Genomic DNA, 285,219 nt, shown 5'->3' on the forward strand with positions numbered 1-285,219 from the left:
CACGCCTTCAGTCCTACAGGTGGCTTATCCTGCATCCACGCTTGTCTGCGGTCCTCTTGTTCTAGGGACCACCTCATCTGAGTCTCGAACCTCCCTCCTAGGTTTCCTGGGTTTTCCTAACAGCGGATAGGTAAGACTATTCATATCCTTTGGTTCTTGTGATATATTGTAATTGCCTGGTACTTAACCTCGTTCTTTTTGACAGCAGCATCGGTGTTCCAGAGGTTCCGTGGATCCGGGAAGTAACATCTCCCACCTGTGGCCCCAAAGGTTGCACAGCGGGTTTCTTTTAGTTCCCCTGTGCGTCACTTGAGGACGGAGGTTTCAACGGTCTACACGACACTCAAGTCAGAACAGGTACTCAGTCAATGGGTGATATTAAAGGTTGCGCAAACTTTGCGAATTTGACTAGTGAGGACCAACCTTTGTATGTAGGCGAACCTGTCTACTTTGTTTCCAGTATACTAGCATTTCCATGGTTACCCAGGGATTGGCAGGGAACCTGTTATTTAGGGATTCTGTTACCCGGGGTATTCATTGCTAGCACTGTAGAGATTTCAAAAGCTCGTCCACGGCGGGACGAGAATGGCGATACTTCAGCACAAGTTCTGGGTGACGTTGCTAAATCCTTTGTGCCATTTTGGGGGCAAATAATGAACTCTGAGGATATCAGGAGACTAGCGAGAGTACTGGAGAGGACCATCAACCGGACCACTGACATACTCTATAATATGACATTAGAACAGAAAGCGATAAGGTTAGTAGCACTTGAGAACCAGATGGCATTAGATGTCATCCTGGCTGAACGTGGTGGAGTATGTAAATTAGTGGGGTCCGCTTGCTGTGTTTTCGAGCCAGATTCCTCCCCAACTATCTTTAAGGCAATACAAAATCTGCATGTCCTAGGTTCAGAAGTGCATGTTCCTGAGGGAAACTGGGATCTTAGCGCTTGGTTCTGGGACTTCTTGCGATCTTGGGGATAGAAGTAACTCTCCGTCTTGTTGATTATTTTAGGTATTCTGTTGTTTCTTTGTTGTTGTATACAATGTCTTCCTGGTATATGTTCGATGTTAGGAGGATGTTGTGCACAGGCGATGTGTACATTAGGACGCAAGGTACACGCCCCAAACAAGAACTCTAATGAATATGTGCTGAAAGAAATCCTAGTGACTGATTTTATGGCAATTGACATCTCCGATAGTGATTCAGTATGTATGGACATTGAGACGTGGTGTTACTCGTAAAGTGACTAGAAGTAGTTTAGCACTTGGCTTAGGCCAAAAGGAGGGTTTGTTAAACAGGATATTATATTGTGCCTCCTTATTGTATATATTAGCCTAAGCCCAGTCGCTCTGCGAAGAAATCCGTGTTGCAAGGTTCTGACCTTAGATCGATTCGCCGCCATTTTAGGTCCATCCGCCATTTTGATTCTCACTCCAAAGTCACCCTGTGTTCTAAAATGGTGGACAGTGTTCTTCTGTTTGCAACATGGCCGTTTCGACCTCTACATGAAAGTTAATGCTTAAACTGCCCGCTGGCCAAATGTTAGGGTCATGTAACAAGACCTTGTCCTTCGTTGACCTGTGGGTTGAGGATTACCTGTGCCAACGATACTAATCCGCGAGAATATACTAAGCAAAATGTTATTCAAATATCGAATACGAACACTTGTTGAACTGCATTGTATTAAGATATGTATTAAGGCTTATGTTAAATCCAAGAATATACTGTTGCCATTGTGATTTGTTGAACATGTACACTGAAGGTGATCCATATGCATATAGCTGGGCGAGTCAGAGGTGAACTCAGCACAAACCCTAGATTGAGAAATGGTTAACCTGCAAATGGGCTGGACATCATGTTTAGAATTGTATAAAAACACGAACATTTCTGATGTACAGCCCCACTCACTTCTCACACCGAACGGGCTGGTATTCGCTGTGACGAACTGAGGGCCTGATAGCTATCCGATACTTTGTTCCTTTGAAAACTGTTCAGTTACTTTGAATAAAGATCTGTGTATCTTTATAACCCGCGTTTGGTGTATTTCCTTTTGAAGGCACTCAGCCTCGATATTTCCTTTTGCTTTTACAGAAGTTGATCCTGAGGTCTTTAGCCTTGCAGGTGGGAGCAGGAAGAGGGCCAAGAGAGGCCGGTCAGAGAGCTGAAGGGAAGGAGGGAGTGGGTGTGCCGATGAGGAGAATCTCAGTCTTACTGGCATTAAGGCAGAGGTCATTGGCAGCACACCACTCCTGGATAGCAGCCAGACAGTCAGAGATGAGGGAAGTGGAGGAGGAGGCAGAGGGTAGCCTGAAGATGAGCTGGGTGTCATCCGCATAGCACTGAAAATTGGGGCAGAGAGTGGCGATACGGTGGGCCAGGAGTGCCAGGTATTGGTTGAACAGCCAGGGAGAGAGGTTAGACCCCTGGGGGACACCACAGGTAGAGAAAAAGATAGCAGAGAGGAAGGACCCAAGTTGGACCTGGGAGGGTCAGTCGGAGACGAAAGAAGTCAGCCACGCCAGAGCCTGACCGGTGATACCCAGGTTATCACAGAGACGGTTGAGCAGGATGGCATGGTTCACTGTGTCAAAGGCAGAAGAGAGATCAAGCAGGATGAGAACGCAGGGTGTGTTAGAGTCAAGGTTGGAGAGCAGGTCTTCACGGATGTTCAGGAGAGCAGTTTCCGTGCTTCTGGCAGCTCTGAAGCCAGACTTGTGGTCAGGAAGACAGCCAACTGATTCAGTGTGGAGATTGAGCTGGGAGATGGCCAGTTTCTCCAGGAGCGTGCCCAGGAAGGGAGTGATGGAGATTGGACGATAGTTGGCCGGGCAGGAGGGGTCGGCAGTGGGTTTCTTGAGAAGGGGGTGCACAAGGGAGTGCTTCAGGGGGATGGGAAGACTCCAGTGGCGAAGGAGTGATTGCAGAAATCAGCCAGGGCAGGAGCCAGGGAGTCGATGTGGTCCTTGATGGTTTTGGAGGAACAGGAGTGAACCTGTTTCGATGAGACTTTCATAGATCGGACTTGTATAGCAACCTTGTCTGCAGAGAACATGGGAAAGTGTCAATAGTGGGGCTCACCTGTGATTCGGTGTCTGATTCGCAGGAAGATATTTCAGCCTCAGCAGATGGCGTAGTCCGGTCCGGAGTCTTTTTTTTAGAGAAGAGATACGGTCTGTTCCGGGAACTCGCCACAGTAGTTGTGTAAGAAGGCAGACAGCAACCAAGTCGGAGGATTCCCTGCACAGCCTGTTGAGGGGAAAAAGCCAGTGGCAGAAAAAAACCCTGAATTATTTGAATGTGCTCAGGGCTGGATGGACGTCCAAAGATCTTTCAGTTCCGGGAAGAAAACAGTCACTGAGGCGCGCTAGAGTAAGCGCCACGAGAAAATAAGGACAAGAGGGTCCGCAGCAGGGGATCCGGTAAGTCCCAGGTAACAGATCCAGCTTCAGTATCCGACAGAAGAAGGCCGGAAAACCAAGTTCCTTCATCTATCCAATAAAGGATCGGCTGCAGGTAGGGTGTAATGGAAAACTGGAGAAAGACCAAAGAAACTAAAAAACAGAAGCCGTAAAACTAGACGTGATGCAGCAAAGACAAGAATGAATAGCACCAGAGAAGAGGACCATAAATATAGAAAAAAAAGGAAAGGCAGAATCCAGATGAAATCACCCAAATGTTTACGAGGAGAGAAAGTAAGTAGAATCAAAATGAAACTCAGAGAGGAATGCAAATGGAAAAGGCAGAGGCTCGAAGGAGCTGTAAAAATGGCAGGGTGAAAATAACGAAGCCCCGGAGGAAAAGCAGTCCGAAAATGCAGAAAAAAAGAGGCAGAGTCACCTGAAAGTGAAAAGCCGAGCGGAGCCAGAGAAACGGAGGAAATAAACAGAAAGAAAGAAAAGATGCCGAGAGTAGTACCGCTAAAGGCGGAAAAATAAGGCTCAGGAACAAGGATGCTATGGAAGAGAGAATTCCAGTCGAGAGGTAAATACACAGAGGGCACGGGAACCAAAGGCACCAGTGTAGCGAAGAACAGGAAACAGTTGCAACGCAAGGAGGGGGCGTGGCTAACCTCAATATGAAGAGCACAGAACGTAACAGCTAGACCGCTGCACAGGGCGCCGTGAAGGGTGTATTAATGGCGCTTCCACCGTGTCCAACACTTCCATCGTCCTGTCCTCATGACAGAAAGGCAGAGAAGGAGGGAGGAGAGGTTTCTGCAGAGTGGCCAGAGGAAAAGCAGGGAAAGGGGGGTGGGGGTGGAAAGGAGGAGAGAGAGTACAGGATGTCCTGAGTTTTAGAGATGAAATGTGAAGCCAATGTCGTACAGAGGGCCTGGGAGGGGACAGGAGAGGTAGAGACTACGGCAGGATTGGCCAGTTCCTTGCAGATTTTAAAGAGTTTGGCCGAGTTGTTAGATGTCGCAGAGACGCGGGCTTGGATATGCACTCTCTTCTTGGATAGAACAGAGAGCCGGTATTGCCTTTGCAACAGGTGGCAGGCCAGTTTGTCAGAGGATGCACATGAAGCATGCCATTTCCTCTCGGCCACCCTACACTTGCGTTTTAGGGTGACGAGGTCGGAATCGTACCAGAAGTTGCACTTGGCTTTGGGCTTGAGGCGGATTCTCATGACAGGGGCAAGGATATCAAGAGTATCAGATATAGCTGAGTGGAGCGTAGAGAGGGCTGTGTCAGGATGAGAGTCAGCCGAAGGGGGAGGGGGGATGAGAAGGTGGCAGCGAAAGCCTCAGCAGACACGCGCTTCATGGGTCGGATGACCGAGAAGGTGGGTGGCAGTGATGGAAGTGGCTTGGCCTGAGGGGTAGAGAGGGTGAGGTGGGAGGAGAAGAGAAAGTGATCACTCCAGGAGACAGGAGTGGTGATAGGGACAGAGAGGGGAAGGTCTGAGGAGATAAGAACATCAAGAGTGTGCCTTGCAGAGTGAGTTGGGCCAGAGGGGAGAATTGTCAGTGAGAGAGTGTCGCAGAGGTCGCGAAACAGTCCAGAGGGAGGACAGGCGGCATCCAGGTGGATGTTGAAGTCACCAAGAAGGAGGAGTTGGGTAGTCAAGACCAGGAGAGAAGAGGAGAGGTCCGCCCACTCAGAGACGAAGGAGGAAACCTGACCAGGTGGCAGATAGATAGTAGCCACAGTAAGAGAATGGCTAGGGAAGAGAGAGAGCCTGCAGACGAGGCATTCGAAGGAGGAGTAGGCCTGCGTAGGAGTGACAGAGGCATGTATCCACTCGGTGAAGATCAGTACTACACCCCCCCAGAGGGGTTGGCCCTGGGAGCGGAGAAAATCTTGTAGCCGTCAGGTAGGAGCGTATCAAAGCTTGTGACAGAGCTGGCCATGAACCATGTCTCAGTGAGACAGAGGACATCAAGGTCAAGTTCTTCCAGAAGGCGGCAGATATCAGAGGAGTGTTTGACAGCGGAGCGAGAGTTTAGAATGGCAATATGGAGAAGGTTGCCATCCTTGAAAGAATTCCGGGCAGGGGTTGTCACGCCGCCCGTCCTGGGGTCTCCTTACCCGCTACGGCGCTCCCCGTCCTGGAGGCTGTATCCTCGTTTTCGGCTTCGGGGTCCGGGGGCGTCCTGGGTCCCGGGCGCTTCCGGGTCTCCTACGCGCACTACATTGCGCATGCGCGGGCGCCCGCTCTCTGCCCTTCGCGCATGCGCAGTGCGCAGGATGCTCGATTCCGGAGGGTATGCGGCTCAAGCCTCGTTGTGGGGTGCCCGATGCCTGGGAAACGGCACGGCTTGCGTTGCAAGCCTCCCAGGTCCTGGCGGGCTTATTTAAGGAGCCCTGATCCTTTTCCAAACCGCGTCTCAACGCGGTTTGTTCGGATCGTGTCTTTGCTGCCTTGCCTTGCATTCCCGTTGCCTGTTGCCTTCCACCTTCCTTGTCCTGCCTGGGGATCCCCTGCCTTCCACCTTCCTTGCCCTGCCTGGGGAACCCCTGCCTTCCACCTTCCTTGTTCTACCTGGGGGACCCCTGCCTTTCTCCTTCTCCGTCTCTCTCCGTCCTTCCTGCTCCAGTGGTTCCGCTCTCCCTCCTTGGTTCAGGTCCCCGCTCTGTCCTTCCTGGTCTCTACTCGCTCTGAGTCCTTCCCCACTTGTTCCGTGCTCCTCTCCTTGCCAGCCTGCTCTTGTCGCTTCCTTGCCTTCGTCCCTGGAGGGACCGTGCTGCTTCCAGTCCCCGGACCTGCTTTCCATCGGAATCCCACTAAGGACCCGGACTATCTACTCAGAGGCTCCCCCTGCCAGTGCTTGCACTGTCCTGACGGCACTCAATCAGGGGTGAGCCTACCCATGGCGTTGGGAGCCGGCTCACCTCCAATCCGGTTCTATTCGGGCTGGTGTTGGGCTGGTTCCCCGCGCCATCTGTCACACCTATCCGGATCATCTGACAGCCTGGCCTCATCATCAAGGAACCCAACCGGACGAACAGGTACATAGCGTTCTCGTGACGCTATTTACAACAGATTGAGACGCCTGTCTTCTGACACCTTGGACTCTACGATGGAAGAGGATCCGGGTCTTCGTAACGAACTTCAAGCGCTTCGTGCCGAGATGGCGGCACTCCGTCAGGAAAACGTAGCCTTGCGCCAAATGGTGACACAGAACGTTGGTGCCATTCCACAACCTGAAGGTCCCATGGCTCACACAGCTCCCATCAAGTTCGATGGAGATCCCCTTCGTGTGGGTGAATTCTGTAATCATTTCCGCATACACTTTCTCTTCCGTTCATCTCACTTTACCAATGACAAAGCCAAGATCGGATACATATTGGGTAACTTAACTGGTAACGCGCTTGCCTGGGCAACTCCTTTGGTCGTTACTAATAACCCAATCCTGGATGATTTTTTAGCCTTTGAGAAAGCATTCTTGGATGTGTTTCAATCCCCCAATCTGGCCTCAGCAGCGCAGAACCAACTGATGGATCTGCAACAAGCCAATACCGACATCATCTCTTACATCAGCCGTTTCCGCCAATTGGCAGCTGAATCCTTATGGCCAGAGGTAACACAAAAGACCTTGTTTCGCCGGGGATTAAGGGAGGAATACAAAGATGAATTGTTGCACATACCAGAACCAGATGATCTACAGAAACTTATCGAACAAGTTCTGAGGATAGACCAGAGGTTGACCGAGAGAAAAGGAGAGAGACGACGGTTTGAGAAGGGAAACCTCAGACCACTGACTCTTCCTACGGGGATATCAGCACCTTCGGATGCTACCCAAGAACCAATGCAACTGGGAGCTGTAAGGGGCCCATTATCGGAAGAGGAGAAGAAGCGCAGAAGAAGACTGCGACTGTGTTTATATTGCGGAGGCGCTGGACATTTTCTGGGAACCTGCCCTCTACGTCCTATCAAGAAAGGGGGAAACTAGAAGACCTGTCGTCTAAGGGAAAGGCTACGACAGGTCCTTTCTTGCTTTCAGACCTTTCCAGCCCTGGGTTACAACTGCCCCCTATGCAGCCTGCCGTCTTGATGACTCTAGAGGTCACTTTGAAGTGGCTTGATAAGACGATTGATGTCCATGGTCTATTGGATTGCGGGGCCTCCGGAAACTATATTGATGAGGCATTCGCCATCAACCTTGGTATGCCCTTATTCACCAGAAGAACGGTTATACCAGTAGAGGTCATCGATGGTACACCCTTGGCTTCCGGTCCCATTCGGTTGCATACCATAGGCATGCTGTTACAGGTCAAGGGGCATGAAGAAAAGATTGCCCTCGACGTCATCAAGTCACCATCGTATCCTGTGGTTTTGGGACTGCCTTGGCTTTTGCGACACAATCCTACGATCGATTGGGAGTCCCGTTCTTTGAGATTTGTTTCTGCCTTTTGCCTCCGTGAATGTTGCTGCCACAACACCTCCTTGAAGTCTACAACCTTGATCCCTCTAATCCCGGGAGAGGACTCATCTGCCGTTTGTTCTCTGTCCCAGATTCCGAATGTTTACGCCGACCTTTGTACAGTGTTTTCGGAACCCAGTGAAATACCTCTTCCTCCTCATCGGACATTTGACTGTTCCATAGACCTGATCCCTGGTGCTGTGATTCCTCATGGGAAGTTATACTCTCTGACTCAGTCTGAAAAACAAGTACTCCGGGAGTATCTGGATGATTGTTCTAAGAAGGGTTACATCGTACCCTCCAAATCCTCCGCCGGTTTCCCGTTGTTCTTTGTCAAAAAGAAAGAGGGGACCCTGCGGCCCTGTATCGATTACCGTCAATTGAATGACATAACACTCAAGGACAGGTACCCATTACCTTTGATTCGGAACATCATGGAGTCACTACGTTCTGCCAATATCTTCACTAAGTTGGATCTCCGGGGAGCCTACCACCTGGTTCGAATCAAAGAAGGCGACGAGTGGAAGACGGCATTTAAAACACCCTTTGGGCACTACGAATACAGAGTAATGCCCTTCGGGTTGTGTAACGCCCCAGCCGTCTTCCAACGTTTTATGGACTACGTGTTCGGCGATTTGGTTGGCATCTCGGTCTGGGTTTACCTAGACGACATCCTGATCTTCTCAGACGATCTGAAGGAACATGTCTCGCATGTCCGTGAAGTACTGTTACGTTTGTCACGTAATCACCTGTACGCCAAAGCCGAAAAATGCTCGTTTCATCGGAATAGCATGGAGTTCCTGGGATACGTAATCAGCAATGCAGGTATACACATGGATTCGGGCAAAGTGAAGGCTATTCAGAACTGGAAACAACCACATGATTTGAAATCCCTTCAGCGGTTTTTGGGGTTCGCCAATTTCTATCGGCGCTTTATCCCGCTGTTTTCACAGGTCACGGCCCAGTTGACACGTCTGACCAGTGTTAAGATACCTTTTCTTTGGGATCAAGAAGCATCGACAGCTTTTGAGTGCTTGAAGACAGCGTTTAGTACAGCTCCTGTTTTGCGACATCCTAACGATGAGATGCCATATGTCATCGAAGCAGATGCCTCCAACTTCGCTGTTGGAGCGGTCCTACTGCAAAAACATCCTACATCTGGCGATGAACACCCTGTGGCCTATTACTCCCGGAAACTCACCTCTAGTGAGCTGAACTATGCAGTCATCGAAAAGGAACTTTTGGCCATCAAGACGGCGTTTGAAGAATGGAGGCATCATTTACTTGGTGGTCGTTTCCCTGTAGAAGTACGTACCGACCATCGCAACTTGCAGTTCCTACGAACATTGCAGTGTCGCACTGCTCGCCAAGCCCGATGGGCCTTCTTCTTCTCTCACTTTGATTTCAAAATCACATACATCCCTAGCTCCCAGAACCAGAAGGCTGATGCCTTATCTCGATCCTTGGACAAGGAAGAAGTGGGAGCCGGTTTGGACACGCCTATGATATTGCCCAAACACTTTCTACTAACCTTAGCTCCGCATCTCCAGAAGATCATACAAGAGACATTGAGGGATCCGGAACGTGTCGATCTGCTAAGGAAACCCCAGATCTGCGAACGCGACGGCTTTCTGTTCTTCCTGAACCGGTTATACATACCTTCGACTGCCCTTCGCTTGGACATTCTCCATGGTTTCCACGATTCTCAAGTAGCTGGTCATCGTGGTATCAAGGCTACCCAGGAGCTGATCTCCAGACAATTCTGGTGGCCTGGATGGGCCAATGATGTAAAGTCATATGTGGAAAGTTGTCCTATCTGTGCTCAGACGAAGACACCCAGAAGAAAGCCTTTGGGACTACTTAAGCCTACTGAAACTCCTCCCTACCCTTGGCATACTATCGCCACCGACTTCATTGTTGAGCTTCCGCCCTCTGCAGATCACACTTGTGTCATGGTGGTTGTGGATTGTTTCACTAAATATGCACATTTCATTCCCTTCATGAAGATCCCGACTTCCTCCCAGATGGCTTTGGCATTTCTACACAACATTTATCGGTTACATGGACTCCCTGAGAAGATCATCTCTGATCGTGGTTCACAGTTCCTTTCCTCTTTCTGGCGTCAGTTGTGTAGTCATTTAGGTATCCACAGAGCCTTGAGCTCAGGCTATCACCCGCACACCAATGGTCAGACCGAAAGGACGAACCAAACCCTGGAGCAATACTTACGTTGCTATGCCAATGCCACTCAGTCAAACTGGCTTCAGTACCTGGACTTGGCGGAAGTTTCCTATAACAATGCGGCCCATGCTGCCACCGGCATCAGTCCTTTTCTATGCTCAGCTGGACAACATCCCAAGCTGGTTCCTTTCTCACCTGTGGTGCCCAGCTCTGTTCCGTCTGCGGATCACTTGGTCTTCAAGATTCAGAAACAACATGTCCTGGCCCGGAGAACCCTTACGGAGACACGTGAGCGCATGAAGGAGCAGGCTGATAGGGGCCGAACCACGGAACCCGATCTCCAGGTGGGAGATCTGGTTTGGTTGTCTTCCAAGAATCTACCAATTCGTAATCTACCCACTAAATTGGCACCCAGGTTCTATGGGCCTTTCAAGATTGCCAAGCGTTTGTCCTCAGTGGCTTTTCGATTGGTGCTGCCCCACACTTGGAGGATACACCCTGTCTTCCATGTCTCCCTTCTGAAGCCCTATGTGAAAGATGTCTTTCGACGCTCTGGTCATCGGCCCTCCTCTGTTCTGGTACGGGGGGTTCCTGAGTTTGAGGTTCGGGAGATCTGTGATTCACGGATTCGTCGGGGTGTGCTCCAATTCTTGATCGATTGGAAGGATTATCCCGCTTGTGATCGCACTTGGGAGCCGCACTATAATGTGCACGCTCCCCGGCTTATTTGTGAATTCTTCCTTCGTTTTCCCTGGAAACCTGGGGCCCCGGGCCTTTCTGGGAGGGGGCATAGTGTCACGCCGCCCGTCCTGGGGTCTCCTTTCCCGCTACGGCGCTCCCCGTCCTGGAGGCTGTATCCTCGTTTTCGGCTTTGGGGTCCGGGGGCGTCCTGGGTCCCGGGCGCTTCCGGGTCTCCTACGCGCACTACATTGCGCATGCGCGGGCGCCCGCTCTCTGCCCTTCGCGCATGCGCAGTGCGCAGGATGCTCGATTCCGGAGGGTATGCGGCTCAAGCCTCGTTGTGGGGTGCCCGATGCCTGGGAAACGGCACGGCTTGCGTTGCAAGCCTCCCAGGTCCTGGCGGGCTTATTTAAGGAGCCCTGATCCTTTTCCAAACCGCGTCTCAACGCGGTTTGTTCGGATCGTGTCTTTGCTGCCTTGCCTTGCATTCCCGTTGCCTGTTGCCTTCCACCTTCCTTGTCCTGCCTGGGGATCCCCTGCCTTCCACCTTCCTTGCCCTGCCTGGGGAACCCCTGCCTTCCACCTTCCTTGTTCTACCTGGGGGACCCCTGCCTTTCTCCTTCTCCGTCTCTCTCCGTCCTTCCTGCTCCAGTGGTTCCACTCTCCCTCCTTGGTTCAGGTCCCCGCTCTGTCCTTCCTGGTCTCTACTCGCTCTGAGTCCTTCCCCACTTGTTCCGTGCTCCTCTCCTTGCCAGCCTGCTCTTGTCGCTTCCTTGCCTTCGTCCCTGGAGGGACCGTGCTGCTTCCAGTCCCCGGACCTGCTTTCCATCAGAATCCCACTAAGGACCCGGACTATCTACTCAGAGGCTCCCCCTGCCAGTGCTTGCACTGTCCTGACGCCACTCAATCAGGGGTGAGCCTACCCGTGGCGTTGGGAGCCGGCTCACCTCCAATCCGGTTCTATTCGGGCTGGTGTTGGGCTGGTTCCCCGCGCCATCTGTCACACCTATCCGGATCATCTGACAGCCTGGCCTCATCATCAAGGAACCCAACCGGACGAACAGGTACATAGCGTTCTCGTGACGCTATTTACAACAGGGGTACAGATCAGAGGTACGCCCTGTGGAGGTATACGAGGAGCCCGGGAGGGGACAGAGAGGGAGGGCGAGGGCAAGGTAGCCGAGGAGGAGGCAGAAGGGGGAGGCGAGGTAGTCACAGAAAAGCGGGAGGGGACAGCAGGAGAAGAAAGAAAGACCGGGAACGTAAAACCGGGATCGTAAAACTGGGAATCGCAACTGGCCGATAGTGTGACGAATGTCAGTGGCACATGGAACCCTCCCTCACTGATAGCCAGGGCAGGGAGAAAAGGTTGCCGTTGTGGTACCGTCCTTGACTCCAGCGGCAGACAAAACGCCAATGAATACAGCAGAGCCGGTGAGTCGAAAGAACCTGATAAGAGCCAGACTGTGTCAAATTGAAGGTTGCATTGGCAACATTAAAAGATTAAAAGTATAGAAAGGAAAATACCCGAAGGCCCTAAGGGAGGCCGATGAATGATGTCAAGGTGGTCATACAAGGGTGCAGCCAAATCCCTTGTACAATCGAAAGTCCTTGACGCCTTGTAAAATAGTAAGCATTGAGAAAAGTGGCGTTTGAACCCGGCAGACGTGAACACCGCATGAACTGTGTGAAACCTGACTAGGGACTGAGAGAAAGCCTGATTGGGGGCTGAGAGAAAACCTGACTGGGGCTGGTTAAAAATTGGACACCACTATTGGAAGGTCTGAGCCCGGCTGAGAGGGACCTAAATACCTGGGATGGTTGTTTAAAAAGACATTAAGGATTGTGAATATGACGCATGAGGGGATTGCGATTGAAAGGCAATAATGAACCTGATTGAGGGATGCCCAAAGAAAAGCTGAGAGAAGCAAATCCCACATTGTGAAAAAGGCTGCATGAGCTACATTGTTGCAAGAAAGTGGCGTTTGAACCCGGCAGAGGGGAACGCTGCGTGAACTGAGAGAAAGCCTGTCTGTGGCTCAAAGAAAGCCTGACTGGGGGCTGGATAAGCTATTGGTTGGTCTGAGCCCGACTGAGGGAGACTAACGTAGAAAAACGCATTGGAGCCCAACTGAGGGGGATCCACGGGTGAAAAGTAATCGCCAAACGTAAAGAGAAATTAGAAGGAACTTTTTTTAAATCATTTTTCGAAACATCACCACCTCTGAAGTAAGAGACTTTGCATGAAGGAGTCATGCATACAGAAGATGCCTGATATAGTGGAAAGAAACTGTAACCTTTTATAGGAGAAGCCCAGGAGTGTGCTGTGCGAGAATGTCCTGCCATTGTCCCGTGCTTGAAAACGTGGGGAAGGGAGACCCCGGCCATAACATCCTGACCTATTATTTGTGAACACTTCTTTATTTTCTTGCGAACGCTATCCCACACTCTTTTACAACTAGTAGTAAGGATTGGCAATAGTTTTATTTTAGTATTGGCCCTTTTTATTTGACAAGACGCCACTAGGACTGCCTTATTTTTATTTGATGGTCGAAGCTTGCTCCCATCTTAGATTTAGGTTTAGATTAGGCGTTTTTCTCACCCATTTATACAGTTTAATAAACACCCTTGAACTGTGATCACCAGTCTGTCTTTACTGTTGTCACCATGAATTCCATACAGTACATACTATAGGGCAGCACAGTTGAGAGTGCTGAATCTGGAAGACTATTAAGATATGTCCCTTAGGTGGATATTTATATTTATTTATTTATTTTTACATTTATAGAGTGCGCTAAGCCTTTGGGCATCAAGGCGCTGTTACATAAACCAGTGACTCATGTGTACAGAATACAGAAGAGAGCATTATCTACATTAGTGTTTGTCAGACATCATGGGTTTATGGACATACCTCACAGAGGAAGGAGCCATAGTAGTCAGCGTTAGGAGAACATCAACGTTTTTAGCGCTTTCCTGAAGGTCCAATAAGACTGTTCGGCCCGCAGGGTAAGCGGCGTAAGTTCCATTGTTTGGACACGATTACTGGGGAGCTAGATCCTCCAGCTTTGGCCCGCTTGTATTTGGGCTGAATGATGCGGCGGGCATAGCTGCTCTGGTCGGTCTGCCAGACGATGTTTTTGTGATTTTTTTTGTGATAAGTAAGGTGGGGCATCTTTGGATAGGCATCTATGCGTGATGGAAAGCGTTTTAAAAAGGACCTGCTCACGGATAGGGAGCAAGTGGACATTTTTTCTTGCCGCAGTGATATGATCAGCTTTAGGAATATTAAGCGCGGCTCTGAGTGCGTTATTCTGTATAACCTGCATTTTCTGAACACTGATATCAGTAGTACCTGCAAAGAGGGCATTGCAATAGTCGGGCGTTGATCCTATGGTGGCTCGGGCTATAGTCAAGCAGCTATCAGTAGAGAGGAATGGTCTGGAGGCGTTGATTAGTTTGCTATTGTATGCGGCAGAGGAGGCAATGGCGTTAACTTGCCGTGATAGCGAAAGTGAAGCATCCAGATACACGCCAAGTGTTTTCACAAAGGGTGAGACAGGTATTGCGGTCCTATCAATGTTGAAGGATGAGTATAGGGGGTGATTGCTAGCCGCTTGACTACCTCATGGTATTCAATAGCACCTGCACTCAGAGGGGAGGAAAGGGACGCGGGGGGAGGTTAGTATGAAAGTTTGACTATGTTGATGGATTGGCTGGCAAGTTTTGATGTAACGTGTTTTGAAAACAGAAAAATAAAGATTTATTTTAAAAAAGGGATTCTGGGAAGTTGCGTTAACAGAGGTACAGTATCCCCATACCTGGGACACTTTTTCCAGAAGCAAAGTGGAATTCACAATCCGCTGTGAAAATCCTTTGGAAATATGTCATGGCTCATTCCCTCATGGGTATTACAAGAGCGTATCCGACGTCATAACGAGCATCAACAAGAAGCTGGCAGACATTGAAACGCAAAGCCATATCAAACTGACTCTAGACACCTACTTAAGGAAAGTATTTCTTATAAGGCCTGACCAAGGTAGCAAATTCACCTGTGCTGGGAAACTCTTTAGGGTTTTGGGAACGGTACAGAACACAGGTGAATATGATCCTCACAACAAAACCTGTGCGGATATTAACGGGGGTTACCACCCTCTCTTCTGTACGGTGACATTGTAGAATCTCAGAGGGTGGGTGACAGTTTCACGCCCCTGCTCAGAATCATGCCAATCAAGGGGTTAAGCAATGGTGTTATGAATATTCAGTATATCAAAAGCGACTATGTGCTGGTGTGTAAAGGCCATTTTGACACCATCAACAGCGTGATAATGGATGACCAGGCATCATCCATCTCATTCAAGTTTGGAAAGGGGATCATGAAACTACACCTGCGACCTTGTAAGAGTTTTGACTACTTATGGTGGTGGTGAAAAACGACGGGGACCCTTCCCTTTACAGGGATTATTACATGGCCTAGGTGGGTCACGGAATGCCAGCCTTCCACGTGCACTAGTCATGTACAGCGCTGGTTTGGGAGATATATAATAAAGCGTATTCAGAACAGCCATGCTGTTCTTAGAAGGGGGTTACAAACTCTCGATGACATTTCAAAGGTTTTTATTAGAGAAAGTGCAAAGGGGATTGCTAAGGGCTTTCCCTCTCTCTCATCTAGTGTGGGAGGTTTTCTCTTTAGCCCAGATGTCCTTGAAGCCCAGGATGGCCTCTAGAGATCGGTGACCTCTACTGCCTCTGCCTGCCTGCTTGTGATGGCCTAAGAGCAAACACCCTTTCCATCTAACTCCCCATGGGAACAATCTAGGTGACACCTAACCAAGGTCATACAATATCATTTCTACAAGAAGATATGCCTTCCAGACACTCGGGTCCCACTTGGTCTTTTCCTTTCACGCCCTTGTACTCCTGGCCCTGATGTTCTATCCTTTCTCGCCTTACCTCCTACCCTCCTCCCCTTCTTTCTTCCACTCTCCTTTGTCTCTCCCTCTTTATCTCTCTCTCCTCCTGTCCTACTAATGTTCTCTTGCTACTCCTATTCTCCTCCTCCTTTCTATCACTACTCTCCCCATTACTACTACTCTGCCCTCCCCATCTACTACGATTCTCCACTCCACCCACACCTTCTCCCACAGTCACTCTCCTTTCACTCCCCCAGTTACCTTCTTATTCACTCTCACTCACCCCTACTCTGATAGTCTCACTCTCGCGCCTTGCACGCACACTCGCACACAAGTGCCACTTTTTCTCACCAACCAATACCTCACCTTGCACACTTCAGCAATCCTTCTCCACTCTCCTCTGCACTGTCCTTCCTCCACTTTGTCTTTTGGTCCTCCTTCTCCTCCCTTGACTTCATCCGAACAAACCACACCGTCCTGTTTCATGTATGCCTTTCATCCTCCTCCTTCCCCCTCCATTGGGTCACTTCCAGAGCTCGTTCCCTGGGCCAATCGCTGTCTTTCTTCCCCCCAGGGGTGGCATTACAGTTAAGCAAAGACATATAATGGGTGTTAAGCCCCGCCCCCTTTTTGAACACATGTCCGCTAGTATTCAGGAATGGAGGCCTACTCTCAAAAAAGGCAATGTCCCAGTTCGTAATGGGCTGAGAATTGTGATAGCCACGTGGCTGTATGGACCGTTCCATGGCACCGTTACAGGTATATTTAATATCTGTGGTACATAGAGCACTGGGATCGCCGCTTCGCTCTGCATTCCTGTTGCAGGGAAACTGAGTGTCTGTGGCGCACAGAGCGCTGGGATCGCCACTTCAAGGTGCGGGCCAGTCCAGAGTCCTGTTGAAGGTAGAATGCAGGTCTGTGCTGCACAGGGCGCTGGTATCACCACCTCAAGGTGCGGGCCACTCCACAGTCCTGTTGAAGGTAGAATGCAGGTCTGTGCTGCACAGGGCGCTGGGATCGCCACTTCAAGGTGCGGGCCACTCCACAGTCCTGTTGAAAGTAGAATGCAGGTCTGTGCTGCACAGAGCGCTGGGATCGCCACTTCAAGGTGCGGGCCACTCCACAGTCCTGTTGAAGGTAGAATGCAGGTCTGTGTTGCACTGAAATTGTTACTTTGATGCAGGAAATGCTCTGCCGGTTCATCATTTCTCGCTGTCTCTCTCCAGGTGGGGTTGCTCGTTCTTTCTTCCACCACTTTGCCTTCTGGGAAAGGCATACCTATGGGACAAAAAGAAAGACTGTCCAGCAGATTGTGCAATAGAGGTATGGGGCAAGAAAAGGTGGTACTCATTTCAGACATACTGGCACATGTGGAAGGGACAGGGACCCTCCCAGCTCTTACAGTCCACCTATGAGGTGGGACTGGCCCTGGTGAAAACCCTGGTAGACCACCCACCCCAGGCTGAGAGGGGTCCACATCCCCTCTTGACAGGGCCAGGTTCCTTACCCCATCACATAAGAAAATGCAATGAATGAAATAAAATATTTGGAAGAGTAGTGCTTAGAGCACACACGTGGGGACGCTGTTGAAACAGACAATGTTTTATTTCTGAGAGGCCCTGAATGTACAGGAGCAGCAGGCAGAGCAAAATCACAGTCATGTTTTGGAGGTCGCGCAGCGAGAAGTGGGATTATTTAGAATATACAGGAAATCCCACAATGCAATGCAAGCAGGACATTAGCCTCTGCCCGGGTGCTGGTGCTCCCAGTGACATGTTAGACAACACCAAAGAAGGCATGTTTAGGTGCCTGAGACCCAGAACTGGAATCACATGGGTGCTAGACCCCAGATGAGGTCTTGTTGCATCTGTCCGCTGTCAATGGTGGTCTTAATCATGTGGCTAGGCTGAGCAAATAGTGCAGGTCTCATATGTAGCTGCAAAACCAAGCCCTCCGAAGTGGCAAGGTTGCTGTTAGGAAGTTCATCGTTAATGTAATATCTTACTGACTTTTCTGTATAAGCCTCATTGTGTGAAACCCCATAAAAACCCTGATGTTTTTGTGCTTGGCGACCATATTTTTGGGACAGTGATACTCTGCCAGTTTCTCTATTTATGCACAGCTGTATGCAAATACATCCTGTCTCTAGCATTGCTGCCTGCGTGGCAGCTGCATGTGAATATCCTGCCTCTAGCATTGCTGCCTGGGTTGCAGCTGCATGGAAATACATCCTGCCTCTAGCATCGCTGCCTGGGTGGCAGCTGCATGGGAATACATCATGCCTCTAGCATTGCTGCCTGGGTCGCAGCTGCATGGAAATAAATCCTGCCTCTGGCATCGCTGCCTGGGCTTCAGCTGCATGGGAACACACCCTGCCTCTAGCATTGCTGCCTGGGTCGCAGCTGCATGGGAATACATCCCGCCTCTAGCATCGCTGCCTGGGTCACAGCTGCATGGAAATACATCCTACCCCTATCATTGCTGCCCAGGTCGCTGATGCATGGGAATACATCCTGCCTCTAGCATTGCTGCATGGGTCGCAGCTGCATGGAAATACATCCTGCCTCTATCATCACTGCCCGGGTCGCATCTGCATGGGAATACATCCTGCCTCTAGCATTTCTGCCCGGGTCGCAGCTGCATGGGAATGCATCCTGCCTCTAGCACTGCTGCCTGGGTCCCAGCTGCATGGAAATACATGCTGCCTCTAGCATTGCTGCCTGGGTCGCAGCTGCATGGAAATACATCCCGCCTCTGACATTGCTGCCTGGGTCGCAACTGCATGGAAATACATCCTGCCTCTGGCATTGCTGCCTGGGTCGCAGCTGCATGGAAATAAATCCTGCCTCTAGCATTGCTGCCTGGGTCACAGCCGCAGGGAAATGCATCTGCCTCTGGCATTGCTGCCTGGGTCGCAGCTGCATGGGAATACATCCTGCCTCTAACACTGCTGCCTGGGTCGCAGCTGCAGGGAAATACATCCTGCATCTAGCATTGCTGCCTGGGTCGCAGCTGCATGGAAATACATCCCGCCTCTAGCACTGCTGCCCGGGTCGCAACTGCATGGAAATACATCCTGCCTCTAGCATTGCTGCTCGGGTCACAGCTGCATGGAAATACATCCCGCCTCTAGCATTGTTGCCTGGGTCGCAACTGCATGGAAATACATCCTGCCTCTAAAATTGCTGCTCGGGTCGCAGCTGCAGGGAAATACATCCCGCCTCTAGCATTGCTGCCTGGGACGCAGCTGCATGGAAATACATCCCACCTCTGGCATTGCTGCCTGGGTCGCAGCTGCATCGGAATACATCCCGTCTCTAGCATTGCTGCCCGGGTCGCAGCTGCATGGAAATACATCCTGCCTCTGGCATTGCTGCCTGCGTCGCAGCTGCATGGGAATACATCCCGCCTCTAGCATTGCTGCCTGGGTCGCAGCTGCATGGGAATACATTCCACCTCTAGCATTGCTGACTGGGTCGCAGCTGCATGGAAATGCATCCCGCTTCTAGCATCGCTGCCTGGGTCGCAGCTGCATGGGAATACATCCTGCCTCTAGCATTGCTGCCTGGGTCGCAGCTGCATGGAAATGCATTCTGCCTCTAGCAACGCTGCCTAGGTCCCAGCTGCATGGGAAAACACCCTGCCTCTAGCATTGCTGACTGGGTCGCAGCTGCATGGAAATGCATCGCGCTTCTAGCATCGCTGCCTGGGTCACAGCTGCATGGAAATACATCCTGCCTCTAGCATTGCTGCCTGGGTCGCAGCTGCATGGAAAAACACCCTGCCTCTAGCATTTCTGCCTGGGTCGCAGCTGCATGGGAATATATCCTGACTCTAGCACCGCTGCCTGGGTCGCAGCTGCATGCAAATACATCCTGCCTCTAGCATTGCTGCCCAGGTTGCTGCTGCATGGGAATACATCCTGCCTCTAGCATCGCTGCATGGGTCGCAGCTGCATGGAAATACATCCTGCCTTTAGCATTTCTGCCCGGGTCGCAGCTGCATGGGAATGCATCCTGCCTCTAGCACTGCTGCCTGGGTCCCAGCTGCATGGAAATACATCCTGCCTCTAGCATTGCTGCCTGGGTTGCAGCTGCATGGAAAAACATCCCGCCTCTGGCATTGCTGCCACGGTCGCAACTGCATGGAAATACATCCCGCTTCTAGCATTGCTGCCTGGGTCGCAGCTGCATGGGAATACATTCCGCCTCTAGCATTGCTGACTGCGTTGCAGCTGCATGGAAATGCATCCCGCTTCTAGCAACGCTGCCTGGGTCGCAGCTGCATGGGAATACATCCTGCCTCTAGCATTGCTGCCTGGGTCGCAGCTGCATGGAAATGCATCCTGCCTCTAGCATCGCTGCCTAGGTCACAGCTGCATGGAAATACATCCCGCCTCTAGCATTGTTGCCTGGGTCGCAACTGCATGGAAATACATCCTGCCTCTAAAATTGCTGCTCGGGTCGCAGCTGCAGGGAAATACATCCCACCTCTAGCATTGCTGCCTGGGTCGCAGCTGCATGGAAATACATCCCACCTCTGGCATTGCTGCCTGGGTCGCAGCTGCATCGGAATACATCCCGTCTCTAGCATTGCTGCCCGGGTCGCAGCTGCATGGAAATACATCCTGCCTCTGGCATTGCTGCCTGCGTCGCAGCTGCATGGGAATACATCCCGCCTCTAGCATTGCTGCCTGGGTCGCAGCTGCATGGGAATACATTCCGCCTCTAGCATTGCTGACTGGGTCGCAGCTGCATGGAAATGCATCCCGCTTCTAGCATCGCTGCCTGGGTCGCAGCTGCATGGGAATACATCCTGCCTCTAGCATTGCTGCCTGGGTCGCAGCTGCATGGAAATGCATTCTGCCTCTAGCATCGCTGCCTAGGTCGCAGCTGCATGGGAAAACACCCTGCCTCTAGCATTGCTGACTGGGTCGCAGCTGCATGGAAATGCATCCTGCTTCTAGCATCGCTGCCTGGGTCACAGCTGCATGGGAATACATCCTGCCTCTAGCATTGCTGCCTGGGTCGCAGCTGCATGGAAATATATCCTGCCTCTAGCATCGCTTCCTGGGTCGCAGCTGCATGGGAAAACACCCTGCCTCTAGCATTTCTGCCTGGGTCGCAGCTGCATGGGAATATATCCCGACTCTAGCACCGCTGCCTGGGTCGCAGCTGCATGCAAATACATCCTGCCTCTAGCATTGCTGCCCAGGTTGCTGCTGCATGGGAATACATCCTGCCTCTAGCATCGCTGCATGGGTCTCAGCTGCATGGAAATACATCCTGCCTTTAGCATTTCTGCCCGGGTCGCAGCTGCATGGGAATGCATCCTGCCTCTAGCGCTGCTGCCTGGGTCCCAGCTGCATGGAAATACATCCTGCCTCTACCATTGCTGCCTGGGTCGCAGCTGCATGGAAAAACATCCCGCCTCTGGCATTGCTGCCAGGGTCGCAACTGCATGGAAATAAATCCCGCCTCTAGCATTGCTGCCTGGGTCGCAGCTGCATGGGAATACATTCAGCATCTAGCATTGCTGACTGGGTCACAGCTGCATGGAAATGCATCCCGCTTATAGCATCGCTGCCTGGGTCGCAGCAGCATGGGAATACATCCTGCCTCTAGCATTGCTGCCTGGGTCGCAGCTGCATGGAAATGCATTCTGCCTCTAGCATCGCTGCCTAGGTCGCAGCTGCATGGGAAAACACCCTGCCTCTAGCATTGCTGACTGGGTCGCAGCTGCATGGAAATGCATCCCGCTTCTAGCATCGCTGCCTGGGTCGCAGCTGCATGGGAATACATCCTGCTCTAGCATTGCTGCCTGGGTCGCAGCTGCATGGAAATGCATCCTGCCTCTAGCATCGCTGCCTGGGTCGCAGCTGCATGGGCAAACACCCTGCCTCTAGCATTTCTGCCTGGGTCGCAGCTGCATGGGAATATATCCCGACTCTAGCACCGCTGCCTGGGTCGCAGCTGCATGCAAATACATCCTGCCTCTAGCATTGCTGCCCAGGTTGCTGCTGCATGGGAATACATCCTGCCTCTAGCATCGCTGCATGGGTCGCAGCTGCATGGAAATACATCCTGCCTTTAGCATTTCTGCCCGGGTCGCAGCTGCATGGGAATGCATCCTGCCTCTAGCACTGCTGCCTGGGTCCCAGCTGCATGGAAATACATCCTGCCTCTAGCATTGCTGCTTGGGTCGCAGCTGCATGGAAAAACATCCCGCCTCTGGCATTGCTGCCAGGGTCGCAACTGCATGGAAATACATCCCGCCTCTAGCATTGCTGCCTGGGTCGCAGCTGCATGGAAATGCATCCCGCTTCTAGCATCGCTGCCTGGGTCGCAGCTGCATGGGAATACATCCTGCCTCTAGCATTGCTGCCTGGGTCGCAGCTGCATGGAAATGCATTCTGCCTCTAGCATCGCTGCCTAGGTCGCAGCTGCATGGGAAAACACCCTGCCTCTAGCATTGCTTACTGGGTCGCAGCTGCATGGAAATGCATTCCGCTTCTAGCATCGCTGTCTGGGTCGCAGCTGCATGGGAATACATCCTGCCTCTAGCATTGTTGCCTGGGTCGCAACTGCATGGAAATACATCCTGCCTCTAAAATTGCTGCTCGGGTCGCAGCTGCAGGGAAATACATCCTGCCTCTAGCATTGCTGCCTGGGTCGCAGCTGCATGGGAATACATCCCGCCTCTAGCATTGCTGCCTGGGTCGCAGCTGCATGGGAATACATTCCGCCTCTAGCATTGCTGACTGGGTCGCAGCTGCATGGAAATGCATCCCGCTTCTAGCATCGCTGCCTGGGTCGCAGCTGCATGGGAATACATCCTGCCTCTAGCATTGCTGCCTGGGTTGCAGCTGCATGGAAATGCATTCTGCCTCTAGCATCGCTGCCTAGGTCGCAGCTGCATGGGAAAACACCCTGCCTCTAGCATTGCTGACTGGGTCGCAGCTGCATGGAAATGCATCCCGCTTCTAGCATCGCTGCCTGGGTCGCAGCTGCATGGGAAAACATCCTGCCTCTAGCATTGCTGCCTGGGTCGCAGCTGCATGGAAATGCATCCTGCCTCTAGCATCGCTGCCTGGGTCGCAGCTGCATGGGCAAACACCCTGCCTCTAGCATTTCTGCCTGGGTCGCAGCTGCATGGGAATATATCCCGACTCTAGCACCGCTGCCTGGGTCGCAGCTGCATGCAAATACATCCTGCCTCTAGCATTGCTGCCCAGGTTGCTGCTGCATGGGAATACATCCTGCCTCTAGCATCGCTGCATGGGTCGCAGATGCATGGAAATACATCCTCCCTTTAGCATTTCTGCCCGGGTCGCAGCTGCATGGGAATGCATCCTGCCTCTAGCACTGCTGCCTGGGTCCCAGCTGCATGGAAATACATCCTGCCTCTAGCATTGCTGCTTGGGTCGCAGCTGCATGGAAAAACATCCCGCCTCTGGCATTGCTGCCAGGGTCGCAACTGCATGGAAATACATCCCGCCTCTAGCATTGCTGCCTGGGTCGCAGCTGCATGGGAATACATTCCGCCTCTAGCATTGCTGACTGGGTCGCAGCTGCATGGAAATGCATCCCGCTTCTAGCATCGCTGCCTGGGTCGCAACTGCATGGGAATACATCCTGCCTCTAGCATTGCTGCCTGGTTCGCAGCTGCATGGAAATGCATTCTGCCTCTAGCATCGCTGCCTAGGTTGCAGCTGCATGGGAAAACACCCTGCCTCTAGCATTGCTTACTGGGTCGCAGCTGCATGGAAATGCATCCCGCTTCTAGCATCGCTGTCTGGGTCGCAGCTGCATGGGAATACATCCTGCCTCTAGCATTGCTGCCTGGGTGGCAGCTGCATGGGAATGCATCCTGCCTCTAGCATCGCTGCCTAGGTCACAGCTGCATGGAAATACATCCCGCCTCTAGCATTGTTGCCTGGGTCGCAACTGCATGGAAATACATCCTGCCTCTAAAATTGCTGCTCGGGTCGCAGCTGCAGGGAAATACATCCCGCCTCTAGCATTGCTGCCTGGGTCGCAGCTGCATGGGAATACATCCCGCCTCTAGCATTGCTGCCTGGGTCGCAGCTGCATGGGAATACATTCCGCCTCTAGCATTGCTGACTGGGTCGCAGCTGCATGGAAATGCATCCGCTTCTAGCATCGCTGCCTGGGTCGCAGCTGCATGGGAATACATCCTGCCTCTAGCATTGCTGCCTGGGTCGCAGCTGCATGGAAATGCATTCTGCCTCTTGCATCGCTGCCTAGGTCGCAGCTGCATGGGAAAACACCCTGCCTCTAGCATTGCTGACTGGGTCGCAGCTGCATGGAAATGCATCCCGCTTCTAGCATCGCTGCCTGTGTCGCAGCTGCATGGGAATACATCCTGCTCTAGCATTGCTGCCTGGGTCGCAGCTGCATGGAAATGCATCCTGCCTCTAGCATCGCTGCCTGGGTCGCAGCTGCATGGGAAAACACCCTGCCTCTAGCATTTCTGCCTGGGTCGCAGATGCATGGGAATATATCCCGACTCTAGCACCGCTGCCTGGCTCGCAGCTGCATTCAAATACATCCTGCCTCTAGCATTGCTGCCCAGGTTGCTGCTGCATGGGAATACATCCTGCCTCTAGCATCGCTGCATGGGTCGCAGCTGCATGGAAATACATCCTGCCTTTAGCATTTCTGCCCGGGTCGCAGCTGCATGGGAATGCATCCTGCCTCTAGCACTGCTGCCTGGGTACCAGCTGCATAGAAATACATTCTGCCTCTAGCATTGCTGCCTGGGTCGCAGCTGCATGGAAAAACATCCCGCCTCTGGCATTGCTGCCAGGGTCGCAACTGCATGGAAATACATCCCGCCTCTAGCATTGCTGCCTGGGTCGCAGCTGCATGGGAATACATTCCGCCTTTAGCATTGCTGACTAGGTCGCAGCTGCATGGAAATGCATCCCGTTTCTAGCATTGCTGCCTGGGTCGCAGCTGCATGGGAATACATCCTGCCTCTAGCATTGCTGCCTGGGTCGCAGCTGCATGGAAATGCATTCTGCCTCTAGCATCGCTGCCTAGGTCGCAGCTGCATGGGAAAACACCCTGCCTCTAGCATTGCTGACTGGGTCGCAGCTGCATGGAAATGCATCCCGCTTCTAGCATCGCTGCCTGGGTCGCAGCTGCATGGGAATACATCCTGCCTCTAGCATTTCTGCCCGGGTCGCAATTGCATGCGAATGCATCCTGCCTCTAGCACTGCTGCCTGGATCCCAGCTGCATGGAAATACATCCTGCCACTAACATTGCTGCCTGGGACGCAGCTTCATGGAAAAACATCTCGCCTCTGGCATTGCTGCCAGGGTCGCAACTGCATGGAAATACATCCCGCCTCCAGCATTGCTGCCTGGGTCGCAGCTGCATGGGAATACATCCCGCCTCTAGCATTGCTGCCTGTGTCGCAGCTGCATGGGAATACACCCTGCCTCTAGCATTGCTGCCTGGGTCGCAGCTGCATGGGAATACATCCTGCCTTTGACATTGTTGCCTGGGTCACAGCTGCATGGCAAGGCATCCTGCCTCTAGCATTGCTGCCTGGGTCGCAGCTGCATGCAAGGCATCCAGCCTCTAGCATTGCTGCCTGGGTCGCAGCTGCATGGGAATACATCCTGCCTCTAGCATTGCTGCCTGGGTCGCAGCTGCATGGGAATACATCCTGCCTCTAGCATCGCTGCCTGTGTCGCAGCTGCATGGGAATACATCCTGCCTTTAGCATTGCTGCCCGGGTCGCAGCTGCATGGCAAGGCATCCTGCCTCTAGCATTGCTGCCTGGGTCGCAGCTGCATGGAAATACACCCTGCCTCTAGCATCACTGCCTGGGTCGCAGCTGCATGGGAATAGATCCTGCCTCTGGCATTGTTGCCTGGGTCACAGCTGCATGGCAAGGCATCCTGCCTCTAGCATTGCTGCCTGGGTCGCAGCTGCATGCAAGGCATCCTGCCTCTAGCATTGCTGCCCGGGTCGCAGCTGCATGGCAAGGCATCTTGCCTCTAGCATTGCTGCCTGGGTCGCAGCTGCATGCAAGGCATCCTGCCTCTAGCATTGCTGCCTGGGTCGTAGCTGCATGGCAAGGCATCCTGCCTCTAGCATTGCTGCCTGGGTCGCAGCTGCATGGAAACACATCCTGCCTCTAGCATTGCTGCCTGGGTCACAGCTGCATGGCAAGGCATCCTGCCTCTAGCATTGCTGCCTGGGTCGCAGCTGCATGGCAAGGCATCCTGCCTCTAGCATTGCTGCCTGGGTCACAGCTGCATGGGAATACATCCTGCCTCTAGCATTGCTGCCTGAGTCGCAGCTTCATGGGAATACATCCCGCCTCTAGCATTGCTGCCTGGGTCGCAGCTGCATGGAAATACATCCTGCCTCTAGCATTGCTGCCTGGGTCGCAGCTGCATGCAAGGCATCCTGCCTCTAGCATTGCAGCCCGGGTCGCAGCTGCATGGCAAGGCATCCTGCCTCTAGCATTGCTGCCTGAGTCGCAGCTGCATGCAAGGCATCCTGCCTCTAGCATTGCTGCCTGGGTCGCAGCTGCATGGAAAAACATCCTGCCTCTAGCATTGCTGCCTGGGTCGCAGCTGCATGGAAATACATCCCGCCTCTAGCATTGTTGCCTGGGTCACAGCTGCATGGAAATACATCCTGCCTCTAGCATTGTTGCCTGGGTCACAGCTGCATGGGAATACACCCTGCCTCTAGCATCGCTGCCTGGGTCGCAGCTGCATGGGAATACATCCTGCCTCTGGCATTGTTGCCTGGGTCACAGCTGCATGGCAAGGCATCCTGCCTCTAGCATCGCTGCCTGGGTCGCAGCTGCATGCAAGGCATCCTGCCTCTAGCATTGCTGCCCGGGTCGCAGCTGCATGGCAAGGCATCCTGCCTCTAGCATTGCTGCCTGGGTCGCAGCTGCATGCAAGGCATCCTGCCTCTAGCATTGCTGCCCGGGTCGTAGCTGCATGGCAAGGCATCCTGCCTCTAGCATTGCTGCTTGGGTCGCAGCTGCATGCAAGGCATCCTGCCTCTAGCATTGCTGCCTGGGCCGCAGCTGCATGGGAATACATCCTGCCTCTGGCATTGTTGCCTGGGTCACAGCTGCATGGCAAGGCATCCTGCCTCTAGCATTGCTGCCTGGGTCGCAGCTGCATGGAAATACATCCTGCCTCTAGCATTGCTGCCTGGGTCGCAGCTGCATGGGAAGGCATCCTGCCTCTAGCATTGCTGCCTGGGTCTCAGCTGCATGGAAATACATCCTGCTTCTAGCATTGCTGCCTGGGTCGCAGCTGCATGGAAATACATCCTGCCTCTAGCATTGCTGCCGGGGTCGCAGCTGCATGGGAATACATCCTGCCTCTAGCATCGCTGCCTGGGTCGCAGCTGCATGGGAATACATCCTGCCTCTGGCATTGTTGTCTGGGTCACAGCTACATGGCAAGGCATCCTGCCTCTAGCATTGCTGCCTGGGTCGCAGCTGCATGGGAATACATCCTGCCTCTAGCATTGCTGCCTGGGTCGCAGCTGCATGCAAGGCATCCTGCCTCTAGCATTGCTGCCCGGGTCGCAGCTGCATGGGAATACTTCCTGCCCTAGCATTGCTGACTGGGTCGCAGCTGCATGGCAAGGCATCCTGCCTCTAGCATTGCTGCCTGGGTTGCAGCTGCTTGGCAAGGCATCCTGCCTCTAGCATTGCTGCCCGGGTCACAGCTGCATGGAAATACATCCTGCCTCTAGCATTGCTGCCCGGGTCGCAGCTGCATGGAAATACATCCTGCCTCTAGCATTGCTGCCTGGGTCGCAGCTGCATGGCAAGGCATCCTGCCTCTAGCATTGCTGCCTGGGTCGCAGCTGCATGGGAATACATCCTGCCTCTAGCATTGCTGCCTGGGTCGCAGCTGCATGCAAGGCATCCTGCCTCTAGCATTGCTGCCCGGGTCGCAGCTGCATGGCAAGGCATCCTGCCTCTAGCATTGCTGCCTGGGTCGCAGCTGCATGCAAGGCATCCTGCCTCTAGCATTGCTGCCTGGGTCGCAGCTGCATGGCAAGGCATCCTGCCTCTAGCATTGCTGCCTGGGTCGCAGCTGCATGGAAATGCATCCTGCCTCTAGCATTGCTGCCCGGGTCGCAGCTGCATGGCAAGGCATCCTGCCTCTAGCATTGCAGCCCGGGTCGCAGCTGCATGCAAGGCATCCTGCCTCTAGCATTGCTGCCCGGGTCGCAGCTGCATGCAAGGCATCCTGCCTCTAGCATTGCTGCCCGGGTCGCAGCTGCATGGCAAGGCATCCTGCCTCTAGCATTGCTGCCCGGGTCGCAGCTGCATGGCAAGGCATCCTGCCTCTAGCACTGCTGCCCGGGTCGCAGCTGCATGGAAATGCATCCTGCCTCTAGCACCGCTGCCTGGGTCGCAGCTGCATGGCAAGGCATCCTGCCTCTAGCATCGCTGCCTGGGTCGCAGCTGCATGGAAATACATCCTGCCTCTAGCATCGCTGCCTGGGTCGCAGCTGCATGGAAATGCATCCTGCCTCTAGCATTGCTGCCCGGGTCGCAGCTGCATGGCAAGGCATCCTGCCTCTAGCATTGCTGCCTGGGTCGCAGCTGCATGGGAATACATCCTGCCTCTAGCATTGCTGCCTGGGTCGCAGCTGCATGCAAGGCATCCTGCCTCTAGCATTGCTGCCCGGGTCGCAGCTGCATGGCAAGGCATCCTGCCTCTAGCATTGCTGCCTGGGTCGCAGCTGCATGCAAGGCATCCTGCCTCTAGCATTGCTGCCTGGGTCGCAGCTGCATGGCAAGGCATCCTGCCTCTAGCATTGCTGCCTGGGTCGCAGCTGCATGGAAATACATCCTGCCTCTAGCATTGCTGCCCGGGTCGCAGCTGCATGGCAAGGCATCCTGCCTCTAGCATTGCTGCCCGGGTCGCAGCTGCATGGCAAGGCATCCTGCCTCTAGCATTGCTGCCCGGGTTGCAGCTGCATGCAAGGCATCCTGCCTCTAGCATTGCTGCCCGGGTCGCAGCTGCATGCAAGGCATCCTGCCTCTAGCATTGCTGCCTGGGTCGCTGCTGCATGGCAAGGCATCCTGCCTCTAGCATTGCTGCCAGGGTCGCAGCTGCATGGAAATACATCCTGCCTCTAGCATTGCTGCCTGTGTCGCAGCCGCATGGCAAGGCATCCTGCCTCTAGCATTGCTGCCTGGGTAGCAGCTGCATGCAAGGCATCCTGCCTCTAGGATTGCTGCCCGGGTCGCAGCTGCATGGGAATACATCCTGCCTCTAGCATTGCTGCCTGGGTCGCAGCTGCATGGCAAGGCATCCTGCCTCTAGCATTGCTGCCTGGGTCGCAGCTGCATGGGAATACATCCTGCCTCTAGCATTGCTGCTTGGGTCGCAGCTGCATGGCAAGGCATCCTGCCTCTAGCATTGCTGCCTGGGTCGCAGCTGCATGGGAATACATCCTGCCTCCAGCATTGCTGCCTGGGTCGCAGCTGCATGCAAGGCATCCTGCCTCTAGCATTGCTGCTTGGGTCGCAGCTGCATGCAAGGCATCCTGCCTCTAGCATTGCTGCCTGGGTCGCTTATTGGATTACCTCGGAAGTGGAATCAGGAAAAACTGTGCAGACCCACAATTTGTGACAACACATCATTTGCACAATAAAGGGGCACAAGATAATGAAGCTAAACATGAGGCAAATGCGTTTCAAGGTGCTATGCAATGTTAAATGCATAACTCTGGACAGTGCTCCGAAGCAGCTCTACAACTCATGGCGCTTGAAAACACATGACAAAAAGAAGACATTATAGGAAAATCCCGATATGGAAAAATGTGCTTGAAAATAATTGGTTGAAACTGCATTTTAAAAGCTTTATGCAGGGGGAACCCCTGGAAATCCTCCCCCTGACAGGGATTGCTCTGGAGCTGACGACGGAAAAATCAGCCCAAGATGGAGGAGGCAGCAGGGTAACCCCTGCGGGGTCATGCCGCCAGGACCTGGGACCCTCCCCTTGGGGTCAAAAGGCGAGGGGCGGAACGGCGCCAAAAGGCCTAATGGCCCAAAAGCCCGCGAAGGGCTGAACAAAGGAAAAGGGGCGGGGCCACCTGGATAAAAGCAGGCGGGACCGGGGTGCCAGGCATCTCGCTCCTGCACTGGGACCCGGTCGCCGCCTCGCAAGTGGAAGGAATTTCGTTTTCCAGGAAGAAGATTTCGTTTCGGTTCGTGCTCGGTTGCGTGAAGGAAGAGGTTCCGGGGTTACTGACCAGGTTCCTGTGGAAGAGATGCAAAGGAACAGGTGCGAGCGATGGAAGTGTTCCTGCCAAGGCGAGGCCCTGAGGATGCAGTGCTCCAGTAAAGAGAGTGGAGTGCGGGTCGTTGTGGGGAGGTGCTTTGGAAAGCATGGGTGAGTACATTGCCGTGGGAGCCCGTATTTAGGTGGGGACGCTGGGTCGTCGCGGGTTGGCAGCCATTTGAATCGGCTTTAATATTGCCGCATGTGCTGGCGGAAGGCTAGAAGCAAGCCTCAGGTGGTTGTTGTTGCTCGTGTCATGTGCAAACGGCCTTGGCGTTATCGAGCAGGGGGCTGCTTTGTTTTCAAATATCAGAGGCATCCACCGAATGCGGTGCCTCCCCCTCCCCAGTTGTTATCACCCCTACGGGTAGCGAGAGGCAGTTAGGTTGCGGGGGCGGTTGAAAGAATGGTGTGGGACCCTGGTGGCCGCAAGGCGTGCAATATGCAGCTCGAGGCTGAGGCAGGCAGACACCACCGTAATAGCTCATGGGGTAGAGCATGTGTTGACCAGCAATAGGGTCATGAGTTCGAGACGCCCCTCAGGGATGTGAAAGCGGAGGGGCGAAAAGTCAATTAATCAAAATGTGTTAACTGCCAACAGGTTCAGCATTTGCTTTTGTTATCGCTGGCAAGGGCCTGTGAAGAAATGTGAGGTACCCAGCTGTTGGTTATCGAGTGCAGTTAATGTATGGAATGCCGGTCTGATAGCACATTGAGTAGAGCGTAGCATTGTATAAATGCTAAATTAGGATTATTGGGTGGTGTGGTGTATCGCTGTTTCCTAGATATACATTAAAGCTCACCCTTTTCTTGTGAAGGCAGGCGGGTGCCTGGCGCGAGCAAGAGGTTGCTCCGGTGTTGGTTAAGGATAGGGACGTCCGGACAAGCATGTGGCTTGTGTATAACGAGAATAAATTGGGTATTGCGAATGGGGAAAGGAACAAAGGCTTTGGTGGCGCGAATGAGTTAGGAGCTCTCATGTCACACCTTAAGGTAGTCTACAGTGCATAGCAGTGGATATTATAGTTTAAGGATGCGGCAAATACAATGTTGGGTCATGTTTGATCTGTAGGCTTACTTATGTGGCCAGCGCTACAGTTTTCTTTGCTGCCTGGCACCAATAAATGCGTTGGGCCTCTTTTGGGGCGGGGTACATCACGTTAGGCTCCACAATCGGGGAATCCTCCGGCATCAGCACGCACTTTAAGAGATGCAGCGCACTGGTGGATATTACATGCTAGGGAAGGCCGGAAGGAGTTCAGTGGTTATGGGGCACACTATTCACTCAGTTCATGGAGGTAGAGGCCAACGTGGTAATGGCGGACCCCATTGACGTTTTTTATGCAGATTAACTTTTCGATAGCTCAGCGGGTACTGCGGACAGTGGCGTTTCTCCCTCACAATGTAAATGTTTCAGCCGGTTAGCTCCGTGGCTTAGACCGTGGTGCTAATAAGGCCAATGTGGTGGGTTCGGTCTTGATATGGGGCACATTGTCATTAGCACAGGTCATGGGGGTACAAGGTACCGCATGTAACAATACGAGTGCTGCGGAAGCGCTAGTTGGTATTATGATTTAGAAGTAACGATTTGTGCAGTTATGGCTGCCTAGTATGGTGTTTAACCGGGGGACAGCGTGCCATCCGAGAGGCCATGTAAGGGAATGGGTAACGAGGCAAGTTAAAGCGAACAGGCTCTAACGGGGCTTGCAGTGCAGCCGCCCGGAACGGGGGAGACTCAGGGTGAGTGAAACGAGGAGGCAGGTGTGGGTAATAGGCTGGGAGCGACACACAGGGTAATCGCGTACTGTTCTCCCTTGTGGGCGTAAGGGAGGCCCCCGATACGGGCCTAAAGGGGTAACGGAAGGATGTGCAGATGCCGGGCGATGGTCTGCTGAAGGGAGATATTGTCTCCTTACAGGTACAGTAAGGAGGATAGATGGGGCTATGGTTTTTCAATGCCAGTTGAACAGCCGGAGTGATAGCGCAATAGTTAGCGGGGTCACGGCAGTCAGTGCACAAACCGTATATATATATCCAGGGGGCCGAAGAGGCGGCAACCTGGTACGGCCCCCCTTTTTCTGCCCTATCTGTGACCACAAGGCCTCAAGCCACCTGAGGGGCTGGGAAGGCTGGGGCTTTGTCGGCCATGGGGGCAGTATGGTCTGGGGGGTTTCAGTTGCAAACCATAACAATGTCACAAAGCTCTGCAGCAGGTGCCTTAACTTGCGGAGCTTCTTTAAAGGAACTAGATGCCTACGTGGGGAGTGTGGGTACCAAACATGGGAGCAAGGGGCCACCGATTTTAGTTGTGCACTTGCTTAGCTTCATTAAGTGGAACTAGATGCCTACGTGGGGAGTGTTGGTACGAAACGCGGGAACAAAGGGCCACCGAGTTTAGTTGTGCAATTTCAGTAAAACAGCACAGCGCCTGCCCCTATTAGCCAGAGGTAAGCAGGCACCTTAAATTGTGTGGCTTTCTTGAAAGAGCGCTCACTTGCATGCCTGTCACAGAGCTCGGCAGCAGGCACCTTAACTTGCGCGGCGCTCTCGTAGGAGCTATCACTTGCATGCCTCTGGCAGATAAGAAGGTTGGTAAGGTAGCGGTCTGGCGGCGGATGCTTCCAATGTTTGTTAAATACAGGTGCCTGTTTGAGCCAGGTGGGTGCCGGAAGCAGGTAGTTGACACGTTATAAATAGTGGCGCTGGCAGGTCTCCATAGCATGATGCAGGATGCAGTGAGGGGGCACAAATATGGCATTTGTTTGGATAAGGGGTGTGGCAGGCCTCCATGCTAGGACACAGGATGGTGTGATGGGGGCACAAATATTGCATTTCGTTGGATAAGATGGTTGACAGGCACAGGAGAGCAAGGTGCAGGGAATCTAAGAAATTAGGTGCCTGTAGGATTAGGCAGAGTTTCTTAAGTACACCATATGTTATGGTAGGGAAGTGATGATGTGAGGTTCCTTGCTAGGACATGGCTTGCAGTGGCATGCTTATGGTAGTACCGGCGGGCATGCAGCCCTCTTAGTTTCGTGGCTCACGTTTTTTGTACGATATGGCAGTTATATCGCACCCATACACGAGCGTGTCAAGGCGCACTGTTCCCTCATTGCCATCAGCACACGTGGTTATCAGGCATGTTTCAGTTAGGATGTAGCTGACTAGGTTCTCAGTTACAGCTGTACGCGTAGAGGTGTAATGCAAGGGGGACGCAACTGCCAGTGATCGCTTACAGCGGCAATGCCACGGTTGAATAGACTACGAAATTAATTGATCGGCGGCAAGGCCGCAATAGTAATAACCTGCGTGAGGGCTCGATACCGCAAGGGGTCGCAGGCTTCGGGACAGGGTCTGAAGCGGGCAGCAGGGTTTAATAGCGGAGTCTAAGGGCAGTATCAGGTACGCGCCCCATCGAGCAAAGTAGATGGTGGAGGTTACATGTGGGGTAGAACCCATGGCCCACGCTGAGTACAGTAGTGTAAGGAAAGGAGGCACGCCGTACTCTGGCTACGAGTTAACTGTCAGGAAGGCCAGTTCTGTTTTGAGTCTTGAAATGACTCTGCGTACTGGAGAGTGTGCGCGAGTAGGAGATTAAAACACTGACAAACGTCGTTCTTGTTGCATTGGCGGCTGGCCCAGGGGGCAGCCGGGTTTTCGAAGTTGTGAGGAGGGTATTACCACTACCATCAGGCATACAGTGGGGTACATCATTAAACATTGGGAGTGGGGTTTTAGTTGACCTGGGCAGCAAGGCCAGCACAGCCTTCACCCCTCTGGGATCGAAAAACAAGTAACAATGTTCGTGGTTCATCGGGTAGATAGCGGAGCGGTTTGTAATAAGAAGCTACTGAGATGCCAGAAGGTGGGCCAAGGGTGGCTGACGGGAAGCAAGGACAAGTCAGATGGTGGGGGTCGGGAACAGCACCCCATCAGCCTAGTATCAGCTGCGGGGAGGCAGGCTGCTGGATCTATGGCGGGAGAGCTTTGGCTGCCTGAAGGAAGGGAAAGGTCCCATCCGCAGATGATTAAGAAGGGGGAAATGGGCCGGACATGACAATGGAATGGGGAACCTCCCATTTTAAAGTACCGGTTGACTATATCAAGAACAAAGCTCAAGCAACCCGTTAAGGAGTAGGGGTCAGGGGAATTGGGCCAACACGATAAGGAATACGGAAAAGGAGAGCCTTCCTTTAAAGGAAAGGAAGGGATAAGAGTGAGAGAAGGGGCAATGGAGGCAAAGTGGTTTTGGAAAATCAAGCAAAGGAATTCAGCTCAACCTCACTCGCCAGGAATGGTGCTCTCCCAACAGGGTAACTCCTGCAAGGGCAGGCAGAGCAAGGTTAAATTGGTTGGGAGCTGTTGCTGAATAAAATTGGTGAGGAACCTATTGCAGGTGCAGTATGAGGAGCAAGTTGGAAAGGTGGCAGGGGCAGGGAAGTGTCCCGGAGCAGGCCAGCCCTGGCTAAGGTGGAGAAAGGTGGCAGGGGCAGAAGTGTCCCAGAGCAGGCCCGCCCTGGTTAAGGCGGAGCGAGATGGAAAGGTGGCAGGGGCAGGAGTGTCCCGGATCAGGCCCACCCTGGTTAAGGTGGAGCTAGATGGAAAGGTGCTAGGGGCAGAAGTGTCCCGGAGCAGGCCCGCCCTGGTTAAGGTGGAGCAAGGTGGAAAGGTGGCAGGGGCAGAAGTGTCCCAGAGCAGGCCCACCCTGGTTAAGGTGGAGCAAGATGGAAAGGTGGTGGGGGCAGAAGTGTCCCCGAGCAGGCATGGCCGGAAGACATCAAGAAACTGGGGAGATGGTCTTCAGGATGTTACAAACGATATATCAGGCTCGCAAAAATATAAGTTAACCATGCCGTTCCCTCCTTTTATCATTTCACAGCAGCACAAGGAAGGAGGAAACGTACATCTCAAAGGCTAAGGCGAGCTGGACTCAGCAGAAGGAGGCGCTGACGGCCGGCAAGTTCAAGAGTGAGTGGCACGGGGTGCCAGGGATGAAGTGGGCTCAGCTAGAGTGGCAACTATGGAAATTGCTGAGTAGGCGGCAGAAGCCAGAGGTGTTGGTAATACACTTGGGAGGGAACGACCTGACCAGCCTGAGGAGGGGTGTCCGGCTGAGGGACATTACGAGCTCATTGCAGGAAATCGCAGCACAGTTGGGCGAAACTGAAATTGGATGGTCGGGAGGTATTCCCCGGGCGCGATGGAGGGGGGCAGAGAGCCATGCAGCAGGTGAGAAGTCAAGGAGGAAGCTGAACGGGGCCGTTGCAAAATTCTGCAGGGGCAGGGGTTTCCATCAGATCAGGCATCGCTTGATTGATGGGAAAACACCTGAGTACTTCCTAACGGACGGAGTACACTTGTCCACGAAGGGAACGGAGCTCGTTTTCTGGGACATTTCTACCAAATTACTGGAATTGGGAGAAGGAGACAGGAAGGAGGGGAGCCACAGTGGGCGAGAACCCACTCAGTGGCGTGGCGGTGTTTGGGCAACCAAGCACAAATGATAGACTCCGGACGAGCCAGAAGGAAACGGAATGGGTCTTCGCTCTTCCGGACCAGCGCCTCTTGGGGGCCTAAACGGCGGGGGCGTCTGGTAGGGACAAATAAGGCTCAGCTTCCCCCAAAACAAACGGCGCTCTCCCCACCCACGGACACCTGCACGGGCAGGATAGGAACAGGTACAATGGGTCGGGGGAGTTGGGGGCCTACTATACCAAGTATAGGGGGAAGCAAAGGAAATCCGGCAAGCAAGCGCCACACGTACAGAATGAAGTTCACAAATGTGTACAAATAATTCTGTTGTCATGGAAATAAAACTGCGGCCAAGTTTGCCATTTGAAATTCTGTGTCATGCCAATTTGTGGGGATAAGGAGTAATGCATTGGGGTGCATGCGCAAAGAATAATTGGCAGTAAAGGCAAATGGACGGCTGCAGGGGTTATGGAGCTGACGACGGAAAAATCAGCCCAAGATGGAGGAGGCAGCAGGGTAACCCCTGCGGGGTCATGCCGCCAGGACCTGGGACCCTCCCCTTGGGGTCAAAAGGCGAGGGGCGGAACGGCGCCAAAAGGCCTAATGGCCCAAAAGCCCGCGAAGGGCTGAACAAAGGAAAAGGGGCGGGGCCACCTGGATAAAAGCAGGCGGGACCGGGGTGCCAGGCATCTCGCTCCTGCACTGGGACCCGGTCGCCGCCTCGCAAGTGGAAGGAATTTCGTTTTCCACCCACCCACCCACCCACGAAATACAAGCAAGGAGCAGGAGACCTGGGCGTTGCTGTCGCAGGACACCCAGGCCAGGATATGACAAGTTGGCGGTGTTTGGGCAACCAAGCACAAATGATAGACTCCGGACGAGCCAGAAGGAAACGGAATGGGTCTTCGCTCTTCCGGACCAGCGCCTCTTGGGGGCCTAAACGGCGGGGGCGTCTGGTAGGGACAAATAAGGCTCAGCTTCCCCCAAAACAAACGGCGCTCTCCCCACCCACGGACACCTGCACGGGCAGGATAGGAACAGGTACAATGGGTCGGGGGAGTTGGGGGCCTACTATACCAAGTATAGGGGGAAGCAAAGGAAATCCGGCAAGCAAGCGCCACACGTACAGAATGAAGTTCACAAATGTGTACAAATAATTCTGTTGTCATGGAAATAAAACTGCGGCCAAGTTTGCCATTTGAAATTCTGTGTCATGCCAATTTGTGGGGATAAGGAGTAATGCATTGGGGTGCATGCGCAAAGAATAATTGGCAGTAAAGGCAAATGGACGGCTGCAGGGGTTATTGCCTACTCGCGGTAATAGGGGAGGGCGGTTCTTCTAAAGTATTTTCCAAGGACTCTTTTTCCAAGTCCACACCAGTGCCTGCTCTACTGAGGACACGCCCACCGAGCTTGATAGGCATGTCCCACAGCCAGTAAATACCTCACGCTCCTCCAGGGTGTGTAAGGAAGGAGAAGGACTGACAGGCCCCCTTCAGGGTCTCTGATGAGAAACGAAACTTAACTTCACTTTTTTTGTTATAGCTGAACATGGCCGCAGCCGCCCCGCTCCAGAGCCTGAAGGAGGAGGCCACCTGCTCCATATGCCTGGAATACTTCACAGAGCCGGTGTCTGTGGAGTGTGGACATGCCTTCTGCCTGTCCTGCATCACTCAGTGCTGGGAGGCACTGGGGGCAAACTTCCCCTGCCCTCAGTGCAGGGAAACCTCACAGAACAAAACCCTCCGACCTTACAGGCAGCTGGGGACCATGGTGGAAATAGCCAAACAGCTCCATGCCCCCAGCAACACCCCCCAAGAGGAGAATCTGTGCAGAGAACACGAAGAAACTCTTCTGCGAGGATGACCAGAGACCCATCTGTGTGATCTGCCGGGAATCGAAGGGTCACAGAGCTCACACAGTGCTCCCCATTCCAGAGGCTGCCCAGGAGTACAAGGTAAGGTTGCTAAAGGGACAAGGGGTGTGTGCTAACACAGTGCTCTTCATTTCTGAGGCTGCCCAGGAGTAAAAGGTATGTGTGCTATAGGGACATGGGGGTGGGGGTTACACAGTCCTCTCCATGCCAGCAGCTGCCCAGGAGTACAAGGTGTGTGTGCTGTAGGTCTGGGACATGGGGGGTTCTCACAGACTCTTCATTTCTGAGGCTGTCCAGGAGTACAAGGTATGTGTACTGTAGGGACATGGAGGGGGTGGGTTCTTACTCAGTCCTCCCCATTTCAGAGGCTGCCCAAGAGTACAAGGTATGTGTGCTATAGGGACATGGGGGTGGGGGTTACACAGTCCTCTCCATGCCAGCAGCTGCCCAGGAGTACAAGGTGTGTGTGCTGTAGGTCTGGGACATGGGGGGGTTCTCATAGACTCTTCATTTCTGAGGCTGTCCAGGAGTACAAGGTATGTGTACTGTAGGGACATGGAGGGGGATGGGTTCTTACTCAGTCCTCCCCATTTCAGTGGCTGCCCAGGAGTACATGGTATGTGTGCTGTAGGTCTGGGACATGGGTGGGTTCTCACACACTGCTCTTCATTTCTGAGGCTGTGCAGGAATGCTTAGTTTGCACTATAGCTCTTTTGCACTATGGCTCTGGGGCGAAAGGAGGCGGTGCATAATGCTTCCCATTCCAGACAATAGTGTCCAGGATTACACAGTATGTGTGCTGTATGTAGGTCAAGGAGACTCGTGGGGGGCAGTCTCCCGGGGAAGATGGGTAACGTTGTGGATATGATGGCACTCATTATAGCCACAGTGTACCCCTAAAGGTGGAGGTCCAGCACGTGCAGCTGTACAATGAAGAGCATCACACACCTGAGTGTGTGGCAGGTATCTCTGCAGCATAGAGCTCACACAGTGTGTCCTATAAAGAAGGGCCCAAGAGCACACTGTGTGTGACTTGACTGGTGGCAAAAGGCACCCTCAGAAGGGTGCCCAGGAGCACAAGTAGAGTATGTTAAAGAGCAGGAATCAAAGAGTCTGTCCAAAGTACCACAGTGTGCATTAGACGGGTCTGGGACCTTAGGGTGCACGCCGTATAGGAGGCTGACTAAGGGCACACAATGCATATTATGTGAAGGGTCTGAGCTCACAAAGGTCACAGTGTGGTCTATAGTAAGATACTCAAGAGCACACGATGTTCATATGGCAAGCTTGGGACCAAAGGGTTGCCACAGAATAAGGCTGACCAAATGTATAAGATGCATATGTGACCAGACAGGAACCACATATCCCACGATGCCCTCGCCCCCAGAGAGTACACATGCCATGGATAGAACCTATGTACATGATATGCCTTGGTTTCAGAATCAGGTGCTGGGTGGAGACTGCCCAAGAGTACACGTGATGAATGTTGCATGTCTTGGGATCCTAAACTCATGGTGAGTGGGGGCTGCCCAAGAGTACATGGGGTGTAAGTGGCAAGTCTTGGGCGCACATATCTCATTTAGTATTTAGTATTTATTTTATTTATATAGCGCACCAGGCCCCAGGGCATCCGGGCGCGTCACTTAGTTACAAGCCTAAAAACAGAACACTGAAGTATGTACAGTCATTGCTTTAGGAGAAAATATACGAAATATACAAATTATATAGGAGAAATGCAATATATAGGCATTGCATCAGGAGAGAAGATACACATTATAGAAAGATATACAAGTTATAAAAGAAATACAGTATATGTACAGATTACAGTAAAGGATATAACAGAGGGCTGTTAACAGTAAAGTTGTAGCTCATGGGCGCACGGTCAAGGCAGGTCTTGGGCACACAGCCAGGTTTTTGACTTTGCGCTTGAAGGCCGGGAAGGTAGGTTCAGCTCTGAGAGGATTAGGTAGTGAGTTCCATAGTTTCGAGGCTAGGACCGGAATGAGTAAAGGCTGCCACAGAGTACAGAGGGTGTATGTGGCATGTCTTGGGAACCTAAATCTCCTACTGAGTTCCAGGATGCCCAACAGTACAATGGTGTGTCTGGCATGTTTGGGACCTTGCATCTCATACTGTGTGGAGGCTGCCACAGAGGACAGGGTGTGTGTGTGGCATGTCTTGGTCAGTAATGCACTGCACAGCTGCTGCTATGCCCCATTATGGAATCCCACAGGACATGCAGTAATTCTGCATGGACAGTTGCTGCAGCTTTACATGTCAATATTAACTCCATGTCAGAGCAGCAGATTGTTGGTGTGGGTCCTAAACCCATAAACTTGCAAAGCGGTGGCCTGGCTTCCAATGAGGCTCTTCCTTTAAGGAAATACATAAATGGAGGTTGTTCCCCAATGAACCCCTAAAATCTCACTTCTTTTGACTGCAGCCCCTCTTCTGACTCCAGTCCTCTTTTTCACTGCTCAACTGCAGCCCCCCACATGGCAAGCTCTCTGCAGATGGGCAATGGTTGGACCCAGCCCTGGGGCACAGTCCCATCACAAGCAAGGTTGGTGCTACACAACTGCACCCCCACTTCACCCAATGGCGAGCTCTCTGCAGATGGGCAATGGTTGGAGCCCTGGGGCGCAGCCCCATCACATGCGAGGCTGGTGCTACTCGACGCCGGGGGAAGAATAGACATGTTCGGCTCAACTCTCATAGGACGGAGGATAAGCCTTTTTTGGGCTATTGGGGGTTGACTATAAAACATATCCTCGTCAATTACAAAGCCAATGGTACTGGCTTTGCCATTGCTTGGTTCTTTTTGTTTACATCTCACAGTGACAGGCCATTTAAGTGTAAATCACTGTGAAATGTGTTCTTAGCAAGGAGGTGGTGCTGGGAGTCTACTGTACATTAGTGTCAGTACCAGATGCAACGCCCGTGGCTTCACTTCTGGCCTATAACCAGGGTGTGGGCCGATAATGCATGTTAAAGCCTCTCCTCCCCCCGGGTTGCCTTTTCACAGTAAATCATAGTTAATGTTAAGGTTTCTGCTTAACCTTTACTCAATGCAAGTAACGTGGCATGTGCCCAGCATGTGACCTCACACATGACCTCGTGTGCGTGTGCCATGTGTGGGTATCCCAAGCCTCCCTGTGGGTGCTCCTGCTGAGGGTGCAAGTCTAGGGACCATAAGTCTGCCACCGCAGGAGGGTCTGCTGAGGAGAAAGGATATGAGCATTGATGACCTTAGGACCTCTATGAACAGAGTGTCTTCCAAGATGGATAAGCTATGGATTGTAAACCAGTCTATGGGAGCAGCTAGAAGACTGAGGGAGCATTCTCTATAAAATGTACATTAGCCTATGGGAGCAGCTAGAAGACTGAGGGAGCATTCTCTATAGAATGTACATTAGCCTATGGGAGTACCTAGGAGTCTGAGGGAGCATACACTCTAGACTGTACATTAGCCTATGCGAGCAGCTAGAAGACTGAGAGAGCATTCTCTATAGACTGTACATTATCCTATGGGGCAGCTGGGAGTCTAAGGGAGTGTTCTCTATAGAATGTACATTAGCCTATGGGGGCAGCTAGAAGACTGAGGGAGCATTCTCTATAGACTGTACATTAGCCTATGGGAGCAGCTAGAAGACTGAGGGAGCATTCTCTATAGACTGTACATTATCCTATGGGAGCAGATGGGAGTCTAAGGGAGTGTTCTCTATAGAATGTACATTAGCCTATGGGGGCAGCTAGAAGACTGAGGGAGCATTCTCTATAGACTGTACATTAGCCTATGGGAGCAGCTAGGAGTCTAAGGGAGCATTCTCTATAGACTGTACATTAGCCTATGGGAGTACCTAGGACTCTGAGGGAGCATTCTCTATAGACGGTACATTAGCCTACGGGAGCAGCTGGGAGTCTGAGGGAGCATTCTCTATAGACTGTACATTAGCCTATGGGAGCAGCTGGGAGTCTGAGGGAGCATTCGCTATAGACTGTACATTAGCCCATGGGGGAGCAGCTAGAAGACTGGGGGAGTATTCTCTCTAGACTGTACATTAGCCTATGGGACTACCTAGGAGTCTGAGGGAGCATTCTCTATAGACGGTACATTAGCCTATGGGAGCAGCTGGGAGTCTGAGGGAGCATTCGCTATAGACTGTACATTAGCCCATGGGGGAGCAGCTAGAAGACTGGGGGAGTATTCTCTATAGACTGTACATTAGCCTATGGGAGTACCTAGGAGTCTGAGGGAGCATTCTCTAGAGATGGTACATTAGCCTATGGGAGCAGCTGGGAGTTTGAGGGAGCATTCTCTATAGACTGTACATTAGCCTATGGGAGCAGCTAGGAGTCTGAGGGAGCATTCTTTATAGACTGTCCATTAGCCTATGGCAGCAGGTCGGAGTCTGCGGGAGCATTCTTTATAGACTGTTTATTATCCTATGGGAGCAGTTGGGAGCCTGAGGGAGGTGTACATTAGCCTATGGGAGAAGCTAGGAGTCTGTGGGAGCATTCTTTATAGTCTGTACATTAGCCTATGGGAGCAGCTGGGAGTTTGAGGGAGCATTCTTTATAGACTGTACATTAGCCTATGGGAGTACCTAGGAGTCTGAGGGAGCATTCCTTATAGACTGTACATTAGCCTATGGGAGCAGCTAGGAGTCTGAGGGAGCATTCTTTATAGATTGTCCATTAGCCTATGGCAGCAGGTCGGAGTCTGAGGGAGCATTCTTTATAGACTGTCCATTATCCTATGGGAGCAGCAACAATTCTGAGGGAGCATTCTTTATAGACTGTCCCTTAGTCTATAGGAGCACCTAGGAGTCTGAAGGAGCATACACTCTAGACTGTCTGTTAGCCTGTGGAAGCACCTAGGAGTCTGAAGGAGCATTCTTTATAGACTGTCCATTAGCCTATGGGAGCAGCTGGGAGTCTGAGGGAGCATATATTATAGACTGTCCATTAGCCTATGGGAGCAGCTGGGAGTCTGAGGGAGCATATATTATAGACTGTCCATTAGCCTATGGGAGCACCTAGGAGTCTGAGGGAGCATACACTCTAGACTGTCTGTTAGCCTATGGGAGCAGCTGGGAGTCTGAGGGAGCATGCATTATAGACTGTCCATTAGACTATGGGAGTACCTGGGAGTCTGAGGGAACATAGACTGTCCATTAGCCTATGGGAGCAGCTGGGAGTCTGAGGGAGCATATATTATAGACTGTCCATTAGCCTATGGGAGCAGCTGGGAGTCTGAGGGAGCATATATTATAGACTGCCCATTTGCCTATGGGAGCAGCTGGGAGTCTGAGGGAGCATTCTTTATAGACTGTCCATTATCCTATGGGAGCAGCAACAATTCTGAGGGAGCATTCTTTATAGACTGTCCCTTAGCCTATAGGAGCACCTAGGAGTCTGAAGGAGCATACACTCTAGACTGTCTGTTAGCCTGTGGAAGCACCTAGGAGTCTGAAGGAGCATTCTTTATAGACTGTCCATTAGCCTATGGGAGCACCTAGGAGTCTGATGGAGCATACACTCTAGACTGTCTGTTAGCCTATGGGAGCAGCTGGGAGTCTGAGGGAGCATGCATTATAGACTGTCCATTAGACTATGGGAGCAGCTGGGAGTCTGAGGGAGCATATATTATAGACTGTCCATTAGCCTATGGGAGCAGCTGGGAGTCTGAGGGAGCATATATTATAGACTGCCATTAGCCTATGGGAGCACCTAGGAGTCTGAGGGAGCATACACTCTAGACTGTCTGTTAGCCTATGGGAGCAGCTGGGAGTCTGAGGGAGCATGCATTATAGACTGTCCATTAGACTATGGGAGTACCTGGGAGTCTGAGGGAACATAGACTGTCCATTAGCCTATGGGAGCAGCTGGGAGTCTGAGGGAGCATATATTATAGACTGTCCATTAGCCTATGGGAGCAGCTGGGAGTCTGAGGGAGCATATATTATAGACTGTCCATTTGTCTATGGGAGCAGCTGGGAGTCTGAGGGAGCATTCTTTATAGACTGTCCATTATCCTATGGGAGCAGCAACAATTCTGAGTGAGCATTCTTTATAGACTGTCCCTTAGCCTATAGGAGCACCTAGGAGTCTGAAGGAGCATACACTCTAGACTGTCTGTTAGCCTGTGGAAGCACCTAGGAGTCTGAAGGAGCATTCTTTATAGACTGTCCATTAGCCTATGGGAGCAGCTGGGAGTCTGAGGGAGCATATATTATAGACTGTCCATTAGCCCATGGGAGCAGCTGGGAGTCTGAGGGAGCATATATTATAGACTGTCCATTAGCCTATGGGAGCACCTAGGAGTCTGAGGGAGCATACACTCTAGACTGTCTGTTAGCCTATGGGAGCAGCTGGGAGTCTGAGGGAGCATGCATTATAGACTGTCCATTAGACTATGGGAGTACCTGGGAGTCTGAGGGAACATAGACTGTCCATTAGCCTATGGGAGCAGCTGGGAGTCTGAGGGAGCATATATTATAGACTGTCCATTAGCCTATGGGAGCAGCTGGGAGTCTGAGGGAGCATATATTATAGACTGTCCATTTGCCTATGGGAGCAGCTGGGAGTCTGAGGGAGCATTCTTTATAGACTGTCCATTAACCTATGGGAGCAGCAACAATTCTGAGGGAGCATTCTTTATAGACTGTCCCTTAGCCTATAGGAGCACCTAGGAGTCTGAAGGAGCATACACTCTAGACTGTCTGTTAGCCTATGGGAGCAGCTGGGAGTCTGAGGGAGCATATATTATAGACTGTCCATTTGCCTATGGGAGCAGCTGGGAGTCTGAGGGAGCATATATTATAGACTGTCCATTAGCCTATGGGAGCAGCTGGGAGTCTGAGGGAGCATATATTGTAGACTGTAAGTGATCTTAAGAACATATTCTTTATGGACTATATACAAGCATAGGTGACCAGCGAGGCTGTCCTGGGACCCTTCTGCCTTGTTCTGTGTAGATTATGTATTTGCAGGATATCTTTTGACTAACAAACTGGTTTTATTCTTTTAGGATAAACTTTACAGCCACATGGAGCATCTGAAAAAAGAGCTGAAGGAGATGCAGGAGTGGGGAGAGGAAGAAAGCAGGAAAGCATCCGAGCTTGAGGTGAGAGTAATGCCTTCATATATGTGTAGAGAGGCTCAGGGCAGAGAGGCACGAGGGTGCCTTTCGAGAGTCCATGGAACAGTGCTGGATGGCTGAGATGTGAGACATCCCCCGAGAGTATTGTATTGAATTGATTGTTTATATAGCGCTTATACACAATGTGTTTCAAAGCGCTTCAAGGCAGCGAGGGAACAAGGGAGAATACAGCGACATTCTTATAAGTCCTTGATACATTAAGAATGTGAAATTAACTATCATGGCGACATTTCAGATAGTGCAAGAGATGTTGGCAATGATAAGGAGGGTGGGGTGGGAAGGAGAATGAGACAGAGAAGCGGCTACCTTACCAGGCCTGATGACAATTTTGGTAGTGCCGGAATTTAACAAGAGGTGGGGCGGAGGGGGATCAGGGAGAAGGAGAACAAAACGAGCAACTATCCCAGTAGGCCTTAAACAGGGTTGTTTTCACACAAGCATGTGTTTGATCTCATAGTTCAAACTAAAAATGTTTTCCTATAGAGCAGAACTGAGATGGTTGATAACTTTTCCCCTTGAAGAGAGAATTATGAAAGTGAAATTACCTAAGCAAAAATGTAGGAATTGGAGGCGAGGCTCTAGGAGCATTTTAGCCCAAAGAGATGCTGAGCACATGTTTGCAGCTATTTCCAGCAAAAACAGTGCAGAGATTTGGTTTCTGTTAAACTTTACAGGTCAACCCCATAGCCGAGGAAACCTGGGTAGCCCATTTTGCTGCACTATTCGCCCTTGATTTTGGTAACAACAATGTTCAAGGAAAGGGTGACAAACCATGAGTGGATACTTTCCTTTGACTTGGATGATATCTTGGAGATTATAGCTAAAGCTACTAACTCGCAAGCAACGGGTCCAGATGGACTATCCAACGCAATGTTTAAGGCTTATCCACAAGAATGGGCCCATATCCTGGAAACTTTGTTTCTTAGAATCCTCAACATGTTTCAGTTCACGACTCATTGTTGCAGAACATTCAGCGGGAGTATATATCATTTCCTACGCTATGTAAACACACAAATGATTCAACAGAGCGTTCTAATGAACAGGCTGATTTTTCTTTTTACAATTTTAACATTTCTGCATCTTCTATCCTCACATTCTGGGTTAACACATACACCCTTTTTGTAGAAATCTGCAGATAACAAAAGTATTTTTAAAAAGGGGGAGAGTTATTATCTCAAATTACTGTTATTTACTTTCAATGTGGTATGCATCTCTGAGGAGATTATAATGACCTTTCCTGGTGAGATTACTACCTTAGTCTCCTCTTCATCATTGTCCCATAATGGTAAATCCCCTGTGTGCAAATGACAGGGCGTACCATTAATTTTGTAACATATAATTAATATATGAAGAATATATCATACGGTCGAATGATGCTGATAACTCAGGAAAGGCGCTTCTTATCTTAAAGTTAAAAATTTGAAAATACCTTAGTGTCACGTCTTTATCTTGACTCTCATCGTTGCACAAAGATCTGAAGCATTAGAAATGCATTAGTTCTTCAATCTGAACAACATTCAACATATTTTTTAAATCAAACATTTTGTAAAAAGAACTATTCTTTTTCTTGTTGGATTTAATTTAGAAAGAGAGCATGTCTAGAATTCCCAGCACTAGGGTAAGTAATTCAGTGTTAGAGGACCATCAAACCTTCTGTGTTATAGAAATTCAGTTTGAACCTCACTTCATGCCTGTTGATAAAGGTATTCCTGTTACTACCCCTATTGTTGATCTAATTTACTTAAAATTGACACGTATTGCCAAGAAACCCACAATACTGAACTAGTTACTAATTTACCATAATCACAGCACAGTCAGTCATGAATTCTCCAGTATTTCCACCTCCCAAGAGTTTTCTCGTTTGAATAAACCCGGTATTTTATGTCCCTATAGAACCAATTGTCGTCAAGGATGAATTCCCACTGCTAGACCAGCAATCTCTTTCGGCTGCTGGACCAACTAATCAGCTGTCTCTGAGGGAGATTACATACTATCGACCATGGCGAAACTGGATGCGTGCAAATGAAAAAAGCTGTAGGGGTACACATATTGGTAATAACAATGTTCTAAACCAGACAGAGAGAGGTTCTGGTATTTGTGCCCCTCTAACACCTATTCTGATCCATAAATCCATAATAGTGGAATGACTAGACCGGTACTCTCAACCAGTCCTTGCATGAACTTGACGGCCATTTCTAGAGGAACAATATATGAACTAGAACGTTGCTGTCAGTCTGCTGACCATTAGCTTATAAATCTTTGCCCATCGGGGGGTCGGGGGGGGTGGAGTAGCAGCAAAGAAATGCTGCCCGCCCCGTGATTGAGGGCCCGAAAGGTATTTGCACCAAAAACGGCAGTGCTAAACCTCGGAACAAAATCGATGAGGAGGTGAATCCTTGTGGTACACATGGGTGAAGTCTGGAGGACCTGTGGAGGAGGGAACGGAGTGAGCTCCGGAATGGCTGGGAGGAGGAGCTCAGGATGAAAGTAATGGACTGGTAGGTTGGGATGCAGAGAGAGGGGCACAGGGGCCTGGAACCGGGGCTGGAGCTGGAATATCACCACAGTCCTCTGTGTGGAGGTGGGAGATAGAGTTCCCCCACCCCCGGCTACCCCTCCTGGAATCACAGAGGCCTGAATCCTGAAGCTTAGTTCCATTCACAGTGCTTTGAGGGCGTGAGACTCGGTGACAACAGAAAGTTTACCTGCAGAAGCAAACCGGAGCGCGCCCTCCCAGAGTCCGACTCCTGTGGGTGTCTGTGACTTCCTAACACATCTATCCCCGCCTGGCAGTGGAACTATAAAACCAGAGACTGCAGTATCTCTGGAACACATCGACAACCACAGCCAGCTATGTATTGCCACCTACCGCTAGCTGACACACTACACTAGCAGCCAGACACTAGCACCAACGAGGGGTCGGGTCTACTAATAACAACCACCCATTGGGCTTGGGTACTGTAAGGAAGGCATGATCTCAAACAGTGAAGACAGACACAAGTGATCACAGTTCAAGGGTGTTTATTGAACTTGGGTTGGATGAACGCCTATCTAACCCTGTATTTAAGGATGGGACCAGGCTACAACCATCAAAGTAAAAATAACACAGTCCTAGTGGAGTCTTTTCAAAATAAAAAGGGCCTATGCTAATAAACCTATTGCCAATCCCTTCTTCTAAATACAAATGGTGTGGGAAAATGATGAATGCAAAAGAAAGAGTGTTCAATAAAAAATATGTCAGGACAGCCGGTCAATTAGCTTCCCTTCCCCACGTTTTCAGCATGGGGCAAGGTGGCACACTCGAGTTTAGCAAAGATTCTGGCTTCTCCAGCACAAGGATGCAGTTCAGGATATAAACCAGGGCCTTCTGCGACAAAGTCTCTTTCCCAATAAAGTCTCTCATTCGTAAAATGGCTTGGATACAAAATACAACGTCAAAGTTACTTTCTCTTCAGGAGTCTCACGCTTACAAAGGGCCTCATTACACGGTAGGCGGTAACCATGGCGCTATTAGCGCCATGGTTGCCGCCGGTATTTTACCGTGTCCGCCTTGGTGGATGGCGGAATTACCGCCCTACTCCAAGGTGAGCGGGGGCGGTAATTCCCCATTCACCAAGGCACTTCCCCATTCCCATTTTTGCCCCCACAGGGCTCAATGGCAATGGGGAAGGTGCTAATTACGGTACCGCAAATTGCAGTACCGTAATTAGCACCAAGGTCCCTTTGCGGCACCCTAATTTAACCAGCCGTTAAGGTCAGGTCCCACAAAGGGAACTCGTAGTAAGGCGGTAAGGGTTTACCGGTACCGGTGCCCTTACCGGTACCGGTAAACCCTTACCGCCTACCGTGTAATGTGGCCAAAAGTCTCGGGTGCATTGTTTACCCTGGGTCTCTCTCAGCCGGGCTCCGACCCCTTTGATACACCAATTCACAATAGGTCTCTCTCGATCGGGCTCGGACCATGCACTCTCGCTTTCCCCTTTTTCACAGTTCGATAAATTCACAATAGGTCTCACTCAGCCGGGCTCAGACCTTGATGCATTTATTTCTAATCGAAGACTTTCCACTGTGCAATGGATTTTACTTATATCCTTGCAGTACCACTTTGATTCATTCTTATTCGATTTCTATTCTTTGTTTTCACATTATGATATGATATGATAGGTTATTTATAACGCGCTTAATACCCAGAGGTTTCTAAGCGCGGACCCGGGGATCGAACCTGTGGTGCTCCGCGTCGTCTTGCTTCCAAGGCGAGCACGCTGACCCCTGAGCTATCCTCCGATTGACATATTACACTTCCTTTTGCCACTTTTTGTGGGATACATCAGTCAGAGACCTTCAATTGGGCACACACGCAGTGCCAAACCACTCTGCTATTTTTTATCTTCGTTCATGTTAAATTTTCAAACAATTCATCAGCCGTCTGGCCTTTACCTGCGTCTTTCATCAAACGCTTCCACGTTCGCTTTTTCATGTAATAATGTTACTGCTTGCAACCTTCGTTTCAACACAGACCGGTCTCGTGCAGTTTTCTTCAACTCACCGGCTGTGTTGATTTCTCTGTATGCGGCTTTGTTCTCGGAGCCAAGGACGATAACACAGTGGCTGCTGCTCCTCCCAGACTCGGTCATTCATGCAGGAGGGCCTCGGAAATCTCAGGCATACAATGCAGGATTCTTCGGTTTCCCTTGTTGGCCTTACACATGCTGCTTTCAAGTTCCTACGAGTATAACGATCACTCGTCAAAAAGGTCAAGGGTATCTCCTTCCTTGTTCTCCTTTCTCGGTCTGCCGTCTCTCTCCATCGGCTCACCTGCTGCCTGGGAAGAACCACGCCTTCGTGTGCTTTGCCTCGCTCAAATTGTGCTTGTGCTCTCGTACTCTGCCTTTTATCCGTGTGGGGAAGTTCAATTGAAGTCAGGTGTGTATTGTCAAAGGTAATTGCCTGACTCTGCCTGACCATGGTAGTCAGACAGGTCAGGTACATTGCTCAGTTATTAGTCTGTTTTCTCCCAGAGTGGGCGGTCGGTGTAGCAGTGTTCGTGTAGGGAAGGGGAGGGAGTTAAAGTTCCCCGGTATCCTACCTGGTAGGAGGGGTTAAAGGTGTTAGAGGGAAAGGGATACTGCATCTCGCCATCAGGTGTCCCACTCCCACTCCCCAAGTACCCCTGACCCAGATGATCCTCCCGCACTGGCCCACCCCCAGGGTCTGGATCCAAAGGGGATGGCCGTGCCCTGGCCACCTGAGAGAGAGATCCGTGGGGACTAGCGGGTGAGACACCCTCTGGTTTCTCACAGTACCCAGCGCCAACCAGCAAGGAACACAAGTAGCTACTACAACCCATCGTCAGGCGCTGGGAGTCGCCTCCAGACAATCGGCTAACCAGAGCCCTATGGCCGAACGGAATTGGGGCAAGGGACACATCAGGATTTTAAAAAAGCCTCCTCCCCAGGTCAACAGTGAAACGGGGCAGGGGAAGCCCTGCAGAAGAGGGGCTGGTAAAAGGAGCTATTACAAGGAGGCACGGCAACAAAGGAGATAGAGGGAGCGGGGCAGGACAGAGTGCAGAGGGAATTGTCTGGAAGACTATACAGAGGGCAAAAGTGTGATACCCACGCTACACCCAATTATGAAAATGGATAAGTAGAGGGGCAAGAAACCAAACCATCAGTTTAAGATTGATGCATATAGGACAGGAGGGCCCAAAACACAACAAGCACCGGAGACAAGACCATAGTCGACAATGGAGGACACGGGAAACACAGAATCTCAGGCTACCCAGGAAATCTTGAGAGCCGTACACGAGGCAAAGACAAAGCTGGAGCAAAGGATAGATGCAGTAGGTCTGGATGTCAGTCTCCGGAGATAGTACCTGCATAAGTGTCAGCGCGAGTAGGAGAAGCGGAAGAGCGTATATCGTCTGTCGAAGATGTAATAACCCCCTTGAGACATGATAAAAATGTAGAAAAGGACGCAGCAGATGGAAGAAAGATGGGCCCACATGGGCTGTCTAAATGTTTCTCAGTTGAAAGGGCACGTAGTACGAAGTAAGGAGCCACTGCGAGGTGTCCCTCCAAGACAAATCATTGCCAAGCTGTTAAATTACCGCGATCGAGATGTAATCTTACAAGCAGCAAGAAAGAAGGGAACTCTGGAGTATAATGGGGCAAGAATTGCAATATACCCCGACTTCACCAAAGCGGTACAAAATGCACAGCAATCCTTTGACGCGGTGCACAGGAAGCTAGGGGAAAAAGAAATGAAGTATGCCACAATTTATCCAGCAACACTAAAAGTCTGCAGACCTCAGGGAGTTAGGTTCGTCACGCGCCCTACCGATGCATGGGACTGGACAGAAACAATCGGCCCACTGCAATGCATAAAGCAGAAGGGGCAAAACAAAAATGCAGGAACAGAAATGGCCCCCACGATGAGAAGGGAAAAGCAGTTGGAAGTCAGTTAACAGCAGATATGCAAGATAGACTGCAAATAATTGACATTGATGTGGGCCCAGGAGGTGGGTGGAGTGGGGAGGGGGAGAATGAGAGCAACAACAGTGAATAGGCAACAGACTCAAGTGGGTAAAAATCAAGATTTCGGGTAGAGCGGCCAGCAGGCATAGCCCCCCTTGCAAATCCCGAGACCCCTATCAAGGGTTCGGACGAGCAATAGTTGTTTTGGGGTCAACAGATAAGTTGGGGGGAAATATAGGGTGGGGGAGGGTGGTGTTGTTGGGTTTGTTCGAGAGGTGAAGGGGCAGGGAGCGAGAGAATATGGGTAGTTAGACATGCACAAATGCAGTTCGGTATACATCTTGACTTAACAACAAGGCAAGGGATCTGGCACCTGGGAATGGACAACGCAGAGGCAAATGACACTACACGGAACGATGCAAGGAGAATGTAGGGTTGTGAAATGCCGAAATTATGAGATGTAGAGAGGGGCTGGTGACAAAGTATTTGATGAGGCAGAAAGCCTGCATAGTACTATTGCAGGAAACGCACTTGATGGCTCAGAGTGTAGGTTTCTGGGCAGGGGTCAATACACGTTGGTGGAACATGCGGGATACTACAGAGGCTCCAGCGGGGTGGCAGTCCACATCAGTCGTATGTTACTCACTGCACCTATACTGCTAGGGGCAATGTCGTCTCGGAGGTAGACAAAGCCACAAGGCCGGGATCCACAACAAGCTGGATTCGAAAACGACCTCCCAGAATACAAGCCTCTTCAACTTGAGGGAAACTCTTTTTTACGACACACCCCTCTGCTGTTATTAAAAGACAAGTAAACTGGAGGGAAAACCCTAAGTATTGGGAAGGTCAGGTTAAGGGCATCAAAACTGCTGTTATACAAACAAGGAACTGACCATATCCCATCAAAAATATTGCTCTTTTTACACACACTGTTTTTTCGTGTGGTGCTCTACAAACAAAGGCTGAAAACTAGTACGCCTATAAAGCAATAAATGTTGAACCCAAATGCTCTGGATATCTAATTACTTTGATATCTCAGGCTACCCCGGAGCATCAAGTGTTACTACCTTGGAGCAAAAGAAAATATGTAGAGAAAACTGCTGTGATAGCTTAGTGGCTATTTTTAATTATACAGTTATTGTTTAACAAATAAACATGATCTCCCAAAGGAGCATTTACAAAAAAAATGGTACTTTCAAAAGTCGAAACCATAATCATTAAAATGCACAGTGAATTACATCAAATACTATGGAACATACATTCTGGTATTTGACAAGAAATAAACATTTTCAAACAAAAAACCATCCACACAATGTGTGATTAAATCCACAGTCTATATGATGAGTTGAAAAAACAAAATGAGGAAAATAAAACAACAAAAAGCAAAGTCCCAACACATCCTGATTTTGTGTGATAGGGCAAAGCAACCAAATGCGACCCCCACCAGAGTCTGATGTATTGGTGGCCTCGGCCAAAGGACCGATTGTCAGGTCCTCGGGTTTGGAGCCCAGGGCATGTGTGGTTCCAAACTAATGCCAGAGGTCAGGTCCTCCTGATGACTTGGAGGGTCAACTGGTGGGAGTTTATAAAGAGACCAATCCTAGGTCAACGTCGGTGGTTATATTCCTGCTGATTTGAAAAATGGGCCGTATAGCAATTACGTATCCAATAAGACGTTTCGGCGGGCAGTGAAGGCTACCTTCATCTGGACCTGCGGATGTCGCTCTGAACAGAGAAGAGGGGGAAAGTAGAAAAAAGCTCCAATGGTCAGGGTGACCAAGGAGAGGGCCCGTGCCAAATTAGCACAGGTACTGTATGGAACCGTGGTTCCAAAATGCTGGTGCCTCCATGGGGTCCCGGAACCAGTCGAGCAGAGGATGAGTTAGAGACCCGATGTATCAAAGCTGGGAGGCTACAGACATGTTGTGATTCATGTCAGGATCCGGTGTGTGCGTCAATCAGTCAAGCCTTGTACTTGCAGGTTAGTGGATCGTTCCAAAGAAGAAATCAAAGTGTAGCTGGAGATCCCGTCTTCAAGCAGCGTGTGGAATGAAGCCGTCGCTGTGGAGAAATCTCAAAGATGCGCGCCGGTCCGCATCCCGTGTTGCAAGTGATTAAAAGACAGACAGAGGAGTTGATCTCACAAAAGAGCGGGGAACACACGCACCGCTTACACCAATGCTGAAAAAGAAATAACAAGCGTTAATGGCCCGAACACCAATAAACACATGCAATCTCACTAGAGAGCGGAACAAGTACCTTGTTATTGTCTTGCTAAGGACAGGATTCGCAAACCTAAAGAAACCATGGGTAATGAGTACTGGATAGACAGAAGAACCCCTAATACCACCCCACTCCCAGTCAGGGTTCAATTCTTACCCCCAAAATGTAGGTCAAAGCCGAACCAAAAGGTAACAACGACGGGAGAAAATAACAAACGGGAAGGTTAGTGTAGGATACTACCCCGGGCGGCACGAGGGACGCACTGGTGACAAGATGGTGCACTGATCAGCAGAGCGTTCAATGTGCACTAGAATTTCCAAGGGTTGAGCGGTTCGTTACTGGAGAAAGTTCACTATACGGATGTTAAACAATAGCATGAAGAAAGGTAATCCAAAGTTGCTGGCAGTTGCAAGGCGTTATGGTACAGGTAGTTCGGGAGCACTGGTATGAGGGAGCCGGGTGATAGAGAGCAGAAATACAATTTGTTCCCAGAAATAACTCAGATAGCTTACCGCAGCATGAAGAGTTAAAGTTGCATAAGGACAGTGAAGCGCTGAAGGTGTCAAAAGGCGATGCTGCCCTACTGCAGTATGCCGCAAGGTACGGGAAGCAGAGTTTGGAGGGAAGCGGGCTGGAGTAGGAGAGGAGTTCCACACCGGTAAGCGTCGTAATGGAATCGGAGAGATATAGCAGGTCAAGGCAGTCCGAGGTCATATAGCAGAAAGGCAAAACTTTAGCAGAATCGAGAGGCAAGGTCAGGTCCAAAAACGAAGCAGGAGTCAAAAGCCGGATATCCACAAGTAAGTCTCAAGCAAGGACGAAAAGTAGTTCGTCGGAGGAACGGAATGGCACAACTTCAATTAGAAGCACTGGAGCACAGGAAGGGATGACTATTTAACTTCCTGGGAGGGCGGAGACAGAACGTGGACAGGCCGTCGTAGCGTACGCTGGTTCCTCACGTGACTCGGGAGGAATGTCTTTGTTGTCAATCTCCATGGCAACCTCCATTTACTCCACATGAAAGGGCTGCCAGACCGAATCTTGCCGCAGGATTGTTGTCCGTTCTTGGGTGATTTCCGAGGTCGCTGCGTGGCCACAGACCTGCGCGTGACATCATAGCATTCCATTCCAGTTGGGTCAAGTGGAGAGAGAAGGGGAGGACGATATCTGGTAGTGACCGGGGGAATTATGGGGGGAAGCAATTACCATACTGAATGTGTACGCACCTCCACCATTACAACCGGACTTACTTAACAAGATACAGGCGATATTGGCAACACATGGTGCAAATGTAACCATAGTGAGAGGTGACTTTACTGACGTCCTTCACGGACGAATAGATGTCCTCAGATGGGGGAACTCCCGGGCGGGAGACGCGCACCAAACTGGCGACCTTTGTGGAGGCAACAGGATTACGGGATGTCTGGAGAGGGTTACACTCCGGTAAAAGACAGTTCTTGTACTATTGCTGAGCACACGACTCAATGTCTCACTTAGACTACTTTTTGGTACAATGTACCACCACCGGAAGGGTATTGGAAGCGGAATACCTGACAAGAGGGATATCGGATTATGCCCCGCTGTATATTACGATAAGAGGGGAGGGACTGCAGGGGAAAGGGGAGTGTGGACTAAACACATACCACCTAGGGATTGAGACAATACGGGAGGAGATGAAAGACTGTACAGGGAAATACTTTGAATTGAATGAGGGCACAGTGAAGAGTGGCTGCACACTTTGGGAAGTATAACACAGTAGTAGTAGTAGAAAGAAAGGAAAAGCTGGAGACACTAGAAGAAGAAGAGGTGGCTAGGACAGAAAAGAGGCACGTAGACGAACAAGCAATAGAATCTAAAATAGAGATGCTAAAAGTTGCTGGGCAATACAAAGAAGTGGTGACAGATGAGGCAAAAAAGGCATGCTGGGCCATGAAAGCCAGAGTGTATGAACTCGGGTCCAAAGGTGAAAGGATGCTTGCATGGTTGGAGAAACGGGAGGAGGAGTCCAGATGGGTTAAGGGCATCGGGAATGAGGAGGGAACAATCTACACGGAAGGGGAAGAAATAGTAGACAACTTCGCACATTTTTTACCAGGGGCTATACAGTGCGGTCCCAGGGCCTACAGAGATCCTACAGAGATTGAAATTGGGAGATACTTAGATGGGGTAAACCTGCCACAGGTAGCTGAACAAACGCAACCAGTAATGGATATTGATATAACGATGGAGGAAGTACAAGAGGTAATTAAGAGCTTAAATTCGGGGAAACCCCAGGACCAAATGGAATCCCGAATGAATTTTGGAAATAAATCAGAGACAAGGTGGTCAAGCCAATGTGGGACATGTTCATGGAAAGCTGTGCACAAGGCACACTCTGACGTGAGAACGGCTACAATAGTGATAATACACAAAAAAGGTAAACCCACCGATAAATGTGCCTCGTACCGTCCCATATCTTTGTTGAATGGAGAGGCAAAGGTCCTAGCCAAGATACTAGCAACATGGCTAGTAGGGGTAATAAGCAAGCTAATGAACTCGGGTCAATGTGGTTTTGTTCCAGGAAGAGCAAAAGGATGAACCTGAGAAGGGCACATTACACTTTAGTATTATCTGACTCATTGGAGGGTCCCCAGGCAATAATGGCACTAGAGAAGGCCTTTGGTTTGGTGCAATAGGCCTGGGCCCCAACTACTAAATGCACAACCACTCGCGAAAGTTAGAGTGAATGGGCACATATCCCGTATCTTCCCGCTCCAGAGGGGCATGAGACAAGGATGTCCACTGTCGCTGCTGCTATCCTTCATAGCGATCGAACCACTAGCTGAGTGCATTAGAGCGGATCCTACAATTCAAGGGTTCTGATGGCCCAGGAACTGGGAAGATAAAATCTCTCTATATGCAGACGATCTTCTGATATATCTGAGGGATCCCAGAAGAACGGGCCCAAGGGTAATGGATACCATACGGGAGTTCGGAATTTACTCCAGTCTGGAGAGTTAACTGGGAGAAATCAGTCATAATACCAGTACAGCAGGGAAAAGATGCAGTCCCTGAGGAATGACCCCTCGGGGTGGAGCAAGGGGGATTTAAGTAGCTGGGTATAACCGTGCAAAAGGAAGAACATGTGTTTCTTAAAAATAATCTAGAACCAATAAATCGCAGACTACAAGAAGACGCTGAACATTGGTCTAACCTACCTATAACACTGCTCGGAAGGGTCAATTTATTAAATATGATGGCACTGCCCAGACTGCTATATATCTTGCAGAACACTTCGGTGAAAACACCCGAGATACAGTTCACAAGGATCGAAGCTATAATTAGAGGATTATTATGGGGTGACAAGAATCCATGAATAGCACTGCGGAGGCTCTCAAAAGCGGTATATGAAGGAGGGGTAGGACTGCCGGATATATGGAAATACTACTGGGCGGCCCATCTGCTGGTAGCAAAGGAGTGGGTATTTGTTGGGGAAATCTAGCTCACAGAAGACTGAAACTGTCGCGAATGGAAGGCTGAACCACCTTACAGATACTGTACGGAAGCCAGGGCGAAGGGTACTCTCCCCCCAGCAGGATCGAGATTGGTGCAGATCAGGAAGGAAGTCACACACGCAATGGGATGGAAGGGGAAAGCTACCTGACAGTCCCCACTGTGGGAAAATCCCAATATTAGATATAAAAGCTAGGTAGGCAGCCACATTGGGTGGAAAAGGAAATATGCAGACTGGGAGATATAGTGGATAATAGAGATTAATCCATTCCAACAATGCAGGAAAAATATGGACTGGGCCCGGAAGAATTCTTCAAATACATGAGACTAAAACACGCTGTAGAAGCTCAATTTGGAGGGGAATTGGACTTCCCCAAACACCCCCTCCTCACCCGGAGATTAATCTATTCACAGAGAAAATAGAGGGAAAGGGATAACAACACTATATCAAGTCATAAATAACCCCCCCCCATGTCACACCTGAAAGGGAGATGGGAAAGAGACCCAAGAACCCAGGAGGAGGAAAAATGGATAGAAGCGCGAGTGGCTTCAAGAGAGGGGAATGTATCATCCAGGATGAGGCTCATGCAATACAACATTCTGCACAGAGTATACCATTCCCGAGGGAGGCTGAGAGGCTTAAAAAGCTTCTTCTTGTGTAGGCCATTAGTTGTGGTTGTGGCTGGAGGGGCAGTAGCAGTTGTAGCAGCAGCAGAAGTAGCTGGGGAAGGAGAAAGTGGCAGAGGAAAGCACGTTGCTGGCAGAATCCACAGAGGTGGGAGGAAAGAAAGGACACAAGGATTATTCCAGTTAGTAGTCCTGAGTTGGTCCTTTTCCCCCAAAGCCTGGATTGCAGAGGTTGCGCAGCGGGAAGCTTAAGATTTGAAAGCTTTACCCCATGTGAACCTTATTTTAGAGATTTCACAGCAAGAAGCATCCAGCACACCATGCCTGGAGGCTGGCATGCTCCAGGGGGTCATGGTGAGCTGAACTCCATGCCTCTGGGGTGGGACCGAAGGCAGCTTGCTGAGGGAAGTATGCCGAGCCGAGAACACCACTGTAGTAGAAGTCCAGCAGCCTGTGTCAGTGGCCCAAGAGGCCGGTGAGTGTTTCTGCGCATTCTCAAGCCTTCAGGCATTGTCAGGCAGGCAATTGGAACCAGTTTCTTTCACTTGCGAGGGAGTGAAATTGACTGAAGCTGACCGGAGCGTGTCAGACAATGGAGTGCAACAATTGTAGCACTCGTGTATAGACGAATACGCTGTGGAAGGAGGTTTTGAACATTATAAATGATTAAAAAACAGCTTTAACAAAATTAATAAGGGTTGCGTGTGCCTAAAAGTGATTTTAACACGAAGACCAAGCCTGAGTAAAGTCACAATAACAGTGTATCCTGTGAAACCGGGTATTAAACCTCAATATTGTGACCCAAAGAAAACAAGCATTACAATAAGCCAAGAGTTGGACAAGCATTGCCCTCAGCAAAATGAAGCTAAAGTAAAGGTTTCTTTGAGAATAACTGTTGTTAGCAGAGGAAAAGAGGCTAGTATAACATCTTTAAAGGTAGAGCTTGTAAATGAATGACTATGGTGTGAAAGGAACAGCAACTAGTCATGAACTAACATTGTCAAAGCCAATAGAGGTTGCATTGAAAGTACTTGGTTTGTGGCTTAACAAAAAGACAAGAGTGGTTGAAAAGTGGCCCTATAAGAAAGTTGATGTTCAGGAGATAAAGAGACATTGCTTGCGGTAGGGGAGGCATGGTATCACAAGTATGACACTGACACAATGCGTACAATTTGTAAAACCTTTATTGAAATGTTTACTGTTGGAGAAACTCCAATTCTGCCTTATAATGAAGATGGGAGTAGTCTCGACCATCAAATAATTAATACCGTAGTCCTAGTGGAGTCTGTCAAATCAAAATGACCTATGTTAACAAAACCTAATGCCTGCCCTATTCTTTGTATAAAAGTGTAAAAAGGAAAAATGTATGCGAAAGGAAAATCAATGTTCAAATAAGTAAGTGTGGTTGAACAAGCTCTCCTCCTCATATTAAACCTCCCAGAATAAGGCTGTCCCTGTAGGCAGGATGACACACTCTGGCGCAGCTTCTATAAAAATAAACAGTTCACCACGTGGATCGAGGCCCGCCTGATCTTCCACGTTTAAGTCTCTTTTCTTTGACTTCAAAACAAGATTACATCCAAAACAGTTCACAAAGGTCCCCCTCTGCCGAGCTCAGAACTCACAAAAAATAAAGATCAACACAAAGAAGTAAGGGGCTCCTTTCCCCAAGCTTGTCTCACTTTGGGTCTCCCTCTGTCGGGCTCGGACCCGTCTAAATAAGTAATTCAACACGAACAAGCAAGGAGGCTCCCTTCCCCAAGCATATCTCACTTCGGGTTTCCCTCTGTCTGGCTCGGACCCCTTTTCAGAATGTCTCTTCAATGCAAGCAAGTCGAAGACATTAGATTGTGCGATGGATTTAACTATGACCTTCACAGGACCACTTCGACTAAATGTCACTTGGAGTTCTCTTCTTTATTTCCCCTTTGCTGATCATACGCTTATGTTTCAAACAGTTCACTTGTAACAGAGACTTTCGACTGGGCTACTTCCTTTCATCTGACCACTCCGTTACATAGTATCGCTGTCTTTGCAGCTACTTGTTCACTTTAAAGTTCATTCAGAGGTCTGCCTTTCCTCACGTTTCATTCACACGCATGCAGCCTCCACTTGCGATAAATGTTGCTACTTCAAAAACCTCTTAACACACACCGGTATTTCAGATCGCTTTCCTAACACACCGGCTGTGTGTTTCTGTTCTGGATTTTTACAATTTTCAGTTCATGAGTCCAGGTTAGTACTACAGGCTTGACCTCGCCTCCGCAACTCGTCCGTTCACCCAGGATGGTCTCTGGTGGCCTCGTAACACAATGCAATCTTCACTTGTGGGATCTGGCCTTCTCCACGTGTCATCCGCGGCCTGTTGGAGGCAACAACCTCTGGTAAGGAACTCTTGGGGTTTCCGTCCCGCTGCTTCCGTCCCTCGGTCCGTCGTTCTGCTCCAGTAGGCTTAACTTCTTCCCAGAAGTCCTGCTCGTACTCGTGTTCCGCCTTGCTCAGAGTGTGTCTCTGGGTGCTGCCTTTTATTTGTATGAGGAGAGCTAATCGGTATCAGGTGTATGCATTTAGCATTGAGTACCTGACTTTGCCTGACCCTATTAGCGGGACATGTCCAGTGTGTGTAAGTGGATGTTGTTACTGTCAGCCACCCTCAGCACAGTGTTTTTGTAAAAAGGGGGAAGGCGGGTTGAGACCTCAGAGCATCCTAAAACATAGGATGGTTTGGAAGTAGAAGTCCTGGTATAAAGTGACCCAGGCAGAAGTGGAAGTGGAGGCCCTGGTATAAAGTGACCCAGGCAGAAGTGGAAGTGGAAGTCCTGGTATAAAGTGACCCAGGTGGAAGTGGAAGTCCTGTTATAAAGTGACCCAGGTGGAAGTGGAAGTGCTGGTATAAAGTGACCCAGGCAGAAGTGGAAGTGGAAGTCCTGGTATAACGTGACCCAGGCAGAAGTGGAAGTGGAAGTCCTGGTATAAAGTGACCCAGGCGGAAGTGGAATTGGAAGTCCTGGTATAACGTGACACAGGCAGAAGTGGAAGTGGAAGTCCTGGTATAAAGTGACCCAGGCGGAAGTGGAAGTCCTGGTATAAAGTGACCCAGGCGGAAGTGGAAGTGCTGGTATAAAGTGACCCAGGCAGAAGTGGAAGTGGAAGTCCTGGTATAAAGTGACCCAGGCAGAAGTGGAAGTGGAAGTCCTGGTATAAAGTGACCCAGGCAGAAGTGGAATTGGAAGTCCTGGTATAACGTGACCCAGGCAGAAGCGGAAGTGGAAGTCCTGGTATAAAGTGACCCAGGCGGAAGTGGAAGTGCTGGTATAAAGTGACCCAGGCAGAAGTGGAAGTGGAAGTCCTGGTATAAAGTGACCCAGGCAGAAGTGGAATTGGAAGTCCTGGTATAACGTGACCCAGGCAGACGTGGAAGTGGAAGTCCTGTTATAAAGTGACCCAGGCAGAAGTGGAAGTCCTGGTATAAAGTGACCCAGGCGGAAGTGGAAGTGCTGGTATAAAGTGACCCAGGCAGACGTGGAAGTGGAAGTCCTGGTATAACGGGACCCAGGCAGAAGTGGAAGTGGAAGTCCTGGTATAACGTGACCCAGGAAGAAGTGGAATTGGAAGTCCTGGTATAAAGTGACCCAGGCAGAAGTGGAATTGGAAGTCCTGGTATAAGGTGACCCAGGCAGAAGTGGAAGTGGAGGCCCTGGTATAAAGTGACCCAGACAGAAGTGGAAGTCCTGGTATAAAGTGACCCAGGCAGAAGTGGAAGTCCTGGTATAAAGTCACCCAGGCGGAAGTGGAAGTCCTGGTATAAAGTGACCCAGACAGAAGTAGAAGTGGAAGTCCTGGTATGAAGTGACCCAGGCAGAAGTGGAAGTGGAAGTCCTGGTATAAAGTGACACAGACATAAGTGGAAGTGGAAGTCCTGGTATAAAGGGACCCAGGCAGATGTGGAAGTGGAAGTCCTGGCATAAAGTGACCCAGGCAGAAGTGGAAGTCCTGGCATAAAGTGACCCAGGCAGAGGTGGAAGTGGAAGTCCTGGCATAAAGTGACCCAGGCAGAAGTGGAAGTCCTGGCATAAAGTGACCCAGGCAGAAGTGGAAGTGGAAGTCCTGGTATAAAGTGACCCAGGCAGAAGTGGAAGTCCTGGCATAAAGTGACCAAGGCAGAAGTGGAAGTCCTGGCATAAAGTGACCCAGGGAGAAGTGGAAATGGAGACCCTGGTATAAAGTGACCCAGACAGAAGTGGAAGTGGAAGTCCTGGTATAAAGTGACCCAGACAGAAGTGGAAGTGGAAGTCCTGGTATAAATTGACCCAGGCAGAAGTGGAATTGGAAGTCCTGGTATAAAGTGACCCAGGCAGAAGAGGAAATGGATGTCTGGTATAAAGTGACCCAGGCAGAAGTGGAATTGGAAGTCCTGGTATAAAGTGACCCAGGCAGAAGAGGAAATGGAAGTCTGGTATAAAGTGACCCAGGCAGAAGAGGAAGTGGAGACCCTGGTATAAAGTGACCCAGACAGAAGTGGAAGTCCTGGTATAAAGTGACCCAGACAGAAGTGGAAGTGGAAGTCCTGGTATAAAGTGACCCAGGCAGAAGAGGAAGTGGAGACCCTGGTATAAAGTGACCCAGACAGAAGTGGAAGTGGAAGTCCTGGTATAAAGTGACCCAGACAGAAGTGGAAGTGGAAGTCCTGGTATAAAGTGACCCAGACAGAAGTGGAAGAGGAAGTCCTGGTATAAAGTGACCCAGACAGAAGTGAAAGTGGAAGTCCTGGTATACCGTGACCCAGGCAAAAGTGGAAGTGGAAGTCCTGGTATAAAGTGACCCAGGCAGAAGTGGAAGTGGAAGTCCTGGTATAAAGTGACCCAGGCAGAAGTGGAAGTTAAAGTCCTGGTATAAAGTGACCCAGGCAGAAGTGGAAGTTAAAGTCCTGGTATAAAGTGACCCAGGCAGCCGTGGAAGTGGAAGTCCTGGTATAAAGTGACCCAGGCAGAAGTGGAACTTAAAGTCCTGGTATAAAGTGACCCAGGCAGCCGTGGAAGTGGAAGTCCTGGTATAAAGTGGCCCAGGCAGAAGTGGAAGTGGAAGTCCTGGTATAAAGTGGCCCAGGCAGAAGTGGAAGTCCTGGTATAAAGTGACCCAGGCAGAAGAGGAAGTGGAAGTCCTGGTATAAAGTGACCCAGGCAGACATGGAAGTGGAAGTCCTGGTATAAAGTGGCCTAGACAGAAGTTAAAGTCCTGGTATAAAGTGACCCAGGCAGAAGTGTAAGTGGGAGTCCTGGTATAAAGTGACCCAGGCAGATGTGGAAGTTGAAGTCCTGGTATAACGGGACCCAGGCAGAAGTGGAAGTGGAAGTCCTGGTATAACGGGACCCAGGCGGAAGTGGAAGTGCTGGTATAAAGTGACCCAGGCAGACGTGGAAGTGGAAGTCCTGGTATAACGGGACCCAGGCAGAAGTGGAAGTGGAAGTCCTGGTATAACGTGACCCAGGAAGAAGTGGAATTGGAAGTCCTGGTATAAAGTGACCCAGGCAGAAGTGGAATTGGAAGTCCTGGTATAAGGTGACCCAGGCAGAAGTGGAAGTGGAGGCCCTGGTATAAAGTGACCCAGACAGAAGTGGAAGTCCTGGTATAAAGTGACCCAGGCAGAAGTGGAAGTCCTGGTATAAAGTCACCCAGGCGGAAGTGGAAGTCCTGGTATAAAGTGACCCAGACAGAAGTAGAAGTGGAAGTCCTGGTATAAAGTGACCCAGGCAGAAGTGGAAGTGGAAGTCCTGGTATAAAGTGACACAGACATAAGTGGAAGTGGAAGTCCTGGTATAAAGGGACCCAGGCAGATGTGGAAGTGGAAGTCCTGGCATAAAGTGACCCAGGCAGAAGTGGAAGTCCTGGCATAAAGTGACCCAGGCAGAGGTGGAAGTGGAAGTCCTGGCATAAAGTGACCCAGGCAGAAGTGGAAGTCCTGGCATAAAGTGACCCAGGCAGAAGTGGAAGTGGAAGTCCTGGTATAAAGTGACCCAGGCAGAAGTGGAAGTCCTGGCATAAAGTGACCAAGGCAGAAGTGGAAGTCCTGGCATAAAGTGACCCAGGGAGAAGTGGAAGTGGAGACCCTGGTATAAAGTGACCCAGACAGAAGTGGAAGTGGAAGTCCTGGTATAAAGTGACCCAGACAGAAGTGGAAGTGGAAGTCCTGGTATAAATTGACCCAGGCAGAAGTGGAATTGGAAGTCCTGGTATAAAGTGACCCAGGCAGAAGAGGAAATGGATGTCTGGTATAAAGTGACCCAGGCAGAAGTGGAATTGGAAGTCCTGGTATAAAGTGACCCAGGCAGAAGAGGAAATGGAAGTCTGGTATAAAGTGACCCAGGCAGAAGAGGAAGTGGAGACCCTGGTATAAAGTGACCCAGACAGAAGTGGAAGTCCTGGTATAAAGTGACCCAGACAGAAGTGGAAGTGGAAGTCCTGGTATAAAGTGACCCAGGCAGAAGAGGAAGTGGAGACCCTGGTATAAAGTGACCCAGACAGAAGTGGAAGTGGAAGTCCTGGTATAAAGTGACCCAGACAGAAGTGGAAGTGGAAGTCCTGGTATAAAGTGACCCAGACAGAAGTGGAAGAGGAAGTCCTGGTATAAAGTGACCCAGACAGAAGTGAAAGTGGAAGTCCTGGTATAACGTGACCCAGGCAAAAGTGGAAGTGGAAGTCCTGGTATAAAGTGACCCAGGCAGAAGTGGAAGTGGAAGTCCTGGTATAAAGTGACCCAGGCAGAAGTGGAAGTTAAAGTCCTGGTATAAAGTGACCCAGGCAGAAGTGGAAGTTAAAGTCCTGGTATAAAGTGACCCAGGCAGCCGTGGAAGTGGAAGTCCTGGTATAAAGTGACCCAGGCAGAAGTGGAACTTAAAGTCCTGGTATAAAGTGACCCAGGCAGCCGTGGAAGTGGAAGTCCTGGTATAAAGTGGCCCAGGCAGAAGTGGAAGTGGAAGTCCTGGTATAAAGTGGCCCAGGCAGAAGTGGAAGTCCTGGTATAAAGTGACCCAGGCAGAAGAGGAAGTGGAAGTCCTGGTATAAAGTGACCCAGGCAGACATGGAAGTGGAAGTCCTGGTATAAAGTGGCCTAGACAGAAGTTAAAGTCCTGGTATAAAGTGACCCAGGCAGAAGTGGAAGTGGGAGTCCTGGTATAAAGTGACCCAGGCAGATGTGGAAGTTGAAATCCTGGTATAAAGTGACCCAGGCAGAAGTGGAAGTGGAAGTCCTGGTATAAAGTGACCCAGGCAGAAGTGGAAGTGGAAGTCCTGGTATAAAGTGACCCAGGCAGAAGTGGAAGTAGAAGTCCTGGTATAAAGTGACCCAGGCAGACATGGAAGTGGAAGTCCTGGTATAAAGTGGCCTAGACAGAAGTTAAAGTCCTGGTATAAAGTGACCCAGGCAGATGTGGAAGTGGAAGTCCTGGTATAAAGTGACCCAGGCAGAAGAGGAAGTGGAAGTCCTGGTATAAAGTGATCCAGGCAGACATGGAAGTGGAAGTCCTGGTATAAAGTGGCCCAGACAGAAGTAAAAGTCCTGGTATAAAGTGACCCAGGCAGATGTGGAAGTGGACGTCCTGGTATAAAGTGACCCAGGCAGAAGAGGAAGTGGAAGTCCTGGTATAAAGTGACCCAGGCAGACATGGAAGTGGAAGTCCTGGTATAAAGTGGCCTAGACAGAAGTTAAAATCCTGGTATAAAGTGACCCAGGCAGATGTGGAAGTGGAAGTCCTGGTATAAAGTGACCCAGGCAGAAGTAAAAGTCCTGGTATAAAGTGACCCAGGCAGAAGTGGAAGTGGAAGTCCTGGTATAAAGTGACCCAGGCAGACATGGAAGTGGAAGTCCTGGTATAAAGTGGCCTAGACAGAAGTTAAAGTCCTGGTATAAAGTGACCCAGGCAGATGTGGAAGTGGAAGTCCTGGTATAAGGTGACCCAGGCAGAAGTGGAAGTGGAAGTCCTGGTATAAAGTGACCCAGACAGAAGTGGAAGTGGAAGTCCTGGTATAAAGTGACCCAGGCAGAAGTGGAAGTGGAAGTCCTGGTATAAAGTGACCCAGGCAGACATGGAAGTGGAAGTCCTGGTATAAAGTGGCCTAGACAGAAGTTAAAGTCCTGGTATAAAGTGACCCAGGCAGAAGTGGAAGTGGGAGTCCTGGTATAAAGTGACCCAGGCAGATGTGGAAGTGGAAGTGGAAGTCCTGGTATAAAGTGACCCAGGCAGATGTGGAAGTGGAAGTCCTGGTATAAAGTGACCCAGGCAGACATGGAAGTGGAAGTCCTGGTATAAAGTGGCCTAGACAGAAGTGGAAGTGGAGGCCCTGGTATAAAGTGACCCAGGCAGACATGGAAGTGGAAGTCCTGGTATAAAGTGACCCAGGCAGAAGCGGAAGTGGAAGTCCTGGTATAAAGTGACCCAGGCAGACATGGAAGTGGAAGTCCTGGTATAAAGTGACCCAGGCAGACATGGAAGTGGAGGTCCTGGTATAAAGTGACCCAGGCAGATGTGGAAGTGGAAGTCCTGGTATAAAGTGACCCAGGCAGACATGGAAGTGGAAGTCCTGGTATAAAGTGGCCCAGGCAGAAGTGGAAGTCCTGGTATAAAGTGGCCTAGACAGAAGTTAAAGTCCTGGTATAAAGTGACCTAGGCAGAAGTGGAAGTGGGAGTCCTGGTATAAAGTGACCCAGGCAGATGTGGAAGTGGAAGTGGAAGTCCTGGTATAAAGTGACCCAGGCAGATGTGGAAGTGGAAGTCCTGGTATAAAGTGACCCAGGCAGACATGGAAGTGGACGTCCTGGTATAAAGTGGCCCAGGCAGAAGTGGAAGTCCTGCTATAAAGTGACCCAGACAGAAGTGGAAGTGGAGGCCCTGGTATAAAGTGACCCAGGCAGACATGGAAGTGGAAGTCCTGGTATAAAGTGACCCAGGCAGAAGAGGAAGTGGAAGTCCTGGTATAAAGTGACCCAGGCAGACATGGAAGTGGAAGTCCTGGTATAAAGTGACCCAGGCAGACATGGAAGTGGAGGTCCTGGTATAAAGTGACCCAGGCAGATGTGGAAGTGGAAGTCCTGGTATAAAGTGACCCAGGCAGACATGGAAGTGGAAGTCCTGGTATAAAGTGGCCCAGGCAGAAGTGGAAGTCCTGGTATAAAGTGGCCTAGACAGAAGTTAAAGTCCTGGTATAAAGTGACCTAGGCAGAAGTGGAAGTGGGAGTCCTGGTATAAAGTGACCCAGGCAGATGTGGAAGTGGAAGTGGAAGTCCTGGTATAAAGTGACCCAGGCAGATGTGGAAGTGGAAGTCCTGGTATAAAGTGACCCAGGCAGACATGGAAGTGGACGTCCTGGTATAAAGTGGCCCAGGCAGAAGTGGAAGTCCTGCTATAAAGTGACCCAGACAGAAGTGGAAGTGGAGGCCCTGGTATAAAGTGACCGCGGCAGACATGGAAGTGGAAGTCCTGGTATAAAGTGACCCAGGCAGAAGAGGAAGTGGAAGTCCTGGTATAAAGTGACCCAGGCAGACATGGGGCCTCATTACGACCCAGGCGGTAAGTTACCGCCTGGGCCGTGACTTTACCACCATGGCGTAAACTATGTTTACGCCATGGTGGTTGGCGGACTTACCGCCCCATTCCGACCTAGGCGGGGCGGTAAGTCCCCAATCCCCATTTACCCTTCCCCATTCCCATTTTTGCCCCATAGGGCATAATGGGAGTGGGGAAGGCGTTAATTACGCCACCGTAAATTACGGTGGCGTAATTAACTCCATGGTCCCTTAGCGCCATGGATTTTAACACCTGCTAAAAGCAGGTGTTAAAAGCACCATGGCGCTAAGGGACCTCGTACTCAGGCGGTAAGGGTCGGCGCTGTTAACGCTGCCGTAAACCCCTTACCGCCTGAGTCGTAATGAGGCCCATGGAAGTGGAAGTCCTGGTATAAAGTGACCCAGGCAGACATGGAAGTGGAGGTCCTGGTATAAAGTGACCCAGGCAGATGTGGAAGTGGAAGTCCTGGTATAAAGTGGCCCAGGCAGAAGTGGAGGTCCTGGTATAAAGTGACCCAGGCAGAAGAGGAAGTGGAAGTCCTGGTATAAAGTGCCCAGGCAGACATGGAAGTGGAAGTCCTGGTATAAAGTGGCCTAGACAGAAGTTAAAGTCCTGGTATAAAGTGACCCAGGCAGATGTGGAAGTGGAAGTCCTGGTATAAAGTGACCCAGGCAGAAGTAAAAGTCCTGGTATAAAGTGACCCAGGCAGAAGTGGAAGTGGAAGTCCTGGTATAAAGTGACCCAGGCAGACATGGAAGTGGAAGTCCTGGTATAAAGTGGCCTAGACAGAAGTTAAAGTCCTGGTATAAAGTGACCCAGGCAGATGTGGAAGTGGAAGTCCTGGTATAAGGTGACCCAGGCAGAAGTGGAAGTGGAAGTCCTGGTATAAAGTGACCCAGGCAGAAGAGGAAGTGGAAGTCCTGGTATAAAGTGACCCAGGCAGACATGGAAGTGGAAGTCCCGGTATAATGTGGCCTAGACAGAAGTTAAAGTCCTGGTATAAAGTGACCCAGGCAGAAGTGGAAGGGGGAGTCCTGGTATAAAGTGACCCAGGCAGATGTGGAAGTGGAAGTGGAAGTCCTGGTATAAAGTGACCCAGGCAGAAGTGGAAGTGGAAGTGGAAGTCCTGGTATAAGGTGACCCAGGCAGATGTGGAAGTGGAAGTCCTGGTATAAAGTGACCCAGACAGAAGTGGAAGTGGAAGTCCAGGTATAAAGTGACCCAGGCAGAAGAGGAAGTGGAAGTCCTGGTATAAAGTGACCCAGGCAGACATGGAAGTGGAAGTCCTGGTATAAAGTGGCCTAGACAGAAGTTAAAGTCCTGGTATAAAGTGACCCAGGCAGATGTGGAAGTGGAAGTCCTGGTATAAAGTGACCCAGGCAGAAGAGGAAGTGGAAGTCCTGGTATAAAGTGACCCAGGCAGACATGGAAGTGGAAGTCCTGGTATAAAGTGGCCTAGACAGAAGTTAAAGTCCTGGTATAAAGTGACCCAGGCAGATGTGGAAGTGGAAGTCCTGGTATAAAGTGACCCAGGCAGAAGTAAAAGTCCTGGTATAAAGTGACCCAGGCAGACATGGAAGTGGAAGTCCTGGTATAAAGTGGCCTAGACAGAAGTTAAAGTCCTGGTATAAAGTGACCCAGGCAGATGTGGAAGTGGAAGTCCTGGTATAAGGTGACCCAGGCAGAAGTGGAAGTGGAAGTCCTGGTATAAAGTGACCCAGGCAGAAGAGGAAGTGGAAGTCCTGGTATAAAGTGACCCAGGCAGACATGGAAGTGGAAGTCCTGGTATAAAGTGGCCTAGACCGAAGTTAAAGTCCTGGTATAAAGTGACCCAGGCAGAAGTGGAAGTGGGAGTCCTGGTATAAAGTGACCCAGGCAGATGTGGAAGTGGAAGTGGAAGTCCTGGTATAAAGTGAGCCAGGCAGATGTGGAAGTGGAAGTCCTGGTATAAAGTGACCCAGGCAGACATGGAAGTGGAAGTCCTGGTATAAAGTGGCCTAGACAGAAGTGGAAGTGGAGGCCCTGGTATAAAGTGACCCAGGCAGAAGTGGAAGTGGAAGTCCTGGTATAAAGTGACCCAGACAGAAGTGGAAGCGTTAGTCCTGGTATAAAGTGACCCAGGCAGACATGGAAGTGGAAGTCCTGGTATAAAGTGACCCAGGCAGACATGGAAGTGGAGGTCCTGGTATAAAGTGACCCAGGCAGATGTGGAAGTGGAAGTCCTGGTATAAAGTGACCCAGGCAGACATGGAAGTGGAAGTCCTGGTATAAAGTGGCCCAGCCAGAAGTGGAAGTCCTGCTATAAAGTGACCCAGACAGAAGTGGAAGTGGAAGTCCTGGTATAAAGTGACCCAGACAGAAGTGGAAGTGGAAGTCCTGGTATAAAGTGACCCAGACGGAAGTGGAAGTGGAAGTCCCGGTATAAAGTGACCCAGGCAGAAGAGGAAATGGAAGTCCTGGTATAAAGTGACCCAGGCAGACATGGAAGTGGAAGTCCTGGTATAAAGTGACCCAGGCAGAAGAGGAAGTGGAAGTCCTGGTATAAAGTGACCCAGGCAGACATGGAAGTGGAAGTCCTGGTATAAAGTGACCCAGGCAGATGTGGAAGTGGAAGTCCTGGTATAAAGTGACCCAGGCAGATATGGAAGTGGAAGTCCTGGTATAAAGTGGCCCAGGCAGAAGTGGAAGTGGAAGTCCTGGTATAAAGTGGCCCAGGCAGAAGTGGAAGTGGAAGTCCTGGTGTAAAGTGACCCAGGCAGAAGAGGAAGTGGAAGTCCTGGTATAAAGTGACCCAGGCAGAAGAGGAAGTGGAAGTCCTGGTATAAAGTGACCCAGACAGAAGATGACGTGGAAGTCCTGGTATGATGTGACCCAGGCAGAAGTGGAAGTGGAAGTCCTGGTATAAAGTGACCCAGGCAGAAGTGGAAGTGGAAGTCCTGGTATAAAGTGACCCAGGCAGAAGTGGAAGTGGAAGTCCTGGTATAAAGTGACCCAGGCAGAAGTGGAAGTGGAAGTCCTGGTATAAAGTGACCCAGACAGAAGTGGAAGTGGAAGTCCTGGTATAAAGTGACCCAGATAGAAGTGGAAGTGGAAGTCCTGGTATAAAGTGACCCAGGCAGAAGAGGAAGTGGAAGTCCTGGTATAAAGTGACCCAGGCAGAAGTGGAAGTGGAAGTCCTGGTATAAAGTGACCCAGGCAGAAGTGGAAGTCCTGGTATAAAGTGACCCAGACAGAAGTGGAAGTGGAAGTCCTGGTATAAAGTGACCCAGATAGAAGTGGAAGTGGAAGTCCTGGTATAAAGTGACACAGGCAGAAGAGGAAGTGGAAGTCCTGGTATAAAGTGACCCAGGCAGAAGTGGAAGTGGAAGTCCTGGTATAAAGTGACCCAGACAGAAGTGGAAGTGGAAGTCCTGGTATAAAGTGACCCATACAGAAGTGGAAGTGGAAGTCCCGGTATAAAGTGACCCAGGCAGAAGAGGAAATGGAAGTCCTGGTATAAAGTGACCCAGGCAGAAGTGGAATTGGAAGTCCTGGTATAAAGTGACCCAGGCAGAAGTAGAAGTGGAAGTCCTGGTATAAAGTGACCCAGGCAGAAGAGGAAGTGGAAGTCCTGGTATAAAGTGACCCAGGCAGAAGTGGAAGTGGAAGTCCTGGTATAAAGTGACCCAGGCAGAAGTGGAATTGGAAGTCCTGGTATAAAGTGACCCAGGCAGAAGTGGAATTGGAAGTCCTGGTATAAAGTGACCCAGGCAGAAGAGGAAATGGAAGTCCTGGTATAAAGTGACCCAGGCAGAAGAGGAAGTGGAGACCCTGGTATAAAGTGACCCAGACAGAGTGGAAGTCCTGGTATAAAGTGACCCAGACAGAAGTGGAAGTGGAAGTCCTGGTATAAAGTGACCCAGGCAGAAGAGGAAGTGGAGACCCTGGTATAAAGTGACCCAGGCAGAAGTGGAAGTGGAAGTCCTGGTATAAAGTGACCCAGGCAGAGGTGGAAGTGGAAGTCCTGGTATAAAGTGACCCAGGCAGAAGTGGAAGTGGAAGTCCTGGTATAAAGTGACCCAGACAGAAGTGGAAGTGGAAGTCCTGGTATAAAGTGACCCAGGCAGAAGTGGAAGTGGAAGTCCTGGTATAAAGTGACCCAGACAGAAGTGGAAGTGGAAGTCCTGGTATAAAGTGGCCCAGGCAGAAGTGGAAGTCCTGGTATAAAGTGACCCAGACAGAAGTTGAATGTACTGTGAAGGAAGCAGGTGGTGCTCACGGTGTTAGGAGAGAAACACTGTGGCTATATCCTGACAAAGAAGTGGTTGTGTTTAATGGTGCTGAGAGAGAAGCACTGTGATGAGATTTCAATTAAACTGTGTTTTGTGAATCAACTAAGTTGTGATGGAAAACATCCTAACCAAGAATCCCATTGGTACTGTTTAAGGAGCTTTGACTTGTGCATTTCCTGGAGGAAAATTATCTTTTATGTGTTGAACTGTGGAGTGTTGGAAGTTTTTCTTAACAAACTGACTTGGCCAAAAACTGTGTTGGAACTTTGTTTCAACCCTTGATTTTCTTGTTGTTTTGTGTTATTCAACGGAACTAACCTTGACTTAAAACCTGGGGAAGTGGAATTCGCTCAGGTTACAATCAAAGACTTGAATGTGTTGCTAATACAAGTATTGCCATATGTTTTCTTGTTTATGTTTATGTATAAGTCTGAGGGCCAGAAATGTTATTCTAGAGTGTTTGCCTTCCTTTATTTAGGCAGAGAAATCCCTGTTAGAGATGGGCAAGTGAGGCGTAGGTTTGCACTTTTGATTTAATAAAACAGCATTCTTTGAAAAATGATCTAAAAGTTGTCCGCCTCACATTTCTGGCCCATCACACTACCGAAACCAAACTGAGAACATACTCTGCTCCTCAAACCGGGGGTCAGGTTAGCAAGTGCTTTGATGCCCGAGTGTGGCCGTTAGCGCTCTACAAATCACACGCATAACATAAACTATCAAGAAAAAGAGAGGGGGAGAGAAAGATGGACAAGGGAAAGAGAGAGGTGGCAGAGAGAAAGGGGGGAATAGAGGGAGAGGGACAGATGGGGAAGGAGGGAGGGGAAAGAGAGGTGAAGGGGAATGGAGGGATTGTTAGGGAGGGACAGAAATGGACTGGTAGGGGAGGATGCGGGGGGGTGGAAGGGACAGGGAAGCAGAGGGATGGAGGGACACAGAGATGGAAGGAGAGAGAAAACTAGACAGCAATGACTCTGAGAGAGAGCGCACACCAGACTACACTAGTGCTAGGGATAAACCACACTGACAGAGAGAACCAGAGTGAGCACACCACACTGTCCATACAGAGAGAACCAAGAGAGTGCACTTCACAATACACCTCAGAAAGAGAGGGACAGCATGAAAGACCGCTCTCGCCCACTGATACACCACTGTGCAGAGAGTGGCACAATCACAGAGCTGGACAGGGAGAGAGTGAGAGAGAGAGAGAGAGAGAGGGAGAGAGAGAGAGAGAGAGAGAGAGAGAGAGCGGCACACCCACAGAGCTGTCAAAGGACAGAGAGCAAGATACGGCGATAGAGCCTGGAGAGAAAGAGACAGGGAATGATAGGGGGAGGCAGAGAGAGAGACACACAGATCGAGCGAGAGCGATGGGGAATGGGGTGAGAGAAAAACAGACAGCACTGATGGAGAGAGAGAGAGAAAGCCTGTACCACACCATGGATCTAGGGAGTAATTGTCACTGAGACAGCACACAGAGAGAGAGAGAGCGCTAGGTCAGCGAATGCTGCACTGTGACAGCTAGTCTAGTCCAATGCCCCAGTAATGCCCTCTAATGCTGAGTGCAGTATGTGCAGTCTCACATGTGTGCAGTTGTTGCCATTATACGCAAAGTGCAGCTTCAAACTCCTCTAATGCCAGTTAGTGCCTGGCATGCCTGTAAAGTCACTGTATGTCATGTTCATTCCCATGTGTGTAGGGGCTGCAGATGCAAAGTGCCACCTCAGCACCTCTCAGTAATGCCATCTAATCGCAGTTAATGCCTTGTATGTATGGCAAAGTCACTACATGTAAGTGCAGCCTCAAATACCCCAGTAATGTCCGGCTCTGTCCCCCCCCACCCCCACCTTTCATTCACAGTGGCTCTAGTTCCCAGCACAAACAATGTAGCTATGGCTCTGGCACCAACATTTGATCGCCAGTTATGGATGCCCCGCGCTTTCGCTGCAGGCTACTACTCTGCTTCCCAGACACCACGTTGGCGACATCAAGGTGATGTGTGGCAAGATGGAGCCTTGTGTCTTCTCTAGAACTTCAACAACCATTAGAAACCAGGACAAACAGCATGACTCCTTGTGCATCTCTATGACCCACACACACGCAAACACACACACAAACATGCACACACACACATTGAGCATCTACCTTCCTACACATGCACACTTGTGAACCTGCAACGCACACTGCACTGAGTACAGGGAACCATGTCCAAGCTGGCAGAGTGTGTCAGCAAAACCAGCAGCTCAGAAGAAACTGTTTAGAAACCCCAGGATATGGCTTTAAAGCGAGAGGACTGTAGGTCACCTTCAAGGTTTTGGGTGACGTTTTGCTTCCATTACTCAGAAACACCAGATAGGGTGTGGGTCTGTGTCTGATTTTGTGATCCGCAGCTTTGCATTGTTTGACCAGAAACGTCCCAGAAGGTTCAACTGATTCCTAGACTAGATAATGCAGCAACCTAACTCTTTCCTTGAATCACAGCTCAGGGTCTCTGTAAAATGGAAATCAACGTTTAGAACAATGTGGGATGACTATATATCTTGTCCTCTTTCTCTTTCTCTCTCTAGGATGTGAAGAGTGTCTTGAGCAGGTAAGTCTCCTCTTGCCTTGATGTGCCCTCAATGTGGACTCACTTTTATCCCAGTGGTTGTCCTCTGTTCCTCACATTTATTACACACTACAGACCCCGGCTCCATCTTAACTTCTGGGAGATTTAGCATTTCTATGTGTGATTTAAAAATATATATACCCCCTGTATGCTTGCTTCCCTGACTTGTATTAGCACTTAGCTAATTCCATCATCACTGATCCAAGGGAACTAGCAAAGATGGCTGACTTGTGGGTCTCTCACCGAGTTCACCACCGTGATCAGGGGACAGGTAAGGCCGGCCAACATTCTCCCTTCTTACAGGGCCTCAAAGTAGAAGTGGGTAACCCCTCGTGGCTGGGTCCAAAAAGAAGGATGGCACCACTAACCCAAAGGTGCGTGGTGGTTCCTCAGTAATTCCCAAGCTCCCTAGCACCTGCTGGGACTGTAGAAAAACTGACCATCCCAGAGGTCAGCCTAGCTGTCCTAAAAAGCCTGCTGAGCAGAGTGCCTAAAGCATGGCCTCTGGGCACTGGGAGACTTGCCCTTGTGCAGACATCCCAGAGATGTCTTCAGCTTTGCTTAATGTGGGAGGGTCAAGCCCCAGAAAGGGGACAGGGAGAGGGGTATTTCCCTCCAATACGTAGTATGTCTATTCCATTATAGTGCACAGCCACCCTACCACTGGAATCAGAGACACTACTTCCAGTGCCATTGACAGCACTTTCTTTGGGCCAGAGGTTCTAACAAATAGTCCTCTGCAGGCCACTAAGTTATCTAGTGCCCCCTTAAGACGTTCCCTGTCGCTAACATTTCCCTTCAGATAGTTAATGGGAAGTTAGCTCTCCCTGTTAGTGTCCATGAAAATGTCCCTGGCAGTTTTTTCCTGGGAATGACTTGGAAGAGAGAGGTATCTTTAAAGGCACCGCTCTCATCCCAGGAATTGTGAAATTAAATTCCACCCAACATTTCTATGGGTTTTTACCGGGCATTTTTCATCACTGATATGATTTTCACTGCTTCTTTCTGTAAAGGATGGGTGTAGGCCCATTAATATCCCTGTCCCCCCCCAGCCCGCCACCCTCTCCCCTACCAACCCCCACCTCAGTGAAAAATTGGCAGTAAACAAATACAATGAAAAGTATATGGCAAAAAGTGATCTCTGGCCCTCATTACGACCCTGGCGGAGTGGGTTTACGCCAGCGGTATTCGTGGCGGACCCGTCCGCCCTACTACGAGTTCCCGTAGCGCCATGGAGCCTTTCTCCGCCTGGTTTTTCCGGGCGGAGATATCCATGGTGCTACGGGACCTTGTTGTTAATTACGCCACCGTACTTTACGGAGGCGTAATTAACGCCTTCCCCACTCCCATTATACCCTATGGGGCAAAAATGGGAATGGGGAAGGGTAAAATGGGGATTGGGGATTTACCGCCCCGCCAAGGTCGGAATGGGGCGGAAAATCCGCCAACCCCCATGGCGGTATCGGCAGCTTTCCGCCGTGCTCCAAGGTGCATTTTGGACCGCGATTTCCGCCAGGGTCGTAATGAGGGCCTATGTCTTTTAATCACCTACTAAAATCTCACCTGTCCTAAAAGTCGTCTTGAAATAATCACCTACCGAAATCTCAACCTCATAAACTTACACTTAATTTACCAAAAAGTTGAACCCCCAAATCTCGCTATTAGTATTTAAACATAAAGATATGAAAGTGAAGCAATACAAACGGGGCAATCCTCCCTTTACCCCCCAATTCTATCAGAATGTAGATATCCCCGAGCCCTCCCTCTCCTCCTGGGCATCTCTCATTCAGAATGTATCATGTACAGATTCCTGAGCCCACCCTATCCTCCCTGGGGGGTCTCTCCTTCAAACCGTATCATGTAGAGATTCCTGAGCCCACCCTCTCCTCTGCAGGGGTCTCTCATTCAGAATGTATCAGAATATAGATATCCCTGAGCCCACCCTCTCATCACCGGGGGTCTCTCATTCAGAATGTATCAGCATGTAGATATCCCTGAGCCCACCCTCTCATCCCCGGGGGTCTCTCATTCAGAATGTATCAGCATGTAGAGATCCCTGTGCCCACTGTAAGAAAGGCCTGGTATCAAAGCAAGACAGACACAAGTGATCACAGTTCAATGGTGTTTATTAAACTGTAAAATGGGTGAGATATACGCCTTATCTAAACCTAATTCTAAGATGGGAGCAAGCTACGACCATCAAATGATAATAATACTGTCCAAGTGGAGTCTAGTCAAATATAAAAGGCCTATACTAAGAAACCTATTGCCAATCCTTACTGCTATGTTACAAACTATGTGTGGGATAATGTTCACAAGAAAGAAAGAAGTGTTTACAAAATAATAAGTCAGGATGTTATTGCCGGGGTCTCCCTTCCCCACGTTTTCTAGCACGGGGCAAGACGGGACTCGTGAGCGCAGCACACTCCTGGGCTTCTCCAGCCCAAGGTTACAGTTCCTTTTCTTTTTATATCAGGACCGTCTGTGTCCAAGACTCTTTCATGCAATGTCCCTGGCTTCATAGGGCCTGATGTATCACAAAACGACAAAACAAAGGTTCCTTCTATTTCTCTTTACGTCAGGCGATTACTCTTTACCCGTGGATCCCCCTCAGCCGGACTCCTATCCTTCTCACAACGTTAGCCTCCCTGAGTCGGGCTCAGACCAACCACTCACTGTGGACATCCCTCAGTCGGGTTCACATTTGCCATCACAATCTGCTGCATTTTCAATTACAATCTCTTTACTTGTAGTATCAGAGAGTCTCAATCTCTTTTTAAACATCCAGCTAGTTTAGGTCTCCCTCATCCGTGCTCAGACCTTCTAAAGCACTTGCCAACTTCACTCACATAGACTTCCGAAGGGCGATCACGTCTCGCTGGGTCGCTCTTAGTGTCTATAACAAGTGCGGGTTTCACACACCCACGGGTTGCCACAGCATTTCCCTCAGTCGGGCACAAACGCCTGTTTCACAATTCCCTCGGATACTTAAACATTTAACAACGTGTCAAAGACTTTCGATTGTACAAGGGATTTGGCTGGACCCTTGTATGACCACCTTGACACCTCACTTCGGCCTTCCCTATGGCCTCCTGGTACTTGTTGTTTCTATATCTTTTACGTTCAACACAGTCTTTGTTCAGGACAGATGGTAACAGCCCGAGGCCTCCGAATGAGTGCCCATGAGACGCCGGACCATTCTATCTCTGGTACCAAATCGATCACAAATGAGCTTTGTACCTTTAATCTTCTTAATGTTGCCACTGCAACTTTGAGCCTAACACAGTGAGGCCCCTTATCAGGTTCTTCCGACTCACCGGCTTTTGCTGCTGTAGTCAAGGACGGTACCACGATGGCAACCTCATCTCTCCGCCCTGGTAATCAGTGCGGGAGTGTTCCATATACCACTGACATCCGTCACACCATTCGCCAACTACGATTCCCAGCCTTATATTTCTTTTGTCAGAGGCTTTGCGGGTCTGGGTTGAAAAGGGCATGGGCAACTCCCTCCTTGATGTCCTTTCAGGTCTCGCCACCTTTCTCCTCCTTTTGACCTGCGTCCTGGAATCGCTGCTTCCTCATGCACTTGGCCTTGCTCAGAGTGTGTTCTCGTGCTCCGCCTTTTATTCCCATGGGGAACGGAAAAGGCAGTCAGGTGTGTGTAGTTATCGCCAATTGCCTGATTCTGCCTGACCCTTGTTTGGGACATGTCAGGTATACGTCTCTGATGTTAGTCCGTTGTCTTTCATGGTAATCGGTCTGTGAGAACATGTTTGTATCAAAAAAGGGGAGAGGTTGAGTTTATAGATATCCTACAGAGTAGGATGGGGAAAAGGTGTTATAAGGAAGGGGATACCGCATCTCACCCTTCAGTGTCCCACTTCCACTCCCCGAAGACCCCTCACCCATGTGATCCTCCCGCACCAGGAACTGGATCCGATAGCGATGGCCGTGTCCTGGCCACCTGGATGACAGATCTCTGGGGACTAATAAGTGAGACACCTTCAGGTTTCTCACACCATCCTCTCCTCCCTGGGGGTCTCTCATTCAGAGTGTATCAAAATGTAGACATTCACAAACCCACCCTGTCCTACCCAGGGATCTCTTATTCAAAATGTATCAGAATGTAGAGATCCCGAGCCCACCGTCTCCTCCTTCCATCTTTAGGAACGGGGTCTCTTTTTCCTCCCCCTTATCTCACCGTTTAGACCCCCTTTACTCTTACTTGTCACTGGAGGCCGAGGGTTATATACAGCATCTTTCTATAATTCTCAGGTGCAGTGAAGTGAAGGCTCTGAAGCCCCAGGAAGATGACTCTGGAATGGAGACGCCGCTGCTGAGCATCAGACGCCATGCCCAGCTGCTCGCAGAATTAAAAGGTAGATATGAGTCCAGGCCCACCCGAGAGGTGATGCTGATCGGGAAGGCTTTTCCAATCATCGCAACACACTTATTTAATTGAAATACATGTAAATATGCACAGCTCAATGAAAAACCAATATGTTGGCATTCTTGTACTTGTATCGCGCACAGGTAGATAGCAAGCAATGGAGAGTGTCACAATGGTCGAGTCCAGGAGCCGAGAGCCGCATCCCCTGAATGCTATTACCTGCTGCACCGAGTGTTTAGAGGAATTCCTTATATAGCAAGGTCTTCCGGTTTTTTTGTAAACTGCAGGCATAATGGTGCTGTGCGGAGGTGGGTTAGGGTCGTGTGCCACAGTGCTGGCGCATAATGGGTGATCTTTCTCTTCCTGTTTCTTTTGCTTGTGGGCATTTATTTATTTCCAGTCTTGCAAAGATGTGGCATCTGGAATTGCCCTGGCTTCCTAATTTGACCAGTTCCTTGGCTAGGTACAGGTGTGGCTGTGTTACCACAGCCTTGTATGTAATAAAGGCTATTTTAAAGATGTTTTGGGCCGTTAGAAAGGTTGGGGGAAATGCAGTCAAACTGTTTGATGCCGATGATATGTGTGGTGCGAGGGTTGAGGGGAAAGGTCAGAGAGGAGTACGTTTCCACTTCCAGGTGGCCTAGAACTGCGGACTACTGCAGGCCTGAAACCCGAGGCTGGCCAGAAAGATTTGATTGTGTGCAGTCCTGTTAGTTGCTACCAAGCCGTCTGGGCATTTTTGTCACTTGGGGATAGCTTTGGCAATAACTCTTTGAGGTCCATGCCAGTTAGCCATGATTGGATGAGTGTTTGATTGGATGAGCCATGATTGGATGAGTGATTGATTGGATGAGTGATTGATTGGATGAGTGTTTGATTGGATGAGTGTTTGATTGGATGAGTAGTTGATTGGTGGGGTTCCCGAGAGGTAAAAACATGTTTTTTGAGGGGTCGATTATAAGAAATTAACCGGTCATCCATGACTGGATGAAAAAACTAAATGCATGTACATTTCACTGATAATGCACTCGTTGAGTTGTACATAAAACTCATCAAATCTAGCAAAATATATAGTGGTGTGAAAACAGATTAATTGGAAAATTACTGTAAATATTTAATTTAGTAAGTCAAAATAACTCCTAAAAAAGGATAAACGGAAGGACTGACACAAATCATTAACGAAGGGGAGGGGGAGAAGTTAGAAGGGGACAATAAAAGGCTAACCAGTCTTTTACCATTTTACTTTAGAGAAGGGAGGAATACAACTTTAAAATAAATTATAATGCAGAAAAAATAAACCAAACGGTTGTTGATATTAAAAGGAGACGTGCCAAAAGACTTCTTTCATTAAGAAAAATGTGTTGCAAAAATGAAAAGAGATTTTATTTCGGTCAGAAGTATTGTGGTGAAAAGACCGATCCAGTAGGATATGTGCGGCTTGGACCCTCCCCTTCCTGCAGTGGAAACTGAACGGTTCTGCAGGAACGGCTGCAAGGGCTGTTGTCGTCCTACACCATGTGTTGGAGGTCGTAATGACGCATGTACATATGTTGATAGTGTACGGTTAGTGGTTTTGCTTCCCTGTGATTATCATTGATAAGAGTTGGCTCAAGGCCTAATAAATAGGAGTGCATGTGTATACATTCTGCCTCACTTGAGTTATTAGAGTGCTCTGTGTGTGCTTAATTGAACCCATCACCACCCACAGTCTCCCAAGTCTAGGCCTTACTGCCCAGTCACACTACCTTGATAGAGTTTGGCTAGACATTAGTGTCGTCCTGGTCACCAGAGTAGGGGGGCCTCTCAGAATCTATCCATAGGGCTGATTCTGAAGATCCATCTTTACCACCTCAGTAGACCATGTTTCCTGATTAGAGAACCCCAAAAGGCCAATAAAGACATTATTTATATCCCGAGAGCGGTGCGTCAGGGACCCCTTGGCCTCTGAATAGTAGGTCATACTGTACTTGTGACACAACAGTCTGGCCAACAATGTCTCAGGCATATCGGCTTCCCAGACTTCTGGACTTGGACCGGCTCAGACAATAATTTAGCTTCCCGGTCGGCTAGAGCCTGAAACTTAGCATTGACGCCTTTAGGGCTTGTGGTGTTGGGGTACTAGGGTACGTTTGTTCTAATGCACAAAGTTACTCTCCCAATGCAGTCAATTGCAATCCTTCGGATTTGAGTGATGCACAGGTAGGGGGTAATGCAATACCTCAGGGTCACTTTGAAATCCCCCCGAAGTATTGCTTGCAAGGACACTGAGCCAGTATTGCGTTCAAAATAGGAGGTCTTTTATCGGTTTAGGACGAAATGACCGAAAATAAATGGTCGCATTGACCATAAGTTCTAAAAATGCTACCACCAAAGGTTCGAACACCAAAAGTTCTAATCTTTGGTGGTAGCATTGTAAAAAAAAAACGGGGGCTGAGGGGGTGTCCCCCGCATCGCCCCACTCACTATACTTCATGGTATAGTGAGCAGGGGTTGCGGGGGACACCCCTGCAGCCTTCCGTTACAAAAAAAGAAAGAAAAGGACCCTGCAATGCCGGTTCCCGATCCCGGAAGTGAAAGGGAACTGGCGCTGCAGGAACCCAGCGTGAAGATGCAGGTAAGTGGGGTTTGTTTATGTTGGGGGTGTGGGTGGGGGTGTGCTGAGGGTGTGGGTGGGGGGGTTTTATGGGTGTGTTGTGTGTGCGTGAGAATGTCTGTGTGTTCGCATGAGAAAGGTGCAAACTTTTGGTAGTTCGCACCTTTCTCATGCAAACGATTTGCCCGCGGTACTTTCAGTCCTTTTATCAGATATAGTGGCATGATCTGCCTGATCCAATAAAGAGGCTCCATTATCTGTGATCTTAATGCCCTTTTCCCTGGTCCTTTACTGTGTGCTGAGAATGTTAAGCTCTGAAAGAGTGAGATCTGTGGGTGTGTGACCTGCCCTATGGGGTGCCGGGGGGAACAAGCCAAAACATGACAATGGACACCCAAGGTGGGGGGGTGCAGTGGTGGGAGCTGGAGGGGAGGCATTAGGGGAAGTGCAGGGAGTGGGGGTGCACTGCTGGGAGCTGGAGGGGAGGCATTAGAGGAAGGGCAGGGAGTGGGGGTGCAGTGGTGGGAGCTAGATGGGGGGGCATTAGGGGAAGAGCAGGGAGCGGGGGTGGGATGGTAGGAGCTGGAGGGGAGGCATTCGGGGAAGGGCAGGGAGTGGGGGTGCAGTGGTGGGAGCTGGAGGGGATGCATTGGTGGAAGGGCAGGGAGTGGGGGTTCAGTGGTGGGAGATGGACGGGAGGCATTAGGGGAAGGGCAGTGAGTGGGGGTTGCAGTGGTTGGAGCTGGAGGGGAGGCATTGGGGGAAGGACAGGGAGTGGGGTGCAGTGGTGGGAGCTGGAGAGGAGGCATTAGGGTAAGAGCAGGGAGTGGGGGTGCAGTGGTGGGAGCTGGAGGGGAGGCATTAGAGGAAGGGCAGGGAGTGGGTGTGCAGTGGTGGGAGCTGTAGGGGAGGCATTAGGGGAAGGGCAGGGAGTGGGGGTGCAGTGGTGTGAGCTGGAGGGAAGGCATTAGAGGAAGGGCAGGGAGTGGGGTGCAGTGGTGGGAGGTGGAGGGGAGGCATTAGGGGAAGGGCAGGGAGTGGGGGTGCACAGGTGGGAGCTGGAGGGGAGGCATTAGGGGAAGGGCAGGGAGTGGGGTGCAGTGGTGGGAGGTGGAGGGGCGGCATTAGGGGAAGGGCAGGGAGTGGGGGTGCAGTGGTGGGAGGTGGAGGGGCGGCATTCGGGGAAGGGCAGGGAGTGGGGGGTGCAGTGGTGGGAGGTGGAGGGGAGGCATTAGGGGAAGGGCAGGGAGTACTGGGTTATGTTTTACAGTAGAAACGTTTGGGATCTAATGCATCACTTGTTTTTCTTTTATTACAGAAACATTTCCTGCAGAAATGGGTAAGTTCCATTAATGATAATAAATATATTATATTTAACATACTTCAATGTCTCGCTGCTTTGTCTGATTTCACAAACCCTTAATTTTCTTCTTACTTTCAGATTGGAGATACGTGAAATCCTGTGAACGTGAGTACTTGTGATTTACAAATCCTAAACTCTAACCCTCCATGAGTCCTCCTGGATCTCAGGAGTCACTGTCAGGTGAGGCAGCTTGAGTCCCCTGCAGCGACACTCGGTCATAGGAAAACAACATGAGTCACAGAGAGTCACCAGTAGGTGAGGCAGCTTGAGTCCCCTGCAGTGACACTCGGTCATAGGAAAGGAACATGAGTCACAGAGTCACCAGTAGGTGAGGCGGCATGAGGCCCCTGCAGTGACACTCGGTCATAGGAAAGGAACATGAGTCACAGAGTCACCTTCCTGTTTGAGGTGCCTGAGCACCACCAAACTGCCGCGGTTGAACCACCGGAGCTGGTTTCAATCTCGGCTCCTGGGCTAGCGGGCTCAATCCAACCAAAGCACATGGTCCAGGATAATGCATTTTCCTACACTCCAGGCCTCTTGTTGCCCGCACACGTGAGCAGAATATCAGCCCACCCATTAGCCAAAACCTGCATTAGTGTCACGTAAAGTAGGGCTGCGAGGGCTCCCCATATACAGGAACTGCCCTGTTCAGCCTCAGGTTCCCCTATACCTGCATCCCCTATCCCACAATATATAAAGCCTCTTTTATTATAAGGATTTTTTTGCAGATGTTTATTCTACTGTCAATAACTTATTTTTGAAGTCCCACGTCTAAGTGCTTGCATCTTACTGTCACCAATAGAGTACATGTACTCACACAATGGGCCTCATTCCAAGTCCGGCGGTAACCGTGCTGGAAAAACCGGCAGATTGCCACCGGACCTGGAATGAATTACCTGCTCCAGACTTGCCGGATTTACCGGGGCATTACAGCCCCAGCGGTCCTGTAATTCCGAAACCGCCATCCCGTTACTCCCCATTCCCATGGATTCCCATAGGACTCCATGGGAATGGGGAGTGTGGAAACACTGGCACCGTAATTAACGGTGCCAGTGTTTCCATTTCCGTCTGCAGGCGGGTGGCGTTACTCCCGCCAGACAACACCTGGCGGGAGTAACACCACCCACCTGCAGGACTCATAGTTTACCGGTCCGGAAACAACGGCCCAATATCTTCTTCCATTGATTTTATCCTAATTGATTTGAAAAAGAACAAGCATAGGCAATGCCAACAGTTTGGGTTTTGAGTCAGCAAAGTCACTTGTGGTGTGAGTACCTGAGCGTCTAACAGCAGTGCTTGGCAAATGCCTAATACTTGTACACAAGCCAAAACTGCTGGCTTTGCCAATGTTTGTTTTTGCCAGGACTTCAGTGAAGGACACAGATAGTGCTTATAAATCGAGTGGTTGAAAGGAGACCCTGTTCCGACATTTTGATTACACCAATAGAGCATTGGCAGCTGCAACATCTGTTTCTCAGCTGTGTGCCCACAATCTTTGGGAGCTGGCATAGGCTGGTGTAGGCAAGTGTGTTTTGGCAGCATTCTGGATGTGCTGCGGCTGAATGGGACAGAACTTCTACTGAGTAAGCAGTGATTAAAGGACCTAAAGACCCTGGGTTCCGTAATGGTGAGGCTCCATGAGGCTGAGAGGAATTTATAATTAAGGTCGATTTATTTTGTATAAATGTAGAATCCCTGGGCGTGAATTATTTAATTCCATGATCTGCAGCGGTTCGTTTAATGGGCTCTTTTCTAAGGCCATTTCACTGGGCGCGCGGCCGTGCTCAGCCTTCCCTCAGGGTAACCTATAGCTGCAGATTTGTCTGTGGGGACTGCGACTGTTCCCAAGTGCGAGGGTTCGTGCCCAACCTCGCACGCCCACTAGACAATTGCTGTTATTATCACACAAGGAAAAGCGGCCTGAAAGTATCGACCTCAGAAGGGTGAAAGACAGAGTCTGTCCGGCTGCCAGGATCCCGAACGTGCGACCGCAGGTTTATCAATCTTACACATTCGGTTTCGCACAGCACCTACCATGCACTCGGGGCACCAAAAAACTGCACCGTTTTAACAATTCAAGTGGGCAGCATTTCGTGCCATCGTTTTTAGTTCTTCTGTGCCATTACAGAACGGTTGCAGACTGCAGCCATATGCAAATTAAGCTTGGACCTATCCCAGAGCAGCGCATGTCACGTCCTATCGGCATGCAAACACACGTTACCCTAAGCTTGCTGTCCTCTACCACTGTCTTTGTTGTCGCGTAACACTGACCTGCTCTGAAGTTAATTGGATGGTTTGTTGGTGTGGAGCCCACCAGGCCCATTTCCAATGTGGCTACCTGTAAACCCAGACTTACAGCCCTATAGTTACCAGAAGCACCAGAAGGCAATGTGATGCAGAATGGAAAGCAAAGGCTTCCTTTAACATCCCAAAAATATTGGTCCTCGCATCTGTTCCTTGCATTGAATTGCTCTTTAAAAAGGCCCTGGCAATGCCAACAGTGTTGGCACTTTTATAGGCAATAGATAGGCATTTGCCAGGCACTGCCATCATATGCACAGACATTCACACCATTTGCCCGCTGTTGCAGTCTTATGATCTTGTAGTACCGTTATGGCAATCCCTGGCAAATGCCCATCCCATGCTTACACACACATCAAAACTGTTGGCCTTGCCAATGCTTGTCGACGAGCATGGAGGGGGAGTCGGGATCTCAAGGGTTGGGGAGGGCTCCTAAGGCTTGAAGTGAAGGTGCGGCAGTAAAGGGATTTGACAAAAAAGCAGGGTTTTGGCAAACAGCTGGTGGCTGATTTGGGCCGAATCTAAAAGCTCTGCAAATAGTTTTTACACATAGCCGGCCAGGTAGCTCGACAAGTCAAGCTCATGCTGTTGTTAGATCAACCCCACGGATCTTTCTCCTTCAGAAACGGATGCCTGTGAAAAAAAGAAGGAACTCTTTAATGTGCCCATTCCCTGGGTCAGGGCTTGACCCCACCAAACTACCACCTCACAGTCAGTGGGTGTCGGCTGCCCACTCCAGACTGAACACGTTACTTTTAGACTCTTCTGTCACCAGCAAGGCACCGCACATTACCTAGATGTGTGCTTTTGTCCCTGGGAGGCACCAGGCATTACCTATATTTTTGTTTGTGGCACAGTGGTTGTACACCATAACAACTGACATAAAATCAATAATTGCTCCCATAGCCGAGCAGAGCTGCACGAGATAGCAGACCAGTGTGATGTGTGGTCTATTAGCTCAGAAACCTCTATGTAATGTTTGTCATTGGTGTTTTAATACTGCCATGGGCACCGAGTTACGGTGAACTGTTACTTTCCCCCAGGATGCTTATTTGCACCGTCACGCCCTCTACCCCACACTCTTGATCAGTTGAACTTGCGGGGAGGACATGAGAGAGCGCGTAAAGTTCAGACCTTGCCATAAAACGTTACCTTCCAGGAAAGCCTACAAACCCAGCCCTCCCATTGCAACCGACTTATCTGTCACTTCATGCGGTGGCGGCAATAAGCTCACTGGTATGTAGACCTTCTCGCCCCTCTCCTCATCCGGGAGCATGCGCCACTGCCTCTGGCTTTTGATCTGGAAGGCCCGGGGCATGGTTGCGCTGTGCAGAGCTCTGTGCTCCTTCGCGCGCCACCACTGGGAACGTTGAGTTGGACCCGGGCCCTTAATTTAATTACAGCCCGTGATGTATGGCAGCCTGCCTTAGCCACGTGAGTGACTTACTTGGGGTGGGCACAATGATGAGGAAAAGCTCAGATTACAGTGCCAGCCAGGACCAGCGACACCCAATGCGTTCTGCACTCTCCTCACTGGTGGCATACCCAGGCCCGATTCTGGGCCCGGGTGCCATTGACTTTGGGTGGGCGCTATTGGTCTGGAACTGTTACCTGACGACCCCCCCTCCCGACATCACGTGACATCACACACACACACTACTACTCACTTACCTTAGCTTGAGTCGAGTCTCTCTCTAGGCTCCCTCGAAAACCAAACGCTGTCGCGGAGGCCGGCACCAGCCTGTTCAGTCTCAGTCAGCACGTGTCGCTGCCTGGCTGCTCCACTTCGCTCTGGACAAACGCAGGCTGTGCAGCAGTGCACTGCGCAGGGGCATGTGCAGTTTGTTCCCCGGCCCGGGCACAACCAAATGCTCAGGCGCGCGGCACTCAGCGAGCAGAAGTACTTTTAGCCTGCAGTCTGCAGAACTTGTACTTTTGCACACTGACGGCTGCAGCCTGCAGAATTATATCCACACGCTGCATGCAACTGCAGACAGTGGCAGAGACGCAGTGCACTGTGCACAACACTTACATATTCTTCGGGGATAAATGCCATTATATACCCCCACTTAAAATTGTGGGGGGGATTTGTCCCCCCCTGTGCCTCCCACGTCCTACGCCCATGCTTGCCAGCTCCTTACCTGTGAGGTGGTTAGCAAGGCTGTTGCTATGCCGTAAATCCTGACTTTGCAGGAGTGGCAGACTTGATATATTGCTGCCACTCTCGGATACATCAGAATCCATTTCTTCATGGAAAAGTGTCATTCTACTGAGACACGGCACTTTTCCATTTTAACATGCACCTCTGAATCAGGCCCAGAGACACATCACCTTTCCATTTTAACATGCACCTCTGAATCAGGCCCACTTCTGCAATGTAACTAGCAGGAAAGCGATGCTGCGGTTGATTAAGGCCTCTGCACTGCAAGTGGCTTGTGAATCTAATTCGAGATCAGTGATCAAGCAAACAGCCTTATTAATATTACCTGGATTCCAACTCACCCTTGGTTTATAGTCATGTTGCTGATGGGGTCACTATCATGAGCTGGCTCAGTGTCATTTATATAGGAGAGGAGGGGAAAGTGGTCACTTTCTGTTCTTGTTAAGACCTTCATATTTGGGTACATGTTGATGTTTACAAAGACATACTCGATAATTGATGCACTATTGTCAGTCACTCTGGTATATCACTCTGGCGATACACCTGGGCAAAGACCGTTTAGCATGATAAAGCCTCGGGAGTAAATCATAAATGTTGATGATTAATAGAGAAGTTGTATGGCCACACTTCGGGGCCCAATTAATAATAGCAGCAAGCACTGAGTCGCCTGAAGTGCTGATCTTGGTGATTTGGTAAGTATTATCAACACTAATGATCAATCATCCTTTTGGTCGCCCTTGAGTCCCCTTGTAGCCATAGTTTGAATGGAATGGCGGCTGCCGATTTCCAAGTTATCCTGGAGCCAGGTTTCCTGTAATGCCAACACACAAAAATTGGGGAGGTTATCTAATAAACCTTCAGGTTCAGTGAAGTGGGAGAAGCCTCAGGTGTTCCAGAACAAAATGGTAAAAGTGCGGCTAGGATCTATATGGATTTTGTGGTTGTAGAATTGAAGGTAACCACTGCCAGCTGGCAACAGCCGACCCTCTTTCTCTTCCAAGGGAGAGTGAACACCAACATGTCTTAACTCAAAAACATCAATGGCGACAGTAATAGCGTTGCCTTGTCAGCTGGGAGATAGTGTTGATTGATTAAGTTTGACCCCCATAGGTTGGATGTTGAGGAGTCTAGTTGAAAGCAAAGGAACAGGTCTACTAGTTTTCAGTACTCCCCTATCTAGATTCAACATGGCTGAACCCAAGAGCATCAATGGTGACGGTAATAGCATTGTGTTATAATTAAAGATGATGCGTACAACAAGCACCTGTACGTTCATGGCACCCCATCCGGCAAGCTAATGATCTCCAACTGCCACTCATCGAACACCAGCACGTCACACACGCACCACATTCCAGGATTCTATCACTTGAACCCACCAAGACCCAATACAACACCTCTCCCCCCGTAAAGGGCCAACAAACCCAATACACCACTTCTCCCCCCCGTAAAGGTCAGCAAACTTAAGACAACAATACAACACTTCTTACCCCGTAACCTCACAGCGGAGAACATCAACCAACCTCACCACGAGACACTAACTAAACTCCATACTTGACACCTAACGTGTGGCCAACACGTAAAAGAGCAAGTACGTCCGCAATCACCCGCAAGAACCCGTACCTCTAAGGCAACTATCAAATCTACCTTACTATACAGCAGTCCGACCAAAATTAACTTCAACGCGGACCCTTAATCTGGCACTCCACCTACACAGGCACACATGAACTCCACTACTAACCAACAACCAACCCACCAAACTTCCATAGACACCGCTATCCCTACCTTCCTACCAAAAGGAACAAAACACCATAAAACCCAACAAGGAACACCATAACAGGACCAAAAACCCTCAAGGTCTAAAAACAATAAAACGAACATCCACCGGTCCCGAGCTGCCCCTCGGAACTAGGCCTGCCACACCTAACATCCCAACAATAGTGACAAAACTAACTTACCGAACCCCCAGTGCACGAACCTCCTTCCGCCCCAAGCTGCCCCTCGAGGCCTCAAGCCTGCCACGCTTGAGCACAAACAAGCTCCAAACCTGAGCAACAAGCACAATAGCCCAAAAAGGTCCCACGTTCCACAAACTCCTAGCAGAAAAACACCACTAGGCCAAACTAAACACCATAAAAGAGACAGCCACATTCTCTATTACCCAGATACAACCCCCTACTTGATAAAACAACAACATCCGCTACCACCACCTACTACCTCCAGCTACCACGTGACCCCAGGTCACAGTCTCCCGTAACCCAGCTCCTAACATGACCCCAAGTCACAGCCTCTAACATAACCCCAAGGCACAGCCTCTAACGTGACCCCAGGTCACAGCCTCTAACGCTATGGCACCAAACCATTGCCAAAAAGTGCACGTTAACCCCTGCACAACGAGTTACCAACATTGTACCAACATTGCAACCCAGAACATCGACAACACCACACCCACAAGACAAAAATAACATGGGTTCACCTCCCCAAATCCAAGGGTCACGCAAAACAGGACCCGGCCGGTATCCTGCCACGCCCCAAGGAACACAGCCTAACCACAACTCAACACCATGAGCCCTAAACACATACTATGCCACACGCACACTCATGTGAATAATTAACAACTCAACATTGAACCGCCCGGCTTTCAATGCACCCACTGTTATTTGTATGCACGACCTCACAACACGCATACAACCGCGCATACAAACACACATGCAACCACCATACAACTGTGCATACAAACACGCATGCAACCACCAAGACACACACTGTGACCACAAATGGTTGCAATAAAATGTCCCAATTCTTGAAACAGGGAAAACACTGCAAAATCGCGCAGAAATTACTCCCGCCTCCCCCCGCCTCGCCCCCAAACCCTGAAGAGAGTGGCGAGAGTCACACCATCTTGAGGAACAACAACCCACCCTCAAGTCCGTCCCACCTGCAAGGGAAAATAATGTAACACAACACATCATAAAACTTTAAAACATACATGGATACTCCTTCCCGGAACATTCCAAACACAGTAATTACATAATAAGAAGGGCCAAAACATGAACACTCGTACTACACACACACACACACCGCACAGGCCCGACGCTAACAATACATTACTAAGAGGCCAATTAGGTTGCCTCCCATAGGTTGGATGTAGAGGGTCTAGTAGAAAGCAAAGGAACAGGTCTACTGGATTTCAGTACCCCCCTCTCTAGATTCAGGCCACACTTTCTAGATGGAGCTTTAACAATAGAACAGTCATGACCTAATTGCCCCAAAATCTGCATCACGTGACGTGACAAAATCTAGTCCAGCGGGATTGTGAAAATAAACTATCGCGCTAGCATAGTACGAGTCTTCTAGGAGGTCAACAATCGCGATGTCCTCCGTTTGTAGACACCGCGGAGGAATGATGTCATGAACTAAATGGAAGAGGGTTGTTCGAATTAGATAATAGTTCCGACCGACATAAACAAGGCTCTGTACTTTGAGGGCCAAGCAGTCAGCATCTGAATTAGAATGAGGTTGGTAGAGGCCCCTCTTCCCATTTACTGATTTAGCGCCTCCATTTTCCTCATGGACGGATAGTAGGTGGAGTCGTTAGGGTACGTGTCCAAAGCAATGGCGTTAGATGTTATCCCATGATTGTCCTCTGGAAAAGGGTTTCCCAAATCTTCCAGAATGTGGGAATCTTCGGGTAATGGTTGGCACTTAATAGTTTCTGTAGTCTGTATAAATGGGCCAGTGCTTTTACGGTGAACAGGAGTTCCTGCCGATGTTGTCTTTATTTCTTGAGGCACCTCTAGTGGAAAGAGTATTGGACTCAGCAGCTGGAAGCCTTTTGATGTAGTTTTGTTTTTTAGTAGCATGTTAAGCGGAGACTTTGGTCTTATTTCCTTCTAATGGTAGAGTGCCATATGAACCCTTAGCATTGATCACAAGGGTAGTAACTCTGGAGCTTGAATTAATCAAGCCAGGCGTGTTGCTCAGGCTGGATTGCCACTAAAATCAGCCTGTTTAGTATGAGCCTTTTTCTTGTGCGCCTTCTATTTGCTCTCTTTACTATTCTTTATTTATTTGTTAGCAGGTACATTAGTGATTGAGCCCTCCTTTGACTCATTGTTGTCGATGATCACACAGTTATCCAAGCTTAAGGACCAAGCGCAGTCGCCTCCCACATTGAACGATTGCAGGAGTCATTGACCATGAGCTTCTGTGGAATCCTCCTGCATTTACCAGGTGTAAATAGCAGGCAGAGTCCATAGGGCATCCATTGGTTTAATGCCAGCATGGAATTGTGTGCTGGTATTAAACCGTGTGCTGTTTTGGGCTGGAGAAAGGATATATGATGGACAGTGTTCTTCTGTTCAGTGCCCCAGTCTCCTCAAAACAAAAAGAAAATCCCACACATTGGTAAAAAGACAGGATTTCATGTGTAATGCCTGTCTTAACACTTATTCCCCATGCAGGGTTTTGCAAAATGACCAGCTGTCTTTCTTCCCTACTCTCTCTCTCGCTTTCATTCTCTTTGTCATCCCTTTTTAATGCCTCTTTCCAACTTTTCCCTCGCTGCTTTTTCTTGATGTCCATATTCTCCCATCACTCGCTCTCATTTATCTGTCTCTCATCTCTGCTTGTTTCACCCAGTCTCTCATCTCTGCTTGTCTCTCCCGGTCTCTCTGTCTCTCATCTCTACTTGTTTCTTCCGGTAGCTGATTTCTGCTCATTTTTCCCAGTCTCTCATCTCTACTTGTTTCTCCCAGTTGCTCATCTCTGCTTGTTTCTCCCAGTCTCTCTGTCTCTCATCTCTGCTTGTTTCTCCCGGTTTGTCTGTCTCTCATCTCTGCTTGTTTCTCCTTGTCTCTCATCTCTACTTGTTTCTCCCAGTTGCTCATCTCTGCTTGTTTCTCCCAGTCTCTCTGTCTCTCATCTCTGCTTGTTTCACCCATTCTCTCTGTCTCTCTTCTCTGCTTGTTTCTCCTGGTCGCTCTGTCTTTTATCTCTGCTTGTTTCTCCCGGTCTCTTTGTCTCTCATCTCTGCTTGTTTCTCCCATTCTCTATTTCTCTTTTATCTGCTTGTGTCTCCTGGTCTCTCTGTCTCTCATCTCTACTTGTTTATCCCTGTCTCTCATCTTTACTTGTGTCTCCCTGTTTCTCATCACTTCTTGCTTTGCCCGGTCTCTCTTCACTGCTTGCTTCTCCCAATCTCTCTGTCTCTCATCTCTACTTGTTTCTCCCTGTCTCTCATCTCTGCTCGTTTCTCCTGGTCTCTCTGTCTCTCGTCTCTGCTTGTTTCTCCCGGTCTCTCTGTCTCTCATCTCTGCTTGTTTCTCCCGGTCTCTCTGTCTCTCATCTCTGCTTGTGTCTCCCGGTCTCTCTGTCTCTCATCTCCACTTGTTTCTCCCTGTCTCTCATCTCTGCTTGTTTCTCCTGGTCTCTCTCTCTCATCTCTGCATGTTTCTCCCTCTCTCTCATCTCTGCTTGTTTCTCCCGGTCTCTCTGTGTCATCTCTGCTTGTTTCTCCTGGTCTCTCTGTCTCTTATCTCTGCTTGTTTCTCCCGGTCTCTCTGTCTCTCATCTCTACTTGTTTTTCCCTGTCTCTCAGCTCTGCTTGTTTCTCCGGGTCTCTCTGTCTCTCATCTCTGCTTGTTTCTCCGGGTCTCTCTGTCTCTCATCTCTGCTTGTTTCTCCCAGTCTCTCTGTCTCTCATTGCTGCTTGTAGCTTCCTGTCTCTCCTGTGCCTCTTCCTCTTGTTCCCCCTATTACTTTGTTTATCCTACCCGCCTCTATTTCCATTTTTTCTGCTTCTTTCTCCCTGTGTCTGTCTCTCCTCTGCCTCTTCCCTGCCTCTCTCCTCTCTGGCTCCCCATCTCTCTTCTCTGCATTTTGCTCTTGGTCCCCCTTTTACTACCTCTCTCATAGATGCCTTTCTCTCCACTCTGCCTCGGTGTCTCCTCTCTGCCTCGTGCTCATGTGCCTTTCATCTCCCTCTCTTTCCTATCTGCCTCTCTCTCTCCACTCTGCCTGCTTCTTCCTCTCTGTCCTCATTGCCTGCTTCTTTCTCTCTCTCTTCCACTCACTCTTTCTCTTCACATTTCCCTCACTCTCCCTGCTTATCTGTTTCTTTGTACTCTGTCTCCTGCTGTTTCTCTCATTCTTACCTCAGTGTATTTTGTTCTGTTTCTTCCTCTCCCCGTTCTTGTTTGTTTTTTGTTTTGTTTGTTTTATTTGCTTATATAGCACGCTGAACCCGAAGGTATCTGGGAGCTTTACTTGGGGTACATAGTTACAATTGTTATACAAGAAACAGTAAGAGATACAGTGCTGGTCTTTCTCCAGCATGGGGTCTGGCATGGATTCACATGCTCATGAATATTCCCCGTCGTCAGGCTGGGAATTCTCAGTAAAGAAAAAATCAGTTTCAGTTTCGTTTCTGAACTGTCTTTCTACTATTAACCAATCACTGGTCTCTGGGTCATACTGCCCCCAGCCAATGACTGCCCTTTACCTAAGCCCCTCCTCTGGCAGCCATCTTCAGATTTTTACTGCACGTTCATGTGTTGGGAGTCCTCGTGCTGTAACTCTCAAGCTTTTACTGCGTATTGTGTTTTTTCAAAGAGTTTACTCTTATTTTTTCGGTCAATTCGAGCCTCAAGCTCCACCGATTCTTCTTCCGATCAACAGGGACCCGTTTCGGAAATTTCTACGCCCCTCAAGGGTGGATTTTCGTCGAATTACACTTCTTGGAGGATTCCAGAAGACCTTTGAGGCCTACCCCGATTCGGACATGGCCCAGGACAAAGGAGATTCGACGCCTACTGGATCCAAACTGTTTAGGAACTGCCCAGGATGTGGACTGCAGAACGTCTTTAAGGAGGACGAGCACTCACGGTGCCTCTACTGCCTACAAGCCGACAAGTCGCACGCGGAGGAGGACTGTGCGTTCTGCAAGAACATGTCCGTCCGGACCATGAAGGACCATCGTAAACGACTTGCTGACTGGCTGGAGGCGAAGTGCCCAGCAGCAGGTGAGAAGAAGAAGTCCGAGCGGTCCTCTAAGACCTTTGAGGGCGCTCCGGCGACGGGGGCCCAACAAAAGGCAAAGCACTGCAAGTCCGCAGGCACCGGGAGCGCCGTTGGTTCGGGCTCCTCGGCTGCCAGGCAGTGCGCGATGTCACCGACGCCATCATCCACGAGCCAACGCTCTGGCTCGGTGAAAAGGAAGTCAGAGAACCCAGGTAAGCTTCGGGAGAAGCCCCGGTCGATCCCGACAGAGAAAGCTAAGGGGGGTGAGGGGGTGACCCTCCCCGTAAGGTGAAGGCCTCAGACGCGCCCAAGGTCGTGAAGGCCATGATTCACCCAGCGAAGGCCTCGATTGAAGGAGTCGTGGCGGCCCTGGCGAAGCCTGCGGAGGCTACCCCAGTGGAGACGATTTCCGGGCCTAGAGTTTCCCTGCCACCCCGGAGGGAAACATCTTTCCAGCCTATCGAGAAGACCCCCGTGAAACACTGGGACGAGAAAGGGGGGGGGCACAGTAGCCCTAACGGACACAGATACTACCTCCGAGGATGAGCTGGCTGGTGTCAAAGCTATCCTGGACAAGAAGTTCGAGGAGGTCAGGACCTACGGGAAGGATCCTGACAAGGTGGACGTAGAGAGCAACGGTGGAGCCGACGACGAGCCGCGGGCCGTGGAGGAAACGGAGGACCCCGCGCCCCAGCCATCGCTCCAGTCGCAACCGATGGCTACGCCACAGGACAATTCAGGAGCTATCTTGATGGTTTTGCAGACCCTGCGTACGGAGATAAGGACAAGGTTGCCCTTACCCCCACCGAACGATCCAGCGGCGCCTGGACCGTCGGGGAGCCCACTGAGCAAGCAGAGGCGAGTCCATCCTCCTCCTCCCTTCCAGCCTTGACCCCCATCCCCTCCTCCGAGAGACGAGACGGGACAGAGACGGCGACGACGGGGACTGACGGCGGTGGCGATGACGGAATGGATCTCCCGTCGCCTCCCGCCCGGGCTCCCCCCCCCCCGACGAAATTGTCTCCTTTCACGCCATGATCGCCAGGGCCTCAGAGGTTTTCCAGCTGTGCCCGAGGAACAAAAGAAAGAGGGATTTCTTTACCAATGACGGGAAGCCAAGAGGAAAACCGTACTCTCGGTCCAGCTGTTGTACGACATATGGGACGAGGGTCTGTCCCTTCTGAAGAACCCTTCCACGGCGCCTGCGAAGAGAGACCGGTACGAGAAGAAGTACCGGGTCCCGGATTCCGCTCCTATGTGCCTCAGGGCGCAACCGACCCCAGATTCCGTAGTCTCCGCGGCTACCAAGAAGAAAGCGGCAGGGGCGACGGCATCATCCTCCACTTCACCGCCGGACAGCGAGGGAAAGAAGCTAGACGCCATGGGATGTCGAGTCATCTCGTCGGCATCGACTACCATTAAGGCGGCCAACGCCCTCACGATCGTGGCCCGCTATGATAGGGAGCTTTGGTTCAAGATCGCCCCTATCCTGGACTTCCTCCCGGATGACAAGAGGGCGGAGGCCCCGGAAATCCTGCAAGAAGGCCAGGTGGTGTTGGATCACGCCATCACTGTAGCTATGGACATTGCCGATACCGGTTTTTGTCAGATGGGCAACAGCGTTTGCCTGCGCCGGCGCGGTTGGCTCAGGGCCACCGACTTCCGTCAGGATGTGCAGACCAGGGTACTGGACATGCCCTTCGACGGAAACAACCTGTTTGTGAAAGCGGTGGACGAGTCGCTACAGGCCATCAAAGCGGACACCGAGACGGCCCGTGCCCTAGGCATTCTTCATCAACGACGGCCGTCCTTTCGGACCTCCGGAGGCAAATCTCAAGGTGCCTCCAAAAGATTTGTTGGCAGTTCATCGTCGTACCGCCAAGCTGCCCGTTCCTTGTCGCAGGAAGCTTACAGAGGCCGCAGCAAGGCCGGTGGTTACCATTGTCGTCGCCAAGGAGCCCAGGGTGGCAGCCTCAGCCCCAGCCCAGGGTGGCAGCCTCAGCCCCACCAAAGTTCCTAACTTTCGTGGTCCAAGGGCGGCACTACCAGTTCAAAGCCCTGCACTTCGGGTTGAAGTCGGCTCCAAGGGTCTTTACCAAGTGCCTGGCACCGGTGGTGGCGCGGCTGCGCCTGCAGGGGATTCACATATACCACTACCTGGACGATTGGCTCATCCGAGCAAAGTCAAGAGAACTCGCCGTCGACCACACAGCGAAGACCGTCCACCTGCTCACGGAACTGGGATTCTCGATCATCTTTGCGAAGTCCCACTTGGTACCGTCGCAGGACGCCCTGTTCCTGGGAGCTAGACTCGACACAGTGGCGCGGTTGGCCTCACCGTCGGAGGAAAGGATGTGGGCCATCCTAGGCGAGGTACAACGGCTGTTGACCATGGAAGTGGCCAGGGTGAGGGCCATCAAGTCCCTGCTCGGCATGATGTCATTGTGCATCTACCTCGTGCGTCTGTGCAGGTTGCGGATGCGGCCACTGCAGGAGTTCCTCGACGCCCGTTGGATGCAAGTGGCGGGAATCTTCGAAGACAAGATCCCACTCAACGAGACTTTCCGTCATGCGATCCGGTGGTGAGGCACCCGCGTGCATCTCGCGGCGGGCATGGACTTCCAGACCCCAGCGCACCAGGAAATGGTGACGACGGACGCCTCCCTAGAGGGATGGGGAGGGCACACCAGAGATCTCCACGCAAGAGGCCTTTGGCCCCCAGAGGAGAGGTCCCTGCACATCAACGTCCTGGAGCTCCGGGCCGTGTTCTGGGCCCTCAGGTCTTTCCTTCCGTCCCTCAAGGGCAAAGTGGTACGGGTCTTCACCGACAACACCACCATGATGTTCTACATACAGAAGCAGGGGGGTACCAGATCCCCAGCCCTATCCAGGGAAGTGCAGGATCTGTGGCACTGGGCCGTCGCACAGGGGATATTCCTGGTACCTTTTCATCTGGCAGGAGTGAAAAACGCTGTCGCCCACTCACTCAGCAGGGTGCTGCGCTCCTGCCACGAGTGGGAACTTCGGCAGGATCAAGTGGATCTCCTATTCCGACGGTGGGGCAGTCCCCAGATCAATCTGTTCGCGACAGCGATGAACACCAAGTGCCGGAGGTTCGCCAGCAGGTTTCCCCAGCTGGGGAGCATGGGCAATGCATTCTCCTTCCCCTGGGACGGCCTGTTCCTGTATGCGTTCCCACCATTGCCGTTGCTTCTGCGACTCATCAGTCAACTCAGACGGTCCTGGTGCAGGATGATCCTCGTCGCACTGGCGTGGCCGAGGCAGATATGGTTCCTGGACCTTCTGGACATGTCAGCGTCCCCCCCAGTCAAACTGCTGACGGACGTGGATCTTCACGCCAGGGAAGGAGGCGCCATCCTACATCACGACCCGGGATCGCTGAACCTGCAGGCTTGGCTCCTGCAGCACTAGAGTTCGGAGGCTACGACATCCCGGTGGACTGCAAGGAAGTCCTTGCAAAGGCCAGGGCTTCCTCAACTCTTAAGTGCTATGGACATAAGTGGAAGAGGTTCTCTGTTGGTGCCGTGCACAGAAGATCAACCCCCTACGGATCATGGCCCCTCAAGTGCTGCCGTACTTGCTGTCGCTGGCCAAGGCGGGGCTGGCACATGCCTCCATCAAAATCCATCTGGCGGCTATCTCCCGCTACACCAGAACTCCGGCGCGGTCGTCGCATCGCCTTGACGTGGCCCCTAGGGGCCCCGCGTGTTTTGGAAACAAGGCACAATTACCAAACACGAATGATTACGCCAGACACGAGGTTCAATTCCCAAAAGCTAGGGTTTATTGCAAAACAAAGAGCTTCAGTTGGCCAACTGGTCTCACATCCCGCAACGTGTGTCACCAGACCTCGAAGGACGCAAGAGAGCGAGCAATTTTACAACAGTTACATATATACAAATCAAGGCTCTTACTATCAGCTATGACATGTTCAATACCGCCCATAATGTATTTCCTGCGAAATGTATTTGATGATTGACAATTATGACCATTATGACACAAATGTGACACCTTCGGACCTTGGTTTTAGCAACAGTTTCATTCTGCGGATTCTACAGACATGTTTCTTTGTTTAATAGAACACACTGCTCTTGTTCCTTGCAAGCAGACTACGTACAGGGGAGAGTCACATTCCAGGCTCCGCTATCTCTTGGTTTCTATTCATGTGCTAGGGGTCAGGCCGCTCGCCCAGGCTCGGCGAGGGGGGGCCGTGGAATGAAGCATAATTCAAACCATCAATTACTTGTTTTTCTCATTTATGCCACACCAGCGAGACTAGCTGGCATCTGGCATCTGTATAGTGATTAAATGCCTCGCTTCTTACTTTCAAGGACATGTGCGGGAGGAGATCGGGGCATTCCTATCTAGGTTTGGCAGCATCATGTTTCAATATGTAACTCGTGGCCTCGCTCTCCTGAATGAGCTTCAACGGAATAGAATATTGTTACAGCAAAGCAGTTTTGAACAGAAAAGTAATGAGCAAAGGTTATTCAAAATGGCAAATTCTATTTCTACAAAATGGAGTCTGTTCAGTCAAGCTCATGAATTCGTACTATTCGTGTCTATCAAGCTATCAAAGCTGAATATATGATGTTGTTGGTTTTCGGCCAACTAAACATATTACCTATATTATGGTAGAGTAATTTCTAAACTAACAGCCTGGTGAAGGAGTTCATGAAAGGACTGTTCCGCTCGTTCCCGCCGGTGAAGGCTCCGGCCCTGGCGTGGGAGCTCAATGTGGTGCTGACCAGGCTCATGGGTCCGCCCTTCGAGCCCCTGCACCGCTGAAGTTCCTATCGTGGAAGACAGCTTTTCTTGTGGCCATCACCTCCGCACGACGAGTGGGAGAGATCCAGGCTCTCTCCTGTAAGCCTCCATATCTGACATTCCACGAGACGAGGGTAGTACTGAGGACGCACCCCTCCTTCATGCCCAAGGTGCCGTCGGACTTCCATCTCAACGAGCCCTTGGTGTTACCTGTTTTCTTCCCGTCGCTTTCGTCGCCGGCTGAGAGGACTTTGCACTCGCTGGATGTGGCTAGAGCGCTGAAGTTCTACGTGGACCGCACGAAGAGTTTTCGGAAGACATCACAGCTGTTTGTGAACTTTGGACCTGTGAACTAAGGGAAGGCCCTCTCGAAGGCTTCCATTTCCAGATGGCTCTCCGGCTGCATCATGCACTGTCACCGGTTGGCAAACCGACCTTTGCCCGGCCGTCCGAGAGCCCATTCAACCAGAGCGATCGCTGCTACTACGGCGTTCCGGTCTGGTGTGCCCCTGCTGGACATCTGCAGGGCTGCTACGTGGAGGTCGACGCACACCTTCACGAGATTCTACTGCGTCGACCGGGATTCCAGGGAGGAGTCCAGAGTCAGCCAGGCAGTGCTGCGCAACCTGTTTGCTTGAAGGTGAGCCTAGTGAGGAGGTAAGAGATGCTTAATGTTGAGTTGTTGAAATGCTTAATGTTAAGCCTTGCCACCTCCTGTGGTTGTGCATGTGTGTACTGCTATATATTCTTGTATTCATGAGCATGTGAATCCATGCTAGACCCCATGCTGGAGAAGGAACAAGTTACTTACCTGTAACTGTTGTTCTCCAGCATGGGTCTGGCATGGATTCACATGCGAACCCTCCCGCCTACCCCTCTGTGGCTCTTCTCTTGATCCTACTGCCACTTTACGTGCTACCCAATCTGAAGATGGCTGCCAGAGGAGGGGCTTAGGTAGAGGGCAGTCATTGGCTGGGGGCAGTATGACCCAGAGACCAGTGATTGGTTATTAGGAGAAAGACAGTTCTGAAACGAAACTGAAACTGATTTTTTCTTTACTGAGGACTCCCAGCCTGACGACGGGGAATATTCATGAGCATGTGAATCCATGCCAGACCCATGCGCTGGAGAACAGTTACAGGTAAGTAACTTGTTCCTTCTCTCTTCTCTGCCCAGTTTTCTCCCCCTCTCCTTTGTCTCTGCTTTTCTTTCTTGCTATGTTTTCTTTCTATCTTCTCCTGTCTCAACCCTTTACATCTCAATCTGCTTGTCTTTCTGCCCGTGTTCGTCTTTCTCTCACCCTTCTTGTCTCTATAGCTCCTCCTTGCCTGTTGCTCTCTTTATTTCATGCTTTTTCTCTGCCTGCTTATCTTTCTTTTCGCTGTGTTTCTCTGTCTGTCTTTCTTTCTTGCTGTGTTTCATTCTGCCTACCAGGTTTTTTTTTGCTGTTTCTCTCTGTCTGTCTTTCTTTCTTGCTGTGTTTCTCTCTGCCTGCCTCTTTCTTGCTGTGTTTCTCTCTGCCTGCCTCTTTCTTGCTGTGTTTCTCTGCCTGCCTGCCTGTCTTTTTTTCTTGCTGTGTTTCTCTCTGTCTGTCTTTCTTTCTTGCTGTGTTTCTCTCTGCCTGTCTTTCTTTCTTGCTGTGTTTCTCTCGCTGTCCCTCTGGGTTTATTTCATACTTTCATCCAATCCCTCACATATGGAATCTCAAGTACTATCCAGCATTTTCATTAAAAACACGAGAGAAGCGCCTGTTGGAAGGTGGGGGTGAGGGGGGGGGGGGCAAGGCGCGGGCCGATTCATGGACACCCCTGCCTTTAGTTCTTTATTTCTCTCCCTCCTCTTTAGTTTTCTGTCTCCTACCCTCTCTCCTCCCTGCCTCTCTCCCTCTCTCCCTGTGCTGTGATTTCTATCTCCCTTTCTGTCTGCCTATTGGTCACCGGCCCCTCTATTTCCTCTCTGCGTGTCTTTTTCTCTGTCTTTTCCTATTATCTCTCTATCTCCCTTTCATTCTCCCCATTCTCTGCCCCCTCTGCAGTGGTGTACCGAGTGAGGGGGTGGGGGGGGCAAGCTGCCCCCCCCCCCACAGGCTCTTTTGAGAAGCTGACCGGGACGTTTGTCACTGGGACACCACTCCCGTTCGGCACCTCAATCAGGGTGCCCCACGGAAAGGTGTCCCGCTGGGAGGACAATGTGTGCTGAGCAATTCCTGCTCAGCACACATTGTCCTGGCATCAGGACACCTTACCCTTCCCCCTGCCAGGACAATGTCCCAACGAGCTCCGGGTAGCAGCAGAGGGGCTCCCAAGTTGCTCTGTGTCAACAGAGCATTTCAATGTGAGCCATTAGGCACTGATGGAGGGAGGGTGGACTAATAGCAGGGTCTTTTGTTCTTTTAGAAATGTGCATGGAAGGGAATGATCAGCAGTGAGAAGGGTGCATAATGCTGCAGGCTTTATGAAATCATGACTATGGCTTTACCCAAGGGGGATTTCTTAGGCTAACATTAATCTGCATGATGCTATGGTGACTTTGCATGCAGGATGGGGAGAATAAAACTAAAGCCAACATATTTCTATAATGATGTATATAGTGTAAAGTTAATTATGAAAGGGTAGTTTCGTATGTGATGTGCTTTGCTTCCAAGGCATTGCTTTAAAAAAAAGTATTGTTTAAGCACATGAAATGCAAAGGGAAACCTTAATAAATATCTATATCAACTAAAACTGGGAAGATGTGCTGAGTTGCTTAAATTATCCAGATCCCGGTTTCACCATTTAACCAAAGTGTGTGATCCTGGGCAGATCATTTAATCACCTGTGTCTTATCTGCAGCCCTGTGATCCACTTCAGAGCTTATGTTAATATATCATGCTGTTATTTAAAAAAAAAAGCCTGACTATAGAGTTGCTGCATAAATAACAATCGTGCAATTTAGGTATTTTGCACCACAAAGTTATTTGCCACTTGGCTTACTTATGGCAACTTATTCTAAAGTCACTTCCATGGGGCCTCCAGGTATCAGAGACTGCCGATGCTGCTTGCGATGTGCTTTTCTGGGAAGTCACTCCTGTCGGTGCAGTCCATATGCACATTAGGAGGTTTGCATGTACTTTGCCCCAGAGCGCCTGGACAGAGCTCTAACAGATGAGTTTCCTGCATCTGTAATGATTCTGCAGTTTTATTTATTATTTGTTATGTGGTAAAATGCCATCTACCACTAATGTTACCAAAAATGTAGATTGGGGCCGTGGTGGGTGGTTTGTGGGTGGGAGTGAGACCATATGGACTTGTGTGCACTGCATTTGGGGGAAAGGTAGCAGGACGTTTTTCAGGCTCTCCCACCCATCCCCCCCCGCTCTTGCAATGCTGGATACTCCCCTGCCCCTATGTCTTCCTCTCCCACTCACCTTTACTCCATCTTTTCTCTCTCTGCTTCTCTTGAGTCCATGTTCTCTGTTCTTCCGCCCTCCTCTGTCTTTTCCTACTGTCTCTCCCCTTTGCAGGCCTGTATTCCCTCCTCTGTCTCAGTCTGTCTCAGTCTGTCTGTCTATCTCTCTCTCCTGTATGGCTGTCTCTATCTTTCCATTTGTGTCTTCCTGGTTAAGTTTCTGTCCATGCTCCTCTGTCACTCACCCGGTCTCCCTCTGTCGCTGTTTTCTTGTCGCCTCTTTCTCTTTGCCTGTATTTCTCTGGCCTCCTCTGTTAGTTTCCCGCCCTTTTCTCTTGTGGTCTCCTGTCACTACATGTCTCTTTCTTTGCTATTTCATTATTTTCCCGTTTCTCCTCTTTGTGTTAGTTTGTCTCTCTGTCTTTCTTGCTTGTCTCCTCTTCTTTCTATGTCTCTTTTCCCCTCGCTCGACTGTGCCTCGTCGTCCTCTCCACTCTGCTTATCGCCCTCACTCTCTCTCCTCTAGTCTCTAGCTTTCCTGTTGTTTCTCTGTGTTGAGTCTATCTGTCTCTTTCATGTTGTTTCTCTGTTAGCCTGTCTCTCTTTCCTGTTTCTCTGTGTTAGTCTGTCTCTTTATTTCCTGTTGTTTCTCTGTGTTAGTCTGTCTCTCTCTTTCCTGTTGTTTCTCTGTTAGCCTGTCTCTCTTTCCTCTGGTTTCTGTGTTAGTCTGTCTCTTTCCTTTTGTTTCACTGTGTTTGTCTGTTTCTCTTTCCTGTTGTTTCTCTGGGTTCGTTGTCTCCATTTTTACTGTTGTGTGTCTGTGTTAGTCTGTCTCTTTCCTGTTTCTCTGTGTTAGTCTGTCTCTTTCTTTCCTGTTGCTTCTCTGTGTTAGTCTGTCTCTTTCCTGTTTCTCTGTGTTAGTCTGTCTCTTTCCTGTTGTTTCCCTCGGTTAGCCTGTCTCTCTCTTTCCTGTTGCTTCTCTGTGCTAGTCTGTCTCTCTCCTTCCTATTGCTTTTCTCTCGCATCTCTGCTTGGTCTCTCCCCTCCCTTCTGATCTCTCTTTCATCTCTGCCTGTCCCACTCTGTCTTTTTCTCCCAGTCTATACCTGTCGCTGTCTCTGATCTCTGTCTGTCTCTGCTGTCTCTTCACCCCTTCACTTCCTTTACTCGGCAGAGCTGCAGGGCACTCTCTGGCCGGGAGTGAGGTGTGTAAAGATGTCGGAAGAGAAGGGGGGGTTGGGGGATGGGGGATTTCCCAGGAGTTCACTCTGTTGTATCACGAGGCTGCCTGGGGGGTGTGGGGAGGGGGGTCTAAATAATATGAGAGAGGTTATAAGTGTCTCTCTCTGTTCCACCACCTCTGTCTCCCGTTCACCGTCTCTCCTCTCTTCCTCTCTCTGCTTCTCATCATGTCCATGTTGCTCTCTCCCTCTTCACGTGTCTCTCTCCCACTCATCCTTTCCTCCATGTTCCGCTCTCTCTGCATCTCCGGCGGTTCCCTCTCGTGTCTCTTTGTCGTTATTGCTCTCTCTTTTCTGTCTTTAATCTGCAATATGTCTCTATTTCTATCCGACATTCACAGTCGGTCTCCTCTCTTGCGTGTTTCCAGTCTACCTTTGTGAGTCTCTCTACTGTCTGTCTCTCCGTTCTGTCAGTGTCTCGTCTCTGCTGTTTGGTCTCTCCCTCTTTTGTCTGCAGATCTCTTGCACCCGCCTCACTGTCTCCTCTCTGCCCACCTCTCTTCTGTATCGCTATCCCAAGGCTCCATCCCACTCTCCTCTCGGCGTCTCTGCTGTCTCGTCTCTCCCTCTCTTCACTGCAGATCTCTTGTACCCGCCTCTCTCTCCTCTCTGCCTGCCTCTCTTCTGTGTCCCTCTCCCTGCCACCCTTCTCTCTGCTTTTCTGCTGTCTCGTCTCTCCCTCACTTCTCTGCAGATCTCTTGTACCCGCCTGTCTCCTCTCTGCCTGCCTCTCTTCTGTGTCCCTCTCCCTCCCACTCTCTTCTCTGCTGTCTCGTCTTTCCCTCTCTTCTCTGCAGATCTCTTGTACCCGCCGCTCCCTCCTCTCTGCCTGCCTCTCTTCTGTGTCCCTCTCCCTCCCACCCTCCTCTCTGCTTTTCTGCTGTCTCGTCTCTCCCTCTCTTCACTGCAGATCTCTTGTACCCGCCTCTCTCTCCTCTCTGCCTGCCTCTCTTCTGTGTCCCTCTCCCTGCCACCCTTCTCTCTGCTTTTCTGCTGTCTCGTCTCTCCCTCACTTCTCTGCAGATCTCTTGTACCCGCCTGTCTCCTCTCTGCCTGCCTCTCTTCTGTGTCCCTCTCCCTCCCACTCTCTTCTCTGCTGTCTCGTCTTTCCCTCTCTTCTCTGCAGATCTCTTGTACCCGCCGCTCCCTCCTCTCTGCCTGCCTCTCTTCTGTGTCCCTCTCCCTCCCACCCTCCTCTCAGCTTCTCTTCTCTGCTGTCTCGTCTCCCTCTCTCTTCTCACTGTCTCCTCTCTTCTGTGTCCATCTCCCTCCCACTCTCCTCTCATCTTCTCTTCTGTCTCGTCTCTGGGGATGGGGGGAGAGCTCTCCCGGTTCTCTCTGGAATTTGGGGGTCCCTTGGGGTTTCATTGAAGAATGGAGGAACAGCCGCATTCCCCTGGGCTGTGGGCGTGGTCTGCAGGTGTCTGGTGTCAGGAGGCTGTGATTGGCTGAGCTCTCGCTGTTGGTGTGATTGACAGGCTGTCTGAGCGCTGTGATTGGCTGGTTTCTGAGCCGGGCTTCTCTCTTGCAGGTGTGGTGACTCTGGATTCTGGCACCGCTCATCCCCGGCTCATCGTGTCCGCGGACGGGAGAAGCGTGAGACGCGGACCCCGAGCCCAGAACCTGCCCGACACCCCCCAGAGATTCACTATATACCCCTGTGTCCTGGGGAGGGAGCGGCTGAGCTCCGGGAGGCATTACTGGGAGGTGGAGGTGGGGTGCTGCACGCGCTGGACCCTGGGTGTGTGTGATGAGTCTGTGCCCAGGAAGGAGAAGATCCCAGCATCACCTGCGCGAGGATTCTGGACAGTGCGGCTCCGGGGTGGTCAATACAAGGCTCTCACCTCCCCTCGCACCCCCCTGACCCCCCACGCTCCCCCCGGGGTCCTGGGCTTCTTCCTGGACTATGAGGCGGGCAGGCTCTCGGTCTACGATGCTCAGGACCGGGCTCTGCTCTTCACCTTCCCCGGGGCCCCCTTCCCCCGCACCCTGCGGCCCTACTTCAGAACACGGAGCCCCGAGGGGGGCTGCGGATCCTCCCGGGGGCAGGAGGGGACTGAGAGCAGCGGAGCCCGGCAGCAGGTAAGAGGGGGGGGCTGTGTCTCTGAGGGGGGGGGCTGCAGGTAAGGGGGTGCTGTGCCTGAGAGGTCAGCGAAGGGGGGGGCTGCAGGTCAAAGGGTGCGTTATGTCTGGGGGGTGCAGCTAAAGGGGGCGCTGTGTCTGTGAGGGGGAACTGCAGGTAAGGGGGGCTGTGACTGTGAGGGCGGGGCACTGGGGGGGCTGTGTCTGTGGGGGGGCTGCAGGTAAGGGGGCTGTGTCTGTGGGGGGCACTGGTGGGGGCTGCAGGTGCGAGGGACACTGTGTCTGTGAGGGTGGGGCACTGGGGGGCTGTGTCTGTGGGGGGGATTCGGGCCCTGGCCAGCGGTATATAAAGGTAAGGGGGAGCTGTGGGGGCAGTGGCTCGTCCTTATTGGGGGGGCACTGCTCGTCCTTGCAGTGTCCGTTGTAGGGGGGCTCAGCTGTCAGTTTACTTCTGCAGGGGGGCGCAGACAGGACTGAAGTTCTTGCAAAGGGGGGAATGGGGCAATTACTTCTTTCGGGTGCTGTCCTGGGATGTTTAAGAAGTGTGGGAGAGAAATGAGGGACGGGGGCGGGAACTGTTCTCTGTTTTGGGGGCTGGGGGTTACTGTCCTGTATCTGAAAGGGAGGGGTGGCACTGTTATCCTGATCCAGGTTATATATATATTTGTTTGTTGTGCGAGGGGGCGGGGTTAAGGGTTTCGGCGGGAGCCTCGTTTGAGCGGTGTCTGGGGTTTTGCAGATGTAATTTGGCGTCTACACTGGAGTAGAGGGGGCTGGGAGGGACAGTGGGGTCTCCTGTTAATTAATTTATTTAGACCACCCCCACTACTCCCCCCCCCGCCAGCCTATCTACACCCCCATATATGCGGCTCTCACATTTATATTGCAAAACTGTAGCAACTTTGCTCACACGTCACCCGCTTCCGCACAAGAAGGGCTTTTCAATATCAGTTTTATGTGCAATAGTTATTATATACTGTCCTGCTATAGGCGCTTGGTGTGGAGTCATTTCTTCAGTGGTATTTCCTGCCCTTTGGAGTTTCACTTATATTTTACGGCTCATCTCTATGGCAGGAAAGCCGCTTTACTTGGTTCTGAATCACCATCTTTCTCGGTAACTGCTAGTCTCCCATTCCCGAGCCAACACTGCCCCTAGTGGCACATTTAGGAAGGGTTTATTTACATCCCTTGGTAGGTCTCTTTCTCGCTACTATTTCTTTCTCGGTAACTGCAAGTCTCCCCATTCCCGAGCCAACACTGGCCCCTAGTGGCGCATTTAGGAAGGGTTATTTACATCCATTGGTAGGTCTCTTTCTCGCTATTATTTCTTTCTCGGTAACTGCTAGTCTCACATTCCCGAGCCAACACTGGCCCCTAGTGGCACATTTAGGAAGGGGTTATTTACATCCATTGGTAGGTCTCTTTCTCGCTACTATTGCTTTCTCGGTAACTGCAAGTCTCCCATTCCCTGGCCAACACTGGCACCTAGTGGCGCATTTAGGAAGGGTTTATTTACAACCATTGGTAGGTCTTAAGTAATGTTGGTATTTATTAAAAACTGTTTTATGGTTTTCTTTTTGCTGTTCTCTCTCTTGGCGACTTCTTTTCAAACCACATGGTCTCCAGCTCTATATTAGTTTTATTTTATCCCGTTTGACAGCTGCACTAACTACATACACATGCATGTGTGCACTGATATGTTCCTTTCTATGCTTGCATTGTAATTATGTCTCACTTTTGACTCATGGCAACAAATCATTATTATATTTTCTGAGAGAGTTTTACTAACTACTCGCACTTACCTCTGACCATTTCCCCTTCTCTAAACATTTGCACAACACTTGGATAATGTTTCTCTGCTGCTCTTACCGCCTTATCTTACTTGCTTCACTTACTTCTTATATCTTCTCCAGTTTGTCACATTAATAAATGTGTATAGTAGTCGTAGCCGCCTGTCTTTCACATCCACCTTGCCCTCCCCTCCTCCCCCCTCCCTTTTATGTCCATTAGCACTTACTCTTATCATCTGTCCCATGACCTTTGATATCAGCTTGTCTGCCTCCCCCTTCCCAGCTTGTCTTCTCCTCCCACCCCCCCAGCACTATTCTGAATCGCCCTTTGACCTACTATGATAGTTGCTTGTTTTGTTCCTCTCCTTTCCTCCTCACGTCATACCCCCTTCGTACCCTCCCCCTCCTCTCGTTATACTCATGCACTACATTGATTGTCGCCAGGCATAGTAATGTTACTGCTTGTCTTGTCTCATGCCCCCCTCCCCCTCCTCTCGTTATACTCATGCACTACATCGATTGTCGTCAGGCATAGTAATGTTACTGCCTGTCTTGTCTCATACCACCCCTCCCCCTCCTCTCGTTATACTCATGCACTACATCAATTGGTGCCAGGCATAGCAATGTTACTGCTTGTCTTGTCTCATACCCCCCTCCCCCTCCTCTCATTATACTCGTGCACTACATCAATTGTCGTCAGGCATAGTAATGTTACTGCCTGTCTTGTCTCATACCCCCCTCCCCCTCTCGTTATACTCATGCACTACATCGATTGTCGTCAGTCATAGCAATGGTACTGCTTGTCTTGTCTCATACCCCTCTCCCCCTCCTCTCGTTATACTCAAGCACTACATCAAGTGTCGTCAGGCATAGTAATGTTACTGCTTGTCTTGTCTCATACCCCCCTCCCCCTCCTCTCGTTATACTCGTGCACTACATCCATTGTCGTCAGGCATAGTAATGTTACTGCTTGTCTTGTCTCATACCACCCTCCCCCTCCTCTCGTTATACTCATGCACTACATCGATTGTCGTCAGGCATAGTAATGTTACTGCTTGTCTTGTCTCATACCCTCCCCCCTCCTCTCGTTATACTCATGCACTACATCCATTGTCGTCAGGCATAGTAATGTTACTGCTTGTCTTGTCTCATACCACCCTCCCCCTCCTCTCGTTATACTCATGCACTACATCGATTGTCGTCAGGCATAGTAATGTTACTGCTTGTCTTGTCTCATACCCCCCGTCCCCCTCCTCTCGTTATGCTCATGCACTACATCCATTGTCGTCAGGCATAGTAATGTTACTGCTTGTCTTGTCTCATACCCCCCCGTCCCCCTCCTCTCGTTATGCTCATGCACTACATCCATTGTCGTCAGGCATAGCAATGTTACTGCTTGTCTTGTCCCATACCCTCCCCCCTCCTCTCGTTATACTCATGCACTACATCCATTGTCGTCAGGCATAGTAATGTTACTGCTTGTCTTGTCTCATACCCCCCTCCCCCTCCTCTCGTTATACTCATGCACTACATCCATTGTCGTCAGGCACAGTAATGTTACTGCTTGTCTTGTCTCATACCCCCCTCCCCCTCCTCTCGTTATACTCATGCACTACATCCATTGTCGTCAGGCATAGTAATGTTACTGCTTGTCTTGTCTCATACTCTCCTCTCGTTATACTCATGCACTACATCAATGGTCGTCAGGCATAGTAATGTTACTGCTTGTCTTGTCTCATACCCCCCTCCCCCTCCTCTCGTTATACTCGTGCACTACATCCATTGTCGTCAGGCATAGTAATGTTACTGCTTGTCTTGTCTCATACCCCCCCGTCCCCCTCCTCTCGTTATGCTCATGCACTACATCCATTGTCGTCAGGCATAGTAATGTTACTGCTTGTCTTGTCTCATACCCCCCCGTCCCCCTCCTCTCGTTATGCTCATGCACTACATCCATTGTCGTCAGGCATAGTAATGTTACTGCTTGTCTTGTCTCATACCCCCCCGTCCCCCTCCTCTCGTTATGCTCATGCACTACATCCATTGTCGTCAGGCATAGCAATGTTACTGCTTGTCTTGTCCCATACCCTCCCCCCTCCTCTCGTTATACTCATGCACTACATCCATTGTCGTCAGGCATAGTAATGTTACTGCTTGTCTTGTCTCATACCCCCCTCCCCCTCCTCTCGTTATACTCATGCACTACATCCATTGTCGTCAGGCACAGTAATGTTACTGCTTGTCTTGTCTCATACCCCCCTCCCCCTCCTCTCGTTATACTCATGCACTACATCCATTGTCGTCAGGCATAGTAATGTTACTGCTTGTCTTGTCTCATACTCTCCTCTCGTTATACTCATGCACTACATCAATGGTCGTCAGGCATAGTAATGTTACTGCTTGTCTTGTCTCATATCCTCCCCCCTCCTCTCGTTATATTCATGCACTACATCGATTGTCGTCAGGCATAGTAATGTTACTGCTTGTCTTGTCTCATACCCTCCCCCCTCTCGTTCTATTCATGCACTACATCGATTGTCGTCAGGCATAGTAATTTTACTGCTTGTCTTGTCTCATACCCTCCCCCCTCCTCTCGTTCTATTCATGCACTACATCGATTGTCGTCAGGCATAGTAATTTTACTGCTTGTCTTGTCTCATACCCCTCTCCCCCCTCCTCTCGTTATACTCATGCACTACATCCATTGTCGTCAGGCATAGTAATGTTACTGCCTGTCTTGTCTCATTCTTTCCCTTCTCCTTCATAATTGTTCCTTGCACTTGCACTATCTGAAATGTCGCCTGGCTGATTATGAAAGTTATTTCACATTCTGAATTGTTTCAAGGACCTATAAGAATGTAATTGTACTCCCCCATGTTCCCTCCCTCTTTGAAGCGCTTTGAAAAACATTGTGTTTAGGCGCTATACAAATAATTAATCAATCAATTAACACTGTGCATGATTTATTCAGTGAAGAAAACATTAAAGGGACGTTATGGTTTAATTGCGCCAAAAAAAAACGTTTTGAATCTCAGAAAATCAACGTTAAAGGAACTTGTACCACACAACCCTACCTCGGTGACATTTATTATGTGTGTTGGGAAATTTGGGTAGAGGTGTATTAGTAAACAGCTAGAAGTCACTTTAAGCAGAATAGGTCATATATAGTGGACACATAATGTGTATCTCATGTGGAAGTTGGATTAGTGGGAAGCTGTGTAATAGCTCCTAGTTCCCAGAGGCAGCTCATTTTCACTGTTTGATGCTTGACATCTTCACATCTTTATTCCAATCCCTTCCTCACCCTCCTTTTCATCTTCATTACTGTGTGGGGTCCATGGCATTACCCATGTTCTGTGTGATGCTTGGCAATACCCCATCTCCAGACCGAGTTCACCCTCCTCCAAACACCTGTAGCATAGGATTTCGCTCCCAAACCTTCATGATATTCTGGCAACCCCTACTAGCTTCTACAGCATTATTGAGACCGCTAGGATCTAAGGTGAGTCTTTTTAAAATGGGTAGATCTGTCCAGCATCATACATTCTCCGTGATCATGTTCATGTTATCGTGCAAGGTTCAGCATCATACAGTCTCTGTGATCATGTTATGGTGCAAGGTCCAGCATCATACAGTCTCCGTGATCATGTTATGGTGCAAGGTCCAGCATCATACAGTCTCAGTGATCATGTTATGGTGCAAGGTCCATCATCATACAGTCTCTGTGATCATGTTATGGAGCAAGGTCCAGCATTATACAGTCTCTGTGATCATGTTATGGTGCAAGGTCCAGCATCATACAGTCTCGGTGATCATGTTATGGTGCAAGGTCTAACATCATACAGTCTCTGTGATCATGTTATGGTGCAAGGTCCAGCATCATACAGTCTCAGTGATCATGTTATGGTGCAAGGTCTAACATCATACAGTCTCTGTGATCATGTTATGGTGCAAGGTCCAGCATCATACAGTCTCTGTGATCATGTTATGGAGCAAGGTCCAGCATTATACAGTCTCCGTGATCATGTTATGGAGCAAGAGACAGCATCATACAGTCTCCGTGATCATGTTATGGAGCAAGGTCCATCATCATACAGTCTCTGTGATCATGTTATGGAGCAGGGTCCAGCATTATACAGTCTCTGTGATCATGTTCATGTTATGGTGCAAGGTTCAGCATCATACAGTCTCTGTGATCATGTTATGGTGCAAGGTCCAGCATCATACAGTCTCCGTGATCATGTTATGGTGCAAGGTCCAGCATCATACAGTCTCTGTGATCATGTTATGGAGCAGGGTCCAGCATTAGACAGTCTCTGTGATCATGGGCAAGACCCCAGCAGCCAGTGACTGAACCCCATCAGCCAAGAGAAATGGCCCTATTAGAGTATAGCTACTGGCAGCGGGGTTGAGCCAGAAAGAACCAGTTCCAGACATTGTGCTAAACTCCTCTGAACTCCCCAAAGCCTTTAAATCAGGAGGAGCTATATCTGGACAACAGTGGAGTCCAACGTGCAGTGTGTTTTGGGTGGTAAGGCCGGGCAAGGACACATGCCACTTGCTGGTTATTAGTGGACATTTGATGGTTCGTTTTTGTATTTAAACACCTATAGGTATAGGGGATGACCTACAAATGGGGACTGTCCTAAAGCAAACGGCACACAGGGTGTACCTACACAAGTGGGGGTTTTTGTCCAGGTGTTCAACTGTTTAGTTGATTCTGGTTCAAATCATAAAGTTCTTAACTTATTCTTACAAGTTCTTGTCTCTACTTGAGACGCTCTAACCTCCTATGTAAAGTCTCAAAATAGTTGGCAAACAAAATGTTCCAGCGCCTAATCTTCAAAAGTCTTTTAACCCCCTGGTTCCCCTAAACTAGTAGAACAAATGTTCCAAGGTTTTGGCCCAATGTAAAGGCTTCACAAACCTGTTCTTCAAAGTCCAACTCTATTATCTAGAAGTTCTCCTCTGAGAATGTTCTTGTAGTAGTTAATCACTCTGGTCAATCCTTTCGGTCTCTCTGTTTTCACCTTTTGTCTCAATATCTCTTCCAGGTTTCAAGCTTCATGGTTCTCTCTCCTTCAGGCCGTTCCTCTGCCTTGCAACAGCCTCTTGTAGACTTCTCCCAGCCCTTGCATTAATCAGGATTTACAGTACGTCCCTCCCAGTCTTTGGGTTTGTCAGGATTCACAAAGGGTCTCTCCCAGACCTTGGGTTTGTCAGGATTCCCAATGGGTCTCTCCCAGACCTTGAGTTTTCTTTCTGCATTTATAGCAGCAGTAATGGGTGCCATCCCTCCTCCCCCCAATGTATGGAACTTGCGAGGCAGCCAATCTAGATTCTCTAGTATTGGTAGATGTAGTCAAGCAATCAAGGCCTAGCTTCTCAGGAGGTGATGCGAGCTGGTTCTTAAGTACAGTGTAGTCCCCAAGCACCCACAAAGGAATGTCCACACACTGTATCGGTAAAAACAGTCTTTATATAATTAATATTCAAGGTCATATACACGATCATGATAACTCACTTTGTACTCCGAAAATCAACACTGGTAAATATGTACAATTCTAAAGTGGTACCACTAACATTATTAGATCTCATTAAAGTGCATATGATCAGAATGACACACAGATCAAAATAAAGAGGAAACCAGCTGTAGAGAGAGGAAGGAAATCAAGCTGGTTGAGCAATAGGCAGAATACTGGTAACTATTGTTAAACACAGTTTTGTTTGGAGATCCCCCCCACCCCCCACCTGGGCAACCTGTAGAAGAAAGATAAAAGCCCAGTCCATATATTGTTCACACTAGACTTTCCAATAGTTCTGCAACCCCAAAGTACCTTGCGTTGTAGCGTTTCACGTCGGGGAATTGGCGGCCCTTCTTGAGTGTCCTCCCTTTCAGGCAGGAGTCATGGGTCGTCGAACGTCCGACGGAGAACAGGTCGAGCTACGACGGTGAAGTGGCTGCGTCGTTCCTAGCGGTGCTCGTTGACGGGGAAGCATAAACGTCCTGCAAGGAAGAGGTGTGCGGGGCACCTTGAGGTCGATTGTTCTGGACCGCAAAGAGTTGAAGAACTGTGGCCCAGCAAGGACGTTGAGTCTTCGGCGTGTCTGTGGTCTTTGGGTGGCGGGAAACCACCGGTGGATGCTCCTCGGCGTGTCGACAGTCGGGCCTTCTCTGGCAGGATACAGCGGTGACGATGCAGACGAGAGCGTCCTTGGATCAATGAAGTTCTTAGGCAACGGGAGCATGGCAGCTCCAGTCGGCGACGGCGGTCGTCGACAGTGGTGGTCAACAGTCCGGGTGCTTCTCCTTGGAATTCTGCCGCAATCCCTGTATCGGGTCGGCAGCCTGTCGAAGGTCTGTCTACCAGGGAGCTTAGGCAAAGATCAGCTGTGCACGATGGTCCCTCATAGCTTGGGAAGAGGGCGCCTTACCAGGTCCTCTCCGGGTCAGTCCTTGAGGCACAGCAGCTTTCAGATTGCGAAGGAGAGCAACAGCAATTCTTCTCGTCCAGCAGGGCTCAAGGTTAAGCTTCAGTTACTCGTCATAGTGGACTTCAGCTTCTGAACACGATTCCTAGCAGTGAGAGGTCCCCAGATATACTGTTGATCTCCCATTCATTCCGCTGGGAATCACACTCAAGCATCCAATCACGACTACGGGCATTCAGGCAGGCACGCAGCCAATCAGGCACACAGTGCATTCTGTCACGACCCTCAGCTCTGATCCCCACTGGCAAGCCCATTGGCCAGGTGGGATCAGAACTTGGATCGCTAATAAGGCCTGGCATCCACTTCTCAGGCCCTCTTGGGGCCAGTCCTGGCGCCTTTGGCGCCAGGCTCATCAGTAATGGAAGACATCTGCTTGAGGAACGACTTTATTTAGGCTTTCAGCCAACATGGAGGCATCCACATAGCTTGATTCCTAGAACCAAGCCATGCGGTCTAGTGTTTAGGGTGTGGTGGCCTAGGGACTACTTTACCTGGACTACTTTACAGTGGCTATTTAAACCACACCCGAACAAGACAACACGTGTCGCGTTACTTTGCTGCTAGCACCGTGACGCTCACCGTGTCCAGCTTTCTCACGAGCCTGACGAATTCCGGACCTGCAGAAAAAAACAAAGAACATCGTTAGCAGCAGAATCTTACCTGCAATCTCCATCCTTCACTGCTCGCAGCTCCTGGGCAGCTCCGTTGGAAGAGTTCGCGGCCCGGATCGACGGACCTCAGAAAGGGAGAAAGACATCATTAAAGGAGGTAGTACAGACATTACATCCACAAAGCGCTTAGAGACTTACCTGGCTGGTTGCTTTTCGACCGGCACAGCTCCGGAACTCCATCCGCGCTGGGAACACAATGCGACCTACGAAAAAGAGAAAAGCACAGGTCCGTGAGGACAAGACATCGCTGTGCTGCGCAAAGCGCCATCCTTACCGCATCATAGCGCTATTGTGCGCCATTGTTTACCGGCGAGAACCAGCCTACCCATTTCACCAAGAGGACACTCCGCGCACCTAAGGGAGATGAAAAGAGACATTTTAGAACAGAGAAAAGGCATGCAAGAATAACAACGCCATCAATCGCAATAAGACCTACCTGAAAGACATTACTAGGCCCGCAGTCAGTGAAGTAACTGGACCGCACGCGCCCACAAAAGACAACGCGCCCCTGCACAGAGAGCAGGATGGAGAGCCCACCAATTCCGACAACCAGGTGAGAAGAGAACCCAGAGGGGCTGAAATCACAAAGGAGGTGGGGGAAAACTTACCTTGGTCGTCCAGTCCTAATATGGTCTTCATTTCCAGGCGGAGTCCCATCGACACTGAGACCCACACCAGGGAATCATTGAGAAGGGCACCAACGACCAACTGGCGTCCCCGTGGATACCAGGTGAGCATAACAGAACGCGAAGCCTCACATAAATAATCCACCTGGGCGCCATGGAAACATCGGAAATCGACCAATTAGCCCAATTGTTGGGGGACTTTCGTGCTGAGGTTCTTTCAGCTCGACAAGAGACTAATGCACTCCGAAGAGACCTAATAGTGACCAAGGAGTGCACCGACGAAATTGGCAGACAGTTCTTGCAATCACAGGCAGGTCAGACTCCTCTGCCTGGAGGAAATCCACTGATCCTATCTCACCATCTTATACCCCCACACCAGTACAGATCACGCTGCCTGGAACAGTTCCCCTGGCACCACCAGAAAGGTTTTCGGGTGACCCACGGAAATATGCAGCATTCATAAATCAGTGTCGCCTTCATTTCCTTTGTCGCCCTGGGGCATTTCCAAATGAGGGGCATTTGCAGCTTGTTCCAGCCTGTGTACACTTTCACTAGTCCGACTTCTGTTTCTACACAACTGCACTCATTTGTACAGTCTAACCCGTGCAGGAGGGTCCTTCGTTCCACTTGGAGCGTCCCCTGCCTAGCAACGGTCTCTAACAAACGCTCGAGTACCTTCGACCTGGAAGGAAGACGCTTTGCCGCGATCTGCCTCGCAAAGACTGATGAACGCTGTTCACGACCGCACACCGCGGCTTCAATAGTAAGTTGCCTCACTTCCCACACTATGCCTGGCTAGTGTTGCGGTTTACTTCAAAACTCATCATGATTAATCTAAAGCTCCTCTGGTCTTTTCTTACAGACGCTTAGAGCGTGCCGCATCCTGCACTGGATCGTGCCATCATTATATTCCTGGGACTGGGTTCTTCGGAATCCATTGGACTTGTCCGAAAAATCACCCCGCCAGGGTGAGTCCTTACCTTTTCCAACACTTAATTAAGCAATGCAGCTTTTGTTAACCTAATTTCAGTACCGTGCATCCATGCACACCTCTCACTGCCCGTATTGTTGTTTTCAGCATCTGGGACCCCGTTGCATTTTTTGATTTGTTGATTTCTTCATGATTGATTGAAGAATACTTGCCCATAGGCACATCCAACACAATAGGACACAGGATCCTTACACATAAGATGAGCGCTTGCCTGATCTGGATTTTGTAGTTGTATTTAGACACAGGGCTGTATACTTTCTCCGTTGCATTGATGATTACTCTGTTATTATACATTGGAGCCACTGGAGTCTGGGTTGCTTGTGGCTTTGGATACTAATCAAATGAGTGTCTGTATAAGCACTAAATTGGATTCTGTCCTTTCTTGAGGGTATGCAATCTGGGACATCCAGCCCAATGCTCACATGTAATTGTGCAATTGTGCAAAAGTACCACAGTATGTAGTATGCCTCTTGAACTACAATACCCTGCTCTTATACATACTTTTTCAACATTTTTTTATTTCAGTTCATTTGTATGATTTTTGGCTCATGAAGAAGAGAATTTACTTCTCGAAACGCGTCAGCCGTCCACAATGAATGAAACTTTCTCTGTTATTTGCGTTTGGAATAAATTACGCATGTTCTTATATTCACACCATTGATTGCTTAATTATTAATGACTACATCTGCTTTCTAATTGAATATTTTGATTTTGAAATACAAAAAAGTTTTTTTAACTAATGTTTAGGCGTCTTTTTGACGCAATTTATAGGTGTGCAGGGGACGGGAGGGTTCCAGTTTGGATCCTCTTTTCTCTCTTCTATATATTTATGCAGCCCTGTGCTAGAGCTGCTTTTCCTCCCCCGCACCCAAAAGACCTTTAAACCCTTGGTCTAATAACCTTTAATCCCTAATATTTCAGGACTGAGAGTGTGCACCTTATATCCCTTCCTGCATTTCCAAATGACCAAGCTCGGGTAGCTTTCATCCTATCATACTTGAGTGGAAGTGCAGCGGATTGGTTGGTGCCATTGGTGACCCATAATGATCCATTGTTACAGGATTATGGGGGGTTCCAGAGAGAAATGGAAAAACTGTTTACTCGCAACACCCAGGAACAAGCAGTGGATAACAAACTCTTATCCCTCCGGCAGCGGAACCAAGACTTGTTAACATACATTGCTACTTTCAATAGACTGGTTGCTGAAGCCAGGTGGCCAGAAAACAAAAGAACCACGTTATTCCATCGAGTTTACGAGGCGAATTAAAGGACGTCTTGGCCCAGGTAGTTGATTTCCCCCCCCCCCAGAGACTGTACCGAATTCATAAATCTGGTTGTGCAGCTAGACCATCGGTTGCAGGACCGAAAAGCAGAAAGGTCCAAAGCAGACTCTCAAGTAGTTTATGTTGGGCCTAGAGACAACGCACGCGGGTGCCAGATAACGCCGTAGAACCAATGCAGATCCGAGGGATACAACCGCCATTAACAAAACAAGAGCGGGATAAAAGAAGACAACAGCAACTTTGTTTGTATTGTGGAAAACCAGGACATTTCCTGAAAGACTGCCCGGTAAAACCCCCAAGGAGGACAGTCGGGGCCACAGAAAAGGATGAAGTTAAGGAATCGTAAAACTACCAAGCTCGGCAACCATAGAGGTCAGTTTGTCGAGTGATGAGAAAGAGCCACTGACCTCACACTTTGCGATACCCGTGATCTTAATAAACCACCAACAATCGTCAAAGATGCATGCCGTAGAAGCGTACATAGACAGCGGAGCAGTTGGAAACTATATAGATCAAGAGTTGGCAGCAGAGATGGGGCTCCCGTTGTGTTCTAAGTCTACTAGGGACAAGGTGACTACCGTGGATGGGACAGAAATTGCCTCTGGACCAGTAACCCAGTGCACAGCTGCAGTAACCTTGCTGTGCCAGGATGGACATCGGAAGTGTATTTCGTTCGATCTTATTAAGGCACCTCAGTTCCGGTTGATACTAGGGATGCCATGGTTGGTTGCTCACAACCCTTTGATTGACTGGCAGGCACGGAAATTAACCTTCTCTGGCAACTGCTCCCTGGCATGCTACTCTCCGAACCGGAACCCGACTCCTGTATCTCCAAGACTTCCAATACTGTAGCTTCTACCCTAGGAGTAACTAATTCTTTGCCAGATGAATATCATGACTTTCAGGACGTATTCCAAAAAGACCAGGCTAACACATTGCCGCTGCATAGGCCTTATGATTGTCAAATTGACTTCATTCCTGGGGCACAAATCCCTTGCGGCAGGATCTACGCTCTCACCGAACCAGAAAACCTTCACCTGAAATCCTATTTTACCAGTACCTTGCAAACAGATTTATCCGCCCATCTAAGTCCCCAGCAGCCAGTCCTTTGTTCTTCGTACTGAAAAAGGAAGGGGACTTGAAGACCTGTATTGATTACCGCGCAATAAACCAGATCACAGTGAAGAACCGCTACTCCTTGCCTCTTATCCCAGAAATGCTAGACCAAGTCAAAATGCCCAGATCTATACCAAATTAGACCTTCGTGGAGCATACCATCTGGTCTGAGTCAGAAGCGGAGATGAGTGGAAAACCGCTTTCTGTACCAAATATGGCTTGTTTGAATATCAAGTCATGCCTTTTGGCTTATGCAATGCTCCCGCAGCGTTTCAATATTTCATGAATGATGTCTTGAGAGAACTGATTGACATTTGCGCCTTAGTGTACATATATGACATTTTGGTCTACTCGGTCTCAAAACAAGATCATATCAGGCACATTCGTTCAGTCCTCACCAAGCTCCGCCAACATCGTTTGTATGCAAAGCTGGAGAAATGTTTTTTTCACGTCACCGAAGTAGAATTTCTTGGTTTCATCCTTTGCCAAAAGGCATCAGAATGGACGTACATAAGGTTGACGCTATTCTAAAATGGCTGTATCGCTTACCTCTGGGGCCCAGCAGGAGTGCCTGGTCCAGTCTGTCGATGGGTTCTGGTCCGGTCTGTGGTTCTCGCAGTTGCCCAAAACACTCCTCCTCACTCTGCCCACTGCAGGTTTAGTCACCCAATGGACAGAATGTGGGGGAGTGATCCGGATTGAGGAATGAGGTTCCAGGTTCCTCGGAGCTGCTGGATCCTTGGATGGTTATGAGTCTTTAATGTCCTGCCCAGTTCCTTCACTGGGTCCAGGTGGGCCAGGCCTGCTGTGACGCACCAAACTGCCTTGTATATATCCTTTGCTGCAATGCACAGTTCTGTGCTGATTAAATCTTACAATGGAAGGGTTCAATATACCATGTGGCTCAACTAGGTTCTGGGGAGCCTTCAAATGTCTGTCACTTAACTAAGTATCATACTTCTTCTCTCTTGCAGGTCGGTGGACCGCCTGAGCCCTGCAGTAGTGAAGAGCCCTTTGGGAGTAGGAGCGGACCAAGGTAAGTTCACTGGATGGGGAGGGGCGTGGTGGTTAATGACTGTCTCCTACCCTTCCCCGTATGCTTTATATTGCAGGCAGAAGAATGGAGCTGCAGCGTGGGCAAGCCGACGAGGGAGAGATCAGCTGGTGCCTGCCCTCTGCGCTGCTGACGAGTAGAAGAAATGAGCTGCAACGTGGGCGAGGCGACGAGGGAAAGATCAGCTGGTGCCTGCCTTCTGCATTACTGACGAGTGACCGCTGTTCCCCTCTGCAATGCCAATGAGAGATCAGCTGTTTGCAGTGATGCGAACGGACCCGCCGAGTAACCTGCTGCTTCTTCTGCGTTGCTGGGATCGAGGAACCCAGATGACTGGAGCCGCGGGATGAGAGTGGAGTCAGACCGTGACAGGCAGCGTCACGCTTCTGCAGAGCCGGGGAGAACGCTAAGCGCTGGCTGTGGCTCAGGGCGGGGTTTATATAGCCCTGAGCCCACCCAGCACCACTAGGTCACCATGGATGTTTCCACAGTAGGCCCTCTAGGGGCCATGTTGGATTACATTGATCGGTCCCAACCTGGGGGCCATTTTGGAAGGGGCATTTCCTAAAGCAGTGGCAAAAGCCAGTTTTCTGCGCCATGTTCTTAGACCAGATGCCGCCACTGCTACTGACTGGAGTCTTGGGGGTCATGACGGCACTCCCCCATAAGGGCCCCCCAAGGAGAGCCAATGGACCTGGACATTCTGGGTGTTCACGGTGGTATCGAGCCAAGAGACGTGGAGCATGCATGTGTTCAGCTGGTTCCCAGGTCCGATCTAAAACTCCATACCCTTTCCAGTCCACCAAATAATAGAGTTTTTTCTGCACTATCTTGGAGTCCATGATATTTCTGACTTCGTATTCCGCTTCTCCCTGTACTATCACGGGGGGAGGCCTTTTAAGGGTGTCACGAGTGCCAGGATGTACAGGCTTCAATAAAAAGACGTGGAACACCGGGTGCATGCGAAGTACCGGTGGGAGTTCTAGTTCCATGGCCACAGGGTTGACTATGTTCTTTATCGGGTATGGCCCAATGTATCTGGGGTGACATTTCTTGGGTCCTTTCAACTGAATATGCTTTGTGGATAACCAGACTTTGTCGCCAACCTGGTACTGAGGTTCTGGGGTTCTTTTCCTGTCTGTGAAACGCTTGTGGTTGGCTTTTGCTACCTGCAGGGCTTGGGTAGCCCTTTTCAATGTTTCCTTAATGTTGGTGTGTAGGGTTCTCACTGCTGGCATGTCCAAAGGTGCTGGTGGGTCTAAGGCTGATGTTGGTGGATCTCGCCCATGCAGGAAGAAGAAAGGCGAAATGCCAGTGGAACTATGAATTGTGTTATTGTATGTGTATTCCGCTGCCCAGAGTAGTTCCTCCCAATTCAATTATGTCTGTGTAAGCATGCACCGAAGGTACTGCTCGAGCGATTGATTTGTCCTCTCGGTCTGCCCATCGGTCTGTGGATGGTCACTGGTAGACAGGCGGACCTCGGTCTGAGCCTTAGCACAACATGCCCTCCAGAATTTGGACACAAACTGGCTCCCTCGATCCGATATAACTACCGAAGGGAAGCCATGTAGTCTAACAATGTTGGTGAGAAAGATTTGAGCTAAAGTTCCTGCACTGGGTATGCCTTTCAAAGCGATGAAGTGTGCCATCTTGGTTAGGAGATCGACGACGACGACCAGTATGGTATTAAAACCGCCACAGGGGGGTAGTTCAGTGATGAAGTCCAATGAGATTGTATGCTACGTGATCGGTGGAATTGACAAGGGACAGAGTAATCCCTGTGGCTTGGTCCTTGGTGTTTTGCTTCTGGCACAGATGTCACAAGATTTCACATGCTGTGCTATATCTTTCCGCCATGTAGGCCACCAGAAATACCGTTGGATTTTTGCCATGGTCTTGGCTATACCAGGGTGTCCTGCTGTAAGTGCATCATGGTAGGTGTTCATGACCTGTTCCTGCATTGCCAGGTGTGGCAAGAAAAGCCGATTTCGGTAATATGGGAGTTCGTTAACTTGAGTTTGTTGCGAACCTTGTGAAATCCATGTACGCACTTGTGCTGGGGTCATGGCTTCCTTGATCTGTTCATGTAGGGTCTCCAGTGTAGGCAGAGGAGTACCGGTGATTCCTAACAGCTTTTCTTCCGGAATGATGAGCTGTGGAGGAGGGCTTGCATATGCATCGTCCTTTTCTGTTCTCCAGCCGATTCGTGCCAACGCATCAGCTTTTCCGTTTCTTACCCCGGGGCGATAGCTGACAGTGAAGTCATACTCTGAAAAGAACTGGGCCCATCGCAAATGTCGGGGTGTTTGGGCTCCGGCCGTCCGCAGAAATTGCAAGTTGCGGTGGTCGGTAAGTACTGCTACCGGATGTCGTGCTCCTAAGAGATGGTACCTCCATTCCTTGAACGCTGCCTTTATGGCGAGAAGTTCTTTGTCGGTCACCGCGTAATTAAGTTCTCCTGGGTTGAACTTTCGAGACCAAAAGGCTACCGGGTGTAATTGATTGGTTTTTGGGTCCCTCTGGGATAGCACTGCCCCATAGCCACGTTGGAAGCATCTGTTTCCACCAAGAATGAAAGGTCTGGATTTGGGTGTTTGAGAATAGGTGCTGTAGTGAACCGTTTTTTCAGTTGCTGGAAAGCCCTCTCGGGCTCGGCAGTCCATTGAAATGTGTGGTTCTTATGGAGTAATGATGTTATGGGATGGACGATCTCTGAGAAATCAGCGATGAACCTTCTATAGAAATTCGCGAAGCCTAGGAAACTCTGGACCGTCTTGATTGAGGTGGGAGAAGGCCATTGTAATATTGCTTCCACCTTGCGATTATCCATCTGGATACCCTGAGGGCTAAGAATGTATCCGAGAAACTCCACAGTGGTGACATGAAATGCACATTTCTCAAGTTTTGCAAATAAGCGGTGCTGACGTAGTTTTTCAAAGACTGCTCTTACGTGGTGCACGTGTTCTTGGACAGATTTAGAGTAGATCAAGTTATCATCTGTGTACACCATCGCGCAGACATCCAATAATTCCCTTAACAAATCTGTCATAACGTATTGGAATGCAGCTGGCGCGTTGCATAGTCCGAAGGACATAACGTTATACTCGAACAACCCAAATTTGGTGCGGAAGGCCGTCTTCCATTCGTCCCTGGCCTTCACGCGAACCAGGTGGTAGGCCCCCGGAGGTCCAGTTTCGTATAGATCCTTGCTCCCTTAACTTGATCTAAGAGTACAGGAATCAGGGGCAAGGGATATTGATTCTTTATGGTAATTTTGTTAAGCCCTCCATAGTCTATACAAGTTCTGAGGTCTCCCTCTTTCTTGAGGACGAAGAAGAGAGCTGAGGAAACAGGAGACTTGGACGGCTGAATGAATCCGTTGGCCAGGTATTGATCTAGATATTCACGTAGATGTTGGTTCTCTTTTTCCGTGAGGGCGTAGATATGACTACATGGAGGTTGTACTCCAGGAATTAGATCAATTTGGCAGTCGTAGGGCCTGTGGGGTTTCAAGGAGTTAGCCTGATCCTTGTGAAAGACGTCTTGGAAATCGTCATACTCTGGAGGTAGCTGCCCTATGATTCCAAGCACGGTTCCTGGTGACTTTGTTACATGTGCAGGGTTCTCGTGGACTGTGGTTGAAGCAGGATAACAGGTACGAGTACACGCGGTTGAAAATGTCAGGGAATGAGTACACCAATCTATGACCGGATTATGGTACATCAACCAGGGCATTCCCAAGATCAATTGGAACTGGGGAGCATTGATGAGATCGAAGGTAATCTGTTCCTGATGGCCATCATGGCATAGCAATACAACCTTTCCAGTACGTTGGGTCACCGGCCCTGACGACAACGGAGTTCCATCCACTGACAGGATGTTATCGACTCTGTCCCGTTTCTGTATAGACACACCTATCCGTAGGGCCACTGTGATGTCCATGTAATTGCCTACTGCTCCGCAGTCGATGTAAGCTTCCAGAGCATGCATCCATTGTGGCTGCTGGGGGCATAGTGGGATAACTGGTGTTGTAAAATGCGAGACCGCTGGCGTCTCATTTCCCGACAAGCCGGTCTCTACTCTTGTCGAGCCATGTAGTTTCCCGGTAACTCTGGCGGCTCTGTCGCGGTTTCCATGACTCCCAGTGATTTTCGGGGTGTCTTATTCGGGCAGTCCTTCAAGAAATGTCCTGCTTTACCGCAGTACAAACATAACTGTTGTTTCCTGCGTCGTTCTCTTTCCTCCTTGGTTAGTGGGCCTCTTATACTCCCCAATTGCATTGGTTCTGGCGTGCTTTCGGTAGTTCGAGGTGTGTCCCGGGGACGAAGGTACAAGGGGCGATTCTCAAAATGGGATTGGTCAGACTTCCTTTCTGGCAGACGAGGATCCACCTGTATCACCAGATCTATGTAGTCCGTACAGCGATCCGGTGGATTCATAACTTGAGCTAGAACGTCTTTTAGTTCGCTTTGCAGACCCTGATAGAACAGGGTGGTTTGTTTCTCTTCCGGCCAACGGGTCTCAGCTACCAGCCGATTAAATGTTGTGATGTACGCCAACAAGTCCTGGGACCCCTGTCGGAGGGCCAACAGCTCCCCATCCAAGGCAGGACCCCGGGTACGGCGAGAAAACGGCTTGTCCATCTCCTGTTGGAAATTAACGAAATTGTGTAGGACAGGGTCATCCCGTCAACTAAGGGCACCGACCAGCTAGCGGCATGTCCCCCTATGTAGGACAAGATGAAGGCAACCTTAGTTTGGTCCATTGGGAATGCTCCTGGACGACACAAGAAATGGAGCCTACACTGGGTCATAAACACCCTGTACTTTTGAGGGTCCCCCGTGAACCTTTCAGGTGGAGCCAATGGGACTGTGACAGGGGTGGTTACCTGTGTCTGAGGCGCTGCTGCTGGTGCTCCATCAACTGCGCCAGGCAGTGGGGTTTTTCCAACTCCTCTGTTCCTTCCCTGTTCACAACCAGCTCCTTCCTCATGGCGTTGGTTTCCGAGCGTGCAGCGTGCACTTCGGCCCTCAACTCGCCCAGCAGGGCAGCTAGTTGGTCGATCTCTGATGCCATGGCACTCGGGCAAGGCGGTAACGTGGGTTTAGCGTTCTGTAACGCTTACCTCTTGGGCCCAGCAGGAGTGCCTTGTCCGCTCTGTCGACGGGTTCTGGTCCGGTCTGTGGTTCTCGCAGTTGCCCAAAACACTCCTCCTCACTCTGCCCACTGCAGGTTTAGTCACCCAATGGACGGAATGTGGGGGAGTAATCCGGATTGAGGAATGAGGTTCCAGGTTCCTCGGAGCTGCTGGATCCTTGGATGGTTATGAGTCTTTAATGTCCTGCCCAGTTTCTTCACTGGGTTTTAGGCGGTGTTGCAGTTCTGCCCGGTTCCTTCACTGGGTCCAGGTGGCCCAGGCCTGCTGCGGCGCACCCAACCGCCTTCTATATAACCTTTGCTGCAATGCACAGTTCTGTGCTGATAAAGTCTTACAATGCAAGTGTTCAATATACCATGTGGCTCAACTAGGTTCTGGGGAGCCTTCAAATGTCTGTCACTTAACTAAGTATCATACTTCTTCTGTCTTGCAGGTCGGTGGACCGCCTGAGCTCTGCGGTAGTGAAGAGCCCTTTGGGAGTAGGAGCGGACCAAGGTAAGTTCACTGGATGGGGAGGGGTGTGGTGGTTAATGTCTGTCTCTTACCCTTCCCCGTATGCTTTATATTGCAGGCAGAAGAATGGAGCTGCAGCGTGGGCGAGCCGACAAGGGAGAGATCAGCTGGTGCCTGCCTTCTGCGTTGCTGACGAGTAGAAGAAATGAGCTGCAACGTGGGCGAGGCGACAAGGGAGAGATCAGCTGGTACCTGCCTTCTGCGTTACTGACGAGTGACAGCTGTTCCCCTCTGCGATGCCGACGAGAGATGAGCTGTTTGCAGTGATGTGAACGGACCCGGCGAGTAACCTGCTGCTTCTTCTGCGTTGCTGGGATCGAGGAACCCAGATGACTGGAGCCGCGGGATGAGAGCAGAGTCAGACCGTGACAGGCAGCGTCACGCTTCTGCAGCGCCGGGGAGAACGCTAAGCGCTGGGTGTGGCTCAGGGCAGGGTTTATATAGCCCTGAGCCCACCCAGTACCACTAGGTCACCATGGATGTTTCCACAGTAGGCCCTCTAGGGGCCATGTTGGATTACATTGATCGGTCCCAACCCGGGGGCCATTTTGGAAGGGTCATTGCCTAAAGCAGTGGCAAAAGCCAGTTTTCTGCGCCATGTCGCCATGTTCTTAGACCAGATGCCGCCAATGCTACTGACTGGAGTCTTGGGGGTCATGACAATGGGCATCACAAACATCTCTGAAGGGGATACAGAGCATGCTAGGCTTTGCGAACTTTTACCGCCGATTTATCCCAGACTTCTCTCAGGTTGTGCACCCGATCACAGTACTGCTACAAAAAAGCAATAAAAAGTTTGCTTGGACCGAGGAAGCTGAAAGAGCCTTTCAGGAACTGAAACGAAGGTTCACCTCTACTCCAATCCTGCGGCTCCCTCATCCAGACCTCCCTTATGTCGTAGAAACTGATGCTTCCAGTATGGCAGTGGGAGCGGTCCTTTCACAGAGGGACCCAGAAACTGGCCAGCTGCATCCTGTGGCCTTCTGGTTAAAAAAGTTTTCACCCCCGGAAATTAATTGCACTATCACGGACAAAGAACTCCTAGCCATCAAGTCCGGTTTCAAGGTGTGGCGACACTATCTTCTGGGAGCTAGACACACCATTACAGTGATCACAGACCACCGGAACCTGCAATATCTCAAAACAGTCAAAGCCCAGTCTTCACGCCAGTTACGGTGGGCCCTCTTCTTCGCCGAATATGACTATGTGATCACCTTTCGACCAGGGGTCAAGAATGGAAAAGCTGACGCCTTATCTCAAATGAGCATCGATGAAACGGTGTGTACAACTCCAGACCCGGTACCCATCATACCAGAAGATAAACTCTTGGGTATCACAACAACCTTATCACAAGCCGAATTGCGAAATGAAATTCGACAGTCAATGAACCCGGATGCTTTCCTCGCATGGCAAACTCAAGGAGAACAATATTGCATCAAGGATCAGTTACCCTTTTTTAGGGACCGGTTATATGTACCCAAGAAGGAGTTACAACAGCATATCATTTCAGGTTATCATGACTCTCTGATCGAAGGACACCCTGGAATCGCTAAAACCTTCATCAAGGTGAAAAAGAACTTTTGGTGGCCTGCCTGGCCTAAGGACATTGTCCAGTATGTTCAGTCCTGCAGCGTCTGTGCACAAAATAAATCCCAGAAACGGAAACCATCGGGTCTCCTACAACCACTGGACATCCCTCCCGCTCCATGGCACACTCTTTCCCTTCACTTTATCACTGATCTGCCACCGAGTCAAGGCTTTAACACCATTCTTGTAGTCGTGGATTTGTTCTCTAAAATGGCACATTTTATTCCTCTCAAGGGCCTCCTGGACACATCCACCCTAGCAGAAGTATTTCTGGAAAACATTGTCAAGCTACATGGTTTCCCATCAGTTCTGGTCTCCGATCGAGGCAGCCAGATTGTATCCAATATTTGGAGAAAAGTTGTGCAATGGCACAGATTGATGTCCGGCTATCTACCAGTCACCACCCCCCAAACGGACAGCCAAACCGAGAGGACCAACCAGACCCTCGAACAGTATTTACGGTGCATGTTGCACCATGAATTGAGAGATTGGAAGGACTTACTTGGGATAGCCGAGTACGCATATAACAATTCCGTACATTCTAGCACGGGACAAACACCTTTTTACACCCTGTATGGCAGACATCCACGTACCTCAGAACTCGACCTTCCTGCTAGCCTGGAAATGCCTGCAGTAAAGACTCTTCACACAACCATCACTCAGGCGTTCAGAAAGGCGAAGGGACATCTTATTCATGCTAAAGAAAAAAAAAAGTACTTCGCCGACCAGCATCGGAAAAAGGCCCCAGACTATCAAGTGGGAGACCAGGTTTGGTTAGCCGCCAAATATGTACCCATCAAAGGGACCTGGACCTTCCATCCTCGATATTTGGGACCCTATATCATCAAGGCAATTATCAACCCGGCAGCCGTCAAATTGGAATTACCACCTAATCTACAAATCCATCCGGTATTTCATGTGTCCCTCTTAAAACCAATGCAACCCGGTACAAAAATCAAGACACCACCTCAACCCATACTAATTGATGGAGAACCAGAATTCGTAGTCAAGGGCATCCTGGACTCTAAATACTCTAGAGCCAAGTTATATTATCTCGTCTACTGGAAGGGATTTGGGCCTCAAGATAGATCCTGGGAACCCAGGGAGAACATCCATGCACCACGTCTGATCAAGAAGTTTCATCAGAACTTCCCACCTAAACCTGGACCAGACAGGAGACACACCATGGGAGGGGCCTTGCGGGGGGTGCTGTCACGACTCTCAACCCTGATTCCTCACTGGCAAGCCCCTTGGCCAGGTGGGATCACAACTCGGATCGCTAATAAAGCCTGGCATCCACTTCTCAGGCCCTCTTGGGGCCCGTCCTGGCACCTTTGGCGCCAGGATCATAAACAAGGAAAGACATCTGCTTGAGGAACTACTTTATTTTTTAGGCTTTCAGCCAACATGGAGGCATCCACATAGCTTGATTCCTAGAACCAAGCTATGCGATCTAGTGTTTTGGGTGTGGTGGCCTAGGGACTACTTTATCTGGACTACTTTGCAGTGGCTATTTAAACCACACCCGAACAAGACAACACGCTTCACGTTACTTTGCTACTAGCAACGTGATGCTCACCGTGTCAAGCTTTCTCACGAGCCTGACGAATTCCGGACCTGCAGAAAAAAAAAAAGAACATTGTTAGCAGCAGAATCTTACCTGCAATCTCCATCCTTCACTGCTCGCAGCTCCTGGGCAGCTCTGTTGGAAGAGTTCGCCGCCCGGATCGATGGACCTGAGAAAGGGAGAAAGACATCATTAAAGGAGGTAGTAGAGACATTACAACCACGATGCGCTAAGAGACTTACCTGGCGGGTTGCTTTTCGACCGGCATAGCTCCGGAACTCCATCCACGCTGGGAACACACCGCGACCTACGAAAAAGAGAAAAGCACAGGTCAGTGAGGACAAGACATCACTGTGCTGCGCAAAGCGCCATCCTTACCGCATCATAGCGCTATTGTGCACCATCGTTTACCGGCGAGAACCAGCCTACCCAGTTCACCAAGCGGACAATCCGCGCACCTAAGGGAGATAAAAAGAGACATTTTGGAACAGAGAAAAGGCATGCAAGAATAACAACGCCATCAATCGCAATAAGACCTACCTGAAAGACATTACTAGGCCCGCAATCAGTGAAGTAACTGGACCGCACGTGCCCACAAAGGACAACGCGCCCATGCCCAGAGAGCAGGATGGAGAGCCCACCAATTCCAACAACCAGGTGAGAAGAGAACCCACGGAGGGGCTGAAATCACAAGGGAGGTGGGGGAAATCTTACCTTGGTCGTCCAGTCCTAATATAGTCTTCATTTCCAGGCAGAGTTTCATCGACACCGAGAATCACACCAGGGAATCATTGAGAAGGGCACCAACGACTGGCTGGGTGGCATCACCGTGGATACCAGGTGAGCGTAACACATTCAGGCCATTCACTTCTCTCCAGACACTCACAACAAGATATGCGTATTGGGACAAGTACCGATCCATTCAACACTCCAAGCTGCATTCATACCGGTTTCGGGCAGGGCTGTCTCAACCATTGTGTCAAACACCAGATACCAGACAGCCACAACATAAAATGCATATTCGTCACACACTCCATTCACCCAGGTCCCACCCACAGGTGTACCCACAACATACGGTCATTGAGAAGGCTCCAGCCAGTCTGGTCGGCACTTCCCCACACTACCATATATGGAACTTCCACCCCACAGCCAGTCAGGGGGAAGGGACAGAGGCAGGGCTTCCCGAGACTTCGGGAAGATCAAGGTAACAGGCGATGGAAGGCAAGAGGCCATGGGGGCCATTTTGTCTCCATCAGGAATCTACCGATTCCAATGACAGGGCCTGGGCATCCCAAAATGGAGGACGCTCAGGGCACCAGTCATTTCAGCACGGAGCTGCTACCAGCCCGTACCCTGCTCTGTGGGTCACACACAGGTGCCCAAAAACATACACTAGGGGCACAGGGTTGCACCCCTACCCATGGGTGACATAAGGGTATCCCATGGGTCTGTTCACCAAACCAAAAGAGAGAGAGCTGCAACGCCATGAGTCCCACATGAACTCCTGCGCGGAAAACACGACAGAACACACGATAAAAAGCAGTAAAGGACAAGGATACAGAGGCCCTGTCCCTCCGATGCATTTCCAGCATCACAGTGCCCCCCCCCAGACTGAGGTTAGGGTGCCTAATCTCCCACGGGATAGGCACCCTCATCCAGACGGTCAACATACCTTCTGGAAAGGCCATCTGCATTATCGTGACTCTTCCCTGGTCTGTGCTCAATGGTAAAGTCTATCCCTTGCAGACTAATGGACCACCTGAGCAGTTTCGGGTTCTCACCCTTCATCTGCATAAGCCACTTAAGGGGCTTATGATCGGTTTGGACCTTGAAGGTAGACCCGGTAAGGTAGGGTCTAAAGCGCCTAAGGCTCCAAACTATACTAAAACATTCCTTTTCAACAGTAGCCCACCTAAGATCCCTACCCTTAAGTTGTCTACTGATGAATATGATCAGATGTTCTCTTCCTTTGTCATCCAACTGGGACAAGACAGCTCCAATTCCGGTGTCGCAGGCGTCAGTTTGAACAACAAAGGGCTTGCTGTAATCAGGCACACACAGCACGGGTGCCCTACACAGACTTTCTTTCAAGCCATCAAAGGCCCTCTGACAGTCTTCGGTCTAATTAACCTTCCTCGGTTGTTTGGGCGAAGTCAGAGCCGTCGGGGGTGCAGCTATGGTTCCATAGTCTGCCATGAAATTGCGATAATACCCAGTGAGGCCCAAAAAGGCTCTCACCTGGGTTTGAGTAGTGGGAGTCTCCCAGTCATGTACGTCCTGTATTTTACTGGGGAGAGGTTGGATTTGACCCCCTCCTACCACATGACCAAGATACGTGACTTTCCCCTGAGCTATCTGGCACTTGGTGGCCTTGATAGTGAGGTTAGCCCTTTTTAACGCCTGCAACACTTTATCCAGATGCGTCAAATGCTCTTCCCAAGTGGAACTGTAGACGGCAATGTCGTCTAAGTAAGCCACACAAAGGGCTTCCAGCCCACTAAGCGCATGGTTGACTAATCTCTGGAAAGTGGCAAGGGCGTTCTTCAACCCGAAACGCATGACTCTAAACTGGTAGAGTCCCTCTGGTGTTGAGAACACCATCTTTTCCTTGGCATGGTCTGTCAGAGCTATTTGCCAATAGCCTGAGGTAAGGTCGAAGGTGCTCACAAATTTGGCAGCACCTATCGTGTCCACGAGCTCATCAGCCTGGGGCAATGGGTACGCGTCGGTTTTGGTGACGGCATTGACTCCTCGGTAGTCCACACAGAACCTCCAATCCTTGGTACCTGCCTGGGAACTTGCCTTGGGGACAAGGACCACGGGACTGGACCAGGGACTGGTTGAGGGTTCAATTACACCCAGATCCAACATCTTGGCTACCTCAACCTGGATGTGGTTCTTGACGGTATCCGACATACGGTAGCACCTGCTTTTGACAGGCACACTGTCACCAGTGTCAATCTCATGCCTACACCACGGTGTAAGGCCTGGTGTCAGTGAAAACAGAGAGGCGTACTGCCGGAGCAAAGCCCTGCAGGCCCTCTGTTGCTCTGCTGTCAGATCGGGAGAGAGATGTACTCCCTCCAGGGAGCCACCCTGAGGGTTGCTATGTAGCAAATCAGGAAGGGGCTCACTCTCATCCTCTTCTTGCCCTGAAGCTAGCAAGAGACATGAGACTTCGGCTCGCTTGTGGAAAGGCTTGAGCCTGTTGACATGGAATACCTGAGGGGCGACCCTCGAGGCTCCCATGTCAACCAGATAATTGACTTCGCCCATTTTGGCCATGATCCTGAAGGGTCCAGTCCATTTATCTGCCAAAGCCCGAGGCTTGGTATGCTCCATCACAAGGACCTCCTGTCCCGGAGTTCAATCCACTTGCGATGCTTTAAGGTCATGCCAGTATTTATTAAATTCCTGGCTGGCCTTAAGATACGCTGTTGCCTGATCCATCATCTGTGTCATCCTCCATCTGAGGCCTAACACATAGTCCCCCTCTTGCTTGGCGGGACCTGGAGGAGTGGCCTCCCAACCTTCTTGGATCAAGGCAAGGGCCCCCCTCACGGGATGTCCAAAGAGTAACTCAAAGGGGCTGAAACCAACACCCTCTTGAGGTACCTCTCTGTAAGCAAACAGCAGGCATGGCAGGAGAAGATCTCACTTCTTCCTGAGGGGCTCTTCCAAAGCGCCTAACATGCCCTTGAGAGTTTTGTTAAATCTCTCAATTAGACCGTTGGTCTGGGGTGGTAAGAAGTGGAGAACTTGTAAGTTACTCCGCATTATTTCCACATGGTTTTCATGTAACTCGACGTGAAGTTTGATCCTCTATCAGAGACAACCTCCTTAGGGAATCCAACATGGGTGAAAATGCCCAGGAGAGCCCTGGCAACCACCTTGGCCGTAACCGTCCGAAGGGGTATAGCCTCAGGGTACCTGGTGGCATGATCGACCAAGACCAGGATGAACCGATGTCCACCCGATGTGGGAGGGTCAAGGGGACCGATGATGTCGATGCCAACCCTCTCAGACGGTGTGCCAACCCCTGGCAATGGTTGCAGTGGGGTGCTGACTCTGCCTCCAGTCTTGCCAGACAACTGACAAGTTGGGCAGGTCCTGCAGTGGGACTCCACTTCTACTCCCATCCGTGGCCAGTAGAAATGTGCAGAGAGCCTCTGCTTAGTCTTCTTGGTCCCAAGATGACCAGCCAAAGGCATCTCATGCGCCAACTGCACCAGGAAGGGCCTGTAAACCTGGGGTACCAACAACCTCTTGAGGGCGCCAGGTTCAGGCTTAGTGGGCTCACTAACAAGGAGCTCACCCTCCCAGTAAATCTGAAATTTCCTAGGCACTTCTCCTTGTGCCTGGGACAGGGCCTGTGTCCACAGACCCTCGAGAGAGTGGCACTCTCTCTGTCCCTTACAGAAGTCCGCCCAGAAGGGTCCCCCTTCAGCTAACAAGCATTGAAGGTCAGGATGATCCTCCGGGTTACGAGCCTCTCCCACAGGAAAGTCTTCTGGCTCTTCTCCCACAGGAGTTGAGACGGGATTCACCACTGGACCCAGCCCGTCCGGAGCATGGATACCAATGGGGGCTGTCGAAACAGTGGGAAGAGCACAGGCTCCTCCTCAGAGGCGGCCTCCTTACTTTTCCGTTTCCTTCGTGCCTTGGGTTTCCCCATCGGCGAGGGTGCCGGGCTCTCAGCCGGACCCTGTGTGACCTGCGATCGGGTGACCGCCACAGCAGCCATGGGTAAACCATCCGTGATCATCCCTAACTCGACCAAATCGTTTCCCAACAAAATGTTTGCAGGCACGTTGTCCTGAACCAGGACCGGAAGCTTTGCTGACTTGTCTCCAATCGTAATGTTGTCTAAGGCTACAAGCGATAATTTTGGAGGCCCACCAGATAACCTGGTGGTTCTCAGAGGAGCACCTATATAGTCCTCTGGCTTGAGCTGGGTCCTGCCCACCACTGTCATGCTTGCCCCAGTGTCTCTCAAACCATTAGAAGGCTGGACATTCAAGAGGACACTTCTCAAAAACCTATGAGTGTTTTGTGGGATAGTCACCAGTACTTCTGCATACTTTTTCCAGGCCCCAAGGGACACTAAGGAAATCTCTACGGGAGCACCGAAGGTGATTCCAGTAGAGGAGTGGAGGACAGTGGCCTCCACCTCAGGTGCGGAGTAGGGGTAGGTCAGGCTGGCAGCCTGGACTCCAAGTGCCTTACCCTTACACTTGGGGTCACCCCTTCAGTGGTCCAGGGCCCCACAATCCCAACAAGTGCCAGGAGTACGGGGTACGGTACTGGAGCCACTGGGACCCTGCTTTGCAGCAGGCGGACCGCTACTCTTACTCCCACCCACAACAGACTTATAACCACTAGGTTTTTGGGTCTTCAGAGAGGAAGGTTTTGGTTTACCCGACTGTGACTGCTTTTGGGGACTCCTCAGCTTTCTGAGAGGCCCCCTTTTCTTTGTCCTTGTCCTTCCCACTGGAGTCCTTATGGGACACCCGGTGGGAGACACACTTGTCAGCCAACCTAGCCAGCTTAAAGGGGTCCAAAATGTTCTGGTCAGCAACATACTGACGCAGCTCTGGTGAACAAGCTTCCGAAAAATGCTCAAAAAACAAGAGGTGGGGCAATTCAACAAACGTTTTCACTTTGTAACCATCAATCCATCCCATCATGTTCATGTGCGCAGCACTCACCCAGTCAACCCAAGACACATTCTCTCGTTTCTTAAAATCCCTGAACCGTTTAAGATATTGGGTAGGCGTCTTGCCAAACTTGGCAATTAAAGCAGACTTCATGCACTCATACTGACCCCTTTCTTCCACACTCAGTTTCAGAATACAGTCATATCCAGTTTGAGGCACTCTGCTTAACAAACTCTTAGCCCAATCTCTCTTATCAACATCATGAATTGCACAAGCCATCTCAAACTCTTCAATCCATTGGAGGATATCAGAACCCTCCGCATACACACCAACCAAATCTTTCATAAACTTGGTTGCTGGGGACCTGACACTCTCAACTGGTTTCGCTGAAGTCTCCACTCGAGCTTTCTCCAACTGGACTCGCTGACATTCAGTGTCATTGTCTTTGAGTTCCAGATCCCTATTCTAGAGTTCCACTTGCTGTGCCAACTCCTCTTTCATAAGCTAAGCATCTATTTCCAACTTGCGATATTCATAGGCCAACTTCATCTTTAATAACTCAAGCTCTAAAGAACTGCTGGGGTTTGGAACAGAGGCAGCAGGAATGGTGGCATTCCCAGAATCAGATTCGGCGACAACCCCCGGTGTAGAGTCCTCATTGGTTGCATTCCCCCCCTTCAAGAGTTTCACAATCGATCTGGTAGTCCACCAGGGCAGCTATTAACTCAGCCCTAGACTTATCCACAAAGTCTAATTCCCTGGCTTCACAAGCACTCTGGAGAGCCTCTAAGCTCATCCGAGTCAATTTACCATTCGCAATAGATTCCATTGCTTGTAATGCAGTTATCTTGTACACGACTAAACCTTAATTTAATAAAGTGCAGATTTCCTTCGTAAGTGGGACAGTTATACACTGAGTCTTAAAACCATAAGCATCCCACCGCTGCCACCAGCTGTAAAGACCGGTGGGGGGGGGTCTGTACTTCCGATCTCTGTTTGGTAGAGGAGAGACGCAGAGAGACCTGCCAAGATTCTCTAGTATTTGTAGACGTAGTCGAGCAATCAAGGCCTAGCTTCTCAGGAGGTGATGCGAGCTGGTTCTTAAGTACAGTGTAGTCCCCAAGCACCCACAAAGGAATGTCCACACACTGTATCAGTAAAAACACAGTCTTCATATTATTAATATTCAAGGTCATATACACGATCATGATAACTCACTTTGTACTCTGTAAATCAACACTGGTAAATATGTACAATTCTAAAGTGGTACCACTAACGTTATTAGATCTCATTAAAGTGCATACGGTCAGAATGACACACAGATCAAAATAAAGAGGAAACCAGCAGTAGAGAGAGGAAGGAAAGCAAGCTGGTTGAGCAATAGGCAGAATACTGGTAACTACCGTTAAACACAGGTCTGTGTGGAGATCCCCCCCACCTCGGCAACCTGTAGAAGAAAGATACAAGCCTAGTCCATATATTGTTCACACTAGACTTTCCAATAGTTCTGCAACCCCGAAATACCTTTGCATTGTAGCGTTCCGCGTCGGGGATCGACGGCCCTTCTTGAGTGTCCTCCCTTTCAGGCAGGGGTCACGGGTCATCGAACGTCCGACAGAGAACAGGTCGAGCTACGACGGTGAAGTGGCCGCGTCATTCCTAACGGTGCTCGTTGACGGGGAAGCGTAAACGTCCTGCAAGGAAGAGGCGTGCGGGGCACCACGAGGTCGATAGTTCTGGAACACAAAGAGTTGAAGAAGTGTGGCCCAGCAAGGGCGTTGAGTCGTCGGCGTCTCTGTGGTCTTTGGGTGGCGGGAATCCCACCGGTGGATGCTCCTAGGCGCGTCGACGGTCATGCCTTCGCCGGCAGGATACAGCGGCGACGAATCGGAAGAGAGCGTCCTTGGATCAATTAAGTTCTTAGGCACCGGGAGCACAGCTGCTCCAGTCAGCGATGGTGGTCGTCGACAGTGGTGGACAACAGTCCGGGCGCTTCTCCTTGGAGTTCCACAGCAATCCCCGAATCGGGTAGGCAGCCTGTCGAAGGTCTGTTTACCAGGGAGCTTAGGCAAAGATCAGCTGTGCACGATGGTCCCTCATAGCTCGGGAAGAGGGCACCTTACCAGGTCCTCTCTGGGTCAGTACTTGAGGCACAGCAGCTTTCAGATTGCGAAGGAGAGCAACAGCACTTCTTCTCATCCAGCAGGGCTCAAGGTTAAGCTTCAGTTACTCCAGTTACTCGTCGTAATGGACTTCAGCTTCTGAACACAATTCCTAGCAGTGAGAGGTCCCCAGATATACTGTTGATCTCCCATTCATTCCGCTGGGTCACACTCAAGCATCCAATCATGACTACGGGCATTCAGGCAGGCAGGCAGCCAATCAGGCACACGGTGCATTCAGGCCATTCACTTCTCTCCAGACACTCACAACAAGTTATGCGTATTGGGACAAGTACCGAGCCATTCAACACTCCAAGCTGCATTCATACCGGTTTCGGGCAGGGCTGTCTAAACCATTGTGTCAAACACCAGATACCAGACAGCCACAACATAGAATGCATATTTGTCACACACTCCATTCACCCAGGTCCCACATACAGGCGTACCCACAACATACGGTTGTTGAGAAGGCTCCAGCCAGTCTGGTCGGCACTTCCCCACAATACCATATATGGAACTTCCACCCCACAGCCAGTCAGGGGGGAGGGACGGAGGCAGGGCTTCCTGGGACTTCGGGAAGATCAAGGTAACAGGCGATGGAAGGTAAGAGGCCATGGGGGCCATTTTGTCTCCATCAGGAATCTACCGATTCCCATGACAGAGCCTGGGCATCCCAAAATGGAGGACGCTCAGGGCACCAGTCATTTCAGCATGGAGCTGCCACCAGCCCATACCCTGCTCTGTGGGTCACACACAGGTGCCCATAAACATACACTAGGGGCACAGGGTTGCACCCCTACCCATGGGTGCCATAAGGGTATCCCATGGGTCTGTTCACCGAACCAAAAGAGAGAGAGCTGCACCGCCAGGAGTCCCACATGAACTCCTGCACGGAAAACACGACAGAACACACGATAAAAAGCAGTAAAGGACAAGGATACAGAGGCCCTTTCCCTCCGATGCATTTCCAGCATCACAGACATCCTCAGTCTGTCAATTCCCTGGAGGTTTGGAAGATGTTTTTTCCAGCATCTCTGAGTTTCCTCCAGATTATCACTGCCTTCCTTTAGGCAGTATTCTTTTCCTGGTTCCTTGCTCCCCAAGGGGTCTCCATGCTCCAGGGGGGTCGCTTTGTGTCGAGGGAGTGCAAGTAAGCATGTCTGCTTCGTCTGACATTCTCTCCTTCGCTGAACTTTCCAAGTCCCTTTAACATTCCCTTGACTGGGGCTTGGCATCCAGTGGTGTTCCTGCTAGTTTGTTCCTCATGTTTGAAATCTCAAATCTGATTGGTTAATCCCTCATTAGCCTCCTTCGTTATATGACTGGTGGAGCTTTTGTATTATTATCTGGTCGTTTTTATTGTTGTTAAATAAGGGCTGGCGAGGTTTTCAAGGTGTTTCTGGTGCCATCTTGGAATCCCTGTCTGCATGGTGAATGGTTCCTCCACTCTACCGAGGATGAGGCAGCACTGGGAGTGCTGGAGCGCAGAGTATCCATGCCTTCCCTGGGTGAGTCCTGGAGCACAAAGTATCCATGCCTTCCCTGGGTGAGTGCTGGAGCACAGACTATGCATGCCTTACCTGGGTGAGTCCTGGAGCACAGAGTATCCATGCCTTCCCAGGGTGAGGGCTGGGGCACAGAGTATGCATGCCTTCCCTGAGTGAGTCCTGGAGCACAGAGTATCCATGCCTTCCCTGGGGGAGTGCTGGAGCACCTTCCCTGGGTGAGTGCTGGAGCACGGAGTATGCATGCCTTCACTGGGTGAGTGCTGGAGCACAGAGTATCCATGCCTTCCCTGGGTGAGTGCTGGAGCACAGAGTATCCATGCCTTCCCTGGGTGAGAGCTGGAGCACAGGGTATCCATGCCTTCCTTGGGTGAATGCAGGGGCACAGAGTATCCATGCCTTCCCTGGGTGAGTGCTGGAGCACAGGGTATCCATGCCTTCCTTGGGTGAGTGCAGGGGCACAGAGTATCCATGCCTTCCCTGGGGGAGTGCTGGAGCACCTTCCCTGGGTGAGTGCTGGAGCACGGAGTATGCATGCCTTCACTGGGTGAGTGCTGGAGCACAGAGTATCCATGCCTTCCCTGGGTGAGTGCTGGAGCACAGAGTATCCATGCCTTCCCTGGGTGAGGGCCGGGGCACAGAGTATCCATGCCTTCCCTGGGTGAGGGCCGGGGCACAGAGTATCCATGCCTTCCCTGGGTGAGTGCAGGGGCACAGAGTATCCATGCCTTCCCTGGGTGAGTGCTGGAGCAAAGAGTAGCCATGCCTTCCCTGGGTGAGTGCTGGAGCACAGGGTATCCATGCCTTCCTTGGGTGAATGCAGGGGCATGAGTATCCATGCCTTCCCTGGGTGAGTGCTGGAGCACACGGTATCCATGTCTTCCCTGGGTGAGTGCAGGGGCACAGAGTATCCATGCCTTCCCTGGGTGAGTGCTAGAGCACAGAGTATCCATGCCTTCCCTGGGTGAGTGCTGGAGCACAGAGTATCCATGCCTTCCCTGGCTCATTCTCTTTTAGGTAAGGTTCATAAACTGTTCTCCATCCCTCCCAAACACCACAGGTTCACGGAACCCATGCTTTTCTCAATGACATGGCTGTCGCTTCAGTCCCCGGGCTGTGGGCGCCCATTGCAAGGCTTTTTGGTACTTGTAGTTCAACTGGCCTACATCCCACAATGTAACCCCTGATGTTGTATTACCGTGCCTCTGGGTGGGCAGCAAGCTGGCAGGATCCCTCCTCATTAAACTTCTGGGAGGCACATTAGGTAACAACCAGGTCAGCCCAGTCTTTGGTGACTTGTTCCTGCACGTAGTAGGATGGGGACTTCAGAAAACTCACCTCATTTGTTAAAGTGCCTCCGGTGGCAACTGGGAGAATGCCATCCTATATGCTTTTGTAAAAGTGCAGCATATCTCATTAGGAGATTCATTAAAATTCCACTAATCAGAAAAAGGCACAAGGCTCTCTGTCCAGGTTTAGTTTGTGTCCCAGGTATGATCTAGATTACTATGGGGTCTGAGTGAAGCTGGATAAAAGGAGGAGCAGGTGTGGTTTAAAGCTGCACAGAACTGTAGGATTAAGAGGGAGAGAAGGGGTCCTCGGGCGGCTTCTGTTCTTCAGTGTCAGCCTCCACTTCAGATCATCCATTCTGTGCTGTTGGTGGGAATTTCATCATAATTCATTGTTCAGCCTTAGGCTATTTGGGAGAGTCTGAATGGGGGAAGTAGTTCCCTGTTTGCAGGACTCTGCTGTGAGTGCAGGATGTTGGGCCCTTGACTTCCTGGCTCATTTCTAGGATCATCATTTGCTTAGACTAGTCCAAACTTCTCAGTTTTACCCACCCCCTCCTCCCATCTCCAGGGGTACCAAGATAGAAAAGCTTTGCCTGGCTGTCTGAGATAGGTGGGGTGATGTTGGGTGGGGGGCACAAGACTTTAAGGCAAGGGTGTCTTAATAAGGAGACTGGCCAGGAGGTGACATATTGTGGGCTATAAACATATATTGAGGTTTGCAAAAACCTATCTATCGCTATCTCTGCAGGGGTTTCCCAGCCTCAACCTAAAACTAAAGGAAAGTCAGAATGTCCGTCACCTGAAAGTTCACCGTCTTGTGTCAAGAATCTGTCTCTATTCCTTACACTACATCCAAAGAGTTCTAATAAATGTAGTAAAGTTCTCACACCAGGAGAACGACTCCCTTCCCCTGGTGAATGTTGCAGGTTCTTGTGAAGAAAAGAGGATATCATGGTTTCTTTAAAAATATGGTATCAAAACTTCTTTGGAAAGAAAGTCTATTAAACCAAAGGGCTGGGCCAGGAGGAATGACTCCCTTCCCCTGGCTGTTTAGTTTTTCCACAGGCAAAGTGTCACACTCTGGTGGACAAGGAGAATGACTCCCTTCCCCTGACTGGTTTGAATGTTAATATTCACTCTGTGAGCCCGGAGGAATGACTCCCTTCTCCTGGCATCCTTTTTGGCATACCTTCAGTAATTCAACTACCAGGAGAATGACTCCCTTCTCCTTGCCGCTATTTACTGTTCAGAAGGTTCATCAATTCTAAACCAGGGGGAATGACTCGGTTCCCCTGGTTTCTGATACAACAACTGTATGGCTCTTGAATCTTGCCAATTTTGTACTTAATTTTCTAGAGAGTTACAGACCCTTCTCTGGTAACTTCTAGACCAGGGGGAACGACCCCCTTCCCCTGGTTCTCCTTCCGTATTTGCTTCACAATGCATGGGGTCCTAGACCCTTCTTTGTGCCTCAATGGTCCCCTAGACACCACTGGGACGAGGATGCACACTTCTGATGTACTCTTCATATACTGTAGAGTCCCACACCCTTTTCTGTATGTTGGTGTTCTTGGGTATGCCGCTCGGACGAGGAATTTCTCCTTGGATGCACTCTTCATATACTGTAGAGTCCCACACCCTTTTCTGTATGTTGGTGTGGACGCTCGGACGAGGAATTCCTCCTTGGATGCACTCTTCATATACTGTAGAGTCCCACACCCTTTTCTGTATGTTGGTGTTCTTGGGTATGCCGCTCGGACGAGGAATTCCTCCTTGGATGCACTCTTCATATACTGTAGGGTCCCACACCCTTTTATGTATGTCATTGGTCTTCGGTATGTCACTTGGATGAGGAATTCCTCCTTGGATGCACTCTTCATATACTGTATGGTCCCACACCCTTTTCTGTATGTTGGTGTTCTTGGGTATGCCGCTCGGACGAGGAATTCCTCCTTGGATGCACTCTTCATATACTGTAGAGTCCCACACCCTTTTATGTATGTCATTGGTCTTCGGTATGTCACTTGGATGAGGAATTCCTCCTTGGATGCACTCTTCATATACTGTAGGGTCCCACACCCTTTTATGTATGTCATTGGTCTTCGGTATGTCACTTGGATGAGGAATTCCTCCTTGGATGCACTCTTCATATACTGTAGGGTCCCACACCCTTTTATGTATGTCATTGGTCTTCTGTATGCAACTTGGATGAAGAAGTCCTCCTCGGATGCACTCTTCATTTGCTGTAGGGTCTCAGACCCTTCTTGGCCCCTCACTGGGCCTCAGTGATTCCTGTACTTCTCAAAGACCCCCTTTCATTCCCCACACCTCTTCCGGCCAGCCCATATCACCCGTTACCTTCTACGGCTTTGTCATATGGCGGTGGCTCTTCCCAGGACTGGAGCTGGTCTTCGTTTCCCCTTCCGTAACAGTCTGCTTCTTCTCTCTGTTCTCGGCGGCTTTGCGTCTTGTGGCTCCTTGCAATGTCTGTACAGTTAGCGAGCTGCATGGGCCACCTCCTCCTACGTTCTGCTTTCCGCTGGCGTCCGCGGCTTCCTGGTGTTTGCCACTTCTCTGCTCTCAGCTCCACAGCTTCCTCCCCTGCTGCTGCTCCGGGGCTGGTTTGCCCACCATGTAAGTCCCTTCTCAGTTGTGATACCCGTTGGTATATTTGAGGTCCTATTAAAGTCCTTTGTTATTTTCCATGACTCATTCTTGATGCTTTCGCACATCTTCTTCAGCCAGTACTTGGGTCAGGCGTAATCTTCATGTTGCTACAAACCTTCTTCGTCTCAGTAGGTGTAGTGGTTATAATATTACAATAACACCTGGAGGTGCTAGTCAGAGGGGGCTGAGGGAAGATGGTAGAGGTCCTGTGAAGGTTTGGGCAGGGGTGTTATGCCGACTATCACCCAGCTGGCCTTCCATATCCCCAGGAGGGGAGTCCCTCCCCATGAGACCCTCCCGCATTAAGCCCCCAGGGGATTATATTGGGTAGCGGATGCACATCCCTAGCCTCATGGGAAAGGTCGTCCCCCTTGGGGCGAAGTGACAACACCTAGTGATTCATCACAGTATGTATGTTTCTGGAGCTTGTGGATCTGCTTAGATCACATGCTCTGCATAGTCCGACATCTAGTGGAAGTCGCAGAGTATTACAAGATTTGTTTTTGAAACTCGAAAACGGATGTCGACAGGGCATGTTTAGTGATACTATCCCTAGTATGACGGGTACTGCACCCATGGTCCTTCACGCGTCGAGGTCCCTCAGATTGTTTTTTTCCACCATCGAAGTCGTCGCAAATGCAGAGTTCTCTTCCAGGCTGATGCCTTTGATTAACTAAAGTTGTACTTGTAGACTTTCTTCCTTTCCTATGTTGTTCGCCTCACCGCACGACTGCTTAACCACTCGATGGCTCCAGACAAACACCCACATCGCCGACGAGTGATGATCGATGACCAGACACAGCCTTTACGGCTGCATCAGGCATCGGCCCATTACAGTAGGGAGAGAGGGGGAAGGTTCTTTATACTGATCTCTTTCAGAGAATGTTTATTCCATCATTATCTTTCTTCTATTTTTGGCCATCTGCCCTTTTAATTTCCCGTGGAAGGACACGCACTGAGTGTGCAATCACTGTCTCCCAAGGGATCACACCGAAAAGCATTGTAAATCCTGTCAGCTTTTCCGGCCTAAAACCTTAAAGGATCGGTGGGCGAAACGCTGAGCCACTCACGCCATTTAGGCCGAAGCCTCCATAGACGTAAAAGAACACTCCAGCGAGGGCAGTGTCGGGGTCATGAGTGAGGCCAAGGGCGAACGGGGTCCGTCGGAACCCCAAGTGTGGGCCCCTGACTCGGATAAGCAGGCCGGCGGTCCTGTGCTGCAGAAGACACCCAGCGCCCAAGGCACACGCAAACACACTAAGGGCATACCCCCAGCTGACTTTCGACGACATCGTTGAGCGTCAAGGCCCATGAAGTGACCGGGGATACAGCCTCATGTTCCTCACTGTCCTTTAGGCCATCGCACATGCTTTTGCCTCATGGCAGTTCCCAAAAACCGATAACGAATGTCGATTCTGACACCGCATATGAAAAGGCCCTCCTTTCGTGCGCTGAAGAACAGGCGGCGATAGGCATTTGGGCATCTCCAAAGAAAACGCTGTAAATACAAGCCATAATTAAGAAACACGTCAGTGCTTCAACACTTAAAGCAAAGTCGACTCCCTTGGCCCTAAAGGACACCCAAAAAAGTTTTCTCACCCCATAGACACCCTCTCTGGGGCTATGCGCAATAAGGCTACCATTCCCTCCCAGCCCACCCATGTTGAGGATGTCACACCCCCCCCCCCCCTCCCCCAAGTCCCCTGTCATTTCGGGCTTCCCACCCTTTTGCCGTTTTACACCAGAGCAATTTAATAACATTGTAGGGAGAATGTCCTGTTTCATGGAATTCATGGACAAACACCCCGACCAACTGACAGTTCTTAGAGATGCCTCACAGCCAGGGGCATCACCAGATCCACCCCCTGCCAAAAAGTCTCACCTTGAGCCACAGCCAAGCACCTCTGCTCTAGGCAATCCGGCCTCGGCATTCCAAAACACCCCTCAATACCAACACCCCTCTCTGGACTCATATTATGATGACCAAGCAGACCCAAGGTCTCAGGGTGACCTCCACGACCAAGACCAGTTTTATGACAATTACGACATTTACATTATTCAGTCGTCAGACCATCACGACCAGCCGGTAGCAGATTTGCTGGTTGACAATCAACTCCAGTACATCGAACTGCTACTAAAAACGGCAAAACATTTCTATATCGACACTAAAGAAACACAGGTCGACAAGGACTTGGTGGAGGATATCCTGGGGGACAAAAGTTTATACCTCTCCTGCAGTCAATACAGAGACGTCTCCGGCCATCACTACTAATGCCTACTCTTACGTGGGCGGTCAACCCGAGAATCGAAAAGCTATACAGACCCGCGCCCACCAACCCCCTGTATATTAGGGGTCAGCTCAAAGCAGATTCCCTAGTGGTCACTACAACCAGAAAAAGGGCAGGCACTCCCCTGGAGTCGACAGAATCCCGGCCAGACAAGGAAAGCAAGAAAATATACACGTTTGGGACAAAGGTCACCTCATCTGCTGCATACCAAACAAGAATCACTAACAATAATAAACTGTCAGCTAGTTACGCTGCCACAAATGGGATGAGCTGGAACGCCAAATAGAAACCGGCCCAGAACCACTAAAGGCTCAACTGCTTAAAACTGTTTCAGAGGGCAAGCAAATCTCCAACTGCATCCTGAAGTACAATCTTGATGCGGCGGATAACGCAGGACGCATCATAGCAGAGGGAACACTCATTAAGCGCCATGCCTGGCTTAGGCAGTCAGGGTTTAAGATAGAGACTCAAGCAACCTTCTTAAACATGCCAGTGGAGCCAAATGTATTATTTGGGAATGCTGTAGAACACGCCCTCAAGAGTGCCAAGGAGGAGTATGACACTCTTAAATCCCTTGGGCAGTTAACTAACAAATCTTATTCCCAACAGGGTTCCCCAAACTCTACGAGATTTCAGGGCCAGGGTGCACAACACTCCTCAGGTTACACTCAAGGGGTAGAGGTAGGGGCAGACCCTCACCTGGTTGAGGCTCAACCCCTCCCAAACAATGACACGCCACTTCAGGTCCCCTCCCATGCCACGCCAGTAGGAAGCCGCATCTCCCAATTCATCCACGCATGGGAGAGGATAACATCGGACAAGTGGGTGTTGTCCACCGTGACAGGAGGCTCTTGAGCTGGTACAAAGACCACCCTAGCGCCCACCGAGACAAAAGAAACTAACAGCAGAAGAGCAAAAGATACTGCTGGAAGAAATAAGGGTGCTACTCGACAAGGACACTATAGAGATTGTCCCGGTAAACAAGGGTATTTATTCAACATACTTCCTTGTGCCAAAGAAAGACCATACCATGCGCCCAATACTACATCTGCGCCCTGTGAACAAATATGTCAAACCACAAAAGTTCTGTATGACCACGCTCCAGGAGGTGATTCCACTCCTGGAATGGGGGGACTACATGGCAACGTTGTATATGAAAGATGTCTACTTTCATATTTCAATGCACCCTGCTCACAGAAAGTACCTGCATTTCAGGATGGTGGGAGTACATACCAGTTCAAAGTACTCCCATTCGGCATCACCTCAGTACCAAGAGAGTTCACAAAGGTGCTTGCAGTAGTGGCAGCACACCTGCCCAGAAAGTCCATCCCAGTATACCCTTATCTGGACGACTGGCTAATCACCGGGGAATCCCCTCAAATTTGCAGATTAAATATGCAATGATCTTCGTAGTATCATGGTCCTTCACGCGTCAAGTCCCTCTGATTGTTTTTAATCCTGCCACAGTGGACGGTCACAAGTTGCGGAGCTCGTGACTTGTAGTCTGTATTACTTATATTGTTAATACTTAAATTTAATATTGTGATCGATGACCACGGTTATTTCTCCTCGACTGAGCTTTTGGCAGACCAACATCATCAAGAGCCTCCTGATAGACTGCTGTCACGGCTTCGGCCTACCTCAGGCCTTTGGCCAACATAGTAGAGAGAAGGGGGTTTGTCACATTCCACATATCTCTTAGAGGATGTGTACCTTTTCTCTTCCCCGCTTTTCTACCTACACTTTTACAAGCTTCCTTTATCATGGCAAACACTCCTTTAAAATTCTGCCCCTCCTGTCATAAAAACTATTCCTGAAAGAACACCCATATGGTGTGCAATCGGTGTCTTCCACGGGATCACTCGGAAAATGCTGTGCTGCCTGCCAGCTTTTTCAACCTAGGGCTCTAAAGGACCGGCGTACTAAACGTTGGGCGGCCCACGCCATGCAGGCCGAGGCTTCCATAGAGGCACCAGCAGGCGCACAAGAGTCAGAGGAGGAGGAGGAGGAGGAGGAATTCAGCACACGAAATGACGCCGAAGAGGAAACGGGAACAGCAGCATTTTGGGTACGAAAAAATATATGGACTGGATTAAACCTCCACGTGCACGCACAATTTTGATGAACTTCAGGTTGGGTTCTTGGAAGGTGGCAACATGTACCGCCTCATGGAGGCCAGGAAACGCGAGTGAGTGCCCCCTGTGTAAAGCAAGTGAGGAAACAGTCACACACTTCATGTTCTTCTGCCCCGTCACCCACGAATTAGGAAAACTATATCTAAAATCTGTGATGAGACAAGCTGTCACCGAAGCCTTGGACCTATGCAATACAACTGATGACCCAGGAAGGGTCTATAAAATATAAAAATTCATACTTAGGGCCTGGCTGCTGAGGCAAACAAGTGTGTGTCGCCACCTTTATGATTAATGATAACCCTGTGTTTGACCCAAGGAAGCCGCGAGCTTCCAACCCTGTTCACTATTACCGTCTGCTTCACCCCCCATGCGCACACATAATGCCAGGTCCTATAAATGAAATGCAGGGGTTCAATGAAACATAGCATGACTTCATGGGCAGTATAAGGTTTCAAATATGAGCAGTGCTTTTAGTTACAGATGATTCCAACTTCTTTGCTTTGGAGGCTGCGACTTCTAAAATTCTATGATCTGCTACTACAATCTCCCTTCCCTAAAAACATAGAATCATCAGATTGTATGGATTGTTTTTAGAATTTAAATGAATTGAACGCTGTTTCTCCTTGAAGTCATGCTAGGTTATACAGTTGATCTGCTGGTGTATAATGAAATGGGGAACGATGCCGTGGACATCACAAGGTTAAGTTATGAGCTGTTGGTTTAGTTACAGATGACTAATATTAGCCGCCTGGGAGGGAGGCTGCAAGATCTAAAGTTTATGATATGTCACCAGAATCACCCCCCCCCCACTTAAAACATAGTGCCATTAGATTACATTAATTGTATATTTGTGTAAATGACTGTTTTTAGAATTTGAAAATATTGCATGTCATTCCATCTTGATGTATGAACTTGTACCGCATGTTTTGATATGTAATAATGTAATGTGAGGGTATTCTTTTATGGTTCAATAACGGAACAAAAGATTTTAAAAAGTCACAAAAGTCTGTTTCCATGAGAGCGGGAGAGCCCCCAGTATAAACACCCCGGGTAGAGAGAGTCATTAATATTGATGAGGGTGCAGATGATGATGATGATGTTTTCATTGAGGATCAAGGTACAATGTACGATGGCCCAGATGATTACTTGCTGCAATCACCCGATGTCCCGGATGAACCCGTTGCAAACTCCCCCATACATGACCAAATCGTATTCAATGATCTGCTGAAAAAGCCGCAGACCTTGCACGAGTCTGAAGAAGATACAGACTTGGTAGATGATTTGCAAAAATGAAAAGGGTCTCTGGGGCAATATATCCCTTTATCAATAAAAGAAATCAGGTTTACCATCTTTAATGACTCACCCTCTGACTAGAGCCATCAATCCTAGAATTGAAAAAAGCTTTAAACCTGCACCTACTGACTCTTATGGGGCATTTAAAACTAGACTCCCGGGTTGTCCCTACAACATGGAGGAGAGCTGGTACCCAGTTGTCAACAGCGGAAGCTCCCCCGGATATAGCTCTATGCTTCAGGTTAAAAGGTCGCAACCTCGGGGGGATACCAAACTAGAATAGCCAACAACATAACGTTAATTGCCAGCTACAATAGAGCCCAATGGGATATTATTCAAGAACAATTAGATTCCACATCCAAGAACATCGCAATCACATTTTGGGCAGAGATCTACATCCTCCCCGTGGTACTCCTCTCAGGCACAGACTACATCCTTTCAGTCCTCCTTTCAAAAGGGTTGTAGACTCGGGGTGTGAGGGGTATTGGGGTAGCCCCTTCTAAGCAATGACGCATACATTCAAGTTTCCTCCCATGTTTCCCCAGTAGGGTGTAGCATTTCACAATTCACCCATGCATGGGAGGGAATCGCAACAGACCATTGGGTGCTGTCAATCATGTACAAAGGCTACTCCACAGAATTTCTGAAAATAACGTGCCACCATCTGCCAAGATCCAGAAGAATGTCGCAAGAGCATCATTTGATACTTCAGTCAGAAATACTGTCTCTTCTTGAAAAAGGAGCAATAGAGCTAGTTCCCCTACACAAGGTAAAGGGGTATTTAGTCGGTGTACTTCCTTGCACCAAAGGAGGACTTAGCTATGCGCCCTGTGTTAGACCTACGCCTGGCAAACCACATACATTCAGGATAACGACCCTGCAGGAGGCAATCCCTCTCCTAAAAGAGGGACTACATGGCGACATTAGACATGAAAGATGCACACTTTCATATTTCAATGTTGCCAGCGCACAGACAGTACCTCCGGTTCAAGGTAGGGTCCACTCACTACCAGTTCAAAGTGCTACCCTTCGGCATTGCCTCAGCACCTCAGGTATACACAAAAGTACTGGCAGTGGTGGCAACCCACTTAGGCAGGCAATACATCCCAGTGTACCCTTATCTAGACAACTAGCTCATAACAGGAGACACACCACAAATATGTCAGGAGCACACTCGAGACACAATCAACCTTCTGTTTCAGTTGGGGTTTTCAATCAACGACAAGAAGTCCAGTCTCATCCCCAGCCAAGTAAAACAATTCCTGGGTGCAATAATTCGAACAGAAGATGCCTTAGTCGTCCCCTTCAACGAGAGGGTACAAAACATGCTGCTTTAAGTTCCTCATTATACAGCCAGCCGTCAGATAACTGTTTGATAGGCAATGCGCCGTCTCGAAATGGCTTCCTGTATCTTTCTAGTGCCACATGCAAGGTTACGTATACGTCCAGTACAAGAGTGGCTGGCGAACCATTGGTTTCGAGCAAACGGTCACTGGGAGGATCTAGTGGTCGTTTTGCAAGCTGTAGTCCAGGCACCGCAGTGGTGGTCCATAGAAAAATGACTAAAGGGCAAACCCTTTATTAACCCTGCAGTGGAAGCCACTCTAACAACAGACGCATCACTTTCTGGGTGGGGAGCACATTATCTCCATCAGACGGTGCATGGTGTGTGCACACAATTGATGTCAATACAGCATATCACCTTCTAGAATTGCTAGCGGTATTCAAAGACCTACAAGTATTTCAACGCCAACTGTCAGGGAAGACCATTTTAGTCCTCACAGACAGCACAACAGCCATGTTTTACCTAAACAAACAGGGCGGAACACACTCTCCAGGTCTGTCCAAACTAGCTTAGAAGATTTGGAATTGATCGCTCAAGAGCATCTTCCTCCTATCACAACATGTTCCAGGGGAACGCAACTGTCTAGCAGACGTGTTAAGCAGAAACATGCAGCTTCCCACAGAACACGAATGGGAGTAACACTCAAACATTCTACACAATATCTTCAAAGACTGGGGGCATCCAGACATAGATCTCTTCACAACACAAAAGAATGTAAAATGACACGATTACGCATTCAGGTTTCCCCAGACGGAGTCCAAGGGGAATGCACTGTGGATCAGTTGGTCAGTTGGTCCTAACCCCCAAACACCTCTTCTCAACAAAATAATCCACAAGATGCACCAGGAACATCTCACAATGATCCTAATGGCTCTAATGTGGGCACGTCAAACATGGTTCTCACACCTGCTCAAAATGTCCCTTTGCCCACCAGCCAAACTGCTGAGCCCTTTCCATCATTATTTTATTGTACTCGTTTATTTTAGAACTATGTTTTTTTAACTTGATTATTTATATTACTTGTGTTCTTAATAATATTTCTTCTAGTGCAGCTACAAAGCAAAGTCCTTGTCATTGCAGTTATTAGTTTGGCGACTAGGAGCCAGCTTACTACCTCTTGACGAACGAAAAGTGCGATTAGAAACAGAGGAGTTCAGATCCCCTGCATGCACTCTAGGCCAGCTGGGAACTACAATCCCCAGCAGGATTGTAGTTTCTGAATTCCTAATTAATTAGAAACCTGGCGCAGAACGTGCCAGCGTGGACGTAAGGGGCAGTCTGCAGCAGTCCGCAGTCAGGACGCCGGCAGACGCAGACAAGCAGCTTTTTCTAACATGGGATTGACGGAAGTCTTCGTGCTCATACAAGCTGAACGAACCAAGTCATTGGCTCGTTCCGCCACTATAGTACCACCATCAAAGGTGAGTCCTGTACAGCATTTGCCACAGTCACCAGTCTTACGCAATTCCACTCTTTACACACATCATGTTCATGACTCTCCATTATTGGAGGGTGCGCCTACTGCAGAGGTACAGCCAGACTGTAGCGACACAATTAATTATCCAACAAAGACTCAACTCTCCAATATAGAGGAGCATCTAGCTCACCAGACCACCGCCGAACAAACAATTGTAACTATTAGCACAAGCTCTACCATTAACACGACCCGTTCCCCCTACTCGCCCCATCAGCTCGATCTCACTTTTACTATGCGTGCTGCTTAATACACAATCCTTGGTGAAACACGCTGCTGAGGTTTGCAACCATATTGAAGATAATAATATCGATGTCTGTGCGGTATCGGAAACCTGGAGCTCTGATGCTGCGGTCTCGAGTTTAAACCTGAAAATACCCAAGGGATACGTCATGAAACGTAAAGATAGACAGGAAGGCAGAGTGGGGGGGTAGCCTTCATCTTAAGAGAGTCCCTTTCTATATGGGAGATTCCATTAGAGATTAACAAAGAAATCTATTTGTTATATATCAAGATCGGTATGAACGCAGAGGCCACAGTTTTTCTTTTTTTTTTTTTGTTTAACAATTTTTATTTTTTAAAGAAACAACACTCCAAACATTACAACCAATTAGGACATACGTAAACAATAATAAAGCGTTTCAATATAAAATGCACTTTACTGTCCCCACCCCGTTAACTTGAGCCATTTCACCCGTGCCATCCTCTTGAGCCTCTCCATGTGTCTCTGTTATCACCTCCTCCCAGTCATCTACTTCGTGATCGGCCTGGCGGGGTTTACCATTGAGGTCACCATTTGCCTCCAGGCTATCGGGGGTCCCACCTCCTCCTCCCCACCTCTGATGACCGCTTCATGCCAGGCCACAGTTTCTGCCTCTGCCCATTTCAGGAGGTCTACCCACCACATCTCCAAGCTAGGCCGGCGGGCCGCCTTCCAGCACATCGTAATTCTACGCTTGGCCAAAATATAAGCTAAGTCCTTCATCTTGCAAATATGCTTTAGGTTACGTGGCCTGGGAAAGCTCCCTAGCATGCATGCCCAAGCAGATCCAACATCAAGCACCACTCCTCTGCTGGTCAATCTTGTTTTCAGTTCTATCCAGAATCTGTTCACTTCCGGACAGGCCCAGAACATGTGTAGCAGCCCAGCCTCCTCCTCCCTGCACCTGGGGCGTTTCTGTGCAACCGAACCCCCAAATCTGGCTATTCTGCCAGGGGTCAAATACACCCTATGGGTGACGTATAGCTGTGACTGCTGAAGTCTCGCATTTCGGGACACCTTCTTATGGTACCTTTGGGCTCTATCCCATTGTCCGTCCGTCATGGGTTCTTCCACCTCCTCCTCCTCCCAGTCATGCCTCAGCTGAAGCAGCTCCATCCCCTCCTTAGTGCTTAATAACTCATATATCCGTGATATTTCGTGCCCGCCCTCTGAGACATCGTACATCATTTCTATGGTGGCATCAGGTTGTTCTGCGAGTACTGTTTCGGGCCACCTTTCCCTTACCCGTTTCATGATTCTGGAATAAGTAATATGTTGGCTTTTGTGCACCCCAGTCTCCTCCATTAATCTCTGGAATCCCAATGCCTCCCCCTCCTGCCATATGTCACCAAGGGTGGCCAGGCCCACTGGTTCCCAGTATCTGCGGACCCCTTTAATCAGTCGGTGGTCTCCCCTACATAACACCACCAGCAGGACCTGCTGAGAGAGCGGGTCCGGGTCACCCACAGTTCGCCATGCTCTACGCCAGACCTCCCAGCCCACCAACAGCAGCCTCCCCTTTCCCGACACTTTCGCCTTAGGCAACCACACTGTCTCTTTCAGAAAGTACGGGGCAGAGTCACCCCGCAAAAGCCTCGCCTCCGCCGAGTCATCTTCAGACAACCATCTAGCTACATATAATAGCTGTCCCTCCAGATAATATAATTCAAAATTCGGCAGCTTTATACCCCCCTTGTCACACGAATTTTGTAGTTTCCAGAGGGCCTCCCTGTTCCGAGAGTTGTGCCATATGAAGCCCCTGCACAGGCTATTGAGTCTGACAAAAAAGCGTTTAGGAATCAAGTACGGGACATTCACAAAAAGTGTAGCAGTCTGGGAAGAACAACCATCTTGAGCAAGGCTGCCCTCCCCAACATGGCTAGGGGCAGCCTGGACCAGAACACCATGCTGTTTTTGATACCTTCAATCACTTTCTCAGTGTTGTATTTATGCTTCGCCTCTATCCTGTGGTATATATTTATGCCTAGGTATCGGAACATCTCGGTCTGCCAGGGTATCTGCAGAATAGGCAGCTTATCTGGCGGAATGCCCTTGTATCTCCCTAAGGGGAACACGCTGGACTTCCCTGGGTTTACCGATATGCCCGAGAGGGTGGCGTAACGTTCCATCACCTCCAGGACGTATTGCAGGTTCTCTTCCGGGAAGCGCAGGAAGAGGAGCATGTCATCGGCATACAATGAAATCAAATGTGTACCTCCCACAGTATGAATCCCCACCTCCCCATATTGTTGCCTAAGGCATGCTGCCAACGGCTGCAGTGCAAGAATATATAACATGGGCGACCAAGGGCATCCCTGTCTGGTCCCCTTGCTGAGTTGCCACTTATCTGAGATTATGGCGCCTGTTTTGACCCTAGTGATCGGGGAGCTATAGAACATCTTGACCCATCTCATGTACCCCGGTCCCATCCCAAACACTTTCAGGGTCGCTATCAACCATGGCCACCTCACTGAGTCGAAGGCCTTGACCGCGTCCAATGACACAATGGCCATTTCACCTGGGTTTTTCTCTGTTTGGTCGATAATGTGGTGTAGCCTCCTATGATTGTCTGTGATGTTTCTACCGGGGACATAGCCTGTTTGGTCAGGGTGTATCAATCTGCCAATTACTCGCTTGAGCCTATTGGCAAGCACCGCTGTGAGTATTTTGCTATCCTGGTTGAGCATAGATAAGGGTCTGTACGACCTGCAGTCTGCGTCCGGCTTGCCCGGTTTCAGGAGTGGAATGATCACCGCTTCTCGCAGGGTCTGTGGCAACTCCCCCCGTTCATAGGCCTCGTTGAACATGGCCAGCAGCGGCTGGAGCAACTCCTGCCTGTACGCTTTATAGAATTCGCTGGATAACCCATCTGACCCAGGCGCTTTACACATAGGCAGGTGTTGGATCACTGCATCCAGTTTGTCTGCGGTGATTGGGGCCTCTAGGTCTGCTCGTTCCAGGTCATCTAAAGCGGGCAGGCCTATGTCTTCTAATGTTTCCTGAATTTCTTGACCCATGTCTTCCCCTGTGTCCTCATACAGGTGTTTATAATACCTAAGGAACTCCTCATTCGCACTTTCCTGGGTTTCGCAGATCTGTCCCCCCTCTCCCCTGATTTCTTTAATCACTGATCGGGGTGTCTCATTTTTATATAACTAGGCCAGCAACCTGCCTGGCTTGTCTCCCCCCGCATGATGCCGTTCTACATATTTTTTATAATTCAATTTACACAGCCTGTCCCAGAGCTCGCCGCTAGCACCTTGCAGCTCCCCAATCTTTGCACCGTCTTCCCGAGTGTTCCCCTCCTTGCGCATCAAGTCCTCTAGCTCCCTTTCCGTTTCCTGCAACTCCCGTTCTATACCCCCTTGGAGCCCCCTGGATTTTGATATAGCTACCCCTCGCACCACCACTTTGAATGCCTCCCATACTGTTCCCACTGATTGCACGCTACCAGTGTTAATGTCGAAGTATTCCGTGATGGCCTCTCTTAGGTCCTCTCGGAATCCTGAATCCTGTAGGGCCTCTGCTTTAAGCCTCCACGTCGGAATAAGTGCCCTAGGGGGATGGTATCGCCACATCAAGACCAAAGGGAAGTGGTCCGAGAGCACCCTGGCCTTATACTCTGCTCCCACCATTTCTCCCGCTATTTCAGCGGCAGCGAACACATAGTTCAACCTAGTGTGCAGGTCATGTGGCGCTGCGTAGTGTGAGTACTGCCTATTTGTTGAGTGCAACCGTCTCCACACATCTTCCAGTTTTAAGTCTGTCAGCAGTGCCCACAGCACTTTGGCTGCCGGGGTTGGTTTTTCCAGCTTACTATCTGACCTGTCCATCTTGGGGTTCAGGGTGCAATTGAAATCGCCTCCTCACAGAATCGCTCTGCCCAGCAGGGGGCTGATTTTACTGTATAAAGACCTAAAATAAGCTGTTGTGTCCTGGTTAGGGGCATACAGGTTTATAATGTTCACTTCTCGATTCTCCAGGAGCCCCTCCACTACCACCATTCGACCTTCTGGATCTATTATCGACCGGAGCAGCCAAAACAGCACACATGGTGCCACCCATATGATGACCCCTCTTGCATACGCTGAGTATGTGGCTCCTGTGACATTTCCCTTCCATTTTCTTTTGACCACCTCCAGTTTCTCTTTGGTGAGGTGGTTTCTTGTAATAGAGCTATGTCGGTCCTCATCCTCCTCAGATACATCATTACTTTAATTCGTTTTAGGTAACTATTGAGGGCCCACACATTCCAGGTCACCATCCTGAGACTACCCGACGCCATTAACATGGTGTCCTGCCTCTCTTCTTAGTTTCCCATTTCTCTTCTGATAACACTGAGTCTGGCTCTTTTCCCTCCCAACCCCAACAACCTCTCCTTCCCTCCCTTCCCCAACTACGACCCACTGCACACAACCCTTACCCTCCCCCCTCCCCGCCCAGCCCCAACAAATGCCCATCTCCATCCCTGGATCTCAGGCCCACCCGCGTTTGGTCCCTCCTTGGAATACCTGAGGACAGGAACCCGGCAGGGTGTCACCGGACTACCAGTGACCTAACTAAGCTTAATGCTGTGGGGGTACAAGTGTTGTCTCCCAGGTCCTACGTGCGTGACATTATTCAGTTCAAGCGGATCCTGCATGCATGTACATCCTGAGCAGCCCATTCCCTGTCTATATTCCAGTCCCACTGTCTTGCACAATGTCACCCTGGGTGGCATCACCTTGTATTACTTATCCTCTCCAACTCCTGTCTGGATGCCCGATTCCTGGGGGCAGCTCTGCATGTCCAGCCACCCCATGGCGTCTTCCGGAGTATCAAAAAACAAGGTTCTGTTCTTGTGGAACACCTTCAGTTTGGCCGGGTAAAGCAGCATATACTTGTGGCCTGTTTCTGGCAGTCTTCTTTTCACCGCTCCAAAGTTCATCCTGTTGCGCTGCACTTGCAGGGTGTAGTCTGGGTATGCAATTATCTTCGCTGTCCCCTTTTCAATTGTTCCACCCTTCCGGAACAATTCAAGTATCCTTTCTCGATCCCGGTAATTCAGGATCTTTGCGATCAGTGGCCTCGGAGGGTTCCCCGGCGGCGGCTTCCTCATCAGGACGCTCTCTCAACAGCAAAACCCCGGGTGAGCACCCCTCCGGTTATTTCCTGCAATAACATAGTTTCGACTTATTCCGTTGGGTTGGGCCCTTCAGTTCCCTCCAGCAGACCTATAATGCGGATGTTATTCTGTCGGGCAAGTCCTTCTGCTTCTTCCGCCCTGCTTTCTAGGTTGCCCACTCGCTGCACCAGAGCGCAAAGTTTCCTATTTGTGGGCGGCACAATCTGCTGTGTTCGGGGCCATCTCTTTTTCCAGGTCTCCGGTGCGGTCCGCCAATGTCCTAACATCTTGCCTGAGGAGGTTCACCTCTTCCTGGACAGCTCCAACCTTGAGGTCCAGTGCCACTTTGAGTTCGTTCATGGCCAGTCCCAACTTGATGTGGGCCTACGCGACAGCCCCTCCTCTGCAGGCCTACCCCGTGTTGGATGGTTCCCTGTGTTTGGGCCCAATTCAGCCACGTCGGGGGTATGTGCCGACTGCCAGTTACATTCCTGGAGTGAGCTGTGTCCTCCCACGTATCCGTCCTGGCCCCATCCACTTGTACAGGCGTACGCTGTAGCTCCCGCTGTCACCGGTGGTCAGGCGTATCCACTGGTTTCACACCCGTCTGATTCGGGCCTCAGCAGGATCTTATAGCTCCCCGACCAGCAGTGGTGTCATTAGTGCATCCACCGTGCCCCGTGCCAGTATAGGCCGTCTCCTGCGTGCTCTCTCGTGTGCGGCATATGCCCTGGATCAAACTGGGCTCGTCTGCCCCTTTCTATGGGCAACAGTGTTTCACAACACGGGGACCCTGCCAGGGCTGTCACCTAGTCTCTCTTTCTGTCATGGACACTCGCGTGGGGACTCTGGCCTCTGATGAATGTTCCCGGCCCTAGTGCATTCCTCGTGTGTCATTTGGCCCAGGCTCTCAGGTTCCTCCTCCCCGGCCTGTGCCTTGCATTGGCAACCACTCAATTGTCACGGGTGCCGGACTAGACTGGAGGCCAGTCTCCACACCCACGTTCCAGGGCTGGGAGTCCGCTCCCGTGTGCTTGATAAGTGTTTCACAGAAGCTCCACAGGGCGCCACCGCCAAGGCACTCCGATCTTATAATGTGTCCCCCAGTGCCCGGGGATTATATTGATTCATGTACCCTGGCTCAGTTACTCGGTGCAGCAGGTCGCAGCTCGGTCAGCCCGAGCGCCCGCTGGGTCTAGCCGGCACAGGTCTGTTTCGCCACGCAGGAAGGGCTTCGGCACCCCCTCCCCAGCAGTCCGGGTCACCGAGGGCCAGCTTCTCCAGTGCTGTTCGAGCCCATCCGGGCCCACAGCCCTGCGGGGACCTCCGCTTGCTGGGTGCCCAAGCTCCAGCCCCGGTGTCCCGATCGCACAGCACTGGCCGTCCCGCTGCCCCATGCGTTGTGGTAGCAGCGCCGCCAGGAGCAACCCCCCACCCCGGCCCTGCGCTGAGTCCAACTATCAGTGTCGGCAAAGTCCTCCTGTCTCACGTGCACACGTCGCGGGCTCCGTCACTCGCTCCTCGATCCGGCAGGGCTCCCCTGTTGGGTCCTTCGATCTGCTTGCAGGCTGGGCTGCACTCTGGCACCCTCCTCCCCTGGAGGTCCGGGTCACTTAGGGCCAGCGTCTCTGGCCCTGCTCGGCCCCTTCCAGGCCCACGACCTTGCGGGGGCCTCCGTTTAACCGGGTGCACGGGCTCCAGCCCCGATGTCCCGAGCGCACAGCGCCAGTCCTCCCGCTGCTCCGTGTGCTGTGGCAGCAGCGCCTCCAGGAGCGACCCCCTCCGGTCCTGCACTGTATCCGGCGACCAGTGTCGGCAAAGTCCTTCTGCCTCTCCTGCATTCGTCGCGGGCTCGGGTGCTCGCTCATCAATCCGGCAGGGCTCCCCAGTTGGGTCCCTGGATCTGCTTGCAGGCTGGGCAGCACAAGTCCCCTAAAGTCGTAGGGGGCTTGAACTCGGCCGCACTAGCTTGCAATTTCGGCCGCGGCCCCGTGGTCAGTTTATGGCCCTTTGTCCTTGGTCCGCCATCTTGCCTGCCCTCAGGTCTCGGGCACCTCGCTGCACTTCGATGGATATATCTTCCTTTCTCCGCCACCAATCGGACCCCTCAGGCACCCGCTATGTGCACAAATCATTCCCATATCCATGGGTGCGCTGCCAGCATGCATTATCTCCTGAATGCCACGTTTTTCTGCAGGATCGATGTCTGATCTGCAGGAGTTCCTCTAGGGCACGTCCTTTCACATGGCCATTTAGCCACACCCCCCTGAGGCCACAGTTAATATTATTCTCCTATATCGTCCCCCATCACTAAAGGAAGTTGGATAGAGGCTCTTACCAACCAGGTGCTTCCAAGGCTCAAACCACTATCACAATTTATAATAATGGGTGATTTCAATCACTGGCTAGGCGATCCTGAAGATCCATACACCTCACAGGTTCATATGACTCTTTCAGAACTAGGTTTTGAGCAACAAGTGACTAAACCTACCCACATTCTAGGGCACACACTTGATTAGATCTCGACTACCAACATCTTGTGTCATGATTTAAACATCATTCTATGCCCCTGGTCTGACCATTCACTTATTTATTTCTCCATTACAGTTCCATTTCCTACGAAACTCAAAAATGTGTCCAACGTACACGTGTTGTCACGCAACCGTAAACATCTCACAGCGGACAGCATTCCGCCTTTATTAGATCTCGACACTAACTTCTCTCTACATTCGACTTTATTGACCATGTCGTTAAATCTTGCTTCTAATATGGACTACAACTCTGAAATTCTAGCCCCTCTAAAATGTAAGAAACAGAAGCATCTAGAACAAAAAAGCCAACCTTGGTTCTCGACTGACCTCAGGAATCTTAAGGCCACAGCTCTTAAGGCTTTTTACCTTTGGAAATCTGCGCCGTCATCAAGCTTGTTATCAGCATATAAAAATTTAGCAAAAACATACAAATCAGCAATCCTATTGGCAAAACAAAACTATTACAATCAAAGAATAGATAAAGCAGTCTCAAATACTAAGGAAATCTTTAAAATCTTAAAAGAACAAGAGTCCGTCCCATCACCAGCTGACCAATTAGAAATTCGGGATGCTCCCTGGTGCCAGAAAATTCAGGAAGGCATGCACAACAAACTCTTGGGAATTATAGCCGCTATGCGGGAAAGAAAGAAGAATTTCCCAGTAAATCCCCCAAGTGAATCTCTGAACCCTTGTAAATGTCAACCGACCATTCCCCAATTTCATTTCCACCCTATAACAGAGGAGGCACTACAAGAAGTCATTGAGAAATTGAAACCGTCTCACTGTAAAGGCGACGCTTGTGCCTCTGTGATCATAAAAACATGTGCCTCTATCCTCACAAAAGCAATACGCAAATTTGTTAACGAATCACTGGACAAAGGGATGGTTCCCGATAATGTGAAACAAACTATGGTTACACCCATTCTAAAGAAAATAGGAATAGACTGGAACAATCCCTTGAACTATCGCCCTATTTTGAATACACCCTTTCTTTTAAAGATTTTAGACAAAGTGGCTTACGGACAAATATCAGACCACTTGAATCTGTATCCCATTTTGAATGAACACCAATCAGGCTTCAGAACTGGTTTTGGGACTCAAACCTCACTTCTTGAAATAAAATCCAACTTGCTCAAGAGACTGGACAAAGGGTTGCTATCCCTGTTAGTCTCGTTGGATCAATCGACTGCGTTCCATTTAGTCGATCATTCTATTTTGAAGCATAGACCAACAGATGTTGCCAACTTTTCTCTCCTGGCTGTCTCTTGGATTGTCTACTTTTTGGAAAACAGAGTTAGCAGAGTTTGCTCTAATATAGCAGAAGCCTCGCCAATACCAGTACATTTCGGAGTCCTCAGGGTGCCAGTATGTCTCCTTGCATCTATAACCTGTTTATGACACTGTTTTTTTCTGAACTGGAAGCGGAGGGCATAATGTTTTGTAATTATGCTGACGACACACAATGTGTTGTTCCACTTTCCGGTACCCACATGCAGGATGAACAAGAACTGAATAGAATCTTTACTATCATTGAGAACGGGATGCTCAATAATAACTTAGCACTTAACAAAAGCAAAACAGAGCTCATGATAGTGGGGAGCTCAGCAGCAATAAAAAAACTAGATAGTAATTACGGCTTGTTCAGACTCGGAACCGACATTATTGCCCCTGTACCGAAACTCAAAATCTTGGGAGTTACGCTGGACCAATCATTAACCATGGAATCTCAAGTCTCGAGTATAACAGCTTCCTCTACATACTACATTAAACTCTTACAACATCTCAAACCACTCATCACCCAAGAAAGCACAGAGATCATCGCCAGAGCCATAATTGGTGCCAAGAGAGACTACTGTGGTAGTCTGCTAGCGGGAATCACACATTCTTCATTACATGCTCCACTTACTAGACTCAGGGCTAGTATTTAACTCAATCAAGGTTCACCTAGCGGCTCTATCAGTGTACACCACTTCTCAGATTAAGGTCTCTGAGTGGAAGATCCCCGTCCTCAAGGCATTCATGGAGGGAGTAAAAAGACTCCACCCTCCCATTTCAAACCTGCCCCCATGGTGGAACCTAAATGTGGTACTTGCAAAGCTCATACGCGCATGTCCAGCCTTAAACACCTCACATATAAAACGGCTTTTATGGGGGCTATCACCTCTAGAAGGAGAGTCGGTGAACTACAAGCTTTGTCAGTGCAAAACCCTTTCTTTGTTATCCACAAAGACAAATTGGTATTAAGAACGCACCGTAGGTTTTCACCGAAGTTCATTTCTAATTTCCATGTCAATCAGACTATCGAACTACTAGCTTTCTTTCAAAACCCTTCAAGCTCAGCTGAGAAAAACCTCCATACACTAGATGTAAGGAGATCGGTTTTTATACTATGTAAACAAGACAAAACCGCTACGAAAAACAGACCAACTGTTTGTCTCCATAGCAGCTGGCTGGGAAGGTGACCATGCTTCAAAAAATGCCATCTCCACCTGGATAGTGAAATGCATACAGCTCTACTATCAGGGGTTCAGGAGCTACCTTGGCCTTTATTGCAAACATCCCGCTGGACGCCATTTGCAAAGCAGATACATGGAGCTCTATACATACTTTTACTCAGCACTACTGCATTGGCACACATTCTAAAGCAGATTCGCAGGTGGGACAAGCGGTGCTGTAGAGGAGGTCCCAAACACAATCCGCACCCCCCACCGCCCACTTTGAGGTGCCAGGAATGTTCACGCCAAAATATGTGACATATGATAAGCAAATAAACCAGCAGAGAGCAACAAGGGGGCTCTGCCCAGTACTATCAGACTGACAGCACCTATTGAAGTACCTGCACCTAAGAAACCTTGGACAGTAAGGTACCCATTGAGAAAACCACATCGACAAGTGAGACAGAATGGCGATTGTCAAAATGCAATACTGGAAGAAGCCAAGAAAGTCCTAAAAGAAGACCAATAGTGACATCACAAGAACCCGGACTGACTCACATATAAAAGATATGACGACCTATGAATGATGAAAAGAGACGAAACACCATGGATAAGTGACATCCTGAGTTTATAGCGAAATAACAATGTCAAATGTTAGATGCTTATGCCATAAGCGTTATGCAGATATTCAGCCAGCTTACACGTGTACATATGCAAGGAGCCACAAGAAGCTAACAAAATCGTGAGGCTTGCTAAAGCTTAATAGTAAAATAGAGTGCACCAAGCGCCACCTATAGATATCGACCTCAAGAAAAGAATTGTATTTAAGTATACTTCCACTACGCACAAGAGCAGAACTGACCAAAGGTTACTTAAGGTCTCACGAGGAGAGCTTTGCAGCAGAAAAATCGGGAATTACGGACAGACAGAAACTCAGACGAAGACAAGTCATGCCAAGAAGCCAAGGTTGTACCAGCTGAGGTAGGCCAATAGTAGATACATTTAATGAAGAGAAGAACAGAGTATCCTATTCTGAAAGGTCAAGATAACCCACAGGAGGCAGATGGCTGGCAAAATTAAATCAAATACACAAATGAAGACGACTTTCACAGTGTCGGAATCACATGACCGAGCCAGCAGAAGGGATGAAACTTTCACACCTATGCATGGAATTGTGCCATGCCCAGGTGCCTTCACTTTTCCAGACCAAGAAGCAGTCTTGATGCCAAGATACAAAGAAATAATTGACACATGATCACTGAAGTGATGATTGATTGTTGCAATAATTGGAAGGAGACTGGAGCGGACGAGCTCCCGGCACCTGGCCGGCAATTCTGCATGCTGCTAGGCTGGTGGAAAAGTATGAGTAGGGTTGATGCCAACCCAATCATAGTGGACCAAGTAATCTAGGGTCCTATAGTTAGTAGAACCAATGAGATGTTGTACTTTTAGTGACGTCTACGGCAGCCATTTTGAAGGAAGGGCTCAGATGCCCCACCTGACGCTGTTTATCCAATCCCCTCACTTCATTACCATATACAGATATAGTACCTATATTAAAGTTACTTTCCTATAACCAATAGAATTGCATGCAACATTTTAAGTGTTACACGTGAGTGATGACGAGTTTTTAGTATAAAAGATTGTTTTTTATGAAGTTCGTTGAAGTTGTGAAGCGAGAAGAAAGAGAGTGATTGCTGATAAACAGGAACTCCCCGTTTTTTGTATTTGTCATAAAACGAACATCCTTTGCCAAACTATTGAGTTGTCATTATTGATTCCATGCGAGGGTATTAATCTGCATCCCCATCCATCTCACGGGTGCTGCTACTCATCTTAAAGTGCTATTGGGCAACCCCCAGCTTTATGGGCCGGTTGGGGTCCTAGTGCACAGTGCTAACACATCTATTTGCTGCTGTACCTTCTCACAACCCACCACCTTCTCCAGACACTGCTCACTAATCCATGCATAGCATGTGATCTAAGCAGATCCACAAGCCTCAGAAGGGATACATTACTCACCTTAATAGTATTTCTGATGCTTGTATCTGCTTAGATTCACATGCGCCCACCCTTCCTCCCCCATGGACTTGAAGATGCATAGGTGTTTTCTGGCTTATATACTCTTATCTGCTTTATCACATCTGTACTCGCGCTACAACTCATGCTACCTCATGTTAGAAACAAAACAATCTGAGGGACATCGACGCATGAAGGACCATGGGTATAGTGGACATCACACTAGGGATAGTATTACTGTCACGCCCCGTCGACGTCCCTTTTTCGAGTTACGAAACCAAAAAATGTAATACTCTGGGGCTACCACTAGATGTCGGCCTATGCATAGCATGTGAATCTAAGCAGATACACTCAGAAATATGATTACGGTGAGTAATGTATCCCATATATGTTGTAGCAAATCAAGACCACTCTTTTTGTGTTTATACCCAGGTACTAAGAACACTCGAAGGGTTGTATTGCTTTTTAATGTAGTCTGTCTCCAGTGTCTATGGTTGTTTAGAGGAGTTTTTGTGAGGTTTAATGTTGGCTAAATCATCGGTCTAACAGCAACATCTGGACCTTTGTACCTCTTATGCGGGGGTGAAATAGTTTACCTGTAAAGCCTGCACATGTGCATGCCATGAGAACCCAGCAATGACTGGCACACCTATGTGCACTTTCCTAAAAAAGAAAAAGAATCACATATGGGGTACACAGTTATGCACAGGGAATAAACACTCTTAGCCACATGTTCCTGCCTATTAATCCAGCTGTTCATTTTATCATCTTTGATTTGATGATCCATTAATTTTAGCCCATTCAATTAAATTAAAAAAGAAACTCCTTAATGGCGTCCATAGTATATCATGCCACTATCGGTGCATGTTCGGTCCCCTTGACCATCTTCCTGTGGCTTAAATAAAACCTATGTACATCATTGACATGTTTTCTGATACATTCCAACTTTCAAGATTTCTTAATTTGGTCATAGCCATGTTTGTAGTTCAAAAATACCAAAGACTATAGAATTCACCCTTGTAGCGTAAGCACAGAGTGTACACCCCATTCTCATGTGAATGTGCTAATTGCATCCTGTGCTACAAGTAACGATATCTGAATCTCTGTTCCTCATGTCAATCCACTTCCCTCTTTCTCTTTCCATCGTTCCACCGTGCGCACTTCTGTGACGCTCATGAAATGAACGTTTCCTGTGGCAATTTCAATGTCTGAGCCGCTACACTAGAGCGGGCAAGCTCGATTCCAGATAGGCTGAAGAGGTCACATGATATTCTCAGACTTCTTTTATGTCTATGTCTCAATAGATAGTTAGCTGAAGTTCCCATATTATGTTATAAAACCATGCAAATGATCATGCAGAATCGTCAGGGGGAGTAGCTTGCAAACATTTTCCACATGTTGATTTATAATACAGTCCTTGCTTTGGATATCTTTATGTTCATCGTTCCAAAGAAGCTAGGGACGTCATCTCTGTTATACAGGTGGCCAATGAGATGTGATTAGCGTATACGTATCTTATAAAATCTTGGATGTACTGATGTTGCAGGAAATGCATTTGCAACACTTTGCCTAGAATGGGTTGGAACGCATCTCCATAGTTTGCATAAACAAAGTATTAGAGCACAGACTATCCTCATTCACAAGAAACATCCATCTATATTTTTGAGGCAATGCTCTTCTTAACGTGCATAACTAGAATGGAAATACTCTAAAAGTAGGCAAGAAAGTATCAAGATGTGTTCTTCCCAATGCTTCACTGATCCTAAAATGGGTGATTTTGTCTTTAATATTCCTCAGCAGAGAACAAGGCCTCCAGGATGAGGAAACTTGGCGTCCATGGCAACAGAGGTGGGTGCCCAATCCTGGGAGAACATGCCTTACCATTCTGCGAGAGGAGGTTCTCCATCAAAGAGAAAACATGCTGTCCTGATCAAATCCATTTTCCAAGACATTTACCCTCTTCAGGGAGACCAGATTTTCAATTTCATAGAGAATATTTTGGGGGAAATGAATAAAAGATCACAATAATTGAGAGAGAAAAGTCTGCAGAGCAGTATGAAAGAAGCTGGAGATGACAAATTCAGCCTCTTCTAACTATTATTCTATCCTGGTATATACGATTATTAAAAATGATTAACATTGCGCTGCTTTTCTATGTTAGATGTTTAATGGCAATATGTGAAATTCAAACAAAGGGCTAATAAATAAATATTCTTTTGATTGGAGGAAAGCAATCACATGGTTGCATAAATTTTTCACAATATTGAAAGCTATAAGCAGCAACAGGGGCATATTTTGAATGGGGTAAAAGAAGCAATGTCTAAAATGGCCGACACCTTTCTGAGCCTGATGATACAGTGAGTATTGTCACTGCAGTGCCATCTCAATGTTGCATAGTTAAATTTGAGTTGCAAATTCATTTCTACATGGGAAATTCTCTTTTCTGCCCCCTTTTTGTCCATCTTTTGATTTGTGAAACCACCAGAGAAGGGTGGGGGCGGTTAGGGGCTGAATTCTGTCTTGGGCGGATAGACCTGTTATAATTTCAGCTGACGCCTTAACTGAAGACATGGTGCACGTTATCATTGCCTGCCATTTCTCTGTGGAAATGGGTGCAGGAAGGAGAGGTTTGTGGGTGTGTATCAGATTTCTAGTGTTTACAGATCAGCACTCCTCTAAACTACATACATACAGACATGATTTTGGGTTCTTTCTTGTCAAAAGCAGTGTTTTCTTCAGGAATTATAAAGCTGATTAAGGCTTGGCTCATCTCTGCTCCTTTCTCACTGTTGCCGGTGAGATGGTACTCACATACTGCTCACTTTTACTTGATCTCTCACAGGTTACACTCTTGGGCTCATCACCAGCCTCCTCACACCTGCCTCTGTAGCACTTTCGCAAGTTTACAGGACTAGAGTATATCCCGGGCAGTGTATACAATGAATCATAGTACCATGGAATAAAACGAGAAATAAGGCACTTCCCATGACCCTTGAGCTTCTAATGGCAAGAAATTCTAGAGTTACCAAACTGCCCCCAGTGCTTTGTGCCATTTTTTTATGAGAGAGTGTGTGCTTGTGTGTGTCCCTGTCTTGCCATGGCCGTGTCTCTGTCTACGTATGTGTGCCGCTCCTTTTGTGTCTCTCTCTGTCTGTGTCTCTTTACTGCTCTGTGTTTCTTTCTGAGACTGTCCCTCTGTCTCACGCTCACTCCCTTTCTTTCTCTCCACCCCCTCTTTCTCTCCACCCACTCTCTCTCAGGAGCCACACTGTCTGTAGTGTGCAATGTATTGTCTCTTTCCTCTCTCCCCTTCTCCCTTTTGAGTCTGTGTACTGAGTAGGAGTCTCTTTCGCTGTCTCTCAAGTCCTCTCTCACCTAATCCCTCTTGAGCCTGTCCACTGAGGCAAGGTCCCTCCCCCTAGTCTCTCTCATCCGCCTCCCAAGATTACTCTTACCTAGGGTGACCAGACGTCCAGGTTTTGTTGGGACTGTCCTGGAATTGGGTGTTCTGTCCCTGCCCCCGCCCTGAGAGTACTTTATATTTGTAAACTCTGTCCTGAAGAGGTCAACAGGGTCTTGAGTAGCTGCCAGCCAACAAGAATGCACAATCTCACACATAAACATGGGTTGCAATGTGCTCACAAGTCAAGATAGTATTTTGCATTCCAATAAATGTTATAACTTGACTTTACAGGTTGGTCTTGAACCACCAGTCTTTTAGTTACCAGTTGTAGCAGTGTTGAGTTGCATGCTGTAGCCTGTTGGGAGTAGTATATATCCAGGATGTGTGAGGAGGTGGGGGTGAACCATGTCTCTGTGATAAAGAGTGCATCTAAGTTGGGTGGTGATGACGTCAGCAATGTCTACTGCATTTGGTACCACAGAATGAGCATTGATGAGCATGAGGGTGCATGTGTGTTTTGGAGGTGGTATGTGGGTGGTGATGAGGGCTGTGGTTGAGGTTCTGTGAGTTGGACGTGCATGGGAGCAGGACTGACTGTTTTCATGTTAGAATTGGATGGTAAGAGGTGTGTGAGATGTGATGCACCTGCTGCTTGTTTACCTGGGAATGCGTAGAGCAGGGGATCCATCCCTTCCCAGGCCCTAACAATGGAAATGGGCTGCCCAGAGGGTGTGGGGAATAAGCATCAGAGGGAGAGGACAAGGCGTTGGACAGGAACCCCAGAGTAGCGGATTTGTGAGACTCACAGCCTGCAATTATTGTAAGCAGGAGGGTCACTGGAAAAATGAGTGCCCTAACAGGCCCCAAAGGAACTTTCCACCCCCTAATACTAAATCCACCTGATTCCCTAACCTGGGAATTTACCCCGAGCAATGTATGGCCTGCAGCCCCAGATGAGGATCAGAACCTGGACAGCCCAAGAGAAACCCTCATCATGAATCCATTGATACCTGTAGATCAGGAAAGTCCCTCTGTAAAGTGTACTATTGAAGGGCAAACCATTTCATGTATGGTAGATACGGGATAGTAAGTCTGCCTAATGATCCAATTGTTTTCCCGTTGTCCCTCTGCCATCTACTATGATTAATGCAGTGGGTATTTCCAACACTCCAGTCCCACAACATGTTACTGAACCAGTATCAATTACCTTAGGTCCTACCACGGGCAAGCATGCTTTCTTGCAAAGTCCTTCTGCAACTGTTGTTTTTTCTGGCATAGACCTCCTTTGCAAACTGAAATATGCTATCTATTAGACTCCAGGCAGAGTATTCCTGGACATCTCTGGCAGTATCCCCAAGGCTGTGTTAGGTGCACTTCAGGGGGTCCCGTCCCAAGATTCAGACCCAAAGGAAGGTATGTCTCTAGATCCGACTGAATCGTTATCCCAGGTCCCTTACTGCTTATGGTCAGTGCACAATAATGAAGTGGGATGTATTCAGGACACAGAGCCCCTCTAAACTTGCCTTTCTTCACCTTGCTTGTATTGCTTTCTCCTGCTCCACCTTTTATCCCTGTGGGGAAAGGAAAGAGTTGTTAGGTGTGGGTGATTCTGGTTAATTGCCTGACTCTTCTACTGGGACATGTTAAATAAACCGTTTTATCAGTCTGCTGTCTTGCAGATATTGCTTGAGATATTAAGGCGGAAAATTGAACTCCTATTTTCTGTTCAAAGGGTGGAAAGGGAGTTGTCATGCTTCCATTGGTTTCTCACCCTTGAGGGTAAAAGAATTTTGATAGGGTTGGTCTGAGGATTGCAGAGGGGTATGAAGGTTTATATTTGGGGTTTCTTCATGAAAGTGGGTTCTCCAACTATTATCAATTGTCCCATATCCCACTGCTGACAACATATGTGAGAAACTCATGTTGACCAAAAGTGGGACAGACACAAGTGATCACAGTTCAAGGGTGTTAAGAGAGTATGCAGGTTGGAAAAAAATCTAAGCCTAAATCTAAGATGGGGACAGGAGTCGACCATCAAATGAAAATAAGGCAGTCCTAGTGATGTCAAGTCAAATAAAAAGGCCTGTACTAAGAAAACCTATTACCAAACCTTACAACTACTACAAAAGGGGGTGTGGGATAGTTTTCAAGAAAGAAAGAAGTGTTCGTAAATGATAAGTCAGTAGGCAATGGCTTGGGTCTCCCCTCCCCATGTTTCAAGCACAGGGTAAGGTTGGAGCTTGGAGCACAGTATGCTCTCAGGCTTCACCAGCCCATGACGTTGCTGCATGATTGTTAAGAGCAATCTGCTGGTACCCATCCCAAGGGCTTTCCTTAATCTCATGGAGACCCCTTATCATATTCCAGTACATCCTTTATTATGATCAATCCGTCTTACCCAGTATATTTGCCTGCCTTCTCTTTCTCTCTGTGTCACTTTGCTTTCAGCCCGCTCTGCCCCTACAGTTCCTGTGACTACCTGTCACCACAAAGATCAGCCTGGTATGTACCCGTTTCTGTTATATGCTAAGTGTTACCTCCCGAGTCTCTCCAAAACTACAGTGTGTGCTGTGAAAAACCTGAGGGTATCTTCACTCCTACTCCCCTTGATCCTCTTCTCATGTGGCCAGGGAAAGGCCCTGAACCTGGGGGTGGAGAAGCAAGGGAGGATCACCTGGGTGGAAAGACCTTGGGGATTGGGAATGGGGTGCCCACAGGCATGGTATCACCCTTTCCTTGCTGAGAACCAACCTAACCCTCCCCTGGCCTTTATAGGCTATTGTAAAGCAGCTCCCCTCATTCCTCCACATTTAACCTTTGACAGTACTGAGACGAGGAAGAGGGGACAGAGTAAATGAACACGCAAACTTTATTTCACCACTTTGGTACTGGGACGAGGAAGATACCTGCAGAGTGCTGTGAGGTTTATGCATGTCCCTTTAATTATGGTCAGGCAAATTGAATTGGAAGTCCACACCTGCAACCTGTTGAGTGGTTGCATGTGTATAAAGGGAGACCAGTGGAACAGCAGTGGAACAGCAGGGAGAGCAACAGGGAGGCCTGCATGGGAGCGACCAGTAGGGGACCTGTGTCGTGAGGAAAAAGATTTTGTGCGGCAAATAATAGAGTATGCTAGATTAGCAGTCAAGTTTCAATAATCAGCACTCACTGAATCAGCATGAAGACCGCATCTTCTGCACAGCATGTGTTTCAGGACAGTTGTGCCTTTGTCTACATTGATTTGTGTGTTGATCCTGAGGTTACATTTTATACATAGATAGTGTGATATGGTAATGATGTTAAAGGACCCACAGAGATTGTCTGTGGCAATACGGATGTTAAGATCTCAACTCATGTGGCAGAGAGAGTGCTTTTATTCGTTATCCCTGGCACTGATTCTGTGTGATGAGTGATGTCAAAGGTGTGTCCAAAGAGAAAACGCACATGAAACAAACAAACAAAAGATCAGTGGCGGCTGGTGAGTTTGAAAGCTGGTGGGGCGTAAATTTCCCAGGGCGAATATAGTCGCGAGCGCGCGCAGCGCGCAAGCCCACCCCCCCCAAGGGGGGTGCGGGTGGGTTCTCCCCCCGCGAAAATTTTGGAAAAATGGCCTACAAAATGTGCAATTTACTGTCCAAAAAACCCACCGAAATATGAAAAAAGCATTCGGTTTTACATATTAATGGTGGTACACTATTCTTACGTGTGCAAGTGTGATGGTGTATTTTACAGCAGCTTGTACTGGGAATAGCTGGTACTATGGTGTATGCATAAATAAATTCATTATATAGTCAGTAATGATGGAAACATGTTTGTCATGCTGTTACTGGCATTCACATGCGTTCATCCTCTTACTAAGGTGGGATTTGAGGCATTTTCTGAAAGGGGGAAACTAAGCTAAAATATGACTTTAGTTTTTAACCACTTAATTAATGCGACATATTTGTCCTACCTCTAATGGCTGTCTGCCTCGCTGAGTTGCCATTGCGTCAGTTGCTCAAAGTTGCAACACGTGGAATGCACAGGTCTCAGAAATGGCACATACATATTGCATGGAGAAAAATGCAACAGAAATAGTTTACTATGTTGAGTGCTTTATTATCAACCAACAACCATAACATCAAAACATACTTCACATTTCTCACTGTTCTGTCAAATAGATCACTGCAACCTTAAACAAAATCCTAACATATATAAGGCCATTGAAACAAAGAATTCAAGGTAACCCACAAAATAACTGCAAATAGCTCGTTTGTAACAGAACATTCACTGGTCAATCATTTTGAAAGTTTGTACACAAATTGTGCACGTCTATTTTTCAGAGAGGCAAATTTATCAATAGTCTGTGTATTGAAGTCAGGGATCTCTTGAATTAGTTGTTTTTCCATGGACAGCATGGCCAAAGCATTCAGACGATCCTCAGTCATTGTGTTTCTCAAGAATGTTTTAATTCGCTTCAGGGTGGAGAAACAGCGCTCAGACTCAGCTGTTGTCATGGGTGTAGTAATCAGAATTTTTAATAACTGCATTGTCTCACTAAATGCTTCTTCGAGATTGTTTTCAACGAACAATTTTAATAAAGAAATTGCCCCACTTGAACTACAGAATTCTGGTCTCTCATAAACAATTGAAAGCTCAGTGCGCAGTCTTTCCTTGTTTAACATGGGGTACGCTTGGACAGTTGCATTCAGTGCTTCATTGGGAAAAGACTGTCCATGTGTTTGAAATAGGTCACTCTGCAACAATTTGGCCCCCTCCAAGTGGTTAGTAAATGCAAAGCGTTCTTGGGCTTGTGTAACTATAATATCACATACTTCTTTAGCCAAACGATTCAAAGTGTTCATATTTGCATTGCGACCTGAAAAAGTTGCCTCTGATGGAAATTTAGCTTCCAGATTGTCAGTGCTTTCACGTACTCTGCCAATGCACTTGATAAAAGTTTCAGTAGCTTTCTGCACATACACAGAGTCAATGTCTCGCTTCTGAAGCTGGTTATATAAAATGTCGACATGGGGCATTATGTCATTGAACAAAAAAAGGAAGAAAAGGAACTCCTTCTCTTTCAGAGTTCGAATGAATCCCTGGGCCTCATGCACAGTAACCCCCTCAAAATCAGTCCGTCTTTCAATAATTTTCTCAAAGCATGTACGGAGTGCTTCCCTGTGCCGATATATGGCTTCCACTACCCGAATATGGTAGCTCCAGCGAGTGCGAGATGGTTTTGGAAGTCTGGAATCTGAAACCTCATCTAGAACTGCGGTTCTTTTTGGAGAACGAGAAAAAAATGTACAGAAGCCAGAGATATCCAAAAAGAAAACTCGAGCTTGTGAGATATTTGAAACAGCCTGTTCAATGATGAGGTTAAGCTGGTGTGCATAGCAATGTACATAATGTGCATTTGGATACACTTCAGCTACTTTCTTTTGGACTCCACCAGACACCCCCCTCATTACACTCGCACCATCATATGTTTGCGCAATTACTTTTTTTTGTGGCAATCTTCAGGGAATACTTTGTGTAATTTTTCCATTATGGCAGTAGCAATGGTCTGCGCACTAGAGTCTTTCAGATCAGAGAATCCATAAAACCTTTCAACAATTCTGTATCGTTCATCAATGTAGCGATAGACTAGCACAGACTGAGTCTTAGTGGAAATATCAGTTGTATCGTCTGCCTGAATAGCCACATAATCAGTGCATTTTAACTGCTCTACAATGATCTCTCTGGTGACCGTGAGCATGCAGTCCAGCAGTTCATTCTGAATTGTTTTTGAAGTGCCCTTGAATACTGTTGCATTTTTTAAGTGTAGTTCCATTGCACTGTCTATGCTGGATACAAAATCCACCAGGCCTCTAAACACACCAGGATTTAAAGAGTCTTCAGTTTCATCATGGCCACGTAAAGCCAATTCAAACGCACCACAAAAACGCACACAGTCTATTAACTTTGACAAGATGTATCGGTTTTTATCCACATCCTCATTATGCCTCATCACGCTCCGGCGATAGGCATCATCCAACTGTGTTGCAATGTTCACACTTCCCAACATGCGCAGCTGTAATATATTCTCAATATGAGATTTGCACGATTCATGTCTCTTGGTTTTTTCTGACAAATGCTTTAAGTCAGTGACTCCGGTTTTTGTCCAGGCCGTTTCACCTCCAAACAGCAGGCAAGGGAAGCAGAACAAAGACCGCTTAGCAATGCTACCAGTGAGCCATGTCTTCTTTTCATACCACACCATGGAAAATGTGCGTGTGTAAGCCTTTCCCCTATCTTTTGCGGACTGTTCAATTTTTACATCTGGCCGATCAGGCCCTAGTCTTTTCACCTCCAGTTTTTCAGTGTGTGCGAGTCCGGAAAATGGTTTTGAGAGTAATTGGTCCACTGAATTCATTTTCGGCAACAGTGACACCTGTTAATAAGCAAAATGATTATGTACATGTATATGTAGATGGGATCATGTAGTCATTGTTAGGTATGCTCTTCAATAACACATAAGTATAATTAGTCGGTACTAGACACAGATAGCGTCTGCAATTATACACAACTCTGCTGTACTTATCATCGACCAGTACAGTTGAGTATAATTGCCGATGTTATCTATGCATGCGTTAACACACATGCCCATAAGCAAATGTGACACCAGCCACACAATACGTATTGCAGCTTGTTTGGCAAATGAGTACTTATGGAAGAAATGAGGCAAGTTTGTTCTGTTAATACTGTTCTAAAAGACACATTGTTTAGAATGTAGGGACATTTTTCTGAACGCATGACACAACCCCAACCCCTCCCAAGCACTGTGGGAGCAATGGTGAAGATTAGAAAGAAGGTATTCTGATGTTTGAAAGACTGTGGGATTTTACAGCAGTAAAACAAATTACTGTATACCATTAAACTGGAAGATACCAGGACATCATGAGGTAAGTGGGAACCACCACCCAATCCTATCCTTCGAAAAACAGTTTCCAAATGGACAGGTTTGCTTCCGTTGAACCATAAGCAGGCCTTTTTGCATTATATGTATGACTTTCCATTTTCACATGCCACCCTCTCAGCTAGTCATAGATGCCATTCTGTATCTGTAGTCTGTACTGTTCATCACATTTTCCCCCACCTCATTGATACCCACAAACATGGTCTTCTTTTTAAAAAAAAAATGTAAACAAGATAGCTGTGTGCCTTCTTTACTACAGATGAACACAAACAGAGTTGGAGTGTCCTGAGCACCAAACCCTACAAAAGACTCATGCTAGCTCACCTCGTTCTGGAGAATGGTCACTGCAATGAACTCCTTCGCAGGCTATGGGAAATCCAAATCCCGGAAGGTGCACTGTGGAGGTTGAAGTTCGATGTTTTTAGTTGCACAATTGCCCTGGACTGGTTGGATTTGTTCATGTAAGGTGTTGCTGATTGTCTGTAAAGAGAAAGTGAGAGACTGATCTGAGAAAGGGCAACATAGGCTCAGAGCAGTATTAAAATGGTTTTCACACATGAAGGAGAGAGAGTTAACTGCTTGTAACATTGAAGCTGCACCAGAATAATCATTAGTACCTCCATGTGTAAAGAAAGTACCAGCAACTACCACCATGTGCCAGTCATCAGTTGTATAACGCTGCCTGCAATATATACATTTTTGTAATGTTTTCGTTCTGGGGCTTTAAAAGTGCGCTTTGCGGAGCTCACATTACAAAATTGATTTGCTGCAGCCCTTCAGGCACCCGATTTATAAGCACTCTACGTGTCCTTCGCTGAAGTCCTGTTAAAAACAGCATTGGCAAAGCCACTGAGATCCTGTTCAAACACAAGCATTGACAAAGCCAACATTTTGGCCTTGTGCATACAGTGTAAGCTTCTGCCAGGCACTGCTATTAGATCATGATGCCCAGGAACTTGCACCATGTTTCTGCTTCTACAACAACGGGTAGTAGTTAATTCTGCTACAGCTGTGCCTGGCAAGTGGCACTGTGCCTGGCAAGTGTAGCTGTGCTACAGCTGTGCCTGGCCACAACAAGGGATGAAGGGATGAAGGTAGACAGATCAAGCAAGCACAACACAAGGCAGTGAGCTGAGGTCAAAGGGGAAGGTGGGTAAACAGCAAGAAGAAGAAGCGCAGGCTGAGAGTTAAATACACATGCACATTTAAACTCAGGAATGAAAAGAATATGTTGCTATTTGTGAAGACTGCATACTGCCAACATGGGGGCAGTTGCTGGGGGCCCCTCTGAGGCTCAAGGCCCCTTTCATTTGAAAGGTTCGAAATGCCCTGACGCCGTCCCTGCTCTTGATGCTACCGCAGCTCCTCACTGCGGCTCCCACCCGGGCTTCCGCCTGAGGACTTGGGATTTTAAAAGGCTTGAGAACTTTAATGATTAATAGTGTGCCGTGCCATCATGAGATATAAACCCTTCAGATGGTTTCGGAACTGGCTAAATCTATTAAACATACACCTGCAGGCTGTTTTTAATGAAATGGCTGTGCAAGTTCACTGCCATGCGCTGCGCAGCTAATGGCTGCACGAGGAAGCCTTGCAGCAGCCAGGCTGCCGTGCGCCAAGCTAACGGGCACAAGACACCAGCAAGCTTCTAGTAAGACCGTTTTTCGGGGGTCTTTCGTTTTTAAACATAACATCTTTAGTGATTAGGGAATGAACAAGATGACATCACACGGATAATGACTGGTGCTGCAACCAGAATACCCCATGCGAGATCATGTAAGCTATTTGCTAACACTTTAAATGGTAATGGCCAATTCCAGGGAAGGACAGAGGCATGATATGATATTTTATTTATAGCGCGCCTGTTTTCCTTTAGGGAAGAGTGTTGATTGTGCTAATTAATTTACCCAGTTCTCATAGTGCTTACCAGGTTTCCCTGTTCTGTGTTGTTCATGAATAAAGCAAACAGTAGGCAGTATTGTTTTGAATGGTACTACATGCCATATACTTTTTCTGGGTGTTAGATATACGCACTTAGAAGAGTAAAAACAAGTGTTGCATTGCAAGTGGCAAGTGGGTAATAATGGAATATATACATGACTGACAAAGAAACAAGTGACATGTTTTAAATAATTGATATAAATGAAATCATATCCCAAACTGGTCAATTTCTCAAGCACTTAAAGATACATGCCTGACTTGGCGTGCCTGAGTCTGTAAGGATACGGTCACTGTGTCTACCAGTTTATGAGGGTGCCAGGCCATCCATGCGTTAGATTGTATTGCGCACGTCTCACTCTACAAGTTGAGGCTCCAGCCAAGTGGAGTCTCACTATCGTTTGTAAAAGAGGACTCTCCCCGATCCCCCCTTATGCCAGCCCGGGATTAATGCTACTGTCCCATTCAAGGTAAGACCGTGGAGACAAACACCTCAGCAGGGTCGCGTGCCGGCCTACAATTAAGTTTGCATCCAGTCACTATTAGATTTGACTGCATTCCCATCACCGCATGTTGCAGTTGGTTGTTCTGAAGGAGGAAAATAGGAATCCTGACCTGGGGCTTCCTGCAATGCAGTTGGTCCATTTCCTCTTAACTGGGGCCCAGTGTGTACAAATCACAAAGTGAATCTTGGAATGTGGCCTTTTACAGGCAGTTAGAGCTTGCATTCCAAGCACGATTATTGGCTAGAAAGCTGGAAACAGTGAAAAGAACAAAAGGAAAGCATGGAATGGAGGTGTCTACTTGTGGTTACAGCCTACATTCCACGTTTTCTGATTGTCTAAACACAATATAAATTTGTTATTACTATAATTGCTCAACTTTTCCTAATTTCGAATATTGTATTTTTAAAATTGTATGGTGAACATTTTTCGCCTAATAAAGAGATAAACTTGGGTAAGCTGATTAACAACTGAGGCCGCCAGATCTGGATGAATGCAGCACAAAAATTATTCAACAGTACCAGTTTCCACTGTTCCGACATTAAAACATGACTTTCACAATATTGGAAAGCACTGTTCACTCATGGGATTCGGAACACGACTAGTATTACATTACAGCGCCATTCCTCCAAAACCCATCTCAGAGGTTCTGTGCCAACACCACGCTGCTGCCACCTTTCCACATACAAGCCATAAATAGGCAGCTCCGAACCCTTCTCAAAAAGGCTTGGGGTTAGATACAGTGTCTTGAGAGGAACACACGTCTACAACCCATTTGCACTACCAGGAATCGGGGGAGCATTACTAGTTTCCTGCCCTAAAAAAAACTCTCATTGGTGCACACCCACCGCCTACTGGGAAGTGACACGCTTAGGAAACCAGGGCGCAAACCTTAAAAAAAAAAGATCACCACCCTCTCTGGCAGAGGAGAACCAGTAAGTGCGTATACCAAAACAAGTGTCCTTAATCTACTTGCTAATGAAATTAGAAGAAGCCTATAATTGCAACTGTAGTTACTGACAAGAGTCAGACACTGTGAGGTGCTGCTTTAAATTTGCTTCCCAGCATTGCGGCAATTGTGCAGTAAAGGATGCATTTAGTAGCAGCAGTAAAACAGGCACACAGACAGACTCGTACAACACACACCCCTTTACAGACTTTCGTTGCGTCGCGATAACAGGCTCAAAAATGGCAGAAGATGGGCAGGGACAGGAAGTGGGTGGGAATAGCCATATGGAATCACATGGCCATGGTCATTGAATAGGTGGGTAAAAACCAAATAACACCTGCTTTGTGTCCTTCCTTGTGTGACATTTCTACTCTAGCTGTACTCCAATGCAATCGTCGAGGCTTATAGGTGACGCCAAAAACTGAACTGACCTGAAACTCATCACTGTCACACTTGTGACAGCCATTATTTCCTTCAACCCTAAACTCTGTCTCTATGTCCTTCCCACCCCGGACTCTCTGACAATCTTCCCCGCGGGACCCTCAATCGGCCACTGCCGTCGCTGTCTCATTGTGAGGCTAATATGCTGCGCTGCTGCACAGCTGCACCTGTCCTTATTTGTCTTGCACTGCGGCTCCCCAGCCTGTGTGCTCTGCGCAGTGGGTGTCATTTCACATCACTGAGGTATGAGGAGAAGAAAATTTCTTCTCCTCATACCTCAGTGATGATGGTGGAAACGAACACGCTCCTGTCGTAGTCCCAGCCGTCGGCGCAGGGCTGCTTGGCAATGGCAGTCACGTTGTCGGCGGTGGCATTCTGAGTCAGCACTCAGCAGCCACCACTGAGGCTCCGTGAACTGCAGGCACTTCTCCGGCCTCTGGTTCCGGTCCAGCTGCGGCCCGCGACCACTCGCGGCGCATCTGCTAATTGTGCCGTTTTATATTTTCGGCATTTTTCGACAAAAAAATGCCGAAAATATAAAACGGCACAAGTCAGGGAGAGCCTGGCTTGCAGGGAGAGGCCGTTTTATATTTTCGGCATTCTTCTTTTTGTCGAAAAATGCAGAAAATATAAAACGGCGTCGGCACTATTAACAGATGCGGGAGTGGTCGCGGCGGGCCGCAGAAGCAGCACCCGCCTGCCTGCCCTGGGCCTTGCGTACCGGTCCGGCGTGGCCCAAGGCAAGGCCCTTGGGCCACGCACGGACCGGGGGTTAAACAAAGCAAGGCTAGGCCCCGGCGGCCCCCGCTGAGCAGACTGCCGTCAACTTGGCCCGCTACGACCAAGGCTCGCCCAAGTTGACGGCAGTCAGCTCGGCAGCAACACTGAACGACGTGTAGGCCTTGGCCTTGGCCTACACGTTGTTCAGTGTTGACCTGGCCCTGGGCCGTGGACAGTGGAGTGGACCACATAGTTTGGGCCCGGGGAGGGGAGTCTAGTAAGTAACACTCCCACTCCCAGTCCCCGGGCCCAGAGAGAAGAAAACACTGGGGTACTTACCACGGCGCCGCTGGTCTGTGCCACACACTCGAGTCCTGACTCCTGTGTTGATGTTTACTCGTCGAGGGTCGGGCTGGAAAGAAAGAGAAAAACGGCAGGGTGTGAAGGCGGCGCAGGCGCACGCACACACCCTGCGCCATAGATACAGTAATGTCATTGGCTGTTTGCCAGCCAATGACATTACTGTATCCATGGCAGGGGAGGGAGGGAATAAGTGCAGTGCGCTGTTTGCGCACATTTCAATACTGGCGGGGCCACCCCTGAAGCGCCCCGCCAGGCTTATAATGAAAGGGGCTACGTAGAGTGCGTGAAGCTAGGAGCTCCACGCACTCTGCTATAGAAAAAAAATATACTAAATTGGGACGCGCCCCGGCACCAGGCCGACCTATACACTGTATGTCGGCCTGGTGCCGGGGCGCACACTATTGTTTCCTTGCCACAGCGCCCCCGCGCTGTTGGCAAAGGAACTGCAGCAGTACTAAGCTAAAAGAGATTCAATCAGAGAAGTTCTCTGACTGAATCTCTTTTAGTTTCTCTCTTTTTTTTGGGGGGGCGGTGCCCGGCCGCCCTAGCATAGCAGCCGCCACTGCAAAAGATATGAAAAACAAAGCATTTAAAATTCCAATGGCTCTTGATGCGCAAATCTCTCTTCTTCAGCTACCATGGGGCCAATCCTTAAGTCAGTACAAGTGGATTTTAAGGGGATCCCACACCCTGCTTGTCCAGTGTTCCACCCCGGTTGCCCCTGCAGCACCACTTGCCAGTAGGTAATTCCGTTTTCTGGTTCTCCTTCTGTAATTACTGCTCTGCCTCTGCCAGGGGTAATGGGTATAGTTAGAGCTTCTCTCTGTGCTCGGGTTGATCCAGCTGGGCCTCCATTACTCACATGTGATCACTGAATGCTGGATTGGGGCACATATCTGATGCCAGGCCTTACTCTTATGTTCCTCCTCTTTACTCCTGTTCTGGTCCTTAACGTTGGTCTCGCCACGCCTCACTCTCATTCCACATCCTACTGTGAGCTTGATCCCTTCAGATCGGGTCCTCACACCTGCCCCCTGCCTTTGACCTGGTGTTTCAATTCTGCTCCCTCCTGATTGCAAGCTTCCTCCTCCACCTTCTGTTGTTAACCCCGAAACACCTCCTGCTCTTCACGTCCAACCACCACCCACCCACCTAATGTTATACAACTTCAACCACATCCCACTATCCACCTCCAACTACATCCCTGTGTTCACCTTCAGCGTCCTCCTAACCTTCACCTCCAACCACCACCCACCCACCTAATGTTATACAACTTCAACCACATCCCACTGTCCACCTCCAACTACATCCCTCTGTTCACCTTCAGCGTCCTCCTAACCTTCACCTCCAACCACCACCCACCCACCCACCCACCTAATGTTATACAACTTCAACCACATCCCACTATCCACCTCCAACTACATCCCTCTGTTCACCTTCAGCGTCCTCCTAACCTTCACCTCCAACCACCACCCACCCACCTAATGTTATACAACTTCAACCACATCCCACTGTCCACCTCCAACTACATCCCTCTGTTCACCTTCAGCGTCCGCCTAACCTTCACCTCCAACCACCACCCACCCACCTAATGTTATACAACTTCAACCACATCCCACTATCCACCTCCAACTACATCCCTCTGTTCACCTTCAGCGACCTCCTAACCTTCCCCTCCAACCACTTCCTTCGCTTCCCCTTTAACCACCCCCTGCTGTTCAACGCCAGCCTCCCCTACTCTTTCTTCTTTCTATATAGTGTCCGGCCTACTTCTCTCTCCCATCTCATGTTTTTCCAAATTCTCACTACCATCTCCTTGAAGGCTTGCCATCTTGCTCCAACTGCCTCCCACAACCTCCTTCTCCAAACACCCACAGCCTTTTACTGAGCAGTTGGATTTTCATATCCCGGGGTAACCTCTGTTGGGCTCCCCACAGTGGTCTGTGCCTGTCAGGGTATATGGTTGTAGCCTAGTCAGTGGGCGTTGCTAAATAATTACCCGAGTCAAATGGGGAACTTAAAGTCTAGACATCAGTATATGCCTAAACTGCCATCTTGAATTCCAACCCCAAACCCTGAGTATTCAGGACTCTCCTGCCCACCTCCTTGGTGTGTCTGCTCTCTGGTGACCAGTTTCATGAACAACGGGAGGGTGCATTAACGGTAAGAAATAACAAACTCATTGTGAACATGGCGCTGGTTCCCCATGCATGTTCAGCAACTCTTCTTTGAAGGGAACCGAGCATGGGGACCCTTGAGTGAGCGGGCTTGCTGCACAGATGTCAATGGAAACTGTAGCTTGTTTCTGTTTACTTTATTGGCCCACAAACCGAGCAGCATAGGGAGGCGCGCCCTGCTCGCTTATCCTGCATGGCCACGGGGTGCAGAGTCGGGAAATAGTTTCTGCTAATCTGATGTCTATGTGAGCCTGCAGGATGCCGCGCATAGAAACTGTGAATGTGTCTCTGAGATTCAAGCAGGGCTCTGTGATTTATATCATAGAAACACATTTGTATTTTCTTTTTATTTATTCGAAAAACCGGGATGTCAATTTCGATCAGAAATGACTTACAGCAACACATTTTCAGATGGTGCAAGCATTCCCATGAAGGGTGCCTGTGCAGTAGCATTAAGATGAGAACAAGTAAAGAGCCAATTTATGAAGGTGTCAAAAAGAATAGGACATATACGAGGGACAAAACAAACAGAAACATGTATATAAGAGAGCAGATGACTTACACAAAGTAACATTAGCCTAAGGGTGCAAGTGCTTTGGTTCCATGTGTTATTAACGAAATAGGAAATAACAAAAATGGTAATAAAAAATAAATAACAAAAAAAGAGATTTTTTAATTTTTTTATTTGGGGGTCCCCCCCGAAACCCCACGTTTCACTATGATTCTTACCCCACCCCAACTACTGCACTACCCGTTTTAACCCTGAACTTTAACACTAAGACTTTTGACAGAATTGATAGTAGCCGGACAAGGGCCAAGAGCTGCCTGCGATTCAGCAGCACCTGTTATCATAATCTCAGTCTTTGCACCGTTCAACTTCAACTCGTTCTTGGCCATCCAGTCCCCCACTGCTGTAAGACAATTCCTCAATCGAGACAGGGATCTCTTTCTGGAGAATCAAGCTGAAAGACTATCTGTGTATCGTCGGCGTAGGCATAGAACCTTTCCTTGTTGTCCTGGATTAAGTCTGCCAAGGGACGCAGATATACATTGAAAAGCTGCTGGGACAGGGAAGATCCCTGGGGGACACCACAGGCCACGGACCTCGGAGAGGATTGAAAAGGAAATAACAACACTGTTTGCGTGCACTTCGAAAGAAAAGACGTAAACCAGGCAAGTGGTGCCGTGGAAATTCCTATCCTCTCCAGGCCCTTCAGCAGAATACCATGGTCAATAGTATCAAAGGCCGCGGAGAGGTCGAGCAAAATCAAACTCCAACCTCCCTGCGGTCTTGGAGGCATGCCAAGTCATCCAGGACTGAAATCCTTAACGATTCTGCACCCCTCATGGGGCAGAAGCCAGATTGAAATGGATGATTCTAAAAAACATGAAAGTTGATGAGTAACAATAGCCTCCGTAAGTTTCATGACACATGGCAAAAGTGAAATTGGCCGACAATTAGAGGCCAAGGCTGGAACTAGCGGAGGCTTTTTCAGTAGAAGGGAAACAAGTGCGTGTTTCAAAGCCTCAGGAACAAAGCCCAGAGAAACAGAAGACTGCAAAGCTGCAGTAAAAAGTGGGATGACCTCGGCCGATAGGGTTAGAAGCACCCAGAGAGGAATCAAGTCGGCCGGTGAGGATGACTTCAACCTCTGAAGGGCCGCCCTGCCCATATCATCTCTAACAACCTCAAACTGATCCATCCCGGAATAACTATTTTGTTTCTCGGCTGCTTCCAAAACCTATCTTCATGTTCACCTGTCCCATTACCCGCAATAGAATTACAAATTCTCTGAATCTTTTCATCAAAAAAAGAATGAATGAGATCACACTGTGCTTGTGAGTGCAAAGGATCAATAGAAGGGGATACAGATGAGAGCCCTTTTGCTACTTTGAAGAGTTCTCGTGCTGAGCAGGAAGCTGATATAATCCGCTCAGCAAAGTGTTGAGATTTAGCGGCTTGGACGGCTCCCTGATACTGAAGCACTGACTGCTTACAGAGAAGCTCAGATTCCAAGTCATATCCCCTTCTCCATATGCGTTCCAATTGGCGGCATAGTTGCTTCATGGTCTTCAGCTCACCATTGAAACAAGGAGCTGAAGGCTTAGCTCGAGATTTACGAGCTTTGATTGGTGCAAGAGCATTTGCCACCTCTATCATCGCACTCACCAGAGCATCACAAGGATCCTGCTTCTCTTTAGCAATTAAATCACTAGTGCTTCCCACAAGATGTTTAACAACAGTGGCAGGAGATACCTTCCTCCAACACCGCCGTTGGCAGGAAATATTAGGTGTGCAGCCAGCAGGGGTAGCACAGAAAATGGTATAGGGAAGAACAACATGATTGGACCAAAGAACCGGCAATGGAGTAAATACTGCCACCTGATCTTTCTCAGACGAAAACATTAAACTAAGTACATTTCCCTTTTGATGCATCGTTAAATGATTACACAAAGAAAGTCCTAAATCAGCCAGTGCTAATCACATTTTTTGCATATATGTCAGTGGGATTATTGGGCCTAACATTAAAATCTCCCATAATAAACACATCAGGGTATGTCAAGACCAGATGAGCAACCAGGTGTGTGAAATCAAGAGCACCATTGGTGAACGATAGGGAGGGGGGCCTGTAAACACCAGTAGATACATCGATATATTGGGTGACCACGGACTCCGAGTCAACAACCGTTCACAGGGAAGATTATGGCTCACAGCAAGTATCGGAAAGGTTAGAGATGCTAAATGAATGAAAGCCAAGCCCCCACCTATTCCTGGGGGGGGGGGCTCTATCAAGATGAAGAATATCATAATTCAAAGGGAGCCATTGCACAATATCAGGCTCAGCTGATGGAGTAAAGCAGGTCTCTGTTATACAGAGTAAATCGGAAGATGACCCCTGAAAAAGTGCAGCTATATCATCCCTGTGTGCTACTGCAGATCTTGCATTCATTGAAAAGCCCCTAAGGGCAGAAGGATGTTTATTACTAATACTATCTAAGTTACTGTCATTAGGACTGTTAACTTACTCATCTGATCTCAAAGCAGTTTCTACTCTCTCGGTTTCTGTGGGAGAGAACCCTAGAAACGCTGTTGGGAAGCACGTCTCCTTAGGGGCCAAAGTCACCAGAGCAGCCCGATCGAAGAGCACGTGTGGGCTATTACAAGATTCTTCCCGTGATAGAGGGCTGCCCCAGCCCTTTTCTGAGACAGGCCAAACCCACGGCACTGCCGCGGCACGGACGGGCTTCCCTTAAGCATGCCCACTGCGCCCGTCCGCTGCACCCATCCCCTGCGCCCGTCCGCTGAGCGGGTGGCTTCCCCTACACATGAATGCCATGGCAGGGATGACGCGTCGGAGGAGTGGTAAAGAAAATAGAAAGCAGACTAGTCTGCAGAATGAATGCCTTTCCCGAACAAAGGAGAATCCCCAAAGGCACTCACACCCCCAGCACAGTTAAATCACAATACGATCTTTAAAAGCAAGTGAGAGTCATAAGTTGTAATAAAAGTTCGATTTTAAAAAACATTAAAATAGTAGAGACCTAATATCCAGCCGGTGGAGTCTAATATCACCCCCTCACTGTTGTTGCAACCTGCCGGGGGCCGCCACGGTACATAAATGCATCGCTAGAGGCAGTGGTGGGGCAGGAAGGTGGGAAGGAGCAGAGGGCAGGGCAAGCTCCCTCTTTAGCAAGTAAATGAAGTTTAATCCAAGCTTCGAAGAGATCCACAGTTTGTCGGGCTTTGATTGTTGTGGGCAGTGGGTCCCAATGGAGCGGGGCAAGTAGGGAGAACGAGCAGAAGCAGGAGGAGGCACAAGGAGGGCATGGGATGGTGAGGTTGGCTGCATCATAGGATTACAGGGAATGAGATGGTGAGTGAACTGAAATACATTCAGACAGGTACTGAGGAGCAAGACCTTTGGTAGCTTTGTAGACTACGAGAAGGAATCTGAAACGGGGGCAGATGTGCATGTAGAGGCAAGCAGCATGTTGCTGGTAGGTCCCAAGAAGGGACCTAAGATCCAGCAATGACCTACAAATAGAGGCAAAACATTACGTAAGAAAAGTCAATTCGGAGGAACGGCGTTCTCACGTCTAATTGCTAACCTCTGGAACAACATGCCCAAAGAAACTAGAACCACAGAAGACCACATCACCATCAGGAAACAACTTGGAACCTGGTTATTCAACACACAATAACAGCGCAAAGGGACACCAGCAGCAGGAACATTACAGATAAACAACTAGAGAGGAGGCGAGATGGGCTGATCAACCACAACCAAGAACCTGGGTAGATACCATCAGACAGCAACCAAAGAGTCACACCAGAAGCCCAACAAACCGAAAGAATTACTAACCAACTTCCCCTTCCTGCTCCTCTAGCATAACCAACACCACTACTCCAGACTTTGGGCTAACCACACTACACATAAACAAATCACAAATCAATTGTATGTTCACACCCACCATCTCTGAGATGCTGGAAGCACACCTAAAGTGAACCACCCCACATAGTCCATAAATCGTCAACAACGCAAAACACTACATAGTCTTACAGCGACGCCCACTCGTGACCCTGGATCCCTTATGGACACTAATTAACCAGAGCAATCAACTGCAACCCACCCAACACAACACACGAACAACAATACAAACACTAGCACACACCCGACACACTGATTATTGCACATATGGTTTACAACACATGGGACCTCCGCACCAACTCCCACATGCAAAACAACACTCACAGACGCCGGTTCCTCCTGGCTCTGAACCTATCCTCTCATCCTATCCTCACTAACCTCCCCATCCCCCTTATTCTTCCAGAGCCACGCAGACTACCCCAGGGGGGTACTGGTGCGCCATAGAGATCAACATAATGTAACAAGTGGGGGAGGATCTGGGTAGGTTCTAGAGAGTGTGGGTAGCAAAGTTGAGGACTTTGTCTAGAGAGCAAGGAGTAAAGAGGAAGGCCAAGGAATAGGCTTCAGCAGTAGTCTAGTTTACTGAGCACAAGAGTGGGGATTAGAGTTTGTGTGCAGTGGTTAGTGAGAAAAGGAAATATTTTCTAAGATTTGAGGAGGTTAATATGAGCAGCAGAAGCAGTGGTAGTGAATTGTTGCAGTTGTAGGTCTCTGTTAAAGAGGACCCCAAGATGGTGAGCCTTGTATGAGAGAGCAGGAAGGTCAGGTGGGAAGGGGATAGGAGAGGGGAGGGTAAGTATGGCATTGGGAGCTGGGAGCTGGGAGAAAGATGACTTCCATTGTTGAAGAGTTCAGCATGAGGCAGAGGAGAGCCATCCAGTGAAGAATTGCAGGGAGACTGTTTATAATTTGTCCTGAGATGTCTGAGGTGAAGGAGAAAATGGAGAACATTATTTAAGTGTCATCAACACAAAGGTGTAGTGAAAGCAAAAGGATGAGATAAGCCTTCCTGGGGCAGAGGTGTAGTGAAAGCAAAAGGATGAGATGCGCCTTCCTGGGACAGCGGTGTAGAGAAAGCAAAAGGATGAGATAAGCCTTCCTGGGGCAGAGGTGTAGTGAAAGCAAAAGGATGAGATAGGCCTTCCTGGGGCGGAGGTGTAGTGAAAGCAAAAGGATGAGATAGGCCTTCCTGGTGTAGAGGTGTAGTGAAAGCAAAAGGATGAGATAAGCCTTCCTGGGGCAGAGGTGTAGTGAAAGCAAAAGGATGAGATAAGCCTTCCTGGGGCAAAGGTGTAGTGAAAGCAAAAGGATGAGATAAGCCTTCCTGGGGCAGAGGTGTAGTGAAAGCAAAAGGATGAGATAAGCCTTCCTGGGGCAAAGGTGTAGTGAAAGCAAAAGGATGAGATAAGCCTTCCTGGGGCAAAGGTGTAGTGAAAGCAAAAGGATGAGATAAGCCTTCCTAGGGCAGAGGTGTAGTGAAAGCAAAAGGATGAGATAAGCCTTCCTGGGGCAAAGGTGTAGTGAAAGCAAAAGGATGAGATATGCCTTCCTGGGGCAAAGGTGTAGTGAAAGCAAAAGGATGAGATACGCCTTCCTGGGGCAGAGGTGCAGTGAAAGCAAAAGGATGAGATAAGCCTTCCTGTTGCAGAGGTGTAGTGAAAGCAAAAGGATGAGATGCGCCTTCTTGGGGCAAAGGTGTAGTGAAAGCAAAAGGATGAGATAAGCCTTCCTGGGGCAGAGGTGTAGTGAAAGCAAAATGATGAGATAAGCCTTCCTATGGCAGAGGTATAGAGGGTGAAGAGCAGAGGTCCAAGGACTGATCCTTGGGGACACTGACAGGGAGAGGAGTTCAAGGTAGAAGTGAAATCAGGCAAGAGCAGATTTGCAAAATCAAAGATCCTGCAGAATGAGGAGAGAAGATTTTTCGACTGTGTCAAAAGCAGCAGAATGGTCCAAAAGAATGAGTATGAAAGAGAGTTTGAAGTGGTGAGCATTAGAGAGAAGGTTGGCGATATGAATGAGTGCAGTCTCGTTGGAGTGTTTACTGCTGAAGCCATTTTGAAATGGATCTCTAAGGTCATTATCCTGTAGGTACTTGATGATCCGGTTGAAGGCTACCCACTCAAGGGCTTTTCAATAATGGGGAAGAAGAGAAACTGGGCAATAGTTAGCTGGGATGTTTGGGTCAGCAGGGGTTTTCTTCAATAAGGTTAAGATAGTTGCAGATTTCAATGAGGCAGGGAAGAGTCCAACTGAGAGAGAGAGGATAAAGAGCTCGGAGAGATAAGGGCAAGTGAGTGAGACGAAATTGATATCCATTTGGGGACCAAAGGGGTCGATAAGAGAGCAAGATAGGTTGGCACTGCAAAGGACTGGTGCTAATTCAATAAGGGAGAAGTAGTCGAGCGTAGAAGAGGTATTGGAGAGGTGGTGGACATACAGAGGGCTGGGAAGGGAGAGAGGTGGGCTGTGAGAGTATTACACATTTTAGAGGAAAGCTAGTGAGCAACGTCATCAGCAGAAAGGGAGAAGGCGAGGAATATTGGCTTGGGAGGTGTTATAAAAGATTGGAGGTAGATGCAAGTTTGCAGGGGTGATTGTGAAGGGAGGAGATTAGTTTTGTGAAGTAGGAGGATTTGGCAGAGTCCAGTGCAAAGGTTAGGGCAGCAAGGGACTTTTTTTAGGCTAGGATTAGTGAAGAGGTCCCTAATTTGCACCAGCGTCGTAGGTCATGGTGCATGTTTGTTTTGAGGGTCTGAATTTCAGAGTTGATCCAAGACTGAGGACAGGGATGGAACATGTGAATGTGTAAGAAGCATAATGTTGGAGATGTTGTGACTTCATTGGATGAACCACAGTTTTCCCCACTTTTCCCTGAGGAAGACCCTCTGACAACCAACACCTTAATGGCATTGTATCATCTAAGAAATCCCCCTTGTAAAGGAAATCAAGAAACCTTTTCCTTACAATATTCTAGTCCAGCCTCCACCTTTAACCCAAACACTCACAACTCACACATATCACCTTCTGTTTCCAATATGCCTTATTATAATAAAAGCCTGAGAAAAGCCAATTGAGAGTTAAAAGCCCAATGACATGCATGGACTCCATCTCCCTTAACCACTCGGGTACTGGGACGAGGAGGAGGAAGAAAGAGTGTGTGTGAAGTGACAGGTTCTTGAAGAAAAACGTGCAGGTTAGTTGTTTTCTAAAGCCTATACTGCGTTGGACTTTTATAGATGGTGACCGCACGAACAAGGGAAGCAGTGCAGGAGAAGACAGTAAACTCCAGGAAGAGGCTTGAGTGTGCGGGACCCAAAGAAAACACTACGGGGACAGAAGGAAGGACGCAGCAGATGAGCAGGAAAATCTGTGGAGACATGGGGATCTGTGCAGAAGCTCCTGGTTGTTGGAACACTGGTGGAAGCAGCGTTCGTCAGTCCAGGCTTAGAGACGAAGTCAGCATGTGATCGCGGAGCCACACAGAATGCTGGAGAAAACCCATGCGGACTCACAAGAGGAAAGCGAATAAGCCACCATTCCACCCAGGTGCTGGCAGAGACGGAGATGCTGGGAGAGACCGATGAGCCTGCCCAAAGCAGTTGGGGACCCCGGGGCATTCCGACAAGCATGCCAGCTAGTGTTTGATAAATATGAGAATTCTAAGTCTGAAGAGAGCATAAGAAGGATGTTTGAATGCAGCAAAGACAAAGTGGTATTTCAACATCCAATGAGAAGAGTGTTTGAATGCAGACAAGGCATAGTACAAAGACAAACCCCAAAGCAGCAGCGACGCATGAGATTTCATTTTGGGGGAGATGTTTGAGCAAGTGCTGCCTCAGGCAGATATACCAAATACCTTACGGTATATGCCATTTCTCATTTATCCAAGGAACTGTGTATCATTTAAGGAAAGTCCTGGTAGGAGAGTACACCAAGCAGTTGGGAAGCAAAGTCAGAGAGAAGTAAAAAAGAGGGAGTGTGGGGGGCAAACCCTCACTTTGTGAACTTTTCCAAATACATAAGTTTGGAAGTATATGAAGATTCCTGGCAGGGGAGTACACCAGTTAATCTGCAGAGTTAAAGAAATCCTGGAAGGCGAGTATACCAGGCAATCGGTACAATAAAGGAAAATCATACAAAAAGTCTGCTGCAAAACTTGTGGGTTAAACAAGAAATGTACAAGTCCAAGGAAGACGCAAAGGAACTATTAATTAAAGTGGAACATTTGCCATTCTATATAAGAAACCAGGGGAAGGGAACCACCCTCTGGATCCAAGGGGCTTTACCTTGGAGTCATTATCACATTTTGGCTTTGAACACCTTTTGCTGATATCAAGAAAGAGGCATGTCCTTGCAGGCCTTTGTTGTTTTGTTTTAGTGCGAGGGTCAGGATAGGACGTTTGGACACAAAGACGGCTTTTCAGTTACTGACTTCCTGACACAGACTGATCTTAAGTTTTGATTATTAGGTAGGGAAATTCCTCTTAGAATAGGGCCAGTTAGGCAGTTTCCCAACCTAGTTTTACTTCAATAAATGTCTTCACTTGAGAAAATAAACACCTTGTATCCGGCTCTCATTGCTGACGCCTCACACAGAGCAGTGAGCGCAGTAGGTGCATAGTGTGAGCGCAGTAGGAGGGAGGAGGTGCATAGTGTGAGCGCAGTAGGAGGGAGGAGGTGCATAGAGTGAGCGCAGTAGGCAGTAGGAGGGAGGAGGAGCATAGTGTGAGCGTAGTAGGAGGGAGGAGGTACCTAGTGTGAGCGCAGTAGGAGGGAGGAGGTGCCTAGTGGGAGCGCAGTAGGAGGGAGGAGGTGCCTAGTGTGAGCGCAGTAGGATGGAGGAGGTGCATAGTGTGAGTGCAGTAGGAGGGAGGAGGTGCATAGTGTGAGCGCAGTAGGAGGGAGGAGGTGCATAGTGTGAGCGCAGTAGGAGGGAGGAGGTGCATAGTGTGAGCGCAGTAGGAGGGAGGAGGTGCATAGTGTGAGCGCAGTAGGAGGGAGGAGATGAATAGTGTGAGCGCAGTAGGAGGGAGGAGGTGCATAGTGTGAGCGCAGTAGGAGGGAGGAGGTGCCTAGTGGGAGCGCAGTAGGAGGGAGGAGGTGCATAGTGTGAGCGCAGTAGGAGGGAGGAGGTGAATAGTGTGAGCGCAGTAGGAGGGAGGAGGTGCATAGTGTGAGCACAGTAGGAGGAAGGAGGTGCATAGTGCGAGCGCAGTAGGAGGGAGGAGGTGCATAGTGTGTGCACAGTAGGATGGAGGAGGTGCATAGTGTGAGCGCAGTAGGAGGGAGGAGGTGCATAGTGTGAGCGCAGTAGGAGGGAGGAGATGAATAGTGTGAGCACAGTAGGAGGGAGGAGGTGCATAGTGTGAGTGCCGTAGGAGGTGCATAGTGTGAGCACAGGAGGGAGGAGGTGCCTAGTGTGAGCGCAGTAGGAGGGAAGAGGTGCATAGTGTGAGCGCAGTGGGAGGGAGGAGGTGCATATTGTGAGCACAGTATGAGGGAGGAGGTGCATAGTGTGAGCTTAGTAGGATGTAGGAGGTGCATAGTGTGAGTGTAGTAGGAGGGAGGAGGGGCATATTGTGAGCGCAGTATGAGGGAGGAGGTGCATAGTGTGAGCTTAGTAGGAGGGAGGAGGTGCATAGTGTGAGCGCAGTGGGAGGGAGGAGGTGCATATTGTGAGCACAGTATGAGGGAGGAGGTGCATAGTGTGAGCTTAGTAGGAGGGAGGAGGTGCATAGTGTGAGCGCAGTAGGAGGGAGGAGGTGCATAGTGTGAGCGCAGTAGGAGAGAGGAGGTGCATAGTGTGAGCACAGTATGAGGGAGGAGGGGCATAGTGTGAGTGCAGTAGGAGGGAGGAGGTGCATAGTGTGAGCGCAGTAGGAGGGAGGAGGTGCATAGTGGCATATTCAAAAGAGAAAGAGGAAGTAAGAGGGGGAGAGGGGGCACGATTCAGTTCCTTTTCCTGACATGTTCAGGTGGGACGTTGCCAAAGGGAATTCAGGAATTTGGTTTCTACTGGTTCTACAATCACCATGTAGAGCACACATTATTCATGGCAGTGGTTTGTGATATACTGAAATTATTGCCTAAATTGTGATGGTACGTGATGATAATATTTTAGTGTTAATACAGATGGTGTCATGGTAATAATTTCACTGTCTCAGCTAGGATATTTTATTATAAAAGTAATTGTCCACATCAGAGGTAGTTTAAGATAATAGTGATTAGAAATTCCACAGAGATTCTGGAAGCCATTTTATAGTTGGAGGAGCAGTAACACAAAGTGTAAAAGCAAGGCATAATGTGTCTACAGCTTGGTGTACTGCTCACAATCCTCGAAAAGAGAACTGTGACCAAGCTGGTCCTCCACAGTCAGGAGACCTCACCAAGCTGGTCCTCCACAGTCAAGAGAACCTCACCAAGCTGGTCCTCCACACTGAAGAGAACCTCACCAAGCTGGTCCTCCACAGTCAAGAGAACCTCAGCAAACTGTTCCTCCACAGTCAAGAGGACCTCACCAAGCTGGTCCTCTAAAGTCAACATCTGGCATTGCTCTGGCCAACCCTCCAGACCATCGTTCTTCGCCTGCCAAGCCATTACAAAAGGGGAAATCATATGCAAATCAGGCTTGGTCCCACCCCAAAAGGAGCCGTTCAGCCCAAGAGGTAAGGAAAAGGGTGAGTGGAGAGTGCGACCATTGAGAGACTGAAGGAGCGAGAATGGGGTAGATGACTGGAGGGAGTGAGAAAGGACAGGAGAAGGGAGAGAGTGAGAGTAGAATAGAGGGCGTAGTAAGATCAGGGAAGGGAGAGAGTGAGAGTAGAATAGAGGAAGTAGTAAGATCAGGGAAGGGAGAGAAAGGGAGCAGCTGAGAGAGAGTAAAGACCAGAGAGTCTGATATTGGCACACATAGACGGCACCCAGTTGTTCCCACAAAGTAAATTACTTCCTGATAATTTTCTATGTGGTAATTACTTCAAAACACTTTGAATTATGTATACGTAGCTGTGGGTCATTGGGCAAAAGGGGGTGGGGAGGACTTTGAGGTAGGGATAGTAGTAAAGGGGAAGGGGAGGTATGGGGGGAACACCAGCACATATGGTGGGGCCTCACACAACATCAGAAAGAGAGCCATGGTGCAGATGCCCACCGGGAACGCTCCCGGGGTGGCAGTCCAGCACTATATGTACCCCGGAAGTGCCTGATTGGCTCGGCACCAGCTGCTCCCGGGGCGCCAGTCCAGCACTACATGTACCTCAGAAGTGCCTGATTGGCTCAGCGCCAGCGGCTCCCGGGGCGCTAGTCCAGCACTACATGTACTCCTGTAAGTGCCTGATTGGCTCGGCGCAAGATGCTCCTGGGTGCCAGTCCAGCACTATATGTACCGCTGGTAGTGCCTGATTGGCTCGGCGCTAGCTGCTCCCAGGGCGCCAGTCCAGCACTACATGTACCCTGGAAGTGCCTGATTGGCTTGGCGCCAGCTGCTCCCGGGGCGTCAGTCCAGCACTACATGTACCCCGGAAGTGCCTGATTGGCTGAGCGCTAGCTGCTCCTGGGCGCCACTGCAGCACTACATGTACCCCAGAAGTGCCTGATTGGCTCGGCGCCAGCTTCTCCCGGACGCCACTGCAGCACTAAATGTACCCCGGAAGTACCTGATTGGCTCGCTGCTCCCGGGGCGCCAGTCCAGCACTACATGTACCCCGGAAGTGCCTGATTGGCTGGGCGCCAGCTGCTCCCGGGGCGCCAGTCCAGCACTACATGTACCCCGGAAGTGCCTGATTGGCTCGGCGCCAGCTGCTCCCGGAGCGCCAGTCCAGCACCACATGTACCCCGGAAGTGCCTGATTGGCTCAGTGCCAGCTGCTCCTGGTGCACCAGTCCAGCCTACATGTACCCCGGAAGTGCCTGATTGGCTCGGCGACAGCTACTCCGGGGTGCCAGTCCAGCACTACATGTACCCCGGAAGTGCCTGATTGGCTCAGCACCAGCTGCTCCCGGGGTGCCAGTCCAGCACTACATGTACCCCAGAAGTGCCTGATTGACTCGGCGTCAGGTGCTCCCGGGGCACCAGTCCAGCACTACATGTATCCCAGAAGTGCCTGATTGGCTCGGCGCCAGCTGCTCACGTGGTGCCAGTCCAGCACTACATGTATCCCGGAAGTGCCTGATTGGCTCGGCGCCAGCTGCTCCGGGTGGCAGTCCAGCACTACGTGTACCCCAGAAGTGCCTGATTGGCTCGGCGTCAGCTGCTCACAGGGCGCCAGTCCAGCACTACATGTACCCCGGAAGTGCCTGATTAGCTTGGCGCCAGCTGCTCCCGCTGCGCCAGTCCAGCACTACATGCACCCCGGAAGTGCCTGATTGGCTCGCCACCAGCTGCTCCCAGGGCGCCAGTCCCAGCACTACATGTACCCGGAAAGTGCCTGATTGGCTCGGCATATTATCCGGGTATGGGCTGATACACACCACCACATAGGGTGGGCCCTCACACAACATCCGGGGTGCCAGTGCAGCACTACTTGTACCCCGGAAGTGCCTGATTGTCTCAGCGCCAGCTGCTCCCAGGGCGCCAGTCCACTACTACATGTACCCCGGAAGTGCCTGATTGGCTCGGCACCAGCTGCTCCTGGGCGCCAGTCCAGCACTACATGCACCCCAGAAGTGCCTGATTGGCTCGGCGCCAGCTGCTCCCGGGCACCACTCCAGCACTACATGTGTCCGGGAAGTGCTTGATTGGCTCGGCGCCAGCTGCTCCCGGGCACCACTCCAGCACTACATGTACCCCAGAAGTGCCTGATTGGCTCGGTGCCAGCTGCTCCCAGGGCGCCAGTCCAGTACTACATGGACCCCGGAAGTACCTGATTGGCTCGGCGCCAGCTGCTCCCGGGGTGGCAGTCCAGCACTACATGTACCCCTGGAAGTGCCTGATTGGTTCAGCGCCAGCTGCTCCCGGGGCGCCAGTCCAGCACTATATGTACCCCGGAAGTGCCTGATTGGCACAGCGCCAGCTGCTCCCGGGGTGCCACTCCAGCACTACATGTACCCCAGAAGTGCCTGATTGATTTGGCGTCAGCTGCTCCCGGGGCAGCAGTCCAGGACTACATGTATCCCAGAAGTGCCAGATTGGCTCGGCGCCAGCTGCTCCGGGTGGCAGTCCAGCACTACATGTACCCCGGAAGTGCCTGATCGGCTCAGCGCCAGCTGCTCCCGTGGTGCCAGTCCAGCACTACATGTATCCCGGAAGTGCCTGATTGGCTCGGCGCCAGCTGCTCCGGGTGGCAGTCCAGCACTACATGTACCCCGGAAGTGCCTGATTGGCTCGGCGTCAGCTGCTCACAGGGCGCCAGTCCAGCACTACATGTACCCCGGAAGTGCCTGATTAGCTCGGTGCCAGCTGCTCCCGCTGCGCCAGTCCAGCACTACATGCACCCCGGAAGTGCCTGATTGGCTCGCCACCAGCTGCTCCCAGGGCGCCAGTCCCAGCACTACATGTACCCTGGAAGTGCCTGATTTTCTCGGCGTCAGCTGCTCCCGGGGCGCCAGTCCAGTACTACATGGACCCCGGAAGTACCTGATTGGCTCGGCGCCAGCTGCTCCTGGGCGCCAGTCCAGCACTACATGCACCCCAGAAGTGCCTGCTTGGCTTGGCGCCAGCTGCTCCCAGGGCGCCAGTCCCAGCACTACATGTATCCCAGAAGTGCCTGATTGGCTTGGCGCCAGCTGCTCCCGGGCGCCACTCCAGCACTACATGTGTCCCGGAAATGCCCGATTGGCTCGGCGCCAGCTGCTCCCGGGCGCCACTCCAGCACTACATGTACCCCAGAAGTGCCTGATTGGCTCGGTGCCAGCTGCTCCCAGGGCGCCAGTCCAGCACTACATGTACCCTGGAAGTGCCTGATTGGCTGGGCGCCAGCTGCTCCCGGGGCGCCAGTCCAGCACTACATGTACCCTGAAAGTGCCTGATTGGCTGGGCGCCAGCTGCTCCCGGGGCGCCAGTCCAGCACTACATGTACCCTGGAAGTGCCTGATTGGCTTGGCGCCAGCTGCTCCTGGGGCGCCAGTCCAGCACTACATGTACCCCGGAAGTGCCTGATTGGCTTGGCGCCAGCTGCTCCCGGGGTGGCAGTCCAGCACTACATGTACCCCTGGAAGTGCCTGATTGGCACAGCGCCAGCGGCTCCCGGGGTGCCAGTCCAGCACTACATGTACCCCGGAAGTGCCTGATTGGCTTGGCGCCAGCTGCTCCCGGGGTGGCAGTCCAGCACTACATGTACCGCTGGAAGTGCCTGATTGGCACAGTGCCAGCTGCTCCCGGGGCGCCAGTCCAGCACTATATGTACCCCGGAAGTGCCTGATTGGCACAGCGCCAGCTGCTCCCGGGGTGCCACTCCAGCACTATATGTACCCCAGAAGTGCCTGATTGGCTCGGCGCCAGCTGCTCCCGGGCCGCCACTCCAGCACTACATGTACTCCAGAAGTGCCTGATTGGCTCGGCGCCAGCTGCTCCCAGTGCCACTCCAGCACTATATGTACCCCAGAAGTGCCTGATTGGCTCGGCAACAGCTGCTCCTGGGTGCGACTCCAGCACTACATGTACCCCGGAAGTGCCTGATTGGCTCGGCGCCAGCTGCTCCCAGTACCACTCCAGCACTACATGTACCCCGGAAGTGCCTGATCGGCTCAGCGCCAGCTGCTCCCGTGGTGCCAGTCCAGCACTACATGTATCCCGGAAGTGCCTGATTGGCTCGGCGCCAGCTGCTCCGGGTGGCAGTCCAGCACTACATGTAGCCCGGAAGTGCCTGATTGGCTCGGCGCCAGCTGCTCCCAGTGCCACTCCAGCACTACATGTACCCCGGAAGTGCCTGTTCGGCTCAGCGCCAGCTGCTCCCGTGGTGCCAGTCCAGCACTACATGTATCCCGGAAGTGCCTGATTGGCTGGGCGCCAGCTGCTCCCGGGGCGCCAGTCCAGCACTACATGTACCCTAGAAGTGCCTGATTGGCTGGGCGCCAGCTGCTCCTGGGGCGCCAGTCCAGCACTACATGTACCCCTGGAAGTTGCCTGATTGGTTCAGCGCCAGCTGCTCCCGGGGCTCCAGTCCAGCACTATATGTACCCCGAAAGTGCCTGATTGGCACAGCGCCAGCTGCTCCCAGGGTGCCACTCCAGCACTATATGTACCCCAGAAGTGCCTGATTGGCTCGGCGCCAGCTGCTCCCGGGCCGCCACTCCAGCACTACATGTACCCCGGAAGTGCCTGATTGGCTCGGCGCCAGCTGCTCCCAGTGCCACTCCAGCACTATATGTACCCCAGAAGTGCCTGATTGGCTCGGCAACAGCTGCTCCTGGGTGCGACTCCAGCACTACATGTACCCCGTAAGTGCCTGATTGGCTCGGCGCCAGCTGCTCCCAGTGCCACTCCAGCACTACATGTACCCTAGAAGTGCCTGATTGGCTGGGCGCCAGCTGCTCCTGGGGCGCCAGTCCAGCACTACATGTACCCCTGGAAGTTGTCTGATTGGTTCAGCGCCAGCTGCTCCCGGGGCTCCAGTCCAGCACTATATGTACCCCGAAAGTGCCTGATTGGCACAGCGCCAGCTGCTCCCAGGGTGCCACTCCAGCACTATATGTACCCCAGAAGTGCCTGATTGGCTCGGCGCCAGCTGCTCCCGGGCCGCCACTCCAGCACTACATGTACCCCGGAAGTGCCTGATTGGCTCGGCGCCAGCTGCTCCCAGTGCCACTCCAGCACTATATGTACCCCAGAAGTGCCTGATTGGCTCGGCAACAGCTGCTCCTGGGTGCGACTCCAGCACTACATGTACCCCGTAAGTGCCTGATTGGCTCGGCGCCAGCTGCTCCCAGTGCCACTCCAGCACTACATGTACCCCGGAAGTGCCTGATTGGCTCGGTGCCAGCTGCTCCTGGGTGCCAGTCCAGCACTACATGTACGTTGGAAGTGCCTGATTGGCTCAGTGCCAGCTGCTCCTGGGTGCCAGTCCAGCACCACATGTACCCCTGGAAGTGCCTGATTGGCTTGGCACCAGCTGCTCCCAGGGCGCCAGTCCAGCACTATATGTACCCCAGAAGTGCCTGACTGGCGCCAGCTGCTCCCGGGCGCCAGTCCAGCACTACATGTACCCCGGAAGTGCCTGATTGGCTCGGCACAAGCTGCTCCCGGGGAGCCAGTCCAGCACTACATGCACCCCGGAAGTGCCTGATTGGCTCGGCACCAGCTGCTTCCGGTGCGCCTGTCCAGCACTACATGTACCCCTGGAAGTGCCTGATTGGCTCGGCACCAGCTGCTCCTGGGTGCCAGTCCAGCACTATATGTACCCCGGAAGTGCTTGATTGGCTCGGCGCCAGCTGCTCCCGGGGTGCCAGTCCAGCACTACATGTATCCCGGAAGTGCCTGATTGGCTCGGCGCCAGCTGCTCCTGGGGCGCCAGTCCAGCACTACATGTACCCCGGAAGTGCCTGATTGGCTCGGCGCCAGCTGCTAACACAAGCTGCTGTGTCTCCCCTGACCAAATGGTGCCGTAGAAACATACGTAGTAGACATTAAATCCGTGCCTATGGACTTTTAGGAAAAGTCGCATCAGTAAAGCTTTAGAGACGTGTTTAGGCGGCATGAGTCATATTTAATGGATGCAAAAGTGAGTTTGGTATTTGGTGTGCAAGTGACGTGTGCATGCCTTGTATCAGCTCCTGCTCGCTGCCATTCAGGGCTTTATGTTGGAGGTGTACCCCATTTCTTGCAAGTGCAGCCTGTTGCTTTACAAGGGGTTCTGGCCATGCACCCTAATCTTGCTTGCTGCCGCTCTGGTTATTTCGGGGCTGAGGGAAAGCAGCCCAAGCAATGCACCCCATGTGAACCCCGCACTACTACTCACCCCAACATTGCCCTGCAGCAGCTGAAGGCCTGCACAGATCTGTCTGTGTGTTGCAGCATGGCTGGGAGCCAGTTACATCTCTGCAGAAGCAACGTCATACTGTGTTTGCAGGAGCGCAACCCACCACCAGCTGAGCTGCTTTCTCTCGGTACCGAGCCACTGCACCCACAGGCATTACCCCACACACAGCTCTGCTAATACTTCTCAATCTGACCTGCAGCACTCACACCACTACTGCACAGGGTGCGCGGAGTGCAGCACTCCTGCTATTCAATCACGCAGTGACAAACACTGCTCTCAGCCAGTGCACCTCAATCCTGACCCGCAGCACTGCAAATGACAAGCATACTATTCTAATGCTGTGGTCAGAGTGCACCCACACCCTCACCAGCTGCACAACCACCCTTCTGTTGCTATACCTACTGGCTTTGTCACACAGCTCTAGCAATGTACCTCAATCCTGACACGCAGCACTGCACATGACATGCATACTATTCTAATGTGGGGTCCATAGTGCACCCACATCGTGACCAGCTGCACGCCCACCCTTCTGTTGCTGTAACTACCGGCTTTGTCACACAGCTCTAGCAATGTACCTCAATCCTGACACGCGGCACTGCAACTGACAAGCATACTATTCTAATGTGGGGTCTACAGTGCACCCACATCCTGACCAGCTGCACACCCACCCTTCTGTTGCTGTAACTACCGGCTTTGTCACACAGCTCTAGCAAAGCACCTCAATCCTGACACGCAGCACTGCAAATGACAAGCATACTATTCTAATGTGGGGTCTACAGTGCACCCACATCCTGACCAGCTGCACATCCACCCTTCTATTGTTGTACCTAACTGCTTTGTCACACAGCTGTAGCTATGTACCTCAACCCTGGCACGCACCAATGCAAATGGCACTCATAATGTTCTAATGTGGGGTCCACGGTGCACCAAAATCCCCACCAGTTGCACACCCACCCTTCTGTTGCTGTACCTACTGGCTTTGTCACACAGCTCTAGCAATGTACCTCCATCCTGACATACAGCACTGCAAATGACAAGCATACTATTCTAATGTGGGGGCCACAGTGCACCCACATCCTGGCCAGCTGCACACCCACCCTTCTGTTGTACCTACTTCCTTTGTCACACAGCTCTAGCTATGTACCTCAATCCTGACATACAGCACTGCAAATGACAAGCATAATATTCTAATGTGGGGGCCACAGTGCACCCACATCCTGGCCAGCTGCACACCCACCCTTCTGTTGCTGTACCTACCAGCTTTGTCACACAGCTCTAGCAATGTACCTCAATCCAGACACGCAGCACTGCAAATGGCACTCATACTGTTCTAATGTGGGGTCCACGGTGCACCAAAATCCCGACCAGTTGCACACCCACCCTTCTGTTGCTGTACCTACTGGCTTTGTCACACAGCTCTAGCAAAGCACCTCAATCCTGACACGCAGCACTGCAAATGACAAGCATACTATTCTAATGTGGGGTCTACAGTGCACCCACATCCTGGCCAGCTGCACACCCACCCTTCTGTTGCTGTACCTACCAGCTTTGTCACACAGCTCTAGCAATGTACCTCAATCCAGACACGCAGCACTGCAAATGGCACTCATACTGTTCTAATGTGGGGTCCACGGTGCACCAAAATCCCGACCAGTTGCACACCCACCCTTCTGTTGCTGTACCTACTGGCTTTGTCACACAGCTCTAGCAATGTACCTCCATCCTGACACGCAGCACTGCAAATGGCATTCATACTATTCTAATGTGGGGTGCACAGTGCACCTACAGCCTGGCTGGCTGCACACCCACCCTTCTGTTGCTGTACCTACTGGCTTTATCACACAGCTCTAGCAATGTACCTCAATCCTGACACGCAGCACTGCAAATGACAAGCATACTATTCTAATAAGGGGTGCACAGTGCACCCACAGCCTGGCCGGCTGCACAGCTACCCTTCTGTTGCTGCAGCTACTGGCTTTGTCACATAGCTCTAGCAATGTACCTCAATCCTCACATGCAGCACTTCAAATGACAAGCATACTATTCTCATGTTGGGGCCAGAATGCACCCACATCCTGACCAGCTGCACACTCACCCTTCTATTGTTATACCTACATAATTTGTCACACAGCTCTATCTATGTACCTCAATCCTGACACGCAGCACTGCAAATGGCAAGCATACTATTCTAATGCTGGTGGCACTGTGCACCCACATCCTGACCAGCTGCACACCCACCCTTCTATTGTTTTACCTACATAATTTGTCACACAGCTCTAGCTATGTACCTCAATCCTGACACGCAGCACTGCAAATGGCAAGCATACTATTCTCATGTTGGGGCCAGATTGCAACCACATCCTGACCAGCTGCACACCCACCCTTCTGTTGTTGTACCTATCGGCTTTGTCACACAGCTCTAGCAATGTACCTCAATCCTGACACGCAGCACTGCAAATGTCACTGATACTGTTCTAATGCTGTGTCCACAGTGCACCCACATCGTGACCAGCTGCACACCTACCCTTCTATTGTTGTACCTACCTGCTTTGTCACACAGCTCTAGAAATGTACCTCAATCCTGACACACAGCACTGCAAATGGCACTCATACTATTCTAATGTGGGGTGCACAGTTCACCCACAGCCTGGCCGGCTGCACACCCACCCTTCTGTTGCTGTACCTACCGGCTTTGTCACACAGCTCTAACAATGTACCTCAATCCTCACACGCAGCACTGCAAATGACAAGCATACTATTCTAATGTGGGGTCCACAGTGCAACCACATCCTGACCAGCTGCACACCCACCCTTCTGTTGCGGTACCTACTGGCTTTTTCACACAGCTCTAGAAATGTACCTCAATCCTGACACGCAGCACTGCACATGACATGCATACTATTCTAATGTGGGGACACAGTGCACCCACACCCTCACCGGCTGCACAACCACCCTTCTGTTGCTATACCTACTGGCTTTGTCACACAGCTCTAGCAATGTACCTCAATCCTGACACGCAGCACTGCACATGACATGCATACTATTCTAATGTGGGGTCCATAGTGCACCCACATCGTGACCAGCTGCACGCCCACCCTTCTGTTGCTGTAACTACCGGCTTTGTCACACAGCTTTAGCAATGTACCTCAATCCTGACATACAGCACTGCAAATGACAAGCATACTATTCTAATGTAGGGTCCACAGTGCAACCACATCCTGACCAGCTGCACACCCACCCTTCTGTTGCGGTACCTACTGGCTTTTTCACACAGCTCTAGAAATGTACCTCAATCCTGACACGCAGCACTGCAAATGACAAGCATACTGTTCTAATGTGGGGTCCACAGTGCAACCACATCCTGACCAGCTGCACACCCACCCTTCTGTTGCGGTACCTACCGACTTTGTCACACAGCTCTAGCAATGTACCTCAATCCTGACAGGGAGCACTGCAAATGACAAGCATATTATTCTAATGCTGGGGTCACAGTGCACCCATATCCTGGCCAGCTGCACACCCACCTTTCTGTTGCGGTACCTACCGGCTTTGTCACACAGCTCTAGCAATGTACCTCAAACCTGACACACAGCACTGCAAATGACAAGCATACTAGTCTAATGTGGGGCCACAGTGCACCCACACCCTCACCAGCTGCACAACCACCCTTCTGTTGCTATACCTACTGGCTTTGTCACACAGCCCTAGCAATGTATCTCAATCCTGACACGCAGCACTGCACATGACATGCATACTATTCTAATGTGGGGTCCATAGGGCACCCACATCGTGACCAGTGCACGCCCACCCTTCTGTTGCTGTAACTACCAGCTTTGTCACACAGCTCTAGCAATGTACCTCAATCCTGACACGCAGCACTGCAAATGACAAGCATACTAGTCTAATGTGGGGACACAGTGCACCCACACCCTCACCAGCTGCACAACCACCCTTCTGTTGCTATACCTACTGGCTTTGTCACACTGCTCTAGCAATGTACCTCAATCCTGACACGCAGCACTGCACATGACATGCATACTATTCTAATGTGGGGTCCATAGTGCACCCACATCGTGACCAGCTGCACGCCCACCCTTCTGTTGCTGTAACTACAGGCTTTGTCACACAGCTTTAGCAATGTACCTCAATCCTGACACGCAGCACTGCAACTGACAAGCATACTATTCTAATGTGGGGTCTACAGTGCACCCACATCCTGACCAGCTGCACACCCACCCTTCTGTTGCTGTAACTACCAGCTTTGTCACACAGCTCTAGCAAAGCACCTCAATCCTGCCACGCAGCACTGCAAATGACAAGCATACTATTCTAATGTCGGGTCCACAGTGCACCCACATCCTGACCAGCTGCACATCCACCCTTCTATTGTTGTACCTAACTGCTTTGTCACACAGCTGTAGCTATGTACCTCAATCCTGGCACGCAGCAATGCAAATGGCAAGCATACTATTCTAATGTGGGGGCCACAGTGCACCCACATCCTGGCCAGCTGCACACCCACCCTTCTGTTGCTGTACCTACCAGCTTTGTCACACAGCTCTAGCAATGTACCTCAATCCAGACACGCGCCACTGCAAATGGCACTCATACTGTTCTAATGTGGGGTCCACGGTGCACCAAAATCCCGATAAGCTGCACACCCACCCTTCTGTTGCTGTACCTACTGGCTTTGTCACACAGCTCTAACAATGTACCTCCATACTGACACGCAGCACTTCAAATGGCATTCATACTATTCTAATGTGGGGTGCACAGTGCACCTACAGCCTGGCTGGCTGCACACCCACCCTTCTGTTGCTGTACCTACTGGCTTTATCACACAGCTCTAGCAATGTACCTCAATCCTGACACGCAGCACTGCAAATGACAAGCATACTATTCTAATAAGGGGTGCACAGTGCACCCACAGCCTGGCCGGCTGCACAGCTACCCTTCTGTTGCTGCAGCTACTGGCTTTGTCACATAGCTCTAGCAATGTACCTCAATCCTCACATGCAGCACTTCAAATGACAAGCATACTATTCTCATGTTGGGGCCAGAGTGCACCCGCATCCTGACCAGCTGCACACTCACCCTTCTATTGTTGTACCTACATAATTTGTCACACAGCTCTATCTATGTACCTCAATCCTGACACGCAGCACTGCAAATGGCAAGCATACTATTCTAATGCTGGTGGCACTGTGCACCCACATCCTGAACAGCTGCACACCCACCCTTCTATTGTTTTACCTACATAATTTGTCACACAGCTCTAGCTATGTACCTCAATCCTGACACGCAGCACTGCAAATGGCAAGCATACTATTCTCATGTTGGGGCCAGATTGCAACCACATCCTGACCAGATGCACACCCATCCTTCTGTTGTTGTACCTATCGGCTTTGTCACACAGCTCTAGCAATGTACCTCAATCCTGACACGCAGCACTGCAAATGGCACTCATACTATTCTAATGTGGGGTGCACAGTTCACCCACAGCCTGGCCGGCTGCACACTCACCCTTCTGTTGCTGTACCTACCGGCTTTGTCACACAGCTCTAACAATGTACCTCAATCCTCACACGCAGCACTGCAAATGACAAGCATACTATTCTAATGTGGGGTCCACAGTGCAACCACATCCTGACCAGCTGCACACCCACCCTTCTGTTGCGGTACCTACCGACTTTGTCACATAGCTCAAGCAATGTACCTCAATCCTGACAGGGAGCACTGCAAATGACAAGCATATTATTCTAATGCTGGGGTCACAGTGCACCCATATCCTGGCCAGCTGCACACCCACCTTTCTGTTGCGGTACCTACCGGCTTTGTCACACAGCTCTAGCAATGTACCTCAAACCTGACACACAGCACTGCAAATGACACGCATACTGTTCTAATATATCTCTTGTCTTGGGAGGATAGCTCAGTGGCAAGGTGCTCGCCTTGGATGCAAGACGACACGGAGCAGCACAGGTTCGATTCCTGGGTCCGCGCTTAGAAACCTCTGGGCATTAAGCGCGTTATAAATAACCTATCATATCATATCAACGCTGGGGCCACAGTGCACCCACATCTTTGCCAGCTGCACACCCACCCTTCTGTTGCTCTAGCAATGTACCTCAATTCTGTTGCCGAGCACACCTGGTTTTTGAGCATTGCCTCAAAAAAACCTTGTTTGAGGCGCCTCAGTTCTGCTTTGCAGCTGCCACTGATGTTCCGAGACTGAAAATCCATTTGAAAGCGCCTCACTGCGGTGCCTCATCTATTGCCCTGTGAAGAGGGGCTACGCACACACCCCCTCACACCCAAACCCATCGCCCGGAGCAGGCCCACAGGACGCTGAGCACCTGCTCCAGAGAAAGGTCCTTAGAAAGACATGGGTTTCCATGGGTGGCTTTAGGCGGTGGGGGAGGCTGGTACCACCCTATACATGTATAAGACATGTTTCCATTCTATAGCACTCAGCCAGGGTCATGACCCCAGGACTCGGGGTCAAGGTGGCATGTAGCTGTGCTGTGGAGGTAGGAATGAGATTAGACTGATCTTCACTCGGACCTTTTTAGTTGGTAATCGGGGGTGCAGCCATTCTGTGGCTGGATCCTTTCTAAGTGTTCCTGGAGCAAGCAGCGAGTGAGACAGGGGGGCATTTTAGGAGCCCCTGCCTGGTCCTCACCTCATAACCTTTCTTTCTGATCCCCCCACTCAGAGTCAAGGAGAAGCGTCATCCCCAGTGACCCTGGACAAGTTGCTGTACAAGGGTCACCTGGCATTGCTGCATTATTCTAATGCACACGCTGTTTTTCTTTCTTAAGTGGGCACAGCAGCTGCCAGCTGGCACAGGGCTGGGAGTAGCTACATACATGTAGCTCTGATCTCCCCTAAGGGTGTAAGATACTGGCTCTGCTCTGGAACCTGGGAAAGAGTATGTTGCTGTGCCCAGCAGAAAGCTCAGATGTCTGATGCCTATGAAGTCACTTGGCATATTTGCTGATCTGGAAAAGCGGATGCCCGCAATATAGCAAAGACATTCTTCCAAATCCCTAATGGGGTCTTGCAATGCTTGCCTGAGGGTGGACATGAGTGATGCTGCTGTGTGATACACCAGGGTGTGCAAGTGCTCATGTTTAGCTTCCACCATACATAGGAGGGCCGAGGGCGTCATTACGGGTGCAGTGGCTCGCGTAATGCGGCAGTAATGGCGTCACCACTGTACGCTGGTGCACGTAGTGCGATGGCAATTGCGTCACCGCTGTTTTACACGCTTGCCAGCAAGGTGGAGGTTTTACCTCCAGCACAAAATGGAGATAAATCCTCCACCTTACTGCCAAAAATCAGCAAAATCAGCTGAATTACCGCCGGCGGTAACGCCTCTGAAATCCCCATGGAGTCCTATGAACTCTGAAAATGGGGATTAACACCGCTTTACCACCACTTGCGATCCCATGGGTGTAAGTGGCAGTAACAATAATCGAGTTTGGTGGTAATTCGGTGGAGAGCAACTATGAAAGGACTGTGGTTAGGACTCAGGCACTGGAGAAGGCCTGGGCATAAGAACTGGGAATCGACTGCACTGGGGCACTGTCATGAGTGTATATGGCATGTCAAGGCGTGCAGTGTGTGTCTAGGTAGGGAGAGTGTATGCCCCCCCCACTTCAATAAGGGAAACCAGGTGACGCAGTGAGCCTAGACACTCACGCGCATGGTGATAGGTGACAGGAAACAAGCACATTCTGACTGGGTGACTCCAACTTGAAACAATTATTTAATAGCGTCTCAGGACTTTAACAGACATTTCAAAAGTAATAATAAGTCTTGATAGACACTATGCCAGTTCCCGAAAAAGACAGCCAACACGTGTTTCGACCCTACGTGGGCCTTTTTCAAGGCTGTGTAATATTTGAGATAAGTAAAGTTTTGTCATCAGAAACATGTGACCACAAACGAACAGAGCAGCCAATGTGCATACATGCAATTAACATGTCAGATTGTACATGTCAGATTGTTAATAACACAATATTTGTAACAATACGCCCTAAAAAAATGTAACACAATTGCAAGTTTGGGGGTCAGGAGAGAGAGAGAGAGAGGGAGGGAGAGAGAGAGAGAGGGAGAGAGGAAAACCAAAACATGAATTAGTTCTCATGAAAATGATGAAGGCAATGCTGCGGGACACAACCTGAGAAACCAACGAAAGGAGCCACAAGGAGATGGAAACATCCGCCCAAGGGGCATCCATCTTACTAAGTAGTGAACCTATGTCCATAGGAACAATTGCAGTGAGTAACCCTAGTACTCCACTATACTTTGTAAGAAAATACTGAAGTCCCTCTACTCACTGTGTCATAAATAATCATTAAGATTTATGAAATACCGTCTTCCACCACGCGAGGGCGCTCAAACCAAATAATATCCGCGTTGGGCCTGACATGCACATAAGAACCCAGCGCCGTGTCCTCGAGATTCTCATCATAATTATAAAGGAGTTCCTGAGTGTTGCACTCAACCCCGTACTTCACAACCTTTCAACCTCTCGTCTCGATAATTCTGCAAATATGGAAAAAAGGGGGACTATCACAGTGCAAAGAACTGACAACATGATGAAGCTCTTGCAAAGTGCATGCACTGATGTGATGTATTTATTTTATTGGTTATTTATAAGGCGCACTAGACATCACACAAGGTGTTTCCAGATTGCCACGTGACACTGTGTCATGCAGCGTCAATTGGTAATGATTGCAATTCAAAAAGATTAAAAGAAAATACCTCCATTTACCACTCAACATAATATCCGTGTCAGAGCTGTGATGGCAACTCTCTAACACACGTGACTCAATAGAACATCTCAACAATGAGGAACAATGGATACAAACTACAGAACTCAAAAATAAATCCAAGTTCACACCCAATTTCCTGGGTGGCAACGCCATTGAGATCTTTCAAAACGCAGTGACCTCCGACCTCCATGACCCGGAAGAGGGATTCAATAATCAAAGGCGCCTTTCCGGGCATAATCTGAAGAGGAATTAAATAATGACTTTAGAAGAACTCAACACCAGCTTCCTTCATGGAACTGTGATCGAGAGTCTCGAGGACACGGCGCTGCTTTGGACGCGGGTTCTTATATGTATGCGAGGCCCAATGCGGATATTATTTGGTTCGAGCGCCCTCGCGTGGTGCAAGGCGGTATTTAATGATTATTTATGACAGTGAGTAGAGGGACTTCACTATTTTCTTAGGAAGTATAGTGGAGTAATAGGGTTACTCACTACAATTGTTCCTATGGAAATAGGCTCACTGCTTAGTAAAATGGATGGCCCTTCGGCGGATGTTTCCATTTCCTTGTGGCTCCTTTCTTTGGTTTCTCAGGTGTGTCCCGCAGCATTGCCTTGACCATTTCATTATTTTTTTTAATTGTTTTGGCTTGTGAACAAACCTTTACAAAAGTTAAAAGAAATAAACTACAACGTTCATTCCTTGAAATATCCCAAATTGGACTCATCATAAGGGTGGACACTGGATTTTCTTTTCCTCCAAGTTACAGGGATGCACATCATTCGAGAGAGAAGAGCAAACACATTAAATTGTTAAAATATGGAACTGGGCAACTGTCTCTTCAGGTTGGTATTCGTTCGTATTGAGTTAAAGCAAATGCAAGGTTACAGCACAGTGATGATTTACAAGATATTACAGACATTTTGTAAAAACCGGATGGGCGCCATCTTAAGTGACATCCCAGGTCCATGCAGCACCTCCCACCATAACATGTCAGATATAAATAAGCACTTCAGTGGAATTTACACATTTGGAGAAATATTCTATTCTTTCTGTCATGAATGACTGACAATCTATTAGTAGATGACGTGGTGTTTCTTTTCCTTTGGGATGGTGGCAGAACCTGCAGGGAAACTCAGCTTGCCCCGCATCTTTCTGGCTTTTACCGGAGCGGATTTCTAAGATTTCACCAGTGGGACAGACATTGCAGCGGAATCCCATTGTATCATTGCGCATGGCCCGGCTGGGGGGCTTCATTAAGTAGGGTTCCAAGTAATCACGCGCTTTCTGGGGTGTCATTAGATGACCATAAAGTTTAAGGCCAGCGACCTTTGCGGAGATTTTGGCCCAGACTGCATTTTGTAGCAATTTATTAACGTGCATCGGGTTCTTGAGTAAGGTCTCCTTTCCCACTCCTAGTTTTGGAAGAGTTCCTCACACAAGGCTTCCAAGTTTAGCAGGTAATCTAGACCTGGTTGGCCACTCTTCAGGCTTTCACCTCCAATTCTATATAAGTTATCACCTGAGTCGCAGATTAGTCTTCTATATAGGGGTACTTTGCGCCATGACACCCAGAAGTTCCAAGTAGGTAATCCTAGCTCATATTGTATGACTTCCACGGGAGCTGATTTTAGTAGCCAAAACAGGATTCCTTTTAATATTCTTGACTCAGTTTTAGAGAGTTCTTTGGTAGCATCCTCTGAGAAGGTTTCGGTCCCATAGATCATTTTGGGGTCACGTTTAGTTTAAAATAACGCAACAAGGGATACATTGAAAATGTGCCAAATTTAATATCTATTTTTTTTGTTGCGCTGTTGCGGGCCCCGCTTTCTTTGTAAGATGTTCCCGGTACAGACTTTGGCTATGTTTATCAAATAGTGGGAAGCCCAAGTATGCTCTGGCTGAAAGCACGCGCAATTTTTCTTTGTTTAAGAATCAGGAGCGTTTTTTCCCATTTTTTATTCCTTTTTTATTTGATAAAGTCCTAATAAGGGTTTTCGCTCCATTGATAGTAAGCTTATTTGCGCTTGTGTACGGGTAGAAAGACGTCATCAGACGCTGTAAGCCTTTAGGGGACTGGTCTAAGAAGAGGAAGTCATCGCCATAGGTTATCCATGCCACTTTCGTGTCACCTATTTTTGGGGGATCAAAAGCACTATTATCTAGGCTGTTCCCCACATCTGATACATAGAGGTTAAAAAGAGTTGAGGCAAAAGACAGCCCTGCCTTAGGCCGTTCTGAATTTCTATCAGGCTCGACAGAAGACCGTCCATATTTAGTCTGATTTGCACTCGGGAGTGACGATGAAGGTGATTAGGATCGATAATAGGTTTTCGGGAATGTCCAACAATCTCAGTTTTCCCCAAAGTATGTTTCTGTCCACACTGTCAAACGCCATACTTGAGTCCATTCGAAAGACCATTGGGTCCGGCTGCTCTTGAAGAGCTTTCTAGCTTTATCTGGGCCTCTGTGTCTGTGACACCAGAGTTGGCTGCCATGGTATGGATAGTATCTTGGTCCAATTATGACTTACGTCTGTTTTGTTATATATCAGGCCAAAGTGACCTTTCCATTCCTGTTCAGAGATTGGGTTTGTTTGCACAGTAGATTGGGGCAGTTCCAGGTAGTGGATTGCAAGCCAGAACAGTCGCGAGGTGCCGTCTTTTAGGGCCGATATCATCCCCTCGTTATCTGTTTGATAAAGTAAATGTTTGTAACCCCTCAACCAGTTTTCATATTTCTGTTTCAGTTTTTCGGTTTTAACTTTGTGAAGTTTCAAGTCAGGAGATGATCTGCTGAGCAGCCTAATTTCTTTTTGGAGGCACGATTTTTTTAGTCTGACTGTCTCATCATAAATGTGGTGGTACTTACCTGCCTTTGCTAAAGCCTTTTGGGGGGTTTTAGTCAGGATAAGTTCTAAAGTAGACAACACAGAGGGGGGTCTGGGAAACTCTCTACCAGCACGAACACAGCCCATTGACTTGTTCTTGGGTGGATGGCCCCTGGGAGAGTCTCAACCAAGTCTTTAGCTCACTGTTCTTTTCACAGAGTAGAAATGTCCCCACACATCAGTCTTTGTCCTGCCCAGCGGCAGCCCAGCACCAAAATGCTAGGCAATTCTCCTCTGAACAAGAGTACCATCAGTAACCCCATACACGTGTATCGGTCTGGTTGGACCTCATCAGTGAGGTGAAGCTGTGCCTCTCTAAGAGCAGTGAGCAAGAGGTCCACGTCTGGATTCGCCTGGTAATTTAGGGTGAGACCCAAAGTTACTTGGTATGCAAAACAGAGGGGGGTCTGGGAAACTCTCTACCAGCACGCACACAGCCCATTGACTTGTTCTTGGGTGGATGGCCCCTGGGAAAGTCTCAACCCAGTCTTTAGCTCACTGTTCTTTTCACAGAGAAGAAATGTCCCCGCACATCAGTCTTTGTCCTGCCCAGGGGCAGTCCAGCACCGAAATGCTAGGCAATTCTCCTCTGAACAAGAGTACCAATAGCAGCCCCAGACACGTGTTTCAGCCTAGTTGGGCCTCATCAGTGAGGTGAAGCTGTGCCTCCCTAAGAGCAGTGAGCAAGGGATCCACGTCTGCATTCCCCTGGTAACTTAGGGTGAGTTACCAGGGCGACCCATATATGTGGGGTGAGGAGGTCCGCATTTAAGTCGCCAACGACCATGATTTGCAGGCCAGGATGATTGGACATTTTATCTGAGACATGTTCATGCAGAAGTTGTAAGGCATCTTCTAAGTTAGATTTGGCGGGCCAATAAATGTTGATAATTAGTAGGGAAATTATGTCTTTCAATAAGGCTATGTCCAAAAACACTGACAGGAAACCTGTCGCCACTAGTTTGCATTTGCAGTCTTTCAAGGGGCCCTTGATCTGAATTGCAGTGAGTAGTGAGACTTTCAAGGGGCCCTTGATCTGAATTGCAGTGAGTAGTCCCCCAAAGGGGCGACCCAGTGGGCCCTGAGAGGCTAAATCCTGGTAGCATTGATAGCCATCCAGTATAAAGGGTCCTGTCATCCAGGTCTCCTGTAAGCAAATCGCTGAGTATTGAGTTAGTTTTTAGAAGTTTCAAGAGAGTTTAAAAGGTTCAGGTGTCCCCTAGAGTTCCATGGAAGTGCCGATAGAATGCTTGCATTAAAAAGGGGGAGCCTTCATGTTCCTTAATTGGGCGATGGAATCTCTCAAGGAGAGGGCCAGCCATCTCCAGCTTGATTACTCTATGGCTTTTTCAATAAAGTTAGGCTGGTTAACTTTCTCGCTCTCTCTATCCATCGTGTTACTCGGCTTTTCACTACAGTGTGTCGGTCTACTGTCCTTGAGAAAGGATATCAAGTCATAGCCCATCCTGTTGAATTCATCAGAGGCTGCTAAGAATGTTTCATTCATGGTTCTGGTGTTTAGAACCAATCGAACACAGTCGAGCCGCTCTGGATGAATGAAGTCCACCAGTTTAATGTCTGCCGAGGAGATCGTTCTCAATGTTTCCATTTCATTACACAGTGATAGGACTCTAGCTCTTGTTAGAGAGGGCGGGCCATCATGCTCAAATAAGTAGTAGAAGAGTACTCTTGGGTAATCAGGATGAACGGGTTTTCTCCATTGTGTCTGGTCCATGTTATATTTGGGTAAATTGTGAGCTGTTTGGACTTCATAAAAGGCCTCACCCTCCTTCTCAAACTGGGGAACTCCAGATTGGAACTGGTTTGCAGGTGTCCCATTCTTTGGAGCTTCTCTCCCCATTGAGCTGTTGTTTGATTGAGAATTGATCTTTAGATAATCTGCAGACTTCTCTCTTAGTTTGTCCGGTAGGCCATGTCTTAATATATTCATAGTATAGATCATCCCTTCCTTAGTTTTTCCTGCTACCTCTTGTTCTTGGAGTAACGATTGCAGGATTGTTTTTATCATGATTTCTGCTTGTTTATCGACCGGCTCTTTAAGTTCTCTTGACAAACCTGCACCGTTCATGGCCAGCTCAATCGACGTCTCACCAGAAAATCCACTCTTTGGATATTCCTTTTGGTCCAAAATTGCAGTGTAAGGTGTCTTCATGTTTATTCTACCCCCTTCGTTTATTTCTTGTGATAGGTTTGGCTCCTTCCTGGTTTCAGGTGGGGGGCCGAATTGACGATTGGCCTCCGACATGCTGGAGAAGTTGCCAGCGATTTTCTGAGTGTCTTTGCTATCCTCCAAGCTCTTACAGGTGCTTTTTAAGCTATTTAAGTTCGGCATTGTTGAGGGTAGGGAGACAAATTTGGCTGGTAAAGATCTAAATGAGGGGTCGTCCATTGATGGAGAAGCCATGTCCCGGTCCTCAAGAGAAACGTTTATTGTGAGTGTTTGTTCGTTCAATTGCTCTTTTGCACGTAAGTTTCCCTTTGGTTTTTTTGGGAAAAAATTTAGCAGATTTTTTTGGGAGTTGGCGGAAAACTGTTCGACCTGAAGTGATTTTTGTTTCCCCTTAGAGTTTTTGGAATAAGTCTTTGACTTCAAGGCTGAGGTAAGGGTGTCACTAGCCAGCTGCCCACCCTCCCTTGGGCAGAGGGTATTTCCCTCTGCCTCTTCCATTAATTTGTTCTGGCTTGCTACTGTGGGCAATGCGCATTTAGCTAAGGTGTCAACCATCCCCAGAGCTTTTTTACTTGCGTCATTTAGTTGGGTTAGGTCCAAGGTGCCCTCTTCTCGAGGAACAACCGCTTCTGGTGTATTTGGGGGGTTCCCTTTGGCTTTTTTCATTTTCTTATCCCTGGATATAGAGAAGGTTTCTTTTTCAGGTGCGCATTCTTTCATAGATTTTCGTTTTAAGGCCTTCATGTAGAGTTTTTTTCTCCTTTCGTGAAACAAAATATCTCGGATGGCTATCCTCCTTTGTCTCCTGATTATCTAGTTTTGTGTCAGCCTTTCTGGCAGATTCACGTGCCTCTTGATATGATATGATATGGCATTTGTAACGCACCTATACACAGGTGTTTCAAGGCGCGACGAGGCAGGGAGGGGAGGAACAAGGGGAGACAGACAACGATCGTACTAGGCCAGGTGTCATTCAGATCGCGCAAGTGCAGGGGTGGGCGAGGGGGAAAAGTGCAAGGGGAAGGGGAGGGGGGGAAGTGCAGTACAAGGTAAGTGGCGTAAAGTAATAAATAAATAGGGCCAGCTGGTGGCAAGTGCAAGGTAAGTGCAGAACAAGTGCTGGAAAAGGGGGGGGGGGCTGTAGGGATACAGAGACAGTCCCGCAGTGCAGAGGGGTTCCAGGGCATCAGTGCAAGTGGAGAGTGGCTGGGCCCAGGACCGAGGCCGTTAAGAGTGGTCCAGTTGCAGAATCAGTGCAGTTTCAGTGAAGAATATTAGCTGTTCAGCAGGGGAGAGGGAGAGAGAAAAAAAGTGAAGCAAAGAGGAAGGTTTTGAGGTGCTTCCGGAACCGGAGATGGTTCTCCTCAAGTTTCAGGGAGGCAGGAAGGCTGTTCCAGAGGGAGGCCATGATATCTGACAGCATGGTAGGACTGTCTGGTTTTTCTAGGCCTCCTGATCCGAACTTTGGAGGGTGTCCCGAGGGAATAGATTGTGTAGATATGGCCTCTAATTGGGAATAGATGGCTTCCAATATTGCCGACTGGGCAAAGTTTTGGTTAGCCAGTTTTTCCATTAGGGCTAGTTCCTCTGGTTTCCTGTTGGACTGATTAGCCATAGTGTGTGGAACCTCAGGTTTTTGTGTCTTGTTCGCAGAGTCTAGGAAAAGCTCTGTTTGAGTGGAAGTTTCGTGTATGGTGCTCTCAATGGTTTGCGAGCCTTTTGATAATTTGGGCGTACGGGACGGATCAGGGATTGGATCGATTTTGATCTTATTCACAAGATCCTTAGAAAAGTTAAGGGCTTCAAGTTTACTTACTATCGTGAGGACATCAATTAGCCTGTTATTGAGGTCCTTAATGTCCTGGTGTGTGCGCTCATGCCCCTTGTCCAGGAGATTTAGTATCCGTGTTAGGACTGGGAATGAAGCTTCCGCTTCCTGATGTTCTTGAAGAAATGAGGAATCCAAGGGTGGGGGGGGCACCTTGGGAAGAAAGTTAAAGTTTATGGGTGGGAGGGAAGGACATGGGCTTGAGCATGAGCTCATCTTTTTCCTAAAGTCTGGTTCTTTTCTTACGAATCAGACTGTGGAGAGCTATTGCTCTTTAAAGAAGAGATGGGGAGTTTTTCCAAGTATTTGTCTGATCGATGTGGAAGGGAAAAGTCTACCCTTGGGTTTAAGGGGCTTCCAAGATCAAGCTTGTGGAAGTGGACATTGTCTATCCCCCCCTGCCCCCCCTTGGCTGTATAGGGGTTGAGGGGGCAAAGGGAGAGGCAAATGTGTTTGTCCAGTTCTGTACTCACCACTGAGCCCATCATGGATGTGTCAAAATGGGGAATGGGTGGGCAGTTCCCTTTTGAGGGTGACCAGCTAGGTGCATGGATGCCATCTTTAATGCTTAAAAAGGTTTGTTGTATTGAGAGCTCTGGGTCAAGTACTGCCTTGAGGGGAAATACATTGGGCATCACGTTTTCGTTTTCTGTCTCTCTGTCACCATGGTTACCTGGGGCTTGATCAGCGTTCTTTTGGGGGCTTACAAGATCAAGCACCGCGTGTTCTAACTCCCCACTGTTGTCCAAATACTTGCCTAATTTGCTCTCTGTGCCCCCATCTCCATCGGTGTTTTTCGTTGCGTCTTTGTTGTCCATTATTAGTGATGGCACTTTGCCACTCTGCAGGGGACCTGCCATATCATAGCTGGTCACTGTGGGGGGCAGTCTTTAGTTTTAGCCCCGCTAGACTGCCCGTGAGCTGTTAGTTACGGGCCTTGGTCTCGCAGCAGGGGGTTGCCGAGGTGAATCGGTGCAAGAGATTTCAAAGGTAAGCAAGTCTGTGGATAACGGATGATTCCGCTGTGGGAATTATGTGGCAATCAGAGCGATTTGCTTTCACTCGATTGTTGTCTTTATAGGTTTTCTCAGTCTGAATTCATTTTGTGCTGAGTTTTACAATATGCTGTTGTGTGTCGCTGCTTTGGCTCAATCACAGGGGATCTTTTGTGTGTGGGAGTTACGATCCAAGTTACCATCGACTCAACTATTGGAGGAAGAGGGTGTGGCCTGTCACGTCTAAGGACGTGTTGCACAGACTCGTGCACCGCTAGATTTTTATTTTTTTATTTTATTATGTGTAGTATATCTGATAAACTCTAAGCAACAATTATTAATTTCAAGACTGCGAACAAAACGAAATTGTCCGCTTTACACTCGAGTTGAAATCAGTCAGACAATCAATTTACGCTCTCATTGCGTCCAAGTTTTTTTTTTTTCTTTTTACTGCCACACTGTTGGTCTTGCACGGTCGGGACTCAGTGAAGCCCTTACTCACAAGCCCTCGTTGGCCAGACGAGCCAGCGAACAGCAAACAGCTCTGACTTGGCTCACGACGTGGTTTGATGAACATTTCTATTAAGATAACTAATTCATGTTTTGTTCCCCCCCTCCCTCTCTCTCTCCTGATCCACAAACTTGCAATTGTGTTGCCATTGTTACAAATATTGTGGGTTTTAATTGTATGACCAGAGAACCTGTGACTAGTACTGAGAGCCTGTGACTAGTACTGAGAGACTGTGACTAGTACTGAGAGACTGTGACCAGTACTGAGAGACTGTGACTAGGACCAGGACTAAGGCACTGTCCAGAACTGAGAGACTGACTAAAACAGAGGGACTGTAACTTGGACTAGGACTCAGAGGCTGTGACTAGTACTGAGAGACTGTGACTAGGCCAGGACTAAGGCACTGGCCAGAACTGAAAGACTGACTGAAACGGAGGGCCTGTAACTTGGACTAGGACTGAGAGGCTGTGACTTGAGCTAAGAGACTGGCCAGCGCTCATAGAAAGTGAAAAGGACTGATGAGCTGTGGCTAGAATGGCAGAGTGACTTTGAATGGGTCTTATAGTGTGTGCCCAGGGCTGCGGGGCAGAGAGACTGTGACTAAAACTAGAACTAAGAGCCAGACTATGCCCCCCCCCCTTAGACACTGCAATCCGTAGGGTGAACGGCAGGAACATTTATGATTCCTATATACTAAGTCCTGATAGACACACAGTTAATACTCTCTGTTGTTGATATGGAGGAAAATACAACGACCAGTGATGCAACCAAAGCATGACACAAGCTTGCCAGTTGCCATGCCAACAAATTATTATGCCTCCTTACACCCTTTCCCTTCTCTCTGTAGCAGTGGTTTGCCCACAAAGCGGCCCTAAAGTGCCACCATAAGCACTAAAACCAAAAATGAGGAATAACACAGCAAAAAATCACCACTGTTTCCTATTTGTCATTCAGTATAAAAAAGGAAACAGAAAAACGTTGAATCTTTAGATCAATGCAAAAGTTTCCCGATTGCCAGTAGTTCTGGGACCAGAGAACTGCACCTTTAGGACATATAGAGGCAGGGACTGGGAAATCTGGAGGTTAGGGGAAGCCATCAGCTATGAGATGGAACCCCAGGCACTGCTATACAGGGGGACCTCAGATGGACCATGATGTGATGGAGCCCCAGGCACTGCTATACAGGGGGACCTCAGATGGACCATGATGTGACGGAACCCCAGGCACTGCTATACAGGGGGACCTCAGATGGACCATGATGTGATGGAGAAAAGGCACTGCTATACAGGGGGACCTCAGATGGACCACCATGTGATGGAGCCCCAGGCACTGCTATACAGGGGGACCTCAGATGGACCATAATGTGATGAGGCCCCAGGCACTGCTATACAGGGGGCCCTCAGATGGACGATGATGCGATGGAACCCCAGGCACTGCTACACAGGGTGGCCTCAGATGGACCATGATGCGATGGAACCCCAGGCACTGCTATACAGGGGGCCTCAGATGGGACTTTGATGTGATGGAACCCCATGCACTGCTATACAGGGGGACCTCAGATGGACCATGATGTGATGGAGCCCCAGGCACTGCTATACAGGGGGACCTCAGATGGACCATGATGGGATGGAGCCCCAGACTCTGCTATACAGGGGGACCTCAGATGGACCATGATGCGATGGAGCCCCAGGCACTGCTATACAGGGGGACCTCAGATGGGCCATGATGCGATGGAGCCCCAGGCACTGCCAGACAGGGGGACCTCAGATAGACCATGATGTGATGGAGCCCCAGGCACTGTTATACAGGGGGACCTCAGATGGACCATGATGTGATGGAGTCCCAGGCACTGCTATACAGGGGGGCCTCAGATGGACCATGATGTGATGGACCCCCAGGCACTGCTATACAGGGGGACCTCAGATGGACCATGATGTGATGGAGCCCCAGGCACTGCTATACAGGGGAACCTCAGATGGACCATGATGTGATGGAGCCCCAGGCACTGCTATACAGGGGGACCTCAGATGGACCATGATGTGACGGAACCCCAGGCACTGCTATACAGGGGGACCTCAGATGGACCATGATGTGATGGAGAAAAGGCACTGCTATACAGGGGGACCTCAGATGGACCACCATGTGATGGAGCCCCAGGCACTGCTATACAGGGGGACCTCAGATGGACCATAATGTGATGAGGCCCCAGGCACTGCTATACAGGGGGCCCTCAGATGGACGATGATGCGATGGAACCCCAGGCACTGCTACACAGGGGGGCCTCAGATGGACCATGATGCGATGGAACCCCAGGCACTGCTATACAGGGGGCCTCAGATGGGACTTTGATGTGATGGAACCCCATGCACTGCTATACAGGGGGACCTCAGATGGACCATGATGTGATGGAGCCCCAGGCACTGCTATACAGGGGGACCTCAGATGGACCATGATGGGATGGAGCCCCAGACTCTGCTATACAGGGGGACCTCAGATGGACCATGATGCGATGGAGCCCCAGGCACTGCTATACAGGGGGACCTCAGATGGGCCATGATGCGATGGAGCCCCAGGCACTGCCAGACAGGGGGACCTCAGATAGACCATGATGTGATGGAGCCCCAGGCACTGTTATACAGGGGGACCTCAGATGGACCATGATGTGATGGAGTCCCAGGCACTGCTATACAGGGGGGCCTCAGATGGACCATGATGTGATGGACCCCCAGGCACTGCTATACAAGGGGACCCCAGATAGACCATGATGTGATGGAGCCCCAGGCACTGCTATACAGGGGGACCTCAGATGGGCCATGATGTGATGGATCCCCAGGCACTGCTATACAGGGGGACCTCAGATGGACCATGATGTGATAGAGCCCCAGGCACTGCTATACAGGGGTGCCTCAGATGGACCATGATGTGATGGAACCCCAGGCACTGCTATACAGGGGGACCTCAGATGAACCATGATGTGATGGAGCCCCAGGCACTGCTATACAGGGGGACCTCAGATGGATCATGATGTGATGGAACCCCAGGCACTCCTATACAGGGGGACCTCAGATGGACCATGATGTGATGGAGCCCCAGGCACTCCTATACAGGGGGACCTCAGATGGACCATGATGTGATAGAGCCCCAGGCACTGCTATACAGGGGGACCTCAGATGGACCATGATGTGATGGAACCCCAGGAACTGCTATACAGGGGGACCTCAGATGGACCATGATGTGATGGAACCCCAGGCACTGCTATACAGGGGGACCTCAGATGGAGCATGATGCGATGGAGCCCCAGGCACTGTTACACAGGGGTGCCTCAGATGGACCATGATGTGATGGAACCCCAGGCACTGCTATACAGGGGGGCCTCAGATGGACCACGATGTGATGGAGCCCCAGGCACTGCATACAGGGGGACCTCAGATGGACCACGATGTGACAGATCTTCAGGCACTGCTATACAGGGGGGCCTCAGATGGACCATGATGTGATGGAGCCCCAGGCACTGCTATACAGGGGGGCCTCAGATGGACCACGATGTGATGGAGCCCGAGGCACTGCTATGCAGGGGGGCCTCAGATGGACCATGATGTGATGGAACCCCAGGCACTGCTATACAGGGGGGCCTCAGATGGACCATGATGTGATGGAGCCCCAGGCACTGCTATACAGGGGGGCCTCAGATGGACCATGATGTGATGGGGCCCCAGGCACTGTTATACAGGGGGACCTCAGATGGACCACGATGTGATGGAGCCCGAGGCGCTGCTATACAGGGGGACCTCAGATGGACGACGATGTGATGGAGCCCGAAGCGCTGCTATACAGGGGGACCTCCGATGGACCACAATGTGATGGAGCCCCAGGCGCTGTTATACAGGGGGACCTCAGATGGACCACGATTTGATGGAACCCCAGGCACTGTTATACAGGGGGACCTCAGATGGACCATGATGTGATGCAGCCCCAGGCACTGCTATACAGGGGGACCATAGATGGACCATGATGTGATGGAGCCCCAGGCACTGTTATACAGGGGGACCTCAGATGGACCATGATGTGATGGAACCCCAGGCACTGTTATACAGGGGGACCTCAGATGGACCATGATGTGATGGAACCCCAGGCACTGTTATACAGGGGGACCATAGATGGACCATGATGTGATGGAGCCCCAGGCACTGTTATACAGGGGGACCTCAGATGGACCATGATGTGATGGAACACCAGGCACTGTTATACAGGAGGCCTCAGATGGACCATGATGTGATGGAGCCCCAGGCGCTGTTATACAGGGGGACATCAAATGGACCATGATGTGATGGAGTCCCAGGCGCTGCTATACAGGGGGACCTCAGATGGACCATGATGTGATGGAGCCCCAGGCACTGTTATACAGGGGGACCTCAGATGGACCACGATGTGATAGAACCCCAGGCACTGTTATACAGGGGGACCTCAGATGGACCCCGATGTGATGGAGCCCCAGGCGCTGCTATACAGGGGGACCTCAGCTGGACCATGATGTGATGGAGCCCCAGGCACTGCTATACAGGGGGACCTCAGATGGACCGTGATGTGATGGAGCCCCAGGCACTGCTATACAGGTGGGCCTCAGATGGACTGTGATGTGATGAAGCCGCAGGCACTGCTATACAGGGGGACCTCCGATGGACCATGATGTGATGGAGCCCCAGGCACTGCTATACAGGGGGACCTCCGATGGACCATGATGTGATGGAGCCCCAGGCACTGTTATACAGGGGGGCCTCAGATGGACTATGATGTGATGGAACCCCCGGCACTGTTACACGGGAGGGCCTCAGATGGATCATGATGTGATGGAACCCCAGGCACTGCTATACAGGGGGACTTCAGATGGTCCATGATGTGATGGAGCCCCAGGCACTGCTATACAGGGGGACCTCAGATGGACCATGATGTGATGGAGCCCCAGGCACTGCTATACAGGGGGACTTCAGATGGTCCATGATGTGATGGAGCCCCAGGCACTGCTATACAGGGGGACCTCAGATGGACCATGATGTGATGGAGCCCCAGGCACTGCTATACAGGGGAACCTCAGATGGACCATGATGTGATGGAAACCCAGGCACTGCTATACAGGGGGACCTCAGATGGACCATGATGTAATGGAACCCCAGGAACTGCTATACAGGGGGACCTCAGATGGACCATGATGTGTTAGAGCCCCAGGCTCTGCTATGCAGGGGGACCTCAGATGGACCATGATGTGATGGAGCCCCAGGCACTGCTATACAGGGGAACCTCAGATGGACCATGATGTGATGGAAACCCAGGCACTGCTATACAGGGGGACCTCAGATGGACCATGATGTAATGGAACCCCAGGAACTGCTATACAGGGGGACCTCAGATGGACCATGATGTGTTAGAGCCCCAGGCTCTGCTATGCAGGGGGACCTCAGATGGACCATGATGCGATGGAACCCCAGGCACTGCTATACAGGGGGACCTCAGATGGACCATGATGCAATGGAGCCCCAGGCACTGTTATACAGGAGGACCTCAGATGGACCATGATGTGATGGAACCCCAGGCACTGCTATACAGGGGACCTCAGATGGACCATGATGCAATGGAGCCCCAGGCACTGTTATACAGGAGGACCTCAGATGGACCATGATGTGATGGAACCCCAGGCACTGCTATACAGGGGCCTCAGATGGACCATGATGTGATGGAACCCCAGGCACTGCTATACAGGGGGACCTCAGATGGACCATGATGTGATGGAACCCCAGGCACTGCTATACAGGGGGACCTCAGAAGGACCATGATGTGATGGAACCCCAGGCACTGCTATACAGGGGGACCTCAGAAGGACCATGATTTGATGGAACCACAGGCACTGCTATACAGGGGGACCTCAGATGGACCACGATGTGATGGAGCCCCAGGCACTGCTATACAGGGGGACCTCCGATGGACCACGATGTGATGGAGCCCCTGGCACTGCTATACAGGGGGACCTAAGATGGACCATGATGTGATGGAGCCCCAGGCACTGTTATACAGGGGGACCTCAGATGGACTATGATGTGATGGAACCCCAGGCACTGCTATACAGGCGGACCTCAGATGGAGCATGATGTGATGGAGCCGCAGGCACTGCTATACAGGGGGACCTCAGATGGACCACGATGTGATGGAGCCCCAGGCACTGTTATACAGGGGGACCTCAGATGGACTATGATGTGATGGAGCCCCAGGCACTGCTATACAGGGGGACCTCAGATGGACCATGATGTGAGGGACCTCAGATGGACCATGATGTGATGGAGCCCCAGGCTCTGCTATACAGGAGGACCTCAGGTGGACCATGATGTGATGGAGCCCAAGGCGCTGCTATACAGGGGGACCTCAGGTGGGCCATGATGTGATGGATCCCCAGGCACTGTTATACAGGGGGACCTCAGGTGGACCATGATGTGATGGAGCCCCAGGCACTGCTATACAGGGGGGACATCAGATGGACCATGATGTGATGGAGTCCCAGGCACTGCTATACAGGGGGACCTCAGGTGGACCATGATGTGATAGAGCCCCAGGCACTGTTATTCAGGGGGACCTCAGGTGGACCATGATGTGATGGAGCCCCAGGCCCTGCTACACAGGGGGACCTCAGATCGACAATGAATTACCCTCCAGTAATCGCCTCAAGGAGAGCTCCCTCATTCAGCTGAACAGGAAATGTGTTTCAAAGGAAAGGAGTGAACGTGCCTTGTAATATCACATCTCGAGGGAAATGGTGATGGGGTGGGAGGGAAGCCAGGGAAATTGGGATAAAGATACCTTGTAGAAGGACGACTGGTGTCATGCTTCTGCATCTCTGCCTCTGGGTGGCGCTGTCTGAAGACCCGCAGGGTGTTTTCTGCCATCTTCAGAGAAGACCCTAAATCATTATTTAACATTTCCTTTCAGAAATCTGCATATCCGAAAGCCTGGACTTCAATTCCCATAATGCACCTTGTGGCAGTTCTCATTCCCTGGTTATTCCTATGCATCAGTCTTGGGACCACAATCCCCAGAAGCCCTAGAGATCAGTGCTACTTTCACTTTCCCATTTTCAGAGAGGGAGGTGGCAGATTACCTTCAGGTGTGCTGCTCCAGGTGCTGCTAATTAGCCTGCTTCATCACAGGGCAGGTCCGTATTTAAGCAGCTGCCTGCAGGAGCACAGGGCTCTTGCACTGAGTGCGCTCCCAGCCCCTTTTTGCCTTGAGCCTCGATATGCTGCAAATAATCTATTCTTTCTTCTTGTTTAGCCTCCTGCTATATGCGCTCACCTGTCCCCTTACATCAGCACAGCCACCCCAAACCTACCTGGGTGCCCTGCGCCACTCCTGACACTGGCCCCTTGATCCAGGCTTAGTCTGGACTGTGCTCTGAGTGCACCTGGGCCATGGAAGCCCCCGAGCGGACCACAGATATGACTCCAAGGAAAACAGATGCCAGACAAGAAAGAAAAGCAGACACACAATGAAGAAACCAAACCCAAGAGCGCAAGGGCACCTGCTGGAAACTTCCACAGCCAGAATGCAGGGCTGCCCGACCACCATGACACCCAAGCTCGGCCCCAAGGTTGCAGATAAACTATTGGGGCACTCGGGCTGCTGGGCTGAATAGAATCAATGAGGAAGACGCAACACCTGGATGCACTTAAAGGCAAGAGACAGCCCCATGCGGAGGAGGTGGAACCACTACACAGATTCCAACTACACTCTGACATGAAGCCACAACACACCTGTCCTGCTGCCTAGGCGGGGCCACACGCGGGCCTGAGCTGCCTGGGGCGCCACGCGCGGGCCTGAGCGGCCCGGGGCGCCACGCGCGGGCCTGAGCTGCACAGGGCGCCACGCGCGGGCCTGAGCTGCCCAGGACGCCACGCGCGGGCCTGAGCTGGCAGACAGAGGCCAAAAGCATCCAAGACACAGGTGTGCACCCGAGTGAAGGGCAACTACTTCTGGGCTTGGACTGGATTCTATGTCTGCTTCTATAATGGTGAAACCTCTGCATGTGTGTCTGACTCTAATGGTGAAACCTCTGCATGTGTGTCTGACTCTAATGGTGAAACCTCTGCATGTGTGTCTGACTCTAATGGTGAAACCTCTGCATGTGTGTCTGACTCTAATGGTGAAACTTCTGCATGTGTGTTTGATTCTAATGGTGAAACCTCTGCATGTGTGTCTGCTTCTAATGCTGAAACCTCTGCATGTGTGTCTGACTCTAATGGTGAAACCTCTGCATGTGTGTCTGACTCTAATGGTGAAACTTCTGCATGTGTGTTTGATTCTAATGGTGAAACCTCTGCATGTGTGTCTGACTCTAATGGTGAAACCTCTGCATGTGTGTCTGACTCAGACTGAAATGCAGTGGCGGCTGCTATGCTAGGGCGGCCGGGCACCGCCCCCCCAAAAAAAAGAGAGAAACTAAAAGAGATTCAGTCAGAGAACTTCTCTGATTGAATCTCTTTTAGCTTAGTACTGCTGCAGTTCCTTTGCCAACAGCGCGGGGGCGCTGTGGCAAGGAAACAATAGTGTGCGCCCCGGCACCAGGCCGACCTACAGTGTATAGGTCGGCCTGGTGCCGGGGCGCGTCCCAATTTAGTATATTTTTTTTCTATAGCAGAGTGCGTGGAGCTCCTAGCTCCACGCACTCTACGTAGCCCCTTTCATTATAAGCCTGGCGGGGCGCTTCAGGGGTGGCCCCCCCAGTATTGAAATGTGCGCAAACAGCGCACTGCACTTATTCCCTCCCTCCCCTGCCATGGATACAGTAATGTCATTGGCTGGCAAACAGCCAATGACATTACTGTATCTATGGCGCAGGGTGTGTGCGTGCGCCTGCGCCGCCTTCACACCCTGCCGTTTTTCTCTTTCTTTCCAGCCCGACCCTCGACGAGTAAACATCAACACAGGAGTCAGGACTCGAGTGTGTGGCACAGACCAGCGGCGCCGTGGTAAGTACCCCAGTGTTTCTTCTCTCTGGGCCCGGGGACTGGGAGTGGGAGTGTTACTTACTAGACTCCCCTCCCCGGGCCCAAACTATGTGGTCCACTCCACTGTCCACGGCCCAGGGCCAGGTCAACACTGAACAACGTGTAGGCCAAGGCCAAGGCCTACACGTCGTTCAGTGTTGCTGCCGAGCTGACTGCCGTCAACTTGGGCGAGCCTTGGTCGTAGCGGGCCAAGTTGACGGCAGTCTGCTCAGCGGGGGCCGCCGGGGCCTAGCCTTGCTTTGTTTAACCCCCGGTCCGTGCGTGGCCCAAGGGCCTTGCCTTGGGCCACGCCGGACCGGTACGCAAGGCCCAGGGCAGGCAGGCGGGTGCTGCTTCTGCGGCCCGCCGCGACCACTCCCGCATCTGTTAATAGTGCCGACGCCGTTTTATATTTTCTGCATTTTTCGACAAAAAGAAGAATGCCGAAAATATAAAACGGCCTCTCCCTGCAAGCCAGGCTCTCCCTGACTTGTGCCGTTTTATATTTTCGGCATTTTTTTGTCGAAAAATGCCGAAAATATAAAACGGCACAATTAGCAGATGCGCCGCGAGTGGTCGCGGGCCGCAGCTGGACCGGAACCAGAGGCCGGAGAAGTGCCTGCAGTTCACGGAGCCTCAGTGGTGGCTGCTGAGTGCTGACTCAGAATGCCACCGCCGACAACGTGACTGCCATTGCCAAGCAGCCCTGCGCCGACGGCTGGGACTACGACAGGAGCGTGTTCGTTTCCACCATCATCACTGAGGTATGAGGAGAAGAAATTTTCTTCTCCTCATACCTCAGTGATGTGAAATGACACCCACTGCGCAGAGCACACAGGCTGGGGAGCCGCAGTGCAAGACAAATAAGGACAGGTGCAGCTGTGCAGCAGCGCAGCATATTAGCCTCACAATGAGACAGCGACGGCAGTGGCCGATTGAGGGTCCCGCGGGGAAGATTGTCAGAGAGTCCGGGGTGGGAAGGACATAGAGACAGAGTTTAGGGTTGAAGGAAATAATGGCTGTCACAAGTGTGACAGTGATGAGTTTCAGGTCAGTTCAGTTTTTGGCGTCACCTATAAGCCTCGACGATTGCATTGGAGTACAGCTAGAGTAGAAATGTCACACAAGGAAGGACACAAAGCAGGTGTTATTTGGTTTTTACCCACCTATTCAATGACCATGGCCATGTGATTCCATATGGCTATTCCCACCCACTTCCTGTCCCTGCCCATCTTCTGCCATTTTTGAGCCTGTTATCGCGACGCAACGAAAGTCTGTAAAGGGGTGTGTGTTGTACGAGTCTGTCTGTGTGCCTGTTTTACTGCTGCTACTAAATGCATCCTTTACTGCACAATTGCCGCAATGCTGGGAAGCAAATTTAAAGCAGCACCTCACAGTGTCTGACTCTTGTCAGTAACTACAGTTGCAATTATAGGCTTCTTCTAATTTCATTAGCAAGTAGATTAAGGACACTTGTTTTGGTATACGCACTTACTGGTTCTCCTCTGCCAGAGAGGGTGGTGATCTTTTTTTTTAAGGTTTGCGCCCTGGTTTCCTAAGCGTGTCACTTCCCAGTAGGCGGTGGGTGTGCACCAATGAGAGTTTTTTTTAGGGCAGGAAACTAGTAATGCTCCCCCGATTCCTGGTAGTGCAAATGGGTTGTAGACGTGTGTTCCTCTCAAGACACTGTATCTAACCCCAAGCCTTTTTGAGAAGGGTTTGGAGCTGCCTATTTATGGCTTGTATGTGGAAAGGTGGCAGCAGCGTGGTGTTGGCACAGAACCTCTGAGATGGGTTTTGGAGGAATGGCGCTGTAATGTAATACTAGTCGTGTTCCGAATCCCATGAGTGAACAGTGCTTTCCAATATTGTGAAAGTCATGTTTTAATGTCGGAACAGTGGAAACTGGTACTGTTGAATAATTTTTGTGCTGCATTCATCCAGATCTGGCGGCCTCAGTTGTTAATCAGCTTACCCAAGTTTATCTCTTTATTAGGCGAAAAATGTTCACCATACAATTTTAAAAATACAATATTCGAAATTAGGAAAAGTTGAGCAATTATAGTAATAACAAATTTATATTGTGTTTAGACAATCAGAAAACGTGGAATGTAGGCTGTAACCACAAGTAGACACCTCCATTCCATGCTTTCCTTTTGTTCTTTTCACTGTTTCCAGCTTTCTAGCCAATAATCGTGCTTGGAATGCAAGCTCTAACTGCCTGTAAAAGGCCACATTCCAAGATTCACTTTGTGATTTGTACACACTGGGCCCCAGTTAAGAGGAAATGGACCAACTGCATTGCAGGAAGCCCCAGGTCAGGATTCCTATTTTCCTCCTTCAGAACAACCAACTGCAACATGCGGTGATGGGAATGCAGTCAAATCTAATAGTGACTGGATGCAAACTTAATTGTAGGCCCGCACGCGACCCTGCTGAGGTGTTTGTCTCCACGGTCTTACCTTGAATGGGACAGTAGCATTAATCCCGCGCTGGCATAAGGGGGGATCGGGGAGAGTCCTCTTTTACAAACGATAGTGAGACTCCACTTGGCTGGAGCCTCAACTTGTAGAGTGAGACGTGCGCAATACAATCTAACGCATGGATGGCCTGGCACCCTCATAAACTGGTAGACACAGTGACCGTATCCTTACAGACTCAGGCACGCCAAGTCAGGCATGTATCTTTAAGTGCTTGAGAAATTGACCAGTTTGGGATATGATTTCATTTATATCAATTATTTAAAACATGTCACTTGTTTCTTTGTCAGTCATGTATATATTCCATTATTACCCACTTGCCACTTGCAATGCAACACTTGTTTTTACTCTTCTAAGTGCGTATATCTAACACCCAGAAAAAGTATATGGCATGTAGTACCATTCAAAACAATACTGCCTACTGTTTGCTTTATTCATGAACAACACAGAACAGGGAAACCTGGTAAGCACTATGAGAACTGGGTAAATTAATTAGCACAATCAACACTCTTCCCTAAAGGAAAACAGGCGCGCTATAAATAAAATATCATATCATGCCTCTGTCCTTCCCTGGAATTGGCCATTACCATTTAAAGTGTTAGCAAATAGCTTACATGATCTCGCATGGGGTATTCTGGTTGCAGCACCAGTCATTATCCGTGTGATGTCATCTTGTTCATTCCCTAATCACTAAAGATGTTATGTTTAAAAACGAAAGACCCCCGAAAAACGGTCTTACTAGAAGCTTGCTGGTGTCTTGTGCCCGTTAGCTTGGCGCACGGCAGCCTGGCTGCTGCAAGGCTTCCTCGTGCAGCCATTAGCTGCGCAGCGCATGGCAGTGAACTTGCACAGCCATTTCATTAAAAACAGCCTGCAGGTGTATGTTTAATAGATTTAGCCAGTTCCGAAACCATCTGAAGGGTTTATATCTCATGATGGCACGGCACACTATTAATCATTAAAGTTCTCAAGCCTTTTAAAATCCCAAGTCCTCAGGCGGAAGCCCGGGTGGGAGCCGCAGTGAGGAGCTGCGGTAGCATCAAGAGCAGGGACGGCGTCAGGGCATTTCGAACCTTTCAAATGAAAGGGGCCTTGAGCCTCAGAGGGGCCCCCAGCAACTGCCCCCATGTTGGCAGTATGCAGTCTTCACAAATAGCAACATATTCTTTTCATTCCTGAGTTTAAATGTGCATGTGTATTTAACTCTCAGCCTGCGCTTCTTCTTCTTGCTGTTTACCCACCTTCCCCTTTGACCTCAGCTCACTGCCTTGTGTTGTGCTTGCTTGATCTGTCTACCTTCATCCCTTCATCCCTTGTTGTGGCCAGGCACAGCTGTAGCACAGCTACACTTGCCAGGCACAGTGCCACTTGCCAGGCACAGCTGTAGCAGAATTAACTACTACCCGTTGTTGTAGAAGCAGAAACATGGTGCAAGTTCCTGGGCATCATGATCTAATAGCAGTGCCTGGCAGAAGCTTACACTGTATGCACAAGGCCAAAATGTTGGCTTTGTCAATGCTTGTGTTTGAACAGGATCTCAGTGGCTTTGCCAATGCTGTTTTTAACAGGACTTCAGCGAAGGACACGTAGAGTGCTTATAAATCGGGTGCCTGAAGGGCTGCAGCAAATCAATTTTGTAATGTGAGCTCCGCAAAGCGCACTTTTAAAGCCCCAGAACGAAAACATTACAAAAATGTATATATTGCAGGCAGCGTTATACAACTGATGACTGGCACATGGTGGTAGTTGCTGGTACTTTCTTTACACATGGAGGTACTAATGATTATTCTGGTGCAGCTTCAATGTTACAAGCAGTTAACTCTCTCTCCTTCATGTGTGAAAACCATTTTAATACTGCTCTGAGCCTATGTTGCCCTTTCTCAGATCAGTCTCTCACTTTCTCTTTACAGACAATCAGCAACACCTTACATGAACAAATCCAACCAGTCCAGGGCAATTGTGCAACTAAAAACATCGAACTTCAACCTCCACAGTGCACCTTCCGGGATTTGGATTTCCCATAGCCTGCGAAGGAGTTCATTGCAGTGACCATTCTCCAGAACGAGGTGAGCTAGCATGAGTCTTTTGTAGGGTTTGGTGCTCAGGACACTCCAACTCTGTTTGTGTTCATCTGTAGTAAAGAAGGCACACAGCTATCTTGTTTACATTTTTTTTTTAAAAAGAAGACCATGTTTGTGGGTATCAATGAGGTGGGGGAAAATGTGATGAACAGTACAGACTACAGATACAGAATGGCATCTATGACTAGCTGAGAGGGTGGCATGTGAAAATGGAAAGTCATACATATAATGCAAAAAGGCCTGCTTATGGTTCAACGGAAGCAAACCTGTCCATTTGGAAACTGTTTTTCGAAGGATAGGATTGGGTGGTGGTTCCCACTTACCTCATGATGTCCTGGTATCTTCCAGTTTAATGGTATACAGTAATTTGTTTTACTGCTGTAAAATCCCACAGTCTTTCAAACATCAGAATACCTTCTTTCTAATCTTCACCATTGCTCCCACAGTGCTTGGGAGGGGTTGGGGTTGTGTCATGCGTTCAGAAAAATGTCCCTACATTCTAAACAATGTGTTTTTTAGAACAGTATTAACAGAACAAACTTGCCTCATTTCTTCCATAAGTACTCATTTGCCAAACAAGCTGCAATACGTATTGTGTGGCTGGTGTCACATTTGCTTATGGGCATGTGTGTTAACGCATGCATAGATAACATCGGCAATTATACTCAACTGTACTGGTCGATGATAAGTACAGCAGAGTTGTGTATAATTGCAGACGCTATCTGTGTCTAGTACCGACTAATTATACTTATGTGTTATTGAAGAGCATACCTAACAATGACTACATGATCCCATCTACATATACATGTACATAATCATTTTGCTTATTAACAGGTGTCACTGTTGCCGAAAATGAATTCAGTGGACCAATTACTCTCAAAACCATTTTCCGGACTCGCACACACTGAAAAACTGGAGGTGAAAAGACTAGGGCCTGATCGGCCAGATGTAAAAATTGAACAGTCCGCAAAAGATAGGGGAAAGGCTTACACACGCACATTTTCCATGGTGTGGTATGAAAAGAAGACATGGCTCACTGGTAGCATTGCTAAGCGGTCTTTGTTCTGCTTCCCTTGCCTGCTGTTTGGAGGTGAAACGGCCTGGACAAAAACCGGAGTCACTGACTTAAAGCATTTGTCAGAAAAAACCAAGAGACATGAATCGTGCAAATCTCATATTGAGAATATATTACAGCTGCGCATGTTGGGAAGTGTGAACATTGCAACACAGTTGGATGATGCCTATCGCCGGAGCGTGATGAGGCATAATGAGGATGTGGATAAAAACCGATACATCTTGTCAAAGTTAATAGACTGTGTGCGTTTTTGTGGTGCGTTTGAATTGGCTTTACGTGGCCATGATGAAACTGAAGACTCTTTAAATCCTGGTGTGTTTAGAGGCCTGGTGGATTTTGTATCCAGCATAGACAGTGCAATGGAACTACACTTAAAAAATGCAACAGTATTCAAGGGCACTTCAAAAACAATTCAGAATGAACTGCTGGACTGCATGCTCACGGTCACCAGAGAGATCATTGTAGAGCAGTTAAAATGCACTGATTATGTGGCTATTCAGGCAGACGATACAACTGATATTTCCACTAAGACTCAGTCTGTGCTAGTCTATCGCTACATTGATGAACGATACAGAATTGTTGAAAGGTTTTATGGATTCTCTGATCTGAAAGACTCTAGTGCGCAGACCATTGCTACTGCCATAATGGAAAAATTACACAAAGTATTCCCTGAAGATTGCCACAAAAAAAAAGTAATTGCGCAAACATATGATGGTGCGAGTGTAATGAGGGGGGTGTCTGGTGGAGTCCAAAAGAAAGTAGCTGAAGTGTATCCAAATGCACATTATGTACATTGCTATGCACACCAGCTTAACCTCATCATTGAACAGGCTGTTTCAAATATCTCACAAGCTCGAGTTTTCTTTTTGGATATCTCTGGCTTCTGTACATTTTTTTCTCGTTCTCCAAAAAGAACCGCAGTTCTAGATGAGGTTTCAGATTCCAGACTTCCAAAACCATCTCGCACTCGCTGGAGCTACCATATTCGGGTAGTGGAAGCCATATATCGGCACAGGGAAGCACTCCGTACATGCTTTGAGAAAATTATTGAAAGACGGACTGATTTTGAGGGGGTTACTGTGCATGAGGCCCAGGGATTCATTCGAACTCTGAAAGAGAAGGAGTTCCTTTTCTTCCTTTTTTTGTTCAATGACATAATGCCCCATGTCGACATTTTATATAACCAGCTTCAGAAGCGAGACATTGACTCTGTGTATGTGCAGAAAGCTACTGAAACTTTTATCAAGTGCATTGGCAGAGTACGTGAAAGCACTGACAATCTGGAAGCTAAATTTCCATCAGAGGCAACTTTTTCAGGTCGCAATGCAAATATGAACACTTTGAATCGTTTGGCTAAAGAAGTATGTGATATTATAGTTACACAAGCCCAAGAACGCTTTGCATTTACTAACCACTTGGAGGGGGCCAAATTGTTGCAGAGTGACCTATTTCAAACACATGGACAGTCTTTTCCCAATGAAGCACTGAATGCAACTGTCCAAGCGTACCCCATGTTAAACAAGGAAAGACTGCGCACTGAGCTTTCAATTGTTTATGAGAGACCAGAATTCTGTAGTTCAAGTGGGGCAATTTCTTTATTAAAATTGTTCGTTGAAAACAATCTCGAAGAAGCATTTAGTGAGACAATGCAGTTATTAAAAATTCTGATTACTACACCCATGACAACAGCTGAGTCTGAGCGCTGTTTCTCCACCCTGAAGCGAATTAAAACATTCTTGAGAAACACAATGACTGAGGATCGTCTGAATGCTTTGGCCATGCTGTCCATGGAAAAACAACTAATTCAAGAGATCCCTGACTTCAATACACGGACTATTGATAAATTTGCCTCTCTGAAAAATAGACGTGCACAATTTGTGTACAAACTTTCAAAATGATTGACCAGTGAATGTTCTGTTACAAACGAGCTATTTGCAGTTATTTTGTGGGTTACCTTGAATTCTTTGTTTCAATGGCCTTATATATGTTAGGATTTTGTTTAAGGTTGCAGTGATCTATTTGACAGAACAGTGAGAAATGTGAAGTATGTTTTGATGTTATGGTTGTTGGTTGATAATAAAGCACTCAACATAGTAAACTATTTCTGTTGCATTTTTCTCCATGCAATATGTATGTGCCATTTCTGAGACCTGTGCATTCCACGTGTTGCAACTTTGAGCAACTGACGCAATGGCAACTCAGCGAGGCAGACAGCCATTAGAGGTAGGACAAATATGTCGCATTAATTAAGTGGTTAAAAACTAAAGTCATATTTTAGCTTAGTTTCCCCCTTTCAGAAAATGCCTCAAATCCCACCTTAGTAAGAGGATGAACGCATGTGAATGCCAGTAACAGCATGACAAACATGTTTCCATCATTACTGACTATATAATGAATTTATTTATGCATACACCATAGTACCAGCTATTCCCAGTACAAGCTGCTGTCAAATACACCATCACACTTGCACACGTAAGAATAGTGTACCACCATTAATATGTAAAACCGAATGCTTTTTTCATATTTCGGTGGGTTTTTTGGACAGTAAATTGCACATTTTGTAGGCCATTTTTCCAAAATTTTCGCGGGGGGAGAACCCCCCCGCACCCCCCTTGGGGGGGGTGGGCTCGCGCGCTGCGCGCGCTCGCGACTATATTCGCCCTGGGAAATTTACGCCCCACCAGCTTTCAAACTCACCAGCCGCCACTGCTGAAATGGTGGTAAAACCCCTCAAATGAAGGACTCTTCATCAAACCCCACCTTTCCCCCCTCAGCAATAAAGTCAAGTGGCTGTTGCCCAGTAACCAATTCTAAATTGGATGACAAATGCCCTTAACACAAGGCTTCACCAGGGCCAACTACAGGGACGTTAGTACACAAGGGTGCACACGCCTGGCATTTGCCAAAGCATGTATATATATATATATATATATATATATATATATATATATATATATCTTGTTTGCTAGACAATCTGTGGCGCGCATCTGGAAGGAGGGGGTTCACGCTCTGCTCACGAGTCTTGCTGAGGGCGGGGAGTTCCTGCTCCATGGGGGGTTCATGAAAGCATTAAAGCACGGGTCTGGGGGTAACTCGGCACCCTTCTTTCTCTGAATCTTCCAGAACGCGGGGTTCCTCCTGGGCTGTGCCTGGAAATAATACACCATGATGGCTGTGCCCTAACCGTCCTCAACAGAGGTTGCTGGACCCCCCAGCTGGCACGAGGAGCTTCGGTCTGGCACCCTCTGCATTCAGCGGGAGAAAGGGAAAGGGTGGTAGTGGCTCAGGCAAGTGGCACCCCCAGTTCAGGTGAAAAGCGGCACTGAGGCGGGACCCAGCAGTTGGGGGCTGCAGGGTGCCCCGAGGAAGCGGCAAAGACATAGTGGACCCTCATGAGGAATTGACCAGCAGCACCTGGGGGCATGTGGTGGAAGTGGTCTCTCTAGTTCCCTCACAATGACAAGACCAGATGTGAACCGGGGCGTGCAGTGACGCAGTAAATATCAGTGCCTGGTCTTCACCCACACTCTGGGTACAGGGACATCACAGCAGAGCACCTGAGGAGGGGAATTACTGGGAATTAGTACCCAGCGCTGCAAATCCACGGGATACACTTCATGTGGACTGGCTTGTTTCCGAGCCATACCACAGTGTAATCTCGTGGACGCACTCGCGTGCATCGCGTGCCGGGTACACTGTTGTTTTGAAACCTTCCTTCCATTCATTACTACAGAGCAAATTAGCCCAAAATGGCGCCCTGTTGCTCCGTAGTAATGAAGCAGTACGCACGTTCTAGTGTTCCTAGAACTAACACATACTTCTGCAACGGCCTTTTCAAACGGCAAAAGAAATGCTGCTTGAAAAGGTTTCGCTACGACATTAGTATCCCAGGGCTACAAAGCCCGGAATTCTAATGGCAAAAACCGCCTCGCCAGCGGGCCCTTACTGCCTAAAGGTAATGCCCATGGGGCCCCTGTTAAGGCCCTTGCTACGCTCAGACCTGTAACTTTTTGCCCCGGGGGCATAACCTTAGGAGGTAATGGCCCGCGGCACCTGCTCAGCAGTTTTTGCTATAATCAAAGAGTGCTGATTATGCAGATGTGAATGCCAGGCATTGAGACATGCCAAGAAAAAGGGCTATAAGGTTGGTACCTCAAATAGACTGGAAAAGGCATAACCTCTGTGTGTGCAAGGAAGGGCGTGAGAGCCCAGTTTCACTAGAGGCAGAGGGCAGGTCACTAGTGCCTACTTTTCACAGATCTAATCATGAAGAGCCCGCCCCTTGAACCCCTGCAGTGCTAGAACAGACACAAGGAGTATCATGGTGTAGTGTCCTTGATAGAGACGGCACATGCGTGACATGTGTCAACACCAGCCTAGCATGTTGCTATGTGGGATCCGGTTACACAGGAGTGGAGTTACTTGTTACACAGAAGGAATGTTTAATTGCTCTTTCCCTGCACCCCCTGCAGCTCATATAAGAAGCCCCCCACACTACATCCCATGCACTGGGGTGATTGTGTGTTTTACCACACACCGGCCAAAGACACAATGAAAATAAAAGTGAAGGAAATGAGATTAAAGGGTACGAAGGTCAGGTGTGGCTTAGCAGGGTCTCACTGGAGGCCAAGACAGGCTGGGACTGGCCTATAGGGAAATAGGGCAATGCCCGAACCAAAAGAATGCAAAATGCTGGTGTGGGCCACTTTTCTGGCCAATGTGGGCCAGTTTGATGAGTTACTTCACCATGCGGCGAGTAGTTTTGACCAGTGTTACTGAATAAATATTCTTTAAATTGCACAATTTGCATCACATTTTATCAAAATACTCCCCCTTGGGTACTTTTCAAACAGTCTGTCACAAAAGGAATGAATTGCCATGTGCAACTGTGGGCCACTTTTTAATTGGTCCCCGAGACCATGTTATGCCCCAGCCCGACCCTGGGTTCAGACATATGTGAAATGCAAAGTCTGCCTATAGAGATGGTTTCTGATTGTGGAGACAGGCTGTGCACTAGAGGGTCATGGGGGTCACGAGACATGTATCATTCCGCGAGAGGCGGCTGGCGAGTGCTGAAAAGGGTGGCCGCGCAGAGGAAAAGAAAGGGGTGGCCGCGGGGGGGGAAAAGAAAAGAAAAGGAGTGGACGCAGAGGGGACAAGAAAAGAAATGGGTGGCCGCGCAGAGGAAAAGAAAGGGGTGGCCGTGCAGGGGAAAAGAAAAGAAAGGGGTGACCGCGCAGAGGAAAAGAAAGGGGTGGCCGTGGAGGGAAAAAGAAAAGAAAGGGGTGGCCACAGAGGGAAAAAGAAAAGAAAGGGGTTGCCGCAGAAGGAAAAAGAAAAGAAAAGAAAGGGGTGGCCACAGAGGGAAAAAGAAAAGAAAGGGGGGCCGCAGAGGGATAAAGAAAAGAAAGGGGTGGCCGCGGAAGGAAACAAGAAAAGAAAGGGGTGCCCATGGCGGAAAAAAGAAAAGAAAGGGGTGGCCATGGCGGAAAAAAGAAAAGAAAAGGGTAGCTGCAGAGGAAAAAATAAAAGAAAGGGGTGGCCACGGAGGAAAAAAGAAAAGAAAGGGGTGGCCGCGGAGGGAAAAAGAAAAGACATGGGTGGCCGCGGAGGAAAAAAAATAGGAAAGAAAGGGTTGCCACAGAGGAAAAAAGAAAAGAAAGTGGTGGCAACGGAGGAAAAAAGAAAAGAAAGGAGTGGCCACGGAAGAAAAAAAAAGAAAGGGGTGGCCGCAGAGGAAAAAAGAAAAGAAAGGGGTGGCCACGGAGGAAAAAAGAAAAGAAAGGGGTGGCCACGGAGAAAAAAAAAAGAGAAGCAAGGGGTGGCCGCGGAGGGAAAAAGAAAGGGGCGGCCACTGAGGAAAAAAGAAAGCGAAAGGGGTGTCAGCAGAGGAAAAAAGAAAAGAAAAGAAAGGGGTTGCCACGGAGGAAAAAAGAAAAGAAAGTGGTGGCCATGGAGGGAAAAAGAAAGGGGTGGCCACAGAGGACCTTTTTAGTTGGTAATCGGGGGTGCAGCCATTCTGGTGCCAGGATCAGCCCGGCTGGATCCTTTCTAAGTGTTCTTGGAGCAAGCAGCGAGTGAGACAGGGACATTTTAGGAGCCCCAGCCTGGTCCTCTCCTCATAACCTTTCTTTCTGATGCGCCCAAACAGAGTCAAGGAGAAGCGTCCTCCCCAATGACCCTGGACAAGTTGCTGTACAAGGGTCACCTGGCATTGCTGCATTATTTTAATGCACGCGCTGTTTTTTTCTTTCTTAAGTGGGCACAGCAGCTGCTAGCTGGCTTAGGGCTGGGAGTAGCTACATACATGTAGCTCTGATCTCCCCTAAGGGTGTAAGATACTGGTTCTGCTCTGGAACCTGGGAAAGAGTATGTTGCTGTGCCCAGCAGAAAGCTCAGAGGTCTGATGCCTATGAAGTCACTTGGCATATTTGCTGATCTGGGAAAGCGGATGCCCGCAATATAGCAAAGACATTCTTCCAGATCCCTAATGGGGTCTTGCGATGCTTGCCTGAGGGTGGACATGAGTGATGCTGCTGTGCGATGCACCAGGGTGTGCAAGTGCTCATGTTTAGCTTCCACCATACATAGGAGGGCCGAGGGCGTCATTATGGGTGCAGTGGCTCGCGTAATGCGGCGGTAATGGCGTCACCGCTGTACGCTGGTGCACGTAGTGCAGTGGTAATTGCGTCACTGCTGTTTTACACGCTTGCCAGTAAGGTGGATGTATTACCTCCAGCACAAAATGGAGATAAATCCTCCCCCTTACTACCAAAAGTTAGCAACATCCGCAGAATTACCGCAGTCGGTAACGCCTCTGAAATCCCCATGGAGTACTATGAACTCTAAAAATGGGTATTAACATTGCTTTACCAGCACTTGTAATCCCATGGATTTAAGTGGCAGTAACAATAATCAAGTTTGGTGGTAATTCAGTGGAGACCAACTGTGAAAGGACTGTGATTAGGACTCGGAACACTGGAGAAGGCCTGGGCATAAGAACTGGGAATCGACTGCGCTGGGAAACTGTCATGAATGTGTATGGCATGTCAAAGCGTGCAGTATGTGCCTTGGTAGGGAGAGTGTATGCCCAGCCCACGTTAATAAGTTAACCCAGGTGACACAATGAGCCTAGACACTCACGCGCATGGTGACAGGTGACAGTAAACAACCACATTGTGACTGGGGGACTCCAACTTCCAACAATTATTTAATAGTGTATCATGACTTTAACAGAAATTTCAAAAGTATTACTATGTCTTGATAGACACTATGCCAGTCCCTGAAAAAGACAGGCAACATGTGTTTCGACCCTACGTGGGTCTTTTTCAAGGCTGTATAATATTTGAGATAAGTAAAGTTATGTCACCAGAAACATGTGACCCCAAAATAACAGAGCAGCCAATGTGCAAACATACAATTAACATGTCAGACTGTAAATGACAGATTGTAAACAACACAATATTGTAACAATAAGCCCCAAAAAATGGCAACACAAATGCAAGTTTGGGGGTCAGGAGAGAGAGTTTTTTCGAGAAAGTTGATATCCCCTCCATATCTGAGGAAGGTAGGAATTTTATTGATGCCCCAATTACCACCTCAGAGGTTCTGCTAGCAATTGGTGAGCTAAAAGTTGGGAAATCACCGGGTATGGACGGTTTGCCGGCTGAGTTTTATCAGGAGTTTGATGAACAATTGGCACCGGAACTACGTGGACTGGATAATCGTTTTTTGAAGGAAGGGTCTTTATGTCCTTCGATGAAGGAGGCTATCATTACAGTAATTCCAAAATCAGGAAAAGATGTGACTAGATGCTGTAACAACCGTCCTATTTCACTGCTCAATGTGGACATGAAAATCTTTACTAAGATTCTGACTATTAGATTAGAAAAATATAGGGGAGAGCTGATTGATCGAGCTCAGACAGGATTCATGAAACAACGCTATGGATGCAACAATATTAGAACGCTATTGGATGTATTGAGTTTGCCAGATTCGGAGGTCAGAGATATTTTACTGTTTTTCTTAGACGCCGAGAAGGCCTTTGATAGGGTGAACTGGAGGTTCCTAAACTATACGCTGTTGAAGCTAGGGTCTGGGCCTTTACTTAATAATGCTATTAGAGCGCTACAATCTGATATAACGGCTAGGCTATGGGTGAAGGAGGGATTTTCAGCATCATCTCAGTTACATAGAGGCACAAGGCAAAGGTGACCCTTATCCCCTCTGCTGTTTAATCTGGTGTTGGAGCCTTTGTTACCATATATTCAGCAACATGGGGGAATTAGGGGTCTATGTGGGGGAGATGGAGAAATCCAAGTGTTGGTCTATGCGGATGACGTTGTGATTATTCTGAATAATCCTGAAGAAGGAGGTCATCTCTTAAACAATATTTTCAAAGAAGTGGGAAGGTTATTTGGTTACCGGATCAACTGGGGGAAGACAGTGGTATTTCCGGTAAATAATTCTCCGGGTCGTGGTTGGAATTGTAAATGGGAGAATGTGTGTGTGAAATACTTAGGAGTTTACATTGTCCGGGATGTCAAGAGAATTGTTGATTATAATGTAGATAAGATTATTGAAGTCCTTCAGAGAGATCTTAGGAAATGGGGGCGTTTCAATGTAACCATCTGGGCTAAAGTCAATGCTATTAAAATGCTATTGTTTCCGAAGGTTTTATATATTATTCAGTCACTGCACTTACAATTCACAAAGAGAGCCCTTGGACGTATAGATAGGTTATTTCACAAATGTCTTTGGGGAGTGGGGAAAAGGGCCAAAATTCCTCGGCATATTATGGCTCAAAGTGTTAAAGATGGAGGTTTTGGATACCCGATACTTCGGAATTATAGCAAAGATTTTTGTTGAAATAGATGGTTAGCTACTCCATTGGGGACCGGAACCAGATGCCGTGGTGGGTGCAAATTGAAATGCAGAAGTTTGAACCATATGATATAAAGTGTCTGTACCCTTTTGGGAGGCTACCCAGGAAGGTGTTGAATTTAAGAACAGTTGTTGCCACAAAGGATGCATTAACTTCGGTGATAGTGGGAAGCGGGCAAGGATTATTCATATTTAAGGAGGCGTCACTTTGGCATAACCCAGGATTGCAGATCAATGATAGAATGTTGAATTGGAGGAGTTGGATTAATAAGGGAATCTTAATGGTTGGTGACGTCTGGAGTGATGGAGGGGTGGTACCCTTTGAGAATCTGATACAGAATTTTGGACTGAATAGAAGGGAGTTAAGAAGATATGGGGACTTGGAAGCTTTGATATCTGAAAGGAGGCAGATGTTGGATACGCCGCTCTTACAGAAGCCTGAGGGTTTTAAATTATTTGCGACTATGTCACCGAAAGTGTCAACTTTTTTTAAACTTTTGCCACCAGATGAAAATTGGTTGAACTCGTCGGAAAAGTTAAGGATGTCTTGGTCAGAGGAGTTGGGCAGGGAGTTGCTGGAGGTAGAGTCGGAAAAGCTCTGGAAAGTTTCAGTCAATGCTAAGATGGATTTGCAACTCTTCTACATTCATCAGAGAATATTGTGTAGAATCTACTGCACCCCTGTGCGTAAGTGTGCTTTGGGGATGGCTGATGGCGACTGTTGTTGGGGTTGTGAAAGGAGAGAGGTAATCTGTTACATATGTTATGGGACTGTAAAAGGGTGAAGAACTATTGGGGGGAAGTACTGGATATGATTGATCACTATTCTTAGAGAGGCACAGCTCCTCCCTACTGATGAGGTCCAACCAGACCCAAACACGTGTCTGGGGATGCTGTTGGTACTCTTGTTCAGAGGAGAATTGCCTAGCATTTCGATGCTGGACTGCCCCAGGGCAGGACAAAGACTGATATGTTTGGGATATTTCTTCTCTGTGAAAGATAGTGAGCCAAAGACTCTGGGTAAGTCTCTTGTAACCCGGACTAATGTCTGGCAGAGGGACTCCCAGGACCCCCCTTGTTAATTTTTATCAAATCTGGAACATTACTTTTCTGTGTAATCCCTTGACAGTGATTCTGCAGTTGCCGAGATGTGGACATAATAATGACTGGACTCCATCGTGCTGGATTAATAGAGCCTTGCTGGTGGCGACTAAACAGATACTAAAAGTTTGGAAAACAAGGAAGAAGCCGTCAGTTGAAGGATGGATTTCTGATGTGCAGATTCTTTCTAAGTACCCAAAAACTATGTTTTGTAGGCAACGCAAGGAGGCAGTCTACGATGAATTGTGGGGATCCTTTAATGAGCCCTATGGCTGATCATGGGGTGAAATGTGGAGTAGAATTGCATTTGTAAGTTATGGGAGTATTGGAATGAGGGGGGATTGTCTTTGTCTTGTCTCTTGTCAGGTTGTGTCCTTGCCGTTTGTGTATGTCAGGTTCTTGCTCATGGTTGAATCCAAGGCTAGGTCTGGGTCACTGTGTGAGTTGTTGTATGTTGCTAAATGCTTTCTTTGACCCTGTCTCAAGATTTGGTATTGTTAATAAATCTATGACCTAAGTTATGTTTATTGTTACATTTTGATGTTTTGTTGAAAATGAAGAAAATAGAGTTGAAAAAAAAGATGTATGAATTACCGCCTTTTACCACGCGAGGGCGCGCGAACCTAATAATATCCGCATTGGGCCTGACATGCACATAAGAACCCGCGTCTGAACCAGCGCCGGGTCCTCGAGACTCTCATCATAGTTCCATGAAGGAAGCTGGTGTTGAGTTCTTCTAAAGCTATTATTTAATTCCTCTTCAGATTATGCCCGGAAAGACGCCTTTGATTCCTGAATCCGTCTTCCGGGTCATGGAGGTCGGAGGTCACTGCTTTTTGAAAGATCCAATGGCGTTGCCACCCAGGAAATTGGGTGTGAACTTGGATTCTTTTTGAGTTCTGTAGTTTGTATCCATTGTTCCTCATTGTTGAGATATTCTATTGAGTCACGTGTGTTAGAGAGTTGCCATCACAGCTCTGATGCGGATATTATGTTGAGAGGTAAATGGAGGTATATGTTTTTAATCTTTTTGAATTGCAATCATTGCCAATTGACGCTGCATGACACAGTGTCACGTGGCAATCTGGAAACACCTTGTGTGATGTCTAGTGCGCCTTATAAATAACCAATAAAATAAATACATCACATCAGTGCATGCACTTTGCAAGAGCTTCATCATGTTGCCGATTCTTCGCACCGTGATAGTCGCCCCTTTTCCCATTTTTGCAGAATTATCGCGATGAGAGGTTGAAAGGTTGTGAAGTACGGGGTTGAGTGCAGCACTTGGGAACTCATTTATAATTATGATGAGAACCTTGAGGACACGGCAAGGATAATATTCTGTTTCTCAGCCTCAGCATTACTGTAGCCAATATAGCCTGGCTGCTGTCCCACTTATTGTGTCTGTAATACTTGTGCTGACTTCTTGCTCTTGGCCACTATGTAATCTGCTCCTCACTTTTATCTACACTCTTCACTTGTAACCTTTTGCGCTTATTGTATGTGTAACCTGTTTAATCTGTTAAATTGAATGCGCCCAGATACCTGAGGGTTAGTATAAACCTAAATAAACTGAACTAAACACCGCGCTGCTTTAGAGGCGGGTTCTTATGTGCATGTCAGGCTCAACACGGATATTATTTGGTTGGAGCGCCCTCGCGCGGTCGAATGCGGTGTTTCATCAATCTTAATGATTATTTATGACACAGTGGTCTGCACCAGTGAGTGGAGGGTCTTCACTATTTTCTTAGAAGTACAGTGGAGTAATAGGGCTACTCACTGCAATATTTCCTATGGAAATAGGCTCACTACTTATTAAGATGGATGGCCCTTCGGCGGATGTTTCCATTTCCTTGTGGCTCCTTTCTTTGTTTTCTCAGGTTGTGTCCCGCAGCATTGACTTGATCATTTTTATGAAGAGAACTAATTCATGTTTTTGTTTTTCCCCTCTCACTCTCTCCTGATCCACAAACTTGCAATTGTGTTGTCATTTTGTTTGGCTTATTGTTACAAATATTGTGTTGTTTACAATCTAATGTTTTAATTGTATGACTAGAGAACCTGTAACTAGTACTGAGAACCTGTGACTAGTACTGAGAGACTGTGACTAGTACTGAGAGGCTATATCTAGGACTAGAACTAAGGCACTGGACAGAACTGAGAGACTGACTGAAACGGAGGGACAGTAACTTGGACTGGGACTGAGAGACTGTGGCTAGGACTGAGAGGCTGTAATTAGAGCTCAGAGACTGGCCAGTGCTCATAGAAAGTGAAAAGGACTGATGAACTGTGACTAGAATGGGAGAATTACTTTGAATGGGTCGTATAGTGTGTGCCCAGGGCTGGGGGGCTGAGAGACTGTTACTAGGACGGAGAGACTGTGACTAAAACTAGAACTAAGAGCCAGACTATGCCCCCTCACTTAGACACTGCAATCCGTAGGGTGAACGGCAGGAACACATATGATTCCTATATACTAAGTCCTGATAGACACACAGTTAATACTCTCTGTTGTTGATATGGAGGAAAATACAACGACCAGTGATGCAACCAAAGCATGACACACGCTTGCCAGTTGCCATGCCAACAAATTATTATACCTCTTTACACCCTTTCCCTTCTCTCTGTAGCATTGGTTTGCCCACAAAGCGGCCCTAAAGTGCCACCATAAGCACCAAAACCAAAAATGAGGAATAATACAGCAAGAAATCACCACGTTTTCCTATGTGTCATTCAGTATAAAAAAGGAAACAGAAAAACTTTGAACCTTTAGATCAATGCAAATGTTTCCCGATTGCTGGTAGTTCTGGGACCAGAGAACTACACCTTTAGGACATATAGAGGCAGGGACTGGGAAATCTGGAGGTTAGGGGGAGCCATCAGCTATGTGATGGAACCCCAGGAACTGTTATACAGGGGGACCTCAGATGGACCATGATGTGATGGAACCCCAGGCACTGTTACACAGGGGGACCTCAGATGGGCCATGATGTGATGGGGCCCCAGGCACTGCTATACAGGGGGACTTCAGATGGACCATGATGTGATGGACCCCCAGGCACTGCTATACAGGGGGACCTCAGATGGACCATGATGCGATGGAGCCCCAGGCACTGTTATACAGGGGGACCTCAGATGGAGCATGATGCGATGGAGCCCCAGGCACTGTTATACAGGGGGACCTCAGATGGACCATGATGTGATGGAACCCCAGGCACTGCTACACAGGGGGACCTCAGATGGACCATGATGTGATGGAACCCCAGGCACTGTTATACAGGGGGACCTCAGATGGACCATGATGTGATGGAGCCCCAGGCACTGCTATACAGGGGGACCTCAGATGGACCATGATGTGATGGAATCCAGGCGCTGCTATACAGGGGGACCCCAGATGGACCATGATGTGATGGAGCCCCAGGCGCTGTTATACAGGGGGACCTCAGATGGACCATGATGTGATGGAACCCCAGGCACTGCTACACTGGGGGACCTCAGATGGACCATGATGTGATGGAGCCCCAGGCACTGCTATACAGGGGGACCTCAGATGGACCATGATGTGATGGAACCCCAGGCACTGCTACACAGGGGGACCTCAGATGGACCATGACGTGATGGAACCCCAGGCACTGCTACACTGGGGGACCTCAGATGGACCATGACGTGATGGTACCCCAGGCACTGCTATACAGGGGTGCCTCAGATGGACCATGACGTGATGGAACCCCAGGCACTGCTATACAGGGGTGCCTCAGATGGACCATGATGTTATGGAACCCCAGGCACTGCTATACAGGGGGGCCTCAGATGGACCATGATGTGATGGAGACCCAGGCACTGCTATACAAGGGGACCTCAGATGGACCATGCTGTGATGGAGCCCCAGGCACTGCTATACAGGGGGGGGCTCAGATGGACCCCGATGTGATGGAGCCCCAGGCACTGCTATACAGGGGGACCTCAGATGGACCATGATGTGATGGAGCCCCAGGCACTGCTATACAGGGGGGGGGCTCAGATGGACCCCGATGTGATGGAGCCCCAGGCACTGCTATACAGGGGGACCTCAGATGGACCATGATGTGATGGAGCCCCAGGCACTGCTATACAGGGGGACCTCAGATGGACCCCGATGTGATGGAGCCCCAGGCACTGCTATACAGGGGGACCTCAGATGGACCATGATGTGATGGAGCCCCAGGCACTGCTATACAGGGGGACCTCAGATGGACCATGATGTGATGGAGCCCCAGGCACTGCTATACAGGGGGACCTCAGATGGACCATGATGTGGTGGAGCCCCAGGCACTGTTATACAGGGGGACCTCAGATGGCCACGATGTGATGGAACCCCAGGCACTGCTATACAGGGGGACCTCAGATGCACCATGATGTGATGGAGTCCCAGGCACTGTTATACAGGGGGACCTCAGATGTACCATGAATTACCCTCCAGTAATCCCCTCAAGGAGATCTCCCTCATTCAGCTCCCCAGGAAATGTGTTTCAAAAGAAAGGAGTGAAAGTGCCTTGTAATATCACATCTGGAGGGAAATGGTGATGGGGTGGGAGGGAAGCCAGGGAAATTGAGCTAAAGGTACCTTGTGGAAAGATGACTGGTGTCATGCTTCTGCATCTCTGCCTCTGGGTGCTAGGGCCACGCACAGGCTTGAGCTGGTGGGTCCACGCACAGGCTTGAGCTGGCAGGTCCACGCACAGGCTTGAGCTGGCGGGGCCAAGCATGTGCTTGAGCTGGCGGGGCCAAGCGCGGGCTTGAGCTGGCGGGCTATGCGCAGGCTTGAGTTGAGCTGCCTAGATGGGGCCACACGCGGGCTTGAGCTGCCTAGATGGGGCCACACGTGGGCTTGAGCTGCCTAGATAGGGCCACCCTCGGCCTTGAGCTTGTTGCGAAATATTCTTTACGGCGACGTGTGATACTTACAAGTGTTCCCATAATGAAACTTGCTAACCCAAAGGATCTTTGAGTTGCTGAATAACTAACGATCAGTGGCTGAGTTTACGGTGCCTGTGGAACAATTGTTCTTTGAGCCGTGCAGCCTATCCTGGAACTTGTTAACAGCTGATAGTGTGCTATGAGGAAATCACACAGTGACTGCGGAGTTAAAATAACTCTTTGAGCGTGCATCCTGTTAAAAAAAAAAAAAAATTGAGACCACTGACTTTGGGCCAGTACATGATTAATTGGTGAACTTAGAATTCTATGAAAGTAACAAATGGAATAATCCGGGGGATGACGTGCCGGATGTTTGGTTACTGTGCTCTCTAAAATAGTTCATTATTGGTGGAGTTGATTATTATTGTGTACTACATGCGCTTGATTTGTTCTGGTGATTAGAGTGTGCCCGGTTGAGTCAATATTTCATCTTGATTAGTAATATCAGAAACAGTGGAAAGGTATCAATAGACGGTGATTCATGGTATATAAACTTTATTCTTTGACAACAGGTATGCCTGACCTGCCCAAAACTAGTTCTACTACCTTGGTTTTAAAATCAACACCATTGAAATTGCCTTTGAATAATGTACACAAACGAAAGGTGTTTGGTCAATTGAGCTTGGTACAAGAAAAAAAAATGTGCGCAGGTGATATTCGAGATTTTTGTCAATCCTGTTTACGCCCTATTGACCTCTCGTCCTCATTTACGAGTCCCAAAGGTGATGATAATAAGGAACAGACAGCTAAACCGGATCACTCACCGGAAGAAACCAATATTGCCGGAACTATGACTAACATTTCAGTTACAGATACGCAGATCGTATCCGTATTATAATAATAATAATAATAATAATAATAATTTTTATTATTATTATTATTATTATTATTATTATTATTATTATTATGACTAACATTTCAGTTACAGATACGCAGATCTTATCTGTATTATAATAATAATAATAATAATAATAATAATAATGACTAACATTTCAGTTACAGATACGCAGATCTTATCCGTATAATAATAATAATAATAATAATAATAATAATAATAATAATGACTAACATTTCAGTTACAGATACGCAGATCTTATCCGTATTATAATAATAATAATAATAATAATAATAATAATAATAATAATAATGACTAACATTTCAGTTACAGATACGCAGATCTTATCCGTATAATAATAATAATAATAATAATAATAATAATAATGACTAACATTTCAGTTACAGATACGCAGATCTTATCCGTATTATAATAATAATAATAATAATAATAATAATAATAATAATAATGACTAACATTTCAGTTACAGATACGCAGATCTTATCCGTATAATAATAATAATAATAATAATAATAATAATAATAATAATAATGACTAACATTTCAGTTACAGATATGCAGATCTTATCCGTATAATAATAATAATAATAATAATAATAATAATAATAATAATAATGACTAACATTTCAGTTACAGATACGCAGATCTTATCCGTATTATAATAATAATAATAATAATAATAATAATAATAATAATAATAATGACTAACATTTCAGTTACAGATACGCAGATCTTATCCGTATAATAATAATAATAATAATAATAATAATAATAATAATGACTAACATTTCAGTTACAGATATGCAGATCTTATCCGTATTACCTGAACCTTTGTCTATGAATGAATGTAATCCATGTAACACAAAAGAGAATGAAATATCTGTGAATGCCTCGATAAAGGTTGTTGATAGCCATGTAGTTACTTTAGAAGATTCTATTGGTAAAGAACCTCTTAGAATCAGTCACGCGATGAATCTGGATGAGGAACAATCAGTGGGAAATATTTCTATAATAGCTTCTTCATCACTGATTGATTCGGACAATAAATAGTTCATATCATTCACCGAGTTTGTTTAATAACTCGGACAGATCTATTGCATCAATGATTCTGTCACATCACACCCAGCAAACCTTGGTGATGAACATTCCTCCTCTTCCATTGGTTAGTCCTCAATCAGTGTTGCTGGAAATAACGTTACATTCTATCCACATGACTATTGTCTCGCTAACAAAACTTATCAAGACATTAGATACAAAAATGTCACAGCAAACAATTCAGATTACTCGTATTGAACAGTGGATGAATGAAATGGTGAGCCAGAAAGAAAGGATTTCTCACATTTCTAAAGCTGGGCCCACATTTATGAAGAATGGTGTTACATCGAGTATGTTGGTTGAACTGGTGGGAGAACCTGGAGTGAAAATAAGTGCGCTTCCTATGGTGCATGGTATTATAAGAGAAAAAGAGAAAATCTGAATTCATGCAACTCTATGGCAGTCTGGAGTATGTGCTGAGGATGGAAATGAACTCCAGAGATCTGTATGTATGCAGCCAACTAATTATAAGATGTTTAAGGAAACTGTTAAAAGAAAGAAACGTGAGGTGCAGCTGGTGACGAAAAAGACTAAAAATCAAAAAGGCATGACTAGCCGATCACGTGCTAATAAGAAACAATTTATTCGATTAATGACTGGAAAAAAAACAGCGTTAAAGACAACTAAAGCCGTGCTGCAATCACAGAAGACTCTGGATTTCACTCAAACACAGTCACCTCATGCTCCAGATACTGCAATTGATGACTATTCTCCCCTTAATGAGCTGGTTTTGGCCCTGAACTCCCCTCAAGAGTAAATGGAAGAGATGAGAGATGGCGTGGGCGACCTAGCCTCAAATCCTGACCGCATAAATAAATTGCTTCTTAAAGAAATCACGGAAAAAGAGGTAGAAACTCATTTATCAACCCATGAAATGATATTAGCTGATAGCAAAGTACAGATTGAGAATTCGATAGAAAAACATCTAAAGTTACAGCCTGGGAGTAGACCATTAAATATGAATCCTCGGATTATGCCTACACTAAGTGCTGCATTATTTGACGGTAAGAGCTCTGCACAAGAAGAGCCAAAGGATTTGGCTGATGTAATTGTGGTTACAGAGCAAGAAAGAGAGAAAGAAAAGGGATTAGTTATACTAGTTCCCCCTGATCAAAGCGTGGACATCGGATCTAGACCTAAACTGAGGTCTGATTTTTACGCTTATACAAAAGAAGTTAATGACATAAGAGAAATAATTGGTATACCACTCAAAACCCAGGTGAATGACAATACTTGTGAAGACTCACCAGTTGAAGTTGATTATGAGAGAAATAGTGAGACCAATATGTTGTCGTCTAATGCTTTACAAGCACTAAACCCAATAAGTATAAGAACACAGCAAAAGGCTTTCTCATGCGAACAATTTAACCCAAGTGATTTACAAGCAGAAATCGCAAGAACAGTCGAACACTATATGGTGTCATCTAGATCAGAATTGACCAAAGAAAAAACGAAGACAATGTCAAATAACTTGGCCCCAGTGTGCGATACTAAGTCAGATGTTACAGCAGCACCGCAAACCTCTCCTCGCAATTTGATGAATGAGGCCGGCGACCGAAGATTTGCCCAAGGTACAAGCAATCCTTTAAATGCACATTCCAACATACAAACTAAAACCATTAAATTCCATTGATTGATTCTTAAATGTAGGGCAGCACCATATCAAATGTATGATTTAAATAGAGCGAGTGAACTTGCCATGTTTGAGGATGTAGCAAGCCTACTGTTCTGACTTGAGTGTCGTGTAGACCGTTGAGACCTCCGTCCCCAAGTGACGCACAGGGGAACCAAAAGAAACCCGCTGTGCGACCTTTGGGGCCACAGGTGGGAGATGGTACTTCCTGGATCCACGGAACCTCTGGAACACCGATGCTGCTGCAAAAAGAACAAGGTTAAGTACCAGGCAAATACAATATAGCACAAGAACCAAAGGATCTGAATAATCTTACCTATCCGGTGTTTGGAAAACCCGGGAAACCTAGGAGGGAGGTTCGAGACTCAGATGAGAGGCGGTCCCCAGAACAAGAGGGAACGCAGACAAGCGTGGACACAGGATATGCCACCTGTAGAGCTGAAGGCGTAACTTGAGTTCCCAAAAGGGCAATGGCATAGAAGTCCAACAAAGTACCAAGGGATGATCCGAAGACAGGTGAGGGTCGGGTCGAGATTCAGCAATAGGTAAGCAGTTCCAAGCAAAGGTACAAAAGGGTAATCCAAGGGAGTCCAGGTGAGAGTTCCAAGATCAAGGTAAACCAACAGAGTTTATCAAACGTAGCGCCAAACAGGGTCAGAAGACTGCTGAGAAGCGATGAGTGCTCCGTGCATCAGGCTTTATATACTGTGCGCTTCTGGGTCATGTGACGTCCACCAAGGTCACGTGGGAAACGCCGCTCTGAACCACGTGAGCAAATGAACGATCGACACGGAGGTGTTCCACCGCCCCTTCTGCTGTATGTTCTCCATGGCAACTGCCAATACAGGAAGGGCTGCAACCGGGCACGTAAATTGTACCTGGTACGGAACTTTCGGTCCTTTGGGGTAACCAAATCACTTGAGTCTCGAACCCTGGAGGGAGTCGTGTGGGAACCCGAGGAAGGTGTTGTGGAGATGTTAGCAGTGTTCTGGTGTGCAGAGGATCGTCTAACACCTACAAGATATTGCCTCTAATGACATCCATCAAGTTGAGTTCCTTAATAGCCCTGACCTTTCTGTTGTTCGGTTGTGGTTATCATCTAATGTTGTTAGGAACTTATTATGGCAAGCTCGCATGGATTTGTTTGCACTTGGTTTCGTCCTTGCTCATGATCCTACCTGTCCTGACCAACTAGTTAGTCAACATGATAGATTTAAATCAAATCTTTATAAAACAAATACTGAAAAATGTACTTGGCATGCACCACAAAGAGTGAAAATAACTGGCTTTGAACAAAATGAGATGAAGCTGCAGTCATAAGCATTCCGGTCTAATGATCAGCTGAACATCTCAGTGCTCAGCTGGAACACACATGGTTTTACACATTTATTGAATACTTTGAATACTAGTGCCAACTTCTTAAACTCTTATGATATTGTGATACTGCAAGAAACTTGGCTGTCTGAGAAACCGTCTTGGGACAATCATAGTATCCTCCTGCATCCAGCCAAAGTTGCTTTACGAGGAAGACCAATGTCAGGTTTGTTAGTGGCCATTAAAAACAATAAAAATATACAAATTTCGGTTTATGAAGCTCTGAATTTGTTTCTTCAGATGGTCAAGATTTCTTATGGGCAAGGCACTTGTGCGATAATGAATGTGTATCGTAACCCACTGGGGCTAACAGATGTAAAGTTCTATAAAGATCTAGCACATTTGTTGGAGACTGTCTCCCAAGCACCAGACATTACCAATGTTATAGTAGCAGGAGATCTAAATCTGTATCTATTGGACCTTCGGAGCCACGCATTAAAGCAGCATAATGATAAATGGCTATCTCTAATGGATGCTCGAGGATTGGTGGTGTGTAATGGGCCAATTGCTGGTGACATTCCAGCACATTATACATGGCAGCCAGGCCAGAGCCACTCCATTATTGACTATGTTTTTGCTGATAGATACACCTTTCAATGCACCACAGACTTTACAGTGATTAAATGTTCTCATAGTGATCATGATGCCTTAGTACTTGGCATAACACTTAATCGTGAGGTGGCAAGCCTGCAGGTCCAAGACTATGCACATACAGTGACAGTAAATAATGCCAGGACTAGATTTCCTTGGAATAAGCAATCTTTAACAGCTTTCAACAATAATATAAGTAAATCTGGTACATTTGAAATGTGGCCTTGTGAATGTTATACAGCACATTTACATTTATATCAAAGTCAGGCTCCGAACTCACTAGGTATTCACTTTAAGCCAAGAAATGAATACGACATCAAGTTCAAACCAGAAAAGCCATGTTCCGTAAAGAAAAAAGAGCAATTCTCGCTTCTTCAGAGTTGGGAAAGAGTAGATTGATTAAAAGTGCCAAATGCAAATTGCGGAACTGGTTAAGATCTTACCGACCACAACTGCTACAGGCTGATGGAGAGGAGATGTTACGCGCAATCGTTGTCAAAAACACGGCCCAGATTTGGATGTTACTTACAACGCTAGTCATCTTAATCAAAGACCGGTTCAAGTCAATGGGGTTAGTGACTCAGATTGGGTGCAACATTTTACAACTTTATATGCACCCATATCTGGGAGTATCTGTGCTCTGAAATTGGGACCTTCTTGTTATCAAGGTCTGCACATGTTAGAAGAAGATATTCTGCATCACATCAGCAAAGTTAGGTCGTCACGAGCCCCAGGCCCGGATGATCTGAACAATTGTATGTTCAAAGATCAACCTAGCCTATGGGCCAGAATTTTGCTTCATATTTTCAACCAAGTCATAGAATCATCTGAAATTCCTGATTCTTGGAGACGGTCAATTATTGTACCAATTTTCAAGAGAGGCGATCGATCGTGTGCTACCAACTACTGACTGATCGCCCTCTTGGACGCCCCTGGTAAATTCTTTTAGAGGTTTATATTGCGAAATTCCTCACAACGGACTAATAGGGAAGCACGACTTGACCCTTTCCAAACGAGTTTTGTCCCAGGCTTGGGCCCTTCCGTTAATCTGCTTATTCTCAACTCATTATTAACCCATCATGCTTCCATACAGCAGTCATTGTATTTGATTTTTATTGGTCTTAAAGCTGCTTTCGATTCTGTATCGAGAGAATAGTTGATTACAAAGTGAGTTCAGAAGGGTTGCCCAGCATATTTAACATCACTGATTAATGACATCCACACTGGTAATACTATACAGGTGAGATTAACTTTAGATGGAAAACTAACTATTCCAATTAACACCTATAGCGGACTACGCCAAGGGTGTACTTTGGCAGCTATATTATTTAATTTTTTCATTTCAGATGTTGGTAAGTCATTCGAGAATATAATGACTGACTCGCCAAAGCGAGCCAATAAGATAATCAGCTATTTACTTTATGCTGATGATCTTATCATTATGTCCAAAACACCAATTAGACTACAAAGAATGCCTGATGCTCTGGCACATTATGTATGTAAGAACCATCTGACTATAAACTTCAACAAGACTAAAGTCATGCAGTGTCTGGGAAGCAAGAAGACCACATTTAAGAACTAGTGTTGGTTGTTAGATGGACAAAAGCTTGAGTGTGTGTCTCCGTGCACATATTTGGGAGTCAATGTGGCAAAGGCGTATGATATGAGACAGTATATAGATATTTTGAAAACTAAATTAAATACGGGGATATCCCAAGCAAAGATCATTCAGAGTATATATGGCAAATGTACCATGGCCCCTGCCCTCACTTATTATAAACATAAACTTACGCCGACTCTTCTATACGCTGCAGAAACAAAACCAATTATAGCAGAAAAAAATCTGGACTAGTTTTGAAGGAAAATTCTGGCATAAAGTGCTGCATTTGCCACATTGTGTCCCAACGGTGTGGGTGAGACATGAGCTGGGGGTGATTTCCCTGTATGCCCGCTACATATGGCAAATGATTGCCCTATTCAGGAAATGTCTAATCTCTGTGCAGTCCCCTCTGGTTGTTGGCATATTGGCAATTTACATATTTACTTCAAAAGATAAGTGTATATCGAGCTGGTGCAAATTAGTTGTTCACACGATGGCCTGTATTGAAGTTACCCTATTGACTTTGATCCAAGATCCCACAAGAGTTAAGACCAAACTATTTCAATGGGACTGGTGCCAAACAATAACCAAGTGTAACATCTACAAAGACTTTAGTAGCAATCCATTCCAACCCAAAAAATATGGTACCGCGGAGGCATATATGATTAAATGTCCGTCAAGCAGGCATCGCTTAGAATTTATGCGCCTACGGTTTAACTTGAGGCCAACGAAAGAGGTTTTAGCCAAAGGAAGGTGATTAAATATTCTGAATACAGATGCAGGTTCTGTTGTTCAGTTATACAGAGTGAGACCTTACTACACATTTCAGTGGAATGTACCTCTCTAAACGACCAAAGAAAGCAGCATTTCAATGTGTTTTGAAGGAATATAGAAATGCTGATTGTGATTTTCATTGGCTGCTAATACGTGCTGGTTCCCTCGCACGAGTGAGATTAGGGGCACTCAGCTTTCTCCATTCTTTGAAAATGGATGAAAACTTAAGTCCAGTATAGGAACAGACTTACATGATTTTTGCCCTGTTTGCTTGTCCTACTACAGTGCTTTTTTCTTTTGGTGCGATTTTAGATATTTGAATTCTCTTGATTGAGACACAAAGATTATGTTTAAAGTCTTTTCTTCTTTTATCTTTTTCTTCTTGTTGCTTTTTTACTACAGATGATTGAATGTATTGTTTAATGATTGTATTTTGTAATTTCTGATCCAAATTTAGTATAAAAAAAATTGTAAAGTTGAATTATTTCAGCTAAAACAATAAAAAAAGTAAATGGAAATAAAAGTCAAGGAAATGAGATTAAAGGGCACAAAGCTCAGTGGCTGAGCAGGGTCTCACTGGAGGCCAAGACAGGCTGGCACTGGCCTATAGGGCAACAGGGCAATGCCCGAACCAAAAATGCAAAATGCTGGTGTGGGCCACTTTTATGGCCAATGTGGGCAAGTTTGATGAGTTACTTCACAATGCGGCGAGTAGTTTTGACCATTGTTGCTGAATAAATATTCTTTGAATTGCACAATTTGCATCACATTTTATCAACAAAAGAAAACCTCCATTGGGTACTTTTCAAACAGTCTGTCACAAAAGGAATGAATTGCCATGTGCAACTGTGGGCCACTTTTTCATTGGTGCCCGAGACCATGTTATGCCCCAGTCCGACCCTGGGTTAAGACATATGTGAAATGCAAAGTCTGCTTATAGCGATGGTTTCTGATTGTGGACACATGCTGTGCACTAGAGGGTCATGGGGTCACGAGACAGGTATCATTCCGCGAGAGGTGTCTGGCGAGTGCTGAAATGGGTGGCCGCACAAAGGAAAAGAAAAGAAAAGAAAGGGGTGGCCGTGCAGGGGAAAAGGAAGAGGTAGCCACGGAGGAAAAAAGAAAAGAAAAGAAAGGGGGGCCGCAGAGGGAAAAAAAAGAGAAAAGAAAGGGGTGGCTGTGGAGGAAAAAAATAAAAGAAAGGGGCTGCCGCAGAGGAGAAAAGAAAAGTAAAGAAAAAAGAAAGGGGAGGCCACAGAGGAAAAAAAAAGAAAAGGGTGGCCACGGAGAGAAAGAAAAAGAAAAGAAAGGGGTGGCCGCGGAGGAAAAGAAAGGGGTGGCCACGGAGGAAATAAGAAAAGAAAGGGGTGGCCACAGAGGAAAAGAAAGGGGTGGCCACAGAGGAAATAAGAAAAGAAAGGGGTGGCCACAGAGGGAAAGAAAGGGGTGGCCGCGGAGGAAAAGAAAGGGGTGGCCACAGAGGAAATAAGAAAAGAAAGGGGTGGCCACAGAGGAAAAGAAAGGGGTGGCCGTGGAGGATATAAGAAAAGAAAGGGGTGGCCGCAGAGGGAAAGTAGTGAGGTAGTTTAAATGATTTTAGGGTCTTCCTGGCTGGAGGTCTGAGGGGAGGGGAAAGGCCAAGATGCGATTGCTTGAGCATATAGTACATGGAACACATGTCTCTACACACAAACTGTGTTAGACTGGGATATACTGAGTAATTAACTACCTAGGGGTGTTACAATTGATTTGCTCATTAGTTGTTAGGATTTAACAACTCATCTGCCTTGTATTATTGAGCAGATTGTGTACCTCTGGCACTGGTGGAGTCCTAGCACCCTGAGGAATTTGTAAAGTTTGGTTAGTTGGAAGCAGGATTTAAAGACCATTTTCTGGTGTATTGGCAAGAGTCATGAGGGACTCTGTATTCTGTTAGAAGGAGGACGGTGTGTTAGTGAGCTGTGATATGTGTCTGTGACTTTATTCACAAGCTTTGAAGGCAAAGTGTGGAAATGGCAAATAACAAAATCCTATGCAACCAAAAGAAAGGGTTAACAAGCAATGAAGGGTGTCCCAAAGAAGAAGGAATGTCACGCGGAAATGCCAGTAAAAAGGAAGTGGGCAAGGAGTCAATTGACGAAATATTCAATAAACCAGAGAGGATGAGGAAATGGCGACATATTTCCATCCTAGCAATAAAAACAAAAAACCCAGGAGATGGAGGAAGCTACAGGTGGAACGGTCTGTCAAGATGATGCCAGTTGAACAGAAATTGATAAGAACTCACTGTTAAATCTGTGTTATCCGTTGCAAACAAGCATAGCTGCACAGGCAGTACCACCCCAACATATAGATGTGGTTACCTTGGATACACAGATAGGGTCGGTAGTGGAACAGCAGATGGTGGAGGAGGGGAAGGAGTCCAGTGTGCGATTGAGCATTATACTGCAGCTGTTTGAAGATCCAGTAGAGGTGGAGGAAAAACTCCAATGGTAACTCCTCTACGGAGCTGATGACAGTGATTACGACCATGCAATTTGCCCTCAAAATATTATTAAAACTGGATGGCAGGCTTAATGAGGAAATGAATATACGCGAAGGGATATTGAAGAAAATCGAGGCTATGTTGACAGCAACTAGAGAAACAGGGTCACCCATTGGTGAAAGTGTTGAAAAGCAAAAATTAAACAGCGCTGGTGGTGATGTACAAACTGAAGTGGTTGTTATTGAATCACAACCAGCACCTCAAATATAGGTGACGATACAGAAAGATCTTTCCAACATATGAGCCACAGACAACGACGCCTGCTGAAAAATAAGAAACCATCACCAGGAATTGAGACTCGGCCGTGGGGGGCAAAATGACAACTATGGCCCCTGTGGCTCCCCCCATAACAGTAAGCAAAAGAGCTAAGAAAAAAGCCAGCTGAGTCGGTTGCAGAGTATTCTGGTCTGTACTGAACTATGTTTCTCTGCTTGGTTACATGTTACTTGCTAGCAGCGCTCTCAACGAGGATCACCGTGGACCTGCAGTCCACTTTCTACTTCTATTCACATCAACAAATACTGACCCCCGCCGCGGAGCAGCCACGGAGTCGGTTGCAGAGTCTTCTGGTCTGTACTTAACTCTGTTTCTCTGCTTGGTTACCTGTTACCTGCTACCTCCACTCTCAACAAGGATCAGCGTGGACCTGCAGTCCACTTTCTACTTCTATTCACATCAACAAATACTGACCACCGCCGCGGAACGGCCGTGGAGTCCGTTGCAGAGTCTTCTGGTCTGTACTGAACTCTGTTTCTCTGCTTGGTTACCTGTTACCTGCTACCTGTGCACTCAACGAGGATCAGCATGGACCTGCAGTCCACTTTCTACTTCTATTCCCATCAACAAATACCGACCCCCACCGCAGAGCGGCCATGGAGTCGGTTGCAGAGTCTTCTGGTCTGTACTGAACTCTGTTTCTCTGCTTGGTTACCTGTTACCTACTACCTGCGCTCTCAACGAGGATCAGTGTGGACCTGCAGTCGACATTCTACTTCTGTTCACAACACCAAATACGGCCCACTTCCGCGGAGCGGCCGCAGAGTCAGTTGCAGAGTCTTCTGGTCTGTACTGAACTCTGTTTCTCTGCTTGGTTACCTGTTACATGCTACGTGCGCTCTCAACGAGGATCACCGTGGACCTGCAGTCCACTTTCTACTTCTATTCACATCAACAAATACCGCCCCCGCCCCGGAGCGGCCGCTGAGTCGGTTGCAGAGTCTTCTGGTCCTTCACGACCACTGTTTGCTGCGCTGAATAAGGCTAAAGCAACTGTAGAGTACGGAAAGCAGCGCAAGGACTCACAAGGATTACGGTAAGACCGGAAAACGGGGGGGTCACATTGGAAGGGGAGGCTTCAAATTGAGAGCTATTGTGAATCTGCTGTGAGCTTGACTGGAGACTGGTGACTCTTCTGAGACTTTCTCGAGAACCTAGCCTTCAAGCCCTTAAGTCCTGAACCACTCCCCCGGAGAAGTAGCCCTGCGTGCTACCATTCCCCTAAAAGTATATACTGTTCCATCTGCAAGGGGACAGCCACAAACTCAATTTAAACATGACGCTGCAAGCTATTTCTGCCTAGGCGCTTTAATCTGAGTGAAACTCTTCGTAATGAGATTACGAAGTACAGCTATCCCAGACTCATTAATACCACCAGAGGGGGATGGATCATACTTAGAGCCCCAGCCCCAGCAAGGGATGGGTACCCCAGTTGCAATTACCAACACGCTCCCTTTACCTGATACTACTATGATAACAGCACAGGCTCAAGTTCACGTTCAAGTCTCTCCATTTCTAAGAGGTGAGGGGGCACTTGAGACTGAGCCACAACTATCAGTGGCACAATGCTGGAAACGTAGCCTAGAATATACTGTCACAACAAAAAAGATCCACAAGAAAATGAAAGAACATTTCAGCAAAAAAAGAAATAAAAGCCTGAATGACGTTGAAGGGGAGTTAGATCTTACTCGGCTCTTGCCATACGTCCCACAAACCCCTTTGGAGGGGGTAATGGAGAAAACGAATATCCCCAGGGAAAGCAGGGATATTGTTGACCTGGTTTTTGAGGAAGAACGCTTGGTTACTTCACAAGCTCAAGAACCAGAAAGGAGACTAGAAAGCACTAATATAAGTCAGGTATCCCCATTGATGGTAGGCAAAGTAGGAAACCATCAAATCAACGAGGGCACTCTGTCGGCTTTGCATTTTGTGCTTAATTCACTGGTCTCAGTCTTCGAGTTACTAAAAACGGAGGTTCACTCCCAAGCTGGGATTTTACTGGAACTTACTAATGAAACAGCAAAGTGCGAATCGACAATGATGGGACTGAGGACTGCCATTAATTCCATATCTATTCCAACTTTGAAAGAGGTTAGAATAGAAGTGGCGAAGCAAGGCTTGGATATACCCTCAATACAAGTTCTTCTGAATTCCAAAAACGCAAAGGAAGAGGACTCTCATCAAATGCTGAAAGAACTATTGCAGCTCTTGAAAACCTGGCTGGCCACCTCCCCCAAGCATAGAGGGGGAAAGGGTAAATGACCCAGGTTCTGCATTCGATGATACCCCTCTATCAGAATTTACACTTGAAGAATTCAGGAGAATGGCTAATATGGTGGAGGACGGGTTGGAGGTAATTACAATAGCCTCATCCCTGGAAACTAAAGAGGTCTTGGAAGATAAGGAAACGGCAGAACCGTCTTGGACATCAACAAATTGTCCGAATTATAGAGGACGAAGAAGAATGAAAAGGAGAGAAGGTGGGAAAAAGAGATCAAGAACGCTCCCACCTCAACGAGGAGGTCCTACCAAGAAATCTAAGAATCAGAAGAATCTAAAAGTCACGAATACAGGAGTGAATCTCTTTTTGAAGAACATGACTCGATCATCAAGTAGTGACTCCTCTGACGCACAGCTTACAGTCAGTCCTGATGGGGGCGGACCAGGAAAAACCTCAGCTCCAAATCTGGTCTTGAATAAAACATTGAAATCCGGAAAACACAGTAAAAAGTCCCGAAAAGGCCAAAAAGAAACATCAAAAGAAGCAACCAATAGTAGAAAAGTGAGTGTGGGGCTTCAAACAGACTCACAGGTTAATCCCCCAAAGGAGCTGGAGTCAGTATTGGGGACAAATGCCCCAATGGGGACCGCAGCAGTGAACAAGCCACAGCAAGGGAAAACACTGCTTAACAATCAGCAGGGCCCCTTAACGAAGGGCATTAAATGGGCCCCAATATTCATGAAGGAAAATCCATCTGTTGATCCTTTGCATCACACCTCGATGGGGGTGAGTGTGAAATTTGCCCCTATATTCTTGAAGTCGGGCAAAAAGATACCATCCATTTCAAGTAACAAATTAGTACAATCAGCTCCCAGGGTGGAAGGGGAAAAAGTCAAGGAAAATCTCCTACCCAGACGGGTACCTGGAATGGTATGTGTAAATCAATTGAAATTGAAGAGCCCAAAAAAGTCTAATGGGGTCCAGTATGCTCATGATGGCTACACACAGTCATTGGATCAAAATGAGAAAGAAGTCACTGGGCCTCATTATAATGTTGGCGGACACGGTATGAACGGTGCCGGTAAGGCACCGGCACCGTTCATACCGTGCCGCCGAATTACGAGTTCTGCTCGCGGGTGCCTGACCTGGCGGGCTGTGGGGCACCCGCGAGCATAACTCGTAATTGCACCGGCACCGTTATCAACGGTGCCGGTGCAACCATGCTCCCCACCCCCATTCTGCCCTATGGGGCAGAATAGGGATCGGGAGCCCGGCAATACCGCCACCCGCGAATGGGCAATTACTGGCCCATTCAACTCGTAATGGGCCGGTTATTGCCAAATCACGGGTGGCAGTGCCGGTAGCGAGTTTGGCAGTATTCGTGCCTGTAAAACAGTAGAGCTGCCCGCGCCGTTAACCCTCTACCACCTCATTACGAGGTCTGCTCGTGAGTCCCGCTAAAGACGTCTGGTAAAACCAGGCATCCTTAGCGGGACCCGATAGCAGACCAGGATGCTAACAATGGGCCCTTCATTAACGGGCCCGTTGTTAGCATCCTCCCCATTCCCATGGAGCCGTATGGGGGCTCAAATGGGAATGGGGATGTACCGGGTCCGGGTCCTGGGAAAGGGAATTACTGGGCCCTCCAAGGTCAGAATGGCCCGGTAATTCCCTATTCCAGGAATCCGTACCCGGTATGGGGGAAGCCATGCCGCTAAAAGCGGCATGGCTACCTCCATACTCGTAATGAGGCCCATAGATTGCAGGCCAAAGAGGTAAAGATAAATTATAATCACTGGTCAAAGAACCACAGGATGTCTCGTCTACAAAATGACAGAGAACTAATGCTGCAGCTATTAAGTGAAAGGAATACCAGAAACATTTGGTCAGTAATTGGCCAGCTAGAACCTTGTTCTAGTAACACGTTATGTAACCTGGTTACTGAACCCAGGTGGTTGGACTATCTGTCTGAAATGTTTAAGAACACAAGGGAGGACTATTTTAAGGTACATCCAGACACTCTCTGGCAGTTGTCCATCAGCGAAGCAGGCATTGCAGATATAATAGTGAAATCATCAACATCTAGGGCTGCAGGTCCGAATGGTCTTACATATCAGGTTCTTAAGGATAACCCAGGGCTTTGTTCTAAGCTTTTAAATCAGCTTTTCAGAGAAATTCTTAAGGGACGCTCCTTTCCACCTTCATGGAAAACTGCGCTAGTCATACCATTCTTCAATTATCGCCCGATCGCCCTCCTTGACATAGACAGCAACATTTTCATGAAATTGCTGCTCATTGAAGTATCAAAATGGGCAGATGATGCACAGATTAAGCCTTGCCATCAAACAGGTTTTAGGCGTGGCCTTTCCACCAGCCTGAATGGCCTGATTCTAAATCTGACAAGTGAATATACTACGATTAAAGGTGAAGCCCCGCTATATGGGGCCTGGGTCGATGTATCCAAGGCTTTCGACCAAGTCGATGGGGCACTCCTCTGGTCTAAACTAGGAAGTTGGGGGATTCCAGAGGTTTTGCTCGCAATGTTGGTCGAATTGCACAAAGATACACAAATAGGAGTGCACCTTGAGCCCAGGGGCATCTGACTGAATTAATACAAGTGGAAAAAGGAGGTAGGCAGGTGTGTCTGGCAGCCCCTATGTTCTTCAACTTGTGTCTGGCAGGCCTGGGTATTTTCTTGGCATCGTCTGCATTGGCCAGTCTGGTGATAAATGGGAGAAGATTTCACTGGCTGGCCTATGCAGACGACATTGTACTGCTAGATAAGACTGCAATAGGTCGACAGCGGCTGTTAACTAAACTGGGTGAATATGCTAGTCTAAATGGGCTGTCTATCAACCCTAAGAAATCTAAGGTTGGAGCGTTTAAGCATCCCCGGAAACAAATTGGTTATGCATGCTGGACCCTGGAGGGGCAAGTCATCCCACGGGTGGAGGAGTTAACTTATTTGGGTTCTAAAATCTATGCTTCCCTGGCAATTCATAAAGTGGAGTCCGATGTAACAGGGAAAATCCTGCCGATTATACCCCAGATGCTGAAGCTAAATGCTGAATACTGCAGATTTTCTATCCTTCCCTTAATCAGATTTTACACGGCAAAGGCAGTTCCAGTGATACTATATGGCCTAGAAGCAAAGCCCTTACTCTGGAATAGAAATTAGAGCAAACTTGAGGGTTGCCTGTGGAAGAAGACTCTCGGACTTCCAATTAGTACACCATCGTGGAGTCTGAGATTTGAATTAGGCCTAAGATCTTTGAGTTGTTTAGCCGATTGGAAATTGGTTTCTCTCTATCGGGAAATTATTACAGCACAGAATTGTTCCCTTTATGGGGATAATAAAGCACATCTTGATCAATCAAAGTCTAAGATCTTAACAAATCTAGAATCAAGAGTGATGGAGATTCTAGCAAAGGCTGATTTAAATCTGGAAACAAGTTTGTAATCCGCAGAAGGTAAGGGGAGCCTTGGAATTGTATGATTGGATTGAAACAATTGCAAGACTGCGGGACTCGGCTTTGCCAAACCAATTTCTGGCGGCCGATAAAAAACTGGGCTGTCTGCTGCGTTATCTAGTAAAGTTCCCTGATAGGCAAATTAGAAATAATTTTCTTAGAATAAGGTTGAACCTGATTCATACTGGGGAAGTTTTGGCCAAGCATAACCAAGGGGATAAAGCCCACAAACTATGTAAAATATGTACTATTCCCTCAAACCAATCATTAAGGCATCTTTTGATGGACTTGCGAGGGAACTTGGAGTTTAGGATCATCCCTTTTTAGGAGATTTGTGGAACGGGAGGAGGGGTTGATCTCGGAATTTCTTTGGGATAGAATGATCTCCGCTTTTGAGGTAGGCCTGACTTCCACTGTAGTCCAAATCTTGAAAGACTGTAACATAATCATCTGACGTTGCAGGTTTTGGAAAAGTTGAAATAACGTAATTGGAAAATTATCTCTCGCTTTTTGATGCTCCACTTATGATGGCTATAAAAAGAATGGTGCTGCCTGTTAGTCTTTGTCGGGTCTAATGAACAATTGTGTTCTAATGAAATACTGTACCTTAGTCGCTGTAAAACAGGTAGGGGTGAGGAAGTATTGGTTTTTATTAGAATCTGATTTGTATGTTTATGTTCGGTTAAGAGTGATATAAAAGTTTTGTCTTAATTTTGCCTGTTTTGTTTTTTTGTAAAGGTTTTTTACCAAATACAAATTATTAAAAATACATTTTTTTAAAAGTCAGCAGACAAAAAAAAAACAGGAAATGAGTAAAGCAGGCAACTTAACTAATTTACTCTTAAGGAATCAGCAGGAGGAGAATTTGGGTCAGAAGAGTGACAAATCTAATGAAATGACAAGAGTTTCTGAAATAAGAACTGACACAGTCATTGAGAGATGTTCTACTCTAGAGCCCAAACAAAAAATAAAGATGGCAAAAGTCAGACCAAATGGTAATGATACTCCTGCGAGTGACCCGAATGTGAAATGTGAAGTAAGCGTAAGCAACTTGCTGGCGGTTACCAGGATATATTCCATTAGGAAAGATCATCCTATCAATGGATCAGGGGTGCTGAGCATCTTGGCACAGATTCCTCAACTCCGGGGATTGAGTAACGATGCCCTGGAATTTGTGGAAATTATTAAAGACACTAAAATGAATACCTCTCTCCTGCGTCGTGCCTCTGGGGTTATTGCTGATTTGATGAGAACGTATTCACTGCAATTCCCTAAATTGGGCTTTACGCCATCTGACAGTTACCAGCTTCCACACAAATGAAACAGACAAAGCCACTTAAAGCCTTCTTGGGGCATAAGAATCAATTCAATCAACCAAAGCCTCCTCGACCCAAAGATAAAAAAACAGAGTGATGACAAACAGGGATGGGACTGGTTGGGGACATTTATTCCACAAGCCTTGAGAAAAGAAACTGAATTGGATTGGTGACATGGACCACTAGGGGCTTCCGCCATTGGCTGGACCCTGTTAGAACATTACAATTGTTGGAAGCGAATGAAATATTTATGATACAGGAAATTTGGGTGATGGATGATTTAATCATGGATGGATTCGTCATGTACCAAAATAAGGCTGAAAGAGGTCCATGAGGTCAACCCTTTGGAGGACTGGTGACTGGTATGAAATATGGACTCGAAAGTAAAATGATTGAGACATTTCCGGTTTCGAAGCATATATTAACAGTTTCGCACTTATGGAGAACGTCCGCGGCGAAAAAGTGCTCGGCACCAGTTAGTGCGGCTCCGTGAATCTAATGAAAGCGCGGAGTAGTCATGGCTACTCGCTAGCATCGGCCTCTCCGCGCTTTCATTAGATTCACGGAGCCGCACTAACTGGTGCCGAGCACTTTTTCACCGCGGACGTTCTCCATATGTGTGGAACGTAGGGATTTTTTCCCCATTTCCTACCTTATTTGTGGACAGTCCTTTGCTGACCTACTTCTTAAGGACCGACTTGGTCAACTACCAGTACCTACTAGTGATAGTAGAGAGCCCCCACCGGTACCATGCTAGATGCTATGAAACTTTTGTTGTTATGATTATCACTCCGATTGTAAACTAGGCTACGTTGTTAAAGTTTTCCCTCCTGATGAATGTTCCATACTATTGCCCTGAGGAACAGAAACATGTCGAGACAATTCTCTGGACTGTAAACAGAGATTAAAATATATGACACAATTATCCGAACTAGGTTGGGTACTATACTATTTGTTTTACAAATACCCTCTGTGTTTGTTCTTTCTGTGACACTGTTTTAACTGGCTATCCAAGCCTGCTACGTATTCCTTGTTGTTGTTTTATATATTGGATGTTAAAGTATTGTACTGTGGACCACTTTATTTAATTAGATGTTTTAAACTTTATGAGTCATCATTATAAAAATTTGATATTTACCTTTTAACCTCGACTGGTCCCCCTTTCGAACTACTTTGAGTATTTATGTTCTATATCTCTGGCATCTGCACTGCAGCTTTGTCTTCTTATATACTGAGATGATACTTTTTGATACTACTTTCAGGAAGAGCTTTAGATTTTTAGGTCGCTCGTGCATAATTTGTATTTTAATTGAGCCACGCTCATTTTAATAGGGTTTTCTTCTATTGTTTTACTTTTGTGCCTAAATTGCTGCTAATTTTATAAATTGAGTTCTAAATCTGTTGTTCACAGGACCGTTGTAGAAAGCAGTATACCCAGCCTGAACGAGGGTATTTCTAGGGCTTTGTTTTCATTCTAGGCACGTAGCGTTGTTCTGGACTACAACTCCCATCATCCTTGTAGTCCAGTGCATGCTCTTATAGACACGTCAGGCGCGTCAGCGCCGGCGCGTCTAAGCCGGTTTACCCCGGTATTTAAACCGAGCCAGGCTCTCCATTCCTTTTGATACTACTTTCAGGAAGAGCTTTAGATTTTTAGGTCGCTCATGCATAATTTGTATTTTAATTGAGCCACTCTCATGTTAATAGGGTTTTCTTCTATTGTTTTACTTTTGTGCCTAAATTGCTGCTAATTTTATAAATTGAGTTCTAAATCTGTTGTTCACACGACCGTTGTAGAAAGCAGTATATCCAGCCTGAACGAGGGTATTTCTAGGGCTTTGTTTTCATTTTAGGCGCGTAGCGTTGCTCTGGACTACAACTCCCATCATCCTTGTAGTCCAGTGCATGCTCTTATAGACATGTCAGGCGCGTCAGCGCCGGCGCGTCTAAGCCGATTTACCCCGGTATTTAAACCGAGCCAGGCTCTCCATTCCTTTTGATACTACTTTCAGGAAGAGCTTTAGATTTTTAGGTTGCTCGTGCATAATTTGTATTTTAATTGAGCCACGCTCATTTTAATAGGGTTTTCTTCTATTGTTTTACTTTTGTGCCTAAATTGCTGCTAATTTTATAAATTGAGTTCTAAATCTGTTGTTCACACGACCGTTGTAGAAAGCAGTATACCCAGCCTGAACGAGGGTATTTCTAGGGCTTTGTTTTCATTTTAGGCGCGTAGCGTTGCTCTGGACTACAACTCCCATCATCCTTGTAGTCCAGTGCACGCTCTTATAGACACGTCAGGCGCGTCAGCGCCGGCGCGTCTAAGCCGGTTTACCCCGGTATTTAAACCGAGCCAGGCTCTCCATTCCTTTTGATACTACTTTCAGAAAGAGCTTTAGATTTTTAGGTCGCTCGTGCATAATTTGCATTTTAATTGAGCCACGCTCATTTTAATAGGGTCTTCTTCTATTGTTTTACTTTTGTGCCTAAATTGCTGCTAATTTTATAAATTGAGTTCTAAATCTGTTGTTCACACAACCGTTGTAGAAAGCAGTATACCCAGCCTGAACGAGGGTATTTCTAGGGCTTTGTTTTCATTTTAGGCGCGTAGCGTTGCTCTGGACTACAACTCCCATCATCCTTGTAGTCCAGTGCACGCTCTTATAGACACGTCAGGCGTGTCAGCACCGGCGCGTCTAAGCTGGTTTACCCCGGTATTTAAACCGAGCCAGGCTCTCCATTCCTTTTGATACTACTTTCAGGAAGAGCTTTAGATTTTTAGGTCGCTCATGCATAATTTGTATTTTAATTGAGCCACTCTCATTTTAATAGGGTTTTCTTCTATTGTTTTACTTTTGTGCCTAAATTGCTGCTAATTTTATAAATTGAGTTCTAAATCTGTTGTTCACACGACCGTTGTAGAAAGCAGTATATCCAGCCTGAACGAGGGTATTTCTAGGGCTTTGTTTTCATTTTAGGCGCGTAGCGTTGCTCTGGACTACAACTCCCATCATCCTTGTAGTCCAGTGCATGCTCTTATAGACACGTCAGGCGCGTCAGCGCCGGCGCGTCTAAACCGGTTTACCCCGGTATTTAAACCGAGCCAGGCTCTCCATTCCTTTTGATACTACTTTCAGGAAGAGCTTTAGATTTTTAGGTCGCTCGTGCATAATTTGTATTTTAATTGAGCCACGCTCATTTTAATAGGGTTTTCTTCTATTGTTTTACTTTTGTGCCTAAATTGCTGCTAATTTTATAAATTGAGTTCTAAATCTGTTGTTCACACGACCGTTGTAGAAAGCAGTATACCCAGCCTGAACGAGGGTATTTCTAGGGCTTTGTTTTCATTTTAGGCGCGTAGCGTTGCTCTGGACTACAACTCCCATCATCCTTGTAGTCCAGTGCACGCTCTTATAGACACGTCAGGCGTGTCAGCGCCGGCGCGTCTAAGCTGGTTTACCCCGGTATTTAAACCGAGCCAGGCTCTCCATTCCTTTTGATACTACTTTCAGGAAGAGCTTTAGATTTTTAGGTCGCTCATGCATAATTTGTATTTTAATTGAGCCACTCTCATTTTAATAGGGTTTTCTTCTATTGTTTTACTTTTGTGCCTAAATTGCTGCTAATTTTATAAATTGAGTTCTAAATCTGTTGTTCACACGACCGTTGTAGAAAGCAGTATACCCAGCCTGAACGAGGGTATTTCTAGGGCTTTGTTTTCATTTTAGGCGTGTAGCGTTGCTCTGGACTACAACTCCCATCATCCTTGTAGTCCAGTGCACGCTCTTATAGACACGTCAGGTGCGTCAGCGCCGGCGCGTCTAGGCCGGTTTACCCCGGTTCACCACGGGAACTAGGAACTAGCCTATCCACCGTGCTCCTGCAGTAAGTGCTCTATTTTTGTCCCTTCTTCTCATTTATTGCGACATGGGGGTTAAAGAAGCTCTGGAGGCCATACAACAAGCCAGAGATCGTATGGACGCTCTGAGCGCGGAGTGGGCGTCCAGGACTAAAACCAGTCCCATGCACCAGACATCTAATAACGGGGTATGCATCCCACGTTTATGTCAGTCACCCCCTATACCTTTAAAGATGGGATTGAAGAGTTTTAGTTCAGACCATATCCCCCCCATCCAGAACCCCCCTGTCCCTTTGCACACCATAACCCCCCAAGACTCTTCAGTACAGGACCCAGCCACTCATGCAACCTCGTCCAACTTGCCTAATCCTACCATTAATAAAAAGGATCAACCATGTGTGAATCTCCCCAATACAAGCACTTGTTCTCTTAAATTCATGCTGCTTAATACGAGATCCCTCGTAAAACATGCGACTCAGGTAGCAGCCTTGATCCAAGACTTTGATCTGGACATCTGCGCCCTCACTGAGACCTGGGAGCATGCCGCAGCAGATCCCATATTGGAATTGGCTACCCCTGCAGGGTACCATATCGTTAGATTGGACAGGACTTCGAGCAGGGGGGGAGGGGTTGCACTTATTATTAAATCGCACTTTAAAACATGGGAATGCAAGATTGACCCCGTTCAGGGGGCAGAACTTCTGAGGGTTAAAGTGTCCATCAATGCCGAAACAACCATGAATGTTGTGTTATTATACAGAGCTCCCTCAACCGATTCCAATTTTGCAGCTTCTCTTAATAGCTCTCTATTGGCTTTTCTCAAACCAAAAACCAAATTACTTCCAGTGTGTGATTTTAATTTGTGGCTAGGATGCGCTATGGATGTGTCAGCCAAGAATATGTTAACTATCCTCGACTCTCTCAAAATGTCTCAACATATTCGAGTTCCAACTCATATCAAGGGACACACCCTGGATTGGGTTTCGACTCTGAATCTCAGCCTTATTGATCAAGAGGTGCTTGCATGCCCCTGGTCGGATCATTCTTGCATTTATTTTTCAATTCAGATGGACTATTACGAAAAGAGAGTTCCTCCTCTTAAAATTCCAATTTTGTCACGCAACCGTAGGAAGCTAAACCTCACACACATGGCAGAATGGGCTGTCTCTCTTAATGAGCAGATTAGCAGTACGGATAATCTAGACGAAATGTCTCCCACCTTCTCTGAAGCGCTGGGTTCTATAACAGAGACCTTAGCAACATTGAAAACCAAATTGGTACCCGCAGAGGTACGTAATTCATGGTTTAGCAAGGAGCTTCAGTTACTTAAATCAAAGAAAATTAAATTGTTACATATCTGGCGAAAAAATAAAAACTGCATAGACCTGGTCGCCTATAAAAAAGCTGCTAAGGCATACAAAACAGCAATCTACTCTGCCAAGAAGGAATCCTTTGACACCAGGATTGCAGAGGCTAAGTCTAATGGCCGCGAATTGTTTAAAATCCTAAAAGAACAGGCTCATGCACCTAGTCCTACCCAAGCCACCTTCAGTAAAGATGAGGCACGGTGTACTGAGATACAATCCGCCCTATCCAATAAACTGATAAAAATTAGAGAAGGCATTGAGGTTAAGAAACTTAGTCTTTCGACTCAGTTATCAGAGAATAACCCCCAGACCCTATCAGTAAACCAGTGGTGCAAGCTGCGTTTTGCTTCCAACCTATTTCAGAGCAAGACTTGTCCAAGATAATTTCCAATCTAAAATCCACAAGTTGTAAAGGGGATCCCTGCTCTTCGATCATAATGAAAGAGTGTTCTCCGGTCCTTATTCCAGCCCTAACCAAGTTCGTCAATGCGTCCCTCGTAGCTAATAAAGTCCCGGATAACATAAAAAAAGCATGGATCACTCCATTGCTAAAAAAAAACAACCTTTGTCCTCTCACCGCTTCCAACTACAGGCCTATTACTAACACCCGGTTCCTGTTGAAAATCTTGGATAGGGTGGCCTATAACCAGATTGCTAGCTATCTGGAACAAAATGAAATTTATCATAAACTTCAATCAGGGTTCCGTTTGAATCAGGGAACAGAGACAGCTCTATTGGCACTCAAGTCTCATCTCTCACAGAGAATGGATGGTGGTCATATTTCCCTTCTCATGATATTAGATTTGTCGGCTGCCTTTGACCTGGTGGACCATAACATTCTGTCCACCAGCCTAAGACAGAATGCCAATTTCTCTGATGAAGCAGTTAATTGGGTCATAGGCTAAATAGAGTGGCCAGCGACATTGCAGAAGCAGAACCGACCATACTTATGTATGGGGTTCCTCAAGGTGCTTGCGTGTCGCCTTGCTTCTATAATATATTTATGATTCCCTTTTTCCAGATGCTCCAGAACGAGGGGATTGTATTTGCAAACTATGCGGATGACACCCAATGTGTCATCCCCATATCTGGCTCCCTTGTTGAAGATGAGGCAAGAATTAACAATATTTATAAGAAAATTCAGGACTGGATGGTACTCAATGGCCTAGCCTTGAATAGCACAAAGACCGAGCTCCTAATCATTGGCTCAGAGGCCAAACTAGACAAACTAGGGCCTAGCTATAAATCGCTCATTATTGATGACTGCCGCATTGAGGTCATGAGCAAGGTGAAAACCTTAGGCATTTATTTAGACAAAAACCTTAGAATGAACGCCCAAGTGAATAACTTGGTCTCCTCCGCTTCCTATTTTCTCAAATTGTTTCGATGTTTGAGACCTTTCATATCGGAAGCCAACGCAGAAACATTGGCAAGGGCCATAATCAGCTCTAAGATCGACTACTGCTGCAGCCTTCTCATAGGGCTGCCGGTATCTGACATCCACCGGTTGCAAGTCATTCAGAATGGAGCAGTTAGGGTAGTGAAAGGCTTAGCAAGAAGAGACCATGTGTCGGAGGCCCGGCACAGCCTCCACTGGCTGCCGGTTAAGGCCAGAATTATGTTTAGACTGCTTCTTATCACCCAGAAATGCATACATGGAGTTATGCCACTATATCTAAAAGAACTAGTTTCAGTAAAAAACAACATCCGTACCCTTCGTTCTGATGAAACAAACATGTTGGCCAGCCACCGGGTGAAAACCAAAAAATCCAGAGATTCAGCCTTCTTCTCAGCAGCTCCCCTTAATTGGAATTCACTGTCTGTTACATTGAGGAATACCACCTCGGTAGAAATCTTTAAAAAAAGGCTTAAAACTACGCTTTTCTCATAGGTCGGATTCGCTTCCTGATTACTCGCCCCACTTATGAACCCTTTTTGTGTCTAACTGGGTTTGTCTCTACTGTCCGTCTCTTTTGTTTTGTGAGTATTTCGTTTTGAAGCGCCCTTAAGCCCTCGGGTACCTGGTGCGCTATATAAATGTTAAACATAAACATAAACATTATCCTCCCGGATACAGACAGAGTATACACTGCTAACTCCGTTTAGTCAGTAGTATACCGGGTTTCCTCTTCTTGAAAGTAGTTAATTGGAGTCCACCAAAGTTGGGTGGTGAGCATGTACTGTGGCTGTCCTGCGCAGATGACATTGTATTATTTGATCATGCATTTGTTGGTCTGCGTAGGGTGGCTACAGAACTGTATACATTTGCAAATACCAATAAGCTGGTAGTCAACATTGAAAAAACAAAACTGGTTTGCTGTGGGAAAGGTTGGAGTGCAGCACCCCTGTGTGTAGGAAATGGAGAGATTGAAAGGGTAACATTATGGAATATGGCGCTGGAAAGTACACCGAACTAAAGAGTAATAGAAAGCAGAGGGCCATTGTACAGACACTATTGATTAGGAAATGTGCCACTGAAACTACTGGGCATAGTTATGCAGGTAAAAACAAGTTATACAGACATGGTTTTGTTCCCGCTAGTACCTATGGCCTAGAGGCATTAGACATGTCCTGTTTATGATGGCTTAAGTTTATAGAATGGCGATTTTGGAAATCAGTTGTCGCGGTTTATTACACGGTCACACCCACGTTGGAGAGCTCCTTCCCTCACAATGAATGTGGCACACAATGAAACCGCTTTTATTTATATCATTCAGATCCTTTTTGATAAGGCCTCCACCCGTCTCGCACACAACCTCAACAAAGACCCACTGCCACAGTGGACTACGAACCAGGCCCGTGTGTTTTAAGAATTATTTATTAATTTATTTATTTAGCAAAATATCACCAATATATTACATCAGCCACTAATGTCGTGGCAACACAAAAACCAAAATAGCTACTGTAAAGGCACAGACATAGAGGTATGATGTCATAATACATTTCTTTAAAATCATCTACCAATACAAGAAAAGAACAGTTCAAGACATACAATGATTTCAAACAGGGTTGTGTTTTTCTCCCAGCAACCCTCATCCCCCAAACATCAATTAGGCTTGACTGGTTTAATGGAAGGTAGTGGCAGGGAGTGGGAACACAAGGGAAAAATTGGATTTTGGAATAGTGGACCACAGAACCAATAGGAAAGACAGAAAGGCAATGCGACAAATTTGGTTTGCTACACCTGATAATAACACACAGGGATTTGGGGCTTTCGTCAGAATGGAATGGGAAAATAGGATTTGACTTATCTAGCACCGCTGCAATGGGACAAGGAATGAACAGCAAGGGCAAATTCGTTTTGCAGAGCACAATGGGAAAATCGGTTTTCAATTAGTTAGCACAGCTGCAATGGGAAAGAGTAGAAAGGAATGGGAAATTTGTTTTTCTATACCCAACAAGGACAGATAGGGCTTTCGGATTTTGGGTCAGAGCACAATGGGAAAATCGGTTTTAAAGGGTGACTCACAGATGCAATGTCAGACAAATTGCAAATGACACTTTCATTTTGCAGAGCACAATGGAAACACAGGGGCGATTTCGTTTTGCAGAGCACAATGGGAACACAGGGGCGATTTCATTTGCAGAGCACAATGGGAACACAGGGGCGATTTCATTTGCAGAGCACAATGGAAAAACAGGGGCAATTTCGATTTGCAGAGCACAATGGGAACACAGGGACACATTCCTTTTGCACCTTGCCTATGTACAGGCACTCTGGGCTTCCCACGTCTAATTTAACATGAAGGGGATCAATGGGGAATTTCGTTTTTACACCCTGCACACACACATCGAACAGGGCTGTGGAGTTAATTCTTTCGGCAATCTTTATGACTATACAGGCTCGCAACACACTGGGAAAAGATTGTTGGCTTTGAATGGCAACAATACAGAACCTGTGAATGCAATAGGGGAATTAATTGATTTACTTTGGTAAATATACTAAGGATCTACACAGGCAAACAGGGGATTTTTCAATGGGGAAATAACTAACACAATGCTTGAATAATATATAGGGCTTGTACAATCTAGGGCTTTTTGGGTAGTTCTACTTACAGGAGAGGTCTGGACTGGGCATCAGGAAGTGTCAGGGCCGCGCTGTGACAGCAAAGAGGGTCAGTCAAGGTCTCCGCTGAGTCCTCCAAGGGGTCTCAATCCGTTTCTATGTCTCCTGGCTGCTCTGCAAGATTAGGCCTCTCTCTGCTGGGATGTTTTTCCTCAGATTTCGGCGGCAGGTCACCTCTTGGCATTATAGGGAGAAGTCCAGCTCTGAGGCAAGCTGGCTTAGTTATAGGGCAAATGATATCACAAACTTGTCATGATTCCCATGAAAGGGATTGGTTGAGTGTCACTTCCCCCCTCCTATATGTGTGCTAATAGGACAAGGGGATGTGGGAGTGCTTTGAGTTAGTTTTGGGAGGAGAGAGCTTCATCATCTCATTTTGACAGGTGGACTCGGCATGCTTTTAGGACATAGACATTTCACTACATGGCAAATACCCTTAGCTTCCAAAACTTTACATGTATAAATACATTTTTGACAACCATATTTTAAGGTTAATCAGATGAGACTAATATGGACTCTGCACGTCCTTTCTGTGCAGAGATACAGTTTTTCTTCATTTACTCAGTAATCAGATCTGTGAAAAATATGGCACTTTACTGGCGTCATATGAATCATAATTGGCATGCTTCATCATCTTTTTGCATCTCTGGAAACCATGAGGAGGCCTGAATCACATTTTCATTAATAACTTTAGTTGTGTTTATCCCACCAAACTCGTTTTAGCATGGTTAGAAGGGGTTCATTGCCACTTTTAATAAAAGCCTAGAATGACTGTTGTGCGATGTACATTGTCCATTTTACACAATAAAATGCATTTCTCTCACTAAATAGCAATGTGCAGTTACACTCCTCAATTGCTGGGTCCCCACCTTTTTTTAAAGTTTCACTTCTGCCTTTTGAGCACATGTGACGTCAGCAGAGGGATCTGTGTTTATATGAGCTTACCCCTTCAAGGTCTAATGACCACTAATGGCCATTAATGCACTTTTTATGGGCCTTGTGACCTGGAGGTCACAAGTGCTGCAGAACAGACCTGTGCTAATCTGGTCTTCCCCGCATTTCTGATCTCAAAAGTATCACGGCTTGTATTTTTAAGGAAAGGCAGTGATGTTTGAAGACAACCAGACCTGAATCTCCAGGGCAACGGGGGAAGAATGCCGGAGGTCCGTTTAATTTCTTAAGAAACTGAACTTTCATGCACCCAGCCGCAAATTGCCTTTTAAGCTCACATTTAACTTTTAAATAAGCTTTGTGAAGGCACACAGTTTCAGTATATATATATATATATATATATATATATATATATATTGTTCAAAATGCTGCCATTCTCATGCCAGAAAGTTTGAGCTGCACTCTCCACAGTGTTAGGAAGGCACCAATCAAATCCAAATTGGAAAAAATGTTTACGTCCAAGTCCACACTTCGTTTTCCAAAATAACCTTCCTTTATTTTTTAACAGGGAAAATTGTAATCTTCACCAAACACATGGTAATCCTTTAAAATTCAAACGACCAAAATACATGGGTCCTCCCACGTGCAACAAATAATTTGCTGAGGCGTTCACGCGTTCCGCGGCCAACTCGCCGCTTGTTCACAACAGTTTGCCTCATTGTCAGCCAAACATTTAAAAGAGGAAACATGAAAGAGAGACTACCCACACAGTTTGGATATAAACACAAAAAAGGGACTTATTGCTAAAGTTGATTCGAACACACAGTTTACATGTCGGCCATATTGGCCCTGTGTTTTTCCCGAATACCCAGCAATTGCAACCTTTTGCATATGCCATTTCGTGATCTATATGGTACAAAATTTCAATCCATTTCTAAATACACATAGCATATTATAGATAAACGTGGGTACCTTCGAGTTTTATTTGTCTTTTGCAATATTTCGTGGGAGTTGAGGCATAGTTTGTCTATTATGTCTAAAAACAGAGGCTGAACAAATGTCTGTGAGACAGTTTTGCTTATTTACGGGTTGGCTAACTATATCATGCGGGAACAAATAACCAAACCCCCATATATTTGGGCGATTGTTTTTTGCTGAATAAAGTGCTTAGTGCAGTAGCAGCAGTATTCTGAAATTATTGGGATGCTTAGTGCTCCTTAACGTCTCTTTATTATCCAGTTAATACCGGGCAACCCTTAAAGAACATAAGGTGTATAGTGCCAACAACCTAGAACCATAGAATTATACCTTCTCTCAGATCAATCAGATTTTTTCTTACAAGTGCATTGTGCTTAAACAGCAAAGGATTGTCTTTAATTCATCATTATAACTCAGTCTCGTTTCTTCCAATGACTGAATGCTTATAAAGTGCATAGTGCGCGACGTTATCATCATAGTGCCATCCCTATCTCAGAAGGCCCTCAACGTTATTGAGCTCCCATACTCCCTGTATTCTACTGCATGAAGCCCAATTCATTGCATGTTTTATATGGTCCCTTGTTGTGACCCCTCTTTCCGAACCTATTGTATGTTATATGTTAGGCATCAGTGCAAAAATAAGAAACAATCACCTAAAAAGCATTATAAAATTAAAAACTATTAAAACCATAACTCAATTAAAACATTTTTAGAATTAATACTCTTCTAATTACTACATCTGCGTTTGCTCTTGCTGATATTTTAGTTCTAATGTTGGGGAGTCAACAGTTTACTCAGGAGAAAATATATGAAAAGCAAACAAGAGGAAAACTGCCATCAAAGATGGAACAGTTTAGCCCGCACTCCAGGCCATGAAACAAGAAACCAGAGAGCCCCATTCATTCGAAAAAGTGAGCTAGAAACTTGAAGTATGAATACTTTCAAGTTTATTGTGTACGAAAAAATATATATTTTAAAAGCCACCATTAACAAAAACAACAGAGGCAGGACACCAAAAGAACAGTCCAGGATGGACGCGTTTCACGCTTTCCACAGCGCTTGTTCACCAATGGGGGGGAGTGGTTAAATATGGTATAAATAGCAGTTTAAGTCCTTTGATAGTGTTTGTGACCCAATAGAGGTATATGTCTAAAGGTAATGCTGGTGGCAGACATCTTGTAACGTAAAACCACATACCTGCATCATGCTGAAAACCTAAAATGCATCAGAAAATGCAGCAAAGAGCAGCCAGAGTTAATTCAAAAAGGGCAATAAAATAAGCCACAATGTTATTCATGAAAAGAACCAGTCATGTTCGTCCATATGGATCAATAAAAATATGAACGGCATAAATGATAGTCTAAATGCTAATGCTAAATAGCAACATTATGGCATGCATGGTGCAACGGCTGAAATGCAACATAATGAAAGATGTAACAATGAACCAGCAATTCCATCCAAATGCAACAGTTGCGGTGTTAACATCACAAATTAAAAGCAAAATGCAAAATTTTAAGAAGCAGTAAAGTATTGGCAGCATTATAGTCGCAATAAAGTGCAAGTGCATATCGATGACTAAGTAAGAATACATTAGTCAAATGTTGAGGAGCAGCAAGATATTGGCAAAGTGCAAAAATATTGTATAGCAGTTATTAAAATCAGAATAAAGTGCAAGTGCATATCAATGACTGAGTAAAATTACATCAGTCAAAATAGCAGCAAAATAACAGCACAATGCAAACACTGAAATACAATGCTAAAACACAATATAAAGATGGATAAAAAATACATGACTAATAGAAACATCAAAAGCGCTCCAAAAGTGCAAATGCAAGTGCAATGCGACGACTGAACAGATTGTGGCAAAAAGGATGATAATGATAATGCCCAATAGTAGAATACCAACGCTTACCGGCCAACATAATAAATAAACATTACGTTGAGACAGACCAAGGGAAAAACACTGAATGCTTAAAAAAAGCATAAACAATGAAAATACACCATGAGAGACCCCCATTGACCCAAAGAAAGTAAAAAAGCAGCAACCAATGTCAAAAAACAAAGGTATATATGACAAAAACTAAACCCTCATACTGGCAGTGTTAAGATCTAGACCAACTGCCAGAACAACGTGAGCAAGAAACATAGAAAAAAATAGAAAAAAATATGTATAATATGCCAGGTACATGAAAAAATCAAAGAAGCATAAGAATGAATTGAAACAAAAATAAAATTATATGAAAACACAGAAGAATCCCCTGTAACAGACAATCTAGACTCCCAAAAAGGTATACAGCTCCTCGTCAATGTTGTGGCCGTTGGGTATCTTAGTGTCAAAATCAAGAATGTACTTGGTTTCAAGCTGTCATAATTTTAAGACTCGGTCACCGCCTCTGGGGTTCTTACTCACATGTGCCACTGCAAAGAAGCTGAGCAAACAAAAGTAATTATCATGTTTGTCCTTAAAATGCTTAGCCATAGGGTACGCCGGGTCCGAATTTTTTATCGGCCTCAGATGTTGCAATACTCTAAGTTTCAATTTGCATGTGGTGCTCCCCACATACCATTTCTGGCAGGGGCAGCACAAGACATAAACAACAAATGCAATGTCACAGGTCATGAGAGGCTTAATGTCGTGATGAATGGAAGTCACAGGGTGAATGAAAAATTTCTGTATAACAGCATGCATGCAAACTTTACATTTTGAACATTTTGTTCTGAACCCCAGAGCAGGAGTAGCAAGCCAATTGGCAGCCTTGGAAACATTCGGTAAAGGAGAAAAAAAGCTGGATACAAGTTTGTCTTTAAGAGACAAAGCTCTTTTGTATGTTAGCGTAGGTCGTGTAGGTAGTACAGAAAGAAGGTCCTTGTCCAGCCTTAAAACCCGCCAATGATTTTGAATGATTTTCCTAACATGAGCAGATGAATTGTCATAGGTGATAATAAGGCGTGGATCGTCATTGGAGGCAGACTTAATGGGTCTATTGCCATGCAGCAATGCATCCCTAGACAGGGCACTTGCCTTGTTGTAGGCAGTTTCAATGACAGTTTTGGCATATCCCTGTTTCAAAAAATCTACTGCTGCTAAGGCACAAAAATTATCAAATTGCCATACTTCGGTGCAATTCCGACGGTAGCTGATGAGCTCCCCATACGGGATACTTTTCTTGCAGCTTGGTGGATGGCTGCTGCTGGCATGCGAGGGTAAACCGGTGTTAGAGGATTTTTTATAAAGGGAAGTGTGAATACCAAAGATGTCTGGACTAACATTGACATCTAGGTACACAATTTCAGTCACACTATGTGCTTCAGTAAAAATCAAATTCACCTGATTGATATTAATGTGTCTAACAAATGATAACCAGTCCTGTTCAGTGCCTTTCCAAATAACAAAAACATTGTCGATATACCGCCACCATGCAATAATCTGTGTGGGAAAGGGAGCAGAAATCAAATCAGACAATGATGTGGCCTCCCACCATCCCATCATGAGATTGGCATACGAGGGCGCAAATGTGCTGCCCATCGCAGTGCCTCTCATCTGACGGGAAAAAGAACCCTCAAACAAAAAAACATTATTGGTCAAACAGAAAAATAACATTTCCAAAATCATAGTAGTGTGACTCAATAAGTTTAAAGAACGTGAATCCAAGAAATGCTTGCAGGCCCTCAACCCTATGTCATGATCGATGGAGGCATATAACGAAACAACATCTAAAGTGGCTAAAATAAGACCCTCTTCCCATGAAATGTCACTAATATGTTGCAACAAATCCTTGGTATCACGTAAATAAGATGGTAAAACTGAAACAAACAAAATCAAAGTCTCATCTATAAACTGTGCCAAGTGCTCTAACAATGAACCACATAAAGTGACAATGGGTCTGCCAGGTTAAAGATTTGTGTGTCTTGGGAAGAAAATAAATTGTGGGTATGGTGAAACAAGAAGGGACAAGGAATTTGCACAAATCCTCATCTAGTAAACCATGCTCCAACCACTTGGCACACAGTGACGTCAATTTCAACTGGATCTCAGCAAAAGGGTAGCAGGTAAAGGGAGGTAACATAAATGATCACGAAGTTGCCTATTTGCTTCCGCCACATAACTGACACGATCCTGTAATACAATATTAGACCCCTTGTCCGCCTGTTTAATCACTATGTTGGTAAAGTTCTCCAGCTCAGATATGGCTTTGCATTGGGGCAGGGTGAGATTTTGTTTATGATGAAACATAGAGCTTTTGCGTAATTTTCGGAGATCACTGACGCATAAATCGTGAAAAGCTTCAATGCAACCCCCATCCGGAATGGGTGGGTTAAATCTGGATTTCGATTTAAGTTTGGTACGAACATCCCAGTTTGGATCAATGTCAAAGTCTGAAAAGTCAAAATTGGAGGGATCAAAGGAGTCATCATAAAGTGAAGCCAAACTGACCAATGAGGGAACATCGGAAATACAAAGATCAGTGCGACCTGTGCGTAGCGTAGATGGCCTACTGTTGGTAGGATTCATGGCAAAAAACGTTTTTAATTTGATCTTCCGAAAGAATTTATCAAAATCAAGTCGTGATTGTACATAATCAAAGGAGGTAGTAGGGCAAAAATTTAGACCCAAGGACAAAAGTGCCAATTGGGAGTTGGTAAGAACATGGGAAGAGAGATTTATAATTTGGCATTTATTCATGGTGGGTTTCATTGTTTCGCTCCAGAGCGTGTTGATCTGCCCTGTTGATTGGTTTTTGAGCCGTCTCCCACTCTGGCCTCGGCGGGTTTTCTTGCCGCCGGTATTTTGTAACCTATAAATGTCACTTCTAATTTGTCTCTTGCATACAGCTGTTAAATGAGAACATCATATTCACACTTTTTTTGGTTTAGGTGAGCATCTCGCTTTGCAGATTCTCACTTTGGAGGGAAAAACAAAAATGACATTCTATTTATTTTACACATTAAATTAACTCTGTTTCACTGCAGCTGCTGGGACCACAATCTGGCATTTTATTGAAGATACTGTGCACTGCGGTTTCTTGAATATCATTGCAGCTCTTCGTGGATTTGTCAACATCATTGCCACGTGTCTTTCTCTTTCTTCGTTAAATGCATTTGCGCATATTTTAGCATCTCGCAGTTGAGGCCCATTTTTTTTTCTTCCTTTTGATTTTGGATTCACTGGGTCTTATGTCCGACATCATTCCTGCGCTGGCCTTTCATTCTGGTGAGCCCTCATACTGACTCTGGCCTCTTTATTTATGGCATCTGGGGTTATTTCACCCCACACAGTCTGGGGTTTGGTAAGATCGATCCCTATGGAAATGATTCACCTGGAATTTGACCTAATGTCATTCTTTATTTATTTATTTGATTTATTTTTACATTTATAATGCGCACAAACCAAACAGGAATCCAGGCACAGCGTTTAGGGAGGCAGAAAGGGAGGGGGAAATGCATGAAGAAGGAGAGAGTTACAGTACCATGTTCATGAGGGGCACCGCCAGGAGCGGTGCAGCAAGTCAAAAGTGTGGGTTAGTGTCAGTTAAAGAGACAGGTTTTTAGTTGTTTCCTAAAAGGCCAGTCGCGAGGCTCGGCCCGCAAGTAGGAGGGGAGGTTGTTCCAGAGGTGGGCAGCAGTGACCGGAAAGCTGGCGCCACATGCTCTTCTACATTTGAAATACAGAGTGGCCCTGAAGGTTGCACTAGGGAGATCTTGTAGTTCGGGTGGACTTGGTCTTGGCTATCCGTTGAGAGAGGTAGATAGGTGCTGTGTTGGTGAGGCATTGGTGCGTTATGGAGAGTATTTTGAAGTTGATTCTGTCTTTGATAGGTAGCCAGTGTGCTGCTTTTTTATGGGCTGAGACATGGTCCCTCTTTGCTAGACCCAGAGCTGCTCGGATAGCGTTATTCTGGATGGACTGGAGTTTCAAGAGGTTATATTCTGCAGTGCCAGCGAAGAGGCAGTTGCAATAATACAGCGGGGTGCCAATACTGCCCTGGCAATAGTCAAGTGGTCCTCTTCGGAGAGGAGGTGGTTAGCGGCTACCAGTAGTTTGGTGGTGTGGGCTGTTGAGGATGCAATTGCGTTGACTTGGCGTGTCATGCTGAGACTAGCGTCCAAGTAAACGCCAAGTGTTTTGACAGAGGTAGACACCAGGATAGGGCAGGCATCAATGGTGAAAGAGTGGACTCTAGGGTCGGGTTTGGCAAGGCGTGAGTGAGGGCTTACAATCAGGATTTCAGTTTTTTCATCGTTTAAGCAGAGTTGCTGTAAGGCCATCCAAGCTTGAATGGTGTCATAAATGGTGTTGATGTGTTTAGCGTCCTGGTCATAGATTCCTGAGAGGGGGGATAATGATCTGGGTGTCGTCAGCATAGTTAGTATAAGAGATGCCCAGAGAGTCAATGAGGTCGAAAAGGGGTTTGGTGTCAATGTTGTAAAGAGTTGGGGAGACACAAGAGCCATGAGGGACACCGCAGGAGACTTAGGTATAAGGCCTGAATTACCCAACTAACCAGCCTCTAGCTGCTTGTGAATGTTCGGAGGTTGGGTTTGGACATACTGATGTTCCAGGAAATGAGGCTCTTGACTGGGGAGGAAGGACGCATCCTGTGCACGCTCATAGGGCAGTCCTACTGGGCTTCAGGAGAATTGATAAAGGGGTGTGTGGGCATAGTGGGCCTCATTACGGGCCCGGCGGCAACCATGCTGTTAAAACCGGCGGCCGGGAAGTCAGGCGCCAGCAATTTTGTTAGTCCCATTCCCATGGAGTCCTACACGACTCCATGGGAATGGGGACACAGGAGCACTGGCATCGTTAACAGAAGCTCCCGTGAGAACTCTGCGAGTGGATGCCATCCCGCCCAGCAGGTCTGAGTTGTAGTGTGCCGGTCCGGAAACAACAGTGCCGGTAATCCGCTGTTTTCTGGACCGGCACCATTGTAATGAGGCCCATTGTTTCATAAAAGGTTGAGAGTGATTGACCCGCAGGTGACAAGGGCAAAGGAAGGACGGGTTCTGGTGGTTAAATGTTGCATAGGAGGGGTCAATATGGTGGTGGCAACAGTATATTCCCCTAATCAGGGCCAAGCTGCCTTTTGTAGCGACGCCTTTCATTTGATCCTGAAAGAGACACAGGGGCGGTTGTTGATAGGGGGAGATTTCAATATGTGGGAGGACCCGGACCTGGATAGGAGGGTGCTACGGGAAGGAGGCTCGCGGAAGGAGTTAGAGTAGGATGTGTGTAGATGGAATAATCCTAGCATAGGGGGTTATACTTGCCCCTTACACCCCATGGAACATATACATGGATTTATTACTTGTGTGTGGCTAGGGAATTACTGGGATAGGTTGTATCTTGTGAATCGGTTCCGACTGGGTGGTCGAATCATGATTTGGTGGTTACAGAGGTTGTAATGTGTGGCTTGAACTCACGTGACACAGTGTAGAGGAGTAATGACTCCCTCTGAAGGGACGTAGTTTTCGCAGATGAAATGCAGAGAGGTATAGCGAATATCTTGATGTTAATGATACTGGGGCGGTGGATACCTGCACGGTCTGGGAGGCGGCAAAGGCAACATGGAGGCGCCTGTTGATTAGGGAGGGGGCGAGAAGAAAGAGGTAAAGATTGTTATTGGGAGACACATTACGTCAAGAGATAGAGGTCCTCGAAGGAAGAATCCAAAGTTCAAAGGTTGTGGAGCTAGGTCCTCTTGCTGAAGTAAGGGGGAAGAGGTGGGAGCTCAAGCATCTGGAGACCAGAGATGTGGTTTGGGAATTGCAGATTCTGAAACAAAGGTTTTATGAGAATGGGGATTTGGCTGTCTCGCTGTTGGTGGCCAGGCTCAGGTCGCATCGAGCTGAGAGATGCGTGGAGGAAATAGAGATGCCGGAGGGAGGGTTGAGCTCTAAGCCGGTGAGCTTCTGCAGGGTTTTGCAGCATTTTATGGGGCCCTCTATGGTGTTCAATCGGTGATGGATATCGGCAAGTTGATCAGTATTTGAGAGATACTCCCCTTCCGAGGTTGAGTTCAGAGATGGTACAATTGTTGGAAGCCTCTTTCACTCAGGAAGAGATCCAGAGAGCCATATCCAAAATGTGCACAGGCAAGGCACCCGGGGATGATGGTTTCACAATTAGGTTTCACAAGTAATTCACACCATTGAGTGGCCTGTTGTGAGAAACCTGAAGGTGTCTCACCCGCTAGGCCCCGGGGATCTGTCATCCAGGTGGGCAGGACACGGCCATCGTCTTTGGATCCAGTTCCTGGTGGTGGACCAGTGCAGGAGGATCACCTGTATGAGGGGTCTTCTGGGAGTGGAAGTGGGACACCGGATGACGAAACGCGGTACCCCCTTCCCTGTAACACCTTTACCCCATCCTAACCGGTAGGCTACTTAGGAATTCATCCACCCCCCCATTTCCGACACAAACACTTTCCCATGGACAGCTCCTTGAAAGAAAACGGACTAACACCCGAGCTGTATACCTGACATGTCCCACTACAATGGTCAGGCAGGGTCAGGCAATTACTGATCATTACACACACCTGACTTCCATCACACTTCACCACACAGATAAAAGGCGGAGCATGAAAGGACACTCTGAGCAAGGCAAATCGCACGAGGAAGCAGCAGTTCCAAGATGGCAGTTTAATGCAAGGTGGAAGACGGCAAGACCGAAGAGGATTGCAAGTACTTAAGTGCCCTTGACCTTTTCACCGAAAGCCAGTATCTTTCCTGAGCCTTCGAGAATAAGAAACATAAGACCTGGAATCAAAGCTGAAGAATCCTGTATGGTGTGTCTGAGGTATCCGGGGCTCTCCCGTCTCGACAGTCAAGGCGGGGAGAATCCATTGCCGCTTTGGTACTGTCCTTGGCTCCTACACCAAAGCAGCACCAGTGAAGCCAGCATAGCCGGTGAGTTGGGGAGACTGATACCAAACCGGTCTGTGTGGTAACCAAGGTTGCAAGCGGCAACATTGTGTAAAGAATATTGAAGAGAACAGTGCATGAAATGAATGTGGCGAGCGACACGAATATAATTAAAATAGTAGATGAGTGATGGAACTTTGAAGCTAAGATACGATACCATAGACTGAGTGGTCTGGCACCACGTGGGTGCTCATTCGAAAGTCTCTGTTAGGTATCCAATGAAAAGGTGACAAAGGTTAAAACAAGAGGAATTGTGAAATCGAAGTGGTCCTGCAACGGGTCAAGCCAAACCCTGTGCACATTCGAAAGTCTTCGATATTTGATGTGAAAGTGAGATTAGTCCGAGCCTGGCTAAGGGAGACTAATTGTATGTGTTATAAGGAATCTGAGCCCAGCTGAGGGGATCCGGGGTGAACCGTGCGTTGCCTGTAAAAAAGAGTATACTACGAACATTTTGTTAAAGGGATCTGAGCCCGGATGAGGGGGATCTGGGGTGAATAGTAAATCACCTGAAGTGAATACTTGTGCAAATCAAAGAAGCAGAAGAACTTATTGTTTTTGAACTGTATCCTCGTGCTAAAGAAGCCATAGACTGTGCTACGCTCGAGTGAACCGCCTTGTCCCGTGCTGAAAACGTGGGGAAGGGAGGCCAACGGCCTGAACAACCTGACATATCATTTTGAACACTTCTTCCTTTTCATAACATTGTTCCCCACACTATTTGTATTAAGGGGTAAGGATTGACAATAGTTTTGTTTTCGTATAGGCCCTTTTATTTTGACAAAGACACCACTAGGATTGCGTTATTATTATTTGATGGTCGTAGCTTGCTCCCATCTTTAGATATAGGTTTAGATAGGTATTTATCAAACCCTTTTGAAGTTCAATAAGCACTCTTGAACTGTGGTCACTTGTGTCTGTCTTACTGTTGATGCCATGCCTTCCTTACACCGTTTTTAGTGAAACTGTGTAATTCAGTTTTGGAAACTGGAAGGCCCCCCCATGTTTTGTCAAGCTTTGGTTGCAGTTATACCACAAGCGGAAAAAGATCCTAAAAGGTGTGCATCGTACAGGCCAATATCATTGCTTAAAGTGGACGTGAGCAGTTTTACCAGGACGCTTGCATCTGTAATGGTTGTCACATAAATATTTTAACACGGCCAGAAAGTACACAGAAAACACCTACCTGAGTCCTTTCCCGGCGATTTATGGCGAAAATGAGGAAATACCTAGAAGCCTCTCCACCGGCCGGAACACGAAAAGTCCAGGCCAGGGGTGAGCCCTCCAGGGAAAACCCCCGTAGGGGGAAAAAACCCTGTGCCGAGAAGAGCTGCTGGGGTTCGAGGCGTCCAGATAGCTGCTCCCCGGGGAGGTTCCAGATGATCGGGATGTTACTTCTCAATGTAGTAAATGATCTTTGTGCAATCAGTAAGGACTACTGGAGCTGGATAATAATATAAGAGGATATTTAAGATTACCCACAACACATTCATAAACTGAGAAATGGAGTTAAGAAAGAAGAAATGGAGGCTTACCCAAAACTAGCCAGAGATAAGCCTTGAGTGAGGAAAAGAGTGTCCCCCGATTTTAGACCCGGGATGTTAGTAGGAACTAACCAGAAGACTGTGGACAAAACAGAAAAATATGAACCTGGTAGCAGAGGGAGTTGAACTGACTTAGATATTCGTAAGGAATCTTACCCTCGGAATAAAATGGTGAGTAAGGCTCTGCTCCGAACGTGGGTCGGAGTATATAATCACGACAGATGAGATGAAGCTTTTGCCTGAAGGAAAACAAGGCATGAGATACCTGTGAAGGTACAAGATCTCCCCCCACTGTACCAAGAGAGAGCAGCGGGAAAGAATATGAAAAGACGTACCCGCTCAGTGAGCGTTGGTGGTTAAAGGAGGCGTCTCCGCCCTGAAGTGCCGGCAGAGGGATTCGGAAGTGAGGAAGGGATTCTTCTGCCGAAAGCTAGGAACACATATATGGACGAAAGCCAGAACAAGGGTTAAAGTGTCTATCAGGACAGAGGAGCTAAAAAGGTAATTCTAAGTATGAGGAAGAACAAATAGTAAATAGTTAGTGTTCGAACTCACGAAGCGTCTCAGAACTCTGTGGAGAGTAGCAACGCACTGAACTGCCGTCGCCGTCTCGTGATAAGCGTTGCGTGCGTAGAGGGGCGTGGCCCTGGAAAGGTTGGTCGCTGCTTGCAACACTAGACCGCTGCCTGCAGTACTGTAATTCGCCACGATACCGGAAGGAGCCCGGCAAGGTACTGCCAGATCGCTGTGCCGTGTCCTTATCTCGACAGTGTTTATTACAGCATCAAGATTTGAACAGGTCATGCTGCACCTGGTTCATCCAGACCAGGTGGCGTTTATTACGAGGAGGTAGGGGTGGATATGCTGCGAAAGACGCTGACCCTAATGGATCTGGCGAGGGGAAAGGGGGGAAACCTAGCGCTCCTCCTCTGGACGCGGAGAATGTGTTCGATAGGGTGGGAGTTCATGTATGCAGTCCTGGGGAAACGTGGGTTTGGGAGTAGTGTTCTCAATGGGATAAGGGCTATTTACACTGACCCAGGTGCGAGAGTTGCAGTAAATGGGAATGTCTCGGGATGATTTGGCCTACACAGAGGGACGAGACAAGGCTGTCCGCTGTCTCCGAGGCTGTTCTCTCTCTCTCTCTGGAATCATTATGGGAAAGGATCCGGGCCTCGCCTCGGGCAGAGGGTGTGTAGGTGGTGATAAGGAGTTCAAGTTGGGGGTGTATGCGGATGATATTCTTCTACACCTGAAGAACCCCTGCAGATCAGTTCCGGCTGTGTTTGAAATCATTGAAGAATATGGGTCATTCTTGGGTTTTGAAATTTATAGAAGCAAATTGGTTATTTTCCCATTGGATGGAGACGCGGACAGGGATATGGCCACCCTGGAGCCTTTGATGCTGGAGGTCCGCCTTGAGAACATCTCGGGGTTAAGGTCACCCAGTCTCTTGAGGGCCTCTGTGAACCGAGCTTCCCCCCATTGTTTGGGTCTTTGTGTAATGAAATGGGCCTGCGGGGTAAGCTAACTCTCTCTTGGAGGGGGCGGCTTAGTGCCCTGAAAATTAATTTCCTAACCAGGGTTCTTTATTTGTTCTAAATGTTGCTGATTAAGATACTAGAATCGATGTTGGGGGACATAAAGGGACGAATGTTGTGTTTTCTATGGCAGGGCAAAACACAGAGGGAGGCTTATGAGACATTAATTCTACCCAAAGAAATGGAAGGGGTCGTACTTCTGGACCTGCGTACATACTATTGGGCAGCGCAGTAGAGATTGCTGAATCTGGAAAACTATTAAGATATGTCCATTAGGTGGATATGTATTTCTATACTTTTACATTTATAGAGTGCGCTAAGCCTTTGGGCATCAAGGCGCTGTTACATAAACCAGTGACTCATGTGTACAGAATACAGAAGAGAGCATTATTTACATGAGTGTTCGTCAGACATCATGGGTTTATGGACATACCTCACAGAGGAAGGAGCCATAGTAGTCAGCGTTAGGAGAACATCAACCTTTTTAGCGCTTTCCTGAAGGTCCAATAAGACTGTTCGGCCCGCAGGGTAAGCGGCGTAAGTTCCATTGTTTGGACGCGATTACTGAGGAGCTAGATCCTCCAGCTTTGGACCGCTTGTATTTGGGCTGAATGATGCGGCGGGCATAGCTGCTCTGGTCGGTCTGCCAGA

At 48.6% G+C, this 285,219-nt stretch overlaps 3 protein-coding genes across 4 annotated transcripts; 2 read left to right on the top strand and 1 right to left on the bottom strand.

The window, feature by feature from the left end:
* The first annotated feature begins 36,952 nt into the window (after positions 1 to 36,952).
* Positions 36,953 to 164,753, top strand: LOC138520547 (E3 ubiquitin-protein ligase TRIM39-like). The gene is made up of 9 exons (XM_069632890.1): positions 36,953 to 37,287; positions 39,795 to 39,870; positions 44,341 to 44,436; positions 73,689 to 73,711; positions 78,005 to 78,108; positions 82,031 to 82,051; positions 82,154 to 82,180; positions 104,427 to 105,055; positions 163,873 to 164,753. Exons 1-9 carry the CDS (start codon positions 36,983 to 36,985, stop codon positions 163,894 to 163,896), a joined length of 1,305 nt encoding a protein of 434 aa, XP_069488991.1. The 5' UTR covers positions 36,953 to 36,982; the 3' UTR covers positions 163,897 to 164,753.
* Positions 164,754 to 169,552: 4,799 nt separating this feature from the next.
* On the bottom strand, positions 169,553 to 173,009 carry LOC138521928 (zinc finger MYM-type protein 1-like). 2 transcript variants are annotated; one of them, XM_069635104.1, is made up of 2 exons: positions 172,743 to 173,009; positions 169,553 to 171,893 (listed from the first exon to the last, which is right to left on the bottom strand). In XM_069635104.1, exon 2 carries the CDS (start codon positions 170,926 to 170,928, stop codon positions 169,756 to 169,758), a length of 1,173 nt encoding a protein of 390 aa, XP_069491205.1. In that variant the 5' UTR covers positions 170,929 to 171,893; positions 172,743 to 173,009; the 3' UTR covers positions 169,553 to 169,755. Both variants share the same exon structure in this region, with proteins under 2 accessions (XP_069491205.1, XP_069491206.1).
* A 54,344-nt stretch (positions 173,010 to 227,353) lies between these two features.
* LOC138521929 (zinc finger MYM-type protein 1-like) lies at positions 227,354 to 230,811 on the top strand. Its single transcript, XM_069635106.1, has 2 exons — positions 227,354 to 227,620; positions 228,470 to 230,811. The coding sequence occupies exon 2, from the start codon at positions 228,488 to 228,490 to the stop codon at positions 230,606 to 230,608; it is 2,121 nt and encodes a 706-aa protein (XP_069491207.1). The 5' UTR covers positions 227,354 to 227,620; positions 228,470 to 228,487; the 3' UTR covers positions 230,609 to 230,811.
* Positions 230,812 to 285,219: the final 54,408 nt, after the last annotated feature.

Source organism: Ambystoma mexicanum, chromosome 13, assembly GCF_040938575.1.
Source record: "Ambystoma mexicanum isolate Mex_15411 chromosome 13, UKY_AmexF1_1, whole genome shotgun sequence".
In the NCBI taxonomy this organism is placed as follows: domain Eukaryota; kingdom Metazoa; phylum Chordata; class Amphibia; order Caudata; family Ambystomatidae; genus Ambystoma; species Ambystoma mexicanum.

Bases quoted from the DNA above. Each gene is read 5' to 3' on its own strand.
- LOC138520547 (XM_069632890.1), top strand. From the start codon at position 36,983: ATGGCCGCAGCCGCCCCGCTCCAGAGCCTGAAGGAGGAGGCCACCTGC. The intron at 39,871-44,340 runs GTTGGTGCTACA...TTATTCTTTTAG, and splicing joins ACAGTCCCATCACAAGCAAG to GATAAACTTTACAGCCACAT. The intron at 82,181-104,426 runs GTGAGTACTTGT...TGATTGGCTGAG, and splicing joins ATACGTGAAATCCTGTGAAC to CTCTCGCTGTTGGTGTGATT.
- LOC138521928 (XM_069635104.1), bottom strand. From the start codon at position 170,928: ATGAGGGGGGTGTCTGGTGGAGTCCAAAAGAAAGTAGCTGAAGTGTAT.
- LOC138521929 (XM_069635106.1), top strand. From the start codon at position 228,488: ATGAATTCAGTGGACCAATTACTCTCAAAACCATTTTCCGGACTCGCA.